Below are 288,358 nucleotides of genomic sequence, written 5' to 3'. Positions count from 1 at the left end.
GTACCAAAGAACCCTTGCTAACACATACACCTATGATGATAAATGGGATGAATATTATGACAGAGAATCACTTTAGCTGTCATTAAGACATCACCTCTGAAAACTCCCATTTGCTGCAAAATAGAGGGTAAAAAGTGTAGGGTCACAGTAGTGTCAAAACACATTGATCTCGACCTGAAATACTACTCAATTATTTTTCTGATATCTCTGAAGATTAGTTGACAAAATTAAAAGGCATGAACATGGGACATATACAACAGAATTTGTTATGGTTGAATCTGGTATTTCCCCATAGGTTCTTGACTTGAAACTTTGTTGATGAACTGTTGGCACTATTAAGGAACAGGTAAAACTTTGGGAAATGGAACCCAGCTTACAGTAGATCGATAGACAAGGGATATCATGGCTGCTCCCTCTACAGTCACTCTCTGCTTCCTCATCTGCCATAATGGGCACAGTTTCTGCCATGAGCTGAAGTGCTCCATCCACCATGCCTTAGCTGTGTAAGAGGCCGAAACACTCCGAAATGGTGAGACAAACTAAATCCTTCTTTAAGTCATCTCGGCCAAGAATTGTACTCATACTGATACAAAAGTAATTAATTTAGATAGCTGTAACAAGGAGTGCTCATTACACGGATTAAATATAACCCAGGAGATCTTCAGCTTTTAGGACCAGGTTTGTGGGAATTTTTATGAGTTTGGAGAAGGACCCTATGGAAATTCAAGGATTGAAGTGCTTGTGTGGTTGAAAATCAGAATGTGTAATATTACAAAGAGGAGTTCATTCAATTTATGTTTTGACAAAAATAAAAGATGATAAAAGAAGAGGAGAAGAAAAGGAAGACACACATGTGTGTGTTTGTGTGTGTGTATGTATATATATGTATATATATGGTGTTTATGTTGTAGAAAGTTGAATTTAAAGATGAACACTGAGTAAATTATTACAGGGAATTTCTAGACAACATACATTTTAGTGCCTGGAGAAAGTATTACATAGCATTCAGGCTGTGTTGTGGATGACATTGTTGTTTACTTGGCATTCAGACTGTAGCATGGATATTGCTTGCTACTTGTAGCAAGCGTTTTTTACTGAGCAGTGAGTACTTATGCAGATAAATAAGTTAAGTTTATAAGCACAGAGGAATGGAATATTTCTCCAAAAAGACATGGGTATAAGAAAATGAAATTACAAATGGTATGGAGAAATAGCAGTTGTTGGGAAAAGAGATTTTTTAAAAAATGAAATCATAAAAATACGTTGTCCAGAAGATTCAAGGAAGCATCAGAAGATGGGAACTCAAAATATTTGAACAATAATACCAGCAGGAGTGTCTTTATGTGATTTATGTGATACCAAAAAGCAATTAGCTTTTTAAAGATGTGGGGACAAGTGTGTCCTGTGTTAAGATTCTTGAGAAACTGATATGATAACATGAAAGGACTGTGTGAAGTTGTAGGGAAAAAATTGCCATAAATGAGTGTTCCATAGTGGATTTCAGAATGCTTGCCAAGGGATTTGACTATTGACATCATGCGATAAAAGGCCAGCGTCTAAAAGAGGGCAGGTGATTTTTAAATTGAAAAGTTGGAAAGGAAAAATGTGTAGAAGTGTTGACACGAGAGATTTCAGACAATGTGTCAGTACAGGAACTAGCCACTTCAGGAGACAGGCAGGATAGGATTACTTTAAACACAAGAAAATAAGCATACATTCTGAAATCTCAAGTATGCACATCTGGATGGAGATAGATGCCATGAAAAGAATAAGTCAGGCAACTGTAAAGCCAACAGCAGCTGTTTCTGAATCCATAATAAAAAGATGCTATTGATCCATCTGGGTGGCAAGTGCCTGGAAAAGGGTTAAAAAGGTTGAGTCATGAGTAACTTGTGTGAGAACCAAGCAGGACTTAGTGCTTTGCAAATAGCCAAAACTAAATTAATATTTACTGAATAAAAAGATCACAAAATGTGAATAACTGCCAATCAGGCTTCTTTTAATTTTGTTCAGTCCAAACCTGTGAGTCTGTCTTCCCGTTTATGGGAAAGCATTCCATATCTCACCCCGAATAGCTTGATTACATGTTGCTGTCATTTTATCTATGAAGTAGGTGTGATAGGACCAAAGTTCCCAGGTTGTTATGTCAGTTAATTGATGTTTATGGAACAATGTCAGGTATAGAATGCAAACTGTCCCGTGCTCAGATAAATTCAGAACACCCTGAAAGAACCATTTAAATCTCTTTGCCTTAGTAACTCTTGGGAGATTGTCTAAGGGATTGAGAAATTTAATTTTTATTTGTGGGTTTTCCATTTCTAAACTATAAAATGTAAAGTGTAAAGGAAATAATAAGCTAACACTAAGAGAGGTTTCCTCAACACAGATGGGCTCAGCTTCGGAAGTAAGGGTTTATATTGGACTGTGGCATTATTCCTCAAACAAAACCAAATACACATAAATTCTTGTTTTTGAATAAAAAGGATTTTTCTCCACAGGAAAAAATTATCATTATTATAAAAATATAGTAGTATAAGGTACCTGTGAAGATTAATAACTAAAGATTCAAAAATTATAAGCTATTTACTAACATCATTACTCCCCATGCCCTAGACACAATGTGTGTAGTCAAATCATCCAAGATAAAAGTTGTCCTTTAACCCCGTGCCTGGAAATTTGTACAGTTTTGAAAGTCAGTTTTTTAAAAAAAAAATAGCAACATAGCTTGCATTAATTGAGTGATATTCATTTTGTCAGCCTAATAAAGTAATCTATACTCTCTTGACTCTGCAGTTGTAAATGACAGAAATGCTTAATATGTCTACAAAATGTCCACACTGTGTCAAGAGTGTCCTACTGCCGACCTTAGAGAAGCTGAAAATGGAGGCAGGGAATACATTAGCAAGAGGAACTAAATAAGCAAGTCATAGGCATGATCTGCCCACCTCCATCATTTAGAGAAGACAGATACTGGGAAAAGTCAAGCAAACACAATTAACAAAGAACCTTTTGTTCACATAAATACTATTTGCATTCTTGTGCAAGCTTTTCTCAAATACCTGATTTTTCCTTGGGTTTTAACACCACGTTAGAATTGCATCCAAAGTCAAAGCAGAAACACACCTTAAACCTCATCCAATGTGCGAACCCGTACGATCTATTGCCCTCAGACGTATTTTCCTCTGTGTAAGATGAAACTTGTATTATATACAACTCAGATTTGGTATGTGTTTAGGGCGATCGGGACTCGGCAAAGTATTTATAGTGCAGGCATGAGGATCTGACGTCGCAGCCTGACAATCACGTTAAAAGCCAGAGCTACCCGTCTGCTGCTCTAATTCCAATGCTGGGGAGCAGGAGACAGGTGGATTTGCTTGGAAACCATGACCAAGCAGTAACTGGTCCTGTTGTGGGGAGGGCGTATGCCTGAAACTAGCATCCCCCAGCCTTTCCCAAGAGAGAATTTAGGAAGCCTCAAAATTCATGTTACAGCCACAGACCCGTGTCACACACCCATTAACAGTGCATGGCGAGTGTGCAAGGCGCTGTCTCTGCAGTTCACCAGCAAAGTAAGAGTGACGTTAGCTTTTCCATGTAAAATCACAGACTCTTTGTAAGCAGTACTGTGAGAGTAAGACCACCAAAGACTCAGGAGACATTGGGAGACTTGAGCATCTTAATCTGTACCAAGCATGAAACACAACCCAGTCTTTAGCTAGAGTAAGGTAAGTCTTCCAAACCAAAAACCTAAGGCTCATTTCCTGCAGACAGTGCAAGTGTAGCTTCTAACAGAAATGAAAACAGACAGGAAAAACAAAGCACTTCCTAAAGAGGCAAAGTATTCGTTGAGAGTTACAGACCAGATAAGACATTCAGGAATGAGTGGGTCAGGGAATTTAAAATAACTGCAGTTAAGATATGAAACTCTAAGGGGGAAACAGTTGGCAATTTGTAAGCATAAGTTGGTAACCACACAGACAGGTGGAAACTCTAAAGATCAAGTATTGGAAATGAAGAAAAGCACAGTGTAAGACAGATGAAGATTACATTTAAGCAGGAGATTAGAGACAACCAAGCAAAGCATCACTGAGCCTAGAGTCCTTTGTGTCCATGTTACAGCGTCCAGTTCATCATTTCTGTGAGACCCCGAGTGTGGGAACAGGTGGATTCTGTGATTCTCGTGCCTTTGGTTGACTCTTTTCCTTCTGTTGGTTCTCTTTGCCCAACTTCAACATGATGCACTTGTATTATTTTTATGCTTTCAATTTTATTTTGTTCGTTCATATAGTATTACTCAAACAAGTAAAATAAAATAGTGTCTCAAAATGGAATGAAAGAAACAAAAAACCCTAGAGATACTAAGAACTGGGATGAAGGGCATCAAAAGTCATGCATATTTGAAATTGAAATACAAGAAGAGCAATAAATGATACAACTATTATGATTCCAAAATAAAAAGGTCCCAGATTCTTAGGTTCACTAAGAGTCCTAAAAGAAACTCAAGGAAACAGAAAACATGAAGGCTGGTTTTAAAAACTATAACAAAAAATCAACACCCAGGTGTAATAACATTCATGCTTCAAAATGCCAAAGACAAAACAGCAAATCCTGAACAGGACAAAGAATCAAAGTACCTTACTGGTTGATGAAGAAGATACCCATAGTGCTCTCTATAACAGAAGGTCACACCAGAAGACACAAATAATATTATATTTAAAATAGTGAAAACACTTGTAAGCAAAAGTGCACAGTTTCTTACCAGGCAAAACTGTACATAAAAAAATTGAATAGAAAGGATAACACAAAAATGCTTTAAACAATATACTAATATGCTGCAGTTTTATTTAAAGGCAGCTTTAGATGTGATTAAAATTTATATTTCTAATTTCAACATTGACTAATAAAATAGTATAACAGCAATAAAAAGAAAAATGCATAAAATGCTCAACTGAAAACAGAAAGCAGAAAAAAAGTTACTCAGTGAAGCAAAAGAAAAAAACTTTGTAAATGTACAGGATTTTCAAATTACACAAATTATCACTTAAGTGCTTATTTAAATGGACATAGGTTGTCAGTTATATACCTGTATTGTGTGCTACTCATAAAAAATCATTCATAGAGGTCGCCTTTGAGAGATGTATGCGTTGATGAAAACTTGAAGTGTATTTCTAAAGAAATTTAGTGAAGCCCTTCTACTCTGACAGGGAACAGGGGATTTGAAGCAAAATCACTATCATGGAAATTGTTTATTCAAAAGTAATTAATTCCTTGATCAGCAACATTGAAATCTACACTATAGTTAGTAGGGAATACCTGTCACTTGCATAAGGACTGACAACAGCCAAATTAATAATTACAACTTAAACATGACAAACACTTTTAATAAGCATATGTCCCAGAATAATTAGAGAGGAACGGTGAAAATAATAACTCTAGTAGGGGAAGATGAAGAAAAAAATCATATCTTACCTGGTAGGAGTGAAATCCAAAATCTATAATTGGGAGGCAAAGCAGCATGGTGACAGAGAGACAAGGTGAGCATTCTGATCAGCTGCGGTCAGTGCTAGAGCTGGAGATGCCTGGGAATCTGCCATACAAATACAATAAACAATTTGGAAATTAGAGGGAGCTGCTTAGATTGTTCTGAGCAGAGTTTTGACAAGATCATACTTTCTAATTAATTTTTAAATTGCACACACACAAAACACTTCCCCTCAAATTCAACATCACACCTCTCCCCAACTCCATGACACTATTGTTAAAATGCTGTGCTTATTTTATTATTTGTTTATTCTTTTCCTCATCCACCAATTCCAATTTGTGCTGCTCATGGATGTAGGGCCACCCTCTTGAGTATGGCCAGCTTACAGGGACCACATCATTAAAGTAGACAGATTCTCTCTTCCCCAGCAGCCAACAACTGTCAAAGGCTCCGCAGCTGGGCATCTGGGTTTAGAAGCCATACCCTCTTTCCCCCTTTCCCTCTTCCCTTTCTCTCCTTCCCCACTTCCATGCTGGAATTGTATTCTGACATAATCATAGGCACCTCTCCTGCAGGCCACCATGCACGGCTGCCTGAGTCTATAAATGCAGCAGCCGGGTCATATCCAGAAGACCTTGTTTTACTCTGATGGCAGGGTTTGCAAATGTCCCCAACCTCGTATTCTCACAGTCTTTCCACACCCTCTTCTGTGATATTCCCTGAGCCTTTTGGAGAAATAGATGTGATATACATGTCCCATATTTTTTTCTTGCCTGAAATCTCCTCAGATAATTCTCTGTACTTTGAGCATTTCTGAATGTCTATGTTAACTGCCCTGAAGTACACAGAGGAGGCTCTGTGATGAGGACTGAGAAAGGCATGCATTTATAAGTACAAAGTTATTATTTACAGCATAGTTCAATGCTATGCTTGTTTAGTAAGACAATTATAGTAGGGTTAACTCCAGGAGCCTACGAGCTTCCCAGATATGGATTGTAGGACAGATGTAGAGTTCTAGGTGTGACTATCCTGCTTTAATTCTGGTTAGAAAGTAGTTTTTAAGTCCATAGCATTGGTATCATTATAATGTCAAACTCACAGGCACATCCATCATTTGGTAGCTTGATGCAGGTTCACAACTAGATAAGATCATTGGTGACATTCTCTCCCAGAAGGCACCAGCAGAGCACCTTTTAGTACCAGGGATGCTAGCAATAAGGCATTCATATTAGTTCTTTTGAAAATGACCTGGAAGCTAAGGCAGTGATGAAATGTGAATCCAGGCAGTTAAGGCTCAGCAGGATGCAGGGCAGCAGTGACCAGAGGAGTATGCCTGGGGGGATATGTGAGATATGGCTGGAAACATCTAGAGATGTCTAGGGATAAAAATCAGATCAGTAGTTAGAACTTTGGAGTCCACATGGAGGATGGCACAGACCAGAGAAAAGAAAACCTACAAAAGCAACTGATATTAAACAAAAGGCAATCCTTTTAATTGCCGAATGTTTTTATTCCCGAGGACAAGGGACCGCACAATGGCTGGTGTTGTCAGAGGGACTTTAGTAAAAACACTGCAGAATTCTTGAGTTAGCAGAGCCTTCACAGTATTCACAGGTGACAACAAAACCATTACACAAACAGAAGTAAATTGGGCTCACGTGCATCTGAAACTTAATTTCTGGACACAGGAAGTTAAGCAGTTGTAAGAGGAAAGAATGCAGCATTGCAAAGGCAGACAAGCAAATAGAAGAGCAAAGGTGTTTTAAAATCGAAAGAGATGTACGTAAGAAATGGACACCAATGTCTAGGTAGTCAGGTACCCAGCAAGAAGGGGAAGAGGGCTTATCTTAGTAAAGTTGGGCGAGGTTTCACTCTTAACTTCCTTTTTTTTTTCTTGCTTAAATTTTCTGATGCTTCCATCCATCACTTCTTGACTACCCTGTCCTCTCAGATGACCTCCATTTCTTTCATAACGGTGAAAGTCAAGAAAGGATCTGAAACACTGTTGGCGGCTGCTTTCACTCCCTCTGTGGCACAGCAAATTCCCCCATCCGAAGAATTTGCTTAAAGTCTCAGATGATGGAAAGCGTCATTGCAGTTGAGAAACTGGGACAAAGCCAGTCGAGATGAAAACAAATGAGCCTTGAGGGAGCCAATTAGATTTTAGCTGGTAGTGTGATTAATGACAGAGAACGCTTTTTGTTGTTTTTTTCCAAAGACAGTAGCAGCATTTGGTTTTTGGCATGTGTCCTCATACAAGTGTCCTTGACACTCCTCCAGGTATTCTCTCCTTGGAGAGCTTTTCATTTGATTTTAATCAATAGACAATAAAAAGAGTGTCTTCCATTGATAGGCTAGAAATAAAAACTGCAGCTTTCACTCCATTCATGGCACTCCTCGGCCCAGATCTCAAAGAGACCACATAGAGATCTTTTTTCAGACATGTTACTCTGGAACTTCTTCCAGCACAGGATACAGACATGTTGGCGAACAAGTCACCTGTTCCTCTCTTTTTGCTAATTACTAAACTATAATAAGCACACTGGAGAAACCCACTTGCTTGTCCCCATAGAGCTTAGCTGAGGCAGGTATAATGTTGACTTTCTCTTGACCCTGAACATCAGTCAAACCTGGGGTACTCATTCTGAGCTGACGATTGGGCTGTTGCCTGAGACTTCTGTTGTGGCCAGCAGTTAGAACACAAAGTTTGTCTGTCTCATAGATCATTGACAAGATTCCAGAAAATCAAAGTCCTGAAGAACATCAGAATCATATAACATTTTGTTACCTAGACCTGGGATTCACTTTGGATCACTTTTGACATTTTTCTTTCATTTGGAGCTGCCTGTAAGTTCCACCCAAGTTTAAAATTTTGGAATACACACAGACACAAACATACATGCATACACGTGTTTGTGAGCATGTGCGCAGGCACACACAGACAAACTATTCATAAAAGCTGTCTCTACCTATCATCTATCTATCTCTCATCTATGTATGTATGCATGTATGTATGTATGTATCTATCTATCTATCTATCACCTATCATCATCATCATCTATTTCCTGTCATCTGTCTATCTACAGTCTATCAACTATTTACCTATCATCTATCTATCTCTCAATCTATGTATGTATGTATGTATGTATGTATGTATCTATCTATCTATCATCATCATCTGTCATCTATCTATTGCCTGTCATCTGTCTATCTACAGTCTATCATCTATTTACCTATCATCTGTAATCTATCACCTATCTATCATCATCTGTCATCTATCATTTGCTTATAATCTACCATCTGTCACCTATCATCTGTCTACAATCCACCTATGATCGATTTATCATCTGTAATCTATCATCTATCTATCTTTCTATCTATCATCTATCATCTATTTATCATCTTTCAGTAGAATCAAACCACAATCACATTATAAGAGCTGTATGTGCATGGCCCATATTGTAATGCCCTTTTATATGTAGTATTCAAGACAGATTCTCAATATAAGCAATGCTTTCAAGAATATAAGTCCCTTCTATAAACACACAAACTTGATCTTCTTTGTAGAGAGCTTTAATTTATCTTATAATAGAAAGGATTCCCACAGGATAGCTGAGTAGTTATGAATAAGAAGCCTTTTATTCCTCCTCTGCTGTGAATCTTGGAAGAGGACTGTCAAAATTCTGTTTAATGACTGCATCATCATTGTAGATGAAGGATAAAGGAGCAGGCATCGTTTCTCTTCAGTTCCAAGACTTTTGTTTGGCAAACACATACTGAAGAGGCAGCAGTAGGGACCTGTGTCCATGTAGAATCTTGCATACGAAAATGGCCAGAGTGGCATGCTCATAGACTGAAAACTCCTATCATTATGCAGACTGGATTGCATTTCCCCAGAATGTACATAGTGTGACTCTCACAGCCAGTGCCTCACACCATGGCTTTATTTAGAAGTTCAAACTACAACACACTCACACACACACACATCTGTATTATTTACAATATACACACTGTGGCATTCCTTATATCACCCTTTGAAAATTAATACACTGAAATGTGTGACCCTTAGTGATGAGTTGCAATGGGGACTGCATGGGAGACAGAAATGGAGGCTTTTGGCCAGAATTTAGACCGTGGTGTTATACATGCTTCACAGAAATCTGCCTCAAGATATTCCACCTCCCATGATCTTTTTGCAAAGTTAAATTACTATGTTCTTACTAAGTGTCATTTCAAAAGCTCCCTCTCCTTGAATCTTAGTGTGACTATTCCAGTAGACTTGAATGTAAACACTATGATGTTCAGGGCTCTACTCCAGAACATCAATACTTGTCTGCTTTACCTCCTGGAGACACCCACGTGGTAAAAAAGAAGACACATGAGGGGTGAAAGGAGCAGGGAACAGGTGCAGTTATCTCAACAGACAGCTAAGCTAGTAAACAGTATGCACTGCCGAGTCCAGCAAACTCTGTGGTTGCTATGTCTAGATGTGAAGTAGTCTACCTACAGGCTGGCCCAGATGAGGTAACATGTAGGAGCACTGGATTACCCCACTGGACCCGTTGGCACACTAAAGAATTATGGGACATCTGACCATGGCTTCATTCAGACTCAGAGCTTTGTTTTGAACTCCTGTACTGCTGGAAGACAATAAATCAGAGACCCGTAATGCATACCTACACATGTGTGTGTAAATATACAAATATATATGTGTATATATATGTGTATCTGTATTTAATACATATGACATATATCACAAATATTATTTATGTGTCACAATTATAACTTATACTACTCTCATATATGCCATATATATTGCATATTTTACATATATGTCACATATCACACATACTTACAGTGTTTTAATGAGCAAACATGCTGCTTAAATGGAGAAATTCCATGAATCTTCCCAATGTTTTAGACTTCTTCATTTCTATTTATATTATTTTGGACATATTTTTGAAAAATAAGCAATTTTTTATGATGCCAAGTCTCAAGATTACAAACTTGCCAAGTCACAAGATTATAAAACACACACACACACACACACACACACACACACACACACACACACACACACACACATTTTAAAATGTGTGGGCAGGGATATCCATGAATGAATCTTTGTGATGCAAAAATTCATTAACTATTTCATATTCTTTTAATTATTTTGCTGCCCAGTACTAAAGTCAGAGCCTCATACCTCCTGAGCTCTGACACTTTTGATCTATACCAGTATTCTAGAAAATTAACTTCAAGGAGAGTGCTCCAAAAAGGACCTCAGAAGCTCCCATATTTTCAGGCATAGTCTGTCAATTTAGCTATTTGTATTGACATGATTATGTAGTCAACTTGGATGTCTCTCCAAGAAAGGCTTAAGGTATTGGAGAGAACTTTGCGAGCCACCTATATTTAAATATCTCAGCTTTTGCAAAAATCTAGTCTAGAACATAATTTTAATTTTCATCCTTCTTTCCATCCCCTCTTAGCTACCATGAATTTTCCAAATTTGTTGCATGTGGGTGATGCAGCCAGCTACCCGGTTCACAGCCTCCCCAGTTCACTGTGAGTTCTCATGTGATGACACTCACAGCTTTCCACCCCCAGCTAATGACATTCAGATTTACGAACGAGAAGTGGATCGACTGATAAAGGCTCTGAACCAAGGGCTTTGGCAGAATTGATTCATCCACTACACTTGACAGAGAGAAAACTCAGATTATGATTTTACTTATGCATTTTTTTGTACCACCAAAGGATCACAAATTCTTTCAGGGTGACTCTACAGAATGTGGCCTCTTAGAACCTTCTGGGCCCTTTGTCTTCTTGGAGATGAAATAATCTAACGTGTGTTTTATACTTTTCTTTGACACCATGTAGGTCATCATCATAATTCTGGCCACATTTTGATCTTTTTTCCATTGCAAGCCAAACGCACATAACCCTTCAGGCAGTTGCGTAATGAATATGAGTTTGAAAAACAAAAAGATCAAAACTTCAGAGTGATTCTTTGAGATGTGAAAACAGTGGATCATGCTTGTCTTTGGAGTGTACTTCTGTCTTCTGTTCTGAACGCATACCACACACAAAGTTATCAAATTAAAAAAATATACTCCAAAATGCAGTGACAGGAATCTCACAATCTACACGATAATAGTCGCCCAATCTAAAGAGACATGAATAATATAGCTCGGGTCAATAAGTTAAAATATTTGGTCAGTAAGCAAAGAAATAAGTATCAGAGACAAAATCTCACCACATGGGATGGCACACGGAACATAATTGACAAAAAAAAAGATTTGTGTCATTAGGGGGAAAAATTTAAATCAAACCTTAGCAATGAAGGAGGATAGGAAACCAAATATGTATGAAAATTAAATATATATATATATATGGCGGCTTTTTCAGAGTCACTTGTCAGTACTCAGCTTGTGCCCTTGGGGCATCACTTCGTTGTAATAACACAGAGTAAATTGTGACTAAACAGCAAAATAATAGATCCAGGTTATATGTGAGAGAAAAATACAGTGTTATAAGACATGGGTGCACAGTTAGTCACTCTCCAAGTGGGCAAGAGGACAGCATCTGCGTTTTCTGTTTGTTTTCACCAAGATAGTTTATTTCCATGTGTGTTGTACTGGCTAGCTTTATGCCAAGTTGGCACAAGCTGGAGTCATCTTAAAGAGTGGAATCTCGATTGAGAAAAGGCCACCCTGAAATCCAGGTGTAAGGCATTTCTTAGCTAGTCTTTGATAGGGGAGGACATCTTTGTTGGGAGCCCATTGTTGGAGGTCCCATCCCTGGGTTGGTGGTCCTGGGTTCTATAAGAAATCAGGCTGAGCAAGTCTTGATGGGCAAACCAGTAAGCAGCACCCCATCCATGGCTTCTCACCTTCCTGTCATGTTTGAATTCCTTTGATAAATAAACCCTTTCCTATCTAAGCTGCTTCGGCTACAATGCTTGATCACAGCAAAAGTAGCCCCTACTTAGACATGCACACTTATGTTTGCCAGCACACAGGCAGCCAGCCACACGGAGGAGGTCAACCTCAGGTGTCATTCCCCAGAAGACCTCGAATCCTTTGTCTTGAGGAAAGGTCTCTAGTTGACCAAGTACCCTAGGCTGGATGGCCTTGGAGTTGCAGGGCCCAGATGTCTTTGACTCACCAGCGCTGAGCTGCTGTGTGCATGCTTTTATGGCTGGCAATTCTGTGTGGAAGCGAATGAACAAACAGGGTGCTTCTTAGAGCACAATGAGCACTTTAATGACAGAACTGTTTCCCCAGGACTTCTTTACCACTTTCCGTAAGCTGTACAGGATACTTTGAAGTAATATCAAAATAAACGAAATATTGATATCAGCCATTGGATACCCTAACATGGACCTTTTGTACTTACTTTAATCAAGTAAAACATGGGAAAAGAATCCATCACAACTTTGCAAATGAACTTGACTGGTTTTTTTTTCCCTCTAAAATCAGCAGATGGAACCTCCAAGTGCATCTTAAATTCGGTCCACTGCAATTTCAATAATATTTTAAGTACTGGAGGACTATAATTCCCTTCTAAGTCTTTTGACTCTGTGCAAGGGGAATATTAAGTAAAACCTGAGACAGGTCTCAATGTTGGATTGCTCTTCACTCTGCACACCAAACTCAAACCAGGAAGAGCTGGGCTTGTCAGTCAGAGTACTAAATGATCATGAGGATATTTTAACGAAATAGAAGACTAGCAAAAAAATATCTTTCCAAGGACTAGAAAGTGTGCAAATGCATTCCAATTGCCCACTTGTTGCAGAGAAACAAAGACCACCATGAGGAGGCAGGGAGGGAACTGGGCGGGGAGGGAACTGGCGGTACCGTGTTGCTTCCAACTAAGAGCGTGCACTCAAGCCTAGTATGACCATTTGCATGCGATGGTCTGGCAGCTGCCTCATGGCTAGCTTTTTCTCATAAAGGTACAAGCTGGGACGTTAAGGGGTTGTTGGTTGATGTCAGAATCTCTGTTGTAAAACACCCTCGAGTCTGTGAATGCTTGATTCTCACTTTCAGCATCCATTATTTTGTGAGTAAACATGGGGCCAGTTCATAGTCATTGTTACTTGATATAGGGCAAACTAAGGGGTACTGAGACCTGAGGCTATCGTCTTTTTATAGGCTACTGTTCTGTACCGTATTACTTTGGCTTACTCCTTATAAGATAACAGAGACTCACTGAATTCTAGTTCTGGGAAAAGCAAACATGATATTTTATACTTTGCATTGTGAACTGGAGGAGCGAGTTGGTTTTCTTCGGTGGCAGACCTTTGTTTCGCGGGTGTTAACAGTGTGTTGTTATTTCTTTCCAGCTGTACGTAAGCTCTCTCAGAGTGGGGAGAGCTTTGTCTAAAACACACTTGCCATAGAGCAATGCCCAACAGAGAGGAATTAATAATATTCATCTGAATGACACAGGTCAGATGGTAATTCCTTAAGACTTCCAGCCTTACAAGTCTTTGTAAAGTTATTTAACAATATTGAAATGAAGAGAGGGATTTATATATTTTAATGATCTTTTTTAGGGAAAAAGAAATAATAAATATATTTCATGATTGGTGATATTATAAAAGTCCATATAATTGGCAATGTCAGATAAATTTGAAGTGACAATACATGCTAATGTGTTAAAATGTTTGGTCTACAAGAATCAAAGCTTCCAGGAATATTTGTAATTTGATTTTTCTTACAATAGTTTGTTATCGATCAAATAAGAGAATATGATTTATATTAAAGTTATTATGGTATGGTATTAATTTGGGGATAATCTAGTGCTAAGAATAGCTAGCAGATAATTTTTACAAAGGGAAATAAACTAGTATTAATAGGTATTTATGTCTGAGTAAAACTGAGATGATTCATATGTTTTAGATCCACGCTTGAGAACTGTATAAACTCAGTCAAATCTTAACCCAAAAGATCATTCTCTCGGAACCTCTCAAAGGATGGGGTTAGTTTCCCCTCTGGGTTGTTACTCGTTCAGTATTTTCAAAGTGTCATGGCTGAGACATATGGAATAATCATTTTCCTCATATTTGTTCCCTTAATATGTTATTTATCAGGAAACTTCTCAGAAAAAGAAAATACACACACACACAAACATTCATTTATATATACGCATATATGTGTGTGTATAAATAAATGAACTTGAAGGAACACACACACACACACACAATAAATGAATTGATGCTTTTCTTGCAATCTAAAGGGAGTTTCAGATCTGAGAATGTTACCGTGAAACCAGATCAAAAAACTTATTGAGAAGGAAAGACAAGACACCCAATTGGCCATGAAATGAAAGTAAGGAAATAAATCTTTTCTTTCCATAGTATGAAATTGTACACCTCAGATCATCTGTATAACACATTACTACTGAGTGTAGAAATGCAGTAATAGACCCACTGCCCTTGGAGAGCTGAGTCTCTAATTAATCTGTCCAAGAATTAGATAGCTGTTTCCTTAAAAAGCATCGCTCTAGCTTAGAATCAACAAGACTTCATTACTTCCCCTGCTGGTGCTAGGAAAACATTGCTACTGCAGAGGGCTTATCCATGTATTTGTTAGAGGTCCAATTTCCTGAGACTGATTTGCCTTAGTGGTCTTTTTTAGTTACAAATAGAACCTACTCTCACCATACCATACAGGAGTTGTCAGGTCAAACAAAAAGATGTCTTACCAAAAGAAAGTGCATCACTTTCAAGGAGTGTGACCTGGTCTTCAAAATGAAGCAACACGTTATTTTTATGCACACCAAAAATACCCCTGATGACCTCAGTAAACCGTCCTGGGATGCAGAAAGGTTCTACTCTTCTGAAGGTATGAACTGCCTATCACCGAAGAGCTATCCTGGATGGCGGTTGTAAAAATGGAGCTAGTAATATTCACAGTGGGTGAACAGAGAGGATCATTTTCATGACAATCTTTTAGATTTAGAGCACAAAGGCTAAGGCTTCAAGGTCAATTTGATTTATTTGGGATATGAGCATAAAAGAAACGCCAGTGATTGGTTTAAATGATTTCAGGTATTCTTGTAATTGTTATATAGATGGTGCTTGGTTGTCAAGGTCTAAATTATCTTAGTTTGTACAAGTAGAACCACAACAATAATGGATACTGCTTTTTAAAAATAAACTTAGTGTAATAAAGATTTTTCTATAAATGCCCTTAAGGGAAAAGAAATAAATTGTCATACTAGAAACATAATTAGGAAATTAATTCTCACAGAGTAGCTAAATGAAACTTTCAAACACAGAATATAATGCATTTTTTTAACATGGTTCTGTAAAAGACACAGGGGAAAATTCGTACAACCAGAATGGCGATCACACATGGAGCCCTCCGGCAATATTTATTGGTTTAATGAAATTAGACAGTTCAGTGTTAGTTGGGAATTCCCAACATGAGTTGTGACTTATTGTAATGTAAATAACTTATTAATTAGGTCGTCCTTTTTATAATGAGATCACGGTAATAACATGCCAACAATAGAAGATGATGATAATTAGCCACCCCCATCAAGTAGAGGTTGCCTTACATTAAAGATTATTTCTTCACAGGATTGCCTGGACTGGGACAAAGAGAAATGTGCCCAACGGTTCAGTTCTCCTTCCTGTCATTATACACTCTTGCCAATGGATTTCTCTTTATCTTTTAAGGAGTTTTAACAGAATTTGGCCAGGAAAAAAAAAATGTTCAAAGTTGAACATGAGCAACACCAGTGCTCTTCTGAACCAAATGTATCCCATGAAGTTAGGTTTACAGAGGTTAACTTTATCAGTGATGAAACAAAAGTAACAAAAGGAGGAAAATTCCTAAAATCAAAACCTAAACATATGTGAGGAAAAAGAGCTAATCCCATATCTGTTTTTCCTCAGCTATTCATGTGGAATATGACACAAACCATGACAAGGAAATTAAACATTTAATGTTAGTGGCAGTATTAATAGAGTTTCTAAAATCTGTTTTCCCACAGCTCTTTTCTTCATCTATAGCATGTACCTTGTGTTCCATCTTTCTTTTTTCAATAATTACACCAACCTTATAGGATTATCGGAAGATTGTAGTTTAAGAAAAAAGGCAACTGAGACTTAGCTTATACATCTAACTCTACATTTTATAAGGACTTCACATAAACAACCAAATTCTGATCAGAATAAGTCTTTCAATATAGGTGGAATAGCTTGGGATATAACTAGGAAGAAATGGCTTCGTGGTTACAGTACTTGCTATGAAAACAAATTACATGAGTTAAAACCTCCAGCACACATATAAGGGTTGTGTGTGGTTATATGTTATCCTTGTAGTGGTTCAGAGACTGGGAAAACCCAGATGAGTCAGCCAACATACATGAAATGCTGAGCTTCAGGTTCAGTAAGAGCTCTGCCTAACCTCAAAAATTTACCTGGAGAGAGATAGGAGAAGATACCTGACATATCCATCTAGTCTCCACATGTGTAGGGATGTGTCCTATCCCCCCCTCCCACATACACGCTAAATTTTTAAATATTCATAATGGATAAATAAAAATAGTTGAGTGTGTTTTTGAACAATTGAATCTTGTGTTTGTTCATTGGGTAGGAAATGACTAACTTTAAAGTATATTGTTCTGATATATAGGTAGCAGAACAATAACATAAACCAATTCAAAACATATTAAGGGGTATGTATAGGCTATATTCCAATTCTATAAATTTATGTAAGTGAGGACTCTGTGTAGGTTGGTACATACACAGAGATCTGGAGTCATTCTCTTTGAACATTGAAAGGATTAACTTTGTACAGAGTGGACGTAGCTCATGAAATAGACTTTAGTGCACAGGAGGGTGAGACATTGAATGCTACTTTCACTCAAATACACATCTTTTAGCATAAAGATTCTCACTGTATTGGGTATCTTAGGGTCTATTTGAATCAATGGGTCATTTGCATGCCATTATATTTTCCATGGATACCATTGACTGTGTTGTGTTGTCCATGAAAGGAAAACCTCCTTAAAATTAAATAGGATGTTTTTAACTTTTTCCCTCTGTGCGGTATAGTTTTCTTAACTATAGTTTGGATTTGCTTCACAGTAATGTTCTCTTCAACATCTCTACATGAGGACTTCAACTTAATCATGTCAACCATCAAAAGCCAAGCTGTAGCTCCCTTCCAGACACAAATTCTGCTTTAACATTTCCACATTCCTCCATAGGCATCAGCAACTCACTCCCTCAAGTCACTCCCTCAAATCCTTCTCTTCATAATCAAATTAGCTTCAGGATTGCATCCAAGTGGTGTACTTTGTTATTCAAACACCTTTAAAGACCCAATTACATGAGGAGAACAAGATATAAATGTGTGATAATTAAGGGAGTTTACCAGTTTTCCCATCAACTTAATGAGAATTCTTAGATAAATATTTAAAAGGTAGGAAACATCAATTGAAATGGAAGAAAGATTGTTCACCGTGCTTTGATGAAGCATTAGCAATGAGTTTATAAATGTAGTTATAATTATGTAATTATGTAGCCATACTCTGCACTAAATGCCACTCTCTTCATCCTTTTTCTGCAATTATTATTATGCTTTTTACATTATAATACTCCACAATACAGATGAAATAGCTCATGGATATGCAGTGTTTCTTATCTTGCAACAAAGGATACTGTTTCTACTTATCAGAAACTAGAAGTTCATGGCCTAAAGAAAACATGTATGTGCTAAGCACACAGAGAGACAGATATCCAAATTTAATTTAAATACTTGGCTAGTCGAGGAATTGCTGTCTGGCAGACACTTCATCTGTTTCACAGCCTGCTCAGTCTTCATTTTCAGATCACGCCAGCAGGAATGGCTAGCAGTGAGCTTACACACTAGGCCCACAATGTTCTCTCTATTAAAGGTAGTAGTTAGTGTCAGGAAGCCGTCTCACGCTCACAGTGAAGGTAAACATGTGTTTTGGTTCTCAGGGAATGCAAACAGATTAAAAAAAAATTGTAGAGTGTAGCCTTCCTGCCAGGCTGGTTCCAGAGCCACATCAGGCCCAAATGAACACACAGGAGGCTAGATTAATTATAAGCTGTTGGCCATTTGCTTGTTTCTTACTGGCTAGCTCTGACTTAAGTATTTAACTCATAATTGTTAATCTAAGTATTTCCCTTACCGGAGAAAGGGGTCCGGACCTCTTACTCTGGAGGCTACTTCGTGACTCCATGTGTTTCTGTTTCTCAGAATCCTCCTGGACTCCTAGTCCCACCTATCTTGTTTCCCTATTAGCCAACAGTGCTTTATTTCAACAACCAATAAGAGACAGATTTACAGAGTTACATCTCCCATCAAAAAATAGTGTCAGTACTGGACCTGCGATGAACATTGAAACTATCCTCTTAATGTTTGTAATCTTGTGACTTTATTTCTAAGGCAGTTTTCCTTTTTCCATAAGTTTTAACTAAGTTTGTACTCTCAAATCACTGAGATGACCACAGCTCAGCATGTGTTTGCAAGAGTGTGTAGAGTTTCATAAATACTGGCTTGAAAAAAAAATAAAAGTCAGATTTCCATGAGGATTTTATCCATTTTAAAATTACAAAATAACATCACCAGTTAGATGTTAAAGACCACCAACATGGTCACACTTTATGTTGCCAGATTAATTAGTTTTTATGTGCACTTCAAAATGCAGTTCTTTGTGTGACACCTTTTTACAAATATCCTAAAAGCATAAATAAATGAGATTTACTAGAATGGTATGGGGAGTCTGCAATGGTCTGTTTTTACAATTTATCAATACACATGTCATACATCTGAATGGGGCAGGTGAGCACCCTAATACGGCATGTGTGCCTTAGGCTAACTAACTTCAAACACAGTTGGCATCCATCTACGTGACACATGGCCTTAGCTGTGCACACATCTGAAGGAAGGAGACATGCCATTACGTCATGATGGAACAAGATGTCAGACTATGCCTGGGGGGACGGTGAAGATTATAATGAATTATACCTCTAGGATGTCTATAGGTTGGCTGTTTTGAGTAGTTGTTGGATATCCTGCATTTAAAAAAGCTTTTAACTGTCTTAGCTAATTTGCATTCAAGACTATAAATCAAGTCAGTAAAAATAATATTACCTTCTGTTTGCATTTCTTTGGGGTGTTTTGGAGGCATGATATCAACAGCTTAGGGCACTCCTGAGCTAATAATGGTCTTGAATTCAGAGTATCGGGATTATAAGCAAAGTTAGCATGCTCTGCTCAAATATGAGAAGACTTAAAATTTTAAAATAAAGCATAAAATAGAAGACTAGCCAGGGTTACCACATTGGGAAATATGGGGTGAAGTCTGGGGAAAACTAAACAGAACACATGCACAATATACTGGTAATGTCAATGATTGTTTCCAAAGAAATACAGAGAAACCCTATCTCAAAATACCAAATAAACAAAAGAATTATTTCCAAATAAATGGGTAGCTTGAGATTTTTAACTATAAAAAATGGGCATTATGTTTACATCTCCATGTGTTTCTTTAGATAAAACTTTGTCAGCAATTGAAATCTTACATTTTAAAATTCTGCCAGACATCTCAGAGGAAAAATCTGAATTATGTTCCTAATTTCAATTTCAAATTCACTGGCTACTTGCCAAAAGGAAAGAGAGGGGATGGGAGAAAGGGAGAACAACAACAACAAAAAAAAAAGCCAGAGGCAAATACCACCAAGAATTCTAAAGTTCAAATAAACTAAGTAACTGCAGTCCCCGCCCACAAGATGCTTACTTAAGTGGGTAATAGGAGCCCTTCACCAGCAGGAACCTCCCCGAGCTGCATCTATAAATAGTTTACAGCTACCACAGCAATGTTTTAACTTCAGCTAAAATCATTGAATTCTATTAGATATTACCAAAATGTTAGAAAGAGTAGTTTAAAAAACTTACTTATCGTGGACTTTTAAATTGAAAATCCTGGATAATATTGGTCTTGCTGTGAACTAAGTTTTGTCCGGGGCATCTGTGCCACTTTATAACATGTCTCTTGGCTTTGCTCTTTAACTGCCAAAAGACTATTCCCCCTTGATCCCAACACTGTGCAAGCTTTCTTGATCCCAACACTGTGCAAGCTTTATAATGTTAGAGGACTATGCAATCCCGTACAGCTGTACATTGTAGACATTGAATATGTTAGGAGCAGATTATTCAAAGTTCATATTTAAGATGGGTTACTTGGAGTTTTCAATCAACTGAAGCAAAGGTTACTTGGCTTTTTATGAACGTATAAATCAGCCACATTAGCAATGATGTACCCTGAGTACCAATGCAAATTTCTGTATTCAGAATTTATTTAAAATGGCATGCAATAAATTTGCTAAGGAATTATATGACAAACTAAGTATGCTGATGAGACACAGTCTCATTCTTTAACTTTTTCTACTATTTAAGAACAGGAGACTTAGCCGAAGCCAAAACTAAGTCGCTTAAAATCAAACATGATTCAATACTGTAAAAATTATTTTTAAAAAAGTATCATAGACAATACATAAAATAAAGATCACCTTATAAACAAATCAAAATGCATCTCATTCTGTAAGCAAACAAACTATGGAAATATATGAAGCAGAATGGGGATAATCTGTCCTACCCCAAAGATGACCAGAAACAGTGCACAGTCACAAAGGCATTGAATCCAAGGGGAAGGGGCATCTATTTTCTTTTTAGCCATTAGCAATTAAACCGCATAGTAAAATGCTATCACCTGGCATCTTTCACTGCATGTAAGCGCTCTTGTCGACCATCAAGGAGCCACATACACTATTAATAAGCACTTAAGTGAGAGCAAGTGGAGAGTGTAAACCCAGCAAACCACCCTGGCAGCTCCTTCCCAGAGTGCAGGCTGATGACTCTCTCAGGACACATGCAAATCAATTTGAGAGAACAATTCTCAGCTCTCTAGCTCTTAACTTTGTGATACCTTTTAAACAAACTGGGTGTTCCTGTGCCCTGATTCCCGGCGTGTATCAGGAATTCACAGTCCGGAGCAAAAGAAACAACCAGAGAAAAAGAGCGGGATGTTTGTATACAACCATCTCATCTTCTCAAACACTCCGAGACCCACTCCGAAGACAAACAGTGAGGGGCAATGACAAAGCTTGGATTAGGAAGGAAAGAAAGGAAAACTGTGGTCCTCCCTCCTGAATTGAGTGCCCTGCCAAGCGAGCCATCTTGCCTTTCGTTAAATTCCTGACTCATATGTGACAAGAATGAATGGTGGTCATCCAATCAGTGTGCTGCAATAAAGTACAGAAGGTAACCATTTGAGAGGAAGCTGGATATCTAACTGAGGTTTTGAGACTGAAGATTTTTTTTCTTCAAGACAGGGCTTCTCTGTGTAGCTTTGGAGCCAGTCCTGGAACTCGCTCTGTAGACCAGGCTGGCTTCAAACTCACAGCAGATTAGTGGAGATGAAAGGGAGATAGGTTTCGCTCATCATTGTTACTTCTCTTCAATGGATCAGTGTCGTCTAACAGTCATACTTCACTGGAAACGCATATTTGGTCCTGCCAGATTACATCCCGTGTTGGAAAAGTAAAATTACAAACCGAGAGGACTGGGACTTCTAGAAGTACACACTAATGAGCTCTTGGCAAAGTTAAAAAAAAAATCAACCAAAGGGCCTACAGTAGGTTTCCATACTACTTTTGTTAAATGAATATAACTAGGCACATAATCTCATACACATGTGAAATTAATATGTGCATAAATAGACAATTTTCATTTGCTGGGTTTTTTAGGTCCTTATTATTGCCATGATCATTGGTAAGAGGCCTTGTTATTAGCGCCTAGCACATACAAGCAACCAATATTTTAAAAGGAAACAACTCATCCCCATCCTGGGATTTTATTTTGAATTATTGTATCAGTGAAAATGTGGTAAAAAAGATAACTTATAATTCTTTATTTTCTGGCGACATAAAATGTAATATGGTAACATTGAAGTGTTTAATTTACAAGGCTTTTTTTTAAATAAATACAGCAAGGTTCAATTTATTGTATATTGACAGGACTTCCAATTGCATAATTTGCACTTTATGTTATAATCATAGTAGGTAAGCAAGAAGTCAAAATATGAATCTGTTGTTTTTATAATAATTTCTATGCTTAACACTACTTCATCTATAGAGATTCATGTAGCAGACATTATTTTAAAAGTGCATGGGAAATGTTAGAGATCCCTTTAATGAGTTAAATCACTCACTAAAGCTTAATCCATCTACTTAGGACTAAAGTGTTCTGATTTTCAACTGTGATATCTGCTAGCCCTAATCCAAGTTCTTCCTATCTGCTCGCCAGGATTTAAGATGAAGGGATTGAGGGCCTGTTAAAGCTGTTTTGGAAAGAGATGAAATCAGGCCTTTATCAGCATCTAAAAGGTGGCCTACAACTAATTGGAAATTCTTACGTAGAGGAATTTTCTTCAAATAGCAATGAGTTGAGTGTTGAGGATCTTTCCTCCATGAATAGCTGTGGAGTTTTAGCAGAAGGAGAGTCATTCGCTTGCAACAAATGTGCTAAGTGCTAATAACATCAGTGGCTTAAATGATAAAATCAAGCTGAAGGGAAATTAAAATAAAAGTGTATGGACATTTTGTGTGTGTGTGTGTGTGTGTGTGCATGCACACTAAAGCCACAGCTGTAAAACCAATGAAAAAGTAAACCTAGCCTAGGTATAATTCTTTTTATAATTATTTTAAATAAATTTTATTTAAGTTAGAAACAATATTATTTTACATATCAGTCCCAGTTCCCTCTCACTCCCATCCTCCCATGCCCCCCACCAACTGCCATCCCATCCCCCATTCACTCCCCAGGGAGGGTAAGGTCTTCCATGAGGAATCATCAAAATCTGTCAAGTCATTTGAGTTAGGGCCTATGCCCTCTCCTGTGTATCTAAGCAAAGAGAGTATCCCTCCATGAGAAATGGGCTCCAGAAGTCTTTTTGTGCACTAGGGACCTATAATGGTTCCATTGCCAGAGGCCCCATAGACTGCCCAGTGCTACTACCTGATTTGGCCCTATGTTGATTACCCAGTTGTCAGACTGAGGTCCATGAGTTCCCATTTGCTCAGCATGATCTTGACCCCTTGGTTCATCACTCCTCCCTTTCTGAAACTGGGTACACAAAATATTTACTTTTCCTACAAATTGTAATTTTCAGCACCTTCCTGTCTAATATTAGACAAGAAGATCAAATTGATTCCAGGGTTCTTAGAGGTGAATTCTATCAGACTGTAGTTAATGCATTGATTTTATTTGATGTTTACAGGAAGCATAAGGAATTTAAAGACAGAAGAGAAGCATCTGTTATATGGTATTTGGATTTGGGAAAGGTGACGGGATGGTTGGTCCATCTTAGTTTGTTGCAAAGTTCTCTGGCAGATAGAAAAATACCACTTAGTCCTTGGGATGCTGCCATTTCCTGCAAATGAGGCCACCTCACCCTGTGAAATGTGCTTGCTTCTTTCGTATTTTGACAGCTTACATTACGCCAGTCTTAGAAAAGCCAGAGAGAATCAGGAAACATTGGAAGTTTCTAGTCAGTGTGGCTTCATCATCTACAGAGCATTCTGCCTAGGGTACAGTCTTGGATTCATTTATGATATTGAGATAAAATATCCTGAGAGGAAAAGCAATGCAGGAGAGAAAGTTTATTTTAGCTCACAAATTCCAGGTTACAGCTCATCATGAGGAGAAGCCGAGGCAGCAGGTACATAAGTAGATAGAAACTTCATATCCACTCTCAAAGACACAGAGAAATAAATGTGCACTTACTTATGTCCGGGCTTGCTGGTGGTCCTGTCTACCCCGTCTCCACTCTGACACAGTTCAAGATTCCTTTCTTATGGATGGATTCTGCCTTCACTGAACCCGATCTTTTCATACCAACTATTTAATTAAGGCAATCCCCCTAACGTGGCACCCTTGGGGCCAACTCAGCCCAGACAATCCCACATTGTTGCCACTCACCTTCCAGGCTACTCTGTCTAGGTTGTGTCAAACCGATGACCAAAGCTAACCATTATAAATATACATAGAGAAAAATAACAGTGTATCTCCATGCATTCCTATCTCACCAACCCATGACTTACACTGAATAATAACTTTCTTCTTCCCCGGGAAGGTTTGATGGAGATGAGACGTGGTTATTCTGTCACTGTCAGATAAAGGGAGGGATTCCTTTATCACTGCTAAAAATGAACATGTGTCGGCGGCCAGTTGAAAACAGAGATGCTTTGGGAGCCTGCTTGTTTCCTCATTATGAGAGACTAGATACTCTTTTGTTCCCATGGATCCTTGTGTTTTTCTGTCCCTTTTGTTTCATTACCTTGAAAATTTTTATTCATTTTCAGATCACTTCTGAAAATCAGGCCATCCACTACTCTAATTTTTCTATACACAGTTCTAATTTGGCTCTAAATGTAAGCATTTTTTAGATTAATTTAAAATTTTTCATTCATTTTACATCTTGACCACAATTTCCCCTCCCTCCTCTCCTCCTATCCCCTGCCCCCAGCTTCCCTCCCCATCCACTCCTCCTAGGTTTCTGTTCAAAAAGAGGCAGGCCTCCCATGAGTGTCAACAAAGCATGGCATATCATGTTGAGGTAGAACTAAGCTCTTCCCTTTGTATGAATGCTGGGAAAGGCAACCCTAGCATTCTTATATGTGCATTCTTTTAAACATTGGCTGTGGCACCTAAAATGAGTTTAGGCAATGTTTTCAGGAGGAACTCAGCCTGGGTTACCAGAGCCTCTAGTTAGCTCCCAGCATGCCTTCTTCCTCTATGACAGCATTAACTTGCCCTTGCCTTCTGCGTGCACTCTCTCAGATTTGGAATTTTTAACATTGAACATAAGACCATGCAATCCAGCTGCAGCTTCACTTTCCTTCATTTAGGAATTAGTGGTTTCATGATTTCTCTCTCTCTCTGTTTTTTTTTTCAGAGTGATAGAAAGATGACAGAGGAAAAACATTATTCCATCAGCTTCTTTGTCGGGTTGAAGGGATCATTATTTTTGGTAGGAGTTAAATTCTTGGAGCAAAGGAAATCATTCCCTCAGTGCAACTCAACTCAAAAATAAATGTCTAAAATTAGCTGATTTTAACGGGAATGAAAGCAATGAATTCCCAAACGTGGACACTTCTATTTGAATATATCATGGAATTGTGCTGCAGTACTCTTATCTGCTAAATTACATTTAAAAAAATACAAAATGCCTACCACCTTTTAAAGAGATCAGAATTCAATGGTAGGTTATGCAACTACTATAAAATTAAAGCCTTGTTCCAGATACTCAAATGCTGATAGATGGTAGCTAACCTGTTCTCATTCCCCACCTATAAGACCTGGTGCATTAAAATGCAATGTGAAGGATGTGAAATTCAGTCCCAAATTGCAGATGTATAATATTATTCCATTTCTGTGGGTTCTATGGTATCAATTTAATTTTGTGGTTAATAATATTCTTGTTTACAGAGTCCTTGGAAATCTCCCAATGTCTGTTTTTCCTCTCCCCTCTCTCTCTCTCTCTCTCTCTCTCTCTCTCTCTCTCTCTCTCTCTCTCTCTCTCTCTCTCTCTCTCTCTCTCTCTCTCTGTGTGTGTGTGTGTGTGTGTGTTTGAGAGAGAGAGGAGAGAGAGAAAAAGAGAGAGAGAGAGATAGAGCTAGAGCCCGGGGAACAGTAAAGTCCTAATCACTTCAGGCTACTTTAAAAGGTCTCAATTCATTATGTGTCTTAACTGACTGACATTTAATTCTCCCCATTCTGAATGAGGCTAGAAAGTGAAGCAAAGGTAACCGATGTCTTGCAGGCATCTTCCTCCTGGTTTTACACAAAGCTGTTTCCTTACTGTCCTCGCCAGATAAAGAGCAGAGACATACACCACGCTTCCAAATCTTTTAAGTGGGCTACCAATCCCTATCTGCCTTCCTCAAAGACTCACCTTGCAGCATCACTACATTGTGAGGTTCCAACTCCAAAATGTTAGTAGAGAATGGACACAAATATAATAAAATGTTCTTTTGCTGTCTAATTAATTACAAAAGCCACAGCAAGGGAACAAGAACAGCCACTGTCCCTGAATGCTTTCCATCTTATGGATTTGCCCATTTTTGTCTTCATATTTGGGACCTTGCATTCTTGTAAACTCCTCTCTAGCTTTATTGCTCACACATTATTTTTCAATAAATCCCTACCCACGCTCATATTGCTCAGTTCCCTCATCTCTTTCCTTGTGTGTGATGACTTTCTTTCCACTCACCTTGCCTCCAGCTCAACTTGTTTTATTATACGACACTGCTCTTTTCTGTTTGGTCTTGATCATCTGTAAGCTCCGGGCTCTGAAAATAGGTGAGGAATATTTGCGGACAAATGTGGCTTGCCTGATCAAAGATATATAGAAAATGTTCACTGAATAAATCAATTAATGTTTGTGAAGAGTATCACCCACCATGCGGATGGAAACTGATTATCTTTCTATTCTACAACCTCTTTCCTATGAATGAGGTTGGCAATTGCCTGTCATTGCTGATATGTCCTGCAACTCAGTGCAATGTGGCTGTCAGAATTGACAGCCTGGAACACACTAGTCCTGTATATAAAGTGGGAAAATTGAAATAAAAATAGTATACCAATTTGCTTTTCTTTAGATGCTGGGCTATCTATTATCAATGTATCTGTCAGCCCAAACTCTTGGATATTAAATCCTAGTACAAACATTACCACTTCATGTGCAATTTCTATTAGCATACAAAAAGTTATTTCCTCAAAACATGTTTCAACTATTTATACTTTGATAGCTTGTACTCTTCATATTGGCTAGTAATGATCTCACCAACATCTATACACAATTCAGAATCAGAGTCCAGAGAAAGAATATTAAATCTGTCGTGTAAATCGGAATACAGGAAAATGTATGACTCAACCTAATTTGATTGTTTGAAGTTCATCCTTATTTAATTTAAAGTTATCTACTAAATTCTGGCAAAGAAAGTTAATGCTTAAATGTTGATGATGGATGTGCCTTTGATTTGAACACAGAGAGTACCTGAAGAGATGTGAATGGGTCAGTAAACAAAAACAAACAAAAAACCTCACCATAGGCAGAACATTGCTATTTCTTTATAAAAAACAGTTTGCAATTAATCAACTGCATCTTCCTAGTTAAAAGTTAACACATTTTTAAATAACAGGGTGAATGTGAATGAAAACATTTGGAAGTTATTTTTTGTTGTGTATGTGTGTACACAGTACATGTGTGGTGCAGTCATACAAGGCAACCTGAAGATGCCACCAAATGGATATAGGCCCTTGGGATCTGTACAGGTATTGATCTCAGGCCAGTGTAAGAGCAGGGGACCCTCTTCACTGTTGAGTTATTTCTATACCCTGACTTTAGAGATTTTAGAAGAATCGACAAAATCCCACAGAGTAGACACTTGCGGGCTATGCCGAACTCCAAGTCTGCATAGCTTGTTCACCATAAGCTCATTTAAATCACTTTACTGGTCTCAGTATTCATATGCTTAATGCGATGCTCAGTCTTAGAGTTCACCTGGAAAGGCTTCTGCTAAGATTAGCTGCTGCTGCTGCTGCAAGCTTTATACAGTTTTTCACCAAAATGAGTAGAACAGTAAGAAGTTAACAATGTCACGGGTCACAAATAAGAAGAGCTTCCTGAAGTTCTAGACATGGGGCAAGCCATCGCCACACTATGACACTATGAAGCAGATGGGAAGCATATAGTTACATCACGATGAAAAGGAAATATTCCCGACTTATCTGCATTTTTTCATGAAGAAAATTTTTAATTTTAAGATTTTCTTTATGTTGTCAAATATGATGCTTTTACTTCAGAATCAAATCTAACAGTTTTTTTTTTACCCCAAACATAAAGACTTTTGGGATAGTTGTCTGTTGCTCTAATAAGTAACATATTAGTTGAATTAAGATATATACAGATCTGTCAAATTTGCCCTTTATATGATTATAAAAGGTACATTTCTCATTTTTCCAAGTTAAGTGGAAATGACAATATGCCAAATGCAGCAATAAATACCGTTATGGATGACCTTAATACTTTTAAAGTTTATTTTTACTATGTGGATATGTATGAAACTTGTGCATGGAAGTGAAGTGGACTGTGTGAGCCATTTGTGGGCATAGGATCCCTCAGAGGTGGACATAAATGCAGCAGATTACTAACCAAATTTCAATGCTGGGAACCACACCAGGAAAACTGTGGAGGATCATAAAGTGCTTTTAACCACTGAACCTTCTCTTAAAGCCCTGAATTCACATTTGCCCATAATGTATCTCAGTTTCCATGTTATGTCAGCAGTAAATTAGATTGGTGATAGCCAATGGTTCTTGTCTTCTTTTCTGGGGATGAAGAAAAAAAATAGGATAGAAATGCCAAATGTTGGTATGCTCATGTGAATTTCTGTAACAAGCTTGGTAAAAACAAACAAAAGAACAAACTATGTTGCATTTTACTGATTTAGGAAACAGGATTTTTCTGTATTTGTTCTCATCTACTGAAGGAGAAAGCTTCCCCGTTGATGCCTGAGCATCTTTGGATTTAGCAAAAAGTCTTTGGGAATCATTTCATTGCTATGTACCATTAGCAGAACAGTATTATCTGTTTTTCCCCTAGTTCCCTGGTCTATCTAGTCTCAGACTCTTGTTACCTGTGTCAAGCATGGGTTCTGTCTTAGAGTCTTAATTCCAATCAAATAGTGACTGGTTATTCCAACAACATTATTGCTTTAGAGCCTGTCTTAGAACTCACTCTAGACCAAGCTAGCCTTGAACTCAGAGATCTGCCTGCCTCTACCTTCCAAGTGCTGGAATTGAAGACATGTGCCACCAGCTACTCCAACAAACTTTGCACCACTATTACACTATCACGAAATAGTATGGTTTCTAGTTTGCTGTTTCTATAGGATTTCTGTGTGAAAGCAATGTGTTTCTCTGAGTCTAAATGTGTTCCTTGTGCTTTTTTTAAAGTATTTTTCTTCTTTTTGCCATATTCTGTTTCTTTTTATTTTCTCATATATTATTTCTCATATTTTCATTATTTATTATTACTATTATTATTAATTCCTATTAATTTTAGGTGTTGTATTCTAAATAAGAGAGACACAAAAGGGAGTGGATAGAGGAGTGTGGAGAATCTGGAGGAACTGCAGGTAGGGAAACTGTAATCAGAATATGCTACATGGAAAAAAAATCAATTTTCAATAGAAAGAAAACCCAGGCAATAAACTAAAGAAAAATCAAAATATCATCTTAAGTATTGAGGAATTCTCATATGTCTCAAGTTTCATTGCTTTTATGTGAGTGTTTGATATTCACATATTACTTGCAGTACTTTAAAGACTTTTAAAAACAAATTTTGCTTCTGTTACTCAACTATGATAACTGAGTATGATTTCAACACACACAATTATAATACACATATACATATACATATAATATTCCAGCACCAAAATTTTTGGTTTAATGCTTCTTAAACAATCCTACTATTGAACAAGGGACATAGAGAAAATGGAGGTGGGTTTTGAGAGGAAAACGAAGATCAAAAGAAAGATGAGTGTACTTGAATGAAAGCAAGAGTTGCCTGAGAGACGCACAGACACATTGACAACGTTTGGTAACTGATGTGTGTTAAATCGTGTACTCTCCAAAAAAAAAGGGGAAGTACTGCTGTATCGTTTTGGAGAACATAGACGCAGCGGCATCAAAGTATCTGAAAAGCTCTCAAGTGCTTCACCCCTTGCTGTGTATTTCGGACTTTCGATTTCCGGAGCCATGCTAATGTCAATACCTTTTACGCATCCTTCCTTCAAAGTTGAGTATGCGCGTGGTGCCACGTGTTACAAGACTCTTCATCCGGCTCTGTCTGGGGTCTTCAATACCGTGCTTTTCATCTTGCGCACACGCAATAAACACACCCATTACCGGCTGTAACTCATCTTCCTCTGGTGCATGAGGGTCCTGCTATCCTCATCTTCTCGGCTTTCCAATGAGAAATGTTCAAGATTCACCTGGAATGTTTCCTCCCTGTGGGAACATTTTTCCCCTGGACATTCGAGCATAGCTGTATTGTTTCTCAACAGTTTCCACCTCTGTCGCCATTACACATTGCATGGAATCATAATTCCTCCATGTCATTAAGGTGTCTCCTGTGAATGGAAAAGAGGACAAGTCCTTCATCTTCTATATTTTAATATCCCTGTGGCAAACATCTGTTTAGCATCTGATATTTAGGAGATGTTCAGAAAATGTTTAGTATCATAGTGATTAATCGGAATCAAAGCTGAGGCACTCCCCCAAGTGCTTAAGTGAGATTCAATTTAAAGAGGATTTTTTTTTATCAGATACCTTGATTGTTCTCCAAAATATTATTTGTTCATACTCAGTCAAAAAGCAACTTCTAGTTCTTGTCTTTGAATTATTTTTTCTTACTAAAATGTATTTCCAAACTGCTCAAACTAGCTTTTATTTTTTTTCTTGATTATATCCTTTGGATCCTGTAACTTGAAAATATACCCACATATTTCATGACCAGTGAACACTCTACACATGGTGCTGTGTAGAGATAAACAGTACTGTGGGAGACTGGTGTCTCTTTAGTAGAAGATATGTCAAGCATTCCCTTCACTTTCATGGATGCAACCATGGCAGAAAATGACTGGCTGTCCCATCATGCTGTGAACCCTGTCAGCAGGGATCTGGCTCCAACTTTAAGGTTTTGCAAAGTTGATTTAATGAAAAAATTTTAAAGAGAATCTGCTATCCCTTTTCATCACAAAAATGTTAGATTTTGAAGCTGTGCATCCATATGAAGACTAGTCTTTCATCTACATAATAGGAAATTAAACTGGACATTCACCACTTGTGATTTTTCTCAGAGTTTCAGTTTTTCTGCCTGCACTGCTCATATATTTAAGTGAATTGTGTGTCCGACTGTTGGAAAATGAAGGGCTCCCTGGGGGAAAGGAGGAAATTGCAAGTTTTTTTCATGAGTATCCCAGGATGAGTTCTCTTTACTGTAGTCAGCATAGAACAGGCTGATTATACAAAAGAAGCTGTTGGATATTTTATTTGAATATTTTGGTGCATTATACTAGGTGAGCCTGCTATCTAGCAGGGTGATCCAGGGTCTGAACAAACGGGGTCCTGCTTGTGAGGGAATGTCACCCCTCAGCTAGGTCAAAGTTCAACACACACAAAAAAAAACTTCAGGGTAGGGAAACTCTCAACCTTCTTGTTTACAGCCTTGTACCCAGACACTCCCTGTCCTGAAGTAAAACAGCTTTTTGAAACAAATGTGGATATTCTTAGATCTATCATCTAGAATATAAGTGTGAGTCATGCTAACACTAGGAACTTCAATGTTCAAAACTCCTAAAACCTTTCTGTGTGCCACAAAACATAGAATTAATGATGTTTCCTAATGGTCTACCTCTCTACTGAATGGTGAAGCCTACAGTACATCTTTGTGTTTTATTTTCAACTATGTGTGCGTATGTGTTGTGTGTGTGTGTGTGTATTCAACCATTTCTTGCAATAATTTTCACAAGTTACTCCATTTCTTCACTGTTCATCACATCCATAAAGTCCACAGTGCTCTCAGGTAGCAAAGGAATACAGCAACTAAAACAAAATCCTCTAGAACCAAGGTTTCCATCTAATTGTACCACTTCCTCTCGCACTCAGACAGAGGCAACCAAATGTCTTAGATTTACTGCTATGGTACATAGTGTGGACAAGGAATCTAGGACACCAAACAATTATTTCTCTAAGTTCTGAAGGCCGGAGGTCCAAGATCAGTGTATCATCAAATCCCATACATGTGTGATATATCCAGGTTTTCTTGATATTTTGGGGTCATTTCATCCTTCTTCATCAGAATTCTTAATCTGATTCTTAATCAGACCTGCAAAATTATTTTCTACAAAGTAGTACCATACATAATATCCAGGTAATGGGATACCTTTTGAGAAGTAGAAAGAGTAAAAGAAGTGGGGATAGAGGTAAGAAAAAATAAAAGAAAACCTAACAACAACACTCTGGGGAAGTCAAATACTGTCTTTACTGTCTGCATTTGTGCTTCAAGTGTCTACGACAGCAGGACACCAGGCCTGCGGCTTTGACAGCATTGTCCTCATGCTGCCAGGGGAATCTCAATGTGGAAAGCAGAGGAGAGAAACTACTCAGCCACCCTTGGACACTCTGGTAAGTCCAGCATCAGCTATAGGCAGATGCTAGGAATGATACTCCTTCGTTGGACTGTATCCAGAATGTACTGGATTGATATGAGTGATATAGATACTGATTTCAACACTGAAGTGATACATGAAACAGTGATTTGGAAACAACGGGAAAATAATCATATGTAGGACAGAAAACAAGAGGCCCAGTCGCTCATGGAGATCCACAATTGAAGAATTCTTCAGATAAACCTAGAATTACAGAAAAATAGGGGCAGCAAGAAAGAGCCAGTAACACAGGCTCTAATACCTTGTTCTTCTACAGGCTGGTTTAGATGGAGATAACCAATACCACTAATGGTGTTCCTAATTTTAAGTTGTACACAGCTCCCTAACGGCCCTGCATAGTCTCATTCTGATGACATCCTGGTGGACCACTCAGAGTCAGATACTCATGTCAGATAGAATAAAGGTGAACTCACAATACCGTCACACTTAAATCTAGGTAGTTTCCCATGGACGGTCCATCCACTTGGCGTCTTCAACCTCACATTTAAGAATATTTTAGGTGTATTTAACTTTGCCAAAAATATTTTTGAGACATTATGCCATGGAGTCACTCAGGTGGCGATCTTACTGAAGATTACTTGGGTCCGAGATCTGCTCTTAGGTGTGAGATAGGCATTGTGGTTCTCATCCATCCTTGATACCTGTTGGCTGAACTTTTATAGCCCATTCATGATTTAAGAGTTAATTCTCTAATCTTGAAAGGCTCACAGATGTTTTAATAATTAAAGTCATGGATTACCTAAATCATAAGCTCTTTTATGCAGTACAGTATCTTTGTACAATGTGAAATATGAATTTCTATCTCTAGGGTCTTACATAGAATAAATGCTCAAAATATTATATATATATATATATATGATTATATGAACTAAAAATTGGTAGATAGGATTAAGAAATCCTACATTTGCTTTTAGTTCTTTTCAAAAACAAAGTATTTAAAAAGTTTTTGAAATGTTTCAACTCAATCTTGATTATTAATGTTAAATCTTAGAACACATTTTTTTCTTCATTGCTATACTTTTAGTAATAAATCCCTTTTCCTTTGTGGAGAAAGCCTTTTATGTCATTGATTTCTCACTGGAACAAACACCAGGAGAAATGGGCCAAATGGAATCTGTTATCCTAGTGCAGAAGACGACAACCCAGCTGAGGACTAATTCAGAAAGTTATGGCAAGCAGCCAGATGCTCAAAAGGAACTGAAAGGGCAAATGAGCCAATGTGAAGAGTAAGGCAAAGGTGAGGAGACTCGCATTTAGATCATTGTGAGGTGTATTCGGAGTGAGGGACTTCCACAGCCAAGCCCCACTAGCCTTTGAGGGGCTCATTTACTCCAGACAATAGGCTTGTCTCATCAGATACAATATTCTGGATAAATGAATATAATTACAGTGATTGAGTAAATGTTATGTCACTTCTGCTTTTTTATAGACACAAGTTTAGCGGTCATAACCAGACTCTTTTCTATTATCGTTGAGTAAAGGGAATGGGTCCAAGAGGCTCATTCTATCTAGAGAATGCTGGGTTCATAGAAAACATATGTGGCATTCTACTTCCATCCCAAACTTAATTTTTACTTTATTCTTCAGATTTTTTTGCATCCATCCAATATATTGTTTGCACTAATCTCTTTACATCCTCATATTTTAATCCAGCGTCTGCCAAATTCCTGTCTTTCTCTCAGAATTCACAGCTCCCTTCCATGTTTACCTTTCCTTTGAGACTCATTGGATTTAAGCAATGCCACCCGTGTGGACATTGGTGAAGCCATCTACTAAAGCATGAGTAATTAATCAGTAATTACATAATTAAGGACACTGACTTCCTCTCCTCCAGAAGTCCTCTCTATCTGCAACTGAATGTTTATTGCCTTGGTCTGGTGTGGTGTTTATTCAAGCAACTACAGTTGTTGTGAGGTCATGAATTCCAAAGCCATGCCATGCTCATAACGATGTGTTTCAAATTTTTCCTGCCTACCATTCTGCTCTAGCATTCTCTCTGTCCCCTTTTTTCCAGTGCTTTCTAATACTTGGAGGACTGATGCAGGTGCCTTTTTTATGTTTAACCCTAAACAATCACATTTTCTCAACATCTTGACTAGCGATGATCTCTTTATTAGCCAATTTGCTTCAAAGAGAGGAATCTTTGATTAAAGTGAGATCTGCACTAGTCTAATGTTACAGACAATATTATTTAAGGGGTACATTGACAACATCTCCTTTTTGCAAAATAGAAGTAATTCTACCTGTAGCGTCTATGACCTTCTGAGTCATGGTTCTTCAACAGGTCTCCAGAGATGAACACAAACCTCCTCTTGTGGCACAGGCTTCAATGAACACAAACCCCTGTGGCACAGGCTTCAATCCAATCAGATATCAATTCATCATCAATATAACATTTTTTAATTACTAAATAAGGGGCTGGAAAAATGGCATGGGGGTTATAAGAAGTTGTTGCTCTTACAAAGGATCCAGGTTTAGTCCCCTGCCCTCATATGACATCTCATGACCATCTATAACTCTAGTATCAGGGGACCTGATGCCCTCCTCTGAACATCATTGGCACCAGTTATGTATATGGTATGAGAACGTAAATGAAAATAGAATATCAAACAAGTGAAGAACTTTTTAAAAATTTTACAACAAAAAAATAAAATAAAATGCTGTCCCACTAAGGAGATGTGTATCTGTATGTTTGAGGAATTTCTAGGGAGTTAATTTGAATTAATGGTGCAAGACAAGGTGTGGTGTCAGCTCTGCACCTATGTCTTGTGATTTCTCAAAACTAAACAACAGTCTATCACAGAAAGGTTTCCAGATGGTGCCTGTCCACACATATAATATATTCATAACAACTGCCCTTAAGTTCTCAGGGGGAAGATTTATTCAACTTCACTAAACTGAATGGGTTATTATGTAGAATATTTTGGGGGAAATGATACTGTCCTGAAGATGTGGAGAAGAAGATTCTAGAATTACACTATTGATCCATTGGGCTCCAAAGGAGTGGCAATGATAGCTCTGATTAAAGATGTGCTATCCTATTAAATGATACAGAGATTTAGTTACATAAGCTATGGCATACAACAAATGTCTCCTTTGGTTTATGTTAAAACAGTGTAACATTGATATATAAACAGCAGATACCGCCATTTCTTAGGAAGAAAGGCATGCATGACTACATAAAGTTATTCTTCAGACCTGTTCATACTGGTTACAACTGAGAGCTTATGTGTCCTTAGTCCAGTAAGTGAAAATATCAGTGCTGTATGACACATGAAAGTGGTTCATTTATAAAATGCTATCTAGTGACAATGCCTTAATATATGAGTGTTATATTAGCACAAATTCTTTTTATTTTTATTTAAATTAGAAACAAGCTTGTTTTACATGTTAACTCCAGTTCCCCCATGTTCAGGGGGTCTGGATCAGTTCTGTGCTGGTTTCCCAGCTGTCAGTCTGGTGTCCATGAACTCCCCCTTGTTCAGGTCAGCTGCCTCTGTGGGTTTTACCAGCCTTGTCTTGATCCCTTTGCTCCTCACTCCTCCCTCTCTGCAACTGGATTCCAGTAGTTCAGTTCAGTGTTTAGCTGTGTGTATCTGCTTCTGTTTCCATCAGCGACTAGATGAAGGCTCTAGGATGGCATATAAGGAAGCCATCAATCTCATTATTGGGGAAGGGCATTTAAGGTAGCCTCTCCACTATTGCTTAGATTGTTAGTTGGGGTCATCCTTGTAGATCTCTGGAAATTTCCCTAGTGCCAGATTTCTCTTTAAACCTATAATGTTAGCACAAATTCTTTCCATCCTAGAAACTACTTACGACTTTGGACAATCTGAAAGTCAGGAGCTTAGATTTAGATGGAGAAAATGTATTTGTTGAATGAGGAATATGACCTTTTTAGGTCAACATATGAACTTCTGTGTTGTTTTGAGTTATAGGTCAATCAATTACATTGACACTTTAAGCTAGCATGTTTCGTTCTTATGAATAAACTGTCAACTAACATAAGTAAAGATTTCCCATGAATATTTTAATTTTACTGAAGATAAACTCACTTGTTTTAAGTCTGCATTAAAATTATATTTTATAAACATTGGAGGTACTCAGAATTTTTACTATTGGCTTATAGTTTTCATGAATGTTGTATTAAAATCTCGGTTGTTTGTTAATAAAAACAACAACCAGGTTTGGATCTGCAGCTAGCCAACACCAGTGTAGACACAGTAGCTCCTCGCAGTTCTGGCACTAATGCTTGCTGTGGAGACATCCATATGAAGCATTTGCAGATGAAGACAGCCAACCTACCTGTGGAGGGTTGTGGCAGGGGGCTAAGTGGAATCCCCAGCAATGCAAGAAGATCAGGCAGCAATCCAGGGATTTCCATGTTGTCTACCTACCAGGCATTCATCACCCTAATGGACTGAAAATGAATGTGTTGTTAATCCAAGCTTTCAGAAATCTCTGCATGTATCATTGCTGTGCTCAATTGGGAAAACAGGGTAGTCTTGGGCTGGAAATAAAAATCCTGACAAATCAGCAGATGGCTGTGGTCTTGTTGAGTTGCCGTTGCTGCTTTGATATTAAATAATGCATGGTTTGAGATTAAATACCTTTTCTCATAAACCCAATCATAAAGTCGTGGAGTTGCCTTATAAACCTTGTTTCTGTAGACTTTGGGGGTCAAAGGTTTCCCGCTTCTCCACCTGAGCTAAGGTAGTCTCCTCTTAGGTTGCACTTAGGACTTCTGTCTAACCGCTCTGTACTTGTCTTTTCCACTACAACGGGAAATGATCTTGAATGCCTACGATCCAGGTGAAGCACAGACTAGCCTTTGTGCTATCTAGTCAGATGTATCCCTCACAAGATGAAGCCTTCTGGTATCTCGCTGACAATATTCGATTCAATTAGATGTGCACATATTGATCCCCAGGCCCATTATGCAGTGTGGTTCTGAGGTGGCACAATTTTAGCTTTGTAAATAAATGATGAAGTGGCTGGGTACAGATGTTCTTTGAGTAGTGCGGGCCACATAAAGGTTCAAAAGATATGATCTTTAGCCCTGAGGAAATCACAATCTAGATAGGGAAGCAATGGTATTGAATGCCAAATTTTATTTATATATTTTTATTTATATATACATAAAACCAGTGCTATGGACTAACCCTAGGATCTTGCATGGGGCTCTACCACTGAGTGAAATTCCTGGCCTCTGATGTAAAAACACATGGAATACATGTCATGATAAAAGTAACATACAAGTCTCCTCTACAAATCCTGTGCTTTCCCTAGAAGGCTTTGGCAGAAGGTGGAATGTAAGTTGGGATTCCTTAAAGCATCTAGCTTTCCAGTTTAGAGAATATTTAATATTTGCTTTAAGGAACAGAATGAGAAGAGTGTGAGCATGGTGTCCCAAGCCTGAAAGCCCAGCCATTTGGAGGCTGAGTTAGGAAGACTGTGACTTTGAAGCCAGGCTCAGAATTGTCAAGGCTTCATAGTTAGAAAGACTATATAGTAGACTCTGTCTAGAGAAAAAAGTAACCACAAAATATAATACACGCAATGGAGTACTACTCAGTGGAAAAAACAACAATAAGGAAATATTGAAATTTGCAGGCATATGGATGGAACTGGAAGAAAACATCCTGAGTGAGTTAACTTAATCACAGAAAGACAAAGTGTGTACTCAGTCATATATGGATATTAGACATGGAGGAAAGGACTGCCAGCCTACAATCCATATCCCCAAAGAAACTATAAAACAAGGAGAACCCTAAGAGAGAAATTCATGCTGTCCCGAAGAAGGGGAAAGTGACAAGGACCCCTGGCCAAATTGGGAGCACGAGGCAGGGAGAAGGGAGGAAAAAGAGAAGGGGAGAAGAGGAGAACAAGAGAGATCAGGAAGACTGAAACAGAGGAGGAATAGAGGAGAGCAAAAAAGTAGATACCTTAATAGAGAGAGTAAGCATAGGTTTAAAGAGAAATCTGACACTAGGGATCAGAGATTCACAAGGGTGACCCCAACTAAGAATCTAGGCAGTAGTGGAGCTGCCGCCTTGGATGTCCTTCCCCTATAATGGGATTGATGACTACCTTAATTGTCATCTTAGAGTCTTCATCCAGCAGCTAGCTGATCGAAGCAGAAGCAGGCACCCACAGCTAAGCACTCAGCCCTACTCCAGGAGTCCAGTTGTAGAGAGAAAGGAGGGATGAGCAAAGGAGTCAAGAATGTGCTGGAGAAATCCACACAGTTGATCTGACCTAGTGAGAGCACAGGGATTCCAGTTGTAAAGCTGGGGGACCAGTATTGGACTGAATCTAGCCCTCTGAATGTGGGTGTCATCTAGGAGGCCTGGACAGTCTATGGGACCTCTAACAGTGGAGTCGATGTTTATCCCTAGTACACAAATGAACTTTGGGAGCCCATTCCCTATGGAGTGTTACTATTGCAGCCCATATACACGAAAGAAGGCCTAGATCCTCCCCCAAATGGTGTGGCAGACGTTGATGCTCCCCCGTGGAAGTCCTCACTATCTTTGGGGAGTTGGTTGGATGGGTCGGGTCGGTGGAGGACATGAGAGGATGGGAGGGACAGGGAATGGGGAGATTGATATGTAAAATAAAATTGTTTCTAAACAAAAAAGAAAGAAATTTAGTAAGAAACCGGACAAAGACCCTGCTTACATACTCAACCCAATTATAGCATCTCCAAACTAATGGTGCAAGCAGCATAGGAGGCCTCCAACACTGTGAACTCATTAAAATATCCCACCCCAGAACTCACAACTTCAGTAGCTTCTGGGAACTGATCTACAGTTACACAATGAGAAGAAAAGAAATGGCATTATTACTGTTATTCTTTTGCAGCAGTTTGCACAGCTGACATTATAACAGTAAAGACAATACACGTATTACATATTCATATTAGTTTGTTCTCTGACAATTTCGTACACCTCTATAATACATTCTCGTCACACTCATCCCTCTTCCCTGTCTTAAGCAAATGAATCCCAGCTTCCTAATACCTTCATCAACAGACCTCCTCCTGCCCACTGACTCTCCATGGGCAGGTCATTTTTCCTTGTGACCCATTAGGCTTAACCAGAGTCACTGGTATGAGCTTGGGGAGCTGAGCATGAAGCTTTCCAATGAAGTGGGTGTATTGTTGAGGATAACCACTTCTCCTCCATTATTCCGCAGTTGTCCTAAGGCCCTCTGGGTGGGCATAATCTGGTCTCCTGAGCCACATCCCTGACTAAATTAACATGTTCACTTTATTAAAATCCATCTATTAGCTACAGGCTAATTATTTGCCCAATATTATATGGTTGTTTTATTTGAAAGATTAAATTTCAATCTCTGAAATACAAAAACTATTTTAAAAATACACAAATTAATAATTATGTTTTTTTTCTTTTCATGTGCACAGCTTGCATGGAGTGAATCAATGTTAGCATTGAAAAAAGGTAGAGTTTAGACAATTACTAAATCATACAGAGATAAAAATTGTCATTGTAGGAACTGCACCTTTGCTTCAAAACAAAGAAACAAATTAAAAAGAGAAACACCACATTGATTTTGGTAATTTTCTTTGCGTGTGTCTATGTATTGTGACTTTTTTCGCCTTACATGCATATGTGTATTGGGTGGATGCTTTGTGCATATTGGCATGGGGTGGGCTGCCTGTTTCCAGGAATGCACAGGTGTCAGAGGAAGGCATCAGATATCTTGGTCTATTCCTTTCCACTTTATTCTATGGCAGGATCTTTTGATGAGCTGGGTGGTATTCAGAAGTCAGGAATCTCCAGTGGCACCTCTGTCTGTGTCCTGATCAGTACTTGGGTTACAGATGTACCTAAGCCCACTGCTTACTTTTTCTATGTGAATCCTGAGGTTCTGAACTCATATGCTCATGCCTGTACAGCAATCTCTGTGATTAACTGAGTCACCTCCCAGCCCACACATGTTCACTTTCTTAAAACCGCCTTAATGAAAATATTTCATGTATAAAATGAAATGAAATTTCAAATTTCCCAAACCAAAAAAATCATGTGGCCCCTTGTGGTATTCAGTTCGCCTCGCTACATTTAGTTTCAAACATACTTAAATCTCAGTTGGTCACACAAAAGGATTGGATCTAGTCAGACACATTTTCTCAGACTTTATAACAACTCTACCAGCGCTGCTTATTCCACTTACATTATTTATGTACAAGACTATTCGGTATGATTTAGACACATAAACCATGCCGACTTTCACCACACTGTGCACTTATCTGTAAATCCACAAGCCCATAGCCGTGGCAGCAGCCAATTATGCAATAGCGAGGTATCAGAAATAATTTCCAATTAACCAACGAGAATTATTAGGCTGAGGTAATAGTTCAGTGTGTAAGGGCACTTGCTGGGCAAACATGAGGACATACTATCAGTTTCTCTGCACCTATGATGGAGCCACAGATGGCTGTACTCTCCAACAGCTCCAGTACTGAGCTTCAGATTTGTGGGAGAGGCTGAGATAGAGAGATCCTTTGGAATTTCTGGTCTCCTGACTAGTTCCAGGTTTCATTGAGACATTGTCTGGCAAGGTGAGCAGTAATAAAACAGGAGAGCTGACTTCACCCTTCTGTCTCCACACCCACATCCAACCACAAGGTGTATAAACCACACACACACACACACACACACTGATGATGAGGATACTTATGATGAAGAGAAATGATAGATTAATGCTGTTGTTTTGGCTGATTAAAATACACATATGTATTAGAGAAAGTCAACCTGAGTCACCGGACTGTTAAGATCCTACATCAGCATACCTCCCAATGCCTCAGTGAATATTTTGCCACTGCTCATAATTGCTTGTACGAGCTATGCTAAGGGATGAACCAGTTTTTAGACAGTTTTATTGTTTTCTAAAAGCACCCCACAGATGAGCAGTGCTCCTAGATTACACCAGGTCCTAGAGGACAGAGCTCTCTCTTCCTTATTTCATACTTGTGACTGTTATGAACTTTGGTAACCTTGTATGTACATCTCTGCTGGAGATCAGGGAGGATGTCAAGGGACTGTTCTTTTGTACATGATGACTCTGAAGAGTTAAAATAGAAAACACAGAGAGAGAGAGAGAGAGAGACAGAGACAGAGAGAGACAGAGACAGAGAGAGAAAGAGAAATCTACTCTGTATCAAACAAAAAGGTAACATTGATAATCCAGAAAAAGCATTATTCCATGTGTAGACCTAAATCTACTTAAGAAAAGTAATTTTTATGTGATCTCTCTTCAAGATTTTATATTACCAGAAAGACTAATGCTATTCTGATATGGAGAAATGTTAGCCAGTCAAGAGTATAGAGTCCTTATCCTTATTAGTAGACACACATGCACAACACAGTGTACAATAGTTAATGCACAGTGAGATACTATAAGAATTTAGTGATGAAATAATAGGAAACAGTCTGCTTTAACTAGAATGTTAAAAAAGCTTTACAAGAAGTTAAATACAACACTAATTTCAACTATTAATACCACCATTGTGAAAAGGGCTTAGTCCCTAGAGGGACTAGAAAAATAACCAATGTGGGTTACAGCATCAGATAAATGCAAATATGAGTGGGGGCAACATGGCCATGCATGAATTAGACAAGCAATTTTCCCCTGGTATTCCCAACAGAAAGTCTATGTAGTTTGTCTAATTCTCTCATGTAATGAGTATCACTGAAATCGTTGAACAAACAAGAGTCACAATCAATATCCATGTTTGTGGATGGGTCCCAACAGGTATAATAAGCCTAGAATTGAAAACAGAAATCAAGGAGTTGGAGAAAGAGAGTTGGTGTTGCAAAAGAGGTTGAGAGGTAGGGGAAGTCAACAATGAGTCCTACATTTCTGATGAATTACGTGCCAATAAAAAAATAAGAAGATCTATAAATGCCATCTATAGAAACAAGGCATATTGAGAAGGACAAATGGCAGGAAATTTAAGGGATTTGATTTTAGATATAAGAGTAGAGATTCCTCCAAAGCAGCCCACAAGCAGTTGGGAAATTACAAACAAACATTCAGAAAAGAGTTCAGAAATAGTGATGAGTATTCATGAAGAACTCACATATGGAATGCATGTGCTGGTAAAGACAGCAATTAGATTTCACTCGAGACACCAATGTGCTATGGAATTGTGTTTGCATTTTTATATTCATGATGCACTATATAGCAATTAATTTTTGCAGGAAAAATTACTTCCATGAGAGTAAGCACTTGAACACAAATAATAGATGTTGATTTTGGAGTACTTCAAGTGAATTCTGAAATGAACAAATATATGGTTTTCTACAAAATGGTATTCAGTATATCATTAAGATGATTTTAATGTAACTATGAACACATGAAACTTATGAAGTGATACCAAGAAAATAAGTACATTATGAGATTTCCCAAACATACAAAAAAGAATATAAGAATGATATCTCAGTCAGGAAAGTGCTTGCAGAAGAAGTATGAGGGCCTGAACTTGACCCCAAAACCTACTCCTATAATCTGGACGTTATGGTCTCAATGTAAACCCGTACTGGGAAGGCAAAGACAGATGGATACACCCAGCTTTCTGGCCAGTACATCCAACTTACTGTAAGAGAACCTGACCAAGTGAAAGACCCTATCTCAAAGCACAGGGAAGACTGAACTTGAAGCATAACACTCAAATTTGCTTGCACCGTGCATGTGGATGTACATACACACACACACACACACACACACACACACACACACACACACACAAATAACTACAAATATAAGAGGAATCAGTTCTTAATCAAACTTCATTTTTATAAAACAGCTAAAATATTTTATAATACTGATATTTAAGTAATAGCTTTCTTTTCTGTAAATACTATGAAGGATAGACATTTTAAAAACAGGAGGAGGGAAATGAGTTATAGCAAAATATGTATGTTTTTCAGTATTTTTAAAAAAATATTAGAGTAAAATAAAATTATATGTATAAGACATGGGATACATTTATATACTCCTACTAAAGTATTATATTTTAAATAATAAAATGATTAGGTCAGACTATGAATTGTTATTCAGAAATGAATGTCAACATCATAAGCTATAATTTAATATCATGAGACAATGCTAGTTAATGTTTATCTTTAATGAATTAATTATGCCTATCTTTGAAACGTTTTATAATTATCTGAAACATTACACTCTTAAAGACCTAGCTTAAGGTTTTTGCAAGGTGCTCATAAAAATGCTAAATTAACTTAATAAATGCCTAAGTATTTTATTATATTATCTAGTGCCTCATACACATATCAGCTTGAGTGGATTTGACATTCTAGGAGGCAAACTTCTTGGTGTGTCTCTGAAGATATTTATACTTGGTTTAACTGAAGAATAAAAATACTCCCTGAGTAAGGACACTCTGGTAATTGACATGTCCTCCTAGACAACATGTGGGTCACAAACCATTCGAGGGATCTAGTGACCCTTCCACAGGGGTCACCTAAAACCACTGGAAAATACATATGTCTATATTACAATTCATGACAGTGGCAAAATTGCAGTAACAGAGTAGCAATGAAAATAATTTTACGGGTGGGAGTCACCACAATATGAGGAACTGTATTAAAGGACCTCAGCATCGGGGAGGTTGAGAACCACTGCCCTCAACTCGTATATTTGAATACTTAGTCCACAACTGATGGAGCTATTTGGGAAAGATGGTGAGCAGTGGCCTTGTCGAAGGAGGTGTGTCACTGATGGCAAGCTTCAAGGTTCCTAAAAGCCTGTGCCATGCACAGCTCTCCCTGCTTCCTACTTACAGATCAAAGTATAAGCTCCCAGACACTACCCCAGCAGCACCTTGCCTGCCTGCCTGCTTGATACCAGGCTTACAGCCCTGATATCAGGTAATGGACTCACCCTCTGAAGCTGTAAGGCCCAAATAACATCTTCCTCATAAAAGTTGGTGTGGTTATAGTTTCTTATCACAGCACTAAGATCACATGGGCTGGGATACCAAGGTCAATAAAAGTGGGAACAGGAGTTCCCCCATATCTTGTTTTACACTTCCTCATCTCCCCAGATGTGAGGAGTCCCATCACATGCATCTGCTATTATAAGTGGTATTATTCTTCCTGTGCCAGAATGGAGTGCTCTCTCCTAAACAGCAAGCCAAAATAAACACCCTTCTTGTGAGTGGTAAGGCGTTTGGGCAAATAATAAGAGAAGCAAAATTGCATTGATGGGAGATGTCATTCTGTAAATTTGTCTCTCTTATTGGTTGTTGAATAAAGCACTGTTGGCCAATAGGGAATCAAGATAGGTGGGACTAGGAGTCTAGGAGGATTCTGGGAAATGTAGAGAAGAGCCATCGCCATGTGATTCCTGGGAAGAGGGGCCACAAGTCTGTGTTCTTGGAAATATAAGTCCTTATAAGATATATATTAGTAATTATGGATTATAATCAAGTCAGAGCTAGCCAATAAGAAACCGAGAAAATGGCCAACAGTTTCATAATTAGTATCTTGTGTGTTATTTGGGGGTTCAGACAGCTAGGCAGGGGCCAGGCTGCTGGTGGGGAAAATAACACATTACATAGCATAGTATGGTTTTCTGTAATATTTTATTTTATTAAGGATCATTTATTTAATTCTGTGCATTTCTATGTGTATCTGTGTATGGACATATGCACATGAGAGACGTGCCTATGGCATCCAGAAGAGAGTGACAGACCCCCTGGAGCTGAAGTTACAGTTGGTTGTGAGTCTCTTGTTGAGTTTGATAGGAGCCAAGCTTGGATTCTCTGAAGGAGCAATGCTGGCTCCTAAACTTTGAGCCATCTCTCCAGCTACTCGTGAACACAGCTCACTAATCCAGTATTGATAATAATACTTGAAAACGAATGTCACGTGTCACTTCAGATCATCCCACTTTCTGATTAATGGTGAGCAAATGTCTCTTTTTCATATTCTGTAGGTGATATTTGGTTCTACAAACTCAACATGGAAATTATATATATATATATGTATATATATATATATATATATATGTCTAAAGACTCTGTGGCTACATCAGGTCTGTCTGTGTCAGACAATGAACATGAGATAAACAACATCCTAGGAAGAAATATTTATCAGTTTGTTTTTTAGTGGCTTTACTTCAAGGCCTCTTGGTCTGCTTACTTTGGGAGTTGTGGTGACCAGAACCTCATAACAGAAGTGTTTGGATACCCACAGCTAAGTACTGAGCCATACTCCTGGAATACAGTTGTAGAGAGGGAGGAGGGATGAGCAAAGGGGTCAAGACCGTGCTGGAAAAACCCACAGAGACAGCTGACCTGAGCAATTGAGAGTACACTGACCCCAGCAGTCAAGCTGGGGAACCAGAATTGGACCAAATCAAGCCATCCCAATGTGGATGCCAGTTAGGAGACTGGCATAGTCTATTGGATCTCTGATAGTAGAACCAGTATTTATCTCTAGTGCACAAACAGAATTTGGGAGCCCATTCCCCATGGAGGGATACTCTCTCTGCACAGATACACAGCACAGAGAGCCTCGGCCCTCTCCCAAATGATGTGACAGTCTTTGATGATCCTGCATGGAAGGCCTCACCATCCTTAGGGAGTGGATTGTGGGTGGGATGGGAAGGTGGGAGAGGGGCATGAGAGGATGGGATGGAGAAGGAACTGGGATTGACACATGAAATAGATTGGTTTTAAATTAAATAAATAAAAAAGAAGAAGTGTTGGGTGCAGGAGAGCTGCCTGTCTTACGACAGCCAGAGAGCAAAAACAGACAAGAAGGGGCAAGTATTAATATCCAGTTCCAGGGCACATCCTCCATTGTCTGAGTCCTCCAAACAGGTTCTTCCTCACAAATATTTTAAGATGTCCTCAAGTCAACATCAGCTAGAGATTAAGTACTGAAAATATCAGACCCATGGTATATTTAACAATCAGTCCTGCAAACTGGCCATGCCGCATATATTTTATCCATGACACAAAATATTTGTATAATCCTTCATAAACTATTTAGATGGAGTTTGTACTATTTAGCTGTTTACATATGCTTTAAAAATTCTTGGGGATAAAAAAAGTACTTTAAGGATATATATCTGTTAGGGCTCATAAATGTATCCCATATTCATAAATTCTACATTTGATCTTAAAGCCGGATCACATGTACCAATATGGACTTTTTTATCATATTTTTATAGTCATTCTTTGTAGGAGGAAAACAATGCCGCCATTAACCATGTGACTTACTAGAGGCACACACAGATGAGGTAATAAAAGAGCAGTTTACCACACCGCTAACCACACCCACTTTAGGCATGACTAAAGACATACACGGACAGATGTAAAGAAATTTACGGACTTAGGCGGTGAACTACGTCACTAGCCGGGCCCAATTTTGGGCATGGCTAGGGGCATTAAGGGGAAGGTATAACAACGGAAGTCTTGGTCTCTTTTTCCGGCTTCCGGCTTCCAGTTCGGCGGCGGAAAACTACTTAGCTAATCTGGGTTACTTGTTTGGTATCTTGTGAGTAATTTCTACAATAAATACTTAGTTTTACTTTCAGTAAGTGTGCCGTTTATCGTTGCAGCATCAATTCTTTCTATTCCCATATGAACAGTATAAATGTCACATATACATGGTGCTCTGAGCCTTCGTCCATCTCTATGAAAGCGCGTGTCCAGGGAACCCTACTGTCGCAAGCAAACGGACAGAGACAGGTGAGTGCATGCCCAAGGCACTCATCAGAAGGTGAAAGAGAACATAAACAATGTAGGACTGCGTGCAGATGCGTACCAAACTGTGAGTGTCCACTGGGCGACTGAATCAGACTTCACCCCTTTCTTTCCAGCAGTGTCGTGGTTATTCCCTAGGCAGGTAAGACTGAGTAATCTCCTTCTGTTAAAAGATAAGTTAAACACTAATTACTGGAAAGGAAGGAACCATCTGGCTCAAATACAGTCCATAAAGCGAGAATGAACTGGAAGAAGATGAAAACCACATAGGTCTCTGACAACCTTTTTAAAATGTAATTGATTAATTAATTTTCTCAGTCCAATCACAGTTGTCACACACACACACACACACACACACACACACACACACACACACACGCGTCTGTCTTCAAACCTCCCTTCTCACCTGCTTCCAATCTTCCTTTCTCTTCAACAATCAGGCAAGTATCACAATTGAGCTTTAAATAGACTATTCATAGTCGCCGACAGGATATTAATAGCAGTATAAAAATCACAAAAGAAGCTGTTGTCATGTTTACGTTCCATAAAAGTTCCAGAGAAGACAACATAAGCTTCTGAAGTGTGTTTTCAGCATGTTGAGCCAGAGATCCACAAACCAGAACCCATCGTTAAACCCCTGGCTACCACCTGCTGGAGAAGAAAATGTAATTGGGAACAGACATACCCCTTTAACATCATCATGACATATTTTGAATGGTAACAACAAAGGTAAAATATTCTCACCAAACAGGGTGCTTTGGTAACTTTTCTCACTGGTGTGACAAAATACGCAGCAGAAGGAATATGAAATAAAAGAAGAAAGAAGGGAGGAGGGAGGGAGGAAAGGAGAGAGGAAGATTTATCTTGGCTTACAGTTAAAGAGGGGATATAGTCTATCATGGTGATTAATGGAGTATCAGACATGTAAAGCAACTGGTCACCATGTGTATAGCTAATTAGGTCACATCCATCAGAATCAGAGAAATTGAGTGCTGCCACTCAGCTCAAATTCTCCTTTCCTCCTGTTACTCAGTTATGGAATCCAGTCCACTCAACAGTGTTGCCTACATAGAGAAGGTCTTGACTCTCTAATGACACCTCTCTGAAAGTCTCTATAGGTGTGTTTCCTAGATAATTCTACATACAGTCATATAACAGGAATAACCGGCTCAGACAGAAAAGCCAGGAATCATAAGTCATTTTTCCTTTTGCACCTTTGCACAAAATATTTGGCAAACTTTTTTCTTTTTGTGTTTTTTTTCAAGACAGGATTTCTCTGTATTACTTTGGAGGTTGTCCTGGAAAAGGGAATTTCCTTGGAAAACTTTATATTAAATGGTATTATTTTAATGCATACGTTGAAAAGTTTTCAGAGTAAATACTGTGGCTGGCATCTTTCTATATGTAATTATGACCATTTATAGAAGTAATGGCTCTCTTTTTTGTGAAAAGATGGTCTTAAAATACATTATCAAGGGCCGGGCGGTGGTGGCACACACCTTTAATCCCAGCACTCGGGAGGCAGAGGCAGGCGGATCTCTGTGAGTTCGAGGCCGGGCTGGACTGATAGCCTCCAAAACAATACAGAGAAACCCTGTCTCGTAAAAACAAAAAAAAATACATTATGAAGGACAATTTTAACCCTCCTCAGTATTGCTTGCTCACAGATCAAGTGGATAACATATGAACAGCAAAACATTTTCAGGCAGGGAAGAGAAATTCATGAAGATCACATCAATCACTCATACAACAAACACATAGTAAATCACATGGATTCCACGGTTCATAAAATCTATTTTCAGTTAAGAACATTTTTTTCTGTTCTTGTGAAGAATACACCTCCAATGCAGAGACTGATATTGCCTTACCTGCCTGACTTATCTGAAATTATATCTGTGCTAAATGATACAATAGAGAAGTGTGGTACTTGAAGAATTATATTGAGAGGCGTCCTCTATGTATCAGCATGAATTTGATAATGAAAGAGGAATGTGGGTACACAGAACCAGAGTCCTACCCTGTGCCTGTGAATAGCAGAGGCATGTAAATGCTACAGCAGAGAGCAAATGTCAGGACTGTGTGCGAATACACACAGAAGCATTTAGCAGAAAGTAGTCAAATGCTCAACCTGATGCTGTGTGTTCAGGGGCAAATTCTTCTGTTAGGGATTTTTATTTTTATAACTTTTGAAAATTGATGGAAAAATACCTCATACCATGGCCAACAGACAACATATTGCACTAAATACAGGTAATTTTGTTTGCACCATAACTGTTTTACTTAAAAAATAAAATGGGAAAATTATAATTAACTTCAGAATGATAAAAAAACCACAAATCTCTAATTTAAATTTTAGAAATGAGATGGTGAATACTTGGTTGCAATACCTATCGTTTTTATATTAGCAATGTGTAGGTGGTATCATGGTCAAAGAGACAGACAATCATTTAGAGTTGTGGGTTGTGTTTTGGAAGTCTATCCCCATATATACGTGTGGTGATACATTATTTATGATCTAATAAAGCCACTAAAGATCAGAATACAAGGCCAGTCACACTAGTTTAGGCATAGATCCTGGGCAGAGGTGGCACAAAGTTTTAATCCAGGACTCAGGAGACAGAGACAGATGGATCTATGTGAGTTCAAGGCCAACCTGGGCTACACGAGAAAGAATCAGTCTAAACGAGAAACAGATTTCACACCTTTAATCCAAGAACTAGAGAGAATATAAGAACCTCAGTGCAGTCTCAGGCAGCACTCTTACAGTTGGTGAGGAGCAGTGCAGTCTGGAGATGCAATCTGAGGATTGGTGGATCATCCCTTTAGTCTGAGCATGGTATAGGTGAGAGCTCTCTGTCGGCTTGGCTGTTAGCTTCTCTGATCTTCAGCTTGAACTCCAGAATCTGTGTCTGGGTTTTTATTATTTGTGCTACATATATGTGTATATCAGTTTGTGAGATGCAAAAGTCCATCTATACCTTCAGATAGCACACGGGTCTGTAAACAGTCAAAACATGGGTGGGGGTACTTAAAAATCCTTTGAGTTGTCAAAGAGAATCTTTCTTGTATTCAGTAGTAGTTATACTAATATTTTCAAAATAAAAATTCAAATCCAAGTCAGGATTTATTCAATTCCAAACTTTAAACAACCACCAAACCTAATTTACTTCATGGGAAGATAGAATCATACATAAGGCTTGGTCGACATGACTTGTGGTGTGGTTATAAAAATTAAAAAGTATATTTCAAAGAGTATGGGATTTAAAAATTCCAAAAATATGGACAGGTTTAAATAATCAGAGTGGGATTACTAAATCAACTTCTAACTTGAAAACTGAATATTCTGCAGCAATGGAAAACTAGGAGAGGGGTCTATTCAAGGCGGTTACTCCAGCCAACCCCACACTGGAACTGTCATGCTTGCTTCTTATTTTGTTGTTTTTTAAAGTATGCTACCTTGCAGATAAATTTTTTAGATTTTTAAATTTTAAAACAGAGTAAAACATTATATTTAACTCACACAAGTTCAAACAAACACTTTTCATATGTTACCCATTTTCTGAGACACACATACTCACACACACACACACACACACACACACACACACACACACATGTAATATGAGAAAAAACATCTGTAGGATTTGTCTTTTTTTGTTTTATTTTGTTTTTCAATGCCACAAGATAAAATTATCCACCAATTTCCTGGGGTCATTCTTGATCAATAGACACCTGACCTCTGAAAGCCCTATAAGTAGTTAAGAGGTATTTTTAGATCATTCTTCCTATTTTCAAAAGTTAGCCTGAGGACATGACCAGCAGAAAAGGAATAATTGATGACACTTTAAAAGAAATGGTTCAGTCAACATTGAGGGAAAGAAAAATCTCAGCATTCTAACATAAGACCATATGATATCTTTATGCTCTGCAGATGCCTATTTTAGGTTTTATTTTGTTTTGCCTTTTTTTATTATTGAGAGTTACACACACTCACATGTACACACACTCACAGATTCTGTTTGACCAAATCCACCTGTATCAGCACCTTTTAATCCCCTCAGTGAGCCTCCTGAAGCTTCTACTCTCTCCTTAATTCCCTGAGTCCATTTGATACAGTGTGTCCACATGAACAGAGTCATCCGCTGCGCCACTGACTGTCTACCGGGATACATTTCCTGAAGTAAACTCTTCCTCTCCTAACAACCATCAAAAGAAAACAACAACAACAAAAACCCACTTTGGAGGACACTACCAAAGCACCTCCAACCTCTGACAAATACTGGAGTTTTGGCTGAGTTCATCCTGTTCCAGTCTTGTGTATACAGTCACAGCCACTGTAAACAGAAAAAAAAATGCAATTTTCAGAAAGAGATGTAACTGATCATTCTGAATGATGTAATATGAGAAAATGTACTGACCCAGAAAAGCAAGTGTTGAATATTCTCTTTCATATGCCTATTCTAGCTTTGAATCTTTAGAAACTTCAGAAACCTATAACACTATTCAGTCTGAAGTTTCATTTATAAATTCAATGTTTTCATTATGTCCCATATTTGCTGTTTCTTCTAGCCTATAACATAAATAATTTCAAGATTCACTTAAAGTTAGTCAATACAAAATAAGACCATAAAGAAAGCCCATTTGACATGGTATTTCTAATGAACTACATAAACCATAGATAATAGGGTTTGAAATAAAAGAGCAAACAGCTTAATCTATTTATCACTGAACATGGCTGTCCCAAAACTAAAGAATATTCAGAGATACAGGACCATGTACACATAAATTTGATTAGGGATGGGTAAGCAGGAAGCCCAGGTGAAAATTAACTGATTCACAGGTGGTCACATCTACCAACATAGTGCTTCAAAATGCTTTGTGATATTTCATGCTGATTTTTACCTCTCAGTAGATTGGAGTTTTGGAAATGAATACCTGAGTATTCTGGTGTAGGTCTCCATCCTCAAATCAGATTACATCCAAGTATTGTCCCATTTTGTATACCACTCTGGACCAGCAAGGAGATGCCCAGCTTAGAGTCTGTGCCATTGGATTTTTCCCCATAGTGACATGCTACAGACAAAAGTGTGAGCTTGAGTCCCCATCAACCAAAGTGTTCCAACTCCTTGCTAAACACAGGTGATCAAATAGTCTGTTAAGGCACAAAGTTAGAATGTGATTGTCATTAAACAAACACTACAGAAGACACACTGTTTAAGCAAAAGAAGTCTCAATTACAGACACCTGCCTAAATGTTACAAGATGTAGTTTTGTGTTTAAACAAAACTGTCATATGTAAGACATTGAATGAGATTCATTACGGTTTTGGTAACAATTACAGAATAAACAAGTGCTGTATTTTCTTTTGAGACTTTTCCCCCATCACAAACAATTATCCTGTTGTGTGAGAGCTGGACCCTAGGGAAGAGTGTGGCCTGTACATTTTCATAATGCTTTACTTAATCAAGATCTGTTGAAGGAATATTGTCTCAGTGGCTGTCAAATAAATATCATTTGTATGTAAAGCAAATAGTAGCATCATTTCAAGTAATAGAAATAAAGATTGAATATATGTCTGCTTGTGTGTATATGTTGTTGGGAGTTTCCTGCTTAAACAGAAACACTTTATTGTCTTTACCATGTCTCCTTATTTAATGTTGCAAAGGCCTTAGAATTAATCAGCTCCATCTGCAAACACAAAAGATGTGACACAGGGAACAAAAAAAGTCTGAGGACAAAACTCTGCTCCCTTTCACAGGCAATAGGGGAAATTAGTGTCATCACTAGGTTGAAGACATAAAGAGACTCAAAATTAAAAATCCTTTGAATGCTTCCAACAAGATTCCTATAATCAACTGGAAGATAAGTAATGATCAGAGCCCTTTAAAAGGGTATTGTTCACTCCATTAGAACTGTTTAAATGTACCCTACCATTCACCAGAAATTATACAAGATTACTGCAGAAACCATGCTATTGTTTCAGTCAGGCACCCAGATGTTTTAAGGATGACTCTCTCCACCAATGCAAGGTTAAAAGCCAAGGTACAAAACCAGCTGTAGCTATAAACCTTAATTGCAAGGCATGCTATACCACATAGGTGACCAATTGTCCTGACAAACGAGTTTATTCTCAAGAGTTGAGTAGAGGTGGACTTGAGATACCATGACTGGAAGATGCCAGAATTGGGAAATTCCTTGCTAAATGAAGTCAAAGTAAGGACAGTTCTTGAAATGAACCCTTCCATAACCCTTACTAAATTTATATGATGTTTCTTAAGCTTCTAAATATTTCTGTTTTACATAGTCCTTGCTGCTCCAGATCTGGTGGGATGGGTGTAAAGGCCGAGTCATTTTGAGCATACCTTACGACCATTTTCAGGTTTACACAATACTGATTTTGTTTAGTGGGAGGAAAGGACTTAGTAAAGTTCACTCTCACTATCTGGAGAGAGAACAAGAATTAGTGGAATTTCAGAAAATTATTTCCACTACCTGTTTTTGGAAACTTTTATTTTTCTAGATACAGACAAATCTGAATTGTGACAACACCAAGTCCTGTGATGAATATGCATAGAAAGAAGAGACCCTTCAGTTATATCTTATGTCTGAAGGTGTGTGGTACAAACCACTCAAACCAGCATGGGTTAAAATACAGGGTTGCTAGTGTCAAAACTAATAGCACCAACAAAATGTGTCTACTTTTTGGTGTTTTGAAAAGTGAATGAGGAAAATAGACTTGGAATCAAGATTTTAAATATCCAATAATGTGTGTGTTCTGCATGCATGCTTGGTAACAAAATAGGCCAGATAGGGAAGTGGGTAACCTGTGCTTCACAAATTATTTTTCTAAGCAGGAGTTAGAACTTTTAAAACATGATTATTCATTACATTACAAAATTTGAGAGTGAATAAGGTATTCAGATTTTGTCAAAATGTGATCCTTGCTTTTATGGATACATTTTATTTAGAAAACTAGGTTTCCTCAAAATAATTTTCACAGATATCACAATAGTAAAGTCTTTGTTTCATTGAAATACTTCAAAAATTTTACCCAAGTGTTATGTGATTGTCTTTGATGTATAGCCCCAGCAATGTGGAAACTCTTAAGAGGTAGCTTCTCTTAAAACTTATGAAAAACGTAGCAAAATGCATCATGATAAGAGAAATTCTCAAGCAGAAAGATCTCTTGTAAAAATTACATGGAACTATCTGAGGCAACTGTTTGGAAGATGGTATTGGCAGAATCAAATTAACAGCTATGTTGTATGAAATAAATAACACATTTTTTGTCAGAAACAGTTAAATTGTTATACTTGTTACATGTGATAAGCAATGTGAACAATAGTGAATAAGCTTATCACAGTCCTCCTGTTTTGAAAATTTTGATTTTTGTGTGTAGATGTAGGTTGAGATATCTTCCTTCTTGACAAACAAGAGAGGTGTGCTCACATCTGTTAAAGGCATTCCCTATCAAGAATGTTGTTGTCTGGATATTTTCACTATTAATCCAATTTATCATATATATATATATTATGCATGTGTACAACTTCTGATTCCCAGTCATATAGGCAAAATGAGATTAATGATATTAAAAAAAGAAACTTAAAACTAAAAAGAAGAAAGGGAAATGGTATAATTGGCTAGACTTCTTTGCTACTGTACAACTGAAATCACGTTTTCCAAGAGAGCTATGTTTTAATGAGTTGCATGTTGAACTTCCCCTATTCACCTTTATGTGAAACCAGAATCTGAATATATCAAATGTCTAAGTTGATAGCACAATTTGCATGCCTTTTTTTTTTGACAGCCAAACACTTCTGCCCAGACTGACAGCATGCAAATCATCACACAAGTCTTGCTTTTGTATTTACAAATGAAATTATTTGACTTTATCTTCAATGATGGAGTCTGAGGGAAAAAAATATAAGAAGTAAGACAATGAGAAATGTATTTCAGTATTAAGTTGCCATTTAATTACTGGAGTCGAATGTCAACCTCACCTCCAGAGAGCAAGCGCTGCCTCATCCCCGATGTCTGCGTGCCATTTCTCCTACTTAATTTTCTAAGGAATACGAAACATCTGTCTTTTTCAGTCTCTTCACAGCATTCAATCCTATGGACAGATGTTTTCAAAACCACGTTGTCTGTGAACATTTAAAGGAATAGTGTATTTGCATAAACTCTGGGAATTCCAAGCTTCCTGCTTTCCATACTGTTTCAGTTTCTTTTCTTTTCTCTTTTTTTCCCCTCAAATCAACATTTTTTTTTGTTCTGTACCCATCATTTTGTTTTACTCCTCATAAAGCGGACATTGTGTGCACACATCTGTTAAATCTGGGCTGCATTTATTACAGTTCTGTTCTTCCAGAGACAGGAAGGATTAATTACCACAGACCGGCTCTAGAAGCACCCCGTGTTTCTTAACACACAAAATTAATTCAGAGTTGACAAAACTCTTTCAGACGCGGCCTGCTTCCTGCTGAGGGCGCTTTATTAGCATATTTTTCCCAGAAAAAAAAAGTGCCTGATAGACCCTTTTTACCTCTCCTCCGAGTTCAATTTGTACAGCACTGAGTGACAGGCAGTAAAATGGCTTGAACATATCTGAGGCAAGTTGCCAAAATCCTCCTGATACCAGCACTTTGGAGCCTTTGTTCAGAGTACATTAAAGTCACAGAAGGTCCATGTACTGTAGACAGCACAGGGCAGGCAGGATGTTCTCAGTAAGACAAAACAGCAGGTGATAAATGACATTAAATAACAGTGAGACTTTACCACAGACTAAATTAACTACTGGAGTGAAATGTTCTCAGCTCGAAGGCTATATTAACAGTGAATTTATAATTAGGCGATTATCATTCTTTTTAGTGTGTGAGGAAGTCTATACGTAAAAATGATGAAGACAGCTCTATCTGACTCTTGAGACACACTGCTGGGGAGTGGTTCCTGAACCGCTGGTGAGTGATTCTTCTTTCAGGATTTACAAAGCCATTTATAAAATAAGTGCGTGGAAGATGGCTGGACATTTGAAGGTCTTGCACACGAGCATAAAGATGCGCATGTGTACATGCAGCAATCATTAATAAACTGCTGTCCTCTCGTGTTTCTAGAAAGTCAGGCTACCTCTAATTATGATCTTATGGGTGTTCCCTAAGTTAGACAGACATTAATCTCTGGTATGAGCATTAAATTTTGTGTTTGTTTTCATGTTAGAAATTGGGTCCTTAAACTATGTTTCTTTTCTAACTGTTAAGGAATCCCTTTAGGACAGAACCATGTCTGATTCCATTTAGATTCCCCCCCAAGCCTCTTAGAATCTAAAGAATTTCCATTCAGTCTTTTGGTGAGCATGCCAAGAGAGACACTCACCCTCTAATTTTTATCACAGACAATTTTGCTCTAAAATCGTCATAGAGAAATAGCTAGGTCAAATGACCTTAAACAAAACAACAGTGATTAAAAAAATAAAAGGCAAAATAATTAAAGTAAGACAATTTAAAGATTATATTTTAAACTCTTAAAAGCCATTGTTCCTTCCCAGTGCTTTTCTCTCCCAGCCTTATACTATGTCCACTGAACAGTGTCCCTAATTATTTTGCTCACCCATGAGCATTCCCTAGGGGAAGAGGAATGGGAGTGCCTTCTCAAAGTGGCCAGAGCACACATGGGCCTTTGGTAAATTCTCACCATCCAAAATCTTGCGTACTTTCCAGACAGTGTCCTTGTGAAACTCGAGTACTGCATCGTTGGCAACCAAGCCTTGTCAGTCTAGACACATTGTGGTACTTGGTTACAATTGAATTTCCATAATAAACTAGAACCCATTCATTCATAACTTTCTCCAAGATTCCCTTCTGGGTTTTAAAATTCTCCAGGCTTGGCTTCAGCCAAAAGGTGAATATTTGGAAAGTTTCTGCAAAAGTCATTTTATCAGATATTGACTTATATGACTCAAAAGTCATTTTCCATATGTCCACAAGAATTATTGCCCAGAAAGAGGAGACCATGAGGAGCTGACTCTTATAATTTAAAGTTTGAATCTGAGTATTCCTCTGAGGGACAAACTCCATAGCCAGAATGAAAGATTCCAATTCAAAACCGAAATGTGCTCATATCCATGCATATTCCACTAAAGCATAAACATGTGTGCCCACCACACAGGATTTCTCACTGTTTTGGATATCTCCAAATACAAATTTACCATGGTATTTATTTTGTTTTGAGAAAATTATAGAACCACAAACTAACCTATCAGAAGGCTCCAAGTTTTAAAATCTCACTGCCTGTGGTCATCTTAAGCAATTTTTTGAAACCTTGATGACACTTTCCAACAGCACTCTAGGTCCCAAACAAACCTGCCTCTGTACCTCTCTGCTCATGTGCTCCATAAGGACACGGGCTGTGCATCATTTAGATGTCTTGTATTTTATGCTAGTGTACACATATTTCTCAGCCTTTATTTGCATAAATCATTATGTTTATGTATAAACAATATGGGTGAAATAATAAAATTTGAGTCAATTGTCTTCATCCTGCCCACTTCCTTTCTTAACCTTTTGATGCGAATCTTTGGCATCCAACATTTGAGTACCTCTAGGAACTTTATATCCTTGCAGAAGAATACACCATCATTAAGTAACAACTCTTCTAAAGTGTCTTTGTTTAAAAATTTGTTTACAAGTACAATAGTAATTCAATATAAAGACCTGCGACATTTGGTGTGGATGGTTCTTTGTAAATGTAGGCTATTTATTCAAGATGGATTTAGGACACAGCCTTTGTCAGTTTCTTATATAATGTCCTCATTCCTAAATTTCTCCATCCTAACAATAGGAAACAAAGCAGTCTCTGTATTTGACTGAAAATTGTAAAGATATGTAAGTGTGTGTGTGTGTGTGTGTGTGTGTGTGTGTGAGTGTGTGTGTGGTTTGTGTGTTGAATCCCATAATCTGGGGGAAAAGGAAGTCTGTATATAGACAAATGCACTATAGGGGTTTCTGCACAATTAGAACAGAAGAGAAATATCTGTTATGTTTTTTATATATGAATTCAGAAAGGATAAGCCATTTTATAATGATCCAAAATCATACATTTTAAATTAAGCAAGCACGGTTTCACTGAAATGCTGTGGTCTGACACTGTATTCACATGATTTAGTTACTGGTCTCAAACAACAAGACAAATAAATAAATAAATAAAACAAACAATAAATTATAAAAGGGCTAGAATTCCATTTCCTCAAGAAGTAAGTAAAACCTTCTCAAATAGTTACTTTCCTTCCCTTTAATTACTGGTGTAAAATTTTTTACTTTTTACCACCAAACTACAAATTTTGTTTGAAAATGTCACACTTAAAAAGCATTTTTTCCTTCCTCATAATTTTGGTGATGACCCTATTATTCAGTATGTAACTTTTATGTGCGTAAGTTCATGAAACATTTTTCTATTTAATAACTCACTCCCTTGTTACACAAACTCTGTGTTTTACTTAGCAAGCCTTTCATTTGGCAAGTCAACTAGTTCAACTGTCCAAAGGTTGCTCCTCTAGATCATTAAAACAAACAGAAACAAGCTGGGTGTGTAAAGGCTTATCCTCTTCACATTGTGATCCTGTGTGCATGGCCAGGATCCTTGAAGAGTGTACTCCTCCCAAAGAGGGGAAATGATGGCCATGTGGCTTTTGCACATTATAAAAAGCAGCTTTGCAGACAGTAAAATCCATGCAGTCAGGATCTGTGAGGAGAAGACAACAGATCAATATTTGTTGTAAAGAAGTCACTTTAGATCTTTAAAGACTGTTAAATGAAGGAATCCTCTGTAGAAATCCTTTGGGAACTAGATACATTATGGAAGAGGGGTGTGCCTCTGCAATGGGCTGTAAGGGCTCTAAGTAGGATTCTCTGTGTGAGGATCATAAAATGGGATCGTGAGTTAAGGATGAGTAATGAGTTAACTGTGTTCTTTAAAGTGGGTTATTTGAGTCAGAAAGAAGGCAGGGATGTGGATGCCTTAGGAGTCAAGTGATGTGAAGTCCCAGGGAATAAAATAGAGCCTTTTGTGACCACTTAGCCCTCCTGGATTGGATCACACATGAGAGTAGGATTAGCTAAAATTCAGAGAGGCTAGAAGCCAGAAGTCGGAGCACTACGAGAGAGACATTCCATTAATCTAAATGTATTAGTTAGCCAGGGTCTAGACCAGGGATAAGAAAAGAAAGCAATGGGTGAATGTAACAAATAGAAGTTGGAGCAGACAAGACAGAGTTAAGATTAGACAGGGTCCAATTTCAGCCCCATTCACCTTTGGGAAAGCAATGTGAGGAATTCTCATGATAAGCTAGCATCACAGGAACTCATTAAAATTGGTTTCCCTTGTGAAGATCACACACAAAGTTAGGGGAATGAAACCTGACATTATTTCTATTTCAATGACAGAAATTTCTATTTGCTGTGTAGCTAATACAGTCAGTTTCCTAACAAAGTAAGGAAATGAAAAGGAATTGGGTCAAATCTGTTTACAATGCTGAGGAGTTAAGATATTGGTTTTCAGTTTGCATGGTAACATTGCATCATACAAGCTGTGTCTGCAGCAAATTGTGCTTGGACAAGTAAGGACATCCATGTTATTTCTAGACACACATTTTTAATGTGTAGCCTGATCACATCAAGGTAATTCAGATTACACAGAAGCAATGAACTTTACATCCAAGATATTCATTTTTTTTCAGCATGTATGTTAGCATTTTCTGCTTTTAAGGACTTTTAATACTCATATCCAGTCAACTCTACCCTCTGGCTCTAAATCAAGAGGTTAGGTTTCATAGAAGGCCGTCTGTCATCAGCTGTTTTCAGTATGTAATCCCCCTCCCGTTTTCTCTTCCTGAATCTAGGTTTTCTGACGTTAAATCTTTCAACTTATTACACGACTTCAGGAGAATTTGCTAAATATGCGCGTGCCAGAGTCTCCATCGGAACACAACTCTATTTCATGCTTTTCAGTGTAGTTGAGGCATGTAGATCTGCACCAGGAGATTAAGTGGACCTCACCGGGGAACACACAGCTTTCGGTCTGCTAATCAGGTCACTTACCCTTATCTCTAAGAACTTTCTCAAAATTGTAGAAGATAATATTCCATATAGAGACATACGAACTGAGGTCTAAAAGCCAAATATCAACGAAGAACCACATTCTCAGGAATTGTGTTTAGCATGGAATCGGAAGCTCTCCTCATGAAAACTAAGCAAGAGAAGGAAACAGCGGCGGACATGTATGACATCAGCGGTTTGTTGTGTAGGCATTCTAAGCCTGAATTCAAATACTTTTCCTTCTAATTTCTTTCAGATTTTTCTAATTTCCTATTAGCATGGAAAGAGGTAGCATTGCGGCATCATCAAACAACATTTCCTTCCGTTGTCTCTGCCCAGTGACCCCTCCTTTTCTGTGTTTCCCCAGTACCAGGTGTTTACATCTTTGAGACAAGATCTCACTGTATCTCTCAGGTTGATGTGGAACTCAATATGTAGCCCAGGGGCCTCTGAATTTGAAGCAATTCTTTTGCCTCTGCATCACAATGTCTGAGGTTCCAAGTGTGAGCCCAAAGGACTGAATGCAGATTTTATCATTTTATATGTTGAAACTATGAAAGAATCTGCTAAAAAAATCTGTTAAATAATCAGTATAAAATGTCACACTACAACATCAGCATACAAAATACATTAACATTTCTGTGCACTAAAAGTGCATTACCAAAGAAACAAAATCATAATTCACACTATGAAACTTGTTAATTTTTCCCTTTCCCCTTTCTCAGTGACCTAAATATTCTTCATCGATTCTTTATAATTCATGTAACAATCAATGTACTTTCTTCTTGAACAAGGGCATGAATTCCAGTTTCTGGTCCATGACAACTCAAACATCATCCTTCTTACTGATAGACACTTAGTTTTGATGTGGTCACTTTCCCACAGTGCCGTGCAGGAAACCAATCTGCACTGTGGTGTATCCATATGTCTCTGGTGCGTTACCTCTCCCTCAACACCCCTCGCCGTGTCTGGAAGTGAAGAACTCATGTTGCTGATGTGTGAATCAGGAATCACCTGCCACTGGCATGCAAGCTGTGACCACGAAACTGCCTCGTAGCTCTGCTTCTTCTCTGTCTGTATTTCTTTTCACGCGGGGAGAAGAAAAGGCCTCCGCTCCTGCAAATCGCTCTGCACCAAGGTCTTCTCTAGGTTGTCAGTGAAATTTTAAATGGTACAAAGAAATCGAAAGGAAGCATTAGCTAACACTTGCTGAATGATAGAGCAGCATGTCTGTAAGGCAGGGAGCCCCTTGAATCAGGAGCTAAGGGATACAGGGATGTTGGGAGGGCTCCAGACAAGTGATGCTGCTTCACCTACTTACCACGCCTCATAATTTTTGCACCAAGGAGTACTTGATGGACACACACTAATGCTCTTTTCGATCCCAGCTTCATTGTGTGAAGAGTACAGATGGCAGAAGTTTCCCTTAATGGCTGTCAAATGCTGTATGATTGCATATATTTATCTTTCAGCGGGAAACATCGAAAATAAGAATTTTCATGTAGGAGGACATTATGTGTCAGGTGGTTTTAACAGCAGCCTTATGTATGACCAAGCAGAATTGTCAGATCAAAAATAGGGTGATGCATAAATACTGACAGCAAGAAAGGGAAAAAATTGACCCCTGAGCGTGAATCTGCTGTGGGAAAATCGAGGATCAGAAGCATAGAAGGTTCCCATTTGGGTCTTTCTCCACAGTCTGTGTGAGACTCCTGCCCAAGTCACTTCAAAAGTGATTCCTACTCCAAATTTTCCATTTATTCTCTTTGACCTTATTAGCTATTAAAACTGCCTTTCACCACTGCTTATGTTTGGAGGAAGATGTGGGGGAAATGCCCGCTCTAGACATTATACCACTGAAATGCATGCCCATTTTCAAATGACTGCCCATGAACCATAACCAAATAGAACCTCTCCATTCTGGAAGTGATCAGATAGGTTCAAAAAGAGTATTTGAAGCTTTGCCAAGCCAGCACATCGTTGCAATTATAAAATGGCAATGCCCACACCCCAAACAGTCAGACTTCCCCTCTATAGTAGCCCAGCTGCCTCCCACAGGGAAACTAATTTAGCAGAAGATAAAAAAACTCAGTGCCCTCTCCATCGGGTTGGTGACATTTCCCAGGGGCAAAGGCCTAGGTAAATCATTAAAAATGACTTGAGACTGTGTCTGAAAATATTGCAACCCTAGACAGTTATTCCTACCTTCCTAAAACTATTGCCCATTAGGAACTTCACCAGTGTGTCAGAAAACAACGGAGTGGCCCCATACTTCACTAAATAAACACCCATTCATGGGGCAAATACCTACTGATAAAACACTGCATCTGATGGACAGGATTATAGTGCTATGCTAAGACTTTTCCTCTAATTCTGTTTTCCCACTTTGCTTTTCTCCTTAAACAGCCGTGGGCATTCAAGCACCTTCATTGTTGTGCCTGTTGTGTGAAATGCTCTGGGTGTATTTCCATTGCAGTTCCTCGTGGTTCAGAACATCGGTGCAACAAAGCACCCAAAGTGTGTCTTATATTATCTGTTTTAAGCAGAGCTTTGACTTCTTATCTATGCATTAATCAACCTGCAGTGTGATGTCTGTTGTGCATGCTCTCAGTAAGGATGGATTCTCCTGGTCCTTTCCAAAGCATCATGTTGTGTCTCGCCAAAAAAAAAGCTTTTTTTTTTTTTACGTCTTGTTAGATCACATGATTCTAGAATGGCATTCTTCATAAGGTCTTGACATTTACAGCTCTTTGCATTTTGCCTTCAAGAGCTTCAGAAAAGGCTACAGCCTGGTGCAGAGCCTAATTGCCGCTTTCCTAGTCTTTGGAAGATTGAAATGAGAGGAAAATTGATTAGATTTTGGGGCCAATCTGGACTATAGGACAAGACGCTCTCTCTAAAGAAAATTAAAACCCTTTAAAAGCTACATAATTAGCTAAATGTTTTGGGTAACAGCCCTGGGAGGTGCTGGAAATAAGTCTCTACAAGCCATCCCTATTTCCCTTAAGACAAAGCCCAGGTCTTCCTGGGGATCCTCCTAGGCCATTAACTCGAAACCTTTTTTCCCCCTGATTCTCTGCACATCTCTCTCTTAGGGAGGGATGACAAATGCCAAATGAGCCTCAAAGTCAGCTTCATTTCATTTTCCTTTCCAGCCAGCACCCTCGTGCTGACTCATTTTGTCAATGAAGGTGGCCTAAAGGTCTTGCCTGCAGGGTTCTATGACTTCATAGCCAATACCATATGTAGTAGTGCTATTTCTCTTTAGAACTTCCTATGACATTTCGTAATTAAGTATTGTGTTTCACATCTCAGTCTGATTATTTTCCCTGCCTTCAAAGATCTTCTTAGATTATGAAATTTTTATGTGAGTCTAACCTTTTACACCTACTCAAAAATCCCTCAAAAATGCACACAAGTCTACCAGAGTAGACAAAATACTCACATGAAGTTGACTTCCCTCCTGTTCCCGTACCAGATATTTCTGGGATCCACTCCATCTCAGGAGTTGTGTATGAGCTATATCCAGAAACCCTGAGTAGCCCCCTCAACAATCTAATACCTTTTTTTTTCTTTCCTTCCAGTGTTTTTAGGACTTTTTCATCTACTAGGCAGGTTCAAAGTTGACATGATTGTTGTAGTCAGTCACAGAGGGCATTGAAACACTGAGCTTTGAGCAACTGAAGTTATTTGTATTAAGAACCGAAAACATCTTTTTTGAAAAGATATTCCCAAGATTTTATGCTTTAGAAAAATATTGTTTGTAAATAAGTACATAGTAGTAATTATCACTATAACTTAAAGTATGTGTCCCTTCTCAATTTATGGAAATGGCATATATCTTAAAAAGCCGACTGCTATTTGACATCTATCTGATGTATACTCCTCCCTCATTAAGTTTTAAAAACATGACCAATTATCAGAACAATAGTAGGCTTCTCCCTAGAACTTATGAGCTCTCTATCCATGGACTTTGACTGGGTTTATGGTACCAGCCAGGAACTCCCTTCTGTTGATCAGAGACTAAGCAGACAGTCACCCTAAAGGCAGTCCTGCCATTTTTGCACTGGTGGCCACATCCTGCATAGCAGGTTGGCATTGTAGCCTGCGGTGTCTAACACTGGGTCTGACCATTGACATCCATACTTTCCTAACAGTCAGCACAGACAGCAGCTTCCATTACTGTGAAACCTAAGTAGCAGGTAGGAAATTTCCCATTGGATTTGAGATTCAGGTTGGAAATCATCAACTGTATGATAATATAAGAGAAAAATCCTATTAGAACATAAGTAAAAAGCTCATGTTACCTATCAAAAACTCCTAGATATCTTTGAGCATGCTGAGTTGATTTGTAGTCTAAGAATATGTATTTAGGTTATTTATATGTTAAATTATTCATTATCATGATTTTCCTGTTTGGGAAATCAGTGTAAGAGCTTGAAGGTATATGATTGACATAAGTTGTGAGCGTGACTTCCTTAAACATAAGTTTAAGGAGATGAATATAAGCACGTCTATTCTCACAACATACATAGTTACATTGACATAGCTGACTTCTGGCAGGAAAAATGCTTGAATTACTCTGGACTAAGCCCATATCCATAAAAGTAAGACAGAAGTTATCAGAAAACATAAATCATTCTTTGTTATATTACCAAGTTGATACTTACATTGGTGGGTTAAAAGCAAAGCTGAAATAGGCATGGTCACACATGCATATAATAAGCACTTTAATCCAGTATTGATCATATATACAAACACAAATAAATACATGAGTATTTTTCTGAATATGAAAAATGTGCAAATATATATTTTTGATACAAGATCTTCATTTGTAACATAAAGTGGCCTCAAATTCAAACTCAACAGTCCTCTTGTCTCAGCCTCTGGCATGTAGGAAAGCAAATCTTGCATAAGTATACTTTAATGTGTGTAAAATACTGATTATTTATCATGTTGTTACAAATAAATCAAAATGAGTCCATAAAAGAAAAACCATTTAAATATTCATCTTTCAGTGACAACTTTAGAAATTCAAGCAGAAACTGAAAAACCATAATTTTTTAAAAGATTGTATCATAAGAAAGCTATATTATAATTTATAAATCATAGTTGTCCTTTCTATTTCAGGCAAGTGATCCTCAATGAAGAATGGTATTAAGACATACCAGGGACCCCAGAATTTTTCAGGGACATGGAAATTTTTTAGGTGAAACAATCAAATGAAATTGTTTTTAGAAGTCATGTGATTGAATAGGCTTTGTATTTGTCAATCTTCAGTAGCTCATGCTCTCATATCATACCATCCCACCTGCTTGGAAGCATTGCTACCTAGAGCCAAAAGCAAGCAAGCCTGAAGGGATACTCCTTTCTTTATGTTGATTAGTGTGTATGGACTGATATCCCAGGATATACCAGGCCAGGCATCTGAGGCCTAACAACATAGATTTTTTTTAGTTTAATTGTTTTGTTTTTTGACATTTGTAGAATTTTACACTAGAAATAAGTTCCATTACAAAGAATGTACCTTTGGGATTACCGTGTTGTTTGGGTCAACTGTTAATTAACAGAGTTGTCATTGTACACATGGTTATATCACAGAGGACTGACATGCACATCATTCTTAAGTCGATACAGTCTTTGGTGGATATCAGTTATATATTAATATACTTTGTGGATACTTTCAATTTAAGTAGAAATGCTTTGCTCATGCCTTTGAGAAATCCTTTTCATTAGATTTGTGGAAATACCAGGCCTTTAGCAAGTTTTAGAAAGTTTTCAAGCTGGGTAAGTTGTAGCCAAAGTAGAATAATATTCGTGAAACGTATAATCTTCTATGCAAAAACTTGACATAGAAAAACGATTACATTTACAATAAAATAGTCATAATAAAATCACCTAAAATCAAAGGTAATTTCTTTCATAGAGAAGACAATTTGAAAATTAGTTTTGAAGATATTTATGAGCAAGTTTCAAGAATGTATTTAGACTATGAAACAATTACCCTCCCTTCCAGTAACTAAAGTGGCAAGTTCTATGAAATTATAAGATATCAGAATGATATAATTACTAATGATGTTTTATAAATTTCTATGATAAGACGTGTTGTGTTTAGGGATATAAATTCTAAAGTGCTTAATGTTAAGGGAGAAACATTGAATAAAATGACAAAAATGCAGGAATTTTTGTAATGCTTAAAATAGTGATATTCACTGAAAATGTAAGCAATATTTAAATAGTAATTTAGTCTATCTGGAATCTTAAGGGCATACCAGTTTAGGGGGTCATGGAGAACATCTGTTGGGAAAGTACCTTAAGATCAGAAAAGCCTAAGTCATATCTGAAAACCCATGTGAAAATGCACCATACATGGTCACATATGCTTATAATCCATGAACTGGGGAAGTGGAGTTACGTCTGTTTCTGGGACTCGTTGACTAGTGAAAAATGTGTAATTGATGAGCTATGATCCATGATGAAAACTCATCTCATCAAACAAGTCTGGTACCTGAGACATGACTTCCAGGTTGACGTCAGAACTCCATATATTTGTGCACACACAAGTAAACTATCTGTCTCCTCACATTAACATATGCATACACACTTAAGATAGAAGTGCACAGGTAAAAGAATACACCGCAATTCTAAGTCACAGAATATCCTGCATGACTTCAGTTGTTATCAGAAAGTTCTCTCTCCAAATACCATATATAGCTGAATTCCTAACAACTTGGTTCTCTTAAAGCTGATAATAGTGTGTAAAAAATTTTTTTTGGTTTTATGAGACAGGGTCTCTGTATTGTTTTGGAGGCTGTCGGTCCAGCCCGGCCTCGAACTCACAGAGATCTGCCTGCCTCTGCCTCCCGAGTGCTGGGATTAAAGGTGTGCGCCACCACAGCCCGGCCTTTTTTTTTTAAATAATTTATTTGTGTGCATTGGTGTTTTGCCTACATATATATTTGTGTGAGGGTGGCAGGCCTGGAACTGAAATTACAGACAATTGTGAGTCACCATGTGTGTGCTGGGAATTGAACCCAGGTACTCTGGAAGAGTAGCCAGTGCTCTTAACCTCTACGCTATCCCTCCACCCCAATAGTGTGTAAATTTTAATGGGTTTGTTTAGGTTACTTGTCATCTAGTAACACTTGTATTCTTTTTTTGTTTTTGAAGACAACTTTATTTGACTTTATTTGGTTGGTGGACATATTGTGGAAGTCGGACATGCTACTGTTATGCTATGCACATTTGTATTCTTTATAGGTATTAAATTGGAGACCACTCAGTTTTGAAAGGAGCCGTGACATGACTCTGCTGACCTCATTCATTCCAAGAAACTTTTTAGAGATTTTTTGCTCACTTATGCTTGCTTCCAATGCAAACCCTACATGAAAAACTCTGGATGGAATGTGTTTCTGATATGGAAAAACCAGCATGAAATAAATAATTATGATGCCATCATTGCAAAGGTGAAGAATCAAAACCTGAATGAATTTAATTCTGTCGTCTTATGAAATCTTTGTGAATGCTCATTCCTTTTTAACATTGTGTACTTTAGCAGTATTTGAATACCAAAAGAATCAGTCCCAAAAAAAGAGAACTATGGACAGAATTATAATTTCCTGAATTTATTGTGCAATGTGATTTTATGATTCTCTTCCAAACCTAGTCATATGTTTAATATATTCTTTGATCTAGAAGCATTGGTATGTACAGGGCATATATGCTGCTTTGCAATAACATTTTGAAACTAAAATAAAAAACAAGTATTTTGTTAATTGAACAAAATGGACTATCAAATTTAACTTTTGTATACTGACATTATGTATGCAAGGACGATTTCCTTGAAAAAAATTGGCCGTGCATGTTGAGCACCAATTTAGAGGACATACCATCTGGAGAATGCTGTAACATCCTTGCAAAGCAAAGACACCAACCAGTTTAACCCAGGAACTGAGTACAGAAAATCCCTTTCTATGGTGTTATCAAGTGAGCATTTTTAGGAAATCAAGAGATAAGATGATACCTGTGCAGACCTTGAATCATTGCTGCACTTCTGTTGCTATGCAGCAAACTACTAGATTAGAAGTTATGCTTTATGTGACCAGGATGAAGTGTAGAATATTATAGGAGTCTGTCTTGGTCAGCCTCATCCAGAGTCACAGTCCAACACAATGTATTTTCCATATGAAGGGAGCTGTCTGATGGAATCACCAAGCAGGCAGATGTGTATACCATCAGCTGGGGAATAGGGCATCATCTAAGAATCAGGCTTTTGTCTCTAGAACACTGGGCACTCAGACTGGGCACTCAATGAGAGCAAAATCCAAGCAGAGTATGTTCATAAGAATCTATGTATAAACTCTATTTCCAATCATATGTCCATTCTATTGAGGATTCCAAAGTGCAATAATAGTATTGGCTAGGGAATAGGTATACTGTTACCTATATGATGTGTAATGCTACCTACTTAATTACTAAGGTCTTCTACGAGATTTAAGTTATATAATCATCCCTATATAACAAAAATATTTTCACCTAATTTCCAGTTGAAAGAGATGTATTCAGACATCTTTTACACAGAGTTTCTTGTCAGAAATTTTACTTCTGGTCTGTTTCTTCAAGTACTTGTCTATCCAGACAAACCACTATAATTTGATATCTAATCACAGGCACAGATCTTACTCCTCTATACAGAAAACTTGGTAAAATGTATTTCCTGCATGCCGCTGTTATGTTTGCTCATTAAGTAAAGTGACCAACCACAGGGGATAAGAAACCTGCTCTTGATGTAATATGGAAAGGCCCACGCTCAGGATGCTCAATCTGTCACCTCTATCTTACTGTCCAATTCTTCAATCTAGAGAAGAGCTTTTGCACCAAGAAAGTTTTATGGCCCGGAGACAAACCTGAGGGTGGATTTCCCGAGTCATGGGCAGTTCCTTGTCTTCTCTCCAATACCACTAACATTGAATATTTGATAGACATAGTTTCTAGTCACTTTTCCTCTGCTTGTTTTATCTATATATACACATAGTCAATGGTACAATCACAGCATTCCCTCTATCACAGCTGTTAAACAAAGAGTACATCCAAAAGGTGTTTTAACATTGAACATATTTCCATGGCTCCATGCTATTTGCAAGCATCCTTGTGAAACATCAAATTATCTGTTGGAAAATCACAAAGCAGGTAGTTAAAGAATTGTGTTCTGTGTATTGCATGGCATATGATATAACCAAGACTATTAATTCAAATATAATAGAAGATATTTTATAGTCTCTACTGAATATTTATAAAAGATTACCAAGAATCTTCATACTTAACATTCCCAGAACATGATTGAACTGTGCCTTGAAAACACAGGGAATGTACACAACATGATGGAGGATGTGAAATTTGAGATCTAGTTAATACTGTGAATCAAGAAATAGGGAACATATATTTTACATTAATTATCTTATTTTTATACATTTGATCATCTGTGCATGCACAAATACTCACATACATATATATTCATATAAGAATATGAACAGATATAAATATAGAGTTGGGGTGTTTAGATGATAACGCTGAGGTAATAAATTAATGGAAAGATGATGGATTATCAAGACAGGACAGGATTGGATAGAAAACAGGGGAAAAGAGCATCTAAAACTCACGGACATGGAGAAATTATAGTACATTGCTGGTGGTGGCGGTGGTGTGTGTGTGTGTGTGTGTGTGTGTGTGTGTGTGTGTGTGTGTGTTTACATGCTCTTCTGTTTGCTAGAGATAGCAAATAACTTTGATTTTGTGAGTGAAATTCTGACACAACTGTTGAAGTCTTTAGAATTATCTAATGAGTATGAGAAGACAGAGAATGTATGAATGCTGTCTGCATTTAACAGGAGCAAATAATGGTTAGGGTGGCTACATAAGTAATCCAAATCGTAACACTGCTGCCAAGAACATGTGTTTAACCATATGGAGTATCTTCTGTAAATTAGGAATGGTACAAGGGTAGCTGAGACATATGGTCATCCTAAATACAGTGGATATGTTCAATACATGTGCATTTAACATGCACATACCCTTCTTTGTTTTAGAAAAGGTACACCTCCAATTCAGTGATATCTGAGGAAAGTTTGATGTCATTGCATACATTCTGGAGAAAAAAATCAAATTCAACAGGGTGGTGAGTTTTGATGTGCTAGCAACAGAAATGTCCATGTCTAGCAGAATTTTCTATGGAGATGATGTTCAAGATTCTGGACAGCTGTGTTTTTTAGCACTGAAAAATTATTATGCCATTTACACTGTTAGTTAAATTTATTCAGAGAATCATCTAGTTTGAAGATCTGAACACTGGAGATTATCACTGACTGCTCTAATTTTATTTCTACTGCTGTGATACATATCCTGACCAAAAGTGAATTAAGAGAGAAAAAGGTTCATTTCTGCTTATAGGCTACAACCAATTATGGAAGAAAATTGGGGCAAAAACTCAAACAGGAACTTGATGATAAGCCTAATTTCTATTGCAAAGCAACACCCCTGACCAAGAATCTTACTGCCCAAGAAGGACAGTTATAATGATAGAGGATGTCACTCCATGGTTCCTTCAGGCTCCTGCTCAGCTAGTCCAGAGAATGGGTACTATCTATGGTGGGCTGGACACTCTTGCTTCAATTAACAATAAAGACAACCCTCCAACTGACATGACCACAACCAATCTGATTAGGGAATTCCTCAACTCAGTCTTATCACCCAGGTGATTTCTAGGTTGTGTCAAGTTAACGTTAAAACTAAGTAGGGCACTGCCAAGGACAGAGGGACATGGAGCAATGAAATAAAGCGAGAACCTGGGAATCCAACCCTAGTCACTGTGGAAGATAAGCACATACTATAAATGGCAAGGATGCATGCATATTGTACTCTTATCACTATTTCAGTGTAGTAATGTGAAATGATCTTCCTATGGCCTCACACAGATGAAAGTAAATGCCAGGTCCTCTACTCTCCAACATGCCTGACAATACTTACATATTTTACATATTTGGTCATCACAATTTTGAATGGAAGGATTTGTTTTTCTATTCTCCATGGAAGGATCCAATTTTGAATAATCATGGTATTATGAGCTATCTGGCATAACTAATAACTGTATATTCTGAAATTTAAGCCATAGTCTATGGGTTTAGACCCTAACACTTTCCATTACATTGTATGGCCCAACACACTATTCAGTGTGCTGCTATCCAAATACCAAATATTTCCTTTAATAAAGGAAATGAGACCTTTTCATGCCTTAAGTTTCCAGACACAAGGGTATTTTTAAATCCAAATTAAATAGAAGAATCCTGTAATTCTCTTCTATTCTCTGAAGCTCTAATGTGGACAATGCCACATGTGTAGATATACAACCTCAATTGAAACACGCATCACACTTGGACTCAGACCAAGAACCAGAGTCACACAATTACATAAAACTCTGTCCACCTAAAGGTCTTCACTTATCCATACATTAGTATAAAATAATTTACAAGATGATTATTTCTCATCTGCGATTTATGGAGAACAATGTTGCACTCAGCTGTTAGACCAACCATTTGCAACAAGCTTTATGATAATCAGAGGATGAAATACATTATAATTGTGGCTCATTGCTTATTTTTAAGTTCCATGGTTACTGGGAGTTTCTAAACAAAATAATTCGATTATTTTGACAAACCATTTTTCCCCAGAACTTACATCTTTTAGTTAAGACATCCTATCAACATAGATCATTACATCTGCTGAGTATTTTCCAGACCTTAATTTTGTTCCGAATTCTCATTAAATAATTTCTATCAAATAAATTGAGTGCATTTTGATAATTAGTCTTTTACTGGTATATAATATATAAATTTATTTCTGGGTACTATAATAGAGAACATCTCAACATTAGTATTTCTACAAGCAAATGTAACTGTATTTATAAACATGATCAAGACAATCTTCCTCTGAATTTGAATGTTGATATTTAGAAAAAGAATGTTATTTATTCTTTCAGAATTTCATGCTATATAAATTTGATTATATTTATTTCTATCCTGCAATTCCTCCCAGATTGTCTCTTACCTCTCTACCCATCCAACTTCATGTCTTCCTTTAAGAATAATTCCAAAATGAAGGATGTTGGGTGACTCCTCTTGAGTGTGGGTCCATCCCTGTGGTGCAGTAAGTAGGTACATCCAGAGTCACCCCCCCACTGGAAAAAAACCTGATTTTCCTCTCCCAGCAGCTACCAATTGCAAATAACATTTTAGCTCTGATACCATTAAGACACACAATTCCTTGTGTCTTTGTCTGTGGGATTCTTTCCTGGGTTTGAAGGAGCATGGGAAGAAGTGTTGAGAAGAGGGCTGCAATGCATTTCCTCAGTATATAATGATTCACAGGCAGCATGTTTGACTGAGGATGATAGTGATGAGCAGAAAACAGACAAGGCTTCCATCCCCAGGGAATGAACACTGTACTGGAAAGATTGCATGAGTGGGGGACAGTATACCATTGCTTCATACTTTCATCCTTTTGAATTTAATCTTATAGAAGACTGATGGAATTGATTACTGAACCATTCTTTGAGGTTGCTTGCATAGAAAACTTGCTAGACCTTAGTATGGAGTCCCCAAAGATGAATATTTTCCAAAACTGTTGTTAAGGTATGGTGGACAGTGGTTTGCATTCTGCAAACCCTGTAGTGTGGGCTGGCCTGAAGCACAAGTTCCATTCCATACAGCTGTGTGTTCTCCAAGAACCGCCTCTCTAAAATGGCTTGGCAAGAATTACTATGAGGTTTGGAAGACAGTCAAGAGGACTTGATTCTGGGAAGAACAATTGCTCCCGGGAGCAAATGGAATAACTGACACAGAAATCAGTTCGTTTGCTCCTCAGCAGTGATGCAGGACTTGGGAATTTTCAACCTCTTTTGTGTCTGGCAGCAAGATAAATTCCAGCCTTCACAGACTCTCAAGCTGAGAAAATGTATCTTCGTTGGGCACTTTTGGATAAATCATGGCCAGCATTTTAGGAAACCCTAGATAGGAGAGGTTGGACAAAGCAAAACTCAGGGACTGCACTTTAACTATTGTAGGGGCAGGCATAAGGCCATCACTGCTGAATTCAGATTTTCCTGAGCCACCTGACAGGTCACTAAGTGTGAGGACAGTGGTTTCAATATTATGTAATCAGGAATGCCCTTTCTTAGGAGCTCATGTGCATGATGAGGTCACACTCACAGTTTAAAGACATTCTCCTGCACACAGATCTGAGGTTGATTTCCTTTCATCATTTTCAATAAATTTTGTTATTACTATGTCTGTATTACATGTTATTATTAATACATCTGCATTACATGTGTAGGTAGATGTGCACATGCCATTATACATGTGTGGAGGATAGAGAACCACTTTATGGTCTTTATTCTCTCCTTCTGCTTATACAAAACTTCCAGGGAAGGAGCTCTGGTTATGAGGCTTGCATGACAAGTAGTTTAGCCTCTGAGCCATTGAGCCAGCATTTAAGTTGGTTTTTAGATTGTATCACTTATATATCAGTAGTCTTTCTTTTCCTATATCAGAATATTAAATCATTGCTTTGCTAATAGAAATTCAGGAGAGGCTAAATATTTCATGAAAGTAACTGCTTTGAGGGCCAACAACAAAAAATTTGGATTAAATAAAATAGCCAGATAATTTGTATTTGCAAAAATAAAATCAAGATGACTTTCAGGGTTGTTCTGGACCATTGGCTACCCATCACAGTAGTCTAGGACACAAAATAACTTCAGTATTATTAAGTGAGGTGATGACTCATACCATATACAAGATCTACAAATGCCTACTCATCTTACAGTTGAGGTATAAATATGAAATGAGCTGCTTTCTTTATAATTGCGTTTATTTTAAATCTCACTTTTCACTTATGAAGGTATATAATTCAACAGTAATACCTGCACCAGAAAAACAAGAAATTAGTAAGATAATGAAAATCCCTGGGTCTCCCTACGAGTTTAAGCATTCATTTAACTTCCATAAATTATCTTAAAATTGTTAATCAGAAAATATGCAAAAAGGTCGTTTCATAAACCTAGAAAAAGGGATGTGGGTCATTCATAGTTCACATAAGTCAAATGTCGAATTGAATTCATGATTGCTTACTCATTTCATTTTTCCTTCTGTTTATAGTGATGTTCACTGATTTATCTCACAGTTACTTCTGTGCGCATTGTTGTGTGTGTGTGTTTGTGTGTGTGTCTGTGCATGTCTGTGTGCATGTAGATGTTAGTGCGTGTGGAGGCTGAAAGTCAATGTCACATATATATATATATATATATATATATATTGCTCTGTCACTCTCCTCCTTGTTTGTTTATTTGTTTATTTATGTATTTGGGGGGTGATATCTCTCACAGGCCTGTTACTTATAAATTAGTGTATGCTGGTCAGCTAGTATACCCCACAGGTTTTCCCATGCCTTCCTCCCAAGCTGGGTGTACAAGCTCATCTGATATGTCAGGATTTATAAATAATTAACATTTTTATTTTCCAAAGAAGTAACTTACTATTATATTTCCATCATTTACATCCTTCTTCCTTCCCCATGATTGCCCCCATATATATATATATATTGACATATATATATATACATATATATATATATATATATCGACAACCACTTGGAATTGGATAACCTATCAGGAAACCTATCTGTAGAGAGAACTGATTCTCTCAGCATCCAATGATTTCCTATACCTCCTCATTTAGGGTGGGGCCATGTAAAATCTCCCCATCTACAATAAGCTGTCAACTGGTACTTTCATTATTCGGCTTTTTCAGAGATCCACAACTAATCAAAATACAGAAGACCATGGGATGTGAAGCCCAAGTTACTGTATCTTCAATGAAACTTCTATATCTAAGACTCAGGGACTATCACCGAAGAGGGGCCGGAAGATTGTAAGATCCAGAGGACCAGGACACCCATTGCCATATAGTATCCTACCCATAGCATCTCAGCAAAATGTGATGGAAGATGTCCTTCTGCACGCTGTTGAATATATGCTTCCCTTATGGGCTGCTGAATTAATGCTGACTGGCCAGTAGCTGGTGGGGCTACCGGACTAGGAATCCTGGGAAGAGGAATGCAGGAAGTCACCAGGAAGACGTCACATAGTCACTGAAGGAGGAACCGTTCTGGAGCATTATGGGTAAGCCACAGCCTCGTGGCAAAATGGGTACAGAATTAAGAGAGAGCTAGCCAACGAGAAGCCTGAGCCACCGGCCCAACAAGTTTTAATTAATAGAAGCTTCTGTGTGTTTGTCTGAGTCCAAACGGCTGTGACTCCGGTGATACAGAAACTCTGTCTCTCCTGTCTTCAGAAGTGCTTGCATGCCACGCTTTTTCAAATGGGTGCTGGAGAGCAGAACCCAGGTTCCCACAACTGTGCAGTGAGCACCTGTTCCACAGAGGACCTTCAGATGTTGATTTCCATCCTCCCTAGGGCTCCCTTGTCAGCCCTGGCCACTTAGCACTTTCTTCCCAGATCTGTAACCACACCTCGCCCTCGCCCTTGACCACACCGACTACTGAGACAGACATCCTTTTCTGGCACAATCATGAAATTTCAAAGGACTCCATTAGTCACGGTTTATCACTTGGCAGATTCAGAAATCCAGGAGTAAGCAGGCAGTCAGGTGGGCATGTACCATTTGCTTTATCTGGCTACAGTAATTTGAAATCCCACACTGCTTTGTGGAGAGGGCGTGACCTCACCACAGTCAGTATGCTCACTGTGTGTTGACTATTAACAGCAAGGATAAGTGATTTGTCACAAGAGAACGACCCCCTTAAGACAAATGAGACACATGACTCCTTCCAGGGATTCTTTCTGTCTGGTCAGGAAAGAGTCTGGCGATAATGTGCTGTGAGATAATCATTCCTGTGATAAGGGTGAGGATGACAGCTTAACAGAGGTTTGAGAAAGAACAGATATGTATCGCCTTCAGCAGATATACAACACTGATATTTTTATCAGCCATTTCCTTTAGTATTTTACTCAAAATGCACTCAGCTGTTAATTTTCTAGGCAGAAAACATTCAAGCGGATAAAGATAATCCTTGGACACTTGAAAACCACTTTAGGCAGTGAACTATTACAGGCTAAGGGCTGACCCTAGGTTCTCATGTCTAATCTGGGGGATTTTGGCCACTACTACATTTTTTAAAAAGGGAAAAATTAATTAAGCAGAGAGGTTTGGGCCATGATGTGTAATAAATGAATCCTACTGTTAAAGTAAAAGCCTCAACCATCCCTCACAGTGCTCTGATGATGATGATCCGGTATTGCAGCTTTTTAAATGTGTCTTGGAGACCCATAGGCAGAACTCCAGACTAGAACAAGAAAGAGCAAGTTACAGGCCAGATGGAGTAAGATGATAGGTCACAACGTGGCGTAGATGAAGGAAGAGATTCAGACATATTATATAACTGTGACTGAGAATCGTTTCTGAGGCTCTTCCATGAGTATTTAGCAACCTAGTATCCACAGGTTTTAAAGACTAGACAATTTATGCAGCACAATGCAGTGATACTAAAAAGACTGATTTGTAGTAGACTGTGATAAGGGATTTTTTGGGGGGTAATTTCCACTGGGACTGCCAGTCTTCCATTTAGTATATATGATTGGTGTCATCCTTGGTCTCACTCTCTGGTTGCTATCTGTGAATCTCCCATTGGACAGATAATGTGATGCCAAATGACAGACGTATGACTACCCTGAAGATGGTGAAGTCATGAGCATGCCATTATCATCACAGCCCATAGACCCCAATACTAGAGATAAATAACTGTCTCATGGGAATGATCCCCAAAGACATAAGCACACATTGTGCTTCCTACCATGACAGAAGTGAAGCTTGTTAAGATCTGATATATGATGGCAGGTACACATAAATCTGTCATGTGTCATTACACACAGCCTAGGGTTGGTATGTCAAATCAGGCAATGTTGTAATACTTCTAGGTTTGGATGAGGAGAAAGGGTAGGGGGAGAGAAAATGTGTGTGTGTGTGTGTGTGTGTGTGTGTGTGTGTGTGTGTGCCTGAGAGAGAGAGAGAGAGAGAGAGAGAGAGAGAGAGAGAGAGAGAGAGAGAGAGAGAGACAAAGACAGAGACAGACTTCTATTCCTTTGACATTTTTGCTCTACTTTTGGCAAAATTACTTTTGATGTGACATCATGTCTTTCCAAAGATATGTCCAATCATGCAAGCACTCATTATAAAATGGTTCCAAAAATTCCTCATTAAATTTAAACTTACCTCAGTGACTCATATCCCTCTAAAAATATATGGATATCTTCATGTTTCTCATTCTTCTGTGAGTATAGATAAGGGGGTGGGGGATATGTGGAGAACTTAGGTTGTCACCTACATTTGAGTTGTCAAGTAAAACAGTGTTTCACAAAATAGTTACAGCTGTCAAGAGCATGAACATTTAACTACCAATAAGAGTAAATCTGCTTGTTTCATGCTCCCATTGATCATTCACAAGAATCTGGCATATTCCCTCATCTGCTCCTTTGCTATTACTGACACATTCTGTGAGAAATCATGACTGTAGGGTCACCCTATCCCTTGAACATGAGTCACAGCGACCCAACTTAAAGTTAACACACATGAAGTTAACTCTTGTCTAAGTCAGAAGTTTTGATAATAAAAATAAATGTGAGATAGTAACAATGATGAAAACAAGATATCAATTAATAAAGGAAATCATGAGACCATCTGAGTGTCTATTTATTATAAAATATCTATAATGTCTATATTAGAATTTGACCTAATGGTAAATAAATAAAATACAGGTGACCTCGGATCCCAGGTATTTTAATAACAAATCACTACATTCAGTACACATCGTTTCTTGAAGGCATAATTACCTGTCTATTCTACATAGACAGATATTTTGGACAGACAAGTTACAGTCATTTTAAAGAAAAACAAGAATGCATACACATTGATATCTTGGAAGAAGATCCAAAGATTCGGGAAATAAAGATCTTGACACCAAGCTTTGGCTAGTTCTATGAGGTTTTCATCCATGCACATATACGTTTCCTTTAGGTCATAAAAATGGGAATCATTCTGTATCAATATTACTGTGATATGAATCACATTTTTTGACTAATCATTTTATGGCCTTGTTTACTTTTCTTTAATGGCACCAATTTTCTCTAAATCTAAATGAGTTCCCCATCAGTTCTAAGTTGGTGTAGTTGCTCTGATAACTCAGATACAATGGTGGCTAAAATGGGTGATTCAACAAATTAGTGATGTTAGTAATTTTAAAAAACCATCAGTTTTCAAAATGTATTTTGTAGCCTTGACCTGCATAAATATTTGAACTAGATATTTGAATAGTATATAACACTTATTTTTTATAAATGGTGTTTACCTTAGTGACATTAATATTTTAGTGCTGTTTCTCATTTTTATGTTCATGCTGAGTTGCACAGTGAACTAGCCAATGCATGCTTGAATTTTACATAAGAAAGTTCTGCGTTTTTATGTTAGTGTTTCATACCAGGTCTAATTTTAAGAATTCTCAAATGCTAAATCACATTTTTCACTAAAATATCATCTTGCATATACTGGCCATTTATTTTTCAATTTATAAGAACTCTCTTCATTTTGTTTCCCAACTTGCCTATTGGCTTATTTATTTCATGCTGCTCAATTTTTCGAGAGATACATAGCTAGAAGTACATTAGCACAAAGGAAATCTTCAGTCATAAAAAAAAATGAAATTAAGACAGTCTCAGGAAAATGGAAATAACCAAATAAAGTCAAATTAGGCATGTGGATGAAAATGGATTGATTATACAACTGGTTTATAGGGTGGAAATCTGTGGGTAAATTATACGCTTGCATGAAATATCCATATGAAACACAGTGCCATCCACAGTGAGCATATACTAAGAAGTTACTGCTAAAGTAAAAAGAATGTTGTCAGTTACATGTCCTGTCAGATCTGCTCTGCAAATGTTACCCACTCATTCCAAACAAGACTTTGTCCTACTCCATCCCAAGTTGAACACTGAATCTTGTTTCTACATCAATACATTGACAAGCAATGAAGTAAACTGAAGGAAGACCTCCAGACTCTCCCGTAAGATGTGGTAATGAATCAGCTTGAGCACGGAAGTGTACCAGCGCAATACAGAATGACGTTAGCACTCAGGGTCCTTTATATCTCAGTGGGATGTGAATTCCTAATAAAATGTAATAACAAGGAATCATGACTTAAATGGCAAACATAGCAGGCATCTGTGCAATCACACAGTCAACACCACTTGATTGCTACCCTTCTAGCGAGCTGTAACACCTTATAAGAAAGTTAAGAAATGATACTTACATAAACATAGATAGACACCTAAGCCAAGAGGAGCAGCTGCATGCAGTAATGCAAGGGGTGATAAAATCCCCCAAAACAAAGATAAGAAATTATAATTATAACGGCATCAATTTCCTTAGCAATCTGCTATTACAGTAAACTGTAGCCTTCACTATACATTTCAAGAAATATCAAATGTTTTATGTCTGCCACATACCCGCATCACCTATACCAGGGTGCAGTTCTCACTGCTTTTACTGCTGCCAGTTCAAACTCCTGTACTCTTAGAAGGAAACTGATGGCTTAAGAGACACCGAAACATACCATGGAGAAAGACATTTGTCATACTAGAAAATTTCATTCGTTTCTGTTTTTATACACTATGAATGCTGCCTTGCAATTGTGGTAAGTTCGGTCTGATGACTCCAGGATAAAGTAAGTAGGAGATAGGGAGGGAGCAAGCAGGGCAGGGGATTGTGAGTAACATGACACATAATGATGCCTTGCTTCTGATCTCTGATCCTCACAATTTTTGCCTCATGAGCACCTGAGTCACACTGTTCTACTCCAGTACTCTGCTGTGAATATTGCCTCTGCCTCCCATTTGAGAGCAGCAAGCAATTATACTGCAAGGAGGTCCCCAAACCCAGAGCCTCCCTTGATGATTAATGCAGCTAAATGTACTTTGCATAACAATTCTGCTGGGGCCCACAGGGATGGCTCAACTTCATCTTGGCTTAAGGTCAGAGAGTTCAAAACTATCCTTACTCTTCCAAGGTTAAAGTCACAAGACCCAAAGGTTTAAGGTATGGCTACTGTAGGATGTTTTGTTTTGGTTATGGAAGTCTTATAAAAATAACAAGACACTTGCTCTGAGGTGTGGTTACTCTTGACCCTCAAGGCCAGGTAACAAGAAATTTAGTTCAAGGTGTGGTTACCAAATATTTGGAGATTTAAGGAAGAAGGGCTGTGTCTTAACAAAGAAATCTTTTGCCATGTTCTCCTTTTTAGTTGGGGAATTTAAGAATGTTGAAGAATAAACTTGGGGCATTCAGTATTCATTGGAATTGCCCTCCTCACTCTCTTCTGTGTCTCTGCCTTTTCTCAGCATCTTTCCCTGCCATTTCTCAATCCACACACCCCCTCTCAGGTACTAACTGGGCAAGTCGACTAGATCTGACTGAAGCCCCCAAAGACGGGCTACAACACAGTTACATAAACTTTCAATGTCTATACTTGCTTATGCAATTATTTATAACAGTTATAATGATCTACAGTGAACATGAAGAGATTGTATAATAAATCATGCTTTGTGGATTTGCTGATTTTCATTGGCCTTCACTTAATTATTCCCTTCTCTGTCTTTTCCAGCAATGTTGGGGAGAACATTAAGAATAGTAGTTATTACATCTATCAGAATAAAATGTAGAATACCATGGAAGATCTACAGAAAATAAGTATTTAATAATATAACAGAAGTACACATGTTACAATTTACACAACACTGGGGACTGAACGCTAACACACACAAACAATTTCACACACAATGTTAAAATTTTAAGTCGTTCGATGGGCCCACTCAACAATCTTAAAAACATTCAGCATAACCCCTCTGTTGTATTCATTTGTAAAAGGATATAATTAGTTGTCCTTCTAGCTTTGTAGATAAAGATGGTACATATGAAAAATAATAGGCTGTCATTCTGTAAGGGTTAGTAGCTACAACTCCCTCCACAAAGCAATGCATGTTAACACAGCAACAATTTATTCATCTTTCTCTAATAATTGTGGTATTCTAGAACTCCCAAAGGTCATGAAAGCACATTGTTAAAATGCAAAGTGGGTGTAGTTATATTGTTTTTTACTTTTAATCTTTGAATCCTAAAATACTTCTAATAAAAACTTAAAATTAATAAAAAAGTGCTACCAAAAGTCATATTTCCAGAGGCTATTGCTCATCAGAGGCTTAGCACATCCTGGGGTAAGCTAGCTGGTGGCAAGAAAGAATGAGACCTGATTACTTCCCCTTTCCAGATATTGTGTTCTTCACAGCAACACTATGTGGGCCTATGGAGTATTCTGCTTATTTTTTCTCCCTTTGTGCATGGCATATTAAGAGATTCCATCAGGAAGCTCTTGTCTGAGAGGAGAAGCAGCTACAGTTTCTTTGGAAACACACTGTTAAACTGAGTCTTATTTTTTGCAAGATTGCAGATTTCTTTTGAATCAAAAATTACAGTTTCTAAAAATGGCTGCAAGTCTAAATTGTGCATATGATTATGTGTAATGTAAATTTTGAAAAATTAAAGAGAATGGGAAAAATTCTCTGTATTGCAAACTCCTCGATTTCTATAAGAGCAGTTTGGTCACATATTTTAAATTTAATAACTATGTGGCCCTTCAAATTGAATACTTTTTTAAGTATCTTAAACATAATGAAGCAAACATTTGTTTAGCAAGCAGAAATCAGTAACATTATAGTATACAGGATATAATATTTATGAGATATAAACATATTTTGAGATTATTTGTTGACCTCTGATTAATACAGGAGCAACTTAATAATGAGATAATATTTGATAAATAGGGCAATAGGGCATAATAAGTGAAATTTTAAGGCTGGATATAAAATGATAATTAAATTATTTGCATTCCACCTGCTTGAAATCTGTTTGTTTAAATACACATAAAATATGAATTCATCTTAAAATGACATCTCACCCTTCAGAACTGACCTTGTGAAGAAAGCCACAAGACAGGACAATAGTCAGAAAAATACACACAGTAAGTCCGACAACTTTTCACAGAAAAAGCTCTTCTACTAGTGGACAGTGCAGATAATACAAGCTTCATGATGAACACACACCAACAAATCTACAGAGAAGATGGAATTTACACAAGTATGAAAATGTGATTGGTTACAATGGGAATTCTTCCAAGAAGGAAAACAAAAACAAAAAACAAAAAACAAAAAAAACAGACCTAGGTTGTTTGTTCAGTTTGTATTTAAATAGCCACTCGTTGGATATGTACTTAAGTGAAATCTGTTGTTTAGTCAATTTCTGCTAGATGTCAAATATTTGCTATACCCCTGCTGAGGTAGAATTCATGTAACCTACCAAATGTAACTAAGGTGTATATAAAAGCAAGAAAACAAGTGAAAAGACCTGTGTCATAAATTAAAAGTGAATGAGCTTTGGAAAAGTAGATTTACCTGTCCCTTGACTAAAGTTTCAGAACTACATTGAAAGTTTCAGATACATAGACACTCTTAGCTTTCACTAAACCTGTGTGTAATGTCCATAGACTCCCTTAACAGAGATACAGGACAGCACTTTCTGCTACTACTAATTTTTGATTTCTTAATCATTATGAACATAGATATATATCAAGGCTGTCCATACCCTAAATTCTTGACCAAAACTTACTCTTAGTAAAAATAACAGGTTGGTGAATTGTCTGGTCCTGATGTATCCCTTCCCAATGGGTAGCAGAATAGAAAATAAAATGAAATTTGGCTAGAAATTTGGTTAGAGAGAGATGACAAAGACGTATAGAAGTCACAGCAGGAAGTCAATTAGGAAATGACTACGAAATGGCATGATTACTACTAAAAGTGGTAAAAGTTTTCTGCTGGAGAGAGGGAGGAAGGATTGTAGGAGCTAGAGAATCAAGGAATCTCAAGAAAATCCACAGAAAAAACTAACGGAGCTCATAGAAGTTCAGAGTCTGAACTAAGAACCAAGGAATCTGCATGGAACTGACCTAGGGCCTCTACATATGTGTCAGTAATGTAGCTTGGTTGTGGAAATGCTAACAATGGGAACAGGGCCTGTCCCTAACTCTGGCTAGCTCTTGGGAACCTAGTCTTCATACTGGATTGCCTTGGCCAGCCTGAATAAAAGGGAAGTTGCTTTGTCTTAAGGCAACTTGATATCCCATGCTTTGTTGATGATACCCATGGGAGGCCCTACCTTTTCTGAATAGTAGTAGAGAAGGAGTGGATTGAGGTGGGGGGAGGGCAAAAGGAGAGGGCAGAGGGGATGGGAAGAGAAAAGGAAGGGGAAACTGTGGTCAAGATGTGGAATAAATAAATCAACAAACAGGCAGACAGATAGATAGATAATTTTACTATATGTGCAGTGAAGCTCTCAGTCAATCCTAAACACTGATGCTGAAGTGCAATTGGGTGCTCTGAGTGCCACATTGGGATAACATAAAGGGAACACAGAATCATCTCTCCATTACGTTGCCTCTTCAGATATTTGACACATCAGTGAGAAGATTAACTAATACCATCTCCCTTTCCTAGATAAGCGTCATTTTCTTCTGGTAATTACAGGTTTTAAAATCACTTGGGATTTCATTTATGCATATAATGAAATAGGATCATATACAACTTCCGTATACCCCTCTGACTCGGCCCATATCTCTCCCAACAACTCCCCATCCCATTTTCACATCTTCATTTCCTTTTTCATTCAACTAAGTCTTGGTGCTGTTTTATGTTCATCCCCAGAGAAGAAGAAATGGGGCCTGGAGAACCTCTTCTCCCCTTCTGAGCTGGCATATTGCCTGTTTTCACTCTCACATGCCTTGTGCATACAGCCTCATCTGCTGTGAGATAATGAGTACAGTGGTGTGCATGTCCAAAGGACAGTAGTTCACGGCCTTCGCCCCTTTCTCCAATTCTTACACCTTTTCTGCCTTTTATTCTGCGTTGTCCCCCAAGCGTTATTGCTGGTACGGGGTACAAAATGTGTCTCATGAAAGTGGGTTGACCACACAGTCTCAGATTCTCTGCATTTTCACCAGTTACATATTTCTGCATTGACCAGTGACCACAATGAGACGAGGCTTCTCTGCCCAAGGTTGCAAACAGGACAAGTCTATAGGTACCCATGTAGAAATTTACAAGGCGATTCGGAAACATGAACACTGGAAAAGAAAATAGCAGATTCTACCCTAGCGATTAGCACCCATGACCTCACTACTCATTGACCATGTTCTTTTGACTACACTACTATTACCAGGCATAACATTTCCTTTATGGGGGCAGTTCACAGATCCATATAGAAAGTGGTTAGCTACCCCATAATAGTTATGCCAATATTACATCAGTAGGGACATACATTTTGCCTGGCAGGTACTGTGGCATGCAGAGCTCGGCATTGTTTAAGTCCTTTGCTGTTCTGACTCCCCTGTATCCTTCATGGCACCTTCTGGCATGAAGAAGGTGAGCCGGATGAGTAGCAATAACTCCTGTGACTGCCACTCAATGAAATGCTTCGAAGTTCCTTGGGGTATTGTCATCATGTAGTAAATTGTCTCAAAATGTACTGATGATTATGGGGGATTATAAATTCACCACACTAAATTTTGCTATCCAAAATCTGTGGCTACTGAAGACAAACGTAAAAAAATCCATATCTAATGGACTTTACAAAAGAGCCAGTTAGTAAATATGATCACTGTCCTTCTCTCTGGAGAATAATCAGAGATAAGTGACATAGAACGGGCTATTCATTTCATTTTCAGCCTTAAAATGCTTGTAAATTGATACCCTGGATTCTCAGTTGTCATTTCCTAACTGTCTATCTTTCTCTCTGTCTCTGACTGTCTCTCTCTCTCTCTCTCTCTCTCTCTCTCTCTCTCTCTCTCTCTCTCTCTCTCTCTCTCTCTGTGTGTGTGTGTGTGTGTCTCTCTCTCTCTGGACTCCTTCTCTCTCCTCTTTTATATCTCTCTCCACCTTCTTACATTCCCTCACTCCATCTTTAAAAGCCCTATAACATCCTAATTCTTTCTGCTAATGTTAAAAGCTTCTGCCTTTAGTTGTCTAAAACATGTATTGAGAATTAATTATTTAAACTTAATAGACACACCCTGCAGTAAGTTGGTCATAGGTTCATAATGCCTGAAATAGGGTTCTCCAGTACAATATGATAAGTCTAAGAGCAGGGTCATGCAAGGTATCAATCTTTTTTCTCAGAGTACTTTTATTCTTGTCATGCTGACTTAGATTTTTGTGTCATTTTATATAATAGTCACTCATTTCTAAATTGAGATATCAGAACACCTTGACTGAGTAAGACACTTCTAATGTTTATATCTGTCATTATATGGTATATCTAAAACACAGTCATTCTCATAATTTATATGGCTTACAATGTAAGCAAATGGTGTTCTTTAATACATCTGTAATGAGCAGTCTACTTTGATAATTCATATAAAACAATGTTTCCATGAGTAACATTGCAGAATATATATACATATATATATTCATCAATTCATATCTAAATATTACATATTGATTAATATATGTAGACATGTACACTTATTTCCTTTTTAAAAATATAAATTTTAAATACATTTTAAATTACTATTCTCCCTGTTATTAAATATATAAGATTCAGGATGTAAGCTTGATTTTGATGGCCCTAATCATTGTAAAAATGTTCATTCTGAGATGAAAAGATAAATACTAAGATACAAGCATTTGTGTTCTTCAGATTTGTGACTGTAACTTTTTGAAATCAGGGCAAATTGGCATTGACTCTGACATTAAGGAGAAGAGTGAGACTTGTTCAGAGCTTCTAGACTATAAATTTTAGGCATGCTCCATGTTTACCAGTCCCTTTTGTTACAGTGAAGCACTAAACACAACTGGGATTTTTGCATGTCCAATGGATTTGTCTATAGTTTCACCACTTGTCCTAAACAAAACTTGTAAATGAATCATTTTTGTTCTCTACCAAGCTCTAACTTTGCTACAAAAGTGATACGTTTTCACCACAAAGAGTATCTGTTTTGTACAGTACAGTTAAAATAGATATTAAGATGAGGGTCATTGGCCTTTTAATTTCTTTTCTTTACAACAAGTAAACTGGACAAGTGCAGGATTGGGATTAAAATGTCTTGCAGTTCAGAAAAGTTTGTGTAGGGTTCAAAACACAAGGGCAATATGATTACTTCCAGTTTTTGTGCCCCTATCAACATTGATTGATGGTTCTGAATGCTAAGACTATTGTCCAGGAAGAATCACACTTCAGTAACTGGAATGTATCAGGTGAATAGTGGACAGCTATGTATGGGTAGATGAAGATTCTGATGCTACTGTACAAAAGCATCATGAGTTATCATTGTAGGACGGAAGTAATGCCCCATCCCTATACCCACTGTGGAGAACTATAAATAACTAACAGGGCACACTCCTCAGAATGCTGGCCACGTTGAGTGACAACTCTAATTCCATCCTTCAGATACTGGACTCCATAATAAATGGTGGGAAGAAATTCCAGTGTTTTTAAGTACTAGTGATGGCTCTTCATGTTTCAAACGGAAATAGGAGGCACATACTGATGAAGGCATTTCAGCAGCTATCCTGGAATTCTGATTATCATGGAGAAAGCTGTGTGCAAGTTGCTGCTGATATTTCAAAATCATCTCATTTCCAGTGTTCTCACAGGTCAATTCTCGAGTTCAATTTAACCATCCTAATCTCAACGGTTGAACGTTACTGAAGATATAGGAAGTGAGGTTATTCCAAGCAAAAATAAAATTAGAATTATTGTTTGTTTTTTTTGGAGAAGAAAATTAATGAAAAAATAAGTGCAAAATAATTATATATATTAAGGAAATGTGTAGTAAAGAATGTTTATTTTAAAATTATTCTACCCAATGGCCTTGATTTTCGCATATAACTTGATGCACCTTTTGACAAAGTTATATATAAGTGGGCATTTGCCTTTTAAATCAGTCTAAGTTGGTTCCTTAAATACAATTACAGTCAGGGTCCACCTGGAAACTTTGTGTGATAGATACTGCAATGTCTAGATTTGCCATTCATTCTTCAGCAATGCACAGAGCACTTTAAGAAGCACAGCAAGCCGGGTGGTGGTGGCACACGCCTTTAATCTCAGAGGCATGAGGATCTCTGTGAGTTCAAGGTCAGTCTGGTCTACAGAGTGAGTTCCCGGACAGCCTCCAAAACAATACAGAATCCTGTCTCGAAATCCCCCCAAAAAAAGAAGTACAGCAAATTTTAACTTAAAATTTGAAGATATGTTATTTCTGGTGTTAGTAAAATAATAGAAATCTTACATCCTGACAACTTATATTCCATAAGTCATGCTGAAGTGCCAGATTCCCAGGAATTCAAGATGTCTCAAATCATACAAGAACTTGAATACAATGCATATAAAATGTTTAAGAGATTTCACTACTAAAACAGCATAATTGATGAAAATATGATAAAGAATGTCATATTGTGTTACTATTCAGCCATGACTGCTTTTTTTCTTTTAGTCTGTAAAGACAGAGTTTCTCTGTGTAGCTTGGGAGCCTGTTCTGGCACTTGCTCTGTATAGACCAGGCTGGCCTCTGCCTTCCACGTGCTGGGATAAAGGTGTGCGTTACCACAGCCCGGCTAATGACTGGTTTTTAAAATACAGTTTATGATATTCCATGAGAGAACTAACAAAGTGCTGGCCTCTTTATCAATGAAATATATTGGAAAAAAGTGAATTCAAATGCCATAAGTGTGAAACAAAAAATACTATTTTCGTATAAAAATAGTAAAAATAAATTAATATTTAAGTGGTCGAGTTTTTGAAAGTGTATCTAACATTAAGGTAATTCCTTTTCATGCAATCATAATTTGTAATGATATAAGGGCAATCAGATTACTTCAAGTAGCCAGAAAATATAACAACACATATTTTCATTCATTTATAAGTATACTGATTCAAAAAAGTCAAGGACATGTAATTAACATTTAATAGCAAAAGGACTCAGCCCGAATAGTTCATCCATTCCATTCTCTATAAATTCTTTGTATCCAGGTACATGTTTTCAGTTTTATAAATGAATTAGAGTCACACACATATACATATGCACATATAAAAATGTGTGAGTGCAAATGCATGTGCATGCTTGTGTGCATGTTTTTACAGGAGCCAAAATTTAGGATCTTGTTCAGGCTACAAAAGCTCTGTACCATTGTGTTGTACTAAACTCCAATGTAAACTATAAGCTGTGTAAAAGAAAGACCATTTGAAAAAACAAATTGTGTGACTGAAAGCATTAGTCCATGTTTCTATTTTTAGAGAATGAATATGAATTTATCAATAAACAGAATTTGGCCTTATCCTGTCATATTTTGAGAAGCAAATTTTTAAAAGCATTTTAATGAATATTTTACTCATTTTTTCCTCTTTCAAAAACTTATTTAGATTGCTCAAATCTAAGCTTTTCACAAAGTAATCAAGTTTTAAGTTAGTTGTATTCTGGTACACCAGGGGAAGCTGAGGCAAGGTATTGGCACAAGTGGAAGCTAGCCCGGTCTACATTGAAAGATCCAGGCCACCTGAGCTACATAGACAGACCTAGTCTTAAAAAATATGGAAAAGAAATTAAACTTTGATCTGACGTGTTGTTCTGAGTAGGACATTATGTATGTGTGTGTATGTATGCATGTATGTATGCATGTATGCGTGTGTATGTATGTGTTTGTATGTCTATTAGCTAAAAGACACAAAGGAAATGATATAAAAGCAAGAAAGAAATTTAATATGAATCCAATTTTTTTCATGATTCAAGACTTATAAAATGCTACAAAGAGATGAAGCTAATAATATGAAAGAATTTGCAAGTGTCAGGGACGTCCCTCAGCTGTACATACTTTTGTTTTACTCTGTTAAAGACATCTTTTTAAGATTCTAATGTATTTTAACTAAAATATAATTAATCACCTGGCTTCTATTTCCTCTTTACAAACTCTCCCATGTTTCTTCCTTCCAATCTCTTCCACATTCCACCCTGATATCACTTTCAGATTGATGACTTCCTTTTAATTTCTTTGTATTGTGATTGATAGATGATAGATAGATAGATAGATGATAGACAGATGATAGATAGATACATGATTGACAGATGATAAATAGATAGATGATAAATAGGTGGGTACATAGTTAGATAATAGACAGATACATGATAGATGATAGAAAGATAGATAGATAGATAGATAGATAGATAGATAGATAGATAGATGATAAGTAGGTAGGTACATAGGTAGATAGATAATAGATAGGTAGGTTGATACATGATTGATAGATAGATAGATAGATAGATAGACAGAATCAGATAAACTAAGTTATGCAACTTGAACTGATCATGCTTCCCACAAATGCCAAGGCTACCTAACAAAATCCATGTCCTTACTCTTACCTCTTATACCTTGAGAGTGCTATGTTTTATTCCTCAGTTCAGTGATTTATATATTGTCACAAAGAGACTTGGTTCGGATCCAGTTGGGAAAACTATATTCTGGGACTTTCTACAGAATAAATGTCATCTTAGAAGTTTGTGAATTTAATTTGGAATCACCTGCTGAGCTCTCAGTGGAATATTAGATAATTCAGAAACCATTTCCCCTATTTTTAAGACCAGAAAACAGAGAGGCAACTTGCATGCCTCTTCTGAAACTTCTCCCATAATAAATAGTTCAAAAATCAGTCTTGCAGATAAGTAGCTGAATGAAATGTTAGCATTTATGAAAGTATATTAAAAACATAAGTTTAGCAGCAGAATTCCAAGTCAGCCTATGGGAAAGGTTCCAGAATTGGGAAAAAAAATCAAACAAACAAAAGTCCCAACGTACATTGAGAAGGAAAGTGATAGTTCCTGTGAATAATTCTTGACAAATTAGCCTTACCTAGTGGATGTATGCAGGATCTAGGTCATCTTACATTATCTAACCCAAGCTCATTATATTAATTTTAGCTGTGTTTTATTATGTGCAAACTCTCTAGTTCTACAGAACTCAGCTACTCTAAAAGATGAGAGCAGAAAGGAAGTCAATGTCTTTACAAGGCAGAAGGATGGCTCCATCGGCACAGAGAAGGTAACATGTGCTTTTTATATTATTATCCTCATTCATTCCTCATGTGTCACTCCAAAAACTTTGTGAGAATATCACTTATCCTCTCAAACATATCCTTATTCAAGATATACATTTTCACTGGATAGCTATATATTTAAATGTTTTCCCTATCGATCCAGGAACTTGATTCCATGTGCTTAGCAGATTTCCCCTGTAGGAGGGAGAAAAAGTATCAAAGGCTAGAGTTTCCCTGTTGGCTAGTCAGTGTGGTTTTGGCTAGCATCTCTCTCCCACTGTGTGTACAGATGATTCCAGGATTAATGTTTGACATATTGTCAGAAGAGTTGAAAGAAGACATGATAAGTGAGTCAGAAAAGACATAACCAGAAGAGGAACACCCATGACAACTCAAAAAATAATAAATAAATAAATAAATAAATAAATAAATAAAGCTGTTGTCCTGTGCTGCTGCAGGGCTTAGGACCCCATGCTGTGCTTTCTTTGTCTGTAAAAGCTTGCTCAAAATTGTAAGATTTACTGCAGAGTAAGAACCTGTATGATTTTTCACCCTGGCTTTCTCCATTACAATCTCCTTTATTCTACCTCAATCATTTTAAGAGTCAGTAGAAGAAAATTTAGTCAGTTATAGAATTCTGTTCTAGTCTTCAAATTACCTTCATATTCCAAATTAACTTTGGAATGACAGGCAAAACCAAATAAGGAAACAAATGTAAATGTTTAAAAAATCTATAAATGTAGTACTACTGGAGGTTAGTATGAAAAAAAATACAATAACAACAGCAAGTTACCATGGAGTCTGTCTTGGATGAAGAATATCGGTTCACACAATAGATAGTTAACACCATCCTGATTTCAAGACTTTCCCAACTCATGTGAGCTATATAGCCTATGCTTTTCCTCAATTGTCCATCCACCCTTCCTCTGGCTTCCTAGCTAGCCTTTGATTTCAAAAAGCTGGTGTCATACTGTACTGAGCTGCATCACCAAAAATTATGGAATTTACTTTTCCTGCTGTTGTGGGAGGGGGAAAAAAAGGAAGAATGAGAAATAACCTCAGGGAGACAGAATTTATGAGGGTTCAGGGTTTCAGACAGGCCAGTCCATCATGGGAGGGAAGGCATGGTGTTGGGAGTGGCTGGTATCTCCGGAGACTGAGTGTGGGTGTGTGGGCTATATCATAACCAGTAGTTTGGACTTAGGTTACTCAACCTAGAGATAATCCAAAGCCATATGCCAAGAGACCTACTTTGTCTTAGTAGGGCACTGTTCTTGAAGTTTCCACAGCATCCTAAAATGCTTAGCCAGCTCAGGACTAAGTGCAAATCCTGAGCTTAAGAATGGCATTTCATACTCAAATCGCATTAGCGCCATTGCTTTTCAGGCTGAAGTTAGCCGTTGAGGTATTTGCTTCCAAACATGGTAACTTGACAAGCTAAATTCCTTCCACAGAAGCTACATGGTGAAGAGAGAGAATCAATACCACGATTGTTGTACAAGTTGTATTCTGAACTCCACAAACATGGTATGCTAGCACACGCTTGTGTGCACACGCTTGTGCACTAAACACAAATATATTGTTCTTTCAAATTAAACCGAGAAAGAATAACATGAAATTACTAGGTCATCATATTCAAAACTGATGTCCCTCATGTAGCACTAGTCTTTAGTTCCCCTAGGCAGCTTCAACTGTCAGCTTGACACAACACAGAATTGTTCCAAGTAGTCTCGATTAGGAAATATCATCCAAAAGAATGGCCTTAGACATATGTCTGAGATAATTTCTTGATCAGTTTAACTGATGCAGCAGTGGTTAGTCCCCTGTGGACCATGCACTCCTGGGGAAGGGTCATGGGTTTTGTAAAAAAGCATGCTAATTGAGGTATGAAGAGGGAGCAAGCCAGTAAGCAGCATTCTTCCATGGTTCCTGTCTCTAAGTTGCTGCCTTGAGCCCAGCTCTGGCAAGCCAGGATGATGGACTCTAGCTTGTAGTCAACAAACCCTTCTCTCTCCAAGTTGCTTTTATAGTCATGGTATACATTATAGCAACAGAGGCCAAACTAGAACACTAGTCTAGGGACATGCTATCTGACTTATAAAATTCCACTCAAACTGTTTTCAACCAGGCATTTTTATTTTCAATTTAGCAAAGCTAGCATGAAAATTACATTCTACTTTATGTAAAGGGGGCACTTGAACAGCCCACATTGCGTAGATTATAATCATTTGTCTGTCACTTGAAATTGCTCAATACAGGTTATTAAGAACATGTATCATATTTTGAAATTCTTTGAAATGTACTAGCCAAGAAATCTGTATGCTCAACAACAATTTAAGTATGGCATGGGTCAATGTTTTTTATTTTAGCATTTGTTTTGATTTGAGGTCAGTCTGTCTCAAACTTCAATAAGCTACAAAAAGTATATGAATAAACTCAACAGTTTTTTATGTTTTTATTTAAATTATAAACATGAATGCTTCACATGTCAATCCCAGCTCCACACCCCCCCTCCTGTCCCTCCACCAGCACCCTCCCTTGCCCCCAGGCCAATCCCAACATCATTCCCCAGGGAGAGTGAGGCTCTCCTTGGGGGAATCTCCAGAGCCTGTCATTTCATGCAGGGCAGGACCTAGGCCCTTCCCCATGTGTCCAGGCTGAGAGAGTATCCCTCCGTGTCGAATGGGCTCCCAAATTTCATTTGTATGCCATGGTAAACACTAATCTACTACTCAAGGCCCCAGAGATTTCTGAGGCTTCCTCACTAACACTACATTCATGGAGTCTGGGTCAGTCCCCTGTTGGCCTCTTAGTCATCAGTCTGGGGTTCAAGAGCTCCCCCATGTCCAGTCAGCTGTCTTTATGGGTTTCACCAGCGCGGTCTTGACACCTCTGCTCATCACTCCTCCATCTCTGTCACTGGGTTCCAGGAGTTCAGTTCAGTGTTTATCTGTGAGTATCTGTCTCTATTTCCATCAGTCACTGGATAAAGGGTCTAGAATGTCATATAAGGTAGTCACCAACCTTATCATCAGGTAGGGGCTATTAATGTAGTCTCTCTGCTATTACTTAGTTTTCCAGTTGGTGTTATCCTTGTAGATCTCTGGAAATCTCACTAGTGTCAGCTCTCTCCTCAAAGATATAATGACTCCATCTATTATAGTATCTCTCATCCTGGTCTCCTATATTCTTACCCAGACTCAACCTTCCTGCTCCCCCATGTCTTCTTCTACCCTCCTCTTATCCCCCTCTCTTTTACCTGGGTCCCTCTTCCCTCTCCCCTCATGTTCCCATAAACTCAACAGAATTAATCTATCATATTTCTTATAACAGAATCATGTAGCTAAGAGTCTCTTTTATAGGACTTTTCAAAAGTATTATCGTCACTGAGGACACTAAACACTTTTTACGCTTCCTCGCGTGTCGGTTAATTCTTCCCCTTCACAACCCATGCTAATTCACCCTGTCACCATCATATATCAGTCCGGGCTTTCTAAACAAGATTCAAATATAATCTTTTTCTTCCTGTGTAAAAGAAGACCATCTCTACTCAGGAATTATTCTCATACTAATGCCTCATTCTTGAGCACCCCTCTGCCTGACAGGGGATGTCTAGCAGGACCTCTTCAATCATGACACCCTAGGGAGGCCAGGTCTCAGGCAGAGCTAAGCAGACCAGCCCCTGTGAAAACGGAGTCTCGATTCTCCCCACTGTGTCGTCTCCAGAGACCGCAATCTTCCTTTGAAAGATCTATTTTATTTTTTCCTTAAGCGTACTTGTGAGAGACTACATTGGTACACGCAGGCAGGTGCCTGAAGAGGAAACAGTCTTTGCATCTTCTCAGAACTAGAATTACCGGTAGTGAGTCACCTCTTGAGGGGCTGTGAACAAAAAAATCAGATCCTCTGCAAATGCCAACTGTCCTCAACTACTTGTTCATCTCTCTGACCCTGCACTCCTATTTTTAAAAGCATGAATCATATATGTTTTAGTCTTAGCTTTTGCTTATTTTCATTTTTCTTGATCGAATGTTGTACGGATTACTGTAGGAGAAACTGCTGGCCAGCCTACCCAAACCACAGGAGCCCAGGTCAGCCTGCATGAGCCTGCCTGGCAGGCACTTCCTCCCTGGGCCAAGCCTGCCTCTATGCCCAGAGACTGCTGACGAAGAGACACCTGACCCAGAGACACCAATGATGAAAGGACAACGCAGCAGAGTCAGCCACCTGAGCCAATGGGACCTTGGGAGGGGATATAAAGGCAGGCCTAACTCCCTTAATAAATGAGTCTGCAGCTACTCCCGGTGCTCGAGTCTTTGGTGCTGCCTCTTTTCAATCCCTCCCCCAAGGGGTGTCTGAGCAAGGTCACAGGGTCACCGCAACATCTTGCTTCTAGATGTGGGGGCTGTGGATCCTGTGATGGCGTGGGTCTCAACTCCGCTAGAATCGGTGTATTTTTTTTCCATTGCCGCAGCTGTTTTTTGGGTTCCCGATATTTGCCTTTTGTTGCTGGTGGTGCAGCGGTGGATCCTAAGTCAGTGCACCCTTTCGAACTCCTCTTCATGCTTGCCCGCCTGTGCATTTCGGCGTCCCCTCTTTGGTGACTTGTTCGGTGAGTTGGCCTCTTCGTGTTTCAAGTCCTTGGTTCTCGTGGAGGTGAGCGCGGGGATCCTCCTCCTTTTCTGTCTTTGTGTCTGTCTGGTATCTTTCGTGCATCAGGTGGGAACATCAGCTACCCTTAGGTCCGACACACTTGCTCTGTTCGTTCGAGTCTGTCTTTGATTTAGACTTGGTTCTTGTCTGTGTCTCTGACCATTAAGAGAATGGGGAACTTACCCTCCCGCTGTGAGGAGCCTCAGGTGAGAGCACTCGAATCAATATTGGTCCACCGGGCGCATTAAGGTTAAGAATGCCCACCTGGAGGATTTGGGGGATGAGGCCATGGTGTTGGTCCCCCTGGATTTCTTTAGAAAAACATGTGGGAGCCTGACCTCTGGATGCGTGTGCCCTTTCCTGACCGAAAGCGTGGTTCAGGAGTGACCCCCTTTTCCCTACGCTTTGATTGGGGTACTGTCTTACTACCAGTTATTGTCTTTAATTGTTTCCTACCTTGTATTTCCATACCTCAGGTTCTCATGGCACTTCAGCACCCAGAATGTGGCCCTCCTTGGGAGGTCCCTTGGCCTGGCTCACAGAAACTCCTGAGGCATCAGTTTAACAGGCATTCCTCCCACCAGGGCAGGCTTCCCCGAGATAGTCAATGACAGGCAAGGACCTGTGAGGCAGGTCAACCTAAGACAGGGACAGTCCCTCATGCTGAATGCTCTCTGATTGCCGCAAAGCAGGGGGAAAAAAAAAGTAGATACATAACAAAAACTGCAGGCCAGCCTACCCAAGCCACAGGTGTCCAGGCCAGCCTGTATGAGCGTGTGTGCTAGGCACAGTTGTTGGTGCTTTGTCTTCTCACCCCCTCCCCCAAGGGATGTCTAAGCAGGGTCACCTGCAACAGATTATGCTATATTAGGAAATGATGGCTGCCCCACTAAGTGCCAGCTTGTTACAGAATGGTAAGTATTACACTCCTGCTTTCTTTTCTATGTATGCACTGGGATAGAATTGGTGACTAAAGTTTTCATCTTTTATACCCAACCACGCTACACCTGTGTCTTTGGAAACCTGTAAGAAAGTTCAGCCATTCCCAGCACTATCGAGTGACTGCCTTGTACTCTTTTTCTTTTTTTGCTCAAAGCATCCTCATCCCTTCCTGACCCTCTATTGAGCTAATCTTTGTATGTATGTGTATATATACTGTCAAACACTTGCTAGCTGAAGACTTTGCCAGCTGTGTTGCCTCATCTAAACAAGTTGAAATTCTTGACAACAGAAGCCTTGCCTTATGTTTCTTGCATACCCCATTTATAAGAGTATTCCTTAAAAAAAAAAAAGAACTTAAGGTAATCTCTTAAAAGTGCATGGTCGCAATGCTTGCTACCTCTTTGTCCAAATCCAAAGCACCTTCTCCAGTTGCAAAGAATAAAGCTGTGTTCTGGGAAGTGAAGCTTGGTCCCTGGGATTCACAGTCTCCTTCTTGACTTTGGCGCCCTTCACTTCCTCAGTTGTCCTCTACTCTGGCACCCAGCTGAATCTCTCTCCTGATGAGATCCATCAATATTGAACAAGCAGTTGTTGAAATAAGTGACACAGAGGGCGATGTCATCCATGGCTGTCTTGCTTCCTGACTTGAGAAGCTAAGATTAGAATAATACATTTCCTATCACTTTGCTTTGCCTCAGTGACTATTTCATTTGGAAAAATACTCAAGGGTATGGTTAAAGGTGTGTTTGTTGGTGCAAATCATGACTGTCTGTTTAGTGTTTCAGTATAAGGTTCGTAATGAATGCAACACCTACAAAAACAAGAGAGCACAGTGATGTCCTTTAATGAACGTATTCTTTGTCATCCTCCAAACTTCTGAGCTTTTCAGACGTTGTTTCTTTGTTAAAAGTGAAGGATGAGTTCATCAAGATAACCTTAATTGGCCTCTGTCTGGTCCTTATATAAATACAATGTTACTGTCCACGGGCCCTATGATTTTTGTTAACACACACATACAGAAAAGGGGGCATGAACACACACACACACACACACACACACACACACACACACTCACAGAGAGAGAATTCAATTTGATTACAAGAATGATTAAAAAGATACCATCCTATTTCCATGACTCTTATGTTTCCTCTTTCACATACAGAAGTCCACCATGCTTACTTTATCAAAAAGAAAACAAGAGAGGGTTTAGGGCAAGAGAGACAGAGATTAGATAACAAAGAGGACTTCCTGTGTGCCAATGCTAGTCATCTAAAAGTCAATTAAGTAGTAGCTTCCATGTGTTTGAAGAAAATTAGCCAGAAAGGTACAATTAACTTAAGAGGGTTCATTTTTCCATGTTTATTTTTACAAAACTGTGCCTTACTATTTCCACAGAGGGACCAGGTATACCTCAAAAGAGCCCTGTCATTGAATAATGGTGCTAGATACAAACTCTGTTCTTCCTTTTAATATTTTAGATAAAACAAAAAAGAAAACCAAGCACCAAGAGATCCCTGTGGTCCACAAGGGACATTTTTGTGTATCTTTAGATCTTGTATCTTTAAAACACAGAGGGAATTAGCTTCGGTTTCTATGACCTGCAAATCTTTGATTTCTTTCCCTTTTTAAAATCAGGATTTAAAACATGAATATTGTGCTCTTCTTAACCTGAAACTGCATCAGGAAAAATGGAGACTTGGATGAAGCCTCCCTCCCACTCCCTTTGTTAATCTGACAAGTGTCACATGTTACAGCTAATATGCTATTCTGTTCTTATCTTCCAAAATTCACATGTCTCAGAAAGCCAGAACACAGTAGAAAAACAGCCTGGATCCTGGCCCTGTCTCCAGAGTTAAGATAGACTTTGGTTCCCGCCTTAGAATTTCCTGGCCTGGGAGTAAAAATTCCACCCTTAAGCCATGCTGTCACTTAGAGGAGTCCCATTGTACTGGTATATCTGAAGACCAACATTTCTGAATAGGTCCTTGTTCCATTTTCTCCTTTCCTGGGGAAGTTTTATCTGGGCTCTGATGTACAGTAAGCTGATAAGCCTTTATTTAGCACCCATATATCATCGTTGAACCTTTAAGGGAGGCTGCAGAAAGCCCAGCCTTTACCCATTGGTAACTATAAACAGTAAATCCTGGTTGATGCAGATGGAGAAGGAATTGTTTTGTTTTGTTTTTTTCTGAAGTATAGATTACAAGCTTCACTTGGGCCTTTTACATTGATGTCTGACTGTCTACTTATGTACAAGAAGATTTAAAATTTTGTCAACTCAGATAGATACAACAAATTATAACTTACATGTGCACACATATATGATCAACCTGACTAGCATCACATAAATCTATTAATAGCCTGAGCCAGCATGCTTCACAATAAGAGTCCATCCACATAAGAAATAAAATCTGCAAGAACGTCAAAAGGTTCAAAATCAGGACCATGCTGTTTTATAATAAGATTTCCCTCATATCTAAACTACTTTTTTGCATATAAATTGTGGATGCTCAGATATGTTACTATCAATTTATTTTGCATACGTAGTAAGCACCCAGGTGTAGTGGCACATGCCTTTATTCTGAACACTCAGGAGGAAGAGGCAGGTGGTTGTCTTTGATGTTCCAGGTAAGCCACATCTACACAATGAGTTCAAGGACAGATAACACCACAGAATGAGACCATGTATCAAAAGCAAAACCAAAAACAAATAACAAAAACTATCATTTCTCCTGGGAGACACTTATACTTTACTATGTGAAAAATCATGGTATAAAATTATCAGATAAACAATGAAAGTATAGTTTTGTAATCCCAACTTCAAGATGATAATCTCAAAGAGACTGATCTATCCAGAGCATTGTCAATATTCTACTTAGAGTGGTTGGTTTGCTTTTAAATTGGAGTGTCTTACAAAGGTGACAGGTGTTTTTTTCTGCCTGCCATACCCCAGTTTCAACATGAAGGTTTGTGTACTGGTCTATGACTATCAGGAATTAATTCCTTTTTTTTTTTTTTTTTGGTTTTACGAGACAGGGTTTCTCTGTTTTGGAGGCTGTCGGTCCAGCCTGGCCTCGAACTCACAGAGATCCACCTGCCTCTGCCTCCCGAGTGCTGGGATTAAAGGCGTGCGCCACCAACACCCGGCTTTAATTCCCTTTTTAATAAGAGGAGTTTCTTGAAAATAAAGTTATCACCTCCAAGGAGATCTTGAGAAAGTCACATTTTGAATTCTCTCCAGGGGTCATCAGCACCCCTAGGGGTGAGCCCAGTAACCTTGATTCACGAGACATAGGCATCAACCACAGATCCATTCCTAGAGGATATTTGTCCAGAAGGTTGAAAACAAAAGAAATCAAAATTATTAGAAAATTTTCCATGGGTTTAAAGGTAGACTTACATCATTTTGTAATTTTACTAAACACAAAGGAACTTATTTGTATTGATAATCCATATTTTTACCTTAGAAGCTATCTTCTTAAATCAAAATTACTCTGTCCTTGAATTTACAGTCCATTAGTCTTCCTGGCAGGTAATAATAATAGAACCATTAGTGATGTTTTGGCAAGTGTTTCTGGAAAATGAAAAAAAAATGAGAAACACATATTTCCAGCATGTTTGTTACTTGTCATTAATAAGAGAGTGATTTGTATAATAACTTTGGAAATGAGTGATTCAAATTCAAGCCAGAGAGTGGCATTGCCTCGGAGTGCCAACTGCTAATAAAACATACTGAACTGGAAAAATTCAGGCAGTGTGACACTCACCACAGGAACTGTTGACCTTGGATCAATATTTCTGATTTTGTGGGTTAGAACTGTTTAGGACACTTGGGCCTTCTCTCTGAAATGGAATAAAGAACCTGCTGCACCCTCCCCAGATAAATTACTTTCTTTCTTAAGCCTTCTCCGGGTTTTGTGCCTCAATGACAGATGTATGGTTGGAACTTAATGAAGCTGGTTGGTGATATTAGGTTTGGGGCTACCCCTATAGGAAGCAGCAACACCCCTTCTCTGTCTCCTAGCTCCTATAAAATAAATGGCAGTAACCCTCAATTCCCCAAAGGAATTTTACTAAGCATCTAAGCTGTCATGGACTATAGGTGACTCATCCTAGATGATGAGCACACATTGACTAAAGAGTTGAAACTTTTCCCTTCTCCTGGCACTTAGAAGACAGAGACAACCTGACTTTAAAAATGTATTATTAAATGTTCCCCCAAATACACCGTGTAGGACCCCAGCATGTAAAACCTCAAAGAGATACCTCTGCTATGTGTTGTGGGTCTGGACCCCTCCATATTGTCTTTGTTTTAATGACTGTTTTAATCTACCTCTTACCCAACAAGACAACCTAGCTCAGCATCCCTCTTGAACCCTTAATCAGAGACATCACAGTTTCAGAGCATGTAACCTTGTTTAAGATGAAGTATGTACAATTGCACTTTTTTCCACCCTGTATCCAGGGAAAAGTTTTCTGTCTGGTTCCATTTTGATATCAGTGCTGATAGATTCTGACAAGACTCTGATTTAGGTGATTTCCCTCTCCTCTGTTCTAGGTAACCAAGGGGAAAGGAAAGAAAAGCTCCCCAAGTGTGACACAGTTCTATTATTTGCACACGTTAGCATGTAATTGGAAACTCTAATAGAAATGTTCAACAAGCTTTGATTTCCCTATTAATGTAAATCTCCCCAGTAAACATAAGGCTAAGTAACCTTATCTCAACCTCCTCTGAGTGTGTCTCATGAACCAGCTCTAGGTCACGAACTGATAACTGAATAGCGATGAAGGGTATCTAGAAATTAAAACTCAAAAGTTTAGAACATTTGAAGGCATTTAACATTGCTAAGTGATCAGCGCTTAGTGTGTTTATTTTGTGGGATGGGACTAGAGCTTGGCGCAAGTTGCAAGTGGGATGTACACAGGACTAAATATTACTTGTGTCGTGATAGATTTGAGATAAAATAAATTAATTAATCACAAACTGATTCTTCTGTGTAGGTGGGGTGGGGACATAGGTCCTGTTCACTCTTCATAGGAGGTAAGCATTTTGGTTTCACTGTGGTATCAGCTCATCTGCTTTTCTGTGTGTTTTCAAGTATCTGAGTTTTCCCAGGTCTGTGTTTCGTAAACAGACATGTTAGAAGTCAGGCTGGGAGGTTAAAGGCACATGGAATTTTAAAACATACCTGACAGTGAGCAGAAAGTTCTATTGATTTTTAGAAGTTTTTTTTCAGAAAGAAGAGGATTCAGAAATAGAAAAATATGGTTCAGAAGCTAGTTACTAAAATATCATAATAAGAACTTGTGATTTTTTTGGTAAAGGATGAACCTGTGTAAAACTTTATCAGAGAAAATAAGTACCCCAAAAGAACTGGAAAGTGAAAAGCCCAAGCATCTTTCTGGTGTGACAACAGAAAGTTCAGGGAAAAGTAAAGGTACTTAAAAGTGAGCATCTTCAATCCAACTCACTCCATGTGAGCTGCCTCAGGTCTACAACTCAATATCTGTGATGTGTGGCTAGTTAAAAAACCCCAAATGGAACCTGTGTAAAAGCTGGCTGATTCTATATATATAAATATACATATGTGCGTGTGAGAGAGAGAGTTTTTAAATTTATGAGTATACTTCTATTTTTATGCAGTTATATTTCTTTTATGTTCATATTTTTCCTAGGGAATATTTCAAATACAGGAAAACAAAATTTGAAATATTATAAGAAGCTTATTTTTGTAACCCATAATATCCTTCCTGTTTAGCTCAGCTTTATCTTGTAAAAATACAAATAAACCAGCCCTGGAAGTTTTAGATCTCAATCATAAGCATAACAGGAAAGAAACGTAGGAGTGAATTGTATCATGACAAGGGTTTGGGCATGTATGTGTCAGAATCATGTGTATGTGTGTGTGCATGTGAATGAGAGTTTAGAGATATCATAATATATCTATTATGCTACATTGTGAGGAAACTAAAAGATCCTTCTTAGAAAGTGTATTTGGTGAAAACCCATCACCTTGGTCTTCATTAGGCTTATCAGAGGGTAAAACAATGTCATGATTTTATTTAGAGTTTTAGATCCAAGACTTAATGCAACATAAATTGAACTATGAACATCCTTGGGGGACATGTTTCTAAATTTTGAATTATATTAGTGCCCAGGGCCTTATAGGACTGTGGGAAAGAAATAATAAAAATACTGAGGAATGTTTAAGTTATAAATGTCATAGTTCTTACATATTTATTTTCTCTGAATTTTCCAAGCTTTTTTAAAATGTCAATCCCAGCTCCCTCTCCCTCCCCTTCTCCCCTACCCCCACCCTATCCCATCCTCTTTCTGCTCCCTAGGGAGGGTGAGACCTTCCATGGGGGATCTTCAAAATCTGTCATATCATTTGCAGCAGGGCCTAGGCCCTCCTCCATGTGTCTAGGCTGAGAGAGTATCCCTCTATGTGAAATAATAGGAATAAATAGTGGTTCACTACCAGAGGTGCCATAGATTAACCAGACCTCCAAACTGACATCTACATTCAGGGGTTCTGGAATAGTCCTTTGTTGGTTTCCCAGCTATCAGTTTGGGGTCCGTGAACTCCCCCCTTATTCAGCTCATCTGTTTCTGTGGGTTTCTCCAGCCTGGTCTTGACCCCTTTGCTCATCACTCTTCCCTCTCTGCAATTGGATTAAAGAGTTCAGCTAAGTATTTAGCTGTAGGCATCTACTTCTGCTTCCATCAGCTACTGAATGAAGGCTCTAGGATGGCATTTAAGGTAGTCATCAATATCATTATCAGAGAAGAACATTTAAGGTAGCCTCTTCACTGTTGCTTAGATTGTTAGTTGGGGTCAACGTTGTAGATCTCTGGATATTTCCCTAGTGCCAGATTTCTCTTTATACCTATACCTCTATTATGGTATCTCTTTTCTTTCTCTTCTCTATTCATTCCCTGACTCCATCTTCCTGCTCTCTCATGTCCTCCTCTCCATTCCTCCTCTCCCCTTCTCTTTCTCCCAACTCCCAACTCCATTTCCCCTCCCCTCATGCTCCCAATTAGCTCAGGAGATATTGTCCCCTCCTCTGGGGGACCATGTATGTCTCTTTTAGGGTCCTTCTTGTTTCCTAGCTTCTCTGGTGGTGTGGATTGTAGACCGGTAATCTTTTGCTCTATGTCTAAAATCCATACATGAATGAGTACAAACCATGTTTTTCTTTTTGTAACTTGGTTACCTCACTCAGGATGGTTCTTCTAGTTCCATCTATTTGACTGGGAATTTCAAGCTTCCATTGTTTTTTTTTCTTCTGCTGAACATAACACCAGTAGCACAGACACTGAGAGCGACAATAAATGGGTCCTCCTGAAACTGAGAAGCTTCTGTAATGCAAAGGACATTGTCAAAAAGACAAATAGGGGCAGTCCACAGAATGGGAAAAGATAATCACCAACCATACATCTGACATAGGGTTGATTCCCAAAATATACAAAGAACTCAAGAAGTTAGTCACCAAAACACCAAATAACCCAATTAAAAAGTTGGGGTATGGAACAAAATAGAGAATTCTCAAAAGAGGAATCTCAAATGTCTGAGACACTTAAGAAATTGCTCAACATCCTTAGCCATTAGGGAAATGCAAATCTCTGAGATACCATCTTACTCCTGTGAGAATGGCTAAAAATAAAAAAAAAACACCAATGACATTGTAGGCTGTATAGGATGTAGAAAAGGGGGAACACTTTTCCAATGCTGGTGGGAGTGCAAATTCATACAGTCACTTTGGAAATCATCAGCATGGCAGTTCCTCATGAAAATGGGAATCAGTCTATCACAAGATCCAGCAATTCCACTCTTATACCCAAAAGATGCACATTCATACAACAAGGATGTCTGGTCCACTATGTTCATAGCAGCTTTATTTGTAGTAGCCAGAACCTGGAAACAACCTAGATTCCCTTCAAATGAAGTATGAATGGAGAAAATGTGGAACATTTACAAAATGGAGTACTATTCCATCAACACTTTTGACTAAAGTGTTCCTATAGAAATACTGTTGAAGTCAAATATAGTTTTAGTGACATTTTAAAACATCACTTCATTTGCATAAAATCAAGTTAGGGTAAAAACCTGGGTGAGATCGACAGATAATGACTTCAATTAGCATAGTGAACATGAAAAGGGATGTAGCAACTATAACAAGAACTAGCCAGGCTTGTTCTTTACTAGAAGACTTCAGGTTTCCTGAAGAGATCTAGACAAGGAAAGACTATTTGAGCTGCAGTATGCTCTGGGTGGGGGCCCTCTTTCAGGCTCAACACATTGGCTTGTGGGGTTTTAGGGCTGTAGATAGGTTTCTTTCACTAAGTTCTTTGAAGGTAGAAAGCCTTCTTTCTTTTGCTTCATGCTGCTCAACACTTAGCTGTTTGCTACCCTTCTCTTGAAATTGTTAACCTGTACCTCGAGTGACTCTTAACTAGCTACCATCTAAGAGAAAAGATTCCCCATATTAGACTCCTAGAGTCACTACAGAAACTGTCTCAACATTTCTCCTATGCAAACTGAATGCTACGAAGAGAAGATCTAGCATTCCATACCTGCCTTTCCATATCACTTTGCAAGGTTCTTATGAATATCTCTGCTCTGTGATATCTTCATGTATTCACATATGCTGAAAACAAGCAGTCACAAAGTATTCTGACTTTTCTTTTTTTACAAACATTCAATAAAATACTGATCCTGTTATCAAGTCATCCTTCACTATTTTTTATTAAGAAATCTACTACGGTAATACAAGGAGTCCATGATATTAATGGCTTCTATACTACTCATTTCTTTTCCTTTGCATTTGGTTTCAAAGTCTAGTCTTGCTAGGTACCCAGCCTGATCTTAAAGTCATTAACCTATTGCCTTAGCTTCCCTGACTGATGAGATCACAGCCATACCACCATGCTTTACTCTACAATATTCTTATATTATTTTTAAAGTATCTATTTTATATCCCAATCCCAGTTCCCTCTTCCTCCCACTCTATCCCCCATCTACTCCTCAGAGAGGGTGAGGCCTCTCATGGGGAATCAATGTTCCAAAGAAAATGGGAAGTATGATTGTCCCCGACTGCTGAAAAGTAGTTTGGGTAAGATCGGAGTTCAATTAGAAAGTAGTAGACGGCAGAGAGTCTACTCTCATTCTCCTGAGTGGAGAGGAGTATGTTGCCATGGTCTAAAGTTTGCTGCCTGTCAGCCATTGATGGGAACTCTATGAAGCAGGACTCATGTCTTCATCATGATACCTCCCCTTAAAATAGACAAGGATAAAACTAAAGGATGTGACGAAAGGTTTTCAAAATTTAAATATTTTTTACTTAACTATTTTACATCCCAACCACAGTTCCTCCTCCCCTCCTGTTCCCTCTCCCCACCTCTGTTCTACCTACCATCCACTCCTCCATATCCATTCAGAAGTGGTAAGGCCTCCCATGGGAGTCAACAAACCATGGCACATTAAGTTGAGGAAGGACCAAGCTCCTCCCTCTTATATTAAGGCTGGGTGAGGCATCCCAACATGGGGTACAGGATCCAAAGAGCCAGCTCATGTGTTATGGATGGGTCCTGGTCCCACTGCTATGGTCCCCACAAATAGACCCTGCTACACAACTGTCACATAGATGCAGAGGGCCTAGGTCAGTCTCCTTAGCAATCAGAGTACTTGAACTCCCATAAGCTCAGGTCAGCTGTCTCTGTGGGTTTCCCCATCATTATCTTGACCTTCTTGGGTCATATAATCCCTTCTCCCTCTCTTCAACTGCACTTCTGGAGCTCTTGCCCAGTGCTTGACAGTAGATCCTGAATCTGCTTCCATCAGTTACTGGTTGAAGGTTCTATGATGACAGCTGGAGTAGTCACCAGTCTGATTACAGGGGAAGGCCAGTTCAGGCACTCTCTCATCTATTACTAGGAGCCTTAGCTCTTGTGGGTTCCTAGGAGGTTTTCTAGGGTGGGGGTGTATGTAATCACTGAGGAGTGGGTATTAGATATAAAGCAAATGATAACCAGGCTACAATTCACAGGCCCAGAGAAGGTAGGTAGTGAGGAAGACCCTGAGAGGGATCCGTGGATCTCCGAGGGAAGGGGAAATAGAGGAGATCTCCTGGATAAACTTGGATGGGGGATGCACAGGAGAGGAGAAGGGGCAAGGAGATGGGAACTTGAGGGGTCAGGATGATTGAGTTTGAGGCAGGATGCAGAGAGAGAGAGAGAGAGAGAGAGAGAGAGAGAGAGAGAGAGAGAGAGAGAGAAGAGAGAGAGAGCTTGATGCTTGATAGAGGGAGCCCTTATGGGGCTAGTGTTTTCTAAAATTTATGAATCAAACCACTTTCATTTTTAAATCACCTTGTCCCATTTACAGCTTACTTGTTAGTAAATTACAATGATCATCTGAAGAGGGGAAAACAAGAGTTAAGTGAAATGTGGACAAGCTAAGATTTTTCTTCCAACATAATGATAACTATCTATTATTGTTAAAGAAGGTGATTGTTAAAATCTCACAATAAACAAATGTTGAAAAGATTTTTTCAGAAAATCAAGAATGTCTTTCATTTATTATAGATGGCAGATAAGTATGATACGTTTTAGTCAATAATAAATAGATTCATCAAACTTCTCTTCATATTGAATGAGTTAGATTTTACATGGATGCCCCCCTAGACTTTTCTTTATCCTTCTTTCATTCAGTTAACTATGCTTTTGAAAACTGACAAAATTTCAACTATAATGCTATCATTGTAAGTCATGCAATTGCCCTTGTGCTAAAATTTTTCACAATGCCCTATTATTGGACAAAGTCCTTTGCAATTTTGTACCCATAAGAAAAAGCTAGAATCATTTGAATAATAATTATCTTTACAAAATGAGATATATCCAGTTTTCAAGACCCTAATGATAGCAACTAGATTTTATTCTCTTATCACAAAATTTAAAAGGATAATATCTCAGCCTTCAACACAAATAAGACATTATCTAGAGGCTAAACATCAGCACCAGGACACTTCCCAATTTTTGAATAATAACAGTAATTTTGGAATTAATATCATGCTTCACAATGTCTCTGTTTTGAAAATTAGTACGTCAAAAGAGAGACTACACTCTTGCTGGTATGCCATCTACTGCATTTTTTTCAAAAATCCATTTAACCATTTAAATATAACCTTTAATTTCTTATTATCTGTTTCCTTCAAGTACTTGTTTTTTGGTACATCTATTTTATTAAATGAACAAATAAAGAAACATGAAATTTTAATATCTATTTTATTCCATAATTCAGAGAATGACATGATTTTCCTCAAAGGAACTCTTACCCTGAAACACTGCTGCACAATTCAGCCATAACAGCATGAAAGTCAGTACATTTTCAAAAATAAATCGTTTAAACTACATTGATGGACAAGTATGATCTTGTGGAATGCTCAAGGATACATAAACTGGGTCAACACCACCCTTCCACAAACAAAAACTCTTCTCAAGTGGCTTTATATATATGAGTATTATCTCTTGACCCTGTAGCAGAAGCATTAAATTAGGTGGCCATGGTATTACAGGGTTGTGGCTGTGCAAACAACTCCCAAATAACTTGAAAACAGAAATTCAATGGGCCAGAAGCTTTGAGGCACACATGCATGTTTATTAAAATCTTTTCTTTCACTGTTCTCTAACTGACGACAGAATGACACCAAACCACGAGGAAAACCAAGTGCTTCTCCATTCCACTCCTATTTGAGCTCAACCCTGGGCATTCTGGTCAGCGCACTTTTCTCAAAGGATGCTTAAGGCTAGAAATGTGTTTTTCTTATCCATGTAGTACATTTCAGGGCAAAAGAAGCATAATAGAAATAGACAGAGTTTGCAGTTTTTAATACATCATGACACTTATGAGAAAAATTGTACCTAAATACAGTTTCATTTTAAAAATTAAGCCTGGTGGGGGCCTTAACCCCATTGGTGGAGTGGCTGTCCAGCATGTAATAGTCCCAGAGTAGACTCTCGGCACCATATGAATTGGGTGTGGTGGTGATGTGCCTGTAATTTCAGCATACCAGAGATACAGTCAGGAAAAGGGGGAAGTTCAAGATTTTTCTCAGTTAGATCATGGGAGTAAGGCTATTCTGAGCTGATGAAGACCTTATAAAAATGTATAAATACTAGTAACATAAAGATTGTGTGTGTGTGTGTTTGTGTGTGTGTGTGTGTGTGTGTGTGTGTGTGTGTGTGTATGTAGTTTGTTTCTCATTTTGGAAAGCTAGTGAAGAAAGAAATGATTTTTTTTCTAACAAAATCTTAGCAATCTTGGAAGAAACAAATGAACAGATTACAAATGCATCAGATACCAAATATGAATACTCTTTGTCTTACTCTTATGTCCTGCTAGGCTCTGAGGATAGCTTAAATGTTTGGTAAGCCTTGTTGCCTTTAAGATGCAATTTCTCTAATACCATCTTACGCTTAACTTTCTGGAGCTCAGTATACTTTAAATAATTAACTTAAATAGGAGTACTTGATACAATAGACTTAGACCTAATATAGTCATGTGACTGAGAAAAATATCAAAAAAGGAAACATTGGAATGAACTTTATTGTTTTTTTCATATATACATACATCCATTTGTCTGTGGATATATATGGAATGTGAAAGACAGAGTCATTATTTAGTTCCCCATAACTCAATCCTACTCAATCCTTTTACCACTAATTCCCGAGTCTTTCTATTGCTGGCAGATAACACTATCCCTGGATGGTGATCAAAATATTTTAAATTGATTCATTTTTTTAAATACCAGGAACAGAGCCATCAGCTGGTGAGATTGAAAGTGACTGTGGCTTGCTTCTTATACCCTCCCCCTTATAAAAGCATCTTTAAGTTCTCCATGCCGTCCACCCCCCCCAGTTTTGCTATTTGGTTATACTTGGATTTCTACTCTGGTGTCCTACAAAGCACACTTATGTGCCAAATAACTTCCTCTGACCAGCCACTGTCAAAATTTCTATTTCCTTAATGGACACTATTATCTCTGATGTTTGGAGGAAAGTAAGATGGTTTGAAAGCATTTCATGATAAAATAGAGGTGACTTTTTTGGTGAACATTAAAATATGTCATGGGAGTGGCACATTATGGAGGATTCTTGTAGACCCAATAACTTACTAACTGGTTGAATTTTTCTAGAATGACTCAGCCACAGGATACATACAGGGCTTCATAGGGGGCTACCCTTATGTAGGTGTTCCCATCATGCTTGAGCATTCCTTATGTAAGAATTTTTATCATGCCTCAGTGCTCCACCTGGTCGTTGTCTACTGAGCACATGCCAAGGTTATGCAGTTGAGACACATCCAACCATCAATCTTTAGAATGAGAAAAAATTTAAAAACCATAATTTAATTGCTTCCATCATATTACTTAATAATTTCTAAACATATTTAGCAAATTGTGCATTGGTTACCAAGCATTTACCTTTTTTTATAATTTAATCAGTTATTCTTGATATTGATCACAAGCTGTTGAATTTTTATATTTTGAAAAACGCATTTAAATTATTTCACATTTTGTTGTTTCTTGTTTGTTCTCTTTTTCCTTTTTGATATGAGTCTTATGTGTCTGAACTCTGAGCATCCCCTTGAACTTTCAGCCTCTACCTCCCAAGTGCTGGGATTACAGGCATGTGCCATGATTCCCAGATCTATTTTATCTCAAATTTCCATCAAGTTTTTAGATATCAAAGACCTTGGGGAGATGTTTCAGTGCATATAGTGCTTATTCTACAGGTGAGAGGTCTTGGTTTTGGATCCCTAGGAACTGGCTAAAGCTGAGTAGGTCTTATAGCCTCGATTTACTATCACTGTATAAAAAGTGACAATAGACATTCCCTAGAGTGAGACGTTGAGCTACACTAGTTGAATGAGAAACCTTGGGTCCAGTGAGAACTCTGCCCCAATACATAACATGGACAGTGAGCAAATTAGACACTTGATGTCAAACTCATGCAGCCATGTATGCATGCAGCATGCACCCAGCAACCCACAGGTAGGTACATATGCATGTATTCATCATACATATGTGTTAGAGAGATAGAAAGGTATGGGAAAATGTTTTTATATGTGAGGAATTGAGGGCTTCCTATATTCGGCATCATTTTACTAGCCTCGATTTTAACTTGATGACCACAGTTAATTTCCGGCATGAGTTTTTGTGCTTATCTGTTGATGAGACAGCTTAAACACTACAAAATAAATAGTTTCTCTGGGCCATGCACTTTCTGAAACTATGTCTAATAGTTTTTATATAAATAAAAACATTAAAATTAACATATTCTGTTTCATTTACAAGGGGGTTCCATAATCTTAAGGAATACCTAAGTGTTTAAAATATATTAACTTAGCCTTCTAAATTATCTCTAAAGTGAGTCGTGTTATTTCTGCTTGACAGCTGGAGATCACAGGGTTTGAACTTAGAAGCTACTCCTTCAGTCTCATTGACCTCAGTAGTACCACGACCACTCCTTCCAAAAATGTTGTGACTCCTTTTAGAATCATGCTGGGCTCTTACTCCTACACATCATGAAAACATTGCATTACTAAGTCAATTATGGTTGAAATTGCTTAATGCCTCACAATTTCATTTTGCATTCAAAAATCAAGGGGGAAATATTTATTATTTAAGTAAATATTTAACAAATTTCTTAAAAATATAGTACGTATTAGCCAGATCCAGATAAAATGAAGGAAGGTCCACTGTGTGATAGTGAGTGTCCTAAATTCTCCAAGTAAAGAGAAACACAAAAGAGACATATGCCTCCTTCCTCGGGAAATTTTAACTTGCATTTTTATAAGAATGTCTACTTTTTAATTCACATGTGCATTAAGATTTTTCACTTTAGAGTTTGTTTTATTGATATTTTTCTTCTTTGAGCACTCAGCAAGGTGTGCCATGTTTTCTACCAACTTATCTCTTGGCAATATAATGTACTTAACAGAGTGGCCATTTGTCTATTTCATACCGTGTTGGGTGGGTTTACTCAAGGCAGTACTTCCTCAAAGCACATGACTTCCTAACTTCCACTGTTACAGACAACTCTTGTCCTCATAAAGCCTAATACCATTAAGTCTCTACATTGCATGTTAAAGAATTCAAGACCTGATTTGGTCATCATGTTGGCTTGATTCCCATTCTGCCCTCTACTTTCCATTTTGCACTTTAGGGGAAGGAAACCACCACATACAATCCACACTGAAAACAATTAAACAAACAGAGGTTTGTACTCCATCCCTATGACAGTGGAACACCTTTATAAAACCCTTGGTACAATACAACACATTCTATTAACACGTTTATGTATTCTGTCCCTTCTGAATGTCACTATGGGCCTAAATATCTACTTTGTATTTGTCTTATTGTCTAACATTCCTGTGTTGCTTTTCCCATCAAATTATTTCAGCTTTGGTCATTAGGCACCAAGCAGGCCACCATGCCCTTTCATGTATCTCACCAAATTAATGCAGTCTTTGAATAAGTGTCCTTTGTACTTGGAATGTCTGATAAAAAGACTACATGGTATTTTAGAGCTTTGGTATTTATGAAACACACTAGTTTGGTTATGGAGTCACCACACATCAGAGGCAGAGGGTTGATCTAGTATGCTATTTACATCGAATAATTTTATGTTGAGTACCACGTGAATCATCTCTATATATGCATTGTGACAGGAGAGTGACCCAAGATACTTTGTAGTCAGTCCTCTTTCCTCAACATTTTATTAAAGGACCTCAAGAATAAATGAAAAAAAAGTCCATAACTGCTTTGGTGGCTTTATAATTGATTATTATTACCAAATGTCTTTAAAGTAACTTTTTTGATATTAAGCACAAGTGTAATCTACTTCCTGCCCTCAAAAAGATGTCAGAGGCAATGCTATGCATAATATCCCCCAGCACATACAGGAATGGACAAAGCTACAAAAGCTGTGAGGTATTTCTGGTTGCATCTAAACTTCAAATCAATAATAGAATATTATTTGTTCTCCACCACATTAAAGACAAAATGTAGAGACCACTGACCATTGGGCCATTGGGACTTGGCTATTAGGGAAAACATTCCTCCTACACAAACCATCTTCTGCATCCAAAATTAGGCCATTTTACCCATTAGAGGAAAAATAATCCATTTCGGGTGTTTTTTTTTTTTTGGTTCATTTTCATCTGAGAGAAATAATACGATTCTTGGCCCTCAGCATTTCCTGTGGCTTAATAGCCAGCTGGACCTCAAGCCATCACCTCCTCTCAGGCAACCATTAGTTCTCAGGAAACACTGCCTTGATCATTATTGCATAATTAAGACCATTTTGTGTTCCTTTAATGTGACATATCAATTATTGAGGAGAAATACAATACTGAGAGAGAAAAAAGTGATGACTGCTTTATAGGTAAAAGAAGGAAAAAATGGCCAGTCATGGGGCTTTATTTTAATAACTATTTTTAAATTATCTGATTTAAATTGCTAAAGACCTTATTGGATTCTACTCCTTGAAGATAATTTGACAAAATGGGCAAGCAATGGAGAAGACAACAAGGAGTTGCTTCTCTTCAAAGGAAGTCAGCAGCATATCCAGAAAGCTTTGTACAGGGAAGCATCAGTGATGGGGTAAAATGTCCAAATACAAACGAGTAAACTAAGCATCTGAGATCACGCATAGGCTAAATGGAAACAGGAGAGGAAAAAAAACACAAAGAGAAGAAGGAAAAGAGAGGAACATGAAAATAGACTTTTTAAGCTCCTCTGTTATGGTGGGTGTGTTTTGCAAAGATCGATGAGAGCGCAGAAAGCTAAAGATTGAAAACTTTAAATGATGTGTTGTGTCAGGGTCTCTGCTGATTCCCCCAGCTCAAACTGCAGCACACTGAAAAACACAGACAATAAGAGTTTTTCAGTCTTATTTGTATTGAGCTGGAAGTTGAACATAGGACCTGTAAAGCCCTCTACTACTGAGCTGAATCTCCATCTTTCCTTTCATTTTTAAACAAAGGTTCTCACTCAGTTGCTGGCCTTAGATGTTAGGGTACTCCTGACTCAACCTCCTAAGTTCATGGATTTAGGAAATTGCTCAACTGGGTAAACTGGTATACTGAAGTCTCTCTCTCTCTCTCTCTCTCTCTCTCTCTCTCTCTCTCTCTCTCTCTCTCTCTCTCTCCCTCTCTTTGTCTTTGTTTCTCTCCCTCTCTCCTTTTCATCCTTCCTTCCTTCCATTTTTGGGATCAGAACTGGGACCTTGTAAGAATTAAGCAAGTGCTGTAACACTGAACTCTAATCATACCTATAAAAAGGTTTTGTTGGTTTTGTCTTATTGTTTAGTGCATGATGGCCTTAGCCTCCTGATAATCATCCTAAGTCAGTCTCCCAAGTGCTGTAACGATGGATGGTTGTGTCCTATTGTGCTCATCTGTAAAAATTTTTTAAGCCAATAAAGGCCTAAAATTTAGATACAAGAAGTGATCATAGAGTAAGGTTACTTGTGGCATTTATTTGTTTCTAGTGGTATCAAAGACTGAAGCCAGGACTGTGTGCATGTCAGCTAAGCCCTCTGGTCTGAGCTTCAGAATAGTACAGTTGCTTTATAGGGAACTGGGATGATCTAGATTCCAGACTCCAGGAAGTCCTTCTTCCTCTACTCTATGGGAACACATGAGCAAGTGGCTAGCCCTCAGGGTACCGCAGGCATAGCAGGGAAATGCACCGAAATATGAAAGTCAGACAAAAAAGCATCCAATATGGCCCTATTTGTGAACTGAAGGGCGAATTCGGCATTCATAACTATGTTAAAGTATTGTGTTTCAATGTTTTTTCACCACTGGGGTATGAGACTCTGGAATTGTCATCTTGGGTCAGCTTTGGGATACCAACCAAGTGTGCTTCACAGAAAACAGAGTCACTAAGTCAGAATTTCTGCATTAGAAATTTTTTTCCTAGATGGGTACACATGAGAGCAAATATGTAGAGCAGCATGGTCAAACATCTCCATTTTCATGCTTATCGTGTGTAGCTTTGTAGTATTGTAGAACTAATAGGATTTGTGACTGCTGATACCACATCAGACCTTGTGCTTAGAGCACTACACAAATACTTAAGGAAACAGCACTCCAACTAGCCATCTCTGGGGTGAAACCAAGCAGGTCACTTTCACATACTGAATGACAAGGAACCCTTCACTTCACTGAAGACCCCACTATATCCCTTTGCTTTCAAAGGTCTTGCAAAGGTTCTTTTTCTAATTGTCCATGTGACATGCCTTTGTGTTTGATCTTGGCTGCTGTACAAGTGCATGCTGAAAATGCCACTGGGCTCTGAGTAGTCTTTTGTGATAACCGGCACAGTTAGGTATTAAAGGGTGGATCCCCAGGCTGCCATTTAATTCATAGGGCTGCCTCATAGCACATAACTGTGTATTGTTAATGCTCTGTGTGAAGAAAATAGACAGCCATTTATTTAAAAATACTTTTGTCAATAGATCATCTAAAGCAGTTTTTTATTAATAAACATGCCATGAAAAGTATCAGATAGTTATAAATATTCATCTCTCCTTTCTAAACTCACAACATGTGTTCCTTAAAAGCTATGTGCCCAGTGCTTCAGTGGAACTAGCTCCGGGGCTAGGGATTCTCTGCCTTTCCAAAGTCCTCCAGCTCAACTGAGGCAGTCCCAAGGCTGATGCTGCAACTTTTCCACTGACTGCCCCCTCTTCCAAATGGGGCTGGCAGTTCAGCTTGCAACTTACTTTTTCCTGTTAATGTCCACATTTCAACTCGAATGCCCACTACCTAGGTTTTCAAATATGCAAACAACCTATAGCAAAGCATTTCCTTCCTAGTACCTGATGGTGTACACCTTGTTGAGAGTATGTGGTGATTTTGCTGAGATATCAGTGACTGACTCATAACCACCACCTCTTCATTCTCTCATAGCTGCATCATGTGTTGCTAGGGACTTCAGCCTTTTGGATGTTCAATTTCTTTTTCCATGAAGAGCAACGCATCTAAGTCAACGCTTTGTTGCCATGACACAGTACTATAAACTTGGTGTGTTATACACTAATAGGAAAAAAAGAACCATTTATTTTAGTTTAGAATTCTTGTATAAGATTGAGGGGACCCATCTGGTGATAGCTTTGTAGGCATAGTTCCAAGGTGGCACATGGTGTCATGTAACAAGAAATGGTGACATAGAAGAGGTCTATCCATACAGGCTTTTGATTCCATGCCCACCCTTGAGATTACACATTAACCCATTAGTCCATTAGTTGCATGATTAAATTAATTCATTCATTAGGATGGAGCCCTAATCACTTCTTAAAAGTCTCTTGGTCCTCCTTTCTTAATAGCTCATAATGGGGGATTAAATTTCAGCAAGGTCATCAGAGAGTTAAAACATTTTCAAAACAGAATGGTGGCAATGTCATACCCAACATCTTGCTGAATTTGTGCATACTTGTCCATGTTGAAGGAACAGGGAAGCAGTATTATTAGTAAGCATTTCATTCTAATAAAGTGGGCCTACATTGCTTATTTCTTGACCTCTCTGCCCACACATGTCAATTATCCTAACAGGTGAGCCTGGCCAGAAATATTTTAAAAACCTTAGGAAAATGAATTGGTTGTCTGGACACTGGGAGATGGTTATCAAACTATAGCATTTATTTCACTCAAATACCACTAATTTTACTTCATTCATTATCTATGTCTTCAAGAGTGATGGCCCTTTAGGCTACTGCCATATCTGAGTTATGGTAACTAATGAACAATCTGTAATTGTAAGACAATTGCTTGCTGGGTTTTTAACTCATCTATATATGGTATTGTCTGACTTTGGCTGTAATAATCTTTTTATGGCTTTATGTAGATTCTCACCAGGCTTTGCCTTCTAAGAAAGGAAAAACCATCTGAGTTTTTTACATGGAGGGAAAATGGAGAGTGCTCTCATTGAATGTAGACCCCATCACCATGTAGGAAGCTGTAAGTTTCTAAACTCTTCACTATATAACACTCCAAGAAGAAATCACCTTTTCTGTTTGCAAAGATCAGAAACAGTGTTTTTAAGTCATCTTATCATGCAGAGATAAAATGCCACCAGATCACAAGTGCACTTCCATTGTCACGGTAGGTGGTTGTCCCTGCTTCAGAGTAGGATGACTGCTTTTCTTGTTTCTCTCTTATATTTATTTATTTAATTAACAGTTTTTCAGTTATTTTACATACCAACCACAGTTTCCCCTCCCATCCCCTCCCATGACTCCCATCTACCACCTCTCCTCCACTCCTCCTCCTCCTCCATTCAGAAGGGGGCAGGCCCTCTGTGGATTTGAACAAATCACAGCACATCAAGTTGTGGTTGGACTGAGTTCCTCCCCCTGCATCAAGGCTGAGTAAGGAGATCCAGCATCGCAACAAAGCCAGCTAAGCACCTGATCTCACTGCCAGGAACCTTTCAAACAGACCAAGCTACATAACTGATGCATACAATGGAGGACCTAGGTTAGTCTGATACAGGATCCCTAACTGGTGGTCCAGAGTCCATGAGATCTCAGGAGCTCAGGTCCGCTGTGCCTGTGGGTTTCCCCATCCATGACCTTGATTGATCCCCCTGGTTCCAACATCCCTCCTCCCTCTCTTCAGCAGGAATCCCAGATCTCAGCCCAGTACTTGGCTGTGGATCTCTGCATCTGCTTCCATCAGTTACTGGATGAAGGCTCTCTGTCAACAGTTGGGGTAGTTACCAGTCTGATTATAGGGGAAGCCCAGTTCAGTCACTGGTTTCATTACTCCTAAGAGTCCTAGCTGGGGTCATTCTTATGGATTCCGTGAAGTTTCCCTGGCACCAGGGTTCTTCCTAACCCTCAAATCCCCCTCCCTATCAAAAGGTCTCTTTCTTTACTCTCTGCCTCCATAATCTCCCCAACCAGCCTTGAGGCTAGAATAACTGCCTTTCAATCCATGTCATCCTGCAAGAAGCCGAAGGACAAATAAGGTGCCTTTCACTATTCACCTACGATCATGCCTTATAATCTCTGTCATGAGCTCTGAAACAGGCCTCTGCCTTTGCTTCCCTGGATCCCCTAAGAGCTCATCTGTCCCGGCAGTATGCTGACGTTTCAAGTGACAAATGTTAACCTTCTCACCGGTCCTTTATAGAGATTTTCTTTCGTGGCTTCCTTACTCCAGGCTGCATGTGTGGGCAGGTTCCTAGCCAATAACTCTCCCCGCATGGTTCTTCTCTGCTCCCAGGCTCTCCCAGTCTTTTGTGGGTCACAAAGTAAAGGTGGCACGGAGAGCTCAGGCTCCGAATGCCACGTCTTCTTTTGAATTTCTTGCAGCTGCTTCACAATTGTTTAGGAAGACTTCCCTGAACGTAGTTCAAGCCAGTGACATTGATTGAGGCTGCTTTCTTTTATAGCAATCTTACATTTGAGTGGAGTCGGGATCTTTCAAATTGTTGCTTTCACCAGCACTGTTCTACTTCCATTTCTGTTGCTATGACAAAATACAAACAGCTTGGGAGAGAAAGTGTTTATTTTATATCACAGCTCTACTATGTTACAGCCCATCCATTTGGAGAAGTCAAGGTGGGAGCAAAATGCAACTTTTCTTATCCACTGCCATGAGCAGAGTAGAAAGTTGGCATGCAGATTTACTTGCTGACACTCTCCTCCTCCCCCCCAAGGATCCCAAACCAAGGGAACGATGCCTACCCACACTGGGCTAGGTCTGGCCCATGTCAATTAACTAACAGAGTCTCCATGGGTTCAAACAGATCTATACAATTTCTCATTGAGCCACTCTTCACAGCTAATTTCAGGTTGGATCACAATCACATTGAGAAACACCACATTTATTTTTCAATGTACAATTTGATGTTATGAATTTGAGTCACATCCTATAGGGATACCCAAGAGTCTCTGTAGTAAGAAATAAAGTCCACTAGATACACATGCAGTGCTCTTAAGTGTGAGGGATCCTATGCACACCTTGAAATACCTTTTCACTTCATATTTGAAAATGTGTGTGCCTGTGTATTCATAATGGGCAGAGATGATAAAGGCTCTCACTGGCATGAAAACTCAACACAGTATAGGCAGCTGCTGTGAAACAGAATATTACGGGTTTATCCTGATGCATATAGAGGAAAATGTTGAGAACATTACCTAGTCCTGACTGCATGCCAAAGAGAGACTCATCTCAATCAAAAGAAGAAGAAAAAAGTCGTGCACAACCGAAAACAAAATGACCCAGGCACAGGCATTCTCATATGTGCTGGTGACTTGCTCTTACCAAGATAGAATATGTGAGGAGGATTCCTGGTTTTCTTAGGATCATTACTGTAGTATAGTTTACTCATGGGAAATTTTAACTATTAAATCTTTTGTCAACAAAGAAATGTGGTGACATCTTTTTTGCACAAATAAAGCCTGTCTGGGGGTCAGAGATTGGAGCTTGCCACTAGCTAACCATAGAGGCCTGGAGGTCTATACAGACAGGCAGGAAGTGACTACCTGGGCAGTAACAGTATATGAAGCCAGGACAAACAGGAAATTGTTCTCTTCTCTGTGGAGACACTTAAGAGGTAAGACGTATTGCAGCTTGCTCCTTCTCTCTGATCTCTCAGTATTTTCCTCTAAATCTGTCTCCGGCCTTTTATTATATAGATCAATTAAGGACCCCTCTTACAAAGAAATTTCTGTTGTAGATATATGGGACAGAGATATTCGCACAGTGAACTCCCAGAAAAATGAGCAGTCCTTCAGAACTTAGAAGTTGACAATGCGGAAAAGCTTTGCTTTACCTATACTTCCTGCTCTGCGAGTGTCATTAATTTACTGACAACATGCCAAAAATTGTATCAGATTATTTAAAAATCAGAGTTTTTGGTTAAATGCTTTTAAAAATATTTTTGCTACATTCTTTTAATTTTCCCATTGCCCATTCGAGTAAGATACCATGATTGGAGCTTGAATTTTACTACAGTTTAATGATCTGTTTAGGACTCTGTGGTCATTAAAGATCTAAGAAACCAAACCATGCTGTCCTTGGTCTCAGACAATCCAGAGCAGGTCCTCACAGGTGCGTAAAGTCACAGTGCAGCGAGATTGACTCTGACAGGTTCTCCTGTGCTGGAATAGATATTTAAGTTCACTTGGGCAATTCTGCTAGACCTTAAAGCAAAGTGACTGTACAAGAGCAAGGTCTGAATCTTTGACCTTCAACAGTCATAAAACAATGCTCTACCCCATAGTCCATGGCACTATAATGCAAGCAAGATGGTGATATTTGTCTTATCACCTTTTTTTCTGAAGACAGAGAAACGGGAACACTTACATCATACACAGACCAACACCAGTGGGTGAATCCAAGTGTGCTGAGACATTGTTTTGGGGAACCCTAGTTTGGCTACTAGTTTGGACAGAAAGTGTGTCTGCCAAAAGTGTATTTCAGACATTCCTAAAATCTTTCAGAGCTCTAATCTCTTTTCCACAGCTCCCAAATCCAGGAGGTCTTTAAGCCTAGATTTATATTACAGTCCCCTTAGGCAAGATTTGGAGAAATGGCACGTGAAATTTTTTTCCATAAATCCTTAGCTGGTTTGAAGTTTCATTTGAATGTGCTTTCCGTTGTAGATATCCATGGTACAGACACAATTGGCTCCCAAACATTTAGCTACCATATATCTATGCAACAGCATTGTGGGTGTAGTTTAGCAGAAGTAATACATTAAAGCAAAGTCAAAGCATAATATTTTCAGCAGGACAGACTATACATTACACCTGGACAGCAACCAAACTTGGGGGTAAATGGACTCAATAGCAAATTAGTTACCTTAAGGTAAAATGTAAATAGACAGTGTAACTCAAGCCCAGGATGTAGCTCAGGTGGTAGAGTTGCTTTCCTATTTTCCGCAGGCCTTGGTTTCCATTCCCAGAGCCACATGAAGTGAGCATAGTGATGCATAGCTGAAATCAAACAGTGGGGGCTAAGGGTGGGCAATCCAGATGTCAAGTTCATACTGAGCTACCTGGCAAGTATACAGAGAACTAAGGTTAATGGGAGGAGTAGTCTTCTCCAGGAAAAAGAACACCATTGTTGTTCAGTGCCAAATGGTCAGCTCTGAAACATGCTTACATTACCATTACACAGCGAGAGCAGGTTGTATTTAAGAATATACATGTGTGTACATGTATGCATGCAATAACAATAATGAAAAGAGATGTCATGGATTTGATAGGGAACACAAAGGAATATATGAGGTATCAAGGGAGAAAAGGGAAAGGAGATATATTGTTGTTTAATAGTAATCTCAAAAATTAAAAAATAGGAGAAATAAACTACACTATGAAGGGGTAGATAGGAGGAGGTAGATCTAGGAGAAGTTGGGGGAAGCAATGGGAAATAAATATTAAGGTACTTTGTACATATGTTGTTCTCAAACAATAAAAAATATCTTACACTATTTTTAAAAAGGAATAAAATATTTTTAAACTAATTAAATAACACTTGGGTGATTAATGTATACATGGAAATAGTACACAGGCATGAAAATGAATAAATGTGTATAAATATATTCTAGATAAATACAGAAATATATTAATTTGGTTCATGAGATGCCACAAACATGTGACCCAATGAATAACACCATGTTCGGAGAATAAGGCTATGTTTTTATTTATTAGGGTATTTCATCTTAATTAAAAAAAATCCATGTTAACCATTAAGAGTTTAGGAAAAAGGAAGACAGCAGGAAGAAACAGTATGTGAAACACAGCTTATCAGAGAAGACCCCAGAGGTGGGAAGCCAAGATCCAAGGTGTGCTTTCTGAGAAAGAATGACTCCATACAATTTTTGCAGCTTTACACTATAATTAGACATTTTATAAAAAAGCCTTAAAATGAGAATACAAACTTCCACAAACAAATACAATGTCAGTTCTATTCTTTTGTGTTTGTAAGACTCACAAGAAACATCTCCAAACTAAAAAATACTAACAATTGATAGTAATAACTAGAAGGATTTTAAGAATTCATAACAGAACTTTTAATATTTTCATTTGTTTCATTCCTTTGCATTCTTTCTACAATATTCAATATTTTTTTGCTCCTTGCTCAAGGAGAAATGCCAACAAACTTCGAAAGTCAAACAGTATAGATAAATACTTTTAATTTTTTTAGTTTTTAAACTTGTCTTTTTATATGTTTTTTTTTAAACTGCTGATATTTATGCTCACTTTCTGCTGGAATAATTACCCCTTGTTTAAAACAGTCTTCAGTTTGAAGTTAAAATATTGGGTTACTTCTCACAGTGACAGTTGGGGAATTTCTTTAAGACACACACCTTTTTTCTTCCCTGGACCTGTGCAGAAAACAAGTTTTGGCATGCAGTATGGATTCATTTCTACTGCAACTAGGTTGGTTCTGCGAATTGCATACTCTTAATGTTATCTTTCAGGAATAAATATCACTTGAGGAAGAGGTGGGGGTGGCAGGCTTCACCAGCCTTAGCATTCTTTTCCCCCCTGGGGCAGCATTTCCAATTATGCCTCTCTGTCATCAACACCTCTTCATGTCTGGGCTCATCACCCTTCCAGACCAGTTCCCACACGGCTGAGTCACCAGAGAAAGCAGGACCCCACACCAAGATGATATTCTCAACCATGCTCAACACCCTAGCATTGGAAAACATCAAATATTTTAAAAGGAAAGTGGGGTGTTTGTCTAGATAGGTGGCCTGAATGTCTCCTTTGATTACAAAAGCACTTTTAACCAGAAAAAGAATAATTTACCTTAATAATGAATCCAAACAAAATTCCAAAGTATTTTTCCTTCACCAAGCACTGCAGCAAAGAACAGATGACTTAAAATTAGGTCAGCCTTGAACAGAAAAATAATTGACTTTCTGAACATGGGTGGATTTTTTTTCCTCTGAAACATATAAAAAAAGTTTGTATTTCACAGACAGGTAAGGGGCTACTTCTACCACATTTGTTTTGAAACACCTACATTTCCTGATTTACCGTCAACCTAGAAAAAAAAGCAGTGAGAAAACTTTACATGCAGACTATATACTCTAATTATTCTTTAGCCCACTCACAGTGGAAGTGGGTTTGCATATATTTGTATAACACAATAAATGGGTAGTCTGCAGACCAGGGGGTCTATAAAAATTCCCCCTGGCATAACTACTCTTTCTGTTACAGCTCAGTATATGCACACAGATTCAACCTGTGCTCACACTAACGTTGGTCTTGTTTCTGTCATACATGCTTATGTGTGCTATTTTTAATAATGTTAAGATTTTTCTATTTATTCATAAACAAGGATAGCATAATTTTAAAACTATGGCCCAACTCCCAGACTTAGGTCTAAGTAATATATGAATGTATTTAGTCATGCTTACTTGTGTTAGTGGATTTTGATATTGAATAAAACTTATTCAAATGAGTAGTTTTCATATTATAATTCTAAAAATGATATAAGCAATAGAACATCTTATTTGTTGACTGTTTTGTTAATCTTTAAATGTAATAAGAAAGTATATATAATTTAGTGTGTGTGTGTGTGTGTGTGTGTGTGTGTGTGTTGAACAATGTGGGAGGTTTAAAATTATACTGGGCATGAGGAATTGTTTGCATCTCATTTCCTGGCATGAGACTGTGTTTTCCTGATTGTTTTTACTTGTCTCAGTACCTTTGAAAAAGCTAAAGTTTGTATCCACAAGTGTGTAGATACACAACCTAAAGTGAACCTTCTTTTCTTTTCTTGATGTTTATTTTGCTTATAACTTTAGGTTATAGAGCATACCAACAACCTCTCAGATTTCAGACTGACAGTTTCAAAGTTACTGTCATCCCTACTTTCCTGATCCTTCATTGATTTTTTTACTGTCTCAGTTCTCACAGAGATTTACACAGTTTTGTCTCTCTGAAACCATTACAAAATCAACTTAAATCTCCTAATTGTTTCTTTGCTATTTTTTCCTCTTCAAACCAGCATTCATTAGACAGCCAATAACACTAGTCATAATATGTATTTATTCATAGTTGTTTCTCATACCCTAATGAATTGAGGTCAAGGGGGGCTGTCTATGTCATTATTAACTGCTCTAGGTCTACTTAAATAATACCTTTAATGATTTTTAAATACACTAGCCTTGGCAATACATACACTAGATTTGAAATCATTTTTCTGTAAATGGACACATGTCTCTGAACACTGAACAAATTTTATGACATCTCAATTTAGTTAAAAATGCCACTGGGGTTACCTAGTGTAGTAACTGGCTGAGGAGAAGTACTATGTAAATATCTGTGCAGCAAATGAACTAGTCTCATTAAGTCTTTCCCGGCCATCTGGACATCACTCTTACCCTATCAGGCTGTGTTTACAAACCATTCTGCTACTGTATGAAGTCAACCCATGTGGAACTTTTACCACGTGTACAGGCACACAAGGCTGTGGGACCCAGGAGCACAGAGTACTACCGTGTTCTGGCCACCTTAGGGTTTTGTTTTCTTCAGCAATGCCTGGTAAAGGGGAGCTCACAGTAGAAAGCTCATGAAGAGCATCCTCATCCTATATAGGTTCAGAAAATGAAGGACTTTAGAGTCTAGTTCCCTGTAACTGTCCACACTGATGCGCACTGAGTAGTCTTTTATCTCAGAGGATCATAGGGACATAATCTCCCAGTCTTCCAGGTCCCAGAAGAACATGGATATGTCTAAGGAAAACCTGTTAGATAGAACTTTCCACAGCCATGGAAACATCCTGTCTGCATTCTGCAATGTGCTGTCTCACTACCCGTGAATCATGAATATTGGAAATGTGGCCAGGGTCACTAAGAGCTATCTTTTTCATTAATAATTAAATAGTCACATAGAGGTGGGTATATCAATGAGATCCTGTAATTCTTGCATTCTCTTTCTCTTTTCACAGTCACAATCATGGAAGGATAGTCTCATGAGCAAGAAACTAGCAAAGCCCCCTATTTTCCACAAGGAATCTATGCCCTATGAAACAGTCAATGGACCAGCTCCAACTACTCAGCAGCTTCTCTCTCCCGATAAGTTGCTGCTCCTCAGTTGCCAGATCTTTCCCTAGTCAGTCTTCCACACATTAGTCTGTTTTGTGAACATGTCTTCTTCAGGGTTCTGTCTGTCTGTCCTGTATATCTGGATAGAGGTTGATGCATTACTGTAACTGTAGGACATCACTCTATATAAGTTGTATCTCCTTCAGCACACAGAAAGGACAACCATCACGTGCCCATGAACCCCAAGCTCTCCCCACATCCCTATGAAGTACAGGTGGGAGGAGAGTTCCCAGGTATCTCTGTCTTTCCAGAAGCCATTATTCAATGATTCCCAGGGAAATACCTTCCTGCCCTAGTGGGACGCTGAGCAGGAAGCTGACCATTCTGTTGAGGCAGAAACTCACCCAGATGTGTCTGTTAATGCTCGCTTTGAAGAATGACAGTTTCTCAAGTTTTGAAAACTGCGGGTATGTCCATCCCTGAAACAACGTCTAGAAAACCTGCACTAAGGTTTATTTACCAAAATATTTTTTTGATTAAATGAAGCCCAGGGAAGAAGAGCTGCAAAATAGATACAGTTTTCTAATAAGTTAATAAGTTAATGTTCCTTAAAAAAAACCCTGTAGCATGTGTATTACTCTACTGGTTCAGCATTGTGGGAACCACTACAAGGCAGACAAGTTCTGCACATAAGGCCAGTCCTGGGGGCTAGTGGGAGGGTTCAGAAGTTAGGAGCACTTGCTCATCTTTCACGTGACCCTGTTTCTCAGCAACCACACTGGGTGGCTAACAACTGCCTATAACTCCAGCTCCATATTATCTGATGCTCTTTGCGAAGCCTTCACAGGTAGCCTACATGCATATACTCCTATACACATAGACAAGAACTAAATTAATCATTTAAATTCTAAAAAAAAAACAACAAATTCCTTAATATTTTACCATTCAAAGACTTACTAAAGAAAATAGCACTTATCCCAACCCAGTGTTCGATGGTTACATTCTTAAAATTTCCTGGAAGATTAGTGTAAATCATGTGTGTGTGTGCCTGTGTGTGTGTGCGCCTGTGTGTGTGTGTGTGTATGTGTGTGTGTGTGTGTGTGTGTGTGCGCGCGCACGCACGCACATGTATGTGGGTGTCCTAACTAGACATGTCCGTAGCACAAAAACAGATTCTGGAACATATTGGTTAAATTGGTCCTTAATGTGGTATGACACATGACAAAAAACAAGAAATGGAGAATTTTGGTTTGTTTTCCTGTGGCTGCAATAAATTATTCTTACCAAGGAGTAGTTTTGGAGGAAACAGATTGCCTCCCTGTGCATAGGTTTGTTAGGGTTGGTTGGTTTGTTCGTTTTTTTGGTCAACCTGGCACAAGCTCATGTCATCTGGGGAGAGGGAAGCTCAGTTAAGAAAATGCCTGCATCACACTGGCCTGGAAGCAAGTCTGTGAGAGATTTTCTTGGTGTGGGAGGGTCCAGCCACCGCTGGTGTTATCATTCTTGGGCACCTGTTACTGGTTGGTACAAGAAGGCTGAGCTAGCTGTAGGCGGTAAGTCAATGGGTATCGTTTTCCCATACCCTCAGCTCCCCCTCCTCCTTCAGCGTCCCTGCCCTGCTCCAGTATTTACGTGGGCTTCCCTGGATGATTGACGGTCATCAGGAAGGACGTGTCAGACAGCTAAGCCCTTCCCTCTTCAATTTATTTTTGCCTGTGACACTTTATCAAGGTGCCAGAAAATGAACTAGGAAAATGGCACTGTCCATCATCACCCACATCCACCACCGTTAGACCCATGTATCCACCAGGGCTCATTTAGTGTTGCACAGGCACAATGGTATCAGCGCTTATCTTTCAGTTAAGGGGAAAAAGGGCTTATATTGGAAATGTCAAAAGGCAAGGCCGCTGCAGCCAGTTACATCTGAACAGCAACCGCTTGTCAGCTGCCTCTCAGGTGTGCGGCTCTGGCGGCTGTAGACAGAAACGTGTGAGTCTCGATTTCTTCGATTGTGAAAGTGGGAAACTTGGATGTACCTGTGGCTGGACTGTGGATGAGATAAATATCTAGCATGGGACAAACCTGATGAGTATCCTTTATCCTGCTGCCAATGGAGGTATTGATCGCTTGGTACAGGGCAGGGAGGAGTCTGAACACTCAATGTATCACCTTTGCTTTTAATTTATGATGTAACTTTGGTAGGGATTCTTCATAGGGTTACAAAGCTACTATCTGAGAAAGATCTGAAGAATGTCGATTCTATTGCTGATACCTTGTTTTTTTTCATCGTGGGCTTGGTGTAAATCCTTCTAAGAAGTCAGAATTAACTGAGATAAGACTGCATGTTGAATTTTCAAAACAGGAAGATTTTCCAATTATTTAAGGATATTGAAATTCAGTAAAATATAGCTATTAGTTTCTGAGATGTTAGTCATTATTTGTATGCACAGTCACAAAATGCACACCTATAAAGTAGAAATAAGACTTGTTCAATGATTATGAAAAAACAGATACCTCTCTGTGAAGAGATAAAGAAGCCTATCAGTTCACCAGCTCTGCATACATATACTCTCAGAGGCTGCTCTTAGCCTAAATCAGCAAAACCTGTTTTTGCAGTGAACAAAGAATTAGGAAAGGATATCCTTAAAGAATACATTTATACCATCTTCTAAGGGCTCAGAGGACATTGCAGAAAAGGTACAAGGGGAATAGAAGAGCCACGGACAGGAAGAAGAGTCGTAAAATGCTGTGTTGTAATTGTGAACTCTTAAGGATTTCATCTGCTGATTGGTCCTACTCAACTGCAGCCTGTGAACAGGGAAGATTGTCACCCAGGCTTATAACTTATTGTGGAACTATTTGGGAACTAACTGGTGATAGAATGAAGGAACGTGTAGCATTCAGATCTGTCCCCACTATGTGCCAAGCCCATGAGCACACAGAAGGCCCTAGTCAACACTGTGTGGGGCTCAAAACACAACAAAAAAGTCTTGAATATGGGAGGGGAATTTGTTGAGAAGAGCCAGGACTATCTAGAAAAGAAAAAGGAAACAAAGGGTTGAGAGAGAATAGCAAGACTTCCTTGTATACATAAATAAAAATTTAAAAGGATAAAATTTATCAATAAAAATAAATATTTCTCTCAACCCAACAGTTTATGAGTATACAGGGGGCATTTATATCTGTGATATTTGCTTTGCAATAAAAAAAATTAAGCATTGCCAGGCAAATAGTTTTATTGACTTCTAATGATGGTCATTTTTGGCACGTTGCTCCCTTCAGACATTTGTGTCTAGTTTGTGGCATCACAGTAAACAATGTGAATGTAATTGTAGATAAATGGAAAGAAACCAGACATCCAAAGAAGAGGTATGTTACAGCAGATTTCATTTCTTGTGTTCATCTCGATGGCTGTGCAGATGCATGAATATAAAAGTAAAAAGAGCAGAATTGCTTACAACACATATTTTCATCAGACAAAGCCTGGCATTAAAAACATCTGTACAAGTAGGGAAACATGGAATTTCAATATGATTCGGTACACATACATGCAGGCATGTAGAAACTAGTAAAGTGCCTACATCTTCTATACCTAGGAGAGCTTTATTATCTGAGCACTGTGCTTGGTGTTGTGGTAGTGAGAGTACTGGAGAGAGCACCAGGTGCACAGTAGCTGAAGGAGAGAGATTTCTCTTCCCCTCTCTCCATTTGCCTAGCCTTAACCTCCACGATACACACTGTTGTTCATGTCTGCCTTCTCTCCCCTTCAGAGAGCTGTTTCCCCCTGCTTTGATTCTCTGCTGTCATGTTTTATTAAGGACTTATTTTTCAATATGCAAAATAAATAGAGAAAAATCACATAACCCAGTCCTTAGTAGCTTATAATTTCTTGCATGCATCCATCCACCAAATCAACAAGCAATAAGTGAATAAATAAACAAATGACCCAGTATCCCCATGGTGAAAATTTTGAACATTTCATATAGGTACATTAGGGGAACAGATATTTTCTGCAATAAAGAGTTTAGAAGAGGCAACAAAGCAATGTTTTCTCTGCCTTCACCGTTCTCATAAGAGTACATACTCAAGGTTGGAAATTACATCCCAATTATGGTTCCTTACTCAGAAGTAATTACAGCAGATTGAATTGAACCTTTTTGGGAGCACTCGTTTTTTTCCTTGCCCCAGCTCCTTAAAAAAAGCTTTGAATTAAAACAGAAAATAAGCAGGATTAAGCAGATATGTGCTATAGGGACAATCAGTAATTTAATATTTTAGAATTATTTTCATCTTAACTCTAAATATTCAGAAGCTTCATTACTGTTTTGACAATATGTTTATATTGAAGAAAAAAGAGAATCTATATCTCTTTTATCCAATTATAAGGTACATTTTGTTTTTCTGTTACTTGAATACTTTCTTGTAGTTTATTTCCTCTGTAAATATATTTAAACTGGGATTTTTAAAATGTGGTTATTCTGCCTAACAATAACATGATCATCTCCTTGTTTTCAGGCTTGACATTTTTCTCTACTAAATTCATCTTTTTCTCATTTTTGCTTAGCACAATGGTGGTGAACTTATAATCTTGTATCTATGATCAGAGCAATCATCAAGATGAAAAGCAATCCCTTAAGAATTTCCAAATACATTTTCTAAAGCAAAGTATATGCCTTTGTCCAGATTACTCACTCTCTTCCTAGGAAATTCACTTATAATTCAGTGGAAAGGCCCCAGCAACCATGTGGGTCTTTTTCTTGGTTTATGTTTAATTTTTCTACAATGGTTTTAGTACAAATGCTTTTGATGCCATGTCTCTTCATTTCTCTTATTTACAATTTGGCCAACAAAATATCAAGTAAAACATGTACCAATATGTTCTACCACTTATTGGATATCTGTGACTTACAGCAGCTTTGTTGGTAAGAGCAAAATGGGTAAAGGAAGCCTATGAGTATGTACATTATAAAGACATATAAAGTCAGTCCAACTTGTTTCTGTTATTAAAGCCATTTGGTACATGACTTAGCATAATGGTACAGAACACATTAGTCAAGCCAAATGTGTGTCAGATGAATCTTGAGATGAAAATACTGGAAGGAATGATGCAGTCACCGGAACAACTGGCAACTCTAGGGCATATAAAATAGCAGAGATCTAACGTGATGAAAAGCATTGTGGGTATGATATCCCCAAGGTAGATTTAAGAAAATGAATATGCTTTAACAAAATAAAAAAGACAATGGGCTTCACATTTCAAAGACATTTTTATTAATTGATTGGCTGGATGTAGGATTATAGTAATATTAACCACGTTGAATTGGAAGTTCATGTACATATAAAATGCACAATATAGAGAATTACCCTCAATGCATTAAACAGTTAGGGAATAGTGTGTTGCAATTGTATTAGAAGATAATTTAAGTCATTCAGAAGCCTGTTCAGAAAGGGGCAATTGTGTTTCGTGGTTTTGTGCCCATGCTTTATTTCGATGGAAGACATCATGTCCATGTTGGGTAGTGACAGTTCGCAAAGATACAAGAATAGTCTAAAGATGGTGGACCATAGAGAAGTTTGGCCAGGTTGAACCGGGTTGGTGTCTGACATCTTCAGAAGCCATGTTAAAGCTTTTTACAAATGCCTTTGTTCAGAGACACACCCAAGTTATTTTGCCCCTCATAACTAAAGAAGGTTTCTAATCTAAACTAAGTTCTCAGAGGTCCACATAGCCCCGGTGCTCCTGAAGGGACTTCAGGCTTACAACCACATGTTTTATTAACATGTCTACATGCAAGGATGAAGTGCCACAATTTGTTTTTGGCTCTTGGAATAGACGCATGGGTGTCTGGTTGTAAAGAAGAAACTCAAAGTGTTATATGTTACAGAAGAATCTTGATTTACTTAATTTAATGTTAACCAAAAAATTCTAAAGTCAAAGGGATGTCTGTATAATCACCTTATGGTACTTACATTAATGTGTACATTTAAAGGCAAAATATAGTGAGTAGTATAGATTTGTACTGCGCACAGAGATGGGGAGGGAGGAAGGAAGATGGGAAGATGTAAGGAGAGAGGGAGGGAGAAGAGGGAAGGAGAGAAGAGATGAATGATGGGAGGGGAGCTTTAGGAAGGACCCAGAACTATTCTCAGAGATGCTAATAGTCTCATTTGTCACATTATCCCAGATCATTTCACTTTAGTTCATATCCCTCAGCACCATGACAATTTATACATGCTTTTAAAACACTGGCTCATGTTATGTGCAAGTGTTTGTATGCTTGAGTGTTTCTATGTATGGCAGCTGCGTGAGGAGCTGGTGCATGGCAGCAGACAGCATTCGATGCCCTGACACTGGAATTTCAAGCCGTGCTCACACACAGTTCTGTGGGTGCTGGGGATGGGAGCAGGTTCCTCTTCACGAGCAGCAAATGGTCTGAACCTCTGAACCACCTCTAAAGCCTCCTTAAATGCACTTTTTAGGTATTAAGTTCTAATTTTTATTTTCCTTGAGGTTAGAATTCTTTATATCTCTAGAACATAACACCTAATGTTATGCTTAAAAAAGAGTTTCTTGGTGCATTTCTATTTTTTTTCAACATATCCCAGTAGCTGTTCTTGAACTTATTTTCCATAGCTATTTCTTGAAAACTTACTATATTTTCACATTGCCTGTCAAAAACCCAATGATAAATGTAAATCACATCACTCCACCCATCACCATTAAGGACCTTGGAGTACTATCATGGGGGGGGGTCACACTCTGAAACCAAAAACTACATACAGAAAAGAAAGGCACAGGGAACAGGAAGTGTCAAAAATCACACCGCCCACTCCATGGTGAATACATGTCTATATCAATTACAAGTCACTTAAACTCATCTCCCAGATTGTTTTCAATCCTGTGCCCCATCTAATTGTCAGTCTGTGTCCATCTGCCGTATTTCACTCTAACTCTGTCTTGTTTCATTATCGCAGCCGATTAATTATTCATTTACTTAAGTAGTCTAAGCGATGTCTTTTATTTCCTGTAGGCTAAGCATAGATCTTGAATGCGATTTAAATTACCCTTTTTTAGACTTGTACACCAAACCCATGAAAGTCCGCTGAAAAATGTTTAAGATTCCTTATGAAATTCAAAATTCTGTGATTATTTTTTTTATCCAGAATAACTTAGTGTGGACCATTCATTTTTTTTATGAGTTTGTTTCAAAGTGTCATTTACAGTATTCCTGATGGAGGGACTTTGGTTTGTCCCAGGGAAGTTGGAGCTAAGCTGTCAGGAAAATGCAAAGTCACTCAGTGGAATCATATTTAGAGACACAGCAACGTGACTATTATGGAGCAATTCCACCGTGATTTTTTAGTCTTACTGATGAGCTATAATCTGTCTACAGCACAGTAAAGGCTACAGTTTATTGGTTTGAAATGAAGTTAAATTTAGACAAGTTCTCTAAGAGGTGATTTTTACTCATTTTCAATCAGAACTGTCTAATCTTTGGACTATGGGAACACAGCTTAAGTAAATTTTCTTATCACTAAAATGAAGCTAGACCTTTCAGATTTCTTAACAAAATTTGCTCTGGAGCAAGCACTTTGGCAAGGCCCCACTGAGGTAAAACTTGTGGAATTCTCTGCTAAGGACATGCCAAGTCAGAGAATACAATCCAAAGGCCATAACTCTACCCAAGCTCTCATATAGAAATTTTCTGTTTTGTTGTCCTACATGAATATGTCCATGAGAACCAATAGATTCCATTTCAGAACTTTACATGATAACATTAATTAATGCATTTATTTTTGGAAATGGTGGTTGGTTGAGAAAATAACAACAGGGCTATAGTAGATGTTACAAAGGAGTTCTTCAAAAACCAACTGAGCCATGCAACCATGGGAAGAAAGAAATTGTCATAACTTGCTGGGCATCTGTCAGATATTTCTACTCAAGGAATTGCTATATTCCATGGAATGCATGTGGATTTTTGAATGCACTGACACTCATTTGTTAATGTGACATGCCTTATTAGATATTGATCACTGTTTGTCCCTTCAAGGTCATCTAAATCATGGCATTAAGTCATAATGTTTTACCAGCTTCTGTTTTAAAATGAAGGTATATAATGTTCTATATTATTTTAAACAATCCTATGATTGGGTGGATCAGAGGGACTGATGTCTAAAAGGGGTGATCATGTATACCAATATGAAGGAACACAATCTGGCTTGCCCAAACTTAAAGAGTCTCCATAAATGAGCTGTAACAGAATATTACAGATTCGGGCAAGCTGAGATCAAAACTGATGCTCTTCATTGTGGAATCAGGAGGTGAGAGGCAAAGAAATTGGAGGAAAGCCATGGGTAAAATTAAGGTGAGGAACCACGAAGGACAGAGTAAAGGAAACATCGCCATTGTCCTTAAGAATTGGAAAACCAGGAATCTTTGGTTTCCAAAACCAAAGAAAAATCTTTGTGAGACGTCTAGGTTAGCCGGAAGACCACACCTCCATTTCCTGATGCCCACCTCGTTTGTCCAGTGTTATTCAGAGCTCCAAGCTGTGGTTTACACTGTCATTTTAAAAACAATTCTGAAGGACATTCGCTACGTAGTTTATGGAAGGAGACACGGAGGGAAACGCCTTAAGCAGCTGCCCCTGGTTAGATAAGAAACTAGAAGCTAAGTCAACCTTAGAAACCAGATATTCAGACCCCTCGCCTTAGTTCTTAAACCAGGCTCCCATTTAATGTATCCAGGGTGGCTTTCACCAGGACGGAATCTGTAATTGGATCCACGCATGAAAGCCTTGGAGGGCGCTATCAGCGTTACACGTTTATCTTTCATCTCGAAATCTCACAAAGCTTTATTAAACCATTCAAAAAGGAAGTGTTATTGTTCCCATGGACCTCTCACTCTCCAAAAGATAGCTCAAGTGGATTTATCGGGTGGCTAAATGGGAGGAGAAAGAGCTTAAATTTAATTCAGGGGAAGAAATTCCCCCTCATGAACACAGACCCTTTTGTGATGTCGGTGCTAAAATGGTCTCCTTGTCATAGGGCTGATTTCTTGCGGAGTCTTTCAAACAAATTTAGAAAACAAGAGGGAATTTCACAGCGGAAACTCTGCTAGCGATGCTCAAGAACCAGAGAGGGAAATTTTCAATCTCGTAAGGAAGGCTGGGCTGGGGAGGAGTTAAAGATGTCTCAGACTGGATGGTAACTGTGCCCACTAAGGGCTTGGATTCCTATGAAGTGAAAGTGACGGATGAATTGGATGGGAAGTGTAGGGGCAGCGAATAAGGATTTTTCACAATACATTGAAATGCAATCATTTTGTACTTAGGAAGTTCAGTATGTATGTGAAATCTCTTACGTTTCTATCAGGTGGTAGACTGTTGATGTTTTTATTTTACTTTCAGAGAAAGTGGAAAATGTGCATAATAGTGGTATTGGCTATTTACATTTATTTCGTGTGCGCCCGAACTTTTGTTTGTTTGTTTTAATTTCATTTTACATTCCAACCACAGTTCTCCCTCCCACCCCTCCTCCTACCCCCCCCCCATCAACTTCCCCTACACACCCCTATCCATTCCTACCAAAGGGTAAGAACTCCCATGGGAAGGCAATAGAGTCGGACCCATTAAGTTGAAGCAGGACCAAGCCTACCAACACTGTATTAAGGCTGGGCAGAGTATCCCAACATAGGGAATGTGCTCCCACAAGCTAGCTCGTACAACAGGGACAGTTCCTGGTCCTACTGTCCAATCTTAAAGGAACATGCACATAGACACTTTTAATGAACTATGTAATGGAGCCTTGTTATGAAGTCATCATTGGTGGGACTCTGCCTTATAAATAATTCTCTCTATTGAAACAACTTGTTATTTCCAGGTTCTCCTAAAGGTATTTTAGCTTACCATTTAGAAAAAGTACCAAAGAGCAGAGAGGGGTTCTTATCTGAAACCCTACTTTATCAAAGTTCACCTGTCTAGCCATTTGCATGGGGACACAGGAGCAATGAAATCTCCTCCCTCATCCCATTCTTGTGGGTACACCCCTTCCCATTTTCAGCAATGAGCACTCTAAGACATTACCGTCAATTTTGAATTCTCAAATGAGCTCAACTCAGAGTTTTATGAGGATACAGTAATTAGGTTACTAAATGATCCCAACAATATCTATAACTTCACCCAGAGGTATTTTTAGAGAAAATAAAATTAATGGTTTTCCTCCATGGGAAAAATATTACTTATCCCCCCCCACAAACCCCAGTCTTTGTTTTAAATATTTATTTTAAGTTACATATGAGGTATGAAAAACAGGGGTCAACAGGCCTAATTCACTTTCCTGGTGATTGATGATGTGGAGGGAAAGGAAATGGCCACAGAAAACAGACTGAAGCCTTCCTTTTACCTCATTCTAAGTCTGCCCATGGCCACAGATGCAGCGCAAAATCCTTTGGTCAGCCCCCCCTTTATGCAGTTTCCTGACACACAAGTCATTTCATTATATTACTTGGCAGTCCAAAAACATGTGTGCCTGAATGCAACCTCAGCCACACTTGTCCCGGTTTTGCAAGCACCGCTGTCTCTTGTTCAGAGTCCCCACCCTGCTGCTGTTTCCCCCAGACTCTGCAAGTGCTGGAGACTTCAGCTGGCATGTCAGAACAGGCATAACTCTGCATATGTAGTGGTGTCACGAGAAAAACTTAGTGGGTCCCTACAAACTGAGTGAGTACCTCTGTATGCCTCCACTTCCAATGTCCTCCCTTCCCTCCATTCTCTCTGTGTCCTACAGCTGAAACTACGGTGCTCTTTCTCATAGAAAAGTGTTTTACCCCACCAGCTCAGACCTCCAGCACTGTGGTAGTATACAGCCATCTCCAGACCTGGGCATGAAGGCATAGTAACTCTGCATATGACAGTATACCCATCAAGCCTGTGACTCTCTGCTTGGAGACACTCCACAGAAGAGAATTTCCCCCTTCTCAGTAAAGTGAACTTCCCCAAGCCCAGGTTAGTGAGTAATTTCCTTTGAGGTTACATTTCTAGGATATTTGGTGCTATAAAATCTAATCCTATGGAAAAGCCAATCACACATGCCAAAGTAGACTAAATAATAAGCTAAAAACCCTATATAAATTTGGTCATGGGAAAGCTGAAAAGATAATACATTGGGCTGAAAGTTCAATCAATAAATGTTTTAGTGATAAATAGGACGTAAAACAGTAATTTAATTGTCTGTGGGGAGGGGTCTGCTTTGGTACTATCCAGCTTATTCTTAGATATGGTGGCGTTCCCTGAAACGGGGGCTCACAGACTGGCTGGTCAAACAGGCTATCGAGTCATAAAGATCCTCCTGGCTCCATCCCATCCCACTTTGCGATTAAAGGTGCGTGTCACTAAACCAGGCCTCTTCACATAAGTGCTCAAGTTTCAGACTGAGACCTGCATGATTGCACAGCAAGCACTTTACCCATTAAGCAATCTTTCCAGCCCAGAAACACATAATTTTTTTTTGAGACAGGTACATGGCCATGGAAGAGCTGTGTTGGCTTCTAAAAGTAACAACATTGATTTAGAAATAATGGATGGCTTAGACCACATTTAAGCTGAGACTCCTGAGATAGACTGTGTAAACTGTACTTTAATGCTTCCCATTTGGAGGTATTATTCTTTCTATCCATGTCTGTGTCAGTCTGTCTGTCTCTATCTCTCTCTCTCTCTCCCCTTCCTCCTTCCCTCCCTCCCTCTTCCTCCCTTCCCCTTCCTCCCTCCCTCTCCCTCTGTCCCTCTCTCCCTACCCCCCCTCTGTGTGTGTGTGTGTGTGCATGCACACACATGTACACTAGTGAGCTGTATGTAGGCTGCCAGTCTAAGAAACACTGTCTACCTCATTTGAAACAAGTTCTCCTATTGCTGTGAAACTTAGGCTAGACTAGACAGTGAAACCCAGGGATAATCCTGTGTCTGACTCTCTTGGGCTGGGATTGAAAATGGGTTCACCACTGTATTATACACTTTGCTTCTTGTGTTCTGGCACGGGACACAGGTCACTCCAAAACTTTAAGTCTCAGTACACATTTGTCTGTTTTTAATTCAATGCAAAAGAAAAACAGAAGATAAGTTCTCTTCAATACTTTATCCTTATATTAATATGTAGAGAGATCTTTCTTCTTAGGAAAAATACCATCACCAAATCATTAGATCTGTTTTGTGAAATTAGAAAAGCTGATTACTGAAATTTCTTTCTCATTTGGATCTTTCTCCTCAATATTTAAATATGGTAATCACTAACATTTTACATTTTAATCTCTCCATCCCTCCCTTTTGTTGCTGTGTGTATCTTCTTTAAAAGAAAAAGCTATGAAATTTCTCTATTTGCTAACTGTACAGGATTCTCCAAGCCATCCTTATTTTCTCATATGTAGAGCATTCTTCCGAGTTAGTAGCATTCCATGTGAGCGGTCTCGCCTTGGTTTCTTTGTAGTATCAGAAAGGATAGTCTGAACATCAATACAGCATCTCTCAGGTTCCTGGGCTGCCTGAACTCAGCCCTGGAATTCATGTTTTGTGCTTTTCCGAACTTCTCATTTTCTCTTCCAACTTGAATGATGTAATCTAAAAGTTCAATATAAAATTGTAAACTTCAAGTTAAGAGAATTTCCCCAACTTTATTAACATATAATTTACATAGCAAACTGATCATATAAATGTATAGAATCTTAAAAACACTGATGGGAGATTTAACCCTAAAAAGCCATTACCACAGCCAAAATAATTAAGTCCACTACCATTCTTAGAAATGTCTCCATGTTTCTTTTTATCACTGCCTTTATCCATTGTGCCCTTCCCCCTCAAGCAAAGCTCCTGTAGGTTCTCAGATCAACCAGTCCCTTTCCTAATGCCTCAGTCCACATTTATTAGGACTCACCTAGCTCTAAGAAGGCTTTCCTCTAAGGGTTCCTGTTGGTAGGAAATTAGTCACCTGACATTCATAGTATCCTATTTCATAACAGTGTCTTATCAGTGCACCTGCTCATGAGCCACCATTTTTCTCCCCCAGCTTTCAGCTACCATTGAGTCAGCTTTGATAAACTTTGTATGCATCTCTTTACTTGCTTGTTTATTTGGATTTATTCTTGTTTTTTTTTGTTTTGTTTTGTTTTGTTTTTTAAGACAAGCCTATATCTCAGGTTACTCCAACTTCTGATCTTCCTGCCTCACAAGGGCGGGGATTCTGGGCCCCACACCTGGGTCTGAATACAAGTCTTTTAACAGGCATAGGCCTTCACTCCCATAGGTGGTTGAATGCCTAGATCATGTGTCTAGATCAAACTGGTAGATACATGCCTATCGTTGGGAGCATGTATTGCATTACAAAGTGACTGGATCATTTTCCACTCTGATCTGATATGAGAGCCTCCCACGAACCACCAGAGCAAAGGTGAACATTTATAGTGTTAGCTATGCAATAGATATGCAGCAGTGTGTTATTATATAGATTTCCTTAATGACTGCAATTATGGAGCAACTTTTCAAGTGACTGTTTTCTATCCAACCATCCTTTTGCTATAGCTTTAGTCTATAACTTACAAAATTGATGACTCTTTTCTTTGTGTTCTGAGAGTTTTTAATAAGTTCTGTATAGAGACTCTGCATTAGGTAGACCTTTTGTAAATATTTTCTTTGACTTATATTTTGACTTCATACTTAGATTTTCAGTTCTCTTAATGGTAACTTTTAAGGAGAAGAAGCTCTTTGTCATTCACTCAACTGTTGCTATTTAATTTCACAGAAGTACAACTTACCAATTTATTATTATTAATTAATAAGAACAGTTTCTCACTAGGCAGCTCCAGTTGGTCTACAGCTCCCTATGTAGACTATGTATGCTGACCTACCTCAAGTTCACAGAGATCTACCTGCCTCTGCCTCTTGAGTGTGGAATTAAAAGCTTTCCTGTCAGTATGCCCAGCTGAGGGTCATGGGTTTTGTGGGGCATGTGAAAAATATACACAATGCAATACACACATTGTTTAGTTTGGCTACCAGTCAGATGTAGCACAGAGCACAAGTTGGATTCTGCACCCATACACATAGTGATCCTTTAGGCTTCAACAGTCTCAGTATCAACTCTGCATAAAACTGCTACTTATGTAATTCTCTCCCTACTGAACTTCAGATCTACCTGTCAATCTGCTTCAACGTTTCAAAGGTGGACTAAATTACTCAATCTCCCAAACTAACACGAACATAGATTGCTTGGTGTGGGTAACAGGAATCAGGGTCAGAAGACACCAGACACAGATAAATGAAGTAGAGAAGATCGAATAACCCTGCAGAAAGCAGATAATGAAACAATTATTCTAGCTGGTTCTGAAAAAGCTGGGTATCACATTTACTCAAGTATTCAACATTTTCTTTTTGACGTCAGAGAACTAATGAGAAGGCTGACTTCTACTTTTAAGATGTATAATCACTTTTAACTCCCTCTTATTTATGCTATACTTTGCAAAGGCCTTTCAAAAAGATATAATTTATATAATAATATCCTGATAATTGGGATAAGATGTAAATTACTTTATCAAATTTATCCAGTCACTAACCATGTGTGTATATGTACAGACATGTGTATAGCCACAGGTCATGTATAACTACATGTGCTTATGGAGGCCAGTAGTTCCCCTGGAGTGTTACTGCTTGTGAGATACCCAATTCATTTCTGAGAGATATGTCTCTCATTGGGATCTGGGGCTAGCTGAATTTGCTACTCTGGCTGGCCACCAAGCCCCAGGAACCTGCCTGTGCCATTTCCTCATCAGTGGGACTATAAGCATGTGCCATCGTGCCCTGAATATATACATGGGTTTTGAGATTGCACTCTGGTCCTCCTGCCTGCACCTGTGAACTTTTTTATTAACTGAAATGCCTTCTTAGCCCTATCTCATGTATCTTTAAAAACAGCCCCTGAGATAAGTCCCTGTAAGACACAGTGCTGACAATCATATATATTATTCAATGTTTGGGATTTTACATTTTAGAAATTATTTCTTCTCCTCGACATTTCTACCCTTCTTTCCTACAAAACATACTGGAAAGTGATGAATCAAAAGCTCAAAATACTCTGCAAGAGAAAAGTGTCACAGTTGGCAAGTATAGGGCAGAAAGTGCATAACCACCAGTAGACTTGAGATGGAAGCTAGAAATATAATTCAACCATCTTAAAAATATGTATATAGCTTTGTTCCAATTTTAATAAGTCACATGAAAGGATGAATATCAAGTAACTCCTTTAGTTAGGTCTCAATAATGAAGTGCTTATAGGAAATCGACCACTAAAGGCCTGTAACAGATGTTAAACATAGTTTCTATAATTGCTTGATATCCATTTTAATATTTCCAGTGGAGTACATGCAATGGCTATTGTCCCCTGACTTCATGGAGGAACCACATCCAGAGACACAGAAGGCTGTAGCCACCCCTGGGGACTTGCTTTGAGTCTGACAGGAACATTAGCCGATCACGCTACTTCAGTCTGACAGCTTTAGATTTTTAACAGAGGGAAGAGGGGAGAACTAATGGACGTGAATAAGCCTAAAAGCCAGGGCTTATCAACAGCCATAAACAGCTGAATCCTAAGAGCTAATAGAGCTACTTCTGAAAATGTAAAAAGCCAACAGCTACATTTTCAGGCAACTAATAATCTCAAGCTGCTCTTCCTCATCTGTCGCTTCCCCAGACCCCAGTATGTCTACCTTCTCCTTTTCCCCTGGTAAAATATTCCTAACAGCGTTGATTAACATGAAAGATTCTCCCAACTCAAAGCATTCCTCTTTGTGGAAAGAAGAGATACAGTATCTAATTTTATGAAAAGATAACTCAAAAAGATGAATGAGGCAAATCAGATTATCATCATGACTATATTTCTCGTCATTTTCCTATTTTTGAATAGGAACACACACGATATTGTTTGTAATTGTCACATTACTGAATGATGACTAGAACTATTTATCATTGTATTGAACCTGAGGCATATAACTGCTTACATATACATTTCAAAGAGCTTGAAAATATGATTACCTGTTTTGCCTCAAAATTATTTCAAAGCATTCCACTACTGCATTTCTGCATGGAGGGTTCTAACCCAGAGTTTGATAGAATAGTCTTGCTTTTGAAATGACAGTGGTTCAAATCGCACAGCAAAGTCCTGATTATTTTTACCAGAAGGTAGACAATATTTAATTTAATTAATTTATTTAATTATGTTTATAGAATTTTAAATATATTCTAATCATATTATCTACCTTTTTGAAAGAAGAAGATAGGGAGGGAAGACAAATTGTTTAGAATACCATCAGGTAAGCATCCTCAATACAGAGCCTGATGATGCAGGGATGTTTGAAATGCATGATGGGCATTTCTCACACTGAGAAAGTACGTTCTCTCAACATGGTTAATCTGATCTTTGTGGGAGTTAAGAAGGCATCAGTATTAATTTTCTCCTCCATAAGATGCACAACATCATTTACTGGGGTAATGAGACACTTAGCACACTGTCATGCTCCAATGATCTAGCTGTCCAACAAGAGAGTCAATGTGACAGCTCATACTACTGTATAGAGTGACTGAACCCAGGATAGTGGGCAGGACCTACAAGCTGCTGTGACTATTTGGGGAGTTAGCAAAGATGTTGGTGAATGGTAGTAATTGAGCATCTTTATACATATATATTATTTATATATATAGTAAATATATATTAAGTAACTAAATATAGAATCACTTTCAAAATCTGCTCACTATGTGTGAAGCCCTGTCTTTAGTCCCTAACACATAGAGGAAATTATACCAAAAAAAGAATATTTTTCATGTAAAGATAGTAGTTTGCATATAAACACATTTTAAGCTGAACAGCATGAGTTCTGAAGACAGGTTTATGATTCTAAACCAGGTTTCGATATTTCTATGACACTGGAAAATTCCCTTGCCTTTAAACTTTCCATTTCATCAGCTGAGAAATGAACTTGTATGATTTCATTTTCTTTTTTCAAAATATAAAATATGGTCACAGTGGATGTGAAGTTGGTCTATGGAGCATTTTACAGGTTAGTGTTAGATAACTGTAATCTTTTAAAAGTAGCTTTCCTCCAAGACAACCAAGATAGGTTTTGTAGTATGAACGTCACTGAAATATGCCAGTTTTTAGACTTTTGAGGAATCTAGAGATGTCTAATGCAAGCCTTGTAGACATTGTAGGTAGTTACCATCAATTCAGAGGTAATCTCTAACATTCTTACATACCTTTGCTCTGATCAGTAGATCTAGTTTAGACTTATAGCCAGTTTAGCTATAATTTCCCGGTTGTGGCTAAAACCTAAAATTTGTTTCCATTTCAAAAACTTGGGGAGATTAATGTTTAGAACAATATGGTAAGTGCCCAATGTGTGGGTAGTTACAATTTCTGAAGATTAAATTGAAAAATCCCAAGTCTTTGTCCAAATGTTCTGAACTATGGTAGTTTATTACACATTAACAACTAATTCATAGATACCAGTACACATTCCAGCAAATGTCTCCTGCCAATGTATCAAAGTGAGGCCATTCATTGTTTTACCTTCTTCAGAAATGGAGGCCAGTAGTTCCCCTGGAGTGTTACTGCTTGCACTTTTTCTATCGAAGCGTTTTAGACTTTCTGCATGGCTGCATCCATATATTCAATTGAGGCATACTCGAACACAAGCCGATCTCCAATGTGTGGAGATCACACCTTTGTCTAATGCCTTGCCCCTACACAAATGATCTGGTTTTCTTGATGGGTCACATTAGGCAAGATTTGTTCAACTGGGATAAGAGTTCCTAGAAAGTTTGATGTCACTACCAGGACTGTTGGAAGAGTCACTATGGTAAAGAAATGCATTGAGTTGAGTTGCTGGAGGACCCTTCTGGAACTAATGGGGATGTATAACCACAGACAGTGAAAAGGTCACTTTGCAGCCATAAGGAATTGAACTATGCCAAAACAGAATGGTCCCCAGAGACAGATCATTCCCAGATATATATCAAGATAATGTGGTAAAGTCACAGGCTTGAGTGGATATTGAAAGACACTGTGCCAAAGATATTGGAGAGTATAGTATTTGCAAGTACAGGATTATGAAAAACCTGATAATGGATTCTAAATCAATATATCATCAAATTATCCTCTTGGTGTTGTTACACTTCAGGTGGCTATATTTTGATTGAATGGTGATAGAAACTGATTCAGTGTTTTGCCCAAGACTGCATCATTATGCCTCTAGGAACTATGGAACTAATGGGCTGCCTGGACATTCACAGAGCAGTGAAATGCACTTCCAACTTGACTGAGAACAGAGGTGAGAGATAAGTTCTCAAATCAGATTCTCAACCATTGCAGGTCAGGGGGTTATAAATATGGAGCTGAAGAAATAAAACCAGAGGCAAGGCTAGAAGGAAGAGTGATGAATATTCATGTCTTTTCTGAGAATGAGCAGAGATTTTCTGGAATTTGGGCACCTACTCTTTCTATCCTCATTTATTTTTTGTCTAGTTGTCACTGTGCCAACTGCCAACTGTCATAGCAAAGGGGAGAGTAGCACTTAGCATATAGGTGGAATTACAATGAGGTTAGAGGTTGCCTGGTACCATTCTGGCAGCAGTCACTGGCCTAACCAGATCCAACCAGACAACGTGAGGGTGTATGGTGGCTTCATTGGCATCCTGACCTCGGAGTGAAACACAGACTAGGAGATGAGAATGGCTGGGAACTAGGGAGTTTTCAGATAAGTCAATGATGGAGATGTGACTCTATGTCAGAATTTTAAACTAAAGTGAAGTGCTGTGGAGAAAGATGCAATGAGTTTTTTTTTTTTGTTTTTTGTTTTTTTGTTTTTGGTTTTTATGAGACAGGGTTTCTCTGTAATGTTTCGGAGGCTATCGGTCCAGCCCGGCCTCGAACTCACAGAGATCCGCCTGCCTCTGCCTCCCGAGTGCTGGGATTAAAGGCGTGCGCCACCACCGCCGGCGAGTTTGTTTTTTTTTTTTAAACGGGACTGCAATGCTACCCTGCCCTTGTCTCGAATCTGTAGTCTGGTGTGTCTAACAATTCCTTTCTGTTATTACTGCTGACTGAACCTTTCCTGCTTTTACAATGTCTAGTTACTATGCGGAAAAACATTATTTTTTTGTGTGTGTTTTGTTTGTGTGTTTTGTTTTTATTATTTTCATTTGTTTTTATTTTCTTCATGGCATCAGCCTAAGCTCTCTACATATATATGACAGTCATGGATCTTGGTCTATTTGAGGGATTCGTAACAATGGCAACAGGGTCTGTCTCTAAGGTTTTGGCTGGCTCTTTGGAACCTATTCCTCACATAGGATTGCCTTGCCCAGCTGAAATACAAGGGGAGGTGCTTAGTTTTATGGCAACTTGATATGCCATGTTTTGCTGATTCCCATGGGAAGCCTGCCCTTTTCTGAACAGAATCAGAGGAGGAGTGGATTCAGAAGGAGGTAGGGGGAGGGCATGGAAGTAGAGGAGGGAAGGGAAATTGCAGTTGGGTATGTAGTAAATTAATTAAATAAAAAGTTTATTTGCTTTTAAATGAGGAAATGTACATGCCAAAGCTGATGAAATATTTTTTGATATTTATCTATGTATTAGGTGTATTGTGTATGGAGGGATGAGTTGGTCACTGTGCACAACACATAGCATACAGGTAGAGTTTACACAGCTCTTTCCTTCCACCATGTGGGATGCAGAGAGATCAAATTCAGGTCTCAGGCTCATTGGCAGCTACCTTTCCTCACATAGCAATCTCACTGAGCCATAAAATACAGTTTCTATGTGTTCATCTGTCTTGTGTTACTGGGAAAAAGTGTGTGTGTGTGTGTGTGTGTGTGTGTGTGTGTGTGTGTGTGTGTGTGGTAAGCGTGCCACAAGTTCTAAATTATTGATTTTCCAATCAAACAATAGAAGTGACTTTCCTGTTTCTCTTTGATCAAGTTCCTTCTAGTTGGAATGATTTTTCCTAGTAGAAGTCTTCTACTAGGAAAACAATAGAAAATGAGGATTTCTGTTATTGTCATAGAATGACATAGATGTCTTCTATCTCAGTGTGATCAGCTTACTGTAGAGAACTCTTGACTGTTCTGATAACCATGCTACATACAAGAACAGGCATTTTATGCAGGTATATCTGAGACTCAGTTTGTACAGACTACTTGAGTGTTATTTAAAATGGTAAGATTCCGGTCCCAGATGATATGACCTTGGAGATCCTCCATGGAGGGCCTCACCCTCCCTGGGAGCAGAGTGGGGATTGGGAGGGCTGGTGGAGGACAGGGGAGGAGGGGATGGTGAGGGATCTAGGATTGACATGTGAAGCAAGCTTATTTCTAATTTAAATTTAAAAAAAGATAAAAAATATTCACACACTGATTACCTCAAACTCAGCAAGCTAGAGGTGATGTTCAAGCATTGAGTCTTTGCAAATAACTTCCTAGGATCACATTCTTAATCTCTTACTTTCTTCTTGTGTGATCTTGGCCAACTTATGGTCTGCCTGGAGTTCACAGGAACCACGGTGAAGTTGAATGAAATACATACTTGGGGCAAGGCTCTCGGCCTATCATCCCTCAGCAGCCGTGTGTCATCATCAGCCTAGACAGACTCTTTTCCTCTTTCACACTAAAGCATATCATCAAATGATTACCAAAACAGTAATACAGAGCAGTGCACTGTGAAGGCTTTGGCTATTAGGTCTTATTTCAAGTTTCTTGTTTGTTTTTGGCTTTGAAACCAGATAGCCAAAGCAAAACATTCATAGCCAAAGCAAAACATTCAATGAAAAGTTTCACATGACATAGGACCCAAGACTTCTCTTTCTTAGCATTTTTTTTGTCACTGGGTAGCAAAGGGTGAAATATGAGGTATTGTGATGGTCAAATAAGTTTCTGAAATGTAAAGGGGCAACTGAATACATAATCTCTGTGGACTTTAGCTGGGCTGTTTTAGATGCTTCTAACTCATTCCTTCAGATGGTTTTATTTCATGTGTTCCTGAGAATAATTCCCTAAGATTGGAATAATCATAATGACCATTATTATTATGTTCTGAGTAATAAATCTCTTACCAGGAAAATAAATAAGCAGCAGCAATAACAACAAAAAACAAAACAGAGGAACAAAAAAAAACTAATGTATGAAAAAAATAGGAAATTTTGATGTCCATAAATAGTAAAAGAACCTCAATAGTAAAATGATACCTATCTTAATGTAGGTAAATCTTAATGCGTTTCATAAATTAGAATTATTTTACATTGTCTGAATGTAAATGCTTACACATAGTGGAATGTGAAGGTAAGGATTTCTAGCTTTTAAAATGTGTATGTATATTTTTTTAAAACATACAATGTGTGTGTTGGTATTTGTGTGTGTGTAAACTGATAGGATCCAGAATAATAGATGCACATAGAACCTTGTTACTATTGATAATTTGTTAAAATTCAGATCAGTTCATATTATTAAAATATTACATATTTTATGTGAGCTCTGAAGGTTCCATTTAAATAAAATATAATTCATTTTAATTAAAATGTTTATGAATAGCAATAATCCCTAAAATAAGCAATGCAGTATAATTAGGTAACATTAAGACTATCTCTATATGAATTAATCCAAATGTAATAATCTTTGAGGTTTGAGAACAATTCAGTTATTAACAATGTATATTTTTATTAAAGAATAATATATCTATGCTTTGTAAAACTTAAACCTCAGGGTATCACTTTTCAATTGGTTTTGAAAAATGAATTATAATTATCTCTAATCAATTTATTTCAATAATTATATCTTAACTAATGTTTTCACTGTCATAATCAATTTAAAATATACAAGTTAATTTCCTACAAAAGTTTTTGTTTAGTTTAAAGATATTTATACATAATAGAGGCAAACCACTGTCTACTTCTGTGCTACTAGTTACAAAGACACCTAGGGAATGTGACAGTTGACTACTGAGGCAATATTAAGGTGACAGAAGAGGAAACTGTCTTATGTGAGCCCTCCATGCCGAGCCCCGGCTGTTGATCTCATGAAAGGAGGAGATACCAAAGTACTGTCACACTATTTTCTGGAGTAGAACTTCAGTTATAGGGAATTTTATATTTGAAAAATGTTTTTATAATAACATTCTCCATCTAAGATTTTCCCAAGAAAACCCATTTCTCTAAGTATATAATACTTTCTATTTTGATTAATATTTCAAGTTTTCAGAAGAAGCAGGCTGTCTTGCCTCTGACTCACACATAGCTAGACATTTTAAAATGTTCTAAATATTCAAAAATATTATCCATAAACTAATATTTCTATGAGTTATATTCTTCGCTGTAGGAATGTGGTGATCCATTCCTTGTTATTTCTTATATGCACCAAATTTTACTGGAGTGAAGGTCCATTTAATATCTGCCTATATATTATTTCATTTCCACAGACAAATACACATCTTGTTTCTAAAGGACACAGCATGTTTAACAGATGTAGAAAACAAGGATAAAAGAAAAATATCAAAGGCATGTTATTATATGAAATAAACCACAAGGTCATTTTTGCTGTTATATTTTGTTCTAGCTTATCAAACTTTTCTGAGCTGCAATTTACTCTGTTATCAAATAGTGGTAGTTTTGACTTATCCGATAAGGTTTTCGATCAGCTAAAACCTCAAAAAAATGTGGGTTTCTTTTTTTTTGCCAGTTTGGACCATTGAAAGATCTGAATAAATATTAGGGGCTGTGACTGGACTGTTGTACGCTATGTGTTATGAGTTAAGAGGCACTATGCTTAATAGATTGGTTATGCTACTTTCCATTGTGCTTAGAAGGTTGAGTTGTCCTGGGTTAAGATTTACAGAAATGGAAACCAGGTGCCTCACACTTATTCAGCCTTCGGGGGTGAGTCATGCTTCCCTTTAATGCCTAAATACCAATAGCTTGTGTCTCTTTGTGTGTTACGGCAGAAAATCTAGTCTTTTATGGGGTTTCTCTCCTCAAGTATTTCTGAGAAGCCCTGAAAAATGTTTATATATACCACAACTTTGTATTGTCATAGCCTTTGCCTGCCATTCAGAGAGGCAATTCGATGCACAAGTCTGTAACTCTTTTCCACAGTTAGCTTTATTTTCCCTTGTTCTGATTATTTGGAGGGGTGCTGTACCCTTCTTAATGTAGAATCCCTGTTAAGCTGGATCAGAAAGATGTGCCTCTTACTCCCCTGTAAACACAGCGGGAATTGGGGTCCTGCTAGGCATGCCCCATTAGATGTTTGTAGAATACAGATTAGAAATCCTTGCTTAAAAGCATCATGTCTGTAAAGTTTTTAATACAATGTGTGGTTTTATAAACAGTCAAAACCTCAGGCTTGCTGGAGTAAATAATCCACAAATTCCTTTCTTGGTCAGTTGGGACTAAGCCAGCAGTCTGTTGGGACTGGCTGGTATGACTCCAGGTTATGGGTTAGGTATAGGCAAGACGATTCACCTCCTCATGCTGGGAACTGTAATGGCCTGCAGTGTTTATTTCTAGATAAGTAGCAGAAGACAGGAGTTTCAGTCCTGCCTATTAACATCATGTCAGTGAGCCAGGGACCAAGACCAAGGGATGCTCGACAGATAGCATGGCATGGCAAGAGGGAAGGCTGCAGTGTCCTGTCCTGGTAGAAATGCAGAGTTGAGCCTCATCCTTATAGAGGGTGTTCAAGAGTGGTCACCTCTTGTGGTGTAATACTTTGTGTCCCGACAAATAAAGCTTTCCTGGAGATCATAGGGCAGAGCTAGTCTCTAGTTTAACCATAGAAACTGTTCAAGCCTTTAATCCCTGCACTCAGAAGTTGGAGACAGAAAGTGATAACACTGGGCGGAGAGAGGATCTCAAGCTTTCTGACGGAGGAACTGAGAGAGGTAGGAAGCAACTGGAGGCTGCTCCAGGTTCTCTGACCTCCCAGGTTTTTAACCTGATATATACCTCCTGGTTTTTATTGACTAAGATGTATTAGAATATCACTTCAGCCTCTCCTGGTACTTGGAGTTTCTGCATTTTATGAGGGCAAGACTCTGCAGAAGCACTGTTAATATATTTCTCAACAGAAATCATAATGGCAGAGGACAGTAGACGATTTTCTGAAAACAACAGTTGTAAAGAGTGGACTGCTACAAGTGAAGAAAATATTTTATAATATCAACAAATCAGAACATACGTTCATTCCTGAAATTCTGAAACTGCTATGTTCCTGAAAATATAGTGATTTTTCCCTCCCTCCCTCTCTCATATATATATATGTGTGTGTGTGTGTGTGTGTGTGTGTGTGTGTGTGTGTGTGTGTGTGTGTGTGTGTGCTCTTCCTGCCTGCTGCCTGGTTCCTGTTGCTGCATTCAGCCCCCAAATAACACACAGGACACTATAATAACTATGAAGCTGTTGGCCATTTGCTTGATTTCTTATTGGTTAGCTCAGATTTGATTATTAACACATAATTACTAATATGTGTTTTATAAGAACTTATCTTTTTGAGGGCGCTCTCCTGAACGCCTGTTGCTCCCTGGAGATCACATGGCAAGAGCTCTTCTCACTACAGTTCCCAGAATCCTCCTAGACTCCTAGTCCCTCCTATCTTGTTTCCCTATTGGTGCTTTATTCAAACCAGTCAGATACATCAGATACATATTTACAGAATGACGTCTCCCAACATATAGATATATTAAATATGCTAAAAATAAATAGTATTAATATTAAATTATTTGCTAGATTTTACACACACACACACACAATCTCCAACTATCCATTCCCTCCCCAAGTGCAAAGGAACTGTAGTTTTCCACTGGTGAATCCATATGGCCTCCAAGGAAAGGGATCATGGTGCTGACGGCCCATCTCAGCCCTTCCATCCCTATAGATATCAGGAAGGGCTAGCTAGCTTCAGTTACTATTGAAAAATATTTCAAGAAAGAAACACGCAAAGGTTACTTTATTAATTTCAAATGACTCCAGAGCACACAAATTATTGGTGTTCAGCCACTGTAGGTGAGAACATTGCACCATGCCATGGATGCTACCTGAACTTGGTTGAAGACCCTGTGTCCCATGGCTGCAGTCTGCTCTTGGGTCTAGGTGGTGATTTTGCTGTTCTGGATTCCTTGAGAAGGAGCCTATCCCTAGCACAGAGAGGCTTATGGAAGGGCTGCCTGCCCAGAAGCACTCAACAAAAGCAGAGATCCAGGGGAAAAAAATCTCAGGAGGGAGGTTAATTCTCTGAGAAACAGAGAGGGGTGATGAGGAGTGAAAGGGAGGCTTGAAGAAAACACACACACACACACACACACACACACACACACACACACACGGAGTGTGAAGTGAGTTTATTTCCTAAGAGCAGGCTCAAAAGTAACCAAAATAGCTCCAGATTCATTGGTAAGCTGCCTGTACAGAGGACTTGACCTGTGTAAGTAGGAAAACTTTCTTCATGTGGTCATTGAAAGGAATGCTTAACTTCTCTAAGTACTGAGTCACACAGTCAGTGTAGGGTGAAGCAATATATACAACACAATAAACTATGCAGAAGAAATAAAAATCTTAAAAATGATAAAATGATAAATTATAGGAATTTTAGTTAAATTTTGTTAAATAAGAGTAGAAAGCTTTGTGATGGTTGATATAAACATGTGTATATATTCATATACCCATATACACATGTATGCATGCACATATGTAAACATATGTACATTTATATATGATAATAAATATGTTCTAGAAGAAAATTTTGATGAATAATAACAATAAATTATGATTCTTATTAAAAATGAATTAGAAAAATGCAATATTAAACTTTATCATTTTATTCTACACTGTTTTGATAAAGAAAAATTTAAATAGATTAAATAAATCTTATCACCCACACACATTTGTTTTCTCACAAGACGAAAAGAAGAGCAGGGAAAAAATCCTTCAATCATTCACATTAAGTAAAATCTGCATCATTTTCTCCTGAATCTGACTTATCTCTTGAAAATAAAGAACATCAACACATCTAGCTCCCAAAAAGAGAACTTTCAGGGCTCTTGGTGAAAAGATTTCTTCCTTTCATGGTGTAGTTCATGTCTGCTGGAATTTCAGTTTCTAAAAGCCTGGCCAAATTGAGGAAGCTGAGAGTTGCCCAGGAAGGCAAAGCTGCTCTCTGTGCATAGTAGTAAGAGGAGGAAGTAAGAAAATAAATAATACGTGCTTTTATTTTGCAGAGACAGCCCAGATTTCAGCAAGAGTAAAATAAAGTAAAATGATGTCTTAAAATGAGGTTAAAAAGAGAAAATCTGAGATAAGAGTCATAAAGTTGGGGGAAAAATCCTTTTTTTTCATTCTATTTTCTCCATAGACATATGTTCTTCAAAACTAGAATTCAGTTATATAATACACCAGATTTCCTCTTTGGTTATAACAGGGGGATCTTGTCCTGTCTTGCTAAGTGAGACAGATACATGAGAACAGAGACCATGCTGTTGCAAGGTCCTACACAAGGTAGGGGGAAATACAGGTTTGGTGGGATGGTGGCCCTAGTAGCTGCCAAATGATGACAGGGCATTTGTTGGAAATCAATAGGTAATTAATTGTTCCTTGTCAAGTAAAATATCAAATTGTATAAACAAAAAATGTGGGCTGGAGAGATGACTCAGTGATTAAGAGAACTTACTGCTCTTGGAGACGACTGGAATTTGGGTCTCAGTACCCACAGGGTACCTCATAAACTCCTACAAACCCAGCTCCATAGCTTCTGATGCCCTCTTCAAGTTTCTGATAACTCCTGTATGCATGCTAACATAAAGTCACCACTCACATATACACATAGAAAATAAATCTCTAGAACTATGTAAAACACACAAAATATGAATTATAAATTATAGATGTTACAAGGTTGTGTTATTTTTTTAATGAATTTCCCAAAGAGACACCTGAAGGGTAGTTACAAAAAATAGTATCCTCAACCCAGAGTCTGGGAGATTGAGCAGACTAGTGATTGTAGAAGCATTCTTTTTCAGAGGTAATGCCAGATACTGGTGATACCTGCTCTCACATACATGTGTGTATCACTGTGTCATTGCCATTGCTGAGAATAACATGAGATCTTATCTCATGCAATCTCTGGGATTTCAAAATTCTAGTTTATATTTTGAGTGGTTGTCTTGCAGAATGCCATTGTCATCTTTATTTCCTTTTCTGTACTACTGCCTGTAGGTATTTAATTTCTTCTTTCTCCTCTCTGTCTCTCGGTCTCTCGGTCTCTCGGTCTCTCGGTCTCTCTCTCTCTCTCCCTCTCTCTCTCTCTCTCTGTGTGTGTGTGTGTGTGTGTCTCTTTGTCTCTGTCTCTGTCTCTCTCTCATCTTTCCCTTCCTTCCTCTTCCTCTCTCTCCCTCAAATATGAATTAGGTTCTCTTGCATAGACTTACATGAGTTATTTTCCATTCATACATACATAATTTTGCATTGAGTTGATTTTCAGGGTGTCTCCTTTTTATATAACCATGATTCTGTTGCCTTGACTCTAGCCATCATTTCTCACGGAGACTGTAACTTTTCCTGGATGATCCACCTGTCTCAGTCATGTTTCCTTGTCAGGTTTTAAGTAGAAAAAGTTTGTCTGGCTCATAGCTGCAGACGTAGCTCCATTGTCTTTGAGGCAGTGGCAATGCTGCACGTCAATGAGGGAGTATGGCAGAGAAAGCTGCTGTCCAAATTGGAGCTGGGAAGCAAAGAGGGAGAAAGGAAAGAGTCAAGGTCTAAATGAGACTTTCAAAGGATTCCCCCAGAGGGGCCAAACTTCTAAACAGGACCTACTTTAGAAGATTCCATTCCCTCAAAGAATAAAGGTACAAGAGGTATCCTTGCCACTAACATACAGAATCTCGGCTATGTACCAAAGACTCCTTCAGTGCCACAGTGATATTATAAAACATAAGTATGAATAAAACTTGTATTAATAATCAATGGTAAAAAATTTCTATGTAAATCACATCAATGTATGTCCTTACTCGTGATTCATTAGTTTATGTGTGTATATTTGTGTGTGTGTGTGTGTGTGTATGTGTGTGATGTTAGAACACAAGTTTCTGCCTAGTAATTCATCTCTTCAATGAAACTCCACATTATAGAAAATATTCTCTACACAGGTCAGCCAGTCTAAGGACATGATGGAGTATGCCTCAGCCACCCACAGTGTGTAGGCACACTTCCACAGTTCTCTACAGAAATTTCATACAGCTTCTTTTTATCATCACATTTCAAATCTTTCTCCTATAAATGTCAAAATTAGAATACATATATAATCAAACATGATTATGAAGACGAAACTGAATCACTACAAAATTTGAAATTGAAATTTGTGCTCATTACGTGTGTGTGTGTGTGTGTGTGTGTGTGATTCTGTGATTTATGTGTGAAAGAGAGGGAGAGAGAGGGAAGGAGATAGAGAGGGAGAGAAGGGGAGAAAGAGAGATTCTGTGTCCTCTCTGTTCACTGAATCCCAATTATCCTACTAGAAAAAAATAGCAGGAAAGTAGATCTATAGATTATACTGAAATTTATTTGTATCAATACATGTTTATATGTGAGTAATCCTAACACATAATACTAAATATTTAATGTAGTCAAAGAGGACCTATGTCTACTACAGAATATTAAAGGCATAAGATAATTGCTTTTGAGCTCTGAAAAGTAGCAAATCATGCTTATAATGTCTTGAGTATTGCAAGATAAAAGTTGTTATCTAAGAATCTCACCTGGGTCTTAAAAGGATGTATAATAGAGTTTCCTATCTCTTGTATAATCCTGTATGCACTGCATTCTGTTACACTTATTATACAAATTGAAGTGAATAATAATTTGCAGTTTTACATCCCATGAATATTTTTTAGTCTTCTCCAGGAGTAGTTAATATGCTAGCCAACTTTACCGAAAGGCATACAGATGTGGAAGAGATCTATCTGGGGACTTTAATTATCACCTTGTCAAATTCAAATTATTATCTTGTGAGTTCATTTCCATAAACTATCCCCCTTTCTGTTCCATGATTTAGCATGTGTCTATTTTTTCTTATGTGTATCTATCTGGGGTCTTCAAATCTTTCAAAAGAGGCAGATTCCTGTCAGATCTTATATTTAGCCATCAAGCATATGGTCAAATTCACATCCTTATACACTTTGTTTGGACAGACAAGTTGTGCACAATTCATCAAATTGTCTTTCCCTATACAGTGACTCAAAGTTCAGATTAAAATCTTAATTCAGTATGAACTGGAAGGTCAGAGAAAGAAAGAAGTGACTATGTGATTCACCATCTCTAATCTGAAAGATCATGGATGCTGCATGGTGGTGCCGTCATCTTGATATGGTTTCAGGTTTCTCTTGAGTTCACATGTAAATTTAATCCTCTTAGGGTAACTTTTATAAGATGGAGTCTAGTAAGAGGAGAGTCATTGGGCCAATAACTTGTGAAGAGTTTGGTGTTAATTCTTGTGACACTCCTGAGGCTGGTGACTTTCCACACTTCCAGTACCCACTGTTGTCCTGTGATCATTCTCTCTCACAGAAGATGCAATGACCACGTGTTCTCTATCAGTTCCATACACCTCACCCTCCAGAGATGGGAACTTAATAAATCTATTTACTGTATGAAATCCAGCTCCTGATTTGTTCTTACATCAACAGGAGATAAGTTAATAGAGTAGCATGTCTCATGCTAATTTCTTATGAAGCACTTCTCATGGAACACGGAGCCATTGGGAGAATACATGACCAGCGAGTCCTTCACCACTACATTGCACCTGAGGTTGACACTGTAAGAGGGGCAAAGGTCCATGCTAACAGCTCCAAAGAAACTTGATCTCCATAATTTTTAATGAAAGTATCAAAGTCAATATGGAGACATGAAGACCACGTACCTCTTAAAAATTTATTGTGAATTGAAATTTAAATCGTGTCTTTGAAATCACAATGCAGCTTGTGCAAAATAAATTATACTTTCTTTTGACTTCCATGTGATTTCAAAGGCTTCCGTTTAAAAGGTTTTCTTATTCAAGGGTACTCTCGGCAATTGTTAAAATGTGATAGCATATATATTCAAAGTGTTTCCACAAGTACAACCGCTAATAACCTCTATTATCATCTGTCATAGGCTGTACCCCAAAAATACAAACTAAAGATTTTAAGCCCTGAATTTTTAGCTAATGAGGTGGTGGCAATGGCTTGGTGGCTGAGCTAATGGCACAATTCTCTCCATGTCCCTATCTACAAACATAGCCCCTTCAAGAGTCCATCACAAGCACTAATTTCTTTGGTTACACAAATATTTTGGACAGAGTTAAATATTATTTATTGAGGGTTGGAATATGTCTGGTAAAGAAAACCACCTTATTTAAGAAAATATCATTTTCCAGAAACCCTTCCATTGAGGCTCCTTCCAGAAATGGTTTTAGCTCCATTCCCATGGAGCATGCCAATGGTCATGAACCCAAATTCAGAAATAGAGCTTGATAAATAACAGTAATATAAATGTATTTATATTCAAAATAACAATATAAAATTATATGATTCATTTCTGTTAAAACTCAAATACTTCTCTTATGGTTTCTATTGACAAACGGGATCATTTCTATATTTAAATTTTATACTTGCTGAATTACATTTCTGTGTCTTACGTTCCTGAACAGTTAGTTGAATTCCTTATAATTTATTGTTAGACCAGTTGCTATGAATTTTCCTTTACAAAATGTTTGTAATTCATGAAGCCACAAATAGCATAAGATAAGCCAGTATTTACAAAGGACACTCTTGTGACTGATAACAAGCTTACAGTCCTCCCATAAAATATACTGAATCTTATTTTAAACCTTAAATGAAATCACTTGATTTTCCTTCTAAAACAAATGGAGTGTGCCATACCTCTGCAACCAGACATTTTTCTCTCCAAAGAAATTTCAACTTGAATCTTAGAGGCACATACACTGATACTACAAAACTCAAAGTTCTACCTATCTTCAAAAAAACGTCAAGAAAGAAAGAGAGAGAGGGAGAGAAGGAGCAAGGGAGGGAAAGAGGAAGGAACTGCTGTCATTTTGCCTTGTTGATCTACTCTCTCGTTTTATTGTATATTTCTTTAAACTTCCAGATTTATTAGGCTTTTCCTGATGCATCCATGGTCACTGGGAAAGTCATTGCTCTTTGTTTTCAATCTGACAAATGCAGTTAAAAATCCAACAGCTAAACAACAAAACACAAAAACTCAAGATCAAAATCAGTCATTCAGAAACAAGAAGACTGTAAATGTTACTTGCGACAAGTCTTTGCCATGTACTTCAGAAATTCTCCCAGTGATCAAGAATAGTTTTCATAATTGTTTTGTGAATATATGAAAAGTTTCAGACCCTTGGTGTGTTAGGTAGAGTGGACACTATCTATCGGTAGCCTATTTGAAAGCAATAATATTAGACGCTAAGACCTTTCTGCACCACACTTCTGATGCTACGAAACGAGGCTCAAACTTGTATGTTGTGGCAATTTCCTGCAGGAAACAGGGCCGAAGGGGGTGAGGTTGAAAGTGTGATTTTCTTAATTTAATTTAGCCTCTGTAGGCATTGGAAATATTTATCTTTAATGGCATCAGAAACTAATAATTACAACAAATGTGTGCACATGCAGCTGAGATAAATAAAAACAGCTGTGGATGCAACTGAACGTGCAAAAATAATAGAGCTGTCACCTGTGTCTATTTTAAATTAAAGCTTTGCTAAATGAGGTCCTTTGTAAATCTGAGCCAAGTGCTACTTGGAGGGCACATGCTGGAGCGACAACACTAAGCGTTTAGCCCACATTCCGTGCAGTGATAGCTCCAGTTTGCCTGTCTCCTCTGCTCTTCTGTGGACCTATTGATTTCTGCCAAGTGACAAGCAACCAAGCATACAAAACTGGTAGCACACGCTCTGTGGAGTCATTCCCGCTAATTCTACCCGCAGGGTTTCTGTCGGTAAGGAAACCATTGGATTTGACTTGCTTAGGTGGATTTTCAACAGTGGTGGCTTTAAAGGAGAGTTTACATCCTAGGCAGGAGGAGGAGAAACCAAAATTGAATTGAATGAAAGTAAGTGGAACAAATCAAACTTCTCGAGTGTCCCAGGCAAAAATGTCGCTTCGAGTTTTGTTTGGTTTAAAGTGGTTTAGGACAAACGGAGGACAGAAAAACAGTTCAAAAATAGTGTCCATGTATCTATTTCATGAACTGAGAATGATTAAAAAATTGAGTGACGAGAAATGCAAGAAGTAAATATATTGTGTGTGTGTATATATATATATCAATGATGTTCTATTTAGTGTTCTACAATTACCCTAGACAATGAAACTAGCTTCATTTTTAGACTTACTTTTAAAGGATAAATCAGGAGAAATTATTTTTTGGTAACTTCAATATCTGAGTTTGTGGAAACACAAGGACTACTTAAAATCTAAAAACAAATCTTTGGCATAAATGTGAGGGATTGAGATAAATAATATTAGTTGGGAAATATACATATATATATATGTCTATGTAGGACTCTGAAGTTATAACACACTTTCCAATTAGAAAACATTCCAGGGGATTTTGATTTATTACTTGTCTTACATCTCAATTTTCCTTACCCGTACCTTAGAATGCCCAAGCATGTTCTAGGAGATAAATGTTGCTCCTTTTCTCAGGAAAGGGAAATGGGGCATGGGTGTGTAAGGAGAAACTGCTGCTAAAATATGACAGAACTTGAAATGTTTCCTTCTTAAGTATGAAATGAATTTGATGTTCCCTCCAACAAGAGGCATATTTACTGAGTGGACACTGCATGGTGGGTGTTGTCTTTCTTCCACTATACAAAGCAATTGGGCTACAGAGAAGTCATCTCCCTTCTTCAACATAACCCAGCTAGGGAGTAGCAAAACTTAGCATCAGAAGCCCTGGTCTAGTGACATCTGTCACTGCACGTGAGCAGGAGAAGCACAATGTTCAGCTTGCAGCCCTGAGAGGGACAGCTTCTCATGGGAATCTGATGAAGGGGACATTCAGGGCCAACCCACAGCTCCAGAATTAGAATCTCTGTGTGTGGGGCTTAAAAAGTTCTCAATGACTTCAATGGACTCTGGAATGGAAGCTACCCTAGAAGTCATGGATGCCAGCCACCAGGATGGCCCCTGGTTATATCGAATGTGTTCTGAGAACAAATTTTGATATGTCTCCCCTCAAAACAAAGTACAAAGACTGAATCTAGCTGCCAGTGAATGCAGTTCTTAATGCACTGCACTGCTCAGGACCACAACCCTGCAGGGATCCAGTGCACTGGAAGGAAAAGTTTAATCACCCTTAGAGAATTCTCATAAGTAATAAATATAAAAGTTATAAATGCTCATATGTCCGGTGTTACCGAGTTTCCATTATGGTTGTTGGATGAGATTTATGTTTGCCCTCTGTCTTCATTGTTGCTCCCTCATCCCTGAGCCCTCCCCTCCTCATGCTCTTCCCCACCCCATCCCTCTTCATGCTCTTCTGCCCCTTCCCTCCTCAAACTCTTCCCTCTCCCCTCCTCATGCTCTTCCCCACCCCATCCCTCTTCATGCTCTTCTGCCCCTTCCCTCCTCAAACTCTTCCCTCTCCCCTCCTCATGCTCTTCCCCACCCCATCCCTCTTCATGCTCTTCTGCCCCTTCCCTCCTCAAACTCTTCCCTCTCCCCTCCTCATGCTCTTCCCCATCCCATCCCTCTTCATGCTCTTCTGCCCCTTCCCTCCTCAAACTCTTCCCTCTCCCCTCCTCATGCTCTTCCCCACCCCATCCCTCTTCATGCTCTTCTGCCCCTTCCCTCCTTAAACTCTTCCCTCTCCCCTCCTCATGCTCTTCCCCACCCCATCCCTCTTCATGCTCTTCTGCCCCTTCCCTCCTCAAACTCTTCCCTCTCCCCTCCTCATGCTCTTCCCTCACCCCATCCCTCTTCATGCTCTTCTGCCCCTTCCCTCCTCAAACTCTTCCCTCTCCCCTCTTCATGCTCTTCCCTCACCCCATCCCTCTTCATGCTCTTCTGCCCCTTCCCTCCTCAAACTCTTCCCTCTCCCCTCTTCATGCTCTTCCCTCACCCCATCCCTCTTCATGCTCTTCTGCCCCTTCCCTCCTCAAACTCTTCCCTCTCCCCTCCTCATGCTCTTCCCTCACTCCTCCCCTCCCTCATTTGCTTGCTTGTGCTTAGCTTGATGTCTACACCCTGTGTACTTCAGAACCCCTTCCTGGGCTGTGGCTCTGCTAATACCGGGTTGGATTTTCCCACATCAACTAACTTTAGACAATTCACAACAGTCATGTTCAGTGTCATCCCATTGTATACAAACACCTGTCAGAACTGTCTTTATAGGTGGTTATGTCAAGGTGACAATTAAAGCTAACCATCACAACCATAAAACATGGATCAGTCCAGGTAAACCAGGCTTTTTGCCAGTAATCTTTTAAGTCCTATCAACTACTTACTTCAGAGTATACTGTTTTCCCAAATTATTAAGCAGGGGCAAGTAAGATCTGTCAATCTGGTCAAGGCTTACCAGTTCTCTATGGCTTCTAAGCTCCATGCTATTTGTGCCTGTCTCTTCAAGGGGTGGGACTACGACTGGACCTCTTAAATGGACCATTCAGTGCACAGCCGGTCTCTGATTATGGCTGCCTTGATGTGTGAAATAGCTTCTCCTGCTGAGATGACTAAGTGGAATGCATTGGAAGTAATATCTACATTCTAACAATGGCTAGGTCCCTCTTCTAATTAACCTCTTAATTTGGTTCATGTGAGAAATTGGACTTCTAGCAATTAGTTGTCAAACGTTTTAAAACATATAGTCTTTAAAGGTAGTCCTAAAGTAAAATGAAATCTGTGGGGTTGGTTTATTTTTTAGGTGATTTATGATGATTATAGGAAACATGTGAGATAATCTACTCTAAAATATATATGCATTAAAGAGTAACAAAAGCAACCTTTGGATACAATTGCCTTAAAAGGAGGTTATATAAGGAAAACTGCCATATGAAATATTTTTGAAAAAACAAAACACACGCATTGGGTTTTTTTGTTTGTTTTTGTTTTTGTTTTTTGGTTTTTTGAGACAGGGTATTTAGCCAGTTTTCAACTGAGAAATCTTAGGAAAACATAAACTAATATTAATTTCTTGTCTTGTAGAGAAGAGACTAGACCAGAGAATGAGGCATAGACTTTAAATGTAACAGGCCGCATAAACACTCAGAAGTGCGTATAGCATCTAGACTATGGACTGCTCCCCTGGTAATTTCTACACTGTGTCTTTATTTCTCCATCTGAAAAGGGGGAATAAGAGTGTGGTCTCAGGGCTGCTGTAATCAAGCCTGCCCTAGCAATGCACAATTGCAGAGAGGGTCACATTAGCTAATTAATGAATCTCAGATTTAGTTTCCTTTAAGGCAAATGTCTTTATATAATGTGCCCCAGGAGCAAACCAGTGAGGCTAGCCAACACAGAATACAGTGCCTGATGATCGATGAGCATAAGGCTGTATCAGAAAGGGAGTAGCCATGTGGCCATTGATGCAACCCTGTGGTTGTTGAAATTGCATTCTAACTGGCATGGAGGTGATGCTCACCTGACCTGGAGTGCAGCTGTCCAGACGGCTATAGCTGGGCAGATACCCATCCATCTTTCCAACACTACCCGGTGGTTTGATCTTGGTTATTCACAAACAAAGCAGAAAAGAAACAAGTGGTGGTGGGAAAGTTTTATGTTGACTACGGGGTCTGGTGATATAGTCACACATTACAGTGGAACCAGTTCGTTTCGGCAGAACAGAAGGCAAAGATGAAAGAAAAATCAACTCAGCTACCTCCCCTCTGCCCCATTTCCTGTTTTGTTCACTCTAAAACTCAAGTCCATTGGACATGGTGGCATCCAATCAGATTGGCTCTTCCCCACTCAGTGAATCCTTTCCAGATAGGCCCTCACTAACACATCCAAAGATGTGATGCCATTGGTATTTCTCTCCAATTGAGTTGATAGGCAACGTTAACCACTCAACAACAATAACCACCATATTCTGGAATACACATGGGAAACATTCTGTTCAGACCTTGTTACTTTCTATCTCCACTCTAAAGAGAAATGTGAGAAACTGTGGGTTATATTTTTATGCACACCTTGCACCTAGTATGTGGTATCTGTTTATTTCATATCCTTTGATCTGAATTGAAGGCCAGTGTTCCTCAAAGTGGAGGTTCACTCATCCTGCTACTTGTTTCTTTTTGGCTTTAGAACCCTACATGTGTGGGCTCATACATATTGTCCTGTTTTAAGCTTACCTTCCCTCAATGTCCTTGGGGTTCATTGTTTCTGTTATTGGACTTGGGGACATGAATAAAATGTGGACTTGCTGTTCCACAGGTACTAAGAGTCAGTTATATAAGACAGAAACTTCTAGAGATCTGTTGGGTCACATGGTACATAAACATTACAATCTGCTTCTAAAAGGGGGCCTTCTAATGCTATGTGTCCCTCTCCCAATGATAACAAGGAATAAAATACATCCCTTGAACAGTTTATTTCCCTAAGGCCATCCTCAAAGGCTGAGGAAATAATCTTAAGTGATGGTTCTCAGAAGACATGAGCTTCTGGAGATTCCATGACCACCACAGAAAGGTGTGTGAACAATGTCTCAAAATCACTCCATGAGATATACAGCAAGGGAAACTAACTCTTGGAAACAAGACACCAAGTAAATAAGCCAGGGCTTGAATTCCCAGGCACAGTGAAGACTGTTAGCTGCTTCCTTTCCTGAGAAGTCATCTCCTTTGCATGGGGATTAAAGGGCTTTCCCTGCATTCAGCTGTGACATTTCTGGCTTTCATTTGAAGCCATGTGCACATTTGTCCTGTCAATTAAGTAAATCCAAGATCTTCCCCACACCATTCCACTGACAGAAAAGAATATAAATAAAGTAATCCCCACCATCGGATGCCCACTCGCCCTCAGGGCCATGGATGTGCTTCATGCTGTCATTCAGTTGCCCTATCCAAGGCAGCGCAAGAAAGAAAGCATAGTGGACACTTGAGTGTGGCTCCCCGTATGAGGAGCAGCACCCTTGCCTTTCTCCAGCTTGGCTGTTACCCGGTTGTTATTTCTTTCCTCCTCCTCCTCCTGCTCCTGTTCCTCCTTGCTTCTCATTTCTACCCCATTTCTCTTCGTCTTCCTTATTCTTGAATTTCAACAATATGTTCTGACCATATTCATCCCCTTCCACTAACCAAATCTGTTGTCTTTTCTACCCACCCAACTTTGTATCTTTTTAGAAATATCTTTGGAACGCCTTAGTAGGGCTTTTACTACCTTAAGAAATGTGGTGTCAGGTAGTTGAGGGGAGATGGGGAAGAGCTGGGAGGGCGTGGGGGGGTGGAAAAGAGGGCGTGCTATTTGGCTTTCACATTCTAAATCAGATCTACTGAAGGATGTAAAGGAGGCAGCAACTGAAAATGGGAAGGAACCTGGAGTCAGAGGCGATGGAGGAGCGCTGTTACTGACTCGCTCCTTATGGCTTGCTCAGTCTGCTTTCCCATAGCACCAAGAGCATGAATCCAGCAGTGGAACCTCTCATTATGGGACAGGCTTTTCATTAATTACTAAGAAAATGTCTTACTGGCTTGCCTACACACAAATCTTATGGATGAAATCTCAACTGAGGATCCTTCTCTTTACGAGTATTCACTGTAAGGACTCAGTCATTGGGCTGGCCTGCCCCTGTTACCTGGAAGAATGCACTCAGGCAGTACCCTGGTCAGCCCAGGTGCAAAGGACCCCTTTAAAAGGACAGAGATCTGCCCACTCAAGCTCTCTTTCTGCTCCTGTATTTCCTACTCTCTTTCCCACTGTTCCCCTGGGGCAGACAAGACTTTTCCTGCCTCCCTCTTCCCTTCTGTCCTCTCTCTGTCTCTGTGTCTCTTTACCTCTTTTCTCTTTCCTTCCTCCTCCCTCCCCTTTCTAATAAAATTTCTCAGTTAAGCTCTGAATGCCTGGCGTGTTTGTGCCTCTGCCTCAATCACCCTTGCCCGCCATGAAATCCGCCAAGGTTCGCATTATCATAACATCTACCTTATGTCACTACCCAAAACAAGCACCAATTTGTGCTGTTCAAATATTCTCAGATACTTGGTCTTCCACTGGAGAATGGTCCCCTCAACAGCTGCTATACTCAAAGAAACTTCTGCCTCCATTTCCTAGCTGCTGACAATTGCAAATAGCCACTTGTCTAGGAATTGGACGTTGAGTCTTACTCCCTCTCTCTTTGCTGATATTTGTTCTAATTCTATAACCTGTCTTTGTGGCCTTCCTCAAAGGTCCTGAGGTCCCTTATTCTTTTTCAATACAATTTCCCAGTAAAATTGGCCCATGATCATTTTACTGTTTGAAATTAAGAAGGTTGTTTAAACAGAACTATACTTTTTTTCAACAATTTGTACTGGGGGGGGTGATCTCTCTTGCATCCTACAGTACAGTAGTAGATGTACAATTCTAACACACTGTGAGGAAGGAAATTTCTGCATGTTCTCCAGACTGCTTCCTGCTCATGCACTGTGTTTTACAGAATACTTGGCATGTGCTAATTGGTTATTAAATGTTAACTAGGATTATTTGCAAATAATGTGCAATTTTGCAGAGTTATACCTGCAGTAATGCCTTCTAGTGAATGGCATAATCCCAGAAACTAATTATACCCCAGATTTTTGTTTGTTTCCCAAGCTAACCCTTGCACAATTACAACTCTTTCCTGTTTGGGAAAGACTTGAATTTATGTCTCTAATGTCAATTTATTTGTTTTTCCTTCAACTGTGATCCAATGACTAAAGAGCTAAAGTGACCCCATTGTGCTGTGCATTTAATGGGTAAATGAAATCTGACGGTAATAGCCAAGCATTTACTTTTCTTCCCCACAAAAAATAAATATTTGTAATTATAAGGAGGGCTTTTTACCACAGAGCTTGAGATAAAGCACCAAAACCAAGGCAACTTATGGAAAGAAGAGTCGATTGTTCTTACAGGTCTACAGGGAGAAGAGTCAGTCATGGTGGGGTAGTGACAGGCATGGAGGCTGCAGCATGATGCAGAGGGCTGGCATATTGAGACGTACTCATGAAGCACAAGCTGGAAAGGGTGTGAATTTTTAAACTTTCAAAGCAGGCTCCAGTGACAGGCTTACTCCCTGAAGGCCACACCTACTGAAACTATCCAAACAAGTACTGTCACCTAGAAAATCAAGCATTCAAATGTCCAAGACTATGGGGGAACATTTATCATCTAAACCCTTAGAGGATTCTGACAACAAAGATTGTCAATTTAAATGGTATGCTTTGGATAGGCAATATAATAAGCTACTGAAAAGCACTTTTCAAATATAAAGTGTGAGAAACATTTTAAATTATCATGGCAATTTCACTTGCATTTTTAAATTCCAGACAAAACATTATTTTTGTTTCAATATTTCAAGCAGTTCCCCTTAAATAAGCCACGTTAGTATGGAGATGCCATGAGGATTCGTTCCTAACAACACAAGCCAATTTCTGTCAAGAATTTTCATTCCCCAGGACTGAACTACAAGCAAGTGAAATTTCAACAGGCACAATTTCTTTATTTCCGTGTTCCTAATATCTCGAACTTCCCTTAAAAGTCAACCTGGAAGGTAGTAACCTTCAAAGAAGCTAACAAAGAGAGGCCTTGTCCCTTTGAAGTTCCTCAGCTAGAAGTTTCCCTTGTGGTCAAAGATATAAGTGCTCTCTCAGAAGCAAAGTTGTAGGAGTTGAGGGCTGGGGCAAAGGCCACCCAGATATTGTCTGTCTTGATCCCAGCACTGCTATAGCACATGAAAGAGAATGTTGGCCTAGTAAGCTATAGTGTTTCACTGCCAGTGTTATACACTGTCTCCTCAATCCTACACAGCTGATAGAAAATAAAAACAGTGCTATTTGTTAATGATTTGCATTAGATTTATCCACTGGTGCAACATTCTGAAGTGTTTTATCCTTCCTTACTTTATAGCTCATTTATTTGGCTTAATGTCCTCTCATTCACTGATAAACACAGAGATGTCCATTTATTCACTGAGGAGACAGAAGTCAGAGCTTAAATTAAAAATGCAATGTTTGATCATCTGTCCCAATGTTGAAATTACCCTCAGTCTTCCTTCATGTGTACTTACAATTATACAAGGCACTACCCTCTGTGTGTACATCCTGTAGTCTCAATTAAATATTATAACAACTTAATGAATGACAACAGGGATTTTCAAGTTGGTAATTAGAGCCATAATCTGGGATTGAAACTCTCATCCCACTCTTAGACTGCTTAATAAGTTAGAAAATTGAATGGTTGTGGCCACTTTGCCGCTGAAAGAACTTTTTATGACAGAAGAACATGGGAATTTTTTTTAAATTACTAGACTTGTTTTGGTGGAAATGTGTGATTTTTCCTGTTTTGTATCTCCCTGCTGCTGTAGAGTTTGATAATGTATAATTGTTAACTGTTATTGTTATTATTTTATTCTGTGTCCTTTACTTTTCTCAGTCACTAAGCTGTTGGACTCCATCTAGATTTTCCCACCAACTGAGTAAGTGTTCATTTTCTGGAGGCACTTAAGATTATAACAGTAGTTCTGACAGTGATGATATGATTCAAGTAGTTTTTAAAGCAAATGAAATTTTAAAAATGAGATTCTAGATGAGATTAAGGTTGGGGGAGTCTCTGAGCAAGATGTGGGGACCATAACCTTTCTTAGACATCAAGAATCTCCTAGAAATATAATGAGGGGTAAGCAAGTCCAACCTTCTCAGAAATATAGTCAGGAGAGACTGTATCCACAAAGATGCTAAGGGCCTCTCTTGCCCAGTGATCAATTTGAATGTTCTCAGAGGTAACATGTTAGAGCTAGCATCAAGGAAAGTGGGGTGATTGAAGCAAATCCAATAGCCAGCATAGATTTCTCTTTATAAACCTGATGCTACAGTTCTTACATTCCTCAGTTAAGCCAGTACCCTACCTTTGTTAAATATGAGACAACTAGGATGAGATTCTCTCATGAACCACAGATGTGCCAAGTGTCACATAATAAATAATAAATGCTTAGCAATGGAACCGGACCTTTAACTTGTCCATATTTTAATAGAAATCTGGGGTGTCTGAACCTAAGCCAAAGATGGCTTATTTCCTTCAAGCTTCAGGTGGATGTGTACGCATTCCAGATTAAATGGTTTATTACACAAGAGTAAACTTCATGCTAAACTTAGTCAGCAATCAAATTTCAAAAGAATTTACTTGTCTGGAGTGGGAGGAACCCATTTAAACAGTTTAGTAGGCTACGTAGAGTAGTCACTATGAGTAACTATCCCTAAGAAAAGCCCAAACAACACTTTCAGTACCCAAAGAGAAAACGCAAGGATTAAAAAAAAATTTAGTATTTTCTTATAAAAACTTAAAAGTTAAGAGAAAGGCGAAGAGGACCCAGAAATGTAGGAAGGGGATAGAATATCCTGAGAATGAAACAAACATGGAAGATAAATGAAAGATTTCTGTAAAGGGAGACAAGACAATAGGAGCCCTGTCCTGTTTCCAGCCAAGGAAATTACCTGGTCTAATAGGATTTGACATACCTCAGTGAGACGCCCTGGCCTTTCATTTCCTCACTTCCTGTCTCTCCCCACCTCCACCACACAGAGCGTGTCTAGTCAGTTAAAGCGGTTGGACCTCAGCTATTTTTACTTAGATCTCACTCTACTCTATGAATTACTATATAGGAAAGTTAGGCGGCTTTTAATTCAATAAATCGATATTTGAAACTCCAACCTTTCATCCGCTTCTCTCTCAGCATCAGAACCTTCATACATTCCTTGGACTCCTAAACCAGTTCAGCAGTGTATATTTATGTAACCTGTAAAGTGAGTTAAGGTGCAATCAGAAACGAACCCCCTCTATGACCTGTGAAGACCAGTCTCTGAGGGGACCACCTTATTGTCAGTTTCACACCCCAGGTGCCACTCTTCAGGTCACAAAAGGTGCTATGGAAACATTAAATACATGTATCACTATTATGCACACACATGGTCTCCCACATACCACAAAGTATGCAAATGCCAATGTCTGTTTTAAAGTCACTTCAGTTTGTTCTCCAGAGTGAGCAAGCAGCCTGTGTAAGCTGGTTTATTGTGGCTTCCACCTCTCCATGTCCCTCCTCTGTGGAAAGGATTGAGAAAGCATCATAGATCATAGTGTTTATACAATCTTACTTTTGTGTTTTGAATTATGCACCTGATTTACTACCCCATGTGTTCGTTTTCTAAATTTCTGTACATGATAACTTGTTTAAAAATAGGGACTTTTGACAGGCATGGTAGTTAATATGCCTTTAATCCCAGTACTTGGGAGATAGAGGCAGGTAGATCTCTATGAATTCAAGTCCTGCCTGGTCTACAAAGGGAGTTCCTGGACATCCAGGGCTGTCACACAAGGAAACCCCTTCTCAAAACCACTAAAAGGAAAAATGAAAGAAGATAGAGGCTTTCTATATAATCTAACCAAGATGAGGTCTTGTTCATTTTGGCTGGGTTCATCTGCCTTGTATCTTTGCATCAGAAGATAGATTTTGAACACAGAAGAAATTTCACAGGAGGGTAGAAACCAGATCTGATTAAAGAAGCACAAGTCAATTTTCCAAGTATCCAGAATTGAGGAAGTGGTACTCTATACGTTTTTTAGAAAGAACCCACCCCCATGAAGCTTTGATGTCTTACTTCTGCCTCTATAATTGTGAGAGAATGGTTTCCTACTCTGTAAGCCGTACCACAGGTGCCAGTTTATGACGTCTGATGTGGTATCAATGAGAATGACCCTTATAGGCACATATGTTTGGATGCTTAGTCACCAATTAGTGAAACTGTTTAAGAATGATTGAGAGGTATGAACTTGTTGGAATAGATGTGGCCTTACTGCAGGTGTTGTGTCATTGGGGGAGATTTTGAGATTTCAAAAAACCAATTCCATCATGCCCATCACCCTTTCGCTCCTCTCTCTCTGCAGGCTACCTGTGTATTAGGACGTAAAGCCATCAATTACTTCTACAGTACCATGCCTGTCTAGTCCTCTGACCAGGATGATCACAGACTAACAATCTAAAATTATAAGCAAACACCCAGTTAAATGTTTTACTTTATAAGAGTTGCCTTGGTCATGGTGTCTCTAAATAGCAACAGCACAGTGACTAAGACAACTTGCTAGCAAACTCAGGCATGAGCAAGGTTGTGATGGAGTCATATTGGTAACGGACAAAGAATATTGCAGAATCAAAATATTATCATCTAAAAACAATTCACACGGATATCATTTTCAAAACAAAACCAACTCCATTCACCTCATCATATGATACAAGCCCCTCCCCATCCCAGTATCCCACTGGCAATCAGGAAGGCCCAAGACAACCTATATGTCTGAAGATCTCTTAAAAGTCATCCAAACATTCCACATGCATCTTAAGTCCTTGGTTCAAAAATAACCATCATCATTGCCCCACCTAAACAGTCACAAGATCTAGATCAAACACCACCAATCGTTCTGGAACTTCATATCAGCATTCCTCCATGCCAACAACAATGCTGTTCTCTCTATGAACTATAGGTGATGGAGTTTACTGAAACCACAAAACAAGAGCTAAAATGAGGTACATTTGTTTACCACAGGCTGAAAGTATCAATGTAAAAATGTATATTTTTCAGGCCAAGCCAAAAAAGAACCAGGGATCTGGGCTCCCTGGCAATTATAGACATTGCTTAATCCCATTGGCTCAAAGTCTTTTTGAGGGATAAGAAGAATGGGTGTAAATAAATGTAAAACTTCAGGACAATATTGAGAATGTACCCATTTCCTGTTAAAACAATTGAAGCAGCCCAGACAAAAAGAATGTTGGATCCAGAGCTTCCAAGTAGCCTGAGTGACCAGTCTGTAACACACCCACACACACAAACAAAAATGAAAACCATGTGAACATAGATGTGTGGTGTCATGTGAAAATTCAGCTAAAATAACAAGTTACAGAATGTTATTTACTTTAGGATATGGCTAAAGAACTTTAAATTTTATAGAGAGCAAGCAGATTTCTCTGAAGAGATTGAAACCAGAAAAATAGCAGAAGGAGATGGAAACAGAAACAGCTACTCACCTAGGAAGTTTGCCATTAGCCCAGGCACCTACAGCATTATATTCAAGAGGAAAATGACTATGTTCATTTCTTCTTCTATTCCTGTGATAAAATCAATGGCTAAGACACTCATAAAGGGGGGACATTTAATCGGACTTTGGATCCGAGAGGTTAGTGTCCTTGATGATGGAGGGAAGGTGCGGAGGCAGAAACAGTTGAGAGCTTACACACAAAAGCAGGCAGCAGCCAGGCGGGCGGTGGTGGCACACGCCTTTAATCCCAGCACTCGGGAGGCAGAGGCAGGCGGATCTCTGTGAGTTCGAGGCCGGGCTGGACCGATAGCCTCTGAAACAATACAGAGAAACCCTGTCTCGTAAAAACCAAAAAAAAAAAAAAAAAAAAAAAAAAGCAGGCGGCAGGCAGGAGCCTGAGCGAACACTGAGGACCCAAGAATCTTTAGAAATGTCACTGCCCACTTCCAGGGACACATCCTTCTCCAATATGCCCATACTTCCTAATCCTTTCCCAACTAATCCCACCAACTGGGCACCAACTATTCAAATGGAAGACCCTATGAGATCCATTCTTTTTCTTTCTCCTCTCCCCTTGGAATTCAAAGGAAAAATAAGTGATGAAAAGTGAAACAATAAAAAGGTGTCAATGCTATTTCCATTTACCTGGTAAAAACTGAGAGATAAAGTATTTCTAAGTAATATTCTAAGTAAACATAAAAAGAATGGGAAAAAGGTATTCAGTATAGCAATCTCCTAAATTTTTACCTGCTTGTTCAGTACTAAGGACCTATGTTTTATGTTGTCCATATCTATACGCTTATCATGGGCGTAGACATCATTAAACCAAATGTTCTGCATTGGTGAATGGGGACCCATTCACCCACTCTTTAGCCTTCTACATGTGATCTCCTACTGTCTCCTCTCTTTCTGATCCTCAAACCCTTGAGTACAATTACCTTATTGATCTACTGTCAATATTCCCCCAATGTTTTTAGCACATGGATTCGCCTTTGTCCGGGCTCAGTTTATATGAATATGACAGTCATCATCTTTAAATTCTCAATAATTCTGAAGAAGACTGATAAAACTCCTTCCCATCTGTTTTTTATAATTTGAATGATTATGGTGTTTGAAAGAAAGTGGCCCCCAAAGAGAGTGGCGCTGTTAAGAGGTGTGGCCCTGCTGGAGTAGGTGTGATCCGGTTAGAGCAAGTGTGTCACTGAGAAGGCAGGATTTGAGGTCTCATATATGCTCAAGCCACACCCAGTGAGACACTTCACTTTCTGTTGCCTATGAGATAGGATGTAGGACCCCGGCTCCTTCTCCAGCACCATGTCTGCCTGCATGCTGCCATGGTGATAATGGACTAAAACTCTGAGCTGCCACCTCAGTTCAATGTTTGTCCTTTATAAGAAAAACATTTATGCCATGGTCACGTGGTCATGGAGTCTCTTCACAATGATAGAAACCCCAACTGAGACAATGACTTTGTTTCCCATTTCCTTTACATGTGTAGATTCTTCATAACAATTCCCATTTCCTCGTTTGTACACGGTTCCAGATAATTCACTCAGCACTTTGTTTCCTAAGGATCTCAGGTTCAGCTTCGTCTTACCTGCAGTTACATCAAATTTTATTATTTTACATCTGGAATATTTTTGAGTTATTTGTAGCAGCAACATTTTAATTATTCATTTTTCACATGATTACAATATGAAAGTTTTTCTCACTAAACACATATAGCATATTACATTTACTATATATATATACATATATATTTTTTTCTCTGAATTAATTTGTATCTGATTCTCTAAATGATTTTGATTATTTTATTTTGGAGCCTCTTCCTATTGTTTGCTTTTTGTTAATGTTTCAGTGTCAGTTTTCCTTGTAAGATTCTCTGGGGGGGGTTCTTTTATTTGTTTAATGCTTATTTTAAAAAGTTCCTAACAGGATTCAGAGTATTTTTCCACATTAAATTATCTTTTAACTCTGCTTTGACCTTTGATCTGTTATAGATTTATACATCTTCTCAGGCATTATGATTTGAATGTATCAGATCCCACGCAGGCGGTTATTTCTGAACGCTTGCTCGTCTTCTGGTGCCAATGGTTTCAGAGGTTGCGGAAGCTGTAGAGGAGCAGGGACTCTCACCTTTGACACTCTTCACCTACTAAGTCCACACTTTAGGACTGCGCAGTGAAGCTACAAAGCATCTTAAAAGTAAACTCAAGATTTTAAAGCAAGCTTGTGGTTTTATCTTCTACCAAATCCATAGCTCTTGTGGGCTGCAGTCAGCCTACATGCTACAGGTCTGGTGTGCCTGCGAGGGAAGAGGCGTGGCCTAAATAGAAGGGGTTCATTGTGCAATGACCTTTGAAGACTGCCCAGCCCTGATTCAGGGCGGTCACTGTCCTTATGGGTGGGTATAAACAGATGTGAAGAAGAAGCCTCCTATGGCTGCCGTGTCTGGAAGCCATCAGCTGCTCTTCATACCATGCAGACCTGACTCTGATGGGCTATGCTTCCTGAGCTGTGAACTAGAATATGTCCTGTCTCTCATAATTTTTTTGGCATTTATTGTGTCACAACACACAGGAAGAAACTATTCTATGAGGTGAACACCTTGAGCATAAGCTTGGCCTATTCATAAATACATTCCTCTTTCTTAGAAGACTGGAGGGAGATTTACAGGTGTCCACAATTCCTTGGGATTACTTTCCATCAGTGTTAGGATTGTCCATAATTTTCCAGAGTCACCTGAAAAGATAGGGTAGTTTCAGTTTCAGCTCCTAATTACATTAAGATTTGATGTTTCAGTTGGGCGTTGGTGGCACACGATTTTAATTCCAGCACTCGGCAGGCAGAGGCAGGCAGATCTCTATGAGTTCAAGGCCAGCCTGATCTACCCAGCAAGTTCCAGGACAGCCTGCAAAACAATACAGAGAAACCCTGTCTGGAAAAAAAAAAAGATTTGACCTTTCAATAGTCCCTGCCCTCTGTAAATGCTTCTGAAAAATTCCCGTTTTGTGGGACCTGAGATGATGCACCTATTTTCTGTATTCACAGAATCTGCAAACCAATTTGAAACTCCTCCTTCTTAAATAACATCCTCTTAGCAAACCAGGTCTGAAATTCTACTTCACTCTCTGTGTTTCTTTCTATGCCTAGCTTTCCATTGAAAATACTTCTTCAAGATGATTTTAGAAATTTTTAATTCATTTATATTTGCCTTTACCTGTATGTCTGCCGTCTGTTCCAGGTGCCACAAGGTGGCAGGATAGAGCATCAGATCCCGTAAAGGCTGGGGTTAATTGTGTTTGCTTATCTCCTTGATGTGGGTGCTAGAAACCAAACTCAGGTCCTCTGAAAAGCAAGCAGTGAGGGCTCCTAATAAAAGCGCCATCTCCTCAGTTCAAACTTTCCTTCATTGTCAATGTGTTACTAATACACAGAGCATATTTTCCCATGACTTTGAGCTCCCTCATGTCTGCCACCTCCGTTATTTTCATTTCACACTGTGGAAAGGTAGACTCTAGGGATGGGTGTTTTCTTTCTGTATATATGTTTCTCTTATTGGTTGGTAAATAAAACACTGTGTGGCCAATAGCCAGTATATGCAGGCAGACAGACAGGGCTAGGAGGTGAGAAAGGTTCTGGGGAGAGAGGCAGAGGGACACCATGTAGAGACCAGGAAGATAGGGTGCACCAGATATTCTCTAGTAAGATAAGGTCTGTTAGAAATACATCGATTTATAGATCTGTGTTAATAATTAATACAGAGCTAGCCAATAAGAAGTCCTAGCTATCTGCCAACAATTTTATAATTGATATATCATTTGTGTGTTAATTGGGGCTGATGCAGGGCAGCGGGACCTGTCAGGAAAGAAACTCCAGCAACACTGTAGCACATGTTCTATGAGTATCACCAAAGAAGGAAATCATGTTGAGTTATAATAATGTAAATTAATGCAAATTTAATGAACTCTTTCATAGTGAGAAATGGGTAAAGAAAAAAAAAGTAGGCTTTGTCTACTCAGTGCATCTGACCTGCTTTAATTTTGTTGTTAAATCAGTTGTTTCAAGTCTGTAATCTATTTTTTTCAAATGGTAACCTTACAATTTAACACTGAATAATCAGTGTATGTTTTAAAAGAAATGGTTTTGTGGTGATTATAATCCGCTATGAATGAATGAAGTAAGAAGACTGCACAACCTCTGACAATCACCTGGTTCTATTTTATGAACATAACAGTTCCTTGCATGATATACTGTGAATTAGAAAGTCATCTTTGATATGACACAGATATTTTGAATCTGTATGGTTCCAATTCCATAGAACTTTGGAGGTCTAAGTACTTAACTTTGCAAAACACAGAAGCTCTGTCTTTACTTGTGCCCAAATTCTGAACCCCAAAATCACCAAGAGGCTCATTTTGATGCAAAATCAAAGAGTCTTTTATTGTAGACGTTTAATGAGCTAAACCCATTAGCTTGGGGCCTTCCCCTGCCACCATGGAGTATGGCTGGAGAAAGACCCCAGGCAACCTCGAGGCAGGGATCTTAAAGGGCAGCATAAGGGGAGTGTCTGGGGTATGAAACATTATCAGCATTGGTGTGCTTCCAGGTTTGAGTGACCTGCCCTGTGTTGATTGGTCAACTGGTTGTTATGGCCCAATAGGCCCGCCCAGGAAGGTTGCTATGGTCTGCACATCACTGTTGTGCACTTGTCTGTAAAGCACACCCAGAGCCATAAAGCACAGCCCTACCAGCTAACTTTTGATTGGCTCCTTGCCACGAGGAGGGCATCTGACCTCCTTGTGACCAGGACAGGAGCAACAAGGTCATGCAAGCACATGTTAGCCTGTCATGGCTGCTAAAACAGGGAGGCTGGTCACTACACACAGTCTTGCAGCATTCTGTTCTTCATCTTTCATGCTCTCATGTTAAGTGTCTCTGCAGGCTGAAGAATATTTTCAGTTAATCATGGCTTGTGCTTGATGAAGGCAACTAGAGAGTCCTTATCTAGACCAGTTAATTTATTATATGCTAGTATCTATCCCACAAAGCTTGTCTCTGCACATGTCATATGTCTCTGTAATATGTATTTGATGGAACTCCAAGTACTCAGGTAACTAGCAAGGTAGAAAATTGTAATGAGGTTTCTGGGGTTAGAAAATTTGAGAAAGCAAAATAACTACAAGAAAAATCAAATCAAAAGAAATATAAAAACAAAATTATAGACTTACCCACTGAAGCTATTTAATAAAGTTAATAAAGGACTTTAGAATAATGTGTTTCATGTAAAACATACATTCGCCATTGAAACATTACCAAGGCACACTATCACTGCAAATGTCTGGTGTCTGGAATCTGTTCAGCATTGGCTTGGAAATCTAAGCACTCTTCTGTAGCCCTATGCCCAGCATACTTCCTCTTTCCTGTTTCTTTGGTCTGTTCCTCACCAACCCCTTCTGCTTTCTGGGCATCTTACAATCTGTCTACCTCCAGGAAGTTATCAGATACTGTTTCTGTCTCACTAAGGAAGTTGGAATCCTTTTCTTTTTCCTAGTGAGATAATTTTATGATTCTCTTTTGCAAAGCTTCCATCATTGGTTTCTTAGAGTCTGTTCCCCACATCCTTCACACAGATACAAAGATTAAGTAGCCAAAATTATTCAAATAAACAATTCAAAACCTCCTTTGAATAATCATTCAAACCACCCTCATTCCCATGTACTTTCTTCCAAATCCATCAGTCTACAGTTGTATAGCAATGGTTATTAGCTGGTGTTGGAGAGCTCCTGCTTTCTCTTCTCCATAGTGGCATCTTGTTTCGCCTCTGGACTTCTGGTGCCTTTACCGCTCTGTTTTTCTCCCTCTCATTGTGATGTGCTGTGTGACGCCCCTCACATGCTTTCAACTGTTCTGTCTTCTTACCCATTCTCTCTAACTTTCATGGAATCACACTGGATTACACAGGCTACATTTTATAGACTACTCTCCTTCCCTTAAAGTCAGCTGACTAATAATATCAATGACCTTTGCAAGTCTCTTTCATTATCCATTTAGCATAATCAGGACTGTGACATCACAGGTGGAAAGTCATAGGAAACAAACTCACTGTATGAAGTTTAGTCAGCATGGCCCAGTTGAGCAGTCCCTGTCATTCACATCCTACATCAACCCTCTAAGTCAACACACTCACTTAGTGACTAGTGAGAACTGCTTCCTTGCTTTCTGGGATGGTTAAATAGTATTATATTTAATGTACTGATATGTTCCAGTTTGAGCAACAAACTAATACTGATATCCTGTGTCCTGCTACACTGTGTTCTATTTGCTGCCATCTCAAAATTCACAGTATGTTTTATAATTCATTTCTACGATGCTCAGTGGTTTTTTCCCCCCACTGTCACTCAGAATAAACTACTTTTATTAACTTCGTGAACTTATTTATTAATTCATTTCACCTACTATATCATGATATCTTTGTCCTCATTCTTGGTGATATATATATATATATATATATATATATATTCCTATCAATTTTCTTTCACATTCTTCTATCAGTCAAAGCCTTCCTTTCTTCCTTGCTACAGGAACTCAGAAGTCTATTAAAGGTCTCAAAAATTAATTGAGGTGTAATACAGGGGTAAAGACTCACTGATACAGAATAGGTTAGATGCCCCCATGATCCACATCTAGCTGCTAGCTCCTGCATTCTGCCCAGGGGAACAACCTCTCCTGGTGAGAGACAAGCGTGCTTCCTGGTTCTCCCTCAGCCCTTAAGCCATCATGTATACAGATAAGACCACACCCTAGGGCTTGCAGCCCTAAAGGTCATTGGCTAAACTGACTGAAATCCCACAACACTTCTTCCCCTTGTTCTTCCCTCTTCCATTCCTGTCTTCATACGCCAGGCCTTATATGCTCAAGCCTAGAGATTTTATCTCATTGTCATCGATACTGACACATTCTGAAAGCACCAGAGAGTGTCTGACTTTTTCCACAGTTCCTGCATTTGGGCTAAGGTTTTGGGAATTCGTTTCAGAAAGAATATCCAAACTCACAACTAAAGAATCCAACATGTCTAGAACCTCCGCAGGCACTCAATATCAGTAACTGGGGTGAACTCCATGCTGGAGAGACACAGTCACATGAGACAGGAAGTGTAGCTTACCCACTTACCCTCAACAAGATGGAATTTATGCTCAATATTTTCCGGAAGCTCAGAGGGTTTCAGCTCTTAGACCAGTTCAAGACTATTTTAACACGCTCTGAAATAAGCAAATGGTATATTAACATTTTGATTGACTCCCATGTCTCTCTTTGGGGGAGTATGGGTGTTTTGTACTAGGTGATAATCAGCAGAAGTTACAAAGAAACTGGAGAGGAGCAAATAGTAAGTGAACTTGCAGAACTTTTTCTTTCTCTGTCCTCTCTCCATGCGTGACAATAGACCCTAGAATAGATCCTTTCCCTCAACAACTCAGGAAGCCAATGGGGGAATCTGCAGGTTGTGTGGTGTCTGTCATAAACCGCCACTGGCCTGGTCTAATGTGGTGCATCAATGACACGGGTATAATTGATTGGATAAAGTAAATGGGAATTGGAGATGGCAGTGTCAAAATTGCTACACCTGCAAATTTGTGCATGCTGTAGGTTGGTGTTTCTATGAAAGGTAGCTGTTTTCCCTAAAACTCAGCAAAATGAATCAAAAGCTTTCCTGCAGAGGAAAGCATTTCTGCATGGTATTCTAAAGGGGAATATGTGATTTGCGAATGTCGTCCACTGGATGTGCATTTCCAAATGAGACTGATTAGATAAGGCTCTGAGCAGGAAACCTGCATCCCATTCACGTGGAACTGTCCTCCCTCCTCTTCTTTATTTCTCCCCCAAGAACCTTTGATTCAATTGTGCTGTTAGCGAATCCCCGTAGACCAATGAGATACATGACTCTTTATGGTGCAAGAGCACTTTTGAACTATATGGGCAATGACTTGTTTTGTAGTCAAATTAATGCCTCTTGGGAAGTTGGTAAAAAACCAAGCGTTCTAATTTCATTCTGTTGCTGTAATAAAAACTTTCAGACTGAAAATGACTTAAAGTGTTTGTTTCAGCTTACCAGGTGCAACCCATCCTGGAGTGAAGTCAAGGCAGGAAGGAGCCCAAGCAGGAATGCAAAGAAGTATGGCGGGTTGCTGCTTTCAGCCTCTTTGTAAGGACAGTGCATAGCTAGCCTTCCTACATGCAGGTAGGACCACCTACCTGGTGATGACAGTGCCCACAGTGGGCTGCTCCCTCCTGAATTAGTCAATCAGTAAAAAAGACAATCCTGCCACATGCCAATTGACCAGTCTGACCTGGTAATTGCTCAATTGATTTTTTTTCTCTCAGATGGCTCTAGTCAGTATCAAGTTGACACTTAGCGTAAGTACATCCTAAAGCTAACTAGGACAAAGGCATTTGATGATTTGAGTGGCTCATAGTTCTTTTCATGCTAAAATGATAAAACCACTAAAAGTCACTCTGTTTAATGAATAAGTAGTTAGTGTCTAAATTATTTCATTATAAAACTACAAAAGGAATTTTGTTCCTGTACATCTATTCAAAGTGCTGCAAACATGAGAACAAGGCTCGTTAGCTAAATTGGATGCATCCATGGACCCTCCTGTGTCACGTGACATTCCAGAAGTCAGCTTCCTCCCCATCTGGCAGATAAGCTTCTCCTGAAGTTCATACATACTGATGGCCCGAATTCTCGGCCAGACTGCTAATTAGGGAATGCCCCCCTGTCCTTTAACTCACTTTAATGTTGGCATTGCTGCACTTCATCAATAAAATCATAGGGATCACGAAAAAGCACCCACCAAAAGCTGCAAATACACTGCAAAAATTCTGGCTGTCCCCAAATACATCCTACCCAATATGCTATGAGACGAAATCTCACTTAAACAACCCCAGTAGGGAATATATATATATATGACTAGTGGAAAGAATAAGAAGATAACTTGTGCCAACATTCAGTTGAGTAAAAATGAATTATTTTATCAAATTATGATTAAATAGAAAACACTGTTACCTACAGCAAAACAGTTGCTCTGAAAACAACCTTCCAGCTCTATATAATTATTATAAAATAACAATAGTAATCCATAGCAATAATAATGATGTAACAAACCACAGTATTATTATAGTAATAATATGCGAAGTCAATCCATCAAGTGCTACCTAATTAGAATATTCATATTTCTTTAGATGGAACAGGATATATGGCTGTTTGATGGTTGGTACAAAATAAAAGGGCAGAAAGATAACTCTAGTGTAAGAAGGAAAGGACAGGAAGAGGAAAATGCTTTTAATAAAAAGTAGGGGAATAAGTGGATATGCATATAGAATAAATGAACCACTATTGACTCTTGAATGGTTCAGGGTGTCATTACCTTCAGTTGTCCACCACCAGGGAGCCTACTAGACTCTAGGGAATAACTGCAAGCCAGTGACAACACAGATGGCTCTGGCTAAACACAGGGGACCACAAAGCAAGGCAAAGGAGATATAGATCTTAAATTATGGTTTATAGGTGAACAAATTGATAGTAGTAAGAGGGAAATAAGAAAAACGATGAGAAAATAATCACAATTAGCTACTAATTAAACAAAGTATATGCTTAATTACTACATAAAAAAAACAAAGAAAAATCTTTGAATAGGCAAGATTTCCTAGAGCACAAAAACACAAAGCACAAAAAGAAAAAAATCATTAAGGTCTTGTTTTTTAGGGGACAGTTATGAAAAACAAACTACAAACTGGAAACTATTCACAATATATGTGACTAATGATGTCTACACTATGTAACACTGGGAGACAAATGTGGGATATTCAGCAAGTCCTAAAAGCATACATCCAATAATACTGCATAATACTGCATGGACTCAGCAAACTATATGTAGGCATGCTTCCATGCAATCACAATGAGGGAAAAGGGAGGCCAAGAATTTGAGCGAGAACAGGCAATGATATATGGGAGAGTTTGGGGAGAGAAAAGGAAAGGGAGAGATGTAATTAAATTATAATCTCAAAAACAAACAAAAAATAATTCATGCATACACACATTTCAAAACAAAAATAACAGAGATTGGCAAATAAGAAGAAAGAGTTTTGTTCTTATTATTCATCAAGAATTTTAAAAGTAAGGCACACATGAGAGAATGGTTGGAGCTAAAGATTTTTCCCACACTAGTAATGGGATTGCAAAATTATGAGCTGTGGGAATTTGACTTCTCTGGGTCCTTCCTGCCTCTACATGCTTTCTGGTTTTTCAATGTGTGCAGGTCTCATGACCTCCTTCGCCTGGACCTTTTCCCAGGGTGATATTTCTGATGAGCGTCCCTGAGGTGGGAGAAAATACTTCGATTCAAAACTCACTTTAAGTGTGCTCTCCACTTACCCTAACCTAGGATCCCCAGGACCAGGTACTGTTTGAAGTGTTCAGCATCCTCTAGGCCTCCGCTTTGCTTTTGTATTCTGGCAACGCCATAAACCAAAATAAGCATAGTGGTCCTGCTGCTTCCTCTACTGACATGAAAAATAAAATCCTTCTCCACCCCTGAACCAGGAATCACATGCCTTCTTCCTGCATTCATAAAACATTAATGGACAAATTTATTAGCTTCTAAGTAGGTTAAAATCCCAGACACTAACAACTGCTTTGAGAAGATTTTACCTTTCCAATGTAATTGAATTTATACCTATCTCATGAAGAAATCCTATTGCTACACATTTATACCAGAGCAATGAAAATGTAAATCCACAAAACTGTATGAGAATTTGATAGGACTTTACATATTATAGTCAACATTTGGCTTATCTAAGCAATCAATTACTACTCATCAATTGAAAAAGTCAAACATTGATCCAAAATAGATGAATCTCAAGAATATCATGCTGGATGAGAAAGACCAGGCACAAACACACAGCTTCCTCCTCCATTTTTTGAAGTTATATAATTTAAGACCTAGTGCACAGTGATACTTTCTTCTTTTGTGGGGAGGGAATTCACCATATTTGCTTTAGGATTGTTACACTTGGGATGTGTCTTGAGATTTGCAAGAGAACGTGATAAATATTGAATTATTTAAATACTTGTCCAGGAGCAATATTCAGTGGAAGGGATCTGAAGTGAGCAGAAGATTATATTTGGTCATTGATGCCAAACCATGGCCATAAATTTTGAGGCCATCAATTTGAGAGGTGGGTAGAGGTGACATGGGAGAGGTTGGAGGGCCAGGACATGGGGAGGATTGGGCAGAGGAGATGGAAGGGGGCAAAATTATGTCATTATGTTGTAATTAAAAAAGAAAAGAATGCAAAACCAGATAGCTTAAGGGTCAGCAAGGCTAAAGAAGTGAAAATGGGAAGGAGAATACATTGTGAGATTCATTATAAACAGTCGGTGGACAGCAGAGCCTTAGATCACATGGTGAGTAGAATCTAGAGTGGTCTTTTAAGTTTTATTATTTTCTTAACAGTGTTTTTATTGAAACTGATAGCAATCATGCAGTAAAGAAACTTGGGCTTATAATTTATTCTACACATAAATAGAGGTAGTGACATTTTCTCCTCCCTTTGTCCTCTTCCTCAGCCCCTTCAGTCTTCCCTCCCTTTTTCTGTCCTCTGTCCCTTCCTTCCTCTGTCCCTACCTCTCCCCCACCCCTTGTATCTTCTGTGTGAAGAAACTAATCTTATCTACTGGTGAGCATTGGAGGGACCTGAAAGCTCAATTGGAAACTGCATTCGAGTCTGCAAATATTACCTGTTTGCGTCAACTTTCCCTGGGTTTCCCTGTGCTATTGAACACCCTCCAACTCTCAGTGGATTGGGACAATAATGCATTTCTCACTCCTGAGGCCTTGCAGCTGTGGGTTGGCTGGGGTTTTACTTCTTGTGTCTTTTCTCTCTGGCATCCGGATAGAACGTGCATTTTCTATTTGAAACATGTGGTTCTCTGGCAAAACGGAAAATTGTTGGAGCCAAACCCTGCAGGGACTCTTCAAGTTCTTATTCAGACATGCAGAAGTCTTCTGTTCTGAAAGGTGAAAATTCTCTAGGAAATCCACTAATAGGTTTACACCCAGAGAAAGCATAATGCCCAAAGCACACATTGAGCATCTTGCTCAGGAATGAGAAAATGCTGGCAGTGTATACAGATATGGGAGCGAATGGAACGGGAGCACAGGTCACACTGTAAGAGCCATCATCCATGGACAAGATATTGAGTGTCAGCCGTTGTTAATTTCACAGTCATGGCTTGGGGAAACACTGTCCACTAGGATGCAGAGATTGAAGGACCACAAATTGGTGAAGAGGTGTGTGTTCAGAAGAGGAATCTTCCAACTGTCACTCATATAAAAAGTCATGTGGCTAGACCACAGTGGGACGCAATAGCAGTGAGTGCCAAGAACAGACAGGGGTTCTATGTGGGTCTGTGCAGAGTTCCTGCTGTGTAGGCTGTGTAGAGCCTCATCTGGAAACATCTTGCAAATGATGGCAGAATGCTTAGATTTTGTCCATGGAGCTGTGGGAAGGTGGTGAATAATGTAAAAAGTGTATACTATGATCTTAGCTTAACTGAAGGAAAAGTTAATATCCAGAACAGATAAAAACAGATGGAAAATATTAAAACATGCTTGAATACATTAATGTTTTAGTACAATGGGTGCAGTGGCATGGAATAATGTGGTAACCATGATAAAGTAGAGTATGTATATACGTATATTTGAGACTTATCATGGGGATTGCATCAACAGTATTTGAAGTCTTGAGGAATACAGACAGCATGGAAAGACCTGAATTGCCTGCCACTATATGACCAGCCAAGGGAAGGCTTATTATTGGGATGTGACTTTTACTTTAGAAAGATTATTTCAGATAATAGTATTAATAGGAAGCGGGAAGACTGAGTGGAAATTGATTCCTCAGTAGACAAGGTAAGAAATGACCTAATTACAACCCTCCGATGTGGTTCTGAGAATGACACTGGTGAGAACATGAGTTAACATATTCAAGGAAAATCTGAGGGTTTTACAAGTGAGACTTGTTGGTTTTAAGGGACAGGAGTTAAAGGCGGGGGGGGAGGAGCTTGGCTCCTTGATGCAATGGCTCTATAGAGTCCCAATCCATATAGGAACCCATGAGGAACTGCAGGATAGTGAGAAGGCATAAGGGCTAGAATTTTTTTTGTTTATTTATTCAACTTAAATCACAAAGGTCCAAAGCTTGTGACGAGACTGGTCATAGGCCATGGTGAGGGAACCCACTGCTACTACTTAATAAATGGACATCGAATTAAACCGACTCCTAATGACTTATCATTATACAAACCTGTTATAGATGACACAATAAATCCTCAGCTGTGCAAAGACTCCTGACCTCCTGACATGAGTAAGAAATAATTAATTATATTTATGTGCTAAGAATATGATTTAGAATCTGCAATGAAGTTAAGATTGCCTTAATACTTCCAGCGTGGAAACGTAGGAAATTTAATGTATTTACTCGGTTAGAGTCTCTACATGACAAGGATATTAAAATTGTTTTGTTTGGGTCCTCAGTGGTAACTGTGTGTGTGTGTGTGTTTATATGTGTGTTGTGCTTTGTTCTTTCCTATAGTAATGTGAATATGTTCAATTTTAGACTCGAGTGATGAACATAGATGACGCAACCTGAGGACATAAAGTTAGTAAAAAATATCATTACAGATATTAGAATTTGTACAAATTACCCAGTTTTCAAAAAATTGTTACACATAAGATAACTTGTAAGCACAGCAATTGTTTCAACAGGGTGTCACTTGGTGACCAAGAGAGCAGGGGTAGTAAGTTGCAGACCATTTAAAGCATGCTGGTTGACCAACCAGGGGTAGGAACAAGATTCTTATACCATTGAAACATAAATGCAATTTACTTTGTAAGAGATGCTAAAATTCGTTATACTTCATAAAGAGCTCTCTCTTTAGCACCTTCAGTTAGTAGCAGCTGTTCTTTACTTTGTTTTAAAATTCTAGATGAAGTTTCAAACTCCTATAAAGTAGCAGGGGGAAATCACTCACATTGGTCATTGGTAATTAACAAGATTTTTAAAACCGTCTTTCTATATGAGCATATAAATTATGATGTTCAAACTAAGTTTGAGTCATATGAAGTATCCAAATTATATAGGTGGTGTATTAAATGGTTTTAAAAATGCCATAAGATATTCACACGAGCTGATGTGTTGTGCATGCATATCCCTTGAAATACTAAAAATGAGATGGCAAGACTTAATTTGAGAATAATTTATTAAATCTTCGTATAAGTCATTTGAAGTGTAGGTCACCACTGAGACAAAACCAATGGAGTCTTATTTTAACTCATGTAATCTTTTAATTACTAACTTAAAGAAGAGATGGTAGGCTGGGGCTTCAGAGACAACAGACATTGCTTGATATGCCAAATACTTGGAAAAATAACCCCAGCTATTTTTGCTTTTATAGAATTCAGTTGCACTTAGTGTTATCTTTCCTCAAAGGGTTAGAGGCAGGGATCTTTGGTACTCATTCAGATAAAAAATAAATGTTCAGTAACTTTTGATTTCTCTTGTCTGTTTTCCCCCCTCTATTGCACTTCCCAGGAAGGACAACACAGGTACCTACCTCACACAATGCAGATACCTTAAATGAATTGCTAACTCATGCCTCCCTCTCCTCAGCCTCTCTTGTATTTCAGCAGGCTAGTACTAGAATGCCATTTGGATCCTTCAAGTCAATTTTCTGGTTCATCACTGGCTGCAAAGGTCAAGTATTCTTGTTCTTGGTTTAGAGATTCTACAATCACTATTTCCATGGAGGAGAGACCTCTAAATATCTTTAAATTTCTTACATATGGTAGCATTTTATTAGAATATAAATAACCATTGATCTCATAAACCTGAAATACAAGCACCAAATTATAACATGTCTAATTACTCACTCACCCTCCAGAAGGTCTTCTCTTGGGTGACCCTGCTTCCCTTACAGTACAATACCTCCATTGTGATGTAATTGCTTCACATTTTGCAAGTTTATAAAAGGCTTTTTGCCAGCCTACCTTGGCTTAATGTGACTTGTTTTCCATATGCCTTATTTTGCTCATTTTTTCTAGGATTATTTTCATTTTTTTTTAGTTGAGAAACTCACCTCTTTTATTTCTCTATTTCATACTTCTAGAAACTAGTAGTAGTGCACATTCATGTAGAAACTCTATATAATCTCTACTTGTTGGTGTCATCTCTGTATATCCTCATAAAATTATTTGGAAAATAATCGTTATATTTTTCTCCCCATTCTACGCTGCATCAATATTTATGCCATATTTACTATATATTACAATTATGAGTCCCTCAAGCATTAATTGTTGGATTTGAGCAAAAGTGATAATTATTTAATGAGTCATATTGGCTTTGATCATAATTTTACTGCCTAGATAATCTCAAAGTGCTAAGCTCAGAATCCCCAGGTAGACTGGTCTCACTTGAGTCAATGTAGTATCTAAGAATCATTAACAGTAATGAATCTCAATTTAATGATTCTGTACCTATGTTGACCTTGACTCAGTAACACAAGTGACAATCATTTGTCAATGAATGGAAGATGATCTGGAAAAAAACACACAGTTGATGTCATGTAAAGAAAAGGAAAACAGGGAAAAGAAAAAAGAACAGCCTGGTAGAGTGTAAGGTGTTTATATACACAAGAGAAAATGACTGCTAAGTAAGGTAGATGAATGGGGTAGGGTAAGGTGGATTGACAACAGACAAATGAATAGAACAAAATCTAAGGAAAAAGATGTGAGTTGCTGCAATTATAGACTTGTTTGTAGGGAATAGGAACAGACATTTTAGTCCTGCCTGAGTGTTCCTGTCTCTGTGAAATAACAAGTGAGATATATTATTTAAAGTTAGGGAAAACTTTACAAGTACTAGGAAAATATGCTCTTCCCAGACTGATGTCTCAAGAATGGGTTAGAGGGCAAAATTCAGAATTAGATTCATTATGCAGTATATGGAGAATGAAATGAGTTAACATGGAATTGTTGCTGTGATAATAGATTTGAGGTTGTGTTGCACAATAGTGAAAGACCAAAGGTGATGAAGACTGTTCTGTTGATAATAGAGAGATGACTGGTATCTATAGTCTACACTGGGGAGAAAAGCAAGGGTTTTCTCAAGAACTGGTAGCTCATGTGACTAGAGGTGTCACAGAAGCAGGGGACTTGAATGATATGGAAGTTTCGTATGTGGTGTAAAATGAAAACAAAGAGTATAGCTTCTGTTTACATGGCAATCTAGAGATGAAGTATGTCAAATGCAATAAACTTAGTCTTGCCCGTCAACTGTATGACCTTGGGAGTAAATCCTGAAATCCTTTGCACCTTGAGGTGTACTCTAAGAAGAGAATGAAACTTGAGTATCATCAAAAAATTGCTCTTGTGATATTGTATGGTTTAAGAGTTCTTGCTCTTGAAAAGGAGAAAGCCATTATTTAAGAGTATCTCTTTTAAAGTGTTTTCAAACATGGATGTTCTCTGGCAGCCTGGCCAGGGATACTTCTGGCAAGGCTAATACTACTCATAGCAGTGTATGGCTACTACATTCCATAGTCACTCCTCTCTTCAAAGAAAATAATGTCTATCTTACTGCTTTTTCCTCCGGTTCTTAAAATGTCTCCACATCATGAATTCCATCTGTAAACAGTAGTTATTACTTCTCACACATACCGCCTTCCCTGGGTGATCTTTCACACTGTTTTTATTCCAACATTTTCTGGTAACTCGGTAGACCACGCCATTCTAATGCTCAAATGTCTCACACTTCAAACATCAGATATTCCTTCTTGTAAGAGCTCAAATTCTAGTTTACATCCCGGAAGACTTTTGGAAACCATGTCAAGTTCTCCTCTTTTATGTCACTGGCCCCCTCCACTGAAGTTCTAAAGTTAATTGTTTCCACAGTCCTACAGACTGTGAGACCATACGCACAGATGTCCACTTATCCACAGTCACTTATTCCTCTTTACTTTGGAATTCATTACAAGCCTGAGCCACAGGAAAAGCATCCTCACTACCTCACAGGAGGTCTTGCAATTCTCATCCTCCCTCAAGGACATACCCTTCTGTAGATACTATTACTTACTTATAAAACTGGTAAAGTGATTTTTTGGCTACTCCATTCATGATGAAATACATCGCCTTTTTTTTAGGCTTGTAAAACAGTATTCTTTAAGATTTGATTTTCACAGACCATTGCCTCTGCTTTTCCTTCATGTTTAGAAGAAGCAGTTCTCACAGTTGTATGTATCGCTGTGTTAAAAAGTGACATTCATCCTTCTTGGAAGGCTATAGTTCACTATCTCCATGGACAGTCCTCACTCATCTTTCAAATGGTACTATAGATACTAAGTGGTTTGTAGGAACCGCGTCCTACAAATGATCAAAACCCATTATTTCTTAGCTCACACTAGAGTCTCAAGACATAATCAACCATGATGGAAGGCAGGAAAGCAAAAATTAGCCCTTTGATTTTGGCAATTAGTTTGCAGGGGAAAAGATTAAGACATAGCTAGTCTCTTAGTTAATTTTGCCAAGGATTTTCTGTAAGATAAATGTGTATATTGAGTAATTTCTGATACACCAGATTCTCTGACACACAAAGCAAACATACAAAGATAAGGAAGAATAAAGATATCTAGTGCTATGAAGTTTGGGCTTATGGCATTTCTGGCTCATTTGCTTTTCAGATTTTTCTTTGGTATTTTATTCTGCCTTTTGTATTTGCAAACAAGATTAAATAAATTTTGCTCAAGATAGTCAAATCAGCTCTTTTCTCACTTGAAAACTTTATGGGAAATTATCTCAAATTTGAGTCTGTCTGGAATGACTCAATGAATCAATTAATATATTGTTTTTTACTACCCATAACTTTCTTTGAAAAATAGGTGTGTGACCTAAATTATCCAAATTATCCTAAATTATCAGAAATTTCCTGCAAAAAGAGATACTTCACCAATCACTGTCCATCACGGTAAAGTAAAATAAAATGTTCCTTGTTTTCAAGGTGACAGCAGCGATTTCAGATACTCTGGGACAATAAAATTACAAAAAAACCTCATCAAAAGAAGAAAGCATGTGTAGCTGGGCACAAGATAGATGCATACACACAGGTGCCTCTGGTTTGCCATTTGAACGATGAATGATATCAACATAAATATCTGTTCACCTGTATGTATTGCGCGAAAACCCAAGAAAACTAGGAGATACTTGTTTTGTTATCCCAAACCTGACAGAGATTTTAGTATGAAAATTCTTCAAATGAATATACCTGGTGTTGGGTGGAGGGGAATAGTTGTCAGATTATAACTCTTAACTAAGAAAGGACACAGACAGATGATATTTACACAAGAAAACTATACAAATTTATATTTCCACTAAGTTCTACATTTTTCATCATTTAAAAGCTCTATTTTTGCTGGTCAGACCACACCAGGCAAATGTTGCACATGCTTCAAATGTCAGATAATCAAAATTCATTCATTCATATGGCAAGACTTTTCCTTCATTCACGACTTTGGATTGTAGCTCAAACCTGCACATCAAGAAAGAATGTTGCAACCCATGTCAAGTCCTTCTGCCTCACCACTCTTGGGAAGCAGGACTGAGTTTCTAACAGTGGCTTCTTCATTCTCTCTTATTCTGAAATGAAAGAAAATTCTTACATCAGAATAAAGGATACTGCTAGCCAGCAAACACACTGAATACTTTATTAGTGTCATAATATTGTTTACCCAACACTGCAACTGGATAACTTAGGACAACCCAATTTCTCACTTTTCAATAAGAAAATATTCTCATATTGACATATGATGGGAAAAATCACTGAATAATACCTTTGTTCATTTTAAGATAAGAGAAAAATAAAGCTGAAGTGGTAAGGCCAGGCATTCAAAAGTGTCTGAATCTTCTGTAATTTTTGAAGAAACACTTCCTAGCAATTTTTTTCTTAATTACTCATAGCAAAGTTGCTCTGATATAGAAACTGGCCATTATCATTTTGTTCTTCTGTATATGTTCTGATTGTTGAACATTAATCATTTAATAATGCTGTAAGGGTAATATAAATAAGTGGGACATCTTTGTTTCTTAATTAAATTAGTTCTTGGCACTTCCATTCATGTATATTTTCTAAGTAGTTAGTATATATTGCCTGGACCTGTTGTTATGACTAATGTCCATTCTTGATTTCATTCATTTGTTTTTCTGTGATAGTGTGCTATTGCGTGTTCTTAGTGCATTGAGCCTGTTGCTCCACAAATATCTACATGCTTTCTTTATATAAACTTTTCCTGTCAGGGACCATACTCTTAAGTTACCAATGCTACCTATAAATATTGTCTCAACACTTGCCCCAGAGCTTCTTCCTTAACAAGACTGTCATTGGGGAACTTTTATTTCAGGGCATTCAAGGATGCTAGTGAGGAGAGTCCCAACTTTAATGTGAGTTTGCACTCAGCTTCCTTAAAAAGTCATCTCTCCACCTAAAATGCTGCTACACAATGTCATAAAATATGGTGGGTAAATACCTAATTTTTCAGTAACTTGAACTTCAAATGTGATCTCGTAGCTGATTGTACGTCTGGCTCATTTTTGTCAACCAGTTGTTAGAGTAGATGCAATGTGTAAATGCTGGTTCTGTTTCCCTGACAAGTATTTGGATGTCATAATCTTATGTTTAAGAGATATCCCATAAGGTGGAAATGAAATAAATTAATTCAAGTCACTAAAAAGTTAAGAAAATATAACAGTCAGTATGAAAATGATGACAATGTTGAGAAAAAATTTACAGTTGTGTATAGTTTCATGTAATTTAAATCATCAATTTTCACTGTGGGAAACCTTAAGACTCATGTCTGGTTGGTAGTTTAGTTCAGTGGTGGAATACATATTCAGTAAGTATAATGTTCTGGATTCAATTCTCTCTCTCTCTCTCATACACACACACATTTTTACAAAATGATATCTAAATTTCTCATAATTTTGTTCAATAGTAAATATTTGTCTCAATATTTTCTAATTCATTGTACCCATGTTATTACTGATGGGTGCTGGCTTTTCTGGCAGTCACTAAGCCTCCTCCAGTGCCACTGACCAGTGATCTGTTTAGTAGCCAATTAGAGAACAAGAAAAACACAAAGGATCTACTTAAGTTTAGTGTCTATGGAAACATAAAGGTAGCAGCTAGAAACAACTGAATCATACATTTAGCTCAAACTATGTATAGTCTCCTAAGTAAACTAACCAAAACTTCATCATTAAAAATTGATGACTTGCTATATCTAAGGAAAAAAAGTCTCCTCTAAAGTATTGATTAAAATACTGTCAATCTAGTCTTGTAGTGAATGCAGGTAAGTGCTATAATCCCAAATGAGAAAACATAAAGAAAAACAGCAAAGGCCACTTACATGTCCATCACAATTAATTCTGAGCATCAGACTGTGTGTTAATGAGTTAATTGTCCATTCTAAATGTCTGTTATTTTCTGCTAGCAAAGTGTCCCCTATGCCATCCATCTAGTTTGTCACAAGGCCTTCTTCATTCCCCTTTAGCCTGGAAAACATCTGCCCAGTCACGAGAGCATTTTTCTTTTCAATTATAGCATACCTTTCCACAAGACAATTCATATATGTTAGGAGGAAATAGCTTTTTGGATAGGCAGATATTACACCCTCCTGTTTTAAGTATTCCCTGATATTTAATAATTTCATAGAAACAACTCGTAGTTGCTTATGCTTTGTGTGAGGCTGAGCTATGACTCACAGTACTGCTCTACTCTATGTGATAATCGACACCAAGTTATTCAGGTTCCAGGGTGCTTGACGTGCTAGTTCCTGTCTTCTTGTCTATGTTACACAGAAGCATCCACACACATGCACAGGCAAGCTCAGACTCATGCACACACACACACACACACACACACACACACACACAATCAACAATAGCAATAACAACAACAATGCAACCTAAGAAAATATATGGGTTTTGAGCTACCTATGAGGTCAAAGTTGAGTTATGAAAAATGTACTTTGCATGACTCTACATTGATTCAGGGATAAAAAGATCATTGCTGATATTTTTGGTCTGGTGTCTTTTTTAATTACAAGTTTATTCTTTAATAAGGTACTTACACAAAAGAAAATCTCATTTCCTTCCTTCCTCCTCTCTTCGCCCTCCCCATCCCACTTCAATCAGACCTCAGGGCCTTGTGTCCCAAATCATTTTACCATTCTACACTTAGCTATAATCCCAGACACTCGTTTCTTAATCCTTAAATAAAATTTATTTATACAATTTTAACTTGCTTTCTAGACAAACCAAAGAGAGTAAAGACTGACTCATTATGTAATCTAACTATTATAACTTTTGGGAATTTAAGAAAATCTTTGACTTACTAGTAGTAGTACATGCCTTTAATGGTAACACATGCCTTTTAATCACAGCGCTGAGGATGCAGAGACAGGAGCAGCTCTGAGAGTATGAGGCCTGCCAGGGCTTTCACACAGAGAAACCCTTTCTCAAACAACCAAAAAAGAAAATTTATCTAACCCCAATAGCAAAAGCTTACTTTAGCATTATGGATTTCCAAAAAGATAGAGTAAAAAACAAATAGTAGGAAGATTCTCTACCCAACTGGAGGAAACACTTCCTAAGTCCTTCAACCTAGGATCGCTCAGTATGCAGTGGAGCATAATACCTGTAGATTATGGTCCAATAATAGAAGACAGTTTACAATTTAGTATGAAATTCGGGCATGTAGGTAGTTTTCTCTTATATATGTTTGCATATTAGACATAGGGACCATCTTCCATACAGATATTCTACGTCTAGAATATATTGGATGCAGACATTCTACTGAGCATCACACTTTGTGTGTGTGTTCTTTGAATATTTTATTCCATTAAGAGAACAGTAACGAGCTGCGGGGAGAGTAAAAATCCAGCAACTCGCCGATGTTACAGTGCAAGGTAAAACAAAGGGAGGTTGGTGTAATGCATCCACACAGGCTGCAGGCGACAGGATCAAGTTGAGCTGGGCTCTGAGGACAGATTCTCCACCACTCCGGTTATAAAAATTCTTCCATCTGGAAGAAAACTTAGCAATCTCTTAAGATGAGCTTGGCCATGTCACCATTTGCTAGTTGCTAAAGGTAGCTTTTCAAATTTATATTCAGTGTGAGAAAGGAGAAAACGATAAAGAGTCAGCAGGGACCCAACACCTAGCAAGAGTTCCAGGACCTCCCGCACCAGAAGCACATTCATATTTTAATACCTTACATTAAGGGCTCCAAAGTAATATTTTCTACCACCATCCCCAATGGCCTTATTTCCCATATGTGGACAAATTAATGAAGGTAGATTCGGGAACTGTACATAAATATTCAACTAGTGTCTGTATTTATGCCTCAGATTAACAATAACTAATGGTCAGCCGAACCAAAATAACCATATAACTTAGACATCTGAAAGGATGGCTGATTCCATTTATTATACCACCTGTGAGCCTCCGAGGGGAGCAGCAGCCTAGTGAAATATTTTGGTGTGCTGACATTATTTTGTTCTTGTTTATGAGGCTGTACCAGCCTTTCACTAATTTCCTGTTATAATTCTTTGCTTCAAAGGCCAAGTCCACACATGGGAAAACTATTTTCTGCAGACAATCCTCTCGAAGCTCTACTGTCTCTGTCTCTTCAATAGCCCTCTCTGGATATTGTCTTCGCTTTTACACTTGCTTTTAACCATCATGAGGGATTAAAATTAGCATTCAGGGAAAAAGTAAATCCATGAGCTGTGCAAGTTTCAAATTGCTGTGTCGATTGCCTGCCTCAGACTCTTCTCTGATGCAAGGGAGAAACCTCTCCTTCCTGATTCATGAGCTATAAAGGACAATTCAGAAACCTTCTTTTGCTGTTTTTCGGGGGTTTTTTTCTCCAACACATCTCACAAAAGATCAAGTGGAGATAAGCTGATGTAACTTCTGCACATTTCTATCTAAAGTATTGATGGACCATGGACAGCCTGGTGACAGCCATACCCTTTCTGTAGGGAGTATTGATAGTACTCTCAAGGGCAGTGGTTATTGTACTTTCCACACTATCTTATTAAAATGTGTGAATCTCACTGAGAAGCTCAACATCACAAAAACTACAATAGAAAATGCAGTCATTTCTACCATGATATTTATCAAAGCAGAGGAGCAATTTGCACTGTTAGGACTTTCAGCTTTAACTTTTTTTTCCTGTTATTTGCAGCATACAGTGTTAGCAGCAATTGGAAATGTGTCTGCTTATTTAGCAAAAATAGTTACAGCTTGGGATTTTGACTTGTGGAAACGTTTACTTCAAGTAAAGAACTGGTACTTATTTCAAAGGATATGCAGTTTTGATTCTGGATGCTTGTAATTTCAAAAAAAAAAGCTGGCTAGAATATGCTGGATGTAATGGAACCCATTGCTGAAACAGAGTCAAAAATATAACAATAAGGGTGTCAATGGCTCCCCTAAAAATATCAGACAAAAGGTAGAAAACCGATAACCGCTACTAGCTTGAGTTGGAACAGCCAGAGTGCATTCGGTAACATCTGGAAGTCTTCACTCAAAATAATTTCCAGAATTTCTTACCTGCTGAGGAATGAAGGGCATTATTCTATTAAACAGTCGCAAGTTTCTCTGGACACTGATGATTTTTCCTTTTCCTTTTGTCAAATGAATTCTTGGATCTTAGAGAATTATATAGAACTCAGAGCCTGGTCAATGACTTCAAAAGAACTAGAGTAAGAAAATGAACATGGAAATAAAATGATAATTAGATTCTAAAAGGCACATTGCTGAACTCATAATTTGCTTTTTGTGTTTAAATATTGCAGAGGTTCTTGATATGCACATCATGCAGGCCATATGGGATCCTGATTTGCTTATTTCCAATAAAAGCTACTGCCTCCGATTTGCACCCAGCCTCGCCCTTTCGTGTATACGTCAATGACCACCCTATCTAAGCCATCAGTGTAGACTAACAAGAGCAAGATTTCTTTCTGGGCTGGCTTTTTGTTGTGTAGCATGTATGTTTACATATCTGAAGTACATGTTCCAAACCACGCCTAAAGGAGCTGAAGTTTTTGTTTTATCTTATTATCTAATAAATTAATACAACAAGGAGCTCATTAAATGCAAACAAGGAAGAGGGAAAAGGTGTTGCTAGAATGTAATTAGCAAGATACAAAGATGCCAATTAACACCTATAGCAAAGAAAAAACAACTCCCCCCCCCATGGGGCAGCATCAAAAATAAAGCCACAGCTGGTTACACACTGAGTGCAGTGAAGATGGATTTTAGCTTTCTATTAATACTGAAGCCTGGAGAGTATGAAGGAAAGGAGGAGAGTCTGTGGGCAGGCTAGCAAAGGGATTGCCACTCTAAATGCCTTTGGTTCTGGTTAGAACTGTGTACAGCTGGGGAAATCCTATACAAGTCTTGTGTCACTGGTCTTGTGCTGTTTTTTAATCCTTATTTTGTTTATTTCCTACCAACTTTTTGCCCTTTAAATTTCATTCTGGAATCAAGTAATTAGTGACCTAGTAGACTTCATATATGTCACAAATCCTGTAAAATCTTCAGTATGAGGGACCATGAACTCAATGAGTGTTTTAAGTTTTCAGAAGAAATGGTCAAGCCAACTTAATAATCTGCTTTCTATTTCAAAGAGAACCTTAGAGTAACTGACTTTGTTCATCAAGAGCTCTACAGCTGGGGTTGTGGAGATGGTTCTCCATGGGTAAGTTCTCTTGCTCTACAAGTTCAGACCCCACTGCCCATGTATAAGTCTTTTGTGAGACTGCCTATAACTCCAGTTCAAGGGAATGGAGACAAGCAGATCCAGGGAAGCCAGCCTTGTCAAAACTGTGAGAGATGATCTCATGAGAATAAGGCTGAGACTAATGGAGGAAGACACCAGAAATCTTCCTTTGCCTTCCATATTCATGGACAAAGACCAACTCATCAGACCCAAACCCACACCCACACTCATAGGTGCAATCCTGTATGTGCATATTTGAGTGCAAGTGTACATACACATACACAGTATTTAAAAAAATCATTAAGACCTAATCCCCCCAACACTTACACCTCCCAAATCAATAATAAAGGCAGAGATAATGAGCCTCACACAAGAAACCATGGCACTCTAATAGCTCTCAAAACACAGCCATTGAAGGGTGAACCTACACCAACATGACATCATTCTTTTGGGGATAGTATTTCTAACATTCTATTTGAGTGTAATTATAAGCTTATAGAAAAATCACAAGAATGGTACGTGCACCCCCTGCAAGCCCTTTTCCCAGCTGTGTTGACGGATGCAACATTGCCATATTTTCTTTGTATGAATGTGCATCCCACGTATACACTCTGAAAGCAAGTGGCTGTTCTGACTCCTCTTTCTCCCAGCATTTCAGTGCACATATCTGAAATCAAAAAGACATTCTCTTTCTTCATCACAGAACAATTACCATCTTTGGACAAATATATATCCCAGTATATAACGAAGAAGTACCAGTTTTCTAAATTGATCAACTAATGCCTTTTATACAATGTATTCAGTTAGGTTGTATTTTGTTGTGATATTCCACGAGTTTATTTTAGACTGAAATGGGTCATTATACTTTGTCTCTTATAGCAATTGCCTAGTTGAAGAAAATTTGATAATAAAACATTATTTACTTGGCTTGTATCATGCATCCTAATGACATGGTTAAGCTGAGATGTGTTTCCTTCCTAGAGCATCAAAACAGGTCCTCGGGAATATTCACCTGTCCATCAGTGAAAATGCTAGTTACCATCATTATTTTTCTAATTTTGTCACTGTTCTTTTTCTATGGTAACTTAGCTAACCATTGGCTTAACTTTTAAAATACTACATTATTCCATGGGTCAAGCTGTGTCTTCTGCAGTTTTCCCAGATGAAATATCTTCCTATTTTAGGTGTCCCTTTGCTGTGTAGCAATTTCCTCTGTGATGAAACATTCCATCTGGGAGGGAAACTCATCTAGGACAGGATGCTATAAAGACAGGTGAAATAGTCCATCCTGCAAGGAAACTCTTTTAAAACCGGGAAGTAACTCTTTCAAACTCAAAAGCTTCATGATGTCCCTAAAACTGAACAGATTCACGTACCCTCCCCATCCCCAGGCTTATATAAGCACTACTGAGAGAAATAGTCTGACCTAACAAGTCAAGCTTCCTTGAAGAGGCTCAGAAAGAAACAGAGTATCTGAGTTTCTTAGAAGAGACAAAGACCCACAGAACTGCCTGAAGAAAGCTAAACTACCTAGAAAGGACACTCTCCAACTCGTGGAGCTGCCGGCATGTTCCACAGTGGACTTTGGTTTGTGAAACTTATGAGATGTCATGCATGCTCAGGTGAACTTCTTGTGATGTAACTGTCTTTGAGTCATTTCTGTGCCTGTGTGTAACTCCTCACCAATATAATAAGCACAAAGAACTCATTGGTTCACCACGCTGGGAGCCATAGTAATACTACTATGATTGGTCCTTGGTTCTTTCTTTATGGTGAGTGGATATTTGTTCATGTGTCTCCAGGAGTAGTATCATGCAACACCATTGAAATTAGAATTCTACAAGCAAGTCATGACTTGCACTAAAGTAAGCAAAATTATAAAATGTTTGACCATTAGAACACTTTCACCAAAGTACAGAGTTTTAACAGTGGGGTAATTTTTTGTCTTAATCACTACATATTATTTATACAAATTTAAATTATGTTTACTTTTTTAAAAATAAAATCTTATATCCTCTCCTTCTGTGGGAGGTGTGTTTCAATATTGAATGACTATATATCCCCATTAGCTATAAAAACTCCATTTAAATTTACTTTAGGAACTTTCTAAAGTGTCTAATAGAGAAGATATAGTACTTGCATCTGTGCTGGAGTGAAGAGTAAAAGTTAATTTGGAATAGAAACAAACATCGCTGACACGCCTTTGTTTAGCCAAACTATTGCTAAACTACTAAAGCTTTGAACAAAATCAAAATGACATGATTGCGCTCTATGTCACAATGCATTTTTCATGACTTACTTCACACATTCACCCCAATCTATCACCACGGAAACAAATGACTTTTAAACCAACTAAAAATGACAATGTCCATCTTTCTGCTCGTTTGGAGAAAGCGATTCTTACATTTGCCTCTTCTGTTGTTTATTTTGACCAGGTTTTAATAAACTATATTCTCTGAAAACTATTTCTACAAAAACTTATATTAAGCTGAGACATACTTATTTCTTGGGAATGCAAAGCTCCTGTCCCTTATTGGTTTTGTATAAAGAAATCTGGTGTTTAAAAAAACTCTTAGATTTTGGTTAGAAATTATTATCACCAAGTTTTGGCAGATACAACTCTTCTGCAGTCTAGAATTCCTGAAACAGAATCTCATCTCAGTGTACCCTATTTGAGCTTGGTATGCTTAATATGAAAGAATCTTAGTAACTCTCTAATAAGATTAAACGCTCTCTGCTCTCATTTTAAAGGTTTTATTTGTGTAGGCATGTGTTTGCACACGTGCACACATTTGTGAAGATAGACCCCAGAAGAAGGCAACAAAATCCCCAGAGGGCTGAAGTAATAGGAAGCTACAAGCCACCACCCATGGGTGCAGGGAATCATACTCTGGTCCTCCGGAAACACAGCATGTGCTCTTAACTGCAGAAGCTCCTAGATTTTCATAAAACCATTAAAGAACCTCAACTGAAAACAAATATCCAGAGTCTTAGCCATAAAAGACTGGTTCTTCTCTAGTGGAGCACTGATGTAGTGGCAGCTCCCGCCACATTTCCCAGCCAATCACAAGCAAGCTCTGTGACACTTGTCAGGCAGAGGTTGCTCTCCTGTCACTTTTGGCTCCTATGGCTCAAGGAAATGGTGACTTCAGGAAAGTGAGAATTCTCAGTGGGATAAAGTGACTGCTGCTATGCTTAGGTGATCTGAATCTGGTCTATGAGACTCACCCATCTCCAGGAGAGAACAGACTCACCGTTGTCCTCTGATCTCAAACACCCAGCAAAGTTTTTTTTAATGAATTTTTAAAAATGGTGCCTGTACCTGCAGTTTGGGTCTCAAATGCACATTAAGATAATGCCAGACTTAATAATATTACTGGAGAGAATGCTACTAACAGAGGGAAGGACTGAATTAGAGGAAATCACCTTTGCAGACATGTGGGCACTTTCGTCAAACATGGGTCTTGAGATGTTCTCTAGTGTCTTGTGTCGTGGGAAATACTTTTTACTCTTTTGGTTTTTTGAGGGGCATACCATCCAGCCCTCAGATAAATCACACAGGGAGGATTATTCTTAGGTAAGAATGCTTGGCCTTAGCTTGGGTTTTTACTAGCCAGCTTTTCTTAACTTTAAATAACCCATCTACCTTTTCCCTCTGGGCTTTCATCTTTCTTCTGCATATCTTTCTTTCTTACTCTGTAGCTGGCTGGGTAGCTGTGTGGTTGACCCCCGAAGTTCTCCTCTTCTTGTTCTCTCCTTGCTGCTGCTCTTGCTCAGTTCCCCTATTTATCCCCTCTCCCTGCCAGCCCTGCCTGTCCTTGCTCCTGCCTCACTATTGGGCATTCAGCTCCAGACCATCAGGTGTTTTAGACAGGCAAAGAATCACAGCTTCACTGACTTAAACAAATGCACTATAAACAAAAGTAACACACCTTGACATAATATTCTACCACAAGTCTGGAATCGTTGTGATGAGGTCCAGTACTCAAATTCGAAAAAGCTTTGGATCCAAAGGCTGACTCGATAATTTCAGTACAATTATCTGGCCATACATTTAGCTGACTTCTGTCCTTAGACTATTTTGTCCTCTGGCTCGAGTAAATATGTTATGCCATGTGCAATTAGAGGATATAAAAGGCAGAGAGCCAGGACTTCATTGAGCTCAGTACAATTGATTCTGTCCCTGCTTCATAGTACATGACTGCATGTCCAGCAGAATTAAGTCTGGGACTTCGGGGAAAGAGACCTTTAATTCTCCTGTGTCCCTACAAACAGAAGGCTAACAATATTACTAAAATTTACTTACTCATTGAGAATGAAGAAAATGAAGTTAGGCTGGTCTACATCTGGAGCAGTCTGACAAACTGCACCTGTCCTGTGTCAACCAATAATTCTTGTTCTTTTTCTGCACCTCTGTAAGTTCTCTCCAGACCTTTCTCAGATTGGTACCCTCTTCCTTTGGTTCTGTAGCTTGAGAATTCTTGTTAATTTATATTTTTAATTGTGTGTGCTTGATATGTTTGCTCAGTCAGCCATCTTGAATTCATACATATACTGGACACATGTATTTACAATACTATGGGACTAATCATTTATGTGCAGGGAATGTTCTGTTTCTGACAATTATCCTGCCCATACATTACTCAAAAATTGATAAATATTTGCTCTCCTACAAATTTCTAACCTTACTACAATGAACCTTGGACATTTTTGCATAAAAAGCACATGCTTTTCAACTTAACAGTCCCGTGGAGTCTCAACAGCTACTCTTCAGCTCCACAGATAACATGAACAGAAACTTGATAATAACATTTCTGTCACTCATAGATGAGCACGTTATCCCTGAAACTCAGAAGACAACTTTCTATTTCACTCAGCAATCATCTATTTGTAGGGGCCCCAGCCTGTAGCACAATTAGTAAAAACCCAGAGACAGATATTAGGGTTCAAGCTGAAGACCAGAAAAGCAAAGCAGCCAAGCCATTAGAGAGCTCTCACCTCCACCAAAGCTCAAATCAAAGATGGGTGTCCTCAGAGTGACTGCAGACTGCAATGCAAAGGAAATATCATTGCACCAGGTTAACAACTGTAGAAGGGAAGACGGTTAAAAAAAAACAGGGGGCTTGGGATTCTAGCAACTTTAAACTTAGATGCTGACATCACCAAACTTAATCAATACCTGTTTTCCTCATGAGACTGCTACAGATGAGAAAAGACCCCATCATATCACTAAACCAGTGTTGCCATTTTATAACTATTAATATACTAAGCAAACTGTCTTCAGCCCCGCCATCTCACTTTACTAAAGTTTAAATATTTTATTTATTTGCTATTTATTTATCAATGTATGATATGAGAGTGTGTAGGCCATGGGATACGTGTAGAAACAAAAAGACAGCTTGCTGCAGTAAAGTTTTGTTCCATCATGGGAGTTCTGGGGGTAAAGCTTAGTCACGTTTTTCCACGGAGCCACCATGCCAGCCCCAAGCTTATATTTTTTTCTTTAAAATAAAAACAATCTTATTTTACACACTAATCCCAGTTCCCTCTCCCTCAGTCCTCCCATTCCCCCCACTCCTCAGGCAGTGTGTTTATATTTAAAGATAGCATTTCTGCTGATATTCCAACAGTTCACCTAAGACTACGTAGACTTCTATACTTCCAGCATCTGTACAAATTCTACAGCAACCACTTTCAGTTTCATGTGATGCTTTGCAGATACTCTACAAGTTCTTCAGTTAAAACCAATTAAAATTTCTATAAATTTATAATAGATTCCTCACAATCAATAGAATTAATTGGCTACTAATCAGACAAAAACTTGGCATCAGAATAAAGAGTAACCAAATTTTGTGATCAAACAACATTCATGTACTCTTTGGCAATATTCATTTTAATAATTTAAGGCTGTTGATATAAAAATTGAAACCATATGAAAAGAAAGTTAATGACAAAAAGTTGTTCATATCTAGATGCATAAATGTGAGCCAAAAATCCTTAGGGTGACATATCCAACTTCTAACTATGGAGCAAATAAGATTATTGGCCTACGTTTTGATTATCAATATAAGGAATGATGGAGTTTGTGTACTGGAGTGATGGCAGAGTGGTTAAGAGAGCTTACTGTTCTTCCAAAGGACCCAGGTTTAATTCCCGGCACCCATGCAGTATCTGTAACTGCAGTTTCCAGGCACCTATGGTTTTCCCCAGAACTATACATTCCCGGAGGACATAAGTACATGGAGGCAAACCCTAACATACATACATAAATCTTATAATGGACAGTGGTGATGGCTGTGGCCTTGCTCCCTGAGGTTAGGGAGAACTCCCGCCTCCTGTCTGCCTGGATGGGTGTCTTACAGGAGAATCACAGACACATTGTACTCTGCAGGGGTGTCTTTCTGGAGAAGATCAATAATTCCATGGGAGAAGAGTTTAACAGAGTACATTTATATAAATAGATCAAATCATCATCTTTCAACTTGAAGATCTAATTTATCCTACATCTTGTCTCTGCCCCTTTTTTCTCATTATCTTTAACAACCTCTCTCCAGGTATTCAACTACACACGCAAACTTTTCTAATGATGCCAGAGAAGCCACACTGATAGTGAACTTGCTAACAAAAGAACAACCGGTTGTTATATTTTTTCTGAATGTCTCAATCTGTTCATGCTGCTAAAGTAAAAAAAAAATAGCACAGACTCAAGGCCTTAGACAACAGAAATTTATTTCCCACAGATTTTGAGACTAGGAAGTCCAAAATCAAAGTGTCTTCAGACAGGGAGGTTTATGAGGGATCACTTCCTGGCTTATAGATGACCCCTTTTTTTAGTATATTCTTATACTGTTGAGAGGCAGTCTGTTCCCTGTCGCTTTCACCTTCATGACCTCATCTAAGTTTAAGTACTTCCCAGTGGCCCCTCCTCCTAATAGTATAATGATTTAGAGACTATTCAAATTGTCGGTAAACTGAGAAAAATAATGTAGACCTCATTACACTAGGATGGGTGAGATAGTGTACACCTATCCCTCACTGTACAGCTAATTTGCTGTCAACTGATAGTAAGTCATTATCAAGCTGAACATGGTGGACCATCTCTCTAATCCCAGCATCTAGGAGGCAGAAGCAGAAAGAGCTCTACCATTTTGAGGCCAACTTGGTCTGTATAAAGAGTTCTAATCAAACAGGACTACCTTCTGAGAGCTTGCTTAAAAACATAATAAAAATAAGCAGGTAAACTCACCTCTACAAATCACTCCAAGGGAGAAAAATGGCTAACAACATAACTGTTTCGTAATCACAATGACGGTATCTGACTAGCATGAGGGTACTTAAAAACACAGGCACACGGAAACAGTGTAGGCTTGAAGGCCACAAAGGGAGTCAGATACCAAGACACCATTTTACTTCAGTTTTGTAAGACTTCTATAATGCAAGCTGTCACTCATCTCAGGGCTTGAGTGTCCTGTACCTGAATGGTCCCTCATACTACAGGTTTGGACCAGCTACCTCAAATCTGCCTCATCCCTTTGTGGGGACACATTTGTACTCCTCCATTTTGAGAAGAAGTTTACAACTTTAATGATCATTTTTTAAAAAAGATTAGCATTTTCAAGGTTTTTAAGCTACACAGATATGTTTGTAAGGTTTGGGACTGGCAAAACAGTTTTAAGTTTGCTTCTTTGAATGATACTGATTTAAAGACTTTCAATTTAATAATGTGACTATGAAGTTTCATGTATATCACTTACCCTGATTCCAGAAGTCTTTCAGGTTTCATAGAGTAGGGCATATATTCCCATGGAAACATCAGGAAATGGTAAGCACAGATATGGACTCAGAACAAAAACTGAGGAGAGTTACGATTTCTGACAATTTCACCTCACATTGGCCCGATTCCTATCCCATTGCTCAAATGATCACATTATGTCCTTAACCAGGACATGTGACAATATGGACATTGGTGACATTTCTCAGCAAATAAAGCTATTTTATATGCAAGCCTGGAAGCCTTAGATTGATCACCGGAACCTGTGTGAAGATGAAAGGGGATAACTGGCTCCATGCAGATGTCTTCTTAACTACACACACGCACACACACACACATACATACACACACATACATACACACACACATACATACATACTCACACACATACATACACACACAGATACATACACACACATATACATACACACACATATACATACACTTAAAATTATATTAAATACGTTTTTTTAATGAAATGAGAAAATAGCAAAATCCAACTGGCTATAGTATTCTGAGACTACTCTGAGAAGCACATGGAAAAGTCACCTTAAGTTTGCTGGTTAAAACCTGGATGGCCATTTTATCATTTTAGCATTTCTTTTTAAGCTGATAAAATGAAATAAAAGTGTGTGTCTGTTAAATTTCCCTCTCCATCTCTCTGTACAGCATGCTTCAACAAACACAGTTACTGTTTAATGATGTGTGTTTAACTGGTGTGTATGGGCTAAGAAAACCAAAAGTATTTTCCAGCTGATGCCTTAACTCCGTTCTATAAATATGAAAACATTAAAACATGCCTCAAAGTGTGTGGCTATGACTTTGGTATGTATGCCCCATCTGGAGTCTTTTAAGTCTCATTTTTTTATCATCCCCCATCACCAGTTTGCCATCACAATTGGTGAGATTGCTCACTCACAGGTGCAAGGATGCAGGAAGGGCCTCATTAAAATCAATATAACAGCATACAGCATTGAATGCCATATCCACACACTTGCATTCCCGGAGTGGATTCTATTAATTGTCTCCATTGATAGTTTCCATTTAACAGTGACTGTTCTCGGTCTCCCTCTTCCTGTGCCTAAAGATGATCATGAGCATCCCCTCTTTTCTTCTGGAGTTGCTCATCGCAAGATTGAGTCTGCATTTAAAGACTCAAATTCAGAGATTATTTTTCCCCTCTCTAATTTGTTTCTCAAATCATGTGTTTGCTTAATCCTCATTTGCAGTTTCTAACTTATAATGCTGATGGCATCGACTTGGAATTCTGCACGAAACTATCTCTGCACAGCGTGTGATTTACTATGCAGTGATTGTGGGAGCGATTCATCACCTTCCCTTTTCGGCTCTATACATCTCTAAATGATGCCAAAGCAAGTTGAGAAAGAATGTTTATTCCTTTTCAATTAAACGTTCAAGTTCATTATTACTAGAATGGCTAATACAGTGAATGCCATCTATAGCGAACATAGGATACTGTATTGAAAATACTCTTCAGAGGTAGCCTCATTCCACAGTTCGCTACAAGGCTAGTATTGCATAGTCCTCAAAGTATATCTCTAGTACAAGTTTTATGAATTCTTACATTTTTATGAGGAAACAGAGCACCAGAGAAATGGACTAATATACTCAATATCTTGTAATTAGCTTTCAGATCATGGTATATATTGTACACCTTGTATACATTATAGTACAAACTTTTAATGCACACACACACACACATATGGATTTCAAACTATGCCACATGAAAATTATCCCAATAGCTTTCTCAAACATAGCTTTCCTGGCATCATCCTCAGACATGCAGATTCAGGGTGGAACATTGCCTTCCCTTTCCCAACAGATGATGGGTGCTGTGAGATAATCCTTCTGTACACTGTGAATATATGCTGCTCTCATTGGCTAATCATAAAAGCTGCCTTGACCCCCTGCAAGGCAGGAAAGCCAAACTGAATACAGGGAGAAAGAAGGGAGGAATCCAGAGAGATGCCATCCAGCCTCTGGAGCAGCAAAATGTCCTAGACAACAGGTGAACCTACCAGCCACACGGGAACAAATAGATGAATAGAAATGGGTTAATTTTAAAAGTAGGAACTAGCTAGTAATAAACCTGAACTATAGGTCAAACAGTTTGTAATTAATGTGAGTTTCTGTGTGATTAATTGGGGACTGGGTGGCCAGGACACAAAAGTGCCACCTCCACTTACAGATGGGGATTCTACCACTCCAAAATCCACAGACAGAGATTCACTGACCTTCTCACACTGACTCCCTCATAAGGATAAGCAAAGGCACCAGGGCCTTTGGCATGCATGGCATATGCTACTTATACTTTGGTAACGTCAAACGTCGTTCTGTTGTGGAATTGATATCAGTCTGTCTAATACTAATTCTCAGCCTTCAGTTCTTTACAGACACATGTTTCAGGAAAGCCTTAGAGTCATATGTATCTGTTTTTAATTCTTGTTCTGGAAGTTATGCCAGTTTTGGGTAGAGCAAAATATTCTGTTTTCCACAATTATAAAATCAGTATGATAGTTGCCTCCCTGATTAAAATAGGATAATATTAATATGGTGATGTGCTGGATAGGCCTTTTGTTCAGTTGGATCGCAAGCACTGATGTGGCCTTATGAGACTATTTCACCTGGGCATTATGGCTACCATATTTTGTATGGCTATAACCTAGGGCATTCACATGCTAACTTAAACAACCCAAGAACACACTTCTGAGGACCTGTCTTCCACAAAGCAAAGCACAGTGTTGCATAAAGTACAGAGAATCAGCAGTTAATCCCTTAGCAGCTACTTTCCTTCCTTTCTTAGAGTATCTCCACTAGGAAAAGGGTGAGAAATTGTCTAAATGAATTGATAGCACTTAAGTGTAGATTAGGGACAAAGCAGGAAAAAGACAAAGTGAGAGTTCATGGCTTATATATTGACAAATGTCTTGTTTCATTCAATGAGAAGTTCAATTAGTTTTATAATAAAAGTAAAAACATTTCCTGACAACTTCTCTCGCTAATAGCTCCAGTGAAGTGATTAGAGACCATTATATCCTCCTGAAATTGTCACTTCCTTGCAAGACCTCATTAAGTATTTTAAAATGTGGGATATGATTATAAAGAATAAAAAACCTTAATTGTTAAAAATAATTATTATTCCTGAACTGATGGAATTAATTTTTCAATATGTTGATGTATAAAACTTGCTAAGAGCATGTAATTTTTAACCAAGGTTCCCTCTGCCTTGATCTTTAAAATTACCTATCTCTTTATGTTTTAATGTTTTGTTAATTTTTAGTAGAACTTGCTGGGATTTAGGTTTTTCTCTTTATAAATATAACTATGAGCCAAATTAGTGTAGGAAGATGATCATGGAATTATTTTTGTGGGTGCTACTGAAGTAGGGTCTATTCTTTAGACTTGGGTCATACTAGTAACGGCAAGAGTCCTGTCAAAAATGATGAAAAATGTAGCACGTTAAAACAGCCTCAAGTGCTTGGTATCCCTTTGATTCTATGATGATGGCCCCTGGCTAATGATTGATAACTGGGAGTCCAAAGTTTCACATGCAAGTTCCTCTAAAATGAAACTGATGTTATGCTCATTAAAAATTGTCTTCAGGGGGGCTGGAAAGATGGCTCACAGGTAATAATGTTCTCTCTTTTTCAGATTGGCAAGGGCTGTACCTGTGACTATGGAGTCTGCTGCAGTCACAGGGCAGGGCTGGCCATGCGAAGGATGATGAGGTGGATAGGGTTGGGTGGTGGAGTAGGTTTTGAGGGAGCAGGATCCAGTGGGGTGGCAGTGGTCCATCCTGCAGACAGGTTACTCACCTGTTTGTCTGTTGGTAGGTATTGCACCACAGCAATGGAGGGAACAGGAGGAATTGGTTGGGGTGGGGTGAGTGGAAGGGGAGAATAATGAAAGATATATCTTGATGAGGATGGCATTTTGGGGTCAGGTAGAAATCTGTTGCAAGGGAAACTCTCACAAATTGACAAGGATGACCCCAGTTAAGATTCCTAGCAATAATAAATAGGTAGCCTGAATTGGCCTTCCCCTGTAATCAGATTGATTACTACCCCAATTTACATCAAAATGACCTTATCTAGGGACAGATGGAAATGGATTCAGAGATTCACAGCCAAGCTGGGAATCCTGTTGAAGAGAGAGAGGAAGTATTATAAGAACAGGGTGTGTGTGTGTGTGTGTGTGTGTGTGTGTGTGTGTGTGTGTGTGTGTGTGGGGGGGTGTCAAGGTCATCACAAGGGAACCTACAGAAAAAACTAGCCCTGACTCACAGGGGCTCACAGACTGGACTGACAGCTAGAGATCCTACATGGGACTAACCTAGGCCCTCTATGTAAGTGTAACATTTGTGTAGCTTGATGTGTTCGTGGGACTCCCAGTGATGGGAGCTGTGTGTGTCCCTAAGACTTTGGCTGGCTTCTAGGAACCTAGTCATCCTACTAGGTTGCTTTGACCAACTTTAATACAAGGGGCGAGGAGCTTATCCTACCTCAACTTGACATCATGCTTTGTTGATAACCAATGGAAGCCTGCCCCTTTATGAACAGACACAGAAGAAGAAGGAATTGGGGGTGGAGAACAGGGGGTGGATGTAGGGAATGGGATGAGAGGAGGGAGGGGAACTGCACCCCAGATTTTTTTAAAAAATGAATAAACTTAATACAAGAACAATTGCTGTTCTTGCAAAAGACTAGAGTTCACTTTCTACAACCCATATCAGGTAATTCACAACAAAACTCTAGCTTCCTCAACCACCCTTTTGTGGATTCTACGGCACCCACGTGCACATGTGATGCACATGATACACATACACATACTACATAAAATAGAGCCATTAATGAATATTTAATAACAGCTATTGTTAAGAGAATAAACACAATCATAACAGACAGGATTGCAACAGCTTTGCAGTGGGTCATGAGGGTCTTTTGAGATACTACTGTTTCATTTATATTGGCAGGCTAATAACAAGGATATTATCTACTAAAATTACTTTAACTGTTGAAATACGGTTTTCTATTGCATACACCTTAACATTTGATAAAATTTTACTATTGTTGATCATGGCTCCTAACTCAGTTTTCCTCTGTGATCCAACATTCCCTATTTGTGGAGTAGTTAGTAGCAGAAGTAAATAAGATTATTTACTTCCTTCCTAAAAACTTTTACTTTTGGTCATGTGATCAGAACAGCATTTGAAAGACAACATATGTTCTTGAACAAAATATTTGTGTTTCATGGTCTGTATAAGTACACATTTCAAGAGATTGTAAACTTACATTTTATGCTGGTTCTTGGTTTCCATTTCTTTACACAAGCCTCAAATCATTCCTGTATAAAAATCAGTAAACTAAATTCAGAGGCATGATCCAGGATGAGATAAAAGCCGCCATCTTCTAGATTTATTTATGTTGTTACTATGCTCAAACTACATCTTTCAGCTTCTAAAGACTTTAGAATAATTTGTTTTCTCTAAACCAATTTGTATCATGTCAAAGTGAAATTGCAATTTTACAGCCACCTGGGGGAAGAAGTGATCCCCCTTCCATAAATATAAAAGTAATCTGCATAAAATATGTACAGAGATAACCATGGAGACTTTAAAGGTGTTCTGTGTGAAGGGGAGGTTTGCAAGAACAAACAGTGATCAATTGTGGGAAACCATTATAAAGTGACTGCATTGGGTTATGTTTTAATTTGTGAGTAATTTAGTATCAACACTGCGAGCAGGTTTGTACAAATATTCATTTGGAATGGATCCAGAATTTGGGACAACTACATTTTACCACTGAGCCCCATGACCTAAAAAAAAAAGCCTTAAGAGACACAGTGAATATGCATAATGTGGTATTTGGATGGGTCAGTGTATTGAACTCACAATTCCTGAACTACCTTGCTTTATACTAGTCATCAAAGACTGTATTTATTAACATAACACTAGATGTGCATCGTAAACACTAGATGTATATATATATATGTGTGTATATATATATATATATATATCTTAGCTACATGAGCTTCACATGAAGGCAGTAGATGTGAAATGGATAAAAGGAAGAATAAACACCTTCATATTGACAAACTGGCAACAGAGTTATGGGATATATCCCAGATGACACCAAACAAGAACGAGGAAAACACATTAGTGCTCCCAAATAAAATCTAAATCAGTAAAATTTGATTCTTGCAAATACTGTCTTTAAAATACTCTGGATTTTTCCGATATCTGATTCTATCTTCCCATGTTGTTGGGGAGGGAATGATAATGACTCCGACTCAAGGTTGAATTTGAGTGTAATTACACACCTTGAGTGATTGTAGCCTCATTTAGCAACCATAGCTTTCTATAAGGGCTTCCAAAGCGAGTTATAAATACTTGTACTGGCCTCTCAGACACGGGTCTGCATTTCTGGATCTGTCATATATATTCATAGCTTACACCAACAAAAAATGTGCTTTCTCACACATTATGATCTTGCCTTTAGACAGCATGCTTTTACTAAATCATCTTTGCTCTTCTTCCATTTTTTTCCCATCTGGGTAGGCTTCCAAGTCTAGTTTCATCCTGGTAGGGAAGGGAAACCCTTCAGAGGGGATTTAAGCATATTAGGATGTACTTAGTTGTTGTCCCTCTGCCCAGAAAGTAGCACACCAGCCTCAGAAAGTGCTCACTTTAGATAAGATTTAGAAGATAACATGCAATTTCATTCCAGCCTTTCATTAATTTGGATGATTTTGTTTCATCAATACAGATTAGCCATTTAGTTTATCAACCTATGAGGGTGTAGTAAGTTCAGTGTGTGTGTGTGTGTGTGGGTGTGTGCGTGTGGGTGTGAGTTTCTTGCTCTTTCGTTTCAAAATGATTTAAAACCCAAAACTATGTCAACCTCCCTTTGTAATTAAATGTGTTTTACTATTAAAAGCAGCACAGAATCCCCGAAAGTCACAATTAAATCTTTAGCAGGGTGCGAATACCAAGGGTTTCCAAAGTGACAAATGCTTAACCTGGAAATAGACCAGAAGAGGTGTGCTAAGTGGGTGGTTGTGCCATGGAGGAATGGAAAGTTTTGTTCACAGAATTGTGGCTGTTTGGAATCACATGAGACTCTTGCATAGATGGCACTGAGAAGGACCGGAAGTAGAAACTAGAGTGTAATGGTCTCGTGCTTCATTGTATGTGGAACACACTCCAGGGAGCAGTGCTCTAGCACAGAAGGTTATAAATGAAGCAGAGCAGAGAAATGCTACAAAAGGAAGAATGCAGAGCTGTCCTCAAATACTCACCCTCCAGACAAGGGGTGTTAGACTGTTGGATATTGCATTCTGACACTGCCATCTGCAACAAGGTCCAACATCGTAGCCCATGAGCTACAGATTGAACCCAAGTGATCTAGGCTTTCCTACATCTGTGGAGTGCTCTTGTGTGTGCAGGCTATCTGAGTTAACCAGTCTCCAAGATAGAGAACGTTTGAGTCATACCAAGGAGTTTAGATTACACTTAGTCTTTCCCTAGTACCTTATTTTCTGCTTTCTCCATAACACACCTATTTTCAAGGACTGAACTGTAACAAACAGCTCTTTGTTTTTTATACGCAGGGACAGTTTATGCCTCAAATTGTCAATTCTTCCTCAATCTTTTCTTCTTAGTCTTTCTGGAGAACACGGCTCAGTAAAAGGCTTCCACATTCACTTCCAGAATTCCCCAAATTCCTGCATCTAATCAATATTTACTGAGCATCTGTAGTATGCTGAGGACCCTTCTGAGCTCTGGGAATAGAGAAGTGAACAAGGCAAGGCTGTCTCTATGCTTTCCTCTGCTTCTGCCTCTGGAGTGGTGGGATTACAAGTCTCTGGCTCCCCCATCCCTTTTTTCTTCTGCTTCATGTTGTTTCAAGTAAGCATGGGCCTGTCTACATTCTCTTGAGACAGAGCAGGCAAGGTCACACTTGGAAGAGCTAAGAGCTGACATTCCATCTGCCTAGAAGGAGCTCAGGGAATCAACTCTGTTAGAAGCATTTAAATATTGAACTACTGCTAATTTTTAACTGTGTGTCGTTAGCTAAACAGAAGGACATAGGAAGTTATTGCGATACATAAATAAGTCTAAGGGTACTTCTTTGGACTCTATTTAATCAATAATACCTTCAGTAGGATACTTCTATTCCTACTACATGTATGCTCTCTCTCTCTGTGTGTGTGTGTGCGTGTGTGTGTGTGTGTGTGTGTGTGTGTGGTGAATGCATGTGTGCACCATGGGTATTTGAGAGCATTTGGGTATGCATACAAGGCAAAGGTTTATTTTGGGTGTTTTACCTCTATTGCTCTCTACCTTTATTTCTTTAAGCATTACATCTCTATAATCTTGAAGTTCATTAATTTCCTCTATGTTGGCTGGCCAATGAGCTTCAGGACTTGCCTGTCTCCCACCCACAGCACTGGCATTCCAGGAGAGTTACCTCCACACCGGTATTTGTGGGTGAATGTCCGGATTCTGAAGCAGCTCCTCATGCTTACACAGCATGCCTGGGCTCTCTTGACTTTTAACACACATAAGTCTATTTAAACAATAAATATCAGCTTTAATTGATTAATGAAGTGATAAAATGAAGGGAGCGTGGTGGTAGAGGAATGGAAAAATGACAAGTTTTATTTTATTTTTAGTTCTTTTATAATGTTACTCAGCCTTCTGGCCAGACTTCTCCCCACTAGAATTATGAATAGATTCTTCCTTATGAATAGGCTTACTGTACTCCTTGGTCTTATCATATATCTCAAATGTTCCTTAACAATAAGCTTGGCTTCCTCTAGCCTTTGCTCTAGCATTGTGTTTGAACACTTCATTTAAAGGTATAAGCTTTAAAAAATATATTCATAAAAGATTCAGCAGTTGAAATGACATTTAAATACTACAAAACTCATTCATTTTAGAATATAGTGACTTAAAGACTTTCTGAGTGTGACTTGAGTAATTTGAACTAAATGAATTTTCTAAGGTTGACTATATTGCTTTTCAAGTCTCCAATTATGGAAACAAATACACCACAGTGTAGTAGCAAGAGATATTTAATTCTTCTAGCTTTTCTCATCAGAGTTCTATTTTATGTGTTAAAAGATGAAATTGGGAGGTATTAGTATGGCTACCTTGACTTACCGAAGGAAGCTGTGTATACACTTCTTACAAATGACTATAATAAATGTGAAATATTTTCATGCATCTCACGTTTTCAGGAAAGATTTGGAAAACTTCTAGGAACCAAGTAATAGACTTTTGCTAGGATGACAGGGTTAAATGTCGCCTTATTAACTATCTAAATTTTTGCCAAGTATCTACGATTATTTTCTTGTGTAGCAAAATGAAAAAAACTATAATTAATTCAGCTTCACAAAGAATTTCAATTAATCAGTCATGTTTCTTATTTTCAGACTTCCATATACTCATAGAAAGGTACAAGATTTTGGCACATGTCTAATTGAAGTCTAATTCTGCTGTGGACATAGGTCTTCATACAGAAGCGCCTTTTTGTGCACTTTTGTAACACAATTGTATAGATATGATTGAAAAATAGAAGACATTCTTTTTCAAGCAATTAATTCATTTTTTCAGTTAGTGTAGGCACAGTCTATTAGGCAATTAACTGTGGTGAGCTCAATTATAGAAAACATAATTCATCTGATTTAGAAACTTAACTGACAAGGCAAGTGAACTTTTGCTAACCTTGTGGAGCAGAATTAGAAAGTAATAGGGAAACAAGGACTTGATCTTTCTTGATGATTTTGAGTGGTAACAGTGCTAAAATATAAGAATGGGTAGTTATTATGCTACTATAGAATAGAGAGCAATGTGTGACTTCTGAAATGTTCAATAAGATTTCACTCAATACTTCTCACTGGAAAATATAGTTCATCTCCACATAGAAGGAAGATCTAAGTACTTTTTAGGGTATAGTATCATTAAATTTATGATTTGACTGTTGCCCAGAGGGGTCCTGTAGAACCCTCTAACATTGAAGGATAGTGCCAAAACTATCGATAATTCTCCATAACCTGATGATAAAGTCCCTTTTGATAAAAACACAACTTAACTTGTGTCATTAAACACAGAGGAATCAATCAGTTGCCCAAATAGGAACATCCAAACTCCCTGCCTCGGGGCTCAGGAAGCTCCGCAGAAGAGGAGGAAGACATAATTTGAGAGCTGTCAGTGGTGCACAACTCCAAGGAAACAGTGTCTTCCAGACACGAACTTGGTGCCCCTATGAAATAATAGACACCGCAGCAGCACACAGAAGATCGACACAGGCTCCAGCCAGACAAAATCCCAGCACTTGAGAGGCAGAAGTGGAGAAAAAGTTCCATTCCCAACCATGAAGCGGCTTGCAAATGATCCCTGCTGGTAAAGGGGAAATCAGTTTTCTCCAATAGACTGTCACCGGGTGTATCACTCATGTGCTAGGGTAGACACCTTGCCCAAGTGTAAATTACTAACACAAAATTGACTCCATAGTTTGTGTGCTTGTTGTATTTCCCTTCTTTTTTTGTTAATTTTGGTTTTTTTTTATTAATATTTTTTTTATTTTCCATTTTAAATTTAGATAAGAAACAAGGTTGCTTCACAAGTCAGTACGAGGTCCCTCTCCCTTTCCCTTCCCTCCTCCCGTGCCCTCCCCCATCCCCCCCCGTTATCCCCTCATTCCCCCAGGGAGGGTGAGGCCCTCCATGGGGGTGTCCATAGTCTGTCATTTCATATAGGGCAGGGCCTAGACCCTTCCCCAAGAGTTCAGGGTGAGAGTGCACCTCACATTGTTCTATGGGAGTCCAGAGACCGTGTGTATACTTGGGATGGGTACTGATCTGCTGTCCAAGGCTCAATAGATTACCTAGGCCTCCTCACTGACACCCAGATTCAGGGGGTCTTGATCAGTCCCATGCTGGATTCCCAGGCTGATGCCTGGGATTCAAGAGTTAACCTTTGTTTGGTCAGCTGTTTCTGGGGGTTCAACCAGCCCAGTCTTAATCCCTTTGATCATCAGTCCTCCCTCTCTGATACTGGCTTTCTTGAGTTCAGCTCAGTACTTAACCAGCCAGTAAATGAAGTTTCTGTTTCCCAGACTCTCTGGCAATAGGATTGTAGGCTGGCACTCCCCAGATCTATGTCTAAAATCCATATATGAGAGAGTACATGCCATGTTTCTCTTTTTGTGACTGGGTTACCTCACTCAGGATGGTTTCTTCTAGTGTCATCCATTTGCCTGCGAATCTCATGATTGTTGTTTTGATGGATGTGTGTGTGTGTGTGTGTGTGTGTGTGTGTGAGAGAGAGAGAGAGAGCGAGAATGAAAAAGAGTATGGAGTATGAATTTGGGTTGGTGGGGAACTGGGAGGAATGGGAAAGTGAGGAGGACTTAGGAGTTGTGAAGGGGAAATAACATGAGGAAAATACGTTGTATTAAAAGAAACAAGTAAATAAAGTACCAAATTACCAAAAGCACTGCATAAATTTCTTTATATCTGCATTATGTTTCATGTTACTAAAGTGACTATGAGTTTGTGTTCTTTGTAGAGTGATTTTCCTTTTTTTAAAAAGTTCGTATTCTTTTCTTACTAGAGATTATAATTGCATAATTTCCCACTTTCCTTTCTTCCTTCTGAATCTTGTAGTATACTGATGCTTGCTCTCTTTCAAATTCAGTCTATATTTTATTAATTACTGCTATATGCACAGATATGATATATAAATACATAGATGATAGATGGGAAGATATTCTTAACTCCTCATTACATGAGTATAACATATTTACACTGTATAATGTTACCTGCATGTGTGTATTCAGAGCTAGCCATTTGGTCTTCTCATCCTTAGAAAGGAATATTTCTCCCACTCACCATTCCTTAGATGACTGTAGTTATTTCTATAGGCTTGAGACAACCTGAGACTTCCATTGTCTGTGTCAACATGCCCATTGTTTTTGTCTTTGTTCAACTCATACTTAGGTGTTCATCTTAGTGAGAATTAATGGATTTCTGAGATTCCTAGATGAGTCAAACTCACAGCAAACTGCCTGTTCTTCCGACTCATAAATCTTTCTGATTTTTCTTTTTTAGTGATCCCAAGCTTTATGAATGGGAGTTACAGTATAGATGTATATGGTTGAACTCTGCTTTATAACTCTGCATTCATGTGTTTGTGGTTCTTATGTGACGGCCTCTGTCTATTTTAAAGAGAAATTTCCTTGATGAGGCACAGTAAAAACTACTCTTACCCCTGGATATAAGCACGCGTTTTTGTTTGTTTGTTTTTGTTTTTGTTCTTTACAGTGCAGTTACTGACTATGCTGGTTTAGTAAAGGGGGGTTGTAGGTTCCCCATGAAGCTCCATGGCTTCACTCACCCTAGGTAGTTGACTAGGTTTCCATTATTTTCTTGCAGGATTAATATCATTTTTTAATCCTTTAAAATTCTTCTATGAGATTCACAGAAAATTATAGGTTCCAAAACAAGAGTGGCAGGATAAAATATAGCAAGTATCCAGACAGAATTGAATAGTTATGAAGTAATTTTCTCCATTAGTGGCACATAAATTTTACAATAGCACTCAGTGTCTCAAATAAGTTATAAGTAATACCAAATGTACAAACTTAAGGAAGAGAATTGCATCTCCATACCAATTAATTGTCTCAGGTTAATTTTCAGACCATGTTTATGACCTAAAATGCTTACAGGTATTATTATAATTTTAAATAAAATGTAACAATAGGATGTAAATGGAGATTGGACTGACGAGGAAAATACCAAAAGTGACCAAAAATTGATTTGTTGGCATGATCTTCCTCATGCCCTGTAAAGTGAGACCTGTGGTTTTTTTTTTTTTTGCTTCTACATGCATGATACTGATATTACAAGTGTTAACATCATATTGAATGTGGAATCAACAGGAACATTAATTTTTTATTTAAAAAATTAAATTGTTTGAAATACCAGCAAAGTTTTTGCTTAATTTTTGTAACATATCAAGTCTGTATGTTTTTCAGAGCTAGGGTTTCATATTACTGATTTAAACCATTACTGTCTACTATTAGGTTCAAGCTTCCTTTACTGTCTTTCTGTGATATTGTCTCTACCCGATTTCCTCAGCAAGTTTTCTAGATGAGTCTTCATTATACAATGGTCCAACACATTAGGTAATATCAATAGCTTGTCATTACTGTGCCTTGAGAAACACAGACACACATTCAAAATGACTGCACATTGTCTTTAAAAGTTACCCTCAGCAAAATCAAATTGGAAAAGTCAGTCAGTCAGCTCACAGATATATGACTTACATACCCACATTATGAACTAACAATTTAATAAAAAGTCAAGGGCAGATGAATAGAAGAGTTCAACAAAATATTCCCAAAAGGAAGAATAGGGTGTTCCAATGTGGAAACAGAAATCTCAGGTGACATCCAGAGACTTCACACCTATGCTCTATGTATGTCTAAATATTTTCCTGTGTCCCTATTTCTAGCTATTAAACATCATGCTTAAAATCTATATTAACAATCTCTCAATAAACCTAAATTCTACCTACAAAAATTGAATTTGTTAGATAAATGTAATGTGGACAGGGAAATGTGCCATGGGAATGGATTTTAACCAAACTATCCACAAATATGTTCCTTATTTGGGATTTTAACATATTATTGATGCACTGAGGAACTAATTAAAAGTACACAAAATAGATATTCTTTCTCAATACAAAAATTCACAGTAAATTGAAATTTTGCTTGAATTCAATAATTTTATTTTAAAAGATGATATAAAAATAAAAATGTGATCAGCATTCTTATATAAGTTGAATCACATAAAAATATTTGAAAAATATAGCTCTCAATGATGGTAATGATAATTTGTGCTATTCTACATTTATTATAAATACAATAACATAAAAATAATGTCTGGAGAGATATTTTTCAAAAACAGTAAATTATTTCCTCTTCCTAGAAACTGTTTTTCTTAAAAATTTCTTTTTTCCAATCCCTTACACTTTAGGATATAAGATATATTTGGTATCAACTGAAGGACATTTTAAAACCCTCAATAGTTATTTAGAATTCATATCATTTATGTCTTTAAATATACCTTATTGTATTTTTACATTTTTATTAAACATAGAATTAAAAATAATCATTCTAAGTATTAATAAAATGATATAAATATTAATCAAGAAAAAAATAAAAAGAGCTGCTGACTTAGGATAACACAATTGTGAGAAACAACTTACTTGTAGCTTTCCTCTCTTTACCTAGGTTTGCTTTACCTAGGTTTGCAGCCATGCAAATAAATGTTGTATTGGCTGGGTATTGCAGACAGCAAGCCATAGTTTGGGTTTTGAATGTTCCCAGAAGCAGTCATGTCAGGATTGGTCTCTAGCTTTTGACACCACTGGGTTATGATAGAACGTTTTGAAGGTGGAATCTACTGGAAAGCAGTCTAATATAAGAATGAGTATGAAGGGGATATTGGGAATGCCAGTACTACAAAATATGTAGATTTTTTCTATACCATACAGTTCCATCGTTATAACTGTGCCAACATAGCTCCATGAAACAGAATAAGTGACCACGAAATGAAACTCATGAACCTGACTCAAAATAAATCTCTCCTCTTTAAAAGCACATTTGTCACAATGTAGTAACAGGCTGAACAGGAACTACTTACCATTTACGGGGTCTCACTGTGTAGCCCAGGCTGGCCTTGACTTCATTTGATCTTCTACGACTCTCAAATCCTGAGAAAATGAGTGTGTTCCAAGCATGCCTGGATAAGCAACAACATCTTAAAATTAATATTGCAACCATGACAAAAATATCATTGTTAGTTGAACAATGTATGGTATTTTGTTGTTGTTGCTGTTAAGCATTCTTCATAATTTTCAGACTGAGAAAAAACACCTCATACATACTCTTCTCCCAGGAATATGTTTGTGAGAAATCATTCCAGTTGTGTCAACTGAGATGAGAAGATCTTCCCTCAATAGTAGCATTCCATGTGCTCTGGGCCAAGATTAAGTAAATAAAAAAAAGCAAGCTGAACACCAGCATTCATCACTTTGTGCTTCTCAAATTTCCAATGACATGGTTTCCCCATCGCGATGGATGATCCACTCCAACTGGGATCCAAACTGAACCTTCCCTAAGTTGTTAGGCATTTTGTTGCAACAAGGAGAATATAGTCAACAACAGTGTCTTGTTTTGAGCTACTATTAATGATCTTTGCTAGTTCCAGAGAGTGGCATACTGATGATCGCTCACTGCTTTCAAAACTCATCCAATTAGCCAGTATCACCCACAGAAATCTCTCATTGCTTCTGTGTATAGTTAACTGACTAGGAGAATTAATGACTTCTGAATTCTTTCAACTTCCCCTCCCTGAAGAATATATCCTTTGACTGTTATCATGTTCCAGAGCAGAACCCATGTAAAATAGAAGCCCCAGCAGCATTCACTAAAGGCTATCAGGGAAACCCACTGAGTTCATTTCTGCAGTCTTCTCCTGCTGAAATTCAAAATGTCTCCCAACTTCAAAGTAAGTTAAAGAGAAAGCATTAACTATTTTTATGCATCATCCAAGAATCATCTCCTTCACCTCTCCATGGGTTTCTACCCCTCACCATTCTCAGGGAACTGTTAGTGCCTCCTTGATATTTTCTGGTATAGATCCTGAGAACTCTGACATGTGGACCTATGCTGTGTAGTGAATACATTAGCAAACAATTTCAGGAATCTAAACACAGACTGTGCAATTGATTTCTCCTGTTTTCATTTTCTAGGCTCTGAAGACAAAATTGAAAGATACAACACCACCATGAAATAATGAAGATCTCTGTAAAAGCAAAAGGTTATAAATAAAAATTCACCAGTATATGCCAATCATTATGTCAGAGGAAACATCTTGTGGGGGGTAAAGTCAGAATGATTTCTACATTTACAGTCTGCTGGTGCACACTCATGCTCAGCCACAGTCATTTCTGCTTCTTCCGTTATCTGTACTCACAAACCAAGGAAAGGTGAGTCAGTAAGAAGTGTCTAAAACATTGAATTAATTATTTGTAATCTTGTAGAACCTGAGATCAGACTGTAGTCAGTTGACAATCTCAGAGACGAGCAAGCAAGTTTGGAGCCAACCTTGTGGTAATGTATGTCAACATCACACTCGCTTATTGGAAATAGCTGGGAGAAGTGTCCCAATCAGGGAAGGCATTCATGTGACTGATTCTTGACTGTTGAAAGTAGCAATAATAAAGACAAAGTGTTTCCATTTAATAAGATACTGTCTTGATGTACAAAGTATTTTCTCAATAATAGGTTATTTTCTTCTACAATATATCCTGATTATAGTTTTCCCTCCCTCTACTCCTCCAAGCTCCTCCTCAATTTGTCTCCCTTTCAGATCTACTCACTTTCTGTCTCTCAATAGAAAAACAAAGTGCTGAAGGCTGTGTTCTACTTTATCTTATGTCAGGTTCATTGTATATCTGGTTTTATGCTGTTTTTTTCATCTACCTGGACTTAAGTGCTCAGATGATAAACATGGATCTATTTGCATTCTTCTACAGGCAGACATCAGTTTGACCCGCACCATGTCTTGAAGATGCTGTTTTTCTTCCGGTGTGTATTTCTAGTTTCTTTATGAAAAACAAGGTGTCCATATGTATTTGGATATATACCTGGGTCTTTAATGGATTCCTTTGATCAATATGTCTGTTTGTATGCCAATATGATACTTTTTTCATTACTATAGCTCTGCAGTAAAACTAGAAATCAAGGGTAGTGAGACCTCTAGAAGTTCTTTTATTGTTCAGGATTGTTTTACCCATCTTGGCTTCCTCCCAAAGAAGCAGGGATGGTTTGATACATGAAAATCAGTAACTACAATCTACCATATAAATAAACAGAAAGGACAAAAGGTAATCATATCAATAGATGCAGCAAAGGTCTTTGACAAATAAATCTATACCTCTTCATGATTTGAGTTCTGAGAGATTGGGGATACAAGGGGCATACCTAAACATTATAAAGGCAATTTACAGAAAGCCTACAGAAGCAACAAATTAAATAGAGAGAAACTCAAAGCAATTCTACTAAAATTAGGGACAAGACAAGTTTGTCCACTCTCTCCATATCTTTTAAATGTAGTACCTTAAGTTTTAGCTAGAGCAATAAGACGACTGAAGGAGTTCAAGGGGACACAAATTGGAAAAAAAGAGGTCAAAGTATCATTATTTTCAGATGATATGATAGTTTACATAAGTGACCCTAAAAATTCAACTAGGGAACTCCTACAGCTGATAAACACTTTCATCACAGAAGCTGGATACAGGACTAACTCGAAAATAATCAGTAGACCTTTAATATACTAATGACAAATGGACTGAGAAAGAAACTAGGGAAACAACACATTTCACAATAGCCTCAAATAATGTAAAATATCTTGGGGTAACTCTAACCACTCAAGCAAAAGACTTGTATGATTAAAAGCTTTGAGGTCTTTGAAGAAAGAAATTGAAGAAGATCAGAAGATGGAAAGGTCTTCCATGCTCATGGATCAGTAGGATTAACATGGTAAAAATAGTCACCCTACCAAAAGTAGCTTACAGATTCAATGCAATCCTTGTCAAAACCCCAGAAAAAATTACTTGCCAACCTTGAAAGGACAAGTTTCAACTTCGCTTGCTGTTATTTTTCATTAGTTGTTCTATTTTTGGTATTGTAATACTTTCCTTCCTTCAAACTCTCTCAAATACCCCTCCTCGCTCTCTTTCAAATGCTCCTTTTTATTGTTGTATTTATATTCCTACATTTTTATACAAAATAGAAGTACATAACTTAAGTATACATAATGATATTTGCAAGAGTCATATGAAGAAGACTGCAATTATTAATATTATTAACCTGACAGTGTCTAGAATTAACTATGTAGGAGATGAGCCTCCTGCATGCTGTTCAGATATTCTCTGATTTTCTTGAATCTTCAGGCATGCCTATGTGATAGTCTCAAGGTCGTAATAGAACAGAACATTCTACTTACCTGTGGGAGTTACTGTTGTTCCATGGGATGGAATCTAGGGCTGAACGCAAAAAGAACACTAGCATAGCATGGACATGCATCACGGCCCACTTCCTGACTGAGGATACAGTTTGATCATTTCCACCTGTTACCATGAATTACTTACAGGGATAGATATTACCCTCCAAATGTGAGCCACAATGGGGCTCCTCCCTCCCTCCCTCCCTCCCTCCCTCCCTCCCTCCCTTCCTTCCATTGTGTTTGTCAAGCATTTTTACACAGCAAACAGAAAATAAACCAATGCAAACAGCAAAAGCTATTTCTCAAAGAGTAAATGTTTACATTGTCTGATAAATATAATTAATTGAGGAGTAAAATAATACATATATACCGCATATATTACATTAGTTATCAAATTCTATTTTCTAACTTTAGGGGCTAAATATAGTAGAATATGGACAATTAAACACATCTGAAATGTACATTTATTTTAAAATGTGTTTAGTCTTTGTTATTAAAGTAGCTTAATTGTATGCTTTGATAAAGGATGAACACACACTTTTTTAAAAAATCCAGGCTAATGTGAAATAACTGTGTCAGGGTTCATTTACTTCTTTGATAATAGTAGAGGAAATGTCTAGGGACTTTCAAGTATTTGTTCAAAATTCAAGAAATCACAGGGCCATATAAAAAGTCATTAGCAGAGATATTTGAATACTATGCATTCATTTCATTGTAAACTTCATATGTGTGTATATGTGTGTCTGCATTTGTGTTGGAATATGGATGTGTATGTGCATATGTACTTGTGTGTGTGTTCTAGTTCTTAAGTAACCTTTATACTGAACTAGGCTGCTACTTCTCATTTTATCCTGTAAAATATTTTCAGAATACGATAAAAGGAAATATTGCAGTTGGAAGACTGACATTATTTCTACATTTGGGGAATCACACAAATATATTTGTGGAAAAATAACTGCTTTAATGCACTCTATAAAATGTCTTCTAATTGAGAACCCAAACTTGTCTTTTTGCATTTTTTCCTCCATGTGTAAATGAAATCATGGGTGTGTCCAAAGACCTTGTTCATCCCACAGTGCTTGGGTTTGATTTTGCATTTGCTTTATTCAGCTCTTAAATATTTGGTTATAGGATATAAGATTTTTTAAAAGTAATTCACAAACTTATAATCCACACAAAAGTTCAAGATGACCTTCACACCAGTGTCTGAACTGGAGGAAGGACTTTATTATTGTTACTAATTTTCTGTTAAACTCCCTTTCAAAAAAGACTTCCATGATTAAAATCATATTTGTCTTATGAATGTATTGATTGTGTAAACTCATTTGTATTATATTTGCTCTGTGTAATAATAGATGATTATAATTACAACATTCTCCCTTTCCTTTCCTCCATCCATGCATATATATATATCTGTGTATCTGTGTAACATTACTTGTTTGTATGTTTTCAGGAATGACCCTTTAGTATTGGATAACTAATTGATGTACTCTTCCCTGAGATGATGATCTCTCCCACTCTGTGTACTCCGTACTTGCCTGTAGTTCTTTGTGTGTGGTTGGGGTCTATTGAGTTTATCCCCTCCAGTTTTGCTTGTTTGTAAGTGTCCTCCTTTTCAGCTCACATTTAGGCATTCTTAGTGATAGGAATTTATGGGTGTAGCTTCTGATAGTATAAGGAGACACATTCCCACAGTGCACTCTTACATACCGCTCCCTCTCCTGCCATGTTCCCTGAAACGTATATGTGGAAGCCTTTTCTTATTGATGTGTCCACTGGCACTGGGTTCCATGAACCTACGTCTCTATTGATTATGAGTTCCTGTAGTGACCTCCATGTGCTGCAAATAGAAGTTTCCTTGATGAGGGGTGAAGGCTATGCTTAACTGTGAGTATAGGACAAATGTTTGGACTGTTGGTAGGGATTATGCTGGTTTAGTGAAATAGTGGTTGTAGGTTCATTACCAATATCCACAACTTTGCTTACCCATTGACTATACTGAGATACAATTTCTCTGGTCTTCACTTGCTGGAATATATAGGACTTTCCATCTTGGCCCCCTTTATAAATACCACTGTTTCCCAACCAATTCTCAAAAGCCACACCTAGGGATGGAGAGTTCTAAATGAATATTCCAAGGATACACAAGTATCAAGACAATGAAATTCTGCCTCTCACATGTAAATTGCATCCTCCATATTTCAATATTTTCAAAAACCTTAATTTACTTGTTAGAACAAGAATCAAATGTTCAAAGTAGTACTCAAATATCACCTAAATTCAGTATGAATAAGTTTCCAATTACAATTCATCCTGGGTCAAATTGTTCTCAATTATGTCCTAATGATCAACATGTCATACATTTCCGCATACAAGAGTGAGATAGTCATAGGAAACAATCCCATTCCTAAAATAGAAAATTGGAAATATAAAGAAGAAATAGGTCCCTGGTTGGTCTGTTGCCTAACACAGGAAGCATCATTAACCATCAAGGCTAATGCTTAATCATACTCTCTGGTATCATGTTGAACCTCCTGGTACCCTTGAAAAGAAGTTCCACACTATATGCACATGGGTTTAGTGCTGTACAGTTTTGTCAAGTAACTATTAGACTCTCAAGCTTCCAGGAAGTTCCTTCACCCATAATTTGAGTGGGTGCTTTTACAGCAAGGATCTCATAGACTGCAGGCGTGGATCTGTGAATTTCCTGAATTAAGTTACAATCAGATGGCTCTACAAGCCTTCATTCCTGGTGACAACATCTCCATTCATGGTTCCAATAGCCTCTGACCTGAATGATCAGTGGTCTTGCCTTTAGAATGGTAGTCCATTCCTGGTTCTTGTACTTGAGGTTTATAATGTTGTTATTATTTTAGACAACACACCTTGGGTTTTCTTAGGACAGTTGGATTATTTCTTCTCAGAAAGCCATTTGGTCACATCCTTAATATGCTTTCCGTTGCTGAAACGTCTTTTTTAGATGTCTCCTCCCAGACTTGTTTAAAATCATAATTTTTAACCACAATAAATCAATAATATTTCTAATGTATAAGTTCTGCTTTTCTTGTGGATAATTATTCCATTTTAAAAATCAGTTCTCTTTTAAAATGTTATACATTAAATATATAAGTGGAACAAATCTGCTTCTGCAGAACTTCTCATGGAAATTAACTCAGTAAAATACCCAGTTTAACCACTCAATGCTCTACCTTCCACAAACTTTGGCTAGATATAAGAGCCTTCTACATGTATTGCCACAGTTTAGAAAACATACATTTTCTTGCCCAATCATGAGTTACTCTGGAAAGAATGCATTGATGTCTTTCCCTCCTAATTCAATCCCTTTGATATCCTTCAGTTGTCTTATTTTCTAAGTAAAAATTCAAGTACCATACTTAATAGCTAAGAAGAAAGTGAACAAGCTTGTCTTGTTCGTGATTTCAGTAGGAATGCTTTAAGTTTCTATCTACCTAGGTTGATGTCAGCTATGAGCTTGCTGTACTTTGCCTATGTTATTTGAAGCTATATTCCTTGTGTCCCTAGTCCATTTAGCACTTTTATTATGAAGGGATGTTTTATTTTTTCAAAGACCTTATATGCATCTAAAGAGATAATGTATAGATTTGGCTTTCAGTCTGTTAATAAGGTGAATTATAGCTATACATTTACATATATTGAACCATCTCTACATCCCTAAAGTTTATTTGATCGTGGTGGATGATCTTTTTATGTATTCTTGAATTTTGTTTAAAAGTATTTTATTGAGGACATTTTCATATTTGTTCATATAGGAAAGATCTGTAATTCACTCTGTTGGGTCTTTATATTGTTTAACTCTCAGTGTGATTGTGGCTTCATAATAGAATTATACAATGTCCCCCTGTTTCTGTTTTACAGAATAATTTGAAGAACACTGATGCTAGTTTAAGAGTTTGGTAGAATTCTACACTGAATCCATCTGGTCCTGATCTTTCTTTATGCAAGTGGAAAGCTAGTAATTACTGCTTCTACTTCAATGGAGGTTATAGGTTTGCTTAAATGCTTATCTGATCTTCATTTAATTTTGGTAGGTGGTGTATATAAACAAATTCATCCCTTTCTTTTAGGTTTTCCAATTCGGTAGGTTATAGTTTTGTTGTTGCTTGTTTTGTTTTGATTTTAAAGTATGTTTTTATGATTCTTTGGGTTTCCACAGTGCCTATTGTTAGGTCTTCCTTTTCACCTCTAATTTTATTTATTTGGATCTTTAGATATTCTTCCCCTCCACCTTTTAGTTAATTTGGCTAAGGATTTATTGACCTTGTTGGTTCTCACAAGGCAAAGCCAACAGAGGGCATACGTGGAGGACTCCATAGTGAGTGAATATTTTTTCTTTTCTTCGATGCCTATTTGTTTTCTAATGAGATACAGAGAGAGAGAGAGAGAGAGAGAGAGAGAGAGAGAGAGAGAGAGAGAGAGAGAGAGAGAGAGAGAAGATAGGAATATGGGTAAAGTATGGGTAATCAAGGAGGTGGAAGGATTAGGGGCGAGTTGGAAGAGAGGAAACTGGAATCAGAATATACTGCAATAAAAATTCTACTTTCAATTAAAAATAAAAGAAGAACAAAACTCTGTTCTTTATTTTGACTAAGGCTCAAATCATGGCAACTCTTGTGTGTGAGACAGAGTGATATATTATCTACAGCTTTCTCATTTCTGATTCCTCACCAATACTTCCTAAGGCTTCCCTTACGACGATCATAATGGCTCATACTTTCTACTTCAGGACCCCTCGAGTTTTTAACAATCTAGATACAAAGTTACTTCTACACTTTAGATATTGCTGCAACAGTGCTCCCACATCTTCTTATCATATTTATATCCAAATACACATGTATTCTCAAAATACCTTAAGTATGGGAGAGTCTATTTCAGAACAATGAACAAATAGAGGCAGAGTTTATTCTAAGGATGGGCAATGATATATTGATCGATGTCCATATATGAAGTAGAGAATGCAGAAGAATAAACAGAACTACTTTTTGTTATGTATATATGTTAGTAGGTGAATGTGTGCATGTGAATGCACGTGCTCATGGATGCCAGAAGAGAAGATTGGGTTCCCTAGGAGGTGGAATTTCACCTTCTGACATGGGTGCCAGAAGTCCACTGGGAAACAAAGTCAGACCTTTTGAAAGGACAGTACATACTATTAACAGGTGAGCCATACTTCCAGCCCAGGAACAAGGGGACTACAATGGAAAATATTGGTCCAGGTTGGGGACGGTAATGACTAGGTTTAGATCATAGTAAATCATTTTATGGAAGCTTCTGAATGAAAGAAAACTATGTCCACAGGACATGGACATGTGGTGGTTTTCATTATTCAAACTGTGGTACATTATCAGAGCTAATGAGAATTTGAAGGACAGAAAATAATAATGGATCATGATAGACCTCAGGAAAAAACTAACATTTATGCCATGTTCAGAGAGTGAATAAGTAGATGTGTTTTAAGCTTGGAAGAACTCAAGAACAGAAGATAGTTTGAGAAAGCAGAGAAGAAAACATAGTTTAAGATGGATGTCCAAATCCAAATGAGTGTGCCAGGAAAATAAACACCCCAAACCATCAACCCATGCAATGATGGATCAACACCAGTAATATTTTTATCACCTTATTAACGGAGTTATTGTGACACCTGTGGCTTGTGGCGGTGGCTAGAACAAAATGAAGAATAAACAAATAAACTGCAAGGCCACAGCACCAGAGGAAGAAGGCATATCTAGGGAATATTGGGGAGTTTAATTATAACTGATACCATCAGAGAAAACACATCACAAGGAGGGAAACCAGAGGGTGGGAGGATGCTGAATTTGTAGCCACCTTTCATCTATCAAAGCTGCTATGCTTCCTCCTCCATGGCTGTTCTGAATCTGTTTCTTTAAATAGCAGCAATTTCCTCTGTACCAGCCTGAAGCTGGAGTCAATGCCGAAAGTGAATATAAATATAATATATGATCTAACATATCCTGCTTGTGTGTCATAACAACAAGCTTTGAAAAGAGCCTACCCTGAAGCTATCATATGTATGTAAAATCGTCAAAGCAATTGGTCTCTGAGATTTGGCTACTTGGAAATAAGCACATGTTAAATATCACAAGGAAGATGTTCATTTCAACTGAAGCTTGATGGCCATACAATATAGGAACAGTATAAAAGAGTTGTATCCCCAACTTCCACAAAATTGAACTAGTGGGATTTTGATGAGAAAACACATCCAGGACTTTCAGCTGTGATAAAAAACAAACAAAACAAAAACAAAATAAAAAAGTTGTTTAGCAGTGAATGAATAACATCTGTGTTCATGACTGATTATACAACATTTGAGAAACACCTTGGTTATGTGCTTTTTTTAAAATTTGGAGGTGGGGTTTTATGAGACAGGGTCTCAATATGTAGCCTTGGCTGTCCACTAGACTGTTCTTGAACTCACAAAGATCCACCTGCCTCTGCCTCCCAAATGATGGGAGACATGCATCAGCATGCCTGGAGTGATATGCTTCTAAAGTTATGAAAATATTAATAAAGATAATAAATGTAATGAAGTACCTTGATGTAATTGATATCTTGGTTTATTTTAATGATATATTGTTGCATCAATGTTTTATACAGGTGATTCATTTATACTTATGGTGACAATGCAAGCTAGTAAACTATCTTTCCAACAAATACACAGGCCAGAGCACAACAGTATTTTGATAATATACTTTAAACATTTTAAATGTTTTTCATTCAGGAATACCAGAATTGCTAATTAATCATGTAGAATGTGTTAACCATGTTCATCATTTGTATTGCCCGGTAATTTCATCAAGTACATTCGTGAAATCAGTGCACAATATACTGAAGAAAAAAGTCAATTATAGTAAAATTTCAGTTGAACTGTGATTCATTGAAAGTGAAAGTTAAAAACTTGTGTAACATAAGTGTACCAGGATGATAGCTCAGAGCTAGGACAGAACTGTTTGAGACACATATAAATTTTGTATTTGGCAGACAGGGCACAGAACCATACATATGCAAACATTAATAAAATCCTACCCTAATTATCAGTCTTTATAAAATTTCATCTTTTTGTGACTACAATCTAGCAATGTTACAGACTCTTCCTCTTTTTCTTTGATTTACCTATATATTTCACATTATAATACCAGCTATTGCTGTTTAGCACCTTCCCAGCCTATCTGGATCTTTAAACTTAGTTTATTGTTTCTCTGTGATTGAAAATATGTTGCCTGGTAGTTGTTACTGATAAAGAGGCTTTGTCTCACTGTCTGGTAACATATAGAAAACTTTCATCGTATTTTCAAGAGTGTGGGCAAGGAAGAGGAGGCTACTCTATAAAAAGAATAATGAGAGAGGTGACTCAGTGACAGCATTTACATGTCCTGCATAAGTCCATGGATTTTCAGTCTTCACCCTCCCAGGAAATGAGTAATGAAGATATTTAAGCAAATATTAGCAATAGGTATAAAATTCTACCAAAACTTCACTTACCTGATCTCCAGGTAAGACCGTAAATCAAGCAGAATAATAATGGCTCTTAACAGATTAAATATATCAACCTACTTTTTTTTTATTCTATCCCAAACATGGTAACTGACATAATCCACTAATTCCAACATATATAAATGGGCAATTTTACAGCACATTGTCAAGTTCTGCAATCCTCCTCAATTACACAGACTGATCAAGCTATATTTAGAAATTTTATGTAAACACATATATGTACTCAATAGCAATTAATGAAAAAACGAGGCCACAGATTTGAAGGAGGGTGGCCAGGTGTATATGGGAAGCTTATAAGGAGGGAAAGGCATGGCTACATGTCGTGATTACGTCATAACCTCAAAAATAAAAAATGTAACAAACTTTAATATTTTTTATAATTCACAAAGCATGTACATTCCAACACACTGGAAAGGCCACAATTGCCCTCATTCTGAGCGAACTGCAGCCAAGCAAGCAGAAGGGTGGATGTGGGAGCCAACCACACCTCAGCCTGGGCTACCAAGTCTGTGTTAGCCTTCTTCCCCACACTGAGCGTGTCCCTCTCCCTATGGATTTATCACTTTCCCCCCTGCTGTCATGAACATGGACACCATGTTCCACATCTGTACAAGGGCCCCTGAAGTCATGGCGGGTACTAACCTCCTGCTGTTATCTTCCAGTTCATAATACAACTGGATGCTATGTTCACCCTCTTTCTAGAGATGCGGTACCTAAAGATCATTAGAACTAAGTTATTTCTCTTTCTAATAATGACCCGTGTAAGACTTATTGGTGTGTGTGTAAGCGTGAAGAGGAAACAAATTAACAAGAATTTCTGCAAAGACAAGTATCCAGGAAGGCATCCTGACCCCTTAGAGATTTGGGCAAACTTGGTTCAGAGCCTCCATGTTTAATCCTTTAAAAGTCCAGAGACTGCTGTGGTTTCTCATGATTAGGAACACTCCTTTCATGATCTGTCCTCAAAGAGACCCCTTTCTATATATCTTTATCCTACAACAACCTGTGTTGGTCACATCCAGAGCCTCTTTAGATAGCTTCTAGATTGCCCCATTGCTGATACTGTGCTGCCAGCCATTTAGCAGGAAAGGGACCCTCTCTTTCTTTAGTTTCTTTGAATTTATATGAATTTATATGGTGTAAATACTCTGTTGTGGTCATCTTCAACATATCAGTGTGGCACCCCTGCATTCAGAGTAGGCACTGAGATATTATGGGTAACTGGCCCATGCTTGCTTTACCAGACTGATTTTAGAGCGTCAAAGGTATTTCTCACTGCCTTTCACCAAGGTGTGTCCAAGTCTGCCTGCCTTAGCTCCCTTGTATTGCCTTAAATCATCTCTATATGGTAACTACCTGGGGAATTTTAAGGTATTTTTCTATTTGTGATGACCACGGAATCAATCAGCTTTTGTTAACTCTCTGGTAGTTTTAAAAGGTTTGCAAAGGATTTGGTCTCAGTCTCTCTCTCTCTCTCTCTCTCTCTCTCTCTCTCTCTCTCTCTCTCTCTCTCTCTCTCTCTCTCTCTCGCTCTCTCTCGCTCTCTCTCTCTGTCTCCCTTCCCTTCCCTCTCCCCCTACCAGGAATATATGAAGTTGATATCACTTCCACTGGAAAAACAGGAAACCCTTCCATATCACACTGTTGATCAGAATAGAGCAGGAAAACCACATCCCTTATCTTCCAAAAGTATTCATGCCAGGAGACACATATCTGCATTAGCTTCTCTTTGGAAACTCTTCAAGGGTCATCCACTAGCAAAGGTCCTACTTCTGTGAGAGTGTCACACTATACAGCTATGTAGGAGTGACACAGGTGGCCCCCAGCTGAACTCCCGGACAATGTGGACATTCTAGTCAGTTATCAGAGTACATACAGAGGGAAATTTGCTAAACTCTGTCTTTTCCAACTTTCTGACCCCAAAGTCATTAAAAAATAGTGTTTCATAATCTAACACATTTAGTATAATATTCTCATTATAATTACAGTGACTGAAAGTAAACATTTTTCTTCATGAATAATTATATTTTATCAACGATGATAATTAGATAGATAAATGTGTGAGTACTATGACATTACTCCTTGAGAAGACACATACAAAGAAAAGTATACAGTCTAGTGGAGAAAGAACCATTGCCTGTAAGACCAGGGTTCTGACTTAGACACTGATGTATTTTCTGGAGGCAGCATTACATACTGCTCCATTTAGCAAGTCTAGACATTTTTAGGGTTTCTTATTGCAGATTTGAAGTCAGTTAAACTTAACTGCATGATTCTCAGGAATAAGGAAGATGATGAAGATGATGAAGGAACTGCCTGTACTTCTATGGAGATGGAGGTATGGTTTGAATAAAGGGGATTAAAAAATGTCTCTTGCTTGTACCCAAAGGACCAAAACCAGGTAAATCCAGTTTGAAATTTTGTGGTACAATTTCTTTATCATAGATTATTTTGGTTCAAAATATCTTGAACTTTGATTTTTTTCTAGATTCTATCTAGTCTTCTAAGTCATTTTGGCCAGGCTTAATTTGTTCCAGCTTAAGTCAATGAGATTCCCTTTTTATTAATGGTACAATTGATATTGACTGGTAAGAGCCAGAGGAACGTAGACAGAATTGTTCACTGTGCTGCTTAAGAACAGGGCAAGACCACCAGCTTGACTGTTCATGATCATCATCCAACAAAACTGACATAAATTTAACCTGGAATTGGGCCAGGTCCCACTGTTACCACTTTAAGCAAAGCCCATAGCCAGTGTCAAAGTGTGAGGAGTAACATTTCCTCCAGCACTGTGCCTGCAGGATGCCCTGATAAGTGGCAGAAGCTTCATTACCATAAGATGACAATGCCAAATTAATTCTAATTATCCTGATCATTGAATGTTTAAATGAAAATGAAGACATTAAAGGTAACTAATCACTAAGAGGGCCATTTCTGAGGATGAATTATGAAAGATTTTAAAGAATGGCATTGTAAAGCAATGAGCTTCACTGCCCAGATCCTGCCAGCTTGTATGTTTGTGCTGATCACATTGAATTTATACACCAGGACATTGGGAATGATTTGGTTGCTAAGAGAATGTGGGAAGGACCCCGTGGAGAAATGCACCCTGATTTGTCTTTCTTAATTAAAAAAAAACCTCAAGTAATTATTTCTAAGTAAGAACTTTACTTTCCTGACCCAAAAATAGACCAGCAACAAAGAGTATGAAAAACTCTAGGAAAAAAGTAGAAAATGCATTTTTTAATTAATTGTGAGCTACATGAATAAACTTTCATATAACAATTACAAAAAAATTCTAATTCCATGGCTCTCATAATTTACAATGATGGAAAGGAATAGTCTTACTGGCTGACTACATGATTAGTAAGAAGATAGAAAAATATATTTGACTTATTTTGTTTAAAAAATAATTGTATCTTTTCATTCCTTTAAATCATCAGGACTAATGTATAAATATTTTGACTAGTTAAAGTTTCACTCCATTGAAGTAAGAACCATAAGATTAACAAATAATAAAAATTCAATGATATTATTTAAAACCTCAAGGCACCTTGCCTTAATATGGAACCCTGCTTAGAAATTGGCCCTCAGTTGTGTCTTTGAAGTAATGAAAGAGTCTTCTAACATTTTGGGTAAAATGACTGATGACTAATAAATTCTTCATTTAACAGCCCAAGTAAGAGAAAAATGTGAACTTTTAAACACTTGGTTTTCTTCAATTCAAATACAGAGCAAACGAAAAGTCAACATATGAGACTATTAACAGGCATAATGTGTATCTCAACAAACATTGCTAAGAACTAATTTTCTTAAGTCAGTAAGTTGGGCAAACTAACAACAAGGAATGTTCTCTTCATCAAGTTCAGTACCAAATCCTGACTTTCGCAATATACTTGAAATTCATATTTAAACAGACCTAAAACCACTCCCTATTGCAATTGTTGCCTTGGTTGTAGTAGGTTGTATCACTGAGCCCCATCTTAGCTGCATTGTGAAAAGTTGAGGGGCTCTGAAATCTAGTGTTCATAGAACACTAAGTTTGCTATTTTAAAATCTCCATAACAGCAATAATAGACTATGGTTCAATCAATAACATGAAGGAAGAGGTCCTTTCTAGCCTGCCTACCACTATGTTTTTATAGTCTTCCAGTCATCTACTATATGCAGAAAGCTCAGCAATTTGTTGATGTTAAATGGGACACAGTTGATAGTCCCAGTACTGTTTGCCTGTGTCTAACACCCCTGCATATACTCATCTAACTCTTAGTCACAACAGATAGATTTCTGTTGACTGCCCTTTACCCACCTGTCAGAGAGGAAATTTACTACATTGAAAAAATATACATCTTCTGTGATGGTTACCACAAACAAGAATGCCTAGCCTACAGGAGTAAGAGGAGTATTACAAAATCAAATTAGTGTGTAATGTTTTCAGGGAGAAAATCCATCTGATGCCAGCTTGAGCTTTTTTCACCATCCTAATGACATCATAACTATGTGTACATTGGGTAATTAGTAATCTGAAATAGATGGAATATATGGGTTGGCTCCACCTTCAAGAACAAATGAAGGACCAACGGGACCAGGTAAACCAGGCCCTGTATCTGGGCCTGCCTTCCAGTGCCTGGGGACTGCCACAGAACCTCCCCTTCTGGTTGGAGCCTACACATCCCAGTCTCCTTGTCTTCTTCTCCACCCACGGGAACAGGTAATTAGGGTCTGTGTCTGGGCCCTTGTTCCAGTGACTGGAGACTGCCACTGAGTCTCCCCTCCAGGTGGAAGCCTATACAACACCCCAGATTTCTGGTCTTCTTCTCCACCCATGGGACCAGGACTAGGACCAGGAAGAGGAGAACTACCAGAGTATTGGACTTGCTTGCACCCACCAAAAGGGAACTCTGGTCCCCTAACCACCAGACCAGTAAGAGGCTCTTTCTACACCTATTAGAGTAAGGGATGGGAAGGAGAAAATACAAAAACACACTCAGAAACAGAAAGACAAATATGACATGGCCAGATTCCAAAGAATCCACACCAGCAAGACTCCAACATTCCAATGCAAAAGAAGCAGAAGAGAATGACCTTAAAAACAACTTCATGAAAATGATAGAGACCTTCAAAGAGGATATAAGAAAAACCCTCAAATGGAAGAAAAAAACAAACCAAAAAAATGCAAGGAATGGAAGAAAAAACAAACTAAAAAGCGCAAGAAGTGGAAGAAAAAGCAAACCAAAAATTGCAAGAAAGGGAAGAAAAGACAAAGCAAAAATTGCAAGAAACAATTCAAACCGTACAAGGGTTGAAAACTGAAATAGAGACAATAAAAAACACAATCTGAAGGAAGGCTGGAAATAGAAAATCTGGGCAAACGGTCAGGTACTACAGATGTAAGCATAAGCAACAGAACATAAGAGATGGAAGAGAGAATCTCAGGTGTTGAAGATACAGTAGGAGAAATTGATTCATCAACCAAAGAAAATCTTAAGTCCAACAAATCCCTAATATGAAATATCCAGGAAATATGGGACACCATGAAAAAACCAAACCTAAGAATAATAGATATAGAAGAAGGTGAAGAAAATGATGTCAAAGGAGCAGAAAACATATTCAACAAAATCATAGAAAACTTTCCCAACCTAAAGAAAGACATGCCAATGAAGGTACAAGAAGCTTATCGAACACCAAATAGAGTGGACCACAAAAAATTTCCCTCGCCACATAATAATCAAGAATCTAAATATACAGAATAAAGAAAGAATATTAAGACAGCTAAGGAAAAAGGTCAAGTAACATATAAAGGCAAACCTATCAGAATTTCACTTGACTTCTCCATGGAAACTCTGAAAGCCAAGGTCCTGGATAGATATCCTACCAACACTAAGAGACCATGGATACCAGCCCAGACTACTATACCCAGCAAACCTCTCAATCACTATAGATGGAGAAAACAAGATATTCCATGACAAAACTGCTTTCTCTTGAGAGCGTATACATCTTTTGCCTTTTACAAAACTAGATTCAAACAATACATATCTACTCACCTAGAACTACGAAAGATCTGGAAGGAAAACTCCAACCCAAGGAAGTTAACAACAACAAGAAAAACATAGGCATTAGATAATCCCACTTTACCAACAGCCAAAAGAAAAAAGGGGTGGAATTCCACATATAATTGCCACCAACAACAACCATTCCAAATCAAAGAAGAATGCACAATCAATGGTCATTAATATCCCTCAATATTAATGGTCTTAACTCGCCTATAAAAAGCCACAGGCTAACAGAATGGATTCGAAGACAGAACCCACCCTTCTACTGCATAAACAATAAACACACCTCAGCCTCAAAGACAGATATTACCTCAGAGTTAAAGGTTGGGAAAAGATTTTCCAATCAAGCATCACGAACAATGATGCAAAATAGTCAATAAAATACTGGCAAATCAGAGCCAAGAACACATCAAAACAATCATTCACCACGTTCAAGTAGGTTTCATCCCAGGGATGCAGGGATGGTTCAAAATATGAAAATCCATCAATGTAATCCACCATATAAACAAGCTGAGAAACAAAAATCACATGATCATCTGACTAGATGCAGAAAAAGCCTTTGACAAAATCCAACACCCCTTCATGATAAAGGTCTTGGAGAGATCCAGGATAACAGGAACATACCTAAACATAATAAATGCTATATACAGAAAACCAACAGCCAATGTCAAACTAAATGGACAGAAACTCAATGTGATTCTGCTAAAATCAGGAACAAGACAAGGCTGTCCACTCTCTCCATACCTTTTCAATATTGTACTTGAAGGTCTAGCTAGAGCAATATGAAAACAAAAGTAGCTCAAGGGGATACAAATTGGAAAGGAAGAGGTCACACTTTCACTATTTGCAGATGATATGATAGCTTACATAAGTGATCCAAAAAACTCTACCAGGGAACTCCTAGAGCTGATAAATACTTTCAGCAAAGTGGTAGGATATAACATCAAGTCAAGAAAGTCAGTAGCTATACTATATACAGAAGGGCTGAGAAAGAAATCAGAGAAACATCACCCTTGACAATTGCCACAAACAACATAAGATATCTTGGGGTAACACTAACCAAACAAGTGAAAGACCTGTATTGCAAGAACTTTGAGTCTTTAAACAAAGAAATTTAAGAAGACATCAGAAAATGGAAAGATCTCCCAGGCCCTTGGATACTTAGGATCAATGTAGTAAAAATGGCAATTCTGACAAAAGAAATTCGATGCAATCCTCATTAAAATATCAGCACAATTCTTCACAGACCTTGAAAGAACAATAATCAACTTTGCGTGGAAAAATAAAATACCCAGGATAGCCAAAACAACCTTATTCAACAAAACAACATCTGGAGCCATCGCCATCCCTGACTTCAAGTCTATTATAGAGCTGTTGTCCTGAGACCAGCTTGGTATTGGCACACAAATAGACAGGTAGCCCAATGGAATAGAATTGAACACCCTGATATTAACCCATGAATGTATGAACATCTGATCTTCGACAAAGAAGCTAAAAATATAAAATGGAAAAAAGAAAGCATCTTCAACAAATGGTTCTGGAATAACTGGATGCTGGCATGTAGAAGGATGCAGATAGACCCATGTGTATCACCATGCATAAAACTTAAGTCCAAATGAATCAAAGACCTCAAAATAAATCAAGCCACACTGAACCTCTTAGAAGAAAAAGTAGGTTGTACCCTTGAATGAATTGGTACAGGAGACCCTTTCCTGAACATAACACCAGTAGCACAGACACTTAGGTCAACAATTAATACAGGGGACCTCCTCAAACTGAGAAGCTTCTGTAAGGAAAAGGACAGTCAACAAGACAAAAAAGCAGCCCACAGAATGGGAAAAGATATTCACTAATCCCACATCTGACAGAGTGCTGATCTCCAAAATTTACAAAGAACTCAAGAAGCAAGTTTCCAAAACACTAAGGGATCCAATTGAAAAGCTGGCGACAGTACTACATAGAGAGATCTCAATACAGGAGTCTAAAATGGCTGAGAAGCACTTGAGAAAGTGCTCAACATCCCTAGCCATCAGGGAAATGCAAATCTAAACAACTCTGAGAAACCATCTTACTCCTGTCAGAATAGCTAAAATAAAAAATACCAATGACAGTTTATGCTGGAGAGGTTGTGGTGAAAGGGGAACACTCCTCCACTGCTGGTGTGAGTGCCAATTCATACAGCCACTTTGGAAATCAGTATGGAAATTCCTCAAAAAAATGGGAATCAGCCTACCACAAGACCAAGCAATTCTACTCTTAGGCATATATCCAAAAGATGCACATTCATATATCAAGGACATCTGTCCCACTATGTTCATAGCAGCATTATTTGTAATTGCCAGAACTTGGAAGCAATCTAAATGCCCCTAAACTGAAGAGTGGATAGAGAAAATGTGGTACATTTACACAATGGAGTACTATTCAGCAGAAAAAAAAAACAATAGAATCCTGAAATTTGCAGGCAAATGGATGGCACAAGAAGAAACCATCCTGAGTGAGGTAACCCAGTCACAAAAAGACAAACATGGTATGTACTCTCTTATATATGGAATTTAGACATAGATCTAGGGAGTGCCAGCCTACAATCCCACTGACAGAGAGTCTGGGAAACAGAAACTTCATCCAATGGCTGATGGAAGCAGAGGCAGCCTCCCACAGCTAAACACTGAGCTGAAGTCAAGGAACCTAGTGACAGAGAGGGAGGACTGATGAGCTAAGGGGTTAAGACTGGGCTGGTTTAACCCCTAGGAAAAGCTGACCTGACAAGGGGTAGCTCTTGAATCCCACACTTATTGCTGGGAATCCAGCATGGGGCTGATCAAGACCCCCTGAATGTGGGTGTCAGTGAGGTGGCCTAGGCAATCTATGGGGCCTTGGATAGTAGATCAATATTTATCCCTGGCACACAAATGGACTTTGGGCCATCCCACAATGAGAGATGTGCTCTCACCGTGGACTCTTGGGCAAGGGTCTAGGCCTTGCCCTGGATGAAAGAACAGACTGTGGATACCCCAATGGAGGGCCTCACCCTCCCTGGGGAAAGGAGTGAGTATTGGAGGGATAGGGAGAGGGATCTGGGTTTGACATGTGAAGCAACCTTGTTTCTATTTTAAATTTAAATTTAAAAATAAAAATTTGAAAAAACAAATGAAGTCTGAGAACACTTGTTTCCTGTACACAAAGGACAGAATGTGAGTCTATGTCTACATGAGCCTCTCTCTTCAGGCTGTGGCATACATTCTCAGGCGGCCTCACACTCTTCTCACTGGCATTAACTGACAAACAAGGGTAAGGGCAGGCATTAACTCTTGTGATGTCCTGGGAGCTCTGGGTCTATAGAAATTGGGTTTGTGGGGATCTCTTTATTTGACCATGCTGGTAGAACTGTGGAGGGCTCAGCCTGACCCAGTGATAAATTCAGTAGGAAATCAGCTCAAAATGTAGGAACAGAAAACAGTGTGTGAAACACTCTAAAGACACAACATCAAACGCCTCCTCATTAGAGGCTGATGGACTGTGGTCCAAGCTGAACTGACAAAAGACAGTTAAAAAGCACCTGCAGAAGACAGGTGAGTCAATTATACTACTCAGAGCAGGGTCAGGCATGGCGGGGCACAGCTTTAATCCCGGCACTCAGTTAGAGGGATGCAGGTGATCTCAGTGGATTTCAGTACAGCCAGGGTTACATAGATAGGCTTTGCCTCCAAAACAGATGGAAAAAAATCACCAAAACTTCTTAAAGCAATTAATGTGGAACATCTTGCAATTGAAGAAAAAAGAATGAAGTTATAAAGGTGCTTGCCTCTTTAGGGACTGTGATTTTAAATGTTTAAGCATTAGCTAAGTGAGAAGATATCTCAGACCTAAGGAGATATCTCAGATAAAGTACCCTCGTTAAGTAGCAAGACAGGATTTAACCCGTCTTACAACAGGAACAATCTACAATATGTTTCTATAAATAAGATTACAGGTTCTAGAGTCAGATAGGGTTAGGCCTAACTTCCTGTTTTTTCTTTTACCAGCTCTAGGATCATACCAGATTAATTACATTTGTCTTTGAGAAAGATGTATGAATGCATGTGTGTGCATGTTCCTGTGAGGTATGGAAATACTGTGTGTGTGTGGGGGGGGTGTTCACAGCGCTTGTGTGGTGGAGCTCAGGTGACAACCCTGGTGTCAGTGCCTGTTTTGCACTTTGAGGAAGTTTTGTTTTTCATCACTGAGTATGCCAGAGTAGAAAGTCTGCACCTATCTCTGCTTACTGCCTTCTGCAGCAACTCTGGCTTAAAGATGCATTTATTACCATTTCCAAATTTAGAGGTGTTCTGAACATTCTAGGCCAGGCTCTCATGCCTGCCCTGTGAGTATGTTATTCACTGAGACATTTACACATCCAGGTAAATTGTATGTGTGTGTGTGTGTGTGTTTCATTTTATTTTCAGTTATAAAAAGGTAATTATCACCATCTTCTAGGACAACTATGAGAAATAAATTTTTTTTAAAAATCCCTTAATGATTCAACAGAGAGTCCAACTTGTGGCTAGTGTTCTAAGCACTGCTATTGTGTTTGCATTTATAAATTGGCAACTTGCTGGGGTCAATGGAGCCAGAAATATGAGCATATTTATCTAGTTGTAATCTCTGACCGAGTTTGATACTTGCTAGCTCCAGCAGGAGCCCTCCCATGGCATGAGAAGTCTGCTAAAATGCTTATTGGAACTCTTTTCTCCCTCTTCCACCTATCTGTTCCTTATCTATGGTGGTACCTTGTTTATAAACCAACAAAGCTAGCCTGAAGATGAGAGTGAGGAGCTAGTCCTTAGTTAACCATAGAGGCCTGGGGGTCTGGACAGATACTTAGAAAGTAACATGACTGGGAAGAGGGAGGAAAAGTGGGAGGAGACAAATGTTCAGTCTTTTTTGATCTGAGGATTTTGTAGAGGCAAGAACTCTAGGGGCTGGCTGCTCTGCCTCTCTGATCTTTCAGCTTTCACCCCGGGTTTTTATTATCAAGAACAATTAGAACTCGTGCTCCACACATTCCCAGGTCAGGGCATGGGTCTGTGAAGGGAAGGACTCAGCTGTCACAGACTCTGGGGAGACAATAAGAATCAATACTATTCTGATGAGCCCGAGCAGCTCTCAGGTGGACAGTCTCGCAATTAAAGTACACAAGGCAGCTGAGACTGTTTCCCGGGTATCAGTTAACTCTTCCTGGAAGGAACCCCTCTGCATAATTATGGCCTAGAACATAAAGACACAACTTAGGAGAATCTTTGTCAGCGTGTGGCAAAGGAAAAAAAAAAACCACATTGTGGTTGATACAATTTTCTGATTTCTTGTGTTTGCTTTTGTTTGTTTTCTTAAATCTGTCTTAAAGATCTATACTCCAGGGAGCTGGAGGGATGGATTAGCAGTTAAAAACACTTATTTTTGCAAAGGACCAGAGTTGTTCCCAGTTCCCACATTAGGCAGCCTGTGATTCTAACTACAGGGGATTCAACACCCTTTTCTGCTCCTCATAGACACCTATAAACACACACACACACACACACACACACACACACACACACACACACAAATAAAACTCTGAAATTAAAAAAAGTTATTCCATTGAACTGTCACTCATTAACAATAACATAAAAATACAGTATTTCTATTTCTTCGAGTTTGATTAAAGACACTTCAGTTGGGAGTTCTCTCATTGCAAATGAAAGCATCCTAACAGACTTTTGGACAGACAAACTCTGTAATTGCTATTGATCAGCTGCTTCTGTGGAAAAAGTCAGTAAATCAGTTCTCCTGGCTGATCTAATTCATCAAGTGATTGTGAATACTAAGTGGGTCAGAGACCTCAAAAACACATTATTGTCTATCTGCTGATTTCCCCTGATGATTTGATTATTTTTCTTTTAAGCAGAGTAATAATAGATTGACATGGTGATGAAATACTGTTATGAACATTACCGTGGATTGTGAGATGAAACTGTCACTACATCTTCTATTTTAAAGACTTCCAGGCCTTAGGCTATTACAGTACTTTTTCTACTTTGAATACTAAGGTAGTCATTTATACAAATGTATTTTCCTTTGTTACATGAAAACAATAAGAACAAAGACAGACAGAAATAGAGAGAGAGAGAAAAAGAAAGACAGAAAGAAAAAGACCAAATGAACAGTAGTGTAGTGTAGTAGCAGGGGGGGGGAGTGACAGTATACATTAATTTAGTAAGTAAATGTCTGCTTCTTTTCAATCAAGGACTTGGGGGTTTCATAATGGGTACCATACAAGTGTAGCCTGAGGTGAAATATATTCTCAAAAGCAATACTATTAACCACATGGTTCTGGTTGATTTCTAGCTCACAGGGCTTTGCCACACAGATTTCAACATACAGAATTGACTCAAACACAGTAGAGCTCCTCAAAGTGTGTTCCCAAGTTCCTGTGCCTCCATATTAGTTGAAATTTAGTATGTCTCACTATATCAAGAACAGAAGTATTAGATAGTTGTCAATATACTACAGAGACCAAGGATTTGTCCAACCTGTTTGTTCTCTTGGTGCCTGTAAACTCAAGAGACAAAACACTGATGTCTGAAACCTACTTCTTCCCCATCTCAATTGGGGGAATGGATTCTATTTCAAGGTTTGGGATCAACTCTATATTCTCAACAGTTTATGTAACAAGCTAAAAGTGTTAGGAAAAGTTGATTCTAATACTAATAAGGTTAATGGAGCAAATCACTGGGTTACCTAAATAATCAACTTCTTTCCCTTTTCTTCATAAAAAAGTGATAGTGAGATATTAATGGGAAAGACTCTGATGAGGGATGTAGAATAAGCCAAAATAAAGAAAGAGTGAAAACGCTAGGACCAATAGTGTGAACAAGAAGTACTCAAAGATGTGTTCAGGAAGAAAAAAGGAAAGAACACAGATTGTATTACTCAAAGTGACAATAACTTATACTGTGAGGAATGTTTTTTTTTATCCTAGTTGGTGTCTTAAGCAAAGTTGTGATGGTGTGGTAAGTCAACCTCAGATCAAAAGTTGTCATTTAAGGATTAAATGCCTTGACCATGAGGTCTAAAAATGAGAATAAACTTGAAAAAAAATAAGTCTTCTAAGAAATTAAGAGATACTAGGAATGGGAGAAACTTAAAACATGCATCACAAATTTAAGCAAAAAAATCTAAAAGGTCACTATGACATGTAAAAGACATAAGATCCATTCCCCACACTTGAATTCCAGGTGTCACGAGAAAGAGGAAGACCTTCATTCCAAGGGTCAACACAAAGAGTCACCGGTTTACCCAGAAGTCCCAGATCTTTGACAGTTTTAGAGGTAACAGCCTGATCATGGAGGAAATAGTGATGTGTACATGATAGCAAAACTATGGGTTGGCTTTAAACTACTACTTAGCAAGGCATACTTGTCTATTTGGAGCCTGTAGTTGTAACAAAACCTTTTATTTTATTTTCAAAGATGCAGAAATTTGTTGCTTAAATAAACATATTGAAGGAGATAATTATTCATTTATAGCCATGATGACAGTTAAACAGTAAAAGGGAAAGGGAGAGAGAGAGAGAGAAGCTATGTTGTCAGAATATCTTTACACATTTGGTGAAGTAAAGGACATTCAACAATATCTGTAATATTACAAAAATGAAAAATGAATGTTTCCCTTATTTTGGTAAGAAAATAATTTAGATTTCTACAGTAAGTGAAAAAAATGTAGTCTTCTGAATCTGCTTTTTAGGAGGAAAATAGATTTTTTTAATTATCCTAAACATGGCAGCTCCTATAGAAGACATAATGCACACAGGCACAGACATAGACACACATACCCACACACAGCACCACACACACACACACACACACACACACACACACACACACACACAATAGTCGATAGATGATAGAAGACAGACTGATAGATACAAAGATAGAAAGATAGAAATAAGTAAATAAAAAGCACCTGATTTTGGACAATATAGAGAATGTAATATCTGCCTACATATCTATATGTCAACACATAAGAATCCATAATTAGTCAATCAGATTTACTATACTCCATTATCACAAACCATAGCTCCTTTTCTTGGTGCAAATATGTGTCTTCAGCCCCATACAAAGCCTTAAGAACACAGGTCACACAGCAGATGAATAAAACCATACCAACGCTGGTAATATGGTAATGTGCCCCTGTTTATGCCCTGTTTGAGTCTATCACTGTTACAAAATAAATATATTAAACAAACTTAAAGAGAAAAAGCTCATTTGGGTTCACAGCTTCTTAGATTTCAGTCCATTGTCACTTAGCCTTGCTGTACTGGGGTATGTGTGAAAGAAAACCATTGTGGCAAATCTGGTGTGCTGCAGCTAAGCCTGTCACCATGGTGAGCAGGAAGAAGATGGAGAGAGATGGAGAGAGGAAGAGCTATCCTGGGACAAGATACCTTTGAGAGACAAACAAAAGGTGTTGTTCTTCTTCCAACTAAATCCATTGTGCTATGAACTCATCAGTCATTAAAATACAGTTACAAGGCTAATGCTACCACAACCAGGTCACATTTGGTACCCCTTCTGGTACCAAACCCCTAATGTCTAGGGAGGCATTTTATGCACCAATACCTCATCCCCAGTTGGCCACTTGTAATACCATGTCTATTACAAAGCGTAATAGAAGAAACAAAGCTTCCCCCATTTTGTTTTGCAATTTACTAAAATATTGGCCAGGCATCCAAGCTGTTTCTGTTTCTCTAGGATGATTCACTTAATACACAATTGTATTCTTTAAAATAAAGCATGCTAGACATTGTTGATGGTTCTTGCACACAGATTGTGACTCTTCCAGGTACAGGGCACTCTTTTTATCAATGTTTAATTTGGATCCATTTGTGCATATTATCCAAATTCAAAAGATTCAGATTTTAGATGAGTAAGTAGGTCTGTAGTCTTTCAGGGAAAGCATAAAGGTTCACTTTACACAGTCCCAAAGAGACCATAGGATGGCCAAACTGCAATTCATTTTCCTTCCTGAACGTGAGTCATAATTTAAGCTCTCTAAGAGGGCTTTTTCCTCTTAAAGAACAAGCGAAAGCCTTGTGCTCACTCTTCATTCACATTTGAATAAGATTCTTAAACCATTACTTTTAAGTGAAATTTGTCATGCATCCTTAAGCAGATGGATTTTGAGTTTCTGTTTTGGAAAATTATTCATCTGGTGTTAGCATAGGCCAAGGCTGGTATGTAGAAGGAGCCAAAGGTTCCAGCCCTTGGGAGGCATAAGACGTAACTTGTCCAGCTCTGTGTCGCAGTGGCAGAGACACAGTTGCTATAACTCACATACGCTATGAAACCCTCCACAGAAGTGTCCATTTCTCCCTGTGCCCCAGAGTACAAGCACTCATGGAAACCTCACTTGCCTGTGATTGCAGCCTTCCAGAGAGGGACTGAATTCAGGTCTCTTGTTCATACATTGATCTTGTGATGCAACCCCAAAAAGAACATGTCAACTTAACACACGAGACAGCTAAGGGGAGAGCTGAGGCAGACACACCCAGTGAGTGGCTCCTAGGCCTGTGTTACTGGGAAACTCAGGGTGTATTTTGTTTGTTTGCCATCACCACCTCCCACTTCTTGTGTTACCAAAGACGCAGTTTTTATTGGGGGAAAAAGAACAAAGGAGCAAACAACAGTAATGAAATACTCAATTTCCATCAGGGGCATCTGTCCTTTCTGGGAAGATTCGTAGTAAATTTCAGTCAACCTATTAAAAGTCAACTTTGAGAAATAACAGCAAAACTAACCAGTACCAAAGAACATTTCATTATCAAAATATGTAGCTATGAAATATGGTAATCTTAACATAGCAAAAAAAAAACCTAAACCTTTGCAATAGTTTGAGGACCTTTACTTAAAGATCAGTTGGAAATGTGGCAATAGATAAAGACAGCAAATTAAGATCGAATTTCCATGTTGGAGTTTTGTACATTCCTGGAGATTGTGCCCAGTAGTGGAGTTACAATTGATGTCACTCATTGGAAAAAATGCACATAGCCTTAAAGAATCTGCCTAAGAATGTTTTTTATCATTTTGGCTAAAAGTTGCTCTTATGGAGTACCACATATGCATCTGTCATTCCTATTCTGGTCTCATTCTTAACCTTATGTTTTCTCTGCAAGAGCGATGTTGCATTCTGACCTTTCTCTGCATTATACTCTTGATATTAGCCCATCAACCTTCTTTGTACTAGTGTGTTTAAAATTCTCTTGCATGCATAATTAGTCATGCAAATTGTGAGCTTTCCAACCTGAGAGATGTGCTGCCTTTTTTCCTGTATTTGTCCTCTGAGATGTTCAAAATAACATATTGACAAAGGTGTATGCTTTGGAGAGTCTTTAACGAAACATCTGTGATATGATTGTTGCCATGGCAACAGGTTTATTAAACATTAAAATTAATAACTCCGACAACCATTTAGGCTGACATGAAAGGAAAAACTTTATAAATGTAATTGAGGCATAATAGGAAAATAGCACTCTTAGAACAGAGAGACCACCCCCCTGTCACCTTCCTGGATCCCAATCATCTGCTGAAAAACAGTCAAGACTGGTGTTTGGGAGATTAATTTCCATTTGACTTTCAGGCCCTTTCTCAGTACTTGAGTAGGTATTTCTTTCTTTCTAGACCTTTTCAAGACTGCCCATGCTATATCAAACCAGGATTGCCTTGTAACTTCTGTGACTATTGAGAACTTCTACCTTCATTGTGACCTGGCATTCTAAAAATATCACTATATTAATATTTAAATTCATTGTAAATAGTTAAAACATTTACTTTTTGCTGCCTTCATATAAGTTTAGTAGACACTTGCATTGAAATTTTTATTCAATTAAGAAATAAAAAATATCTCAATTTAGAAATATCCAATTACTCTCTTTTAACTATGAAATTCAGGAATATTCTCTCAGTCTAGACACACAGAGGAGGACCTAGGCCCTGCTCCAAATGATGTGACAGACTTTGAAGATCCCCCATGGAAGGCCTCACCCTCCCTGGGGAGCAGAAAGGGGATGAGATATGGGTGGAGGAGCAGGGAAGGAGGGGAGGGAGTGGGGACTGGGATTGACATGTAAAACAAGATTGTTTCTAACTTAAATTTTAAAAAGGGATGAAAAGTATATAATTGTAGGCACTTCAAGGGATTAAGTCCTTTACAAATGGCTTTGAGAGCCTCATGAGTCAGTGGACTTTTCCTTATAAGTGCAGTCTATGGTAGCAATGTCCTCCATAGTTTTGCCCCAGAGGAGTCTCTGCCTGTCTGAAGCTCACATTTCTTTTGAGAGAATTGGGTCTTCTCACTGGCAATTCTAACACCCTCTGGAGATCTCTTAAAGTCTCTTAATGTCTGAATCAACATACACAAAAATTGAAACATGTATTTACCCAAGTGTACATATGTTTTCTCATAAACCAAAAACTTATCATTTACATTTTAGGTCTTATTACAGAAACACTTTAGTGCTGTTACTGGGAAGGAAGGTCTTATTTATTCTTGTCTATGCATCTTTTGTTTTAAGCATAAACTGTATGTTACCAGATAAACACAGTGTTTAATAAAAAAAAACTGAGATGACTAAAAGAATAAAAGCAAAACTACACAACAATTTCTAGAAAAAAATCATTAAGGAATATCAGACTTCAGTCTAATATTTTTATATCATTTTTATTTTAATTTTAAATAGCTTGTTTTACATGTCAATCCCAGTTCCCTCTCTCTCCCCTCCTCCCGCACTCCCCTTCCCCCCCAGCCTCCCACCCTATTGCCAATTCCTTCCACATAGGGGATATCTAGAGTCTGTCATTTCACTCCGGGTAGGGTCTAGGCATTCCCCTAAGAGTCCAGGCTGAGAGAGCATCCCTCTTTGTGCTATGGGCACACAATGACTGTTTGTATTCCAGGGATAGACACTGATCCACTGCTCAAGGCCCCTTAGGTTGCCCAGGCCTTCTCACTGACACTCACATTTGGGGGGGGTCCAGATCAGTCCCATGTTTAGCCTCCCCGCTGTCAGTCTGGGGTCCAAGAGCTCTCCCCTGTTCAGATCAGCTGTCTCTGCTGGTTTTGCCAGCCCATTCTTTGCCAATTTGCTCATCACTCCTCTCTCTCTGCCACTGGGTTCCTTGGGTTCAGTTCAGTGTTTAACTGTGTGTTTGCCTCTGCTTCCATCAGCCACTGGATGAAGGCTCCCAGATGGTTATAGACATTTAGTTCACTATCAGGAATGGGCATTCGAGGTGGTCTCCCCACTATTACTTAGCTTGCCAATTGGTGTTATCCCTTTAGATACCTGGAGGTCACTCTGGTGCCTGATCTGTCAGACTTCAGTCTAATATTAATGCACCATCTATTCAAAGCAAAAAATGTATGTTGACTCATACTGGTCCCCACTCATTCCACCATAATTCTAATTTAAATTAAAATTATCCATCCTTCCATATGCAATAAAAACTGTTAAAATATATAAAGGCCAGAGGTGGGCAATATATTTTGTATTTGTTATAATATTACAAGTGTAGATAAAACTGTGCCCCTTCCCCAGGACTCATATACAGAAGCTCTACCATCAATAGAACTTTCTCTGGACTCAGCCCTTGAAGCAATATTTAAGGCTATCTGGGGTCATGTGGGTGCAACTAACTGTGTGAAAATTGCTGACCTCAAAGATGAGGAAAAAGAGAAACCAGTGCAAGGAAGGCAGAGAGAGACCTAAATAAGTTCACTCTCTGCTCCAGAAATAGTTCTCACCATGAACTACCTTGAGGCCTCTTGGATCCTGGAATTCTGGATTCCAGAACTGTGAGCAAAACAAGTTTCTATCAGGTAAGTTGTTCTACCTGTGTTGCGTTCTACAGCAATATGTGGGCAGAATGGAACAGTAGCTAGTGAAAAGTTTAGATTTATTTTTTTAATATTTTTTTGTCACTGACATCATTATCACCTTGGCTAGGTGTGCCTACTTCCTAATTTTTCAAGAAGGCAAAAGTAATGTATGTTTGTTGTTTCTTCTCTCCTATGCTAACCACTTTAGTTCAGTTCCCATATTCCAAATAGGTAAGTGGCATTTTGTTTCCATTTTACAGTGACAACAAAAACCACACAATTGTTAGAGGATTCCATGAGGCTGCATGGGTACTGAAGTGAAATTGTTGTAATTTGAGATAGAACTCTTCTGGTCATTCTGCAGAATGATTTAATTTGATCTTAGATTATGTTTTCCTGGTATTGGATACAGTGGCGACCCCTGAAAAATCCTCTGCACAGGCTGGGCTCCTCTTCACTTACCAGCATGCCTTGCTATAACATCAGTATATCTAGCCCACTCGAGGAGTACCGGCCTGTCCTGCAGTGTGCTAACACCCATGGTCTTAAGCTGAGAAGCCAGAGCACTGCTGAGGTCGGGGTCCTCATTTCCTCCTTGCAGGGTGGTTGGTTCTGGGCTTTGTGCTTGTAGTTCTGAATACTCGGTGGTCTGGACAAGTGCTACTCAACCCAGCTTATGTGAAGCAAATACAGATGAGTGGATCTTTGACCACATCTGGACACACTGAATAAGCCTACAGTTACTTATCTCAGGGAGCTGTGAGTCATCAGGATCCTGGTGTGCCCCCCATCCCCCTGCCTCATTGCAGAGATCTGCTAAGACAGTTTCTTCAAATCACATTACCGTTGAATGGTTTTTTAATAAAAAGAACATCTCTTCCGAGTGTCAAAACAAAACAGCATCTTCCATATGTGTCAAAATAAAAGAAGTGAGATGAGGGTGATAAATACACATTATTGCTTTAGATAGTCTCAAACATAAGCTCCTGTACGAGTCCATCAGGAAAGCTCTAACAGACCCTAGTTTCCATGATGATATTTCACTCCTAACCCCGAGGAGTACTGTTACGTGCTTTAATGATGTATTTGAAATGGTTGTGGTAATCTCAGCAGAGAATCCCACATTCTGCTGCCTCACCAAGCACTGTGTTTCTTTTCTTTTCCACTTTTTAAAAACTTTTTATTGATTCCATGTGGATTTCACATCAGGCATCCCAATCCCACTCATGGCTCTGTCCCTTCGCGCCTACCCTCTGCTCTTGCAACCTCCCCCACCAAAAACAAAATAATTTAGGGGAAAAGAAAACAAATCTCACACACTGTGTCCCCTCCCTCCACCACTCACCCCTTGCCACCCATGACACACAAGTGGGAGAATTGGCCTTGCCCTTTACCGGCTGAGGCACTCCAGAGGGGAGCCCCTGCATCTCTCCCTGGCAACACAGTAGATCTGGCCCTGTTTCTGTAAGTACAGGTGAGCTGGTCCCTGGCGCTCGAGAGCAGGAGAACTGACCCTGCCCTTTGCTGCATGCTGTATGGGGTAAGCTAGCCAGGGAAGTGATGACCCAGCCTTCACTCATGCCCAGAACCAGAGTTAAGAGCTGGTCCATCCTAATATCCAGCCCATCTTAGGGTTTCTATTGCTCTGAAGAGCCACCATGACCACAGCAACTCTTATGAAGGACAACATTTACTAGGGTGGCCTACAGTTCAGAGGTTTAGTCCATTACCATCATGGCTGCACAGGGTGGTGTGCAGACATGCAGGGTGCTAAAGCATGAGCTGAGAGTTCTATGTCTTGCAGACAATAGGGGATACTCTGAGACACTGGGTGTGGCCTCAACACCCACTTCCACAGTGACACATTTCCTCCAACAAAGCCTCACCCCTTAATAGTGCCACCCCCTTTGGGAGCCATTTTCTTTCAAACCACCCCAGCATCTGTGATCTGCTGAAGCACATAAAGGGGCCTGTCCTGCAGACCCAAAGCTGCAGGATTCTCCATGACACAAAACAGCAGAAGGATATCCAAGAGGAGTCTCACTGAGGACTCAGCAGAAGCCAGGGTCCTTGAAGCAGCTCAATGACTCATTCAATGAATACTTGCCCAGTTTATTTTTAATATAAAAAACCCTCTCCTCCATATTACAGTGGGCAAGCTTAACCAGGCCCCTTTCTACTTGCAGGACAATCAGCACCAAGGTGAATACAAGGATTGTCTCCTTTCATCGTCTACATGATGCAACAACTCAGTCAAGAGCTCCCTGACGCCTTGTCAGCTGCTGCAGATCACAAGCACTAAGAAAACAAATATCCCTTATTTGCCATTTTTCCAAGATTTGTGATCACATGCTTTGTCATGCTTTTGCTTTAAAGTTGTGCTGCTCACTTTTCCAAAGAAATAAATAATAAGTAAGAGCTCTGAAATCAGTGGTTTCTTTGTAAGATCACTGCATGGAGAACCTTTCAAAACCCTCACCATCATTAGGAATGTGTGGCAAACTATCACTGTTTTAATTTATGGCTAAGGATCTCTTTCCACAAAACAAAAAAAAACTAATTTTAAAAATAAACACAGCTGAATATTTGTTAAAGGTGTTATTACGGGAAATCAACCATGCATGTACCTCTGCTAAAGTTACTGGGTTTGCTTTTCCCATTCATTCATTTTGCATGCTATCAGAAGATTCAAGCCTTCTTGAAGGTGATGAAATTCACCAAAGCTTCTCCAGTCAGTCAACAAGCACACCTTCTGGATTTTGCAATGGAGGGGAATGGCAGCTCTACTTTCACACTACTGGGCATCAACCAACCAGCCACAAAATCTGCCAATTCTGGGGAACAGTTCACAGCACAGTCTTATTCTAAGCACTGGACCAGCGGGACAAGACAGGAATTTAGAACTAAAACTAGAAAGGAAATAACTGGTAAATGCACCTTCATTACAGTCTTCACTCCATTTTACTCATAGACAGAAAGTTCTGTTAGAAATTCATTAAATTCAGTGACATTAAGTTTTCTAAGAAACCAGAGTACATTAATTGGAATAAGCAAATACTTTTGTAGCAAATTAACTGAATCTTGATGCTTTTTTAAATTTCAGTTGTCTATTTACTTCACACATGAAACACCTACTCAATACCTGGATATAATCCATTATCATTGTCATGAAGAAGTTTCTATTCATCTAGGGAAGGCAGGCACACCTTAAACAAATGCGCTCACATTTCCATGTTATTCTGGGTGCTAATCTGTTCTTGAAGAAAAGGATCAGAGGACAGAGCATGTGACTCCACACTGCATGGTGGTGGAGGGCTAGAGAAAGACCTCTTTGATTAGATGATGACCTTTTCAAAAAATATGATTTTAAACAGAATCCAAAAGGTTTTGTTAAAGTCAAAATGTACTATCTATTAGATATTGTTTTCTAATATTCATCTATTGTGCCTAGGCCTTACAATCTTTCTATCCCTCTTCATTAATGATCCCTACATCTTGAGGAAGGGATATGACATGGATATCCGATTGAGGGCTGAGAGTTCCACACTCTTTGATTTCTGCACCTTAACTACTATTGTGTGGGCTTCTTTCTTCATGTTCAGTTTTCCACCGGGTCATGAGGGCAGAGAAGGTAGAAGCCATAAGTAGTGTCTTGTATGGCCTGTGGTAAGATGGAAATAGCCTTTCTGGAGACAGCTTCAGTGTTACAAGCTCAACTTTCTTCAAGAGTGAGGGGAGACATGTGGGGTGAGGGCAGTGGCTGGGGCTCCACCTAATCTGCAGTAATAGCAAGCCCCTATCATAAATCCCCTAGTATAAGTCTTTGTTATCACATGTGGAAGCATGGTCCTATGGTAAAGCTCTTATTACAATGTCTAACTACCATGTGGACAGCAGAGAAGAGCTTTTGCGGGGAACTGTGTCAAGAGTCATACTTGATATAAGTCAGGCATCTGGGCCTTGAGACATTCTCCAAATAAGGTCATGTAGAGAGCAAGAAGCCTCCAGTTGGGTTGGTGGGGGGTCCTCCATGTTATGCTAAGCTTGGGGAGAAATGCCAGGCCATGGTAGACTACAACCTCTGATCAGAAGGACCTCCCAACATTTCTAGCCATCACTGATAACTGACATCTACTACAAGAATAAGCCTATCTGATGAGTGCTGAGAGAAGTATTCCTTTGTGGATTTAGTTTTTGTTGTTAGGAATTGGTTTAATATTAAGCTCATATTTCACAATAATAGTTTCAGGTTGTCCCTTAGGACCTATGAGATGTCTAACCATAGGTTCTTGCCCTAATAATGGCCCAAAATGTGAGGTTCATTAAATTGACCCATTAAATAGTTGGTTCCTTCCACAATACTCAAACTGCTATTGCAGCAGTGGGCATATCTTCCCAGGCAGACAAATCCCATCATGAGCACAAAAATCTTACTCATAACTGAGGAGCTATTGGCAATGGTAGCTGCTAGGAGAAAGAGTCACTTTTTCTTTTTAAATGTGTTGTCCTTGGTAAATGAATGAAGCTCCAGGGGATTGTTCCACACCCAAGTGTGTTTGTGAAACACAAGATGGACTACACGGGCTTTAACAACAAAAAATCTCACAAAAGAATAAAACGCAAAGTTGGGTGAGTACGGAGATGTGTGTATCTAAAAGTTGAGGGAGGTAATACATCCAATATGTTGTATGAAATTTTCATATAATTAAGAAGATATCACTTTAAAAATAAAACTGAGGTACAGAAGTATTTTTAGATACTGAAATGCTGACAATTTGAGAATAGGATCCAAATTCAGAATAATGAATAATTTAAAATGGGCCCAAAAATGAATTAATTTCAATGTGAACAAATTAGTAAGACATATAAACAACAATTAAACAAGTCATTTCATGAAGCTTATTTAATCTACATAACAACTTTGTGAGGTTGACATTTACTATTTTAATCTCAGTTTTAAAAGCATCAAAATGAGCTTAGAGGAAATTAAAAAAACAACAACAACAACAAAAAATACCTATCCACGTGTTAAGACTACGGGGAAGCACAGATTCCTGACTGCCTTAGTAATTTCTTTATTGAATGCAGTGGAAGTCCTTTTCTGATTTTTAGCCATAAGGAATTCTGTCTGAGTTGTCTTACTTCAATCCTTGGTATAGGAATACAGAGGCACTAACCTACATCTGCCATTCCTGAGAGACCATGTTTGTATAGACACGCCCCTGATCTTCCATACAAGCCTACTAACATCCCTGCCTGTGGCTGAACAATTATGGCAATCATCATGGTTCATCTCCGTCAGCCTGCTCTCACCTGTCTATTTTGAAGTGATCCCTACAAATGCTCTTGTACCTGAATAGGCGCACAAGCCAGTTCTACCAACTCCTGATCTGTGAACAAAGAAAAGTTACAAGGTTGTTGGTTAAAGCCACTAATTATAAATGGAAGGAAGTAGGATAGTTATAACTAGTTCCCTCACCAATAGAGACATAGACTCAAAACTTTCCACTTCACAGAAATGTTTCTTTCCTTCTCTGATACAAACACACTAAATCCAAATAAGGGTATGACAATGTCATGAGTTGGTAACAAGCATCAGCATGAGCAAATTTCAGATGAGTTAGTCATATATCAAGACAATATCCTTGAAGTAATATAAAATACTGTGGTGTCTAAAAACCAATTGAGCCTGTTAAGGGTAAAATTGGAAGAATTACTAAGAAATAAATTGAACAATTTCAGAGAAAAGAAATTGACAGTGTTTACTAAGCAGTAACTTGTGTGATACTTGAAATCATGGAGTGACCCTAAGGACCAGTTCTTCAATGCCAGAATGGAAAATAAACAGTTTCCTCTCCCTGGGCAATCTTTAAAGGGAATTCATCTCACAAACAGCCCCTCAGTGGATAGGCTTGTTTCAAATCAAGTAACACCAGGTAGCTAGTGGAGGTCTTAAGCTCCTATTAAACTAATTTTCATCAGAAAGTCAAACAAGAGAATTTGATTCTTGAAGCTTAAGGAAATCTGGCCTCATTAGACTTGTCTCTTCTGTTTCTATGTGGATTGTTACTACAGATAAGGCATTTTCAAAGGACTAGCTCTCAAACCCAGGGAGACAGGAAGATTGTAGTAGAGAGCTAAGAGGAGAAATATAAGTAGGGTAAAATCATACAAGAATTGGAACATTGCAATATATCTTGCTACAAAACAAAAAGTGAAAGGAAAATAAAACAAAAACACAATTAAAAGCAAACTCTCAGAAGTGTTGTCAACATAAAGAAAAAAAAACTGTCCATGACTCTGTATCGGTTACTTTCTCAAGAAATGCCCAGAACACAGTTACTTGGAGAGGATTAGCCTGTAACCTCCAGTTCTGGGACAATACCTTGAGCTCCTTCACTTTACTGTGGTCCAAAATCATGAGCAATTTTCTGGATGTCAACTCTATATCTAATTCAAAGCACTACCCATCTCCTATCATCTCTCCCCAGTTTTGACCACATCCTTGGCAAGCCATGACAAAGTAAGACTGACTCTCCAGGCCATGGGAAAACTTAAGCAAAATAATTATGAAGAGCTCATACCACAGGAAGACACCAGCTCCCAACCATTTCCACAGCAGTATTTTTATGACAGATGCAGGGCCAGGTCAATTTGCCTTCTCTGCCTTTCTGTGATTTCCCATTGGCATCGAGTTCCAGAGCTCAGTTATCTTGCTGCTATGACTGTTAGCACCCCACAAGGCCATACTGGAATAAAGCTGTGAGAGATTCACTGTTCTTATGGTTCTTATGTCCAACTTGACCACCTCCCATCTCATCTAGTAGTGGTTTCTAAGAGGTCTTTATTTTTTCTCTATTCAATACATTATCCATTCAGTCAACAACAGCCCTTCCTCTGTCATCCATACATGAATTAGCACGTTGATGAATAGGTAAAACTGGAAAATTATAGAAGATTTTGGTAATATCTGTGAGGTAAAGTATTCACATTAAAACTCATAATCTAATTTGAAAACAATAAAAAGCACACACACAGTATTTTTTGCTTGCTTAACCAAGTTTCTTCCAATAAAATCAGAGGTCTGCTGAAGTCATAGCCCTTTATCTTCTATACTTAACAATTCTTCATGCTTTTTCATTGAAAACATTATTGTTTAACTGAATTTTCAGAGTGACTGTGCCATTGGAATTTCATCTAATGAGTCCTATCAGAATCATCTACCACATTTTGCCTAAGGACACGATTTCCCAGATATTCACATCTCCTCCTTTCACTGGTGGATCTTTTGCTCCTCAATGATATTTAACAAATATGGGCTCCGTGAGATGAGCGATACCAGGGGGTCAGGGATGATGACACACTTAGGTCTTGGCATGCTGGTTTGGTGAATCACTAACTTGAGTCAAAGCACAGAAGCTGATTTGGGGTTGGCAGAGTGTGATCTTTGAAAATTGGAGACTGGACTCATGCTTCAGAGGAGAGAAGGATTAGGGATGAGTTAAGAGCAGTTTAGAGTCTCATGATTTTTCACTTGCATTACACACACACACACACACACACGTTAGACAGGACTTTTGAGAACCAAGGAGGGCTGGGGACAGCCAAAGTTAATGGAGAAGAGCCAGATTTCCCCTCTGGTTTGAGAGAGCTCTGCTGCCATGAGCAGATTTTAGAAGGATCAGGAGACACTGATAGTAGGAAGGGAACCAGGAACAGAGATGGGGATGTAGGGAGTGCAGGAACAAATTAGAACAAAGTCTGAGGGCAGTTATGCATGAAAATATCACAGTGAAGCCCATAACTGTATGTTAACTTTTAAAAAACAAGAACAAAATAGAATAAATTGAATTTAAAATAATCATGAAAAGTTGATTTTTTTTCAATTAAATGTGTTTCTGGGAAAATTCCATGATGTGTTTCTTCCTAAAAAGTATCGGGTAGATGAATAAATCATTCCAGAAACAAAGATTAACACAAACATTGCATTTTTCTCTATTCTATTCACAGCTTAAATCAGTGAAGATTGTAAGTGTACTTTCAAAATGGTTTGTATTAGAGTTAGCACTTAATTTTTGAAACTTAATCTAATTACACTAAGCAATGATTGTACCTTCAGTTATTCAATATGAAACTATGAATGTAGAATATCCTGTATAGATTATTCTTAAAGTATATTTTAGTTCACTTTGGAGACAGGCTCTCCCTTTATATCCCTGGCTGGTCTGGAACTTACTATGTAGATTGTACTGGCCTCATAGAAATCCGACTACTTCTGCCTCCCAAATCCTGGGATTAAAGGCATGTGTTGCAATACCAGGCTTAAAGTGTATTTTTTAAAGTAACAAAAGAAACTATTCTAAGCTTTCTTTGTCTCTAAAGCTACAAAATAATCAGGAAGAAAGAAGTTTGACAATACCAATGGTGTTAACAATCCACTTTCCCAGGCGATTATAATTTTGTCAATGTCACACACAGATAATTTTTAAATTTCAATTTAGGATATGGTAACACTTTGACAAAATACCTTACTCAAACTTATGGGAGAAAAGGTTTCATTTCTGCTCACAGTTTCAAGAGATCTCAGTCTCTCTTAGTGAGGACAGCATGGCCACAGGAGCATCAGGGAGAGGATGTTGAAGGGTTGTTCAGAGTATGGCAGAAGGAAGCAGGCAAACAGGTTGATACCCTCAAACCTCCCTCTCCCTCTGCAGTGACATATGTCTATCAACCTGTTTCTGCCTCCTCAAATAGACTCATAGTAGGGGACCAGGAGGTGAAGTACCTGAGTCTGTTGTGGGACCAGGGGTAGAGGTGTCCGCATGCAAGGTAAAACTTACAATTACACGTTTCAGTGACATTCACTAATGATTCAGTAAGTATGTATTTGAGGACAGCACTGATGTTAACCAGTTTGAAACATAGGTACACGGTGCCCTGTTTATGTTGAACTGGAAATATTTCTTGAGACAAACATATTTTTAAAAACTTCCTTCAATTACTCTGGCTTTTCACAGAGACCACCTACAGATGCTTCTGCAAAGTCATCTTGGCTCAGAAACTACATCAAGAAGCAAAAAGAAATATTTCCCTGACATTAATGGGTTTACTTTTTAAAGGAGAAATTAGAACTCTTTCCAAATATGTAGAAATCCATTAAAAGAGGTTGCACGCCAGCAGCAAGACTCACTTTATAGTATGGCTCCATTCTTCTTGGCTGTTCTCGCCATGGAAAACTAATTTCTAATTAGACTGAACACAACACAAGGTCTTCAGCACATAATGACTACACCACTTCAAATTTGCCACCGGGCTCTTACAGCAAATCTACCCAGTGGGACGAGGAAGCAGGCAGGGCCAAGGCAGCAGCCGTCAGCCTAGCTTCATCCTAACACCAAGTGCTTTCAAAATACCCTGCACCTCTACCGTCATAGGTAAACATTTTATCTCTCTACTTTTAATGGCATATAATTTTCAGCCTTTGATCTCAGGTAATTTAAGGTGTGGTGAGATGGATTTTGGCAGAGCAAGCGAGGGAAAAGCAAGGTTTAGCACTTTGGTTCCTGGAGATTCACATCCCAGACGTGGGCTTGGCAAGCCCGGGGCCTGTGTAGCCAGTTCGACTACAGGAAATAAAAGAGGTGCTATTTAAAGAAAAGAACTTGGGTTAGAAAGGAATCACTGCTGTAAAAGATGTGCAGCTCACATTGCCATATGGGGATCTTGGAACGTTTCCCATGTATATTAGCTGTATTCTTGGCACTTGGGGTTGCTTTTGGCTCAATGGCATGCAACTGCTGCTTTGAAGCTTGAAGGTAATGCCATGTAGCCACACCTTTGCACAAAAAAGGAAAGACATTGAAAGCTTCAACAATAAGACCTGTTTGCAAAGCTCAACTATTTCATCGGTCTTGGAGTTCCAGTCTATAAATACATACTCCACCTTGTATTTATACCATGAGGTGGTCATGTTGAGCATAACCAGAATTTGAGACAGAAGCTTCCATTGGTTTGCATAGGCAGTGAAAGGAAGATTGCTTTGAAATTTTCGTAAAACAAACTCAGTATCAATTCCAATGAACTGGATGATGATGCAATATCAGGTAGAATTCTGTACAACCACACAAAAATAATGTCTCAGTGAGTCCAACACCCAACAGCATAACAAGCACCACCAAGTGCAATATGCATAGTAATTGCTTTATGTTTTTATTCAGAAGATGATGAACCTGGGCACCCAGTGTTGGGATCACTTACTGCTCTTGGAGAAAACCTAACATTGGTTCTCAGAACATATACTGCCACTCTCAGACTCCTGTAACTCTAGTTACAGGAAATCTGATGTCCTCCTCTAGCCTCCAGGGGCATAGCTTGTGTGTGATGCAGATGCATCCATGCAGGTAAAACATTCACATGTAAACTAAAGATAATAATCTAAAAAAAAGTTTAGAATGAAATAGCAACCAGATTCCACAGACTAGGGACCATTTTTAGTTTGGGGGATTGTTTTAGTACTTTTACACTATGGCCAATGAACATACAAAGTAGATTTTTTTCATACTAGATATTTTATAAATTGTGGAATTTTAAATGTTTGTTTCAGAAACATCAGAGTCTAAACTCAAGGGGTTGGCAGACTACAAGACTTGAGAAGTTCCATCTTGGACACTTCGAACTCACAGGGTAAAAAGGGAGAACTCTGCTATCTTCAGCTCTTATAAGGGTGCCAGTAATGTGATGAATACTACCTGCTCGTCACCCAGTCACCTTCCCCAAGCTCCAGTCTCCTAATTACCATGGTCATTCTATTTCACTATCTGAATTTTAGCTGTACTCTTGGCACTCGGAGCTGCTTTTGGACCAAAAATGTGCAACTCCTGCTTTGCATCTTATACTTAATTTTTTCCAATCATAAAATTATTTTCTTCACTGCAACATGATCAATATTTCAGATAATGAAATAACATAATTCTTTTCTTATCTATTTTTGTATTAGATAATTCATTCAAAATGACCTTTTTTCCTCTTATTACTACAAAGAAAACAAAAAAAGCCAAAGTGTACATTTCCCTCTTATGTATTTGTTACTGTTGACATTTGATAACTATGGATTATAATAGCTATAAAGCATAAAGTATGATTTAAATTATATTTTATCTTCCACAACCTGTGCAATATTTCTGATTTGTTGAACAACAATTTTCTAATTTTTCAAATGTCACGATTAGCTATTAATAAATGGCTCTATATTCAAGTACAATTTGGATTTTAAGTGTGTATAATTTCTTGACTATTAATACACTTGAATGTGATTGAGGTCATTTCCTTAGTTGATGCTCCATTTTCCAGAATGTAGTTTTCCTTGCTTAGTTTCTCAACATTTTGTGAAAATGCATTATTTAATATATCATTTTTATGCTAAAATATTACTTATATATTTATGTAATATTATTATAATACTATTTACATAATTTTTTTAGAATTTCATATTTGTATTTAATATAGTTTGCTCATATCTACCCATCACCCAATCAATAGTTTCATGCTTTGTCCAGTTCACACCCTACTATTTATCCATCAGGTATGGGTAGGCCCCATGATCCCTCTCCCATACAAGGTAAAAGTTGACTGGCTTGACCTTGGGCAAGTCTGGTGTATCCAAACATTACTGTTTTCTATCCACAAATGCGAAAGCCACATCATGTCCAGGAAATAGTGTTTCTCTGAAGCACTCTTCCCTACCTTCTGGCCCTTACACTCTTTCTGTGTCTTCTATCTCATGGTGTAATACTGGTTTGTTTGCAGTTACTATTGAAACAATTTTGCATGTTGTAAACAACAAAAATGACATTTCTTCTTCTTAAACTTCATATTTTCTTTTTCTCTCATCTTGCAAGTAATATTTATTGTCTTACAATACTGAATATAGATGAATTTGCAAATGTTCTCATCCCCTTAATGATGCACGGCTGATTTAATTTACTAGGTTTAGATTTACTCACTTTGCATACATAGTGAAACTAATATTGATAACAGTTTTCCTTTCTTTTACTATCCTTATGATAATTGACACAAAGAGGCTGAAGCAGTGGCTCCGAGTTTAAGAGCATTTGCTGTTCTTGATGAATACCTGGGTTCAAGTCCCAGTACCTACATGATGACTCACAGGAACTGTATGTCCAGTTCAAAGTCTTCTGATGTCCTCTTCCGGACTGCTTGTGGTGTTCATACATACAATAAAAAGACTCTTACAAATTAAATCTTAAAAAATAACCCACAGAAGATCATACCAGACATCAAAACTCCACAAAGTTCTGTATTCATTAGCATGTATGTAAAACAAATTATGTGCATATACATAGGCCCTTAGTATATCTGCATATATACATATGCAAGATTTGATGTCTTGCAAGAAGTCTTTACAGAAGGCATATAGGGACGAATTTACTCAGAGAAAATTTTGACTACTTATGTAAGCTTTTGAATTGGCATGGGACTCTAGTTTTCCAATATGTCTTGAGTAACATATATTTAGGAATTCATCGGTTTAATCTAAAGTTTCAAGTTTATTGGCATAAGTTTTGTAAAAAAATCTTTATTTTCTTTCTTGGGTGCACAACATTTAAGTAGTGAGTTTTCTACTTCCAAATATTTGTGCCTCTCTTTCTCTTTGTTCTAACTCACCCTTCTTGTGCCAAGTCTGAGTCTTTTCAAGGAGCCAACTCTTGGTTTAACTGGTCCCTTTCAGTACAAGTTCTAGTTTGTTATTCATGAAACCATGTTCTCACATTTGTTATTTGTTCTTTCTACAGTCTTCTGATTCATTAGGTTCCAATTTCATTGCTGTTTAATTACATTCACTTACTTGAGTATACGTGTGAGAAGGTGCTTGAACACATGCGAGAGTTCAAAGGATAGAGGCGAGGAGTTAGAAGTACAGAGTGCAGGAGTTGACTCTAGCATGTAGATTCTAGAGATTGAACTCTGGTCATCAGGCTTAGCAGTAAGCAGCCTTACCTACTGAGCCATGCTCCTAGACCTTGTTTCTATTTTGGATTTCCATAACATTGACTTTACAGTGAGTTTTTAAAAAATATTCAATTAATTCTTTAAGAATTTCTTATGATGTATGTTCATCATAGATACCCATTCTTAACTCTTTCAATGAAAGTTCTCTGACAGGTTTGAGAGCTGCAATAATATACTGGTGGAGACAGAAGTATTTAGATGACACTTTGATACTATGTTCATTTAGCAAAATAATAGTAATAGGCTTAGCCCTAAGAACTTTGATCTACCAAATATTTGCAGAGCCAGCCACGTGTTTCCTCCTGTGAAGAAGTCCTTATGTCAAATTATAATGTTACTGGTTGCTCCCATAATATTATGACATGATTGCAACCATAGCAAATATTACAGTATCAATCATTGCTGCTGGTCAGTTGGTTAAGACTGTTGAAGACTCTCCCCTACCCCAGCAGCCTGCATAGCACCTTCCAGTACTATGATAACTGGCCAGCAGAAAGAAAGCTTCCTAGTCAGTATAATTTTATTTCTTTGTGCTCCATGACTAATATTCATGGCATCTTTGGCAACTCGGTCTTACTAGTAAGTTCTTTGGGGGAAACCAAGAGCAGTGGTAAGAGCCCAGAACTGCTCTGGGAGTTTCCTACATATCTTTGACCAGCAACTGGAGAGGAGATAACCCCCAGTTTCTATTTCGCAATGTATGACTTCTGAGAGGAGCATTTCCTTTGTAGGGCAACTGCAATAATCCAAATCAACTGTTTTATATGAGAGATAGATGCTAGACAGACAGAAGGATAGTTTATGTAGCTCAGAAAACAGTAAGTTTTCAAAATGAAATCTTTATGTGTTGACTTTGCTAAACTTCACTGAAAGATAATCACCAGAATTTCCCAGAATTCTCTTCACCAAAAATTTCTAGTAATGGCAGATTCTCCCAGCAAACTCTAGTGCCAGTCTTGTAGCATACATGCCCCTTAGAGTTATTTTTATCAAACTCAAGTATAGGGTTTTGTGGTAATATATTATTTATGACTTATTAAAGCTCACCTGAGGATTCAGAAAGCAAAATCAGCCTCAAGAGATCAGGCGGTGGTGATACACATTTTTAATTCTAGTTCTCAGGAGACAAAATAAAATGGATTTCGCTGAGTTAAAGGCCACCCAGAATAAAATATCACAGCAGGTTTTTTCTATAAATAGCATGTAAAATGAACTGCCTCAAATTAGTGGATGTTTTTTTATTGACCAGATGGATTCTAGTTAATAGTGAAGATCCTGATTCAAATCAGAGACAAAGTACCCCTAAACATCAGATGATGAGTGGCTGCTGGGTCTGTAAACTCTTTCACTCCTGACTTCCATCTGTAAATTGGAAATTTCACTCAGGCTGTCTGCAACTCCTGCCTGCTTCTTTTTCTGGTCTCCTGACCTAACATCTCTAGTTAAAAAAAAAAGGCAACCTATTTTAAGGATCATTTGGGGATTATGTTAATACTCTCTATTTAAAGTTACATCATGCAAACTTAATTTACCCATCTAAACTAAACTAGTATCTGCTAGGTGGTGGTGATGTTGGTGGCCCACACCTTTAATTTCAGCACTCTGGAGGCAGACACAGGTGGATCTGTGAATTCAAGGCTAGCCTGGTCTGCAGAGTGAGTTCCAGGACAGCCAGGGCTACACAGTAAAACCTTGTCTCAAATAAACAAAACAAAGCAAAATAAAATAGTGTTATTCTAAAAATGGAGTGGCATAAAATCTATATTTGCACTTGTTTATAGCATTTACTCTATTAGATACTCAAGTGGAAGGTATCTTAGCTATTTGTTTTTATTTCCCCCGTGAAAATTACTATTGATACCTGAATGTAGCAAATTCATTGCTTTTCTATTGAATAGTTTGCAATTTTATTCTAATAACAGGAAACAAATCACCATTTTGGGTAGAGCCATAGGCTCATAATTATAGCAATTTGGTGAACGAAGACACTAGTACATTCAATATAGGATTATGTGATTTCTCATTAGAAATTAGTGATTAGAATATTTATCATCTTCGGATAAAACTTTCTAATCCCTTTCAGTTCTCTCATCACGCATTTTCTCACAGGGAAACAATAACAAGCTGATTCAGTATATGGCAAAGCAATTCACTCTCTCTTCTGTCTCAATTACTTCCTATGCTGTATTATACGTAATTTCTTTTGTCTTCTTCTAGCTCACTGGTCCTGTCTTCATTCATCGTCATACACTACTGTTTTTGTGTGTTTACCTTTAGAATTCCCGAAAGCTTATTAATACAATTCTTTTCTAACAGTTCCAAATATCTCAGATCACCCTGTGCACAGTGTCTTATTTCTTTGCATATGACTCCTCTTCCCCAAAACCCAGGACAGTGTTCATAGACAGTGTTCAGTCTACTGTTCATTAAGTTGTTGGATTTTTTGTCACTTTCCTGCTCACAGAGCAGTCATACAGGAATCATCTACCTGTATCTGGTTAAGCTGCAAACAAGGTGCATCCCACGCTTGAAAATTAAGCCTAGGATGATGTTGCCCTCTCCCCCCACCCTTTCTGTTAAGTGACTGATGCTGCCTCCGCTACATAGGAGTGAAGCACATTATCAAACTGAGATCATCTTCAACAGAAGGTCAAGGATTGAAGGAAGACTTTAATTCCACAGGGCAATGTGCATTGGAGCTGAAAATCCCTTAGTTTCTTCTGGTTCAACTTACCTGAATGGGAGATTCCTACATTTTCAGCTTAACTTAGATAAAGTATTCTATTATGTTACTCAATTCGGAGGGCTTTAGGCAACAACTTCTATCCTTCAATCTGATAAATCACTCAGTATAAAAGTTCATTTTTTCTGAGTGGAAAACTAACCTCCAGACAATTCTCATCTTCAATTTTCCTTCAATTCTGTCTCGTCATTATTTCATACCATTCTACCTTAAACTATTTAAAATGGAACATCCTTCATATTTCAAAGCATGAATACTTCAGAATAAATAAATAAAAACAGGATTACATGGTGAGGAAAGACAGAAGCAGTTTGTACTGGTAACACATGGCCCCATGTAAGTTAGTCCAACACAACCATTTACATATGTTAAAAGTAGAGCTATGAGAATACAGACTAAGAAGAGTTAGTTTCCCAGACCAATGGGTATAAGCATACATCCTAGTCTTTGGAAATCTTCTGGTGTTATAAAATTGTATGCAACTACTATAAAATCTGGAATATTTATTTTTATTATTTCTCCTCCATTATGTAATCCAACACTCTCACATCTTTCCTTGATATAGAAACTTATCAATGGGAGAAGCATTAGAAGAACCACACGATAGAAAGAATAGAGAGAGTATCAAGGTCTTTGTGATATTTCATATGTATACATCTGAAGCTTAATGTCTAAGTTGCAGACAGGAAGAATGTTAAGAGATCAGACAATTAAACAGTGTCAGTATTTAAGCATCTGTACTGGCCTGCCCTTGGAGTCTTGATAGGACACGCCCTCAGCTGTTGCCACTAAGAGCACCACCTGTGCCTATTCAATATGTTCCCTTTTAAAAGGGCCCTGCCCATGTCCACCTCCCATCCTTCTATCTTTCTCTCCCTCTCTGTCTGTCTGTTCCTCACCCCTCCCCCTCCCTCTCTGCTTCTCTTACCTCTTACTTTTCCTTTCTCCAGAGGTGGCCTCCCCCCTCTCCTTTCCCCTCTTACAATTCTTTCCCCTCATAAAAAAATCTCCTCTTCTTGAACTCTGTCACATGATGTCTTCCTCTCATATGCCACTTTTGTAAAATTACAACAAATAGAGCAACCAAAGCATCATATTTTAATAAGCTTGCCAGTGTCATGACTGTAATAACTGTAGTTATTTTGAATCAATAGGGAATACTGGATTTCAGTCGCTGTGATAACAGCAGCAAACCCAATATGCAAGACAGCTTCTAAATGAGCAATGACAGAGTAGCCTACACACATTGGTATGGTGGAGAAAGGGACAACTTACATCCTGAATCAATCCCATGCCATTTTAAACTGAGGGATTCTTTGTTTCTCAACTTGTTCATTATTTTCAGACCATGACCAATAAGGAGTAACTAAGACTCAGGAAAGCAAAAACTTTGGAGGCTAAGCTATCATAATGTGATTATTAAAAAGCAAAAAGGAATGAAAATTCTGTTCAGCAAATATCTCCTGTATCATCTTGTAAATACAAATGTATACCACATAAATACTGTAAATAAAGATAAACGATTGCATTCAAAACACCCATAGAAAGGTGATCAGATTTATTTTATTTACTTTTCCCTTCCTGCAGGCCATGAAGAAGCTGATCCCAATCAATGTGTTTTAAGACCCCGCCCCCAAAGAGGGATTATTAAAGTGTGGGTACCAAAGAAAGCTATATATGAACAGAAGTAGATGAAAGTCTCTCTTGACTCACTACAAAATCTTGTTATAAAGTCTTGACTTTATCTTCCTTCTAGATGTTTATCACCAACACATTGTGAAGCATAATTCTCTTTTTTTTTCCTTTTTCTGAGACAGGATTTCGCTGTGTAGTTTTATAGACCAGGCTGACCTTGAACTCAGAGATTCACCTGCCTCTGCTTCACAGGTGCTGGGATTAAACAGTTTTCCTTATACTCAGAGATAAAAATGTAGCTGTCAATCCTCATAAAAGAAGTTGCTCCAATATTACCAAAAGCAATCTACAGATGCAATGCAATAAATTCAAACACAATTCTTCAGACCTGGAAAAAAACAATATACAGCTTCAAATGGAAAAACAAGAAAACCCAGGATAGCTAATACAATCTTGGATAATAAAGGAACTTCCAGAAGTATCACCCTTCCTGACTTCAAGCTCTACTCTAGAGCTATAGTAATAAAAAACATCTTGGAATTGGCCTAAAATCAGACATGTGGATCAATGTTATTGAATCGAATACCCTGACATTAATCCATACACCTACGAATACATTATTTTTAACAAAGAAGCCAAAAGTATACAATGGAAAAGAGAAAGCATCTTCAACAAATGGTGCTGGCATAGCTGGGTGTCAGCAGGTGGAAGAATGCAAATAGATTCATATCTACTGTCCTGCACAAAACTGAAGTCCAAGTGCACCAAAGACCTCAACATAGATCCAGTTACACTGAACCTGATAGACGAGAAAGTGGTAAATATCCTTGAATGTGTTGGCACAGGAGACAACTTCTTGAATATAACACCAGTAGCACAGATCCTGAGAGTCGCAATTAAGAAATGGGACCTCCAGAAACGGAAAAACTTTTCTAAGACAAAGGACACGGTCAATAAGTCCAAACAGCAGCTTACAGAATGGCAAAGGATCTTCACCAACCCCACAACTGGTAGAGGGATGATCTCCAAAATATATGAAGATCTCAAGAAACTAGACATCAAAATACCAAATAATCCAATAAAAAAACAGGGTACAGATTTAAACAGAATTCTCAACAGAAGAATCTCGAATGACTGAGATACACTGATTGCCATTAGAGAAATACATTTAAAATGACTTTGAGATGCCATCTTACACGTGTCAGAATGGGCTAAGATCAAAAGCACTAATAACAGCCTATGTTAGAGAAGATATGGAGTAAGGGAACACTCTTCCACTTCTGGTGGGAGTTCAAACTTGAGCAATCACTTTGGAAATTGGCATGGCATTTTCTTAGAAAATTGAGAATTAATTTACCTCAAGACCCAGCTATACCAATTTTAGGCTTATACACAAAGGATTCTCAATCATACCACAAGGACACTTGCTCAACTATATTCTTAGGAATGTTATTCATAACAGCCAGGACCTGGAAACAACCTAGATGCCCCTCAACCAAAGAATGGATAAAGAAGATACAGTACATTTACATAATGGAGTACTACTCAGTGGTAAAAAAGCAATAAGGCGGGAGGAATATGGCAGTTCATGAACACCTGAATAGAAAGAATATCAAATATTTAGTTGAGGAATACTCACACAATGAAAGGTAAAGAGCCACCTTGGTCTTCTGCCCTGGAGGCGCAGGATGCTGCTCTCTCTGGTCTCAGACCACCACCCAAGCAAAAGAGAAACCTGTATCATGAAAAATAAAAGACCCAGTAATTGATATTGGGATTCAAGATCCAAGATGAATATAATAAAGGCAAAGCAGCCTGCTACTAGCTTCTTCCTTCTACCTCAGACTGAAAGGCTGATCCTTTCTCCAGGATCTCTCACCAAGCCTCAGACTGTAACTTCTCCTCAGCATGGCTGGAGAAAGAATGTCTCTAACTCAATACTGAAGAACCTGCTTCTATTTTTTATAACTCTCTAATGCAGGGATTACATGTGTGTGATCTATTACTTCTTTAGACTGTTTTAATCTCATGCTCTTGGGTGGCCTTGCGCCCAGAGGGATCCTTCTACCTCTTAATCCTGAGTCCTAGCTTCTGGCTGCTGTGTGTGCCTCGATTATACGGCTTGTGGCTGACTTGCTTTATGAATCCTCAGACAAGCTTTGTAAGTCATAAATAATATATCACTACAGAGACCCCCCCTCCTCTTCCTTTTAAGAGATCATATCCACACACCTAAGCTACTCCCTAAGACTGGTATCCCAAATCTATTGGTGGAACAAATTCCCACTACACTATGACACCATGAAGTTTGTAGACAAATGTCTGGAACTAGAAAAAAATCATCCTGTGTAAGGTAACCCAGATCCAGAAAGACAAACATAGTATTTAGTCACTCCCAAGTAGAAATTAGCGGTAAGTAAAGAATAACAATAACCAGGCTATAATCCACAGCCCCAGATAAAAGTAAGAAATAGGGCCCAAAAAGGGATTCATGGATTTCTCTGGGTAGAGGAAATGGATGAGCTCTTGGGTAAACTGTGAATGAATTGAGACAAGGTGGGGGGCATGAGGTGTTGGGTTGGGTGGGTTTGGGACAAGACAGACAAGGAGAGTAATAAAAGAAATGTCTTGCTAAAGGGAACAATCTGGGGGTTAATGAGAAACCTGGTTGTTGTTTTCCTTTTTTAATCGTTGATGCATTTTGAACTACAGCTATCCTATCAGCAACTGCCTCTCTGCTGCAACCAGAAACAACCAGGTTGCAAGAGCTTAAGCCTGAGGAAACTCTGTTCCCTCAGGTATGGACTCTTTCAAAGCTACTGAAAAAAACTTATTTAAATCCCCGTCCCCCTAAAGAACTCAAGATTCAAAGGTTGAGGTAGAATTATGCTTCCCAGAGAGGCCGAATAGCAAGCAGCTCACCTGGCTCACGTACTACAGTCTCCCACGAAGTTCTCGTGCTTTTTCTTGGCCCTTCTTACAAATACTTCTCCACCTGGCTCCTCCCTTCAACTTCCTGTCAGCTAGTTGCTGACTCAGCCTCCTGACCACAGGTGAATTTCATTTAATCAAACTCATATTTGCATCATTAAATAAGTGTTCCAGAGCATAAGCAAAAGTAACACACCTTAAAACAATATTCTACAACACCTGGTACCTTGGAAACTCCCAGGAATCCACGAGGATGACCCCAGCTAAGACTCCTAGCAATAGTGGAGAGGGTGTCTGAGTCGGCCTTCTCCTCTAATCAGATTTGGCCCTCTGCGAGTTGGTGACAGTTGGGTAGCTTGGTATGTTTGTGGGGTTCCCAGCAGTGGGATCAGGACCTGTGGCTTGTACATGAGCTGGTTTTCGAGAACCTATTCTGCATGATGGGATGCTTTGCCTAGCCTTGATGCATGGGGAGGAGCTTGATCCTGCATCAATTTGATTTGCCATACTTTGTTGACTCCCATTGGAGTCCTGCCCCTTTCTGAATGAAGATTGAGTAGGAGTAGATAAGGGGCTGCATGGGAGGGGGGGTAGGAAGCGAGAGGAGAGATGGGAGGGAAAACTGTAGTCGATATGTAGAATAAATTAAAACTTAATAAAGATATATATATATAAAGAAAGTTGCTGCCTTCAGCAAATAGAGGTTACTACATAGACCTACAACTGGTACAAATAAAGAAAATAAGGAACCCTGAGGTTGCCAACCCTACCTGGAATATCTACATCTCAGGGAGCATCATGGAATTGGGGGCTATAATAAGAGACAGAAGACCAGGATACCAGCTAGGAGATAACATCTTCTAGACATGACAGGGAAGCTCTATCCATGATAGCTCAACACTATGATTGTGTGCCTAAAAAAAGACCTACAGAATGACCACACCTGTCAACATGCCTATGTGGATGAGGAAATTTCACAAGCCCCCACCCCATCCAACCCCTAGATGAAGAACTACAATCAAGGGTTGCTAAGAGAGGTGAAATCACTTGTCACCTGGAATGAGTCATCCTATGGGTCATCCAATCTCAAACAGATGTATATATGCGCAACACTGAGTGGATTCAATAGGTTGTGTGTGAATAAATGCATGACAATAATAATTAATTATTGTTGAGGATGTCTTAAATTTGGGAAGGAGTGAGGGAAACCCACAGAAGATACAGGGGAGAGGAGGGAGTAAAAATGATGTAAACACAGTACTTATACATGTAATTCTCAAAACATTTTAAAATTCCAATTAAGAATTCTCTGGAAAATTATGAGCTAATAAAATGTTATTTAAAATGCCTCTGTTTCAGAATTATTCTATCTAGCCTTGTGTAAAATGCCTTGTGTTCACCTATAGCCTTCACTATAGCCTCATGAAGAGAGTCAGCATTTCTGCTTTTTTGGTTAAATGAGCTGAGCACCCCAGACTTGCACAGCAATACCCAGCTGTGCGGACTTAAGGTGCACATCTAAAGAACTCAGAATCTGAAGGCAAAAGGGAACTCAGATGTGACAGTGAGATAAATGGTCACTCAAATCTCTCTTTCACCTGTTTCCTAGGCTTCAAGATAAGGCATGCACAAGTAGCCAAAGGAGTTGGCATTTTATCCATATCTTTTTTTTTGTGAGTTAAATTCCTTTCATTATCAACTTATATATTTGTAACAAAGAAAATAAAAAGTTAAAGTTTCTCATACCTGGGAATGGCAACTGTCAATTTTCAGTCCTGAATCTGGGTACTTGAAATGCACCTTGGCTCCACAATAGTAGAATCATGGAGGACTATTTGAGGACATTCGCCTTCCTCATAATCTTGGCAAGCTTTTACCCATTATGAACATTCATAACTGTGTCTTGGAATCACATTATTTCACAACAAGGTTGGTATATGCCATGTTCCAGACTCGATTCTTGGATCCTCACTGGGAGTGAAGGGGAGTTTGCCTGTGTGCCTAGCAGGCATTGCCATGTGTGCTACTTAATATGGTCTTTCAGAACACTAACTCCCCCACTAATTTTCTTTCCTGTGTTTACACTGGCAAATTTAATGTTGCTTTACGCTGTTTTTGCATCTAATTGCCTAGAATTTTATATAAAGTACAAAATAATTTCCCTGGAAATATGCATTCAAAAATATATGGAGGGTGAGATCATGCAGTAAGCCTCTGCAAAGGATAAAAGCAAACTTAGGCACTTAATGTTTAGCTTTGTTGGATTATATTTTCCACGAAAATGATGGTCCCCTTATGACTAATTGCAATTCCAGTTAAAATATGTTTTACTAAATGGACTTCTGCATATGCTAGCTCAGTCTTTTTGAAGAATCAAAGGTCTGGTCCTGATTAAAATTATTTTAGAAATAATATTGAAATCTTCATGTAACCAAATTTAAAAAAACCAAAAATATTTGAAGGGCTTTTAGAAAGTTGCCTGTTAATTTATTTGTTTAAAAACATAAATAACTTTATAATGAGTGACATATTTGGGTTCTCAATTATAAATAATTTTCATGAAAAATCGAGTTGAGGTATCAGTAACAAATGGTCTTCAAGTGGCATGAAAAAGCCAAAGCTGACCCAAAATTGGCGATATAACAAGACAAGGGGTGCATTAGTCATGCTGCTGAGTAGGTATGTCTACCATATTTACAAGAAGAATAATCCAATGCCCGTTAAGTCAACTTCGGGCTTACACACTGACCATGAAGTGCATGCAAAACCCTGTGAAGTTCAATTAACTTACATTTTTCTTTTTACAAAATTAGATTTACTTTCCCTAAAAGTTATTGAAGGAAGTTCTGGAGGTTTTTATTGTTTGTTTTATTCTCTGTGTGTGACAAAGCTCAGACATCATCGTGATGATTATTCTAAATCACTGCAGTTGTATATGCGAAATCATTGAGGTTGACATTCTGCTTTTTACGGTTGTTTAATACACATGAAAGTTCCACAGTGTGTATTTCACGGCAGGTCATGAAATAAATGAGCTTAATTTGCCAACTGCATTGAACAGGGCTCATATATTAAACTGACAATAAAAACAGGAATGCCATCTTGGATACTCTGCCCATACACCAGCTGATGGCCCTACATCCATGCATACAACAGAAGCAGTAAGTTAACGCAATGAGTGAGTACCTGAAGTGTGGTGGGGAGTGGGGAGGGTAGTAAAGGATGCATTTTGTGAAAAAATGTATGCATGTGTGAAGTTCTCAAAATATAGCCTTTGAAACATAGCCAAGTATTCTGCGTATGTACTCAGAAGTAAAGACATCTACTACTTTGTATCCTTTAAATAAACAAATATCACACACATATACCCATGAACACATACAAATCCACCAATTTTGTCATTTATTCATGTCTATTGCCTCATTACACACAGGCACACACATTATATCTGTAGTCCATGTCTACCGGCTCATTACATATTTTCAGTGATGAGAAACTCAACTCGTCTTCTCTCATGTGGTTCACCATTAAACAGCTCTATGTTTTATGATCCCATTTGTGTTATTCCACAGAAATAAAAATTATGTCACTCATTTGAGAATATATCATGCCTATAAATTTTCAACAAGCAATCTGTGGCTCTGTTATTTCTGATCATACGAGGGAAATTTTAAATGGACCTTATTCAAGCACATGAAGAATGAGAAAATAGAATAAACTCCTTTATTCCCAGTGGATCAATAAAGTCTGCATTTAGAATTTAAATACATATTCTCACTTCAACTAACCTTACCAGGGAAAAAGTCACCAATTTTTGAAGGAAGACTTTCCAGTGTTTTTCTTAAGTTTCGATTATCCATAAAGTATGGAAAACTAGGTGGCATGAAAAGGAATCTAGACTTGTTCAATGACACCTTTTTTAAATATAATGGAAAGAAGGAGACAACCCTTGTTTCCAACCTGAAATAGGAGCTGAGAGGTCCAGAAAAACTCAATTCAGTTCTATACTTCATTCTTGTCATCTCTCACCCAGCTGTGTGGCCACTGAATGTCCAAGAAACAGTTCTGAAAAATGAAGGAACAGACTTTTGGCAAGGAATAGAGACAAGAATGGCAAAGCCATTTTCCTGCATGTGTCTTTATTCATTTCTTCTACACCCCCTCTTCTGGTGGGAGAGTTTTGAGGCTGAACTTCTGGAAGATAGTATTAGGGGATTAGCAGTGGGAACTCACATCTGGAGGGAACCCTGTGTGGGATGACCTGCCACCCAAATCCCTTCTTTCCACACTTTAAAAAGAAAAAGCTCCGTCTCTGTTGCCTGTTGTTTATTTGTTTAGGGTCAAGTGAACCTGTAACTGGGAGAAATTGTTCAGATCCTCTAAGACTGGGAACACTCACTTTACCATAAGATACCCTCTGCTTACAGAGTAGGTCTTCTGTCACCACTTGCATAAGTTTTCTGTTTGTTCTGGGCTTAGTTTCTAAAGTGTGGCAAATGAATGAATATCAGTAGTCAATCTGCTCCAAATGTCTCAACAGCAAGTGTTCATTTTATTATAGTTTCATAGAGGGTTACACAAAGATCTGCCTTTCTTGCAAACTTCTTTAAAAAAAACCCATCTGTTCTCCATGTAAAACCACAAATGGTTAAGAAAGCATATAAAAAATAGAAAGTAAAAAAAATCCTTTTTATAAACAAAATATCCAGAGGCTTAGAATTTAAATAAAGGAAGTAGGAAAAGCAAACAAACAAAGACCAAAGTAGCAGGTTTTTAGACTTCTCCATTACAGAACCTGAGTAAAGGCATTCAGTTACTTTCTCTTAGCGCATTTGGCTTCAGATGAAATGCGCAGTGAATATCTGGAATGGTGGAAAGTTGTGCTTTATCTGAACTCATTCTTTTATCTCTGGCTATGACTCTGTATTGTTCAAAAATGATGTTGTGTAGGATAGATTGGCTGTGGAAACACAGAACAGGCCTGGCCTGAGAATTTATTTGCTGCAACCCTGAATTCTTGTAATGTTTCTGCCTGTGCCTTTTAGAATCAAGTGGAAACAAAAACAGCAAAGTGAGTCACTCTATGATAGATGAACATGCTCAAAAACAAGAGTCTGTAATGCCAGGCAGGAATACTGGTGCAGTCTCCTCAGAAGGAAGAGAGAGAGAAAGAAAGAAAGAAAGAAAGAAAGAAAGAAAGAAAGAAAGACAGAGAGAGAGAGAGAGAGAGAGAGAGAGAGAGAGAGAAAGGGAGGGAGAGAGAAGAAAGAAAGACAGAAAGAAAGAAAGAAAGAAAGAGAGAGAGAGAGAGGGAGAGAGAGAGAGAGAGGGAGGGAGGGAGGGAGGGAGGGAGGGAAGGAGATGAAAGAGAAAAGGGTCTCCTGCAATGCCAGTTTAATCATAGCTTCATAACTGCAAACATGATTTTAAAAACATTTGATGGAAAAAAATGAAGACACTCTGTTGTTTTCCTGATAAGATTGAGGCAAATTTATAAGAAAAGTAGACTCTAAATCTTCAAAGTTATGAATCTGTGGACACATTGATGACTTAAGATCAGATCTTCCCAAGGTTCCATGTAAACCAATGTTCTGACACTTGCATAGAGGTTTAGATGTATTTGAAAGAGATGTATTTGAAAGATGTATTTGAGAGATGTCTCCATGAATATGATCTTGTATGTGAACAGTTGGTCCCCAGTTGTAGATATTTTTAGAGAAGTTATAGAACCTTTTATGAGGTGGAAACTTCATTTCCTGTGTTCTCTGTACTGTTCGCTGTGTGCAGATGAAATGCAACCAGCCATCTTCTTTTTCTGATAAACATGTCTTACCCTCCATGTTTGACTATAACTTACCTGTTTTTCTTAAGGTACTTTAACACAGGAAACAGAAAGTAAAGTATTATAATATGGCTTTTATGAAACAAAGGAAGTCATTGTTATATTCCATCCATGGAGTTCAATGGGTTTTAAGGTTCAGCTTGGGGGAATGTAAGAAGATTCATCTCTAATATCATTTTGTTGGAACCAAGAGAAAAACTCCACACCTATTTATTTTAGTTTTGATTGACAGAGGGATGTCAATTGCAGACAAACAAAAGATCTAGACAACTCAGAAGAAAGCTAGCACACTGGTAGAAGTTGGCTGGCAATCTTTTGTGGAAACTTTCAACCACCAGTTGGGAAAAGAGCTGAAATGGAAGTTTTTAATCATGATTTTCATAGTAGATGTTTATGAATTTCTGGCAAAACTGCTAATTTACGTGATTTACGTGTGGTAGTGTCCCTCTTCTTTATAGTCAATATTACATGGCATTTAACTAGTTGGCTATAGGTCTTTAGGAGTCAACAGCAACTCTTGACTAAATAAATCTGTTTAGATAGGAATAAAGTGACATGGAAATTGGGGGATCTGGGAGAAAGGAAACCATTATCAGAATATATTAGAAAAATATCTATTTTCAATAAAAGAAAAGATGAAGTGTAATGAGCAATGGAAGTGTCTATTCAATTGCTTGTTTGCTGAAGACTCTAAAACTCTTGGGTAAATGAATAGATCTAGGAACAATCATTCAGTGTAAGGTAACTCAAAACCAGAAGGACAAATGCCACATTGCCGCGCCCGCTGCGCAGCCTGTATCCGAGAATGTGCAGAGGGTGTCGGGACTGATGGCACAGAGACCAGTCGGCGATGTAAAGAGAAACTTTAAGCAGGCCCCAAGAAGGCTCAAGAAGACTTCCCAAGAAAGTCTTCCCTCAAGAAAAGCTTCTGCTCCCTCTCTTACCCCTGGCTGGTTCTCCTCTGACACCAGAAACTGTGGTGGGTGGGTCAGGAAGAGGTGGTTAGTCTTTGGAAAGGTCAACGTCAGGGCGTTCCAATGGGAGAGCCCTTTTCAGGAACTTATTGCTCCGGTAAACATTTCTTATGGACACCGGATTGTTTTCAGAACATGCTTTTAGTAAACATGTTTTAGTAAACATTGTCTTACAGCTGCCTGCTCCCAGGCTGATGGGGAAGTGGGTCTCCAGCCAAGGTCTGTTCCCACACCACATGTTCCCATTCACATGTGTATACTAGATTTGTGGCTGCTGGGAATCGAACCTGGGTCCTTCCAAAGGACAATAAGTACTTTTAAACAGTAAGCCAGCTCACCAGCCCCAATACACTAGACTTGAATCCTTACATATATGTATATGTACCAACTTTACTCAACTTGGTCTCCAAGTGTACTTTTAATGTACAATTCCATTTATATTCCATAAACAAGAATGTATTCTAATGAGCAAATTTAACAAGATCAACTGCAGTCAGAAGAATTCTGTGTTAATCCTTCAGCTCATGACATTGTTTAGAAAAATTATATGTGTTTGTGTGTGGGAAGAGGGTTTGTGTGTGTGTGTGTGTCTGTGTGTGTGAGTCTATGTTTGTGTGTGTGTGTGTGTGTGTGTGTGTGTGTGTGTGTGTGTGGTATTTTCTGTTCCATAAATGGTTGAAGAAATGTTTCAGAGCTCACACAGTCCCTTGGTAAAAGTAGGTCCTTCTTGCCAGGTGGTAGTGGCTCATGCATTTAATCACAGCACTCAGGAGTCAGGCAGATCTCTGAGAGTTCTAGGCCAGCTTGTTCAACAAAGCAATTTCCAAGACAGCTTGGGTTTTTACAAAGAGAAACCCTGTCTCAACATATCAAAAAAAGGTAGGTTCTCATAACAATTAGACAAAGGATGTGGGTGACTCATTTTTGCAATTACATGACTCTCATTAAAGGTCAGATTAGAAATCAAGGCACAGTCAAGTTTATTTGTATTGAGTTTTAACAAAAGTTGCTTTGAAATGAATCAAAGAAAAACTGTTATTTGTGTAAGTTGAAATGAGTGTAATGTTTCCACATAATATATCTTTTATTTGTACCAACAAATGATTAGGTGTTTCTAACAATTTATATACCTAAAATTTTATGTCTAAAAATTTAAGTTCTTAGACTACTTGTCATACCATAATATATGACTTACACATTAGGGAGGTGGGGGAGGATAGGATTCAGGTTTTGGGTGGGAGTTGGGGGATGTAACAATGTCAAATACACTGTATAAAATTCTCAAGTAATAAGCTAATAAAAAGAGATGAAAAGTATATACTTCAGAAGAAAGGAAGTTAGTAAATAAGAAGTAGACTGACCTAAATAGCACATAGTATCACATATCTGCCTTTTTTTTTTACCAGAAACGTTTCTGTTTTCCTCAAAACACAAGGTCACACTGAAGGAATGCAGAAAGGAAGGTATTCTGAGTTGTTCAAAATTTCATTATTAGGTGAAAACTAAACCAAACTATGCCACCATATAAACAAACAAGACCATTCCACATTGACAAGTATTAACACACACACACACCAAGAAAAGAATGAAAAATGTTGGAAAATATTTTTGAATAATTTTATATACTAGGTAATATAAATAAATTAGTGCAAATTGCCTTATATGTGAATTTTTTAAAATGCCATGATTTCCTTTTTGTTTAATGGAAATTGGGGTCTTTTTTTATATGATACCTCCCAACCACAGTTTCCCCTCGCTCCATTCGTCCCAGCTCCACCACCACCAATATCCCCCCTCCTCCAGATCAAGTTATTAAAAACAGCAGGCTCCCAAGAGACAACATTCAAACATGGCAAGACAAGATACAACAAGACAATACAAAAGCCCTCATATTGAGGCTACATAAGGATACCCAATAGGAGGAAGGGCAGAAGACTAAGATATATACAATACAAAACAACTCTGTTTATGTAGTGCCGAAATGCATAATCCAGATAGAGATACACTGATAGATGCTTGCATACAGACACCCATCCATCCATCCATCCATCCATCCATCCATCCATCCATCCATCCATCCAAACTAGATAGAAGATGCACTAGTAATAGAAATAAAACTATAAAAATGTTGCAGGAAAGAAAAGTAAATACGCTAAAATCACAACTGATGAATTTACATGATGGGTTCAGTGTATGCTTTAACTTGTCAATGGATTTGAAATATTCCAAAACAAAAAAAAATGTTGTGAGTGATATACAACAATCTTTTTCTTTTATAATAAACTGAGGAAAAGAAAATGATGATCTATCCAAAGGAAAAGATAAATGTAACCAAACCTTACATTTTTCTGTGTCTTCATCATCTTCACATATTCTTAAAGAAGAGGCAAACATGAGTGAATTGACCAGTATTTCACCAGGAGTATTCTGCATCTGTGGATAATAAAATGAGTACATGCTATGGGAAGAATTGAATATGGGATTGGAGTGGAGCTGTCAGAAAGCAAAGAGCCTTCCCATATTGCACCTTCACTACCCACACATGGACAATGGAATTGCCAACTGGTATATAGAAGTTATTAGCGTTATTAGCAGTGTTGACATGAGCAGCTCTTGTGGAGAAAGTGCTAAACTCACTAGAGTCCACTGATACCAAGCAAAATGTTCACCCAACCATGCTCAGTAGTCTGTTGAGTGTTCACTATCTCAGAATGGTCAAAAAACTGCAAGAAAAGAAGTCATGTATGCATGACTGTGTCAATACAATCATGACTGAATTGAGCTATGCCTCTATTGTGGGCATTTATTACTTCAAAGGGGCAAAGTATGCTGAAAAAAGAAAGTGTTTAGCAACTGAAGGTGTGGAAGAATCCCTGAGCACCATCTTTCAACTCATTGCTCAAAATCAAAATTATACTCCAGCCCATAAAAGCTAAAATCCAGATAGCAAGGGTCATTTGGAAAGGATGCTATTCCTTAGAATTATGTTGACATTTCCATCGATATATGAAGTGGCTTATATTCTTATCAATTTAATGGGGGGAAATTTACAATTTTAATGGTCATTTTGGGTCAGATCCAAACACTTAGGCCTTCTTAAATTTAGTTTATCTTTCTTGTTGTTCTGTTTGTTAGAATTATAAAAGTTGATTAGCACAGGTTGTTTATTCTTAGTATAAGTTGACCGTTGTTGAAATTTCCTCACCAATAGCAGTCATCAGTTGAGGTCTCACAAAATAAATATTTGTGACAAATTATCAATGAAAATCTAAGACAAACAACAGTTTCTCAAAGCAAAGTTGTATCCATCGAAATGGGTCTTACCCCCGTGTGCTCCACAGACTCTTTCAGAACACCAAGGATTGTCCCTTCATCAGCACGAGCATCAGAGCTCTCAAAGCAAAATGCTCTCAGCTCTTTCTCTCAAACTGCAAGACAAGACACAACTTCCTGATTTAAGGCAATACACAAAGAGAGCATTAAAAATACCATATATTTCAGGCTTACAGAAATGAAAAGGACATAGATGAGACCATCTAACAATTGGCACAGGTCCTTCAGTGACCTCAGACATACACCTGAATTTCCCAGAAGTACCAATTAAGTGGGGTCATTTTTCATTCTTCGTTTCATCTAGGTATTTTACTATATTGGGACTCATTAATAACTGGCAGTATTGACTAGTTTCCTACAATGCATTTAGAACTAATGCCCATCTCTGAGAACATAGTCCATGAGTGTGCTTCTAAGAGAGAAATCTACTCTGTAAACATAGTAAACATTGCTATCCCTATTTTCTTTGTTGAGATACCACAGTGTGGTTTCAATGAACTCATAAATCTCATTACTCTAAGTTAAAATTGAGACACTATCCATTCCTAAAGTTGCTACACACACACACACACACACACACACACACACACATCTGTATAATGCTACTGGTAAGTATATTTTTTCAGTGCTGATCATTTGGCCATGGACAACTAATTGGTATGGCCTTCCCTATTCCCCATTTCTCCTACTCTCAAATTTCCCTAGTTGCCTACAAGTCTTTGTGTAGAACTGAGGCCTCATGGATTTGTCATAGTGTAGCTCAGCATAGCCATTGGTGTCATCTTTGTTCACCTGATGTTTGATTAGTCATATTGGTAAGATTTTATCGGTATAGCTTCTGATGTCACTAGGAGATAAAGTTTCCCCTGGCTCTGACAATCACTCCACTGCATCATCAGCAATGTACCCTGTATAAAATAACACATCAGAGATGCATATTATGAAAATAAATATCAACTATAGAATCTTGAGTATTCTTAAAAACTCACATAAAAATAGAAAAAGGGGGTGAGGGATGAATCTCAGTTGTAGAATTCTTGATGAGCATGTGTAAGATCTTAGGATAAAGCCTCAGCATTGGGAATAAATACATACTGAAATAGGTCAATCGATCAGTAAATCCATCAATGCAAAATAGATAGGTGAGAGGACAGGACTGATATATTTCCTCATGGAAATTTTCCCTATCTTCTTGGTCAACCTCAAGTGATTCCCACTTGCTTTCATTTGACTCAGTCAATTCAGCAAACCAAACTGACACTACTCAACTTCAGTCTTCTTCAAGAGAGTACAGTGTGGCCTGTACCTCCTATGGAATGGGCTTCCTGAACTTCCTCTGGGTCTTCTGCACATTGAGACCACACAGTAGACCACCCTTGACTACTCCACATCAGCCCCATAGAACAAAAATGTTTCTATACTTCAATTCAGTGTTTAAACCTCTTCAAACTTTCATCCTAAGTATTTCCCCATGATGAACACTAGCTTGCCAAGTGAGGGGTGCTTGGACCTCTCCAAATGGAGTGAGTGCTACTATTAGCATGTATTTTCCTGGGGTCCTCAGAAATTGTGGTGAAATCTGGAATCAAGTTCTACTCTTTCAATGAACGTAGGAAGTACTTCTGCTCCAGGGCCAGATGTACTCTCAGTATACTTTCCTAGATATATTTCCAGTATGATGGGGGAAATCCTTCTATTTCTATGCTGTATAATTAGTTGCACTGTTGATGAATAGGGAAGCAAGATAGGTGGGAGTAGAAGTCCCAGAAGGATTCTGGGAAATGTAGTCAAGAGTAGGAGTTGCCATGTGATTCCAGGAGGAGAGGACATGTGAGGCTGCTTCCTTGGTAAGATAAGACCTTATAAAAATATATATTAGTAATTATGGGTTAACAATTTAGTTAGAGATATCCATTAAGAAACCATAGCAAACGGCCAACAGCTTCATAATTAATATAGTGTCCTGTATGTTCATTTGGGACTTATGCAGCTCAGGGACCAGGCTGGCAGGAAGAATACATGATACACCAGTAATTTCCATGTTTTGTCTTGTGAGCTCAATCTTTTTCCTTCCAAAAGTTCTATAGTGTCTGAGACTCTTCTCCAACACACACACAAACAGAGAGAGGGGGAGGGAGGGAGGGAAGGAGAGGGAGGGACGGTGGAGAAGGGGGAGGAGGGACTGAGGGGGAGGGACGGAGAAGAAGGGGGAGGGAGGGAGGGAAGAGAAGGTAGGAGGGAGGGAGGAGGGAGGAGGAGAAGGGGGAAGGAGGGAGGGAGGGAGAGAGAGAGAAAATAGAGAGAAGGAAAGATCATGGGATCTTCATGGTTCTCTGTGTTATATTATATAGGGGACATTGCTCCCATGATTCCTGTGGCACAATAATAATAAAAAATGTGTTAAAAGGTGACTTGTTATATGAACCTTTTAAGAGGTTGCAGCATTTTTCATAAATTCAGTTTCCAAGATGTCCAATTATTTGAAAGTAGAAAAACAATAAATCAGTGGTAGAGTTAACACCAAACATTATTACTGAATGATGCTGTGCAGCTGCTGGAAATGCCCTAAGAAAAGGAAGCCTTCATTTCCTAAAAAACAAAGCAAGGCTGTGTGAACGGTAAATCATGTTTTGTGGTGTGACGAAAGAAAGCTATCTTTGACTTAAGAATAGCTCTTCCTTCATAATGCTGACATGTTTACATGCACAGGAAAGATGATGTGATACAGTGGACAACCTCCTTAAGAATTCTTTCCCAATAACAACAAAATGAAGGGAGTAGAAATTAGCACAATGAAAAATAGCCATCCATACTATTCTTTCCCTGTCAGAGGCCTGGAATTTCAAAAAATATGAAGAATTGGAAAACTCGGTCTCTTAAAAAAATAAAAATCTGTCCTGTGGTAGATTTACCAATTCTGGTAGGAAATAGATAGCCTTCTGGATAAGACATTGGGTTTCTTAAGCTCTGATTCAAACCTGGCAACCAGCACCAGGAAAAAAAAACCCAGCATTCATGAGGTCTGCAATCCAAAATGAAACTCAGAGATCAGATAATCTTGCCATACCATGAAGGCAATAGGCCATCCCTGTGTGTTGTTCTATCAGGAGTGTGATCTCTGATATCTAGAGCTGTTTACTGCATACTCTGCCAAAGACAGACTCCCACAGCAGGCCATTTGATGTAAGCTATTAAAATGTAAGGGACCTATTTTCTTCCCACAATGGAAATGCTTACAACAAATAAAACAAGCTAGAGAACAACCTCACACTGGGATAGCACAGGTAAAGGAAAGGAGAAGTGGTGTTAGGAACAGTAACTATTTTATCTGACTGAATATATGCAAACATGTTCAAAAATTATGCAGCATATTAATGTATCTGCCACAGGCTTGTTCATAGCAAATACTTCTGCTAATTTATAGCATTTTAGACTGACAAATGAAGAGATACCACCTTTCTAAAAACTAAATTAAATGATCCTCAACCAAATGTGTTAGGGCGCTGTCTGCAGATATTGAAGGTTCTTGCAGCTGGAGTGCTACTGATACATAGTATGAAGAGGAATGAACTCCCAGCAGCCTACAATGTACATCACATCCTCCTAATATAATAAAAAAATTATCCCCAAACTCAATGGTACAAAGGTTAAGAAACCTTCAAATAGTTTCTTGGTATCAGTAGCTTTGCCTGATGTCCACTAATCTGGAATAGTTTTTATTATATGATTTCTGCAAAAGTATTGACTTTGAGGACTTCTGTTGGTTTCAAGTGACGAAACAAAATTCTACATTATTCCTCCATTTACTCAAAATATTATTTACTTATAACATCAGAATAATTTTATATGATCCTATTGCATTAATTTATATTTAGAGTATTCCTCAATTTACATTTGGAAATCTTGTCAATAAATGCACATTCCTGAATGTCTAAAACAGACTTGTCTCTCCATATATTGGAGAAAAAATTGAGGGCTACCATTTGATAGCACCACTGCTCAGATGAAAGGAACATAAGTATTCTGACCCTGACTCTCTAGGCTTTCAAATAGAATGATTATAATGTGTGATGTTAATATTGCTTCCATAATGATATTGTGACAGCTAATTGACATAATGGGTTGATTAAAAAATACTTTTTTGGGATCCAAAGCAAATAATTCAGCTTGGCTATGAAGGACAAGGTTTTCTGTATTCTTTCTTTTTTCCCCCTTGACATCAAAGAGACAGTAATGATAAATGGCCTATTCTCCTCCGTTGTGTCATTGATTTTTTTGAAATCCTCAAGGGTTTTTACTGGTACTCTTTTTTAATTCTTCTTCAATGAACTTCACTGCACCGTATTTTGAAGACCAGGTATGTGGAAGCACAGATGTCAAAATCCGAAAAATGTGTGATGCATCCTCACTGCATCTCACTCCTGACATTTATGAGTTCTGACTTGGCAAGCTTTTCTGAACTGGAAATTTTAAGATAAAACATGCACTTGAGGCTTCTTGGAGAAACAGAGGCATACACATCATTTATGTCTGCTTATGAAATCATTCTCTCCCTTCCATTTTGACAGAAGCAGCAACCAGAACATTCTTGGACATGATTAATGAAATAGATCCTGCTCCAATCAGATGTTTACAAGAAGTAATGGTAAATCCTTTCAAAGGTGATCTTGAGGTCATGGCTGAAATACTCACTAAGTGATCGAAACATCGTTCTGAATGTCATGGATCCTACTGAGGCCCCAGGTGAAACTCCAGATACTGGGTGCACTTTCTTTGGTCTAAGTACACAATTCCTATTCACTGCTCACAAGAGAAGAATTTACTGGCTTGCCACATATGTCTGTGTTATTTATAGCAGATTATTGCACATATTTTATAAGCATCTAAAATGATTAGAGGGTTCAGTTTTTAGACTTACCAAAGAATCAACTCATCCTATGTATTTGAAGAATAGTTTCTATCCCATTTTTCACTCCATGGAGAGCCCTTGCAAATATAACAAAAATATAACTATAAAATAAATAGCAAGAGATTATAATTTCCCAACATAAGAACTGAATTTTCACAAATTGTAGAATACAATAAGACACTGTCAGTGAAGAACTTTATTTCCATAAACTACGCAAAAACATTTATATATATACATATATATATATATATATATCCCTTGGGAAAATTCTACCAGGTTTGAATTTTTGTGTCCACAATGTCATATTTCTTCTTACAGAGGTAGACTCCACTATTTAAGTTCAAATAAGACATTAAAAATGAACTAGCTATTCAAAGAAGTGTGACTTTTATTTTGAAACATCATATATTGCCACTGCTTTTTAGTAACTATTATTAATAGGTTCACATACACTTACGCTTCAATGACTTTGTGAGTGTGTGTGTGTGTGTGTGTTGTGTTTGTCTGCAATTATGCATGTGTGTGAGAGTGATGATTGAGTGTACACGTGAAACTTAGAGGGTTTGGTGTTGAGGGGGAGTTTTAGAGACTGAACTCAGTCATCAACTTGATGTAAAGCGTCTTTACCTACTGAGCCACCTCTCCAGTCCATACTTTTGCATCTAAAAAGGTAAAACTGGGTTGTTTTCCCTTATTTTTCTTAATAGGTTTGCAATTTCTCCAAAAAAAAAAACAGGATCAAAAAAGTGAACTCAACCTTGTGTGTTGTCTAGACCGACAGATGGTAAATTCAGGAGCATTAACCCCAAAAGAGGACTCATCCCCTTCCTCTTCACTGCACTGCTCCTGAGGGGGGTAATGCGCGTGCTGTGGAGCCCGTGTGTTGAAGGTCTGGTCTCCAGCCTGCAACACTGTGTGTATCTGGCAAAACCTCTAGAAGTACGGCCTCACCACCCTGTCTCTCATTACTCTTGTTGGTAAGTATTCTTGCTCCTCATGTCTCCATTATCATGCATTGTGATGTTACAGTTCCAATAGAACAGCAAATATCTCTGAAAATATGGGCCAAGCAAACCCCTTAGATATTTTGCCATGGTTTTATAAACCTGGGCGGTACAGCCAGTGGTACCACACTGAGGCCTGACCCTGGTAAGACCCATGAGCGTGACTCTACTCAAACACTAGAAGAGGCATTTATAATGTCTGGGTGTTCCTGAGACATTGCATACAAAGGATAGCACTGGGAGCTAACTTTTGGCACAGAGGGAAGAAGAAATAGTACTTCTCATCAAGCTATTCCATAGCTACAGCAATGAGCATAAAAGGTTAATAAAGTAGAGACATTCATAGAACAGATAAACAGTGGGAATCACTTAAAGGTCACAGGTTATAAATTAAGTGCTTCTAATGGCAGGTGGGCTTCTGTCAAATAATGTGATAAAATGTGGGGAATGTGTCAGCTTCATCCTTTACCTTAAGTTGAAACTGCTATATGTGGCTACTTCTTACAAATAATATTTTATTCTTTGCAAGCTTCATATGCTTGGACAACGTATGTTTGTCATAATTACCTTGTGCTGTCAACTTGACAAAATCCAGAGTCACTTGGGTAGAAGGAACCTCTAGCAAATTCCCTCCATCAGTTTGTTCTATGCACATACTCATGAGGATTTATTAATTGTTATTTGCTGTAGAAAGAGATCAGGCCCACTATGGGTGGTGCCATTTCTTGGCAGGTGGACCTGTGCTATGTAAGAAAAGAAACTGAGTTAGCCAGAGGGGGTCAACCCAGCCAGCAGCTTTCCTTCATGCTGTCTACTTCAGTTCCTGTTTACACATAGTCCCTAAGTCTAAATCAGTATTACTTCTATAGGCACGTATGCATGTGTGTGTGTGTGTGTGTGTAAGGGTGTGCACGTGTGGGGGAGTACATTTATGTGTGGGGTGTGTATGTATGGGTGTGCACGTGTGGGGGTACATGTGTGTGTAAGTGTGTGTGTGTGTGTGTGTGTGTGTGTGTGTGTGTGTGTGCGTGCGTATGTATGTCCCGCTATACTGGTGTGGCCTCTGTGTTCAGTTCCTATTTCCTATCCACCAGTTCTTACCAGGTTTCTGTTTCCTTTTCTCTGACGTTTCCAGAGCACTAGATTAATAACTCTCAACTGAACATTCAGTCGTCTTTACTTTGAAAATTAACCAATTATAGTCTCTATGTTAACCACTACCTACTGCAAACAGAAGATTTTATTCCATTCTATGTCTTAATACAGGTAGACCAAATAAGCAATAAGTAGTGGTCACTGGGATTACCTGATAACTTCTAGAAATGCAGCACTTGTTTTATATTGCTGTTTATTACATCAAATGAATTATCTAATTATACATAGGTGCATGTTGAGATCAGATAATCCTGCATTTGAATTCAATTTTTGGAAAATAATTCCTGTCTGAGACTCAGCTTCGTTATCAGGGAAAAAAATGAGAATAAAATAAATAAATATCCTTGCCTTGAAATACAACTGAGAAGCTTAGAAAACAGAGCACACACACACACACACGCACGCACGCACGCACGCACACATGCACACATATAAACAGAATAGGGGTTAGAAACAAGATCAAACAACTATGCCAATACACACTACCTTTACGGTAAAGTCTTGCTGGCTAGTGCCCTCTAATCATTGTAGAGAATAGTAGAGTCTATGGGAATTGTGTAGAGCATTGACTGTTGGATTTTAGAAGCTGGTGAGGCACTGGGAGGAAACAGGGGGGGGGCAAGAGGAGGGTTGGGAAGGAGAACTGTTGTTGGAATGTAAAATGAAATCAAAATATAAAAAAATGGGAAAAATTGAATGACAAGTGTAGTCTTGAACCCAGATTTATTTCATGATTAACACATTGCAGTTTTTTTTTTTCTGCAGTCTTTGGGGCATTAAATGAGTCTGACTAAATTTTAATGTCTAAATGGAAGAAAGCAAAATGAGGATAACCTTTAATTACAAGGCCATTTTTCTAAAATAAGAAAAAAGAATAAAATAAAATTCTGTAGGCTTTCTGGAAGGTCTTTGAAAATGATTTGCTTTCCATTAGCTCACTGCAGATCTGAGCATGGTGTAGGCTAAGCTGTCTGTACCCTGCCCAGAAAACAAGCTGTGCTAATGCCCCTTTGCAGTTTTCTTCCCCCTAGGGCTCACTCTAAGTTCTGAAAACACAAACACATTTTGCACATGTGGGTGTTTAGTAAATGCTATTTGATGATAATGGCGATGATTTCCTGAGAGCAAGGGTCTCTCATCAGAGGGATGTGTGGTTGGTGGAGGCTTTTTCTCTTGATCACTTAAAAATAGGATGGATTTGCTCATCTGTTCAGGATGGTTGAAGGGTCACCTTCTCTAAAGGCAGAGGAAGCCCAGGATGACATCAAGGTCCCTTCTAATTTCAAGATTCTATGAAGTAGGATCATTTATTCTGAAGCAGCAGCTCTACAGTTTGGGGCATAGAAGATGGTGACCAGCTGCTTTCCTCACTGATTACAGAAAAGGAAGTGTGTTTAAATTTTATCATGAGCAATTGAGGCAGTGAGGGAAGAATTTCCTAAAACCAAGGCTACGTCAAAACCAAGGGCAAAAGCAAGCAGGAAATGAAGTCAGTTTGCTTTCCCAAGTATGCCTCTACCAAAAGTGGGAGAGAACCCTGTCATAGGCAAGAGAACCAAACCTGTTTTCTACTTCTCTTCCTTTCTCTCTCCCAACATTAATCTAGCCTCTCTTTAACTCAAGTTGTAGTTATGTGGCTGGAACACAGAGATTTCTAGGAAATATAGTACTGTCTCCTGACCTCTAGAAGTCTAGAACCATAATTACTATTTGTTTGAAGTTGCCCAAAACTTGGTGTTATTGGCAAAGATTCACTAGAAGGTGATCTCATTCTCTCATGTTTCTATGACTCCAGCTCAAGACTGGCCATATGCTATGAATTGTACCATTTATTGAATTCAGATGTACATAGTAGACACTGATGTGTCATGCTGAAGCCACTGCTCTCCCAGACAAAACTTCCATATGGAGCTAAATTATATCAATTAGTAATTTAAATAGTGGTTTTGCTAGCAATTTTTAAAAATTTTACTCTAGAAATATTTAAGAGAAAAAAATCAATTATTGTAAAATTATAAAATTTATTGGTAGAGACAATTTTCAGGTTGTATCAGCAGATGACCCTATGTTAAGACAGTGAATGCTTAATAATCACTAATAATTGGTCATTATAAAATATGAAACACAATAGCAAATATCATTAATATCTAAAATTCCCCATCAAGAGTATATTGATTACTTTCTCTAGGCTTAATACCTGAAAATCTACATAATACATCATTATCAAAACTATATAAAATATAATTTATAACTTGTAGTCTAGAAATTATGTACACTTACTACTATAATAAATACAGTCATGCATTTATTATGATATGAAATTCTTTTTGCAAGAATTTTTTAATTTAGCTTTTTTTCATTTTACATACCAACCTCAGTCCCTCCACCACCTCATCTCCTTCCCAGTCCCCATCTCCTCCTTAGAGGGGTTAAGGCCTTCTTTGGGGAGTCAACAATATCTGGCATACCAAGTTGAGGCAGGACCAAGCTCCTCCTCCCTGTATCAAGGGTGAGCATGGTATCCCACCATAAGTAGTAGCTTCCAAAATGCCAGTTTATATACCAGAGATAGGTCCCGGTTCCACTGCCAGGCACCCCCAAAATGAGGATGACATATTATCATCAAGATATCATACAGCATTCTGCTATGTAAAGTTAATATTAGAAAACTCATGCACTAGATAATCTTTGAGATGTTGCATCTGTTATTGCTGATCAAGGGCGGGACCTCACACACGTGAGTGTCAGATCTGCCACTGAGCTACACCCATTAGAGGCTCCTATATTTTAACCACAAGAAAACAGTGGCCTCCATGTGATTTGAATGGGCACAGGCCTCCAAGATATTTAAATGTGGGTGCTTTTGTTGGTTGACAGAAATCCAGCCACAAAGTAAACTAAAATGAATGTGCCTTACCTCATCACCATGAAGGATCAGATGTGTGGATACTAGGGTGTGTTCTCACTCTCAGAGGTAAGCTATCTTCTGGTTTTCACAGGACTCTGCTTCCTGGCAACGTGTGTACACATGATTCTGTCCAGTAGGCAGACTACCGTTCCTCCCTGTCTTTACATTTTAAAAGGGAAGCTTTCCTGGTGTAACATCCATCACAGTCCTTGAGGAGGTCACTATGGTGATCATGACTGACTTTGAGATTTGTGGATTTCCATGAAGGATAATAGGGCATCATACATAGTTATTCTGTGGAGGCTGCCAAGAAAACAGAGGGAGTTGTGGGGAGATAAACAATGTATACACCCCCAAATGCACATTTTCTTATTTTACTCTAAAGGCACACTATAACAGATATGCCACCCTGAGGGCATGGCTTATACTGAGATAACAAATACTTAAAGTGGTAATTTAGGCAGCCCAAAGACATTCCTCTACCAATAACTCACACAAAGGAACAGCCCAGCTCTTCTAAGTACATTTACTTAGCAGCACCCAGAAGGAAGTTGCTTTTGAATTATGCTAGAATTTACAAGCCAGTGCATCCACAGGCACTTACACATCTTGGATATGTTTGCACAGAAGAGTAAAAGTCTTGCGTTTAATCGTAATAAAAGTCAAATTCCTATTATTTACATGTGTACATTTAAAGGGAAAATAACCCCTTAATAACGAAAGCATTCCTGCCTTTGGATGTGCTCATACAACTTAATGTTTCCATTATCTAATCATGTGTTGTGACTGTAAGATTGTCACTTTCTTAAACCTGATTAGAAACTATTTTTTTCTGGTTTATAACAAAAAATAGCTTTATTTTATATCTATGAGTGTTTTGCTTGCTTGTATTTAGAAACACTGTATGTGTTTCTGGTGTCTGCAGAGGTTGGAAGTCTTCAGATCTCTTGGAACTAGGGCTATGGATATTTGTGTGCAACCATGTAGATTTCAGGAGTCAATCTTTGGTTCTCCACAATAATGAAAAGTCCCATATTTCCAGTCCAATCATTTGGTTCTTAATGTACTACATTCTAGTATTTTTCTAAGGCCAAGAAAAACAGTTAGCAAGATGTTCAAAATTGAAATGGGTTCACAGTGTAGAAGTGAGGTTACTGGCTTTGTGTGTACTTGAAGCTTTATTGGTATCAGTTTCTCCAGTTTGTTTATTAAAATACATGGGGGAAAGGTGGGTTCCCAATCAAGAAAGGAACACTGGTGGTTTTGTTACATTCAAAAACTAGTGTTTGTCATTAGATAATGCATAAAAATTCTTTCTCACCTGAATTGGGGATGATACAACAAAATGACAGGAGATTTAAGAGTACAAGAACAGAGCATTTTTAAGATTATTTTTTAAATTAACTATGGGTATGCATATTTATCTGTGGGTGTGTGCAAACATGGGTGCACCACCCACAGAGGCCAAAAGCGGGCATCAGATCCTTTATCACTGGAGTTAACAGATAACTGTAAGCCATGTGATATGGAAATAACACTTCGGACCTTTACAAGAGCATTGTGGGTTCCTAACGACTGGGCTAGGTCTCCAGCTCCCTAATAGAGGCATTGCAGAGAGAAAATCTTGTGTGTCTCACAGTATGAGAGACAT

General features: G+C 38.4%; 3 long non-coding RNA genes across 6 annotated transcripts; 1 reads left to right on the top strand and 2 right to left on the bottom strand.

Annotated features, from left to right (window-relative positions):
• Positions 1-69,323: 69,323 nt before the first annotated feature.
• On the bottom strand, positions 69,324-75,793 carry LOC121135105. The gene is made up of 3 exons (XR_005872290.1): positions 75,699-75,793; positions 72,774-72,862; positions 69,324-69,841 (listed from the first exon to the last, which is right to left on the bottom strand). It is a non-coding gene; the product is annotated as an uncharacterized LOC121135105 (long non-coding RNA).
• A 19,489-nt stretch (positions 75,794-95,282) lies between these two features.
• Positions 95,283-219,798, top strand: LOC110342272. The gene is made up of 4 exons (XR_002384303.1): positions 95,283-95,591; positions 217,495-217,562; positions 218,281-218,332; positions 219,700-219,798. It is a non-coding gene; the product is annotated as an uncharacterized LOC110342272 (long non-coding RNA).
• On the bottom strand, positions 187,432-266,635 carry LOC110342271. 4 transcript variants are annotated; one of them, XR_002384299.1, is made up of 7 exons: positions 266,574-266,635; positions 265,291-265,386; positions 216,384-216,482; positions 206,963-207,014; positions 198,878-198,926; positions 192,709-192,855; positions 187,432-187,731 (listed from the first exon to the last, which is right to left on the bottom strand). It is a non-coding gene; the product is annotated as an uncharacterized LOC110342271 (long non-coding RNA). The 4 variants fall into 4 exon arrangements; XR_002384301.1 differs by lacking the exon at positions 187,432-187,731 and adding an exon at positions 190,962-191,243; XR_002384302.1 differs by lacking the exon at positions 187,432-187,731 and adding an exon at positions 190,962-191,184.
• Positions 266,636-288,358: the final 21,723 nt, after the last annotated feature.

The sequence above is a fragment of the Mesocricetus auratus genome, unplaced genomic scaffold (assembly GCF_017639785.1).
Source record: "Mesocricetus auratus isolate SY011 unplaced genomic scaffold, BCM_Maur_2.0 Super-Scaffold_100031, whole genome shotgun sequence".
NCBI lineage: Eukaryota > Metazoa > Chordata > Mammalia > Rodentia > Cricetidae > Mesocricetus > Mesocricetus auratus.
This window is presented reverse-complemented; position numbering and strand designations above follow the sequence as displayed.